We start from the raw sequence: 204,985 nt of genomic DNA on the forward strand, positions 1-204,985 counted from the left end.
ATCTAGAACTTCCCTGACCCCGTCACTCTGTATCCCGTGTACCTCTCTCTGTTTTTCTTCACAGCACTTAAGTGCTTCACTTGATTTCTTCCGTTACAAACATGGGCAAACATAAAGTCAGAGGCACCTAAGTCGGTATCCTGTCTCTGCCTTTGCTCTGATCTTGGATAAATTACATACTTGTATCCCTTTGATTCCATTTACTTATTGGTACAAATGAATTGCTGTATGGGTCAAATGGAATTAAATGTAAAAGCTCTGAACTCAATGCTTTGTTATATTAGAATTCAAGTTTCAGAAGGTCAAGGATTTTGTAGGTGTAAGGTAGTATTTTAACCCCACCAGAACAGGACTGAGAATTGGTTTAATAAACATATTTTGAAGGAAGGAAAAGAGAGAGGGAGGGAAGGAGAGAGGGAGACACAGAGGGAAGGAAGGAAGGAGAAAGGGCAGTTATGTGCTCAATTTAAATTGTGATCATTGTTATTCATTTTTTTCCACCAAAGTGGCTCTGAAATGCTTCTACGGAATAATATATTTATAAGAAATAAATATGCATCTAAATTTTCCTAATGCACAAGAGGTCCTCAGCTTCCTTCTCACCATCTGGTTCCTGAAAGTTATTTAGTCCTTATTTCTAATGACGTCTGAAAACAAGAAAATAAGGTAAAACGTGAGAAGTAACATCTTGAAGCTAAGACAGCAGTGACACCGGTCAGACAGGCAATAGTTGAGACCCTGAGTCCAGAGAGGCCTGCTGAAGTGAGATGGCTAATCTAGCTGATGGTCTGTAACTAGGAAGGTCTCTGGACATTCTGGACTTTGCAGGAAATTTTGCATGTTCTTTCCATGGGAGACCAGCAAGCAAAGGCCAGAATCAAAGGCATCTGTCAACAGGTAACAGGCAAAAGTCCAGGGAAGCATCAAGTCAATGTCATGGATGTGTAACAGTGGTCCTCCAGCTAACTGTGAGCTCCACAAGGGCAGGGGCCTAGCCAATTCCTGAGTAGAGTATTGTACATCCTCAATGATTATTTATTGAGTGAGTAAATTATAAGTCAAGGAAGATCATTTTTCAGTTGAAGGTAACAGCCCCAACACAAGTTCTCTTAAACAAAAAACAATATAACTAAGCAGGCCAGGTTTCAATTTGACCGCAGAAGCAAGGGAATGCCAGGCTCAAATATAAACATTAGGATATGGTCTCTCCAGCTTTTGCTTTGGATGACTTTCATTTGCCAACCACCAGCACGTCCCAGGGCTACACGCTTTCTTAGTCACAACCATCAGGAAAACTCACAGGCAGGAATTGCCTGTGCTTGGGACATACACCATTTTTTGAGCCAATCACTGGAGCACTGCAGTTAAGGGAATACAAAGTGCTGATTGTCTGAAACCTCTTGGAGAATAGCATAGGGTAAGCTTCAGAGTAACTGCCTGTGCTGACAGAAAAGACGGGAGGTGGGTACAATTCATTAAAGGGAAATCTGGTTAAGGTCATTTCTGAGCAGAAGTGTGAGTGAATCCAGACTTTGCAAACAACAAATGTCAACACTGAGGCAGCAGGCCCAGGCATGAGGGAGTCACCCTGAATCAGCACAGTTCTGCAGCAGGGACCCAAGAACGAGGGCTAGAATAGCCTCCAGTCCCTGGGAGCATTGAGGCAATGCCATAGGACTTGGAGTGCAGCTTGGGTTAACCATAGAAGTGTGACTCAGTCATGAGCCAGCGTGACTAGGAACTGTTACTAAAACCAAAGGGAAGAGCAAAACTGTAGGTGAAGTTAAAGTGGGACCAGCCTCAAGACTGATTTGATATCAAGCTCTCAGATGCTTCCTTTGAATGAGAACATGGTTGGCTTTGGTGAAGCCGAGGTGGTAGTAGCATTCAGTGATGAATTAGAGGATGAAGGAATATTTAGGATGTTGGATGTAGAATGATCAGGGTGATAATAAGGTTCAGACTCTCCCCATGTGGACTCATTTATTATCCTCTTATTCCACTAGGTCTTAAAAGTCCGCTCCAGTAATAACTTTATTCAATCCTTAGTTTTTATGACATTTGTTTGATATTGTTTTTATGACAGTAAATAAAGTAAAACATGAGAAGTAACATGCTAAAGCTAGGCTAGCACTTTAACTTTAAGCATGCTTCAGACTCAAACTGAGTATTGGACATGTCTCCAATGATGGGCCGCAGATACCCCTGCTTCCCACTTCATCTCCCATTTCTCCTTGCCCCAACAAATACAGTATTTTCCTCCAAAACTGGTTTTTCTCCTATACTTCTAACCTCAATTAATAGCAACTTTATTTAAGCCAGAAACCTGTTCATCATCTCTGTCTTTCTCTGTCTATGCATGTGTGTATGTTCATATCTATCTACCTCTACCTCCATTTCTTCTCCTGTCAAATCAGTCATCAAATCCTGCCTCTTATATTTCCTTCATATTGCTCGATTCCAACACACCACTAAACTGTTGCCCTGATTCAGATCCTTATCATCTTTTGTGTAGGGTACTTCAGTTGTCCCCAAACTGGATTCCCTAACTTGAGGTGAACATTCCTGAAAACCATAGTCCATATAGTTTCTCTGTGTTCCCATAGCACGCTGTGCCTGCTTTCTACTTAACATTTACAATATCATATTGTGATTATGGTTTTATGTGTCTGTCCCCCTTACAAGATACTAAATTTCTCAAATGTGAGAGTTCATCTTTGAATCCTCAATACCTAAAACAGTGTCTACAGAAGTGGACCAAGTCATTGATTGTTTATATACTTAAAGGCAAGACTAGATCAATAAGTACTTCCAACTCTCTGCTAATCAATCATACAGCCACAAACAAAACATCAATAGTGCCTTGTTTGGGGATAACTGGGTAAAGAGTTTTTCCTTGGCGCTTGTAGTGCAATGGGCCAGACTTTTTCTGAATTAGTAGACAAAATTCTATTTTATTGGAATCTTCTGATTAGACTACCTGATTTACTTTCATCAGCAATTTGCAGATGCAGTGGCTTGAGGTTCTGAAATATGCATTTTACATACATGAAGATGAAAAAAACCCTCCAAACTTGGGCTGTCTCCCTTAATTATAATTATAGACAGCCTACTTTGCATCATCATTCTGAAGAAGATCCAGAATATCTTTCACATCAATTTGAAAACTCTATCATAATAGTCTAGCCTCACGTAAGTAATCAAGAAAACTCCAAGTAAACAGGAACATAGCACTCTTATTATGAGCAGACAATGAACTTTCTTCTGAATTTATGAATTAATATACTTAGTTATGTGTAATAACTTTGGCTCACCTACTTAAATGATGCTTTGATTATGTAAGTTAATGAAATTTTTAATCATGTTTCTAGGTTACCATGTGTGTTTATCTTTGTTTTGATTGTGATATTGGACCTGCTTTAACTATTCAGACAAGAGATATTACATAATATGTTTATAGGTATGTGTTTATAGTAAAATTGCTTAGATGAATCTGTGATAGGCTCTGATCCTTCTAATGAGAATTTTTTAATGTGTCTTCTTACTCTTCTCTGCAAGACAGTTCATTTGAAAGTAAAAAGATGTTATCATTTTAAAAGGGTAAAAGTACTTTTATTGACATTTTGTATACTGTTTTGTATACTGTGACTAAAATCTCTTTTTAAGGAATATTTTTTCTTTCTTTTTAAAAAATAAGTGTGACATTAGAGAATGTTTATCTTATAACTCCAATGTATGACTCAGAAGCAATATTGATGAATTTGCTTAGGACATAGCCTTAGTGCTGTGTGAAGAAAAGACTATAGGTAATGGATGCTTTATAGAAACAAGTGATCTGAAGTTTATCTGAAAGTTCAAGGGCAAAAAAAGGGCACAGGTTAGGGATAATGTTATTTTCAGAAGTATATTGGTATATTTCAGAGCTAACCAAATATGCAAAATGGATTGTCAAGTCATTCCAAGAACTTTTAAGTTTGGTTCTTTAAAAATAATACATTATGCTATTTAATGATTTATACATTTTTCTGTAGGAATGCATTATACTTCAATTTTAAAAGCTTACTTACAAAATGTACACCCTCTAACACATATAATAGGCACCTGAAATGATGACAATTTTAAATTACCAGTCCAAAAAATATTCATTATTTTTTATCTTTTCCTCAACATGCCTCTTTAATTTATGACAAGGACTGGCTGTTCCTACTAATGATACACATTGTGTTGGTATGTGTTAGAAGTTAAATGAAGATAAGAATTGTAAAGGCAAGATTTCTGTCACTTCCAAATGGCCTGCTCTAATAAGCTCTGGAAACTCTAATCATTTAATGTTTACACATGATTTACTAGACAACCAGGACTAGGTTGAAGATATATTAGAGCTTTATCTGTAGAAATATGGACCCTGGCCTTTCAGATTTGCAAGTATGCAGTGACAACATGCATAGTGTTACACAGTGCCTGTGTGTGTGTGTGTGCGCGCGTGTGTGCATGCGCATGTGTGCATATAATAAAACAGAGATTGAAAGAAAGAGAGAGAGGCCAGTTTTTTCCCCCAGTGAGTCAGTGGTGTTAGGTCAGTAAAAGTAATATTCTTATCTCACTTATGAAGTGGAAACAAGTTCACATGCCAATGGGTGGTGTGTCTATTGATACTGGTGAAGACTTCACTCCAAATATACAAATTGTATGAGTTTTCCTAATAAATATTCAACACATATTAAATAGTTATGACTCCTTTTCTTATTTTTACAATAACGTGATTATCTACAGCTAGCGTTCAATGTTTTATGCAGTGGAGAAAGAAGAGAATATGACAATTTAGGGTTAAAATGAAGGACCACAAACTAGTATATCACAAGGCAAATCCACCTAGCAGGATAGATTTCTTTGACAAACACAATGCTTTTAAAAATGACTTACCTCCCAGCATTAAGTGATTTGGAGATTCTGTGAAAAATCTACATGAGGAGTTTGTCTTGACAAACAGAAGCTCTGGAAATACTGGACTCTCGTAACTACACGGACTGAGCGAAACGCTGCTACTTCTTTTACACCGAGCTTGGCTCTTTAGTTCAAGATCGTCTCCATGCCATTCACAGCCTGTTTCATCCATGTTACCTTGCCTGGCTCTTACAGATGTGAGGTTGCTATCCTGGGTTTCCATGGAGAGTCCAATTTAATTGTCTGCTAAATTGGTTAGATCAAAATTTATTTCCCCAGTTTCCTTCCCAACCTATAGTGGAGGATATTGGTATTTTAAAGTTTTCCATTTATTAGATTTCAAAATGAGCCTTTTTAAGTGTCTTACGATGCTTTAAACAGACACAAAACAAAATCCTTTATATTGGTTGTTTTTCAACCAGACTCAAGTCTTTCTATTTAATGGATTATCAGTTTTTAAAAATATATATATTCAAGTTTCCATATAAGTACTTACTCCTTTATTAGAAAAGCAGTCTTTTTTTAACTCATCTTTCCTCATTTATTTACTTATTTTTATTGAAGTATAGTTAATTTACAATATTGTTAGTTTCTCATGTACAGCCAAGTGATTCAGTTATATATAATATTTTTCATATTATTTTCCACTGTAGTTTATTACAAGATATTGAATATAGTTCCCTGTGCTATACAATGGGACCTTGTTGTTTACCTATTTTATATATAGTAGTTTGTATCTGCTAATCCCAAACTCCTAATTTATCCCTCTCCCCTACCCCAGCCACTAGAAAAGCAATCTTAATGACAGTTGACAAATAACATTATCCTCATATACAAAGCATGGCATATTTCCAAGGAGACAGCCCAAGATCAAGGCATCTAGCCATAAGCCTGTGGAAGTATCTATGTGTATACAGATATTTCCTTAAACATGATTTTTAGAAAAGAAAAATCTTTGAGTTTTTTTCTAAAAGCAAGTAGGAGAAGTTCTTGGTATTAAGTGATGATGGCAGAACATAAAGAAAAAAATTTGCCACTGATATTCAATATCATTATCAAGTCCACTGTAAACTTTCTTTTTGTTCAAAGGCTAGATGCAGGGAAAAACCAAGCATATGAATATTCCACCACATTGTCCATCTTATGGTCATTTTAAACTCAGAGACTTTCTGAACTAGCCCTATGACAGATGAATCATTCAAGTTTCACCTTAAGGCATGTTCCTAAGGCTGAGTTAGGAACAAGTTTTGCCGGGAAACACTGAGGCACCTTAGCTGGTGTCAGTGGATGCAGCCTGCTATATTGAAAAGTGAGGCATTTAATTTTTGTCTCCTTTTAAGGATGCAAGGGATTAACCTCTATTTAAAAAAAAATCTTCAAGGTCTAGTTAATGTGCATAGAAAACATGTTTATGTGCTGATACAAATATTTTAATGAACTAATTTTACCAATCGAGACATTTTAGAAGTCATATAACATGAAAATTATAATAGCATTAAGTTAAACATTGCTAACTTTCCTTAAGAAATTATTATGCTCTTTCTTCATAAAGGTAAATCCCCCTGAAAAGAAAAAAAAAAAAACTCTTTGTACCAATAAAAGCTTTGGGAAGGAATTTGAGAAATTTATCATTTATCATCTACTACCTCCTACAAAGATGGTGTTACCACCTAGCTCCAGCAGCCTTCAGGTGTTCGCCCAGGAAGAGGAATTCATAATGATCTACAGACCTTCCCAATGCCCCATTCCACCTGTACTTGATGCCCTGAATTGTGAGTGGGCTGTAGATTGTGGTCAAGGACAGGAATAACTTATCAGGCTCTGTAGGAAACTGAACCTATGACAAAACTCGTAACCAGCTGAGTCAACAGGCTAAGGACAGATAAAGCTGTTTACACAGACAGTGCATAATATAAATTTTCCCTTCAAACCAGATCATCCCAGTTATCCCTACCGTCTCTCCCATCATTTCCCAATGGTCTTAATTAGTTATTTTTTCTCAGCATAAAATAAAACAGGGTCTTCTTTTTATACTCAGTCTGAAGACTCACTCTTTGTCTTCAACTGCATCAGGAGCTGTCCATTGTTACACTTACTTATGTCAATGTGGCCTCTTCACCGTTGGTTAACATGGTTTATCCACTTATACCCACAGACCTGAACTTGGGGACACCCAGAAGCAGGGAAGACAGGTGATAGTAAGTGCCTGTTACAGTTTTTTGTGTAAACTCTGTTCTCCTTATGTTCTATATTACATTCTCTGAACAAAGATTGTTACATTATTTTTTAAGGGTCATAACATACAGATGGTGTTTAAACATGTTTGCTGACTTAATAAAAGAATATTGGAGACCTCATGGCTTAGAGTAGTTCCCAAATTTTAGTATGCATAAGAAGTCACCTGGAGGATTTGTTAAATCACAACCTTGGGCTCTATTCCCAGAGTTTCTGATTCAGTAAGTCTGGGTTTGGTCCCCCAAATTTGCAATATTAGCCAGTTCCCAGATGATGCTGACGTGCAAGTCTAGAGATTACATGTTGAGAACTATTAACTTAGACCATAGGATGTATTACTATAAGACTGTAAGCTGCTCATTCACATAGACAGCGATCACTTTCCTACTGTTAGCCTAGTTCTTGTACTCACCTGTACCAGATAGAAATCTTACCCAAGATTTAACACAAATGTGGCAAGACTATAAAAATTGATTTCATCAAACTATACAAGGAAATTTATTTAACAATATTAACGATGTGTGCTAACCGGTAGGGGCAGAAAATGACAGTTTGAAAAGAGGGGAAACTGGAGGGTGTTTCTGGGAACAGCAAGGGTGGAGCTGCCAGTGGCAAAAATAGGGCAGTTCTGCACAGTAAGCTATGCTGCCTGGCAGCTCCAAAAGAGTAAGCCTGAATTTTCTCCTCACTCAAAAACAGAATGTAGCTCCTCAGCCATGTCCCTGATTCTCTGTCCTCTGAACCAAGGATTGACCTCAGTCTAAGCTCTCTCCATTCTGTGAGGAAAGAAGGAATCAAACACATCTCTGCTATTTCCCCTAAGCTTAAATATAATTTAAGAAAAGTTGATTTTTCAATGCCATTCACCAAGTTCAAAATGTCATAGCAGGGTAACAGCATCAACAAGAAGTGACCCAGTCCAGAAGTCTAAAGAACATTTGCAAAATTATGTTAGGGATTAGTTTGCCTTCATTGCAAAGAAGGCAAGTGCACATTCAGTGAGAACTTAATGTAGCAAGCAGCAAAAAGGGATCAGTGGAACTGAGCAATCAAAATGCCCGTATTTAGACCGAAATAGTTTCTTCTTTTAGTTAGAAAAATGTCTCCAATTCCAGGTAGAGCTCAATGTTTCTCAAATCTGAATTGCTTCCTCATGTTGAAATTGGAGCTGTTCTTTTGTGTAACATTAACACGTTACTATACATAAAATAAACAAGGACCTACTGTATGGCACAGAGAACTATATTCAATTCCTTGTAATGAGCTGTAATGGAAAAGAATCTGAATACATACATACATATGTATTTTTAACTGAATCGCTTTGCTGTACACCTGAAACTAACATTGTAAATCAACTATACTTCAATAAAAAATAAGAATTAAACAAAAATATTCCTTTATGTTGGATAAAATACCTAAATCAGCAGCTCCAGTATCTCATCCTTATGAAGGAATAGGGTTTTCAATAAAAGCTAAGGGAAACAACTTCTGCTTAATATACTTTGAAAACTAAGAGGTCCTTCTGATCAAATTCTAACTACACACAAAAAATTGCCTCTTGGCAATGTGGCTTCTTGCCTTCTGGTGTCATTAGACTTGTTCTTTATTACTTTCCTTTTTCCTGTAAACTGCGAATTGGATCTACAAACTTGATTAAATTTAGTTTAAACCTTTTTGACACAAATACTTCGTAATGACACTATGATCCCATGACCACACCCAGAACCACATAATTCAGCTTACCTGTCAGTGACACTAGGTTTGACAGGTATGTTGGGTGATCAAGTATTTCTATTGTAAAGGTGAGGTTTTTTTTGTCCCTTTGCAATTAATAAGCTATCTGTAGAGTGATACTTGGACACTGGACAAATCTTCTCCTCCCTATCATCTTCTCACCCAAATAATTTTTAGATAATTTTTGCCTGAATGAATTACTCCATTAAGGGTTCCAAATGGTGCTTTGTCTAATTCTATTATTGCTTCCATATTGATGAGCTGACATCCTTTTGTTTAAAAAAAAAAAAAAAAGACCTTTCACAGGTTAACCGGTTTCAACAGTTCCTTCCAAAAAGACGTGATAAATACTGTCTTACCTGTTTCCAGAGTAAAGTGTTGATATAATGTCATCTCCACTGGTAGCAAATAGTTTCTCTCTCTCTCCAGAACTGATGGATTTTCATTTATTTTACATTTTATGGTCATTGAGTTATTTTGGAGGGATGCTCCTTTTGTGCCAAATTTGGTCAATGGAAGATGCTTCAAGATGGCTCCTATATTCGAGGGCTTTCTTGCTTTCTGGCATAAGATCTTGCAAGCGCACCTTTTACTGAACTGCCTCAGACTCAGAATCAGCCACTTCTTGAAGTAAATCTGGTCCTTTAATAATCAAGATCTGGGCACTACAGAGTTGTTATTGTTTCTCGACCCTTTCAGTAAAGAGAGACAGAATATATATATATATTCAAAATATAAGTTCATATCAATATTTCCAATTCAAATTTAACTTTATCAATTTTCCTTAACTTCTTTGATTTCATACTCATGTGTTCTTCATACACAGAATCTTGTCACCTTAAACATTTATTTTTTTCTCCAAAATAAGCAATAATGGTCAAAGAATATAATACCAATTATTGGTACTAATGATAAGAATCACTAAGTGATGTTTAAGTTTTCTTTGTAGTTCTTTTAGTCTTTAGAGTTTATCTCACTAAGGATGCACAGAGTCCTACATTCAACACTTAATCTTAGCCAAAAGGCTGAGAAGTGATTGTTACATTCAAAATTCATTGGAAATAAATTTTTTCTCTAGTGTAGTTGTGTTAGCAATTTGATATACAGTCAAGGTTTCTTTGTTTTTGTTTCCAAGTTGAGTGTTTTTTTCTTTTTAAATTAATCCTGTGTTTTTAATATGTAAAATGTTTACATGATTTAAAAACTAAATTAAATGAAAAGGCATGCTCAGATTTCTAAGTCTCATCTCTCCCTTTCCCCTCCACTCCATTCCAACAACATCCTATAGATAATAGCTATTTTAGTTCCTTATTTATACTACTAGTGTTTCTTTTTGCAAAAATAAACAAAATACATGCACAATGATTTTTTTAACTTAGCCATATATCACGGAAATCTGTCTCATTCTTATAGCTGTATAGTAATTAAAATGGTGACATCACTGTTAGTTTATTAAACCAACGAGTCACCAGAGTCAATTCCTAGAAATAGAATTGCTGGGCCAAAGGGCAAATACAAAAATAATTTTCCTGACTAAGATTCCATATTGTTTTCAAGTTTTCCAGAAAACTCTAATAATCAGCCAGGAATCAATAACCTACATATTAATAGCCACAGTACAGTATTTCAATCAAAGCAACAAGTTTTAACTGAGCCACAACTTTGAACTGGGCATTATCAGAGAACACAAAAAGTAGTTATTCTCTTGCTTTCAGTGAGTTAAAAAAAAAAAAGGAGTTGTCCTGCCCTAATTGTCTTAGGGAAAGAAAATTAACTGGCAAAGGAAGCAATGAGATCATACCTAAGTGTGAGGATCTCTCACTACCAGAATTTTCACAGTAGATATTGGATATACAGTACTTGCTAGCTTTCACATTTTACATCACTCAGTGCTGAAAGTTGTAGTGCATTATGATCTTAAACCAACACTATCCTTACAAAGAAAAAGCTATTCTCTATAGCAGAGGTTTTCAATTTGGACATGACCTATTAGTGGGTTATGAAATCCATTCAGCATGTACTAAACAATATGAAACAGGATAGAATAAAAAGTATCAGAATGCATGACAGGTAGTAAGGATGAGTATTATTTCTGGCAAATATTTTTATACACAGTCACACACATAAGAGCATATGTGATACAAAATTAATTTCTTAAGGTGAATTGTGAATTTTCAAAAATTGAGAAATACTATTTGATAGAAAAGGAACAGCTGTTTTCTTTGTGTTTTTTGTGTACTGGCTACACAAGGTTCATGCTTAATGCTGATTGTCATACACTGCTGCAACCTAGTCTTAAGGTCTAAAAATATGCTCGTTTGGGTCTGGTGTGACATAATAGGATTTGCTCAGTGATTTTCAATTTTGACAAAACAATTTACTCTTTTTAGCTTGTAAAAATGAAATTTATTTAAAGCAGAAATGACAAACTGGGGGCAAAATCTGCTCAGAAAAGCAGATTTAAGGCCGGAATAATGTTATTTGTGTTTGTTTCGCCAGCTGAGGTTTTTAACTAGTTTCTAATACTCAAATATTAGGAAATTTCGCTTAAAATTTTGGATTTCTAGCTTCTCTTGGAAAAAAAAATAGATGATTTGGCAAGTCTGAGCCTCCCAGAAAGGGCTGGAGACAGGTCATCCTCTCCCCAGCTTGCCACAGTCTCCTTGTTACGTCCCAGTTCTAAGGCTGTCACTTGCATTCACTGCCTTAGTCTTGGCCTGCCCCCTCATTTATGTTCCCGCGTGGTCTGTAGGCACTTCAATTTCCTACTCCTGACCTGCCTCCGCTAGAGTGGAAACAGTAGCTGCACTCACCCCATAGACTTGTTGTGAGAAATAAATAATTTAATTCATGAAAGGACTTAGCGCCTCATAAATGCTATGCAGTATTACTGGAGTCAGGTTGCAGGGTATATTAAAATTGATAATTTAGGTCAAAGTTTCTAAGACTAAAACCATGGCATGGTGAAACTCTCAAGTTAGGATAAACCGTTAAGCTTAATGCTTTGTAAATACGTATCTGAGAGGTTCTTTTCTAGATGCAGGCCTGAAAACCATAGATAAAGCCACCTGGAGTTCTCAGGCAGTGCATTAGTAATATCTGCCGCTATGTATGTTCATAGTGCACCATCTGTTACATCATTTTATTCGCCCAGCTCTTCCCTGACAGTCACATTTGCTCAAATCCCCATTTGCTTAAGGATCACATTCCTGCTTTCTCCTCTTCACACCCTTTTTCTGGACCACATGCTCATACAGACCTGAAATCATCTTCACTTGAGCTCTGAGAATCTTGGAAAACAATTTATTCATCTCTACATTGTCCAGTATCCAGGTCTCTATCTATGGGTAGGAGATACTCTGCAAACGTTGTTTAAACTGAAATGAAAGGACACATGGCTTCAGCCAACTGGAAATCTGGTAGCAAATTGCTTTTAGCCTCAGCTTCCACAAACACAGAACTTCTCATAATCTTTGTGCCCCTAAATGAAATTAAATCCCTATGCTATGAGAACTTGGTTTGCCAGATTTAGTAAGTAAAAATACAGAACACCAGTTTAATTAAATTGTCAGATAAATAACAAACTTTTTACTATAAATACTTCCCGTGAAATACTAAGGACCTCCTTAAGCTAAAGAATTTACTTATTTTTACCAAAATTTCAAATTTATAGAGTCTTCTGTGTTTTATCTGGCAACCATAACAGGAGAAGCACTTTATCTTTGCTTACCCTTCATGTTTACTATTTATGGCATTTATGCGTGTTCACTATTGTTTCAAGTATCTATCACAGGAAGTTTCAATAAATGCTTTTCATAGTGATAATCACCAGGCTTTCCTCTTTGACTTATGTACTATGTAAACAAAGCTGAATGTGTCTATAAAATAGAGGCAATAAATACTTCTGTAGTTTTTTTGTAATTTGGAAAATTTATGTGCAAATGTAGTAATTACTTTTATCTCAGCATTTCTAATAAAGCTTATTGGTTGGCTGTGAGGTTTATTGTTCTCAAAACATGTCCTATACATTTTTAACATGAGTTTTCATTCCCTAATGACATGGAGAAATAATTCTACTCTAAGACACAGTGGGGGACTCAGTCAGATACAGGGCATCAAATCTTTAGATGTAGCAGGGCTTTGCCAGTTCAAGGCCTGGCAAGAGACAGTGGGAAACATGTTCCTGGCCTAATCTGGGAACATAGCCCCAGTACTTTCACACAATTTGGCTCCTGGCTACTCTGTAAACTAGCATTATGTAAATGAGCATTGATTTTCAGGCTTTTGGAAAAGAGATCAATTTATAGTTGCATCTGCAGAATCTATTTAGTTAGACATTTTCCAATATTTTCTAAAAAGTGAATAAAAGTTAGTATGTTCTCTATAAAATACAGGATACTACTTCACTCTATCACGACTTGCGTTCCTGGTGTGGTAAATGTGAGGCAGTAAGTGCCATTCAGACCACGTGGACCACAGCAAAGCCCGTCATTCAAAACTCAGTATCCTGATTACAAGTTAGGCTTCCATCAAGCTACACATACAGAGTTTGTTTACATCATAGAGTGGATGTGCTGTAGTTTGGTCAGCCCAGTCTTTCGTGTTTCTTTTAGCACCATCACCCTGACTTGCCCTGGGAAAGTGCAGGTGTCACTCTTCCTGCATTGTCAGTCTGTGTACCCTCCCACCCCAGCTATCAGTTCTAGGGAAGGACAAATGGCCTGGAACTGGCCTAACAGTGCACTGCATTCCCTGTCCACCACAATCTGTTTAGAGGTGAACATATAACCCAGACCAGCCCAGTGATTCAAGTGTCCAGTACATATTCAGTCCAATGGATGAAAATAGATACCCGCCAAGGCACAACACCAAAAAATTTCAGAAAATTAGGAAAAAGAAAAGGTTCTGAAGGAAAATGTCTGGTCAGAAACAAGGGATCAAGAAACAGAATGGCTTTGGACTTCTCCACAGCAAACCTGGATGCTAGAAGATACTGTGGCAAAACCTTAAAAATTCTTAAAAAAAAAAAAAAAAAGATTTTTCAATACACCACGCCAAACGAATTAATAGAGAGGGCAAAATAAAAATACTTTAAATAAGCAAGATCTCCAAACTTTACCTTTTGGGTGCTTTTTCTCTCAGGAAGCTTTCAGAAGATGTAATCCTCCAAAATGAGGGAATAAACCAAGAAATAGAAGCCCTGGGATACTAGGGAAGAGGAACCCTTGGATGACAGCTGTCTCCCTGGCACAGCTAACAACTAGTCCAGATCAGAGCAAGACAGAAGACTCCAGGAGAGATTTCTTCAGGAGCATGAAAATGAAAAGAACACTTCATCCATCAGAAGCTGTCAACAAGCTGAAAATTACAGAGCATTTCATTCATCTAAAAGTACTGAGATACTTGGAGAATGGAGAGAGAGTTGACTTTGGATTAGTAAAAAGAACATTCTAGCATGAACAACATAATGCCAATATTTTATAATTTGGGTCCAACAAAAGTGGCAATTTCCCATCGTTTAATTTAGTAGAAAACAAAGGGATCAAAAAGTCATAAAATGATCTTTAGGGGGAAAGAGTTGTGCAGAAAAAGTAATGTAATAACAGTTTACATACCTCAGTTGTGACTAGCATTTTCATAGTCATGATAATGTAAACACTGAATAGTGACCTAATTAGAAGAAAATTATAATGATATTCCTAGACTAAGTGTTAGAGGAAGTCCTGTGTGTAGTGGGTACAGAGAAGATAAAAAAAAAAAAAAGCTAAATCCTCACCTTTTAAAGTGGTCAGTAAGTAAAGTCTAAATCTGAAAAATCAGGAAGTAGCTATATAAGGTTGTATTAAGACATAAATTTTGACACACAAAGAATTAGCTGAAAGAGTTAAAAATAACTGCCCCCAGGCTGGCAATTTCAAAAATTCAAGCAAGAGATAATGAGTCAGTGTCCTAAGACAAAGGCAGAGGGAGTGGAAAAACGGGAATGAGAGACATTTAGAGGATTCTATATGTAGCTACTGGTGATTAATTAGAACCCCACGTTTCTGTCTTGGGTCACTAAACAGATAGGTGATGTAGTTATTCAGCAAGTCAGGTGAAATAAGAGGAAGAACAAACCTGGGAGTAAGGAGGATACAATATTGGATATATTATATTGAGCTATGTGGAGGACAAACAGATGGGAGTGTGTGGGTCTGGAATTCAAGAGTAAAGCATAATCTGGAGTGACAGATGTGACTCCACTACAGTGACTGGCTTGAGGACAGGGAGAAACCTATCTTGACATGAGTATCTGCAGCATCTAGCACAAATAGTCCCTAACATGTTTATTCATTCATGCATTCACTCAAGAAAAAAAAGTGTTATTTGAAATACTAGGGGTGGGGAAAATGGAGAAGAAGACCAGGAAACTGAGGGAGTTCATGTGAGAGAAACTCTTTGCTCTGTGAACAAGGAGGGCTGGTGGTTTTCCGGAAGGGAAGAGGACAAGGCGCAAAGGAAGATGAAACACAAGAAAAGGGTTGAGTTACATAAAGGATTGTGAATGTTGGAATCATCAGCGAAAGAAATGGAAGAAGCTGCTGGGTGAGGTGTCCAAAATCAGAAAGTCACAAAGCACTGTGGGGGAGGCTGAAATTGGACGCCATATTGTAGTGGCAATGATCCCAAGAATGGCTTTTCTCTAGCACTGCTCTCCTCTTCACCCAGAAGAACTATGCCTCTGTGTTCTGCCTTCTTCGAGCACTGTGCTCCTACTGCTCTGACAGCATTCGTCAGTATTTCATTATATCTGTCTAGTCTACGTACCCTTGCACACCATGAATTCCCCATCTTTGTATTCCCAGCATTTGGCATAGGGCTTGCCGCATAGTAGGCACACAATCAATGTGTGTTCAATTGAACTGAATGCCTAAATCAAATGATTAATTTCCCTGCAGATTGTATTCAGAAAAGCAAGCACATTAAATGCTTGTTTTCATGGGAGTATAAAACTGTGGTTTGGGGGAAACCTTGGAGTTTTGACACACAAATATTTATTAGCCTGATGTCATTCAAAAGTGATAAACTTTAAAAAAAGCAACTACCTTGTATTATGGACTGCTTAGATCATGTTTATGGAAAAACAAGATTAAAGGCAAAGCTTTCTGGACCGAAAGTTGCTATGCTGTTGCTTTTTGTGATATGTAGCTGCAGTTCCTCTTGAGATAATCATCAGATTCTGTCAGACTGTCTGTTTCTTGTTCAATGCCAAGGCTAACTGGGCAAATGCATTTCAAAAATAAAAACAGTTTAAGGTAGAATGACGAACTATAATCACTCAAAATGTTTGTGTCACTTCTCATGTATCATCTAAAAATATTTAAAGTTCTTATATGGATGGTCTGTTCCTCTGTTGAAATTTTCAACTCTCATCAGGAGAGCAAACTAAGACTAAGTATCTTAGGTGTTTATATGTTTATAAACATAACAAGTGATAAGGTATAACAAAAAGGACTGATCCAAATCTGCTAACACTAAAAAAAAGTTTTGTAAGTAAAACTTAAGTGGAGTTTTCAAGGAGATTTTCTGGCAGGAGTAGGGAAAAGAAGACTCAGGGAGAAAATAATGCCTTATGCAAGGGCATCAAACTGTCCAATAGGGAGGAGTTAATTCGATTTAAAGTCACTGAGCAGGCCATCTTTGATAGTGGATGGGATGTCCACATGTTAAACATCAGAGATAGTTGCTCTCTCTGATTCTCTCCCTTTCAGACTATTAGAGCATTAAGACAGTTTGGCCCAGAATGTCAGAGGCCTAAACAGCTAGCTCACCCTCAATTTCACATTTATTTCTGTTCCATGTGACCAGAATTAATGTGGGTTTAGTGTTAGATAGTGCTTTGGCCTAAGGCTATTTAAATCCACCTAGATTATAAAAATGGTAGCTCCCCTAAAACTATAGGTCAATATATCCTATTCCTCTGCATTGAGGTCAAGAGTCAAAGTGCAGGCTCTGTTTTACTTTGCCGTTGTTTCTTTTACCTATTCTGCCCAGGAATTTCTTGGAGCAGTGTTGAAGTAGGATTGTGGGTATTTGAGCCATGGCCAAACCACCTTAAATTTAACAACATTTTAACACATAACAGCTTTTAAATATTAGGATGCATTTTCCTAGGCATTGGTTTTGGCTGTGTAATGTCACTGAAATTATCTTCTTACAGGTTTGTTTCCTCTATGATTGAAGAAACTATTAAGTTTCCTAAAGATAACGACCTTCTTGAGTCTACTTTATATTCCTAGGGTGTAACACAGAGCCAGGCACATAGTAAGCACTCAAATGTTTGTTGAGAGGGACTGTTTGTCCAGTGCCAGTTGTATAATTAGAGTTTCTTTCATTCTTGCAGAGTTAGGAACAAAGCGGCACTGACCTGCTGCTATTTTGAGATGCTGACTATCATGGAAATTTTCCCAACCTGCTTTGCTGGGATAGTTCAGCCACAAGAGCTCTCGTCAACGTAAAAACCAGTACCAAGTATCTTCTGTAAAACCTTGGGGCAGGGAGCACGAAGCTATGCAAGCAATACCAAACTTGGACTAGTCTAATCTTGGCTCTACTGCTTATCTACTGACTATGGGAAAGCCACTTCATCTCTCGGAGGCCTTAATTTCCTTCTCTGTCTGTTAAGGGGTTTGTATTAAATTAACTCCAAATTACCTCCCGGCATTAATGTCCATATTAAGTTTATCTCTGTATTCCTACCACCAGGGTGGACTCATAATACAAGCTTAATTTTTATTAGTTAAATTAGATTGAAGTGGCCCCTGGGTTTCTCATACATTGCTTTACCATGTTTTAGTTCAAATCTAACATTACTTTCAATTGTTAAGTTTTAAATTAAAATCTAAATAATCTCAGAGAGAAAGTTATTTTCCCCACATTTTTTCTTTATCCAGCTTACATAAAAAACACAGTGAAAAAAGTCACAGTCAGTCAACCTGTGTGTTTAAAAATCTAGGTTGACAAATTTTACCTTTAATCATGAGTAAAGGATTCTCTTAGAGAATTAGATTTCGGGGAGGGGGATGTTTTAAATTACTTGTGCAGGGATTTCATGACGTTTCAGTAGCACTCAATAACCTGTTAGCAATCTGTAAGTGAAAAGGCACTGGTTTTGCTAAAAACCTTCCTTTTAGTTTACTCTCTTTACTTTTAAAAAAATCTGTAATTCATACTTTTTATTAATTCAGGATTTTTTCTAACAATCAATAAAATTAGTTTGGTTCTACATATTTATGATTATACACAAAATTATACAGAACTCTACATGAATACAGAATTCATTTTAATGGTTATTGCTAATACTTTGAGGTTAAACACTCACCTTTCAACAGCATTAATGAATACCTGCTGGTTGTAAAGCATCATTATGGTTAGGAGGAAGAAGGATTGAGATATTTTTTGACTGATTACCACATGATAGGCACCTTGCATTATCACACATAAACCTCTCAACAACGCTAAGATTATTATCATCTCCATATTTAAAATGAGGAGAAACCAATGCTTAAAGAAGTTGTTACGTGCACCTCAGAGAAAACAGGGAGATTCCATCGCAAGTTGTCAAATATCAAAGGCCATACATGTTCCTAAATACCATGCTATGTCACCTTTGCCATGTTAACTGCCTTACATAGTCCTTTCAAGAATTCATGAATTTGTCTAAGTTTATCAAAAGGCATTCTCTAAAATTCATCTAATGAGGCAGTCCCTTAAGGGTAAAAGGTCAATATTCTGCTCAAGATCCTTGAGTAATCAAGAAAAGTTCTCATTTTTAATATGAATTTACCACTTCCTCTGATATGTGATAACAAAACTTCAGCTATAAAAAAAATCACCACCCTATCTTTGGTAGGGACGTTACTAATGCTCAACATAGCTGCTAATTCCAACCACAAAAACAACTTCGGTTTGGTATTTCCCCTTGGCAGATGTTGATATCAAGACTTTATGTGATAGTTAACAGTATTGAGTTTATCCAAAACTTTAGACCACAAAGACTCTGAGAAGTTTCCTTACTAAATAACAATTTCAAAATACTTCTCAGTGGAGCTACTTAGAGTATTTCAAAAAATATACTTTTATAATATATCTTCATATGGCTGAATGATTAACCACTCCAAATTGGCAAACCTATAGCTGTGCCCCTATCTGATGATCAGTCGATTAAGTATTTACTGATATGCCTGGAACTCAGACTTCTGTTATGTAATCCCATTTCTAGGAATTTTTCTTTAAGAAAAGTGAGTCAAATATGTTCAACTGTGCATTTTTTATGATTTAAAATGTATAGAATATATTAAAAATCACCAAAAGACTGATGAAATAAAATAAAGCACCTAGGATGACATCCATATACTGTAGACCTATATTCATTGACATGGGAAAATGTCCATCATATATCACTAAATGAAAAAATAGCTACTAAACTCCATGTACAAAGATACCTTTTTTGGTTTGTTTCTTGAAATATAAACCTGTATATGTATTTGTAAGTGTATTCAAAGAAAAAAAATCTGGAAGATATATATACCCAATTGTCAGCAGAGTTCTAAGTATTAGAATTACAAGTGACATTATTTCCCTCTTTGAATTTTAAAATTTTTTTCCTGATAATTTTGCAATGAGAATAAATTAGCTTTATAATCAGAAAACAAAAACCATTCAAAATAAGTCTGATGGGCATTTCAGGGGGGGTTAATTGATAGACCCTGAGAAATCATTTCAAGGCCTAGGTATGCAGCACATTTAAGAAGAATCTATTATGTTCGACATAGCCCCAGTTGCAAACTACAGTACCAGCCAATGAAATCAGTCATGAGCATTTGTCAAGCATTCAGAGTGAGCAACATGATGCTTCACCACACCGGTGAATAGAAAATATTGAGTCTACCTTAAAGGAGCTTAAAGCTAGCCAGAGAACGAAGACATACCCACGTAATCCATTCTCACTCTTAACTAGTAAGATATATAAAAACTTGCTAACTCATGCTCACAGGCAGAAGGAAGTTGATCTTCTAACTACCTGTTGAAACAGTTTTGCGCCAGTGCCTCAGATCAGGCTGATACACACCTCCCAATACTTTTTGTATCATTTAAAATTTCCAATTGTAAGGATATTAGTGCCTTAGGATCTGCTGGACTCTACTGTGCCAAAGATTAAATTAATGAATTTTTGTTCTTTAACAATGGAAAAAAGCTAACAGATTTTATTTAATATAATTAACTTTTTATTAAAATCACCTGAAAATGTGGTATTCCTCATATCTAAATTTCCTTAATGTCCAGAGCTTACATTTTAAGGGTCATACTTGTTAATAGTTTACCAAAATATTCACGAAGTATGTTCCTGCCTTCTTAAATACCTAAGTAAAATTGGATACTTTCTCCATAATTTCTTATAATGAATATCCCCTGTCAGAGATTCGTTCCAGAATACTGAAGAGTATCGGACTGTTTGCCCTTTCGTTGATTCGATCCACACTATTACGTTTTCTCAGTTCTTGCATCTGCTTTTTGTTGTTACAGTTTTTAATCTACACAGCCTTTTGCTCTTCAGGTGCCACCTGTCACTTGCTGCCAAGACTCTGACTTAAGCAGCACCCCTCCGCTAATTTTATTAGTGTATCTTTGTCCGCTGTCATATAACAAATTATTTCAAACTAGCAGCCTAAAACAATAATGAACATTTATTATCTCACAGTGTGTATGAGTCAGGAACTTGGGAGCACCATAGCTGATGTCTCTGGCTCTAGATCTCTCATGAGGCTGCACTGTAGACAATAGGCAGTGAACGCTTCACTTAAGCTGGAGGCCCTCCTTCCAAGATGGCTCCCTCACATGGAAAATTTCCCTTATACATGGGCATCTCAGTAGGGCTGCATGAGTGTCCCTACAACACAGCAGTTAGCTTTTCTCAGAGCGCCTGATCCCTGAGAGGGTAGGACAGAAACATTAAAGCTTTTACTGACTTAAGTTAGGAAATCACACTCTGTGATTTCCTCAGTACCTTATTGGTTACACAAGTTGCACTTTGCATTGTGAGAGTGAACATGTTACACAGGAGTGTGAACACCAGGAGGTGAGGATCACTGGGGGCCATTTGGAGGCTGGCTGTCTACGATACTTAGTTAACCAGTTTGATACTGTTAACTGAAGTTTAAATTTAAACTTCTGAAAAACAAATGATTAGTATATAAGATGGCTTTTGAGAACTTAACTGTTTTCTTTTAAAGTTTTAATAAGGAGAGTCACTAAGCTGTATTGAATGTTATATTAACAATATTTACTATCTTAACAGGAAAATTATCATCTGAGTATGAATATGACTCTACAAATATAGTATATTTTTTCTTGTGTATAACTTCGACAATCTTAGAACTTAACTGGTTTCTTTCTCTTTTTTTTTTTTTTTTTTTTTGTTTTAAAGAGGTATAATTTACCTACAGTAAATCTTGCCCTTTTTCATGTACAGTTCTATGCTTTTTGACAAATGTATATCATTATGTAGCCACCACCATAATCAAGACATAGAACAACTTCATCACTTCTAAATATTAATGCTCTCTTGTCCTCTTTTCTTCCCTTACCCAGGCAAAAGGAAACACTTGTCTTCAGAATTAAGTCAATAACATACCAGAAAACTTTACAGTAGAGAAAACTATGCTATGCTATCTTTCACCTCTAGAAATGAGTTAAACAGGGTTGAACTGTGATAGAGGTGATGGAGATAAAGAAGGTCAGAGAGAGTGCCACAGTAGAAACACAAAAATGGCTATAAATGTACAAGACTGATGCTACAGGGACAGATTTGCAAGCTTTCATCTCATGTCTGAACTAATCTATGCTGTGCCAATATTTCCTATACCCGAGGGATGAGAACACTGCAGTGGCTTTTATGAAAATGAACAGAGGAATGGCCTTATTATCCACTCCAAGGTTTGTTTTTAACCTATGCTAAAAGAAAAGTAAAAATTAGCTACCTTCCCAGATAGGAAATATCTTGGCTGATAGCCTACTTGACTGTAATTAAGAATAAAGACATTCTTGTTCATACTTTCAATATATTTGTATCGTACATATATATCTGGCAGTGATAACCCTCACACCTCTCAGCACATCTTTCATGTCTTCTTTTACAATCGTGTGAATGGAATATATACAAGCTTCTTTATTCTTAGCTACTCAGATAACCACATAATAGGTATTAATAAGGCGTGAAAAAAATCAGTTATAGAATTTAATCTATAAAAATTAAAAATAATATATAAAAGATAAAATTTACAAGGATGAATCTGAAACAGAGTTAAAATGAAGTAAATTAAAATAATTTGAGAAATCACATACAACTTAGATATAACATGTATACTCTGTGTGTGTGTGTGTGTGTGTGTGTGTGTGTGTGTGTGTGTGTGTGTTTGTATCAGGAGTGAGAGGGTTTATGAGTTAGAGGTAAAGATACGTACAAGGAATGTAATAATATTGGAGATTTAAGTAAAAGTTACACAGTTTGGGAAAACTAGAAATATCTAGAGCCTAACAGATACAAGAAGAAAAAATAAGTCACTCTGTTGGTGACTAAATGGGAAGAGAAATTAGGATAATGTGCAGAATACAAAGAAAAATGGAAATCTGATTGAGTTGGAGAAATTGTCAGGCTATAAGAAATCCAACAAGGCAAAGCAGCTTAGAGAAACTTTACAAATTGTGCCTTCTCTCTCTCAAACTCTCTTTCTACATTATCCTGACCTAGCCCCACATTCTTAACAAAACAGACAAATAATAAACCAATGAGCTTAATTTAGCATGCCTCATTTCTCAAGAACCTTTAGTAGTTCCTAGTGATCACCAAGTTCTTCTCAAAGCTTTCATTTATGTTATTATGTTCAATTATCTTTCCTAGAGTTTTACTCAGGAAAGGTGTATTATTTATTGATGCATAGCTACTAGGGATATGTGAAAATACATCTAGTGGCTGTGAGAAACAAGTCTATGCAATTAACATGAGAGAACTTACCTTTTACTAGGCAGTGTGATAGAAGATTTTTAAGCAAAATTGACCTTGTCATTCATTATCCATTCAGAAACTATCCTAGATACCTTCCATTTTTTTGCATCCCACATACAATCAATCGTTAAACTCTACTGAGTTTTGTTCCCTCCTCTCCATCTGTATTACCATTGCCCTGGTTGAGGCTGTCTTCAACCGTCACTCCAGTACTGCCAAGTTCTGGCCTCCTCTGATTTATCCAGGGGTAGATGGTGTCTCGGGCAAGGTAATGAGTATGTTCTCCCTCCACATCCACAGCCCAGTTTTGCTCTAGAATTTAAATATTTACTTATGGTACCCTTTCCTACACCCCGGAATCTAACCTCTATTTTTCTTCCAGAATGATCTTTCTGACCCAAATATCTGATGAAGCTACCTCCTCCACCAGCTAACATCTCTTCAATGGCTCCCCATCATCTGAAGCATAAGTAGCAATTGCCAATGGCCACAGGGGCCAGGCAGGTGGCATAAATGACTCTTGAATAAAGCAGATCAATAGGGACTATTACAGAGTGATGACAGCAGAACCTGTCAAATATGGAAAAATGTGGCCAGAACTCCCAATTCTTCAGGATAGGCAAGAAGTCCAGATCTGTATGTAAAATTTCTCAATGTTTAAATGTTGGCAGCTAAATCTATATTTTTTAAAATACAGGAGGAACCAAACGAACCACTTCGGTAGCCTGTGGGCAATTAACCCACCAACTCTGACCTGATAGGATAAAATCCAAACTCCTTAGCATGGCATGAATGACTCTTCATGATCTATTTCCTGTCTGCTCTTACAACCCTGTCTGTTGCCAGCTCTTCCTGACAAAAAACACGTATACTTAATTGTGAATTATCTTCACTTCCGTAGTTTTACTTGCCTTTGTGTTTCCACCTCTGTTTTTCTGATGGAGTCTCCTCCTTAACTCACATTGCATCACTCTCAAACACCTCATCCAGTTCCTCTTTGATTAATTACTTCAACGAAGTGTCATTTCTTTGCAGAGGCTATCTCTGTCCTACCCCTCTCCTCCTTTGCCACCAAGGACAGATGTCTTTATAGTGGGTTCCCAAAGCATTAAGTAGATCCCGGTCATTGCCTCAAATAATGACTCCCAGAGAAGAAGCAAGTATATGTGGGGAGCAGTTAAATCCCGTTTTGCCTTTGTTAGGTTCAGATATTTCACATCAGTAAGCAGTTGTATAAATAGACCTGGAACTTAGCTGCACTATCTGGCCCTTGAGGTGGGAATATGAGGGGGGAAAAAAACTTTGTACAGGGAAAAGAAAAGAGGGCTACAGATGAAATCCTGTGAAAGAAAATGTAGGCAGAAAAAAAAAAGGAGTATATGAGAGGAGTCGAAAAAGTAGTTAGAGATTCATTGGTGTATACCTCTATCAAAATTCATCAAACTGTACACCCGAAATATGTGTAGTTTATTGAAATACAGGAATCATAAAATAAAAGTGTTTAAAAAAAAGTAGTTAGAGATTAGGACGAAAACTAAAAGTCAGTGGTGTTATGAAAGACGAGGGGAAATTTTCAAGAAGGAGGAATTATCCATCATGGTCAAATACCACAAAATGTCCTTTGAACTTAGCAATAACATCAGTGGTCATCCTGATAAGACCAGTTTTTAAAGAATGGTGATTGTGAAACCAAACTAGAACAAATTAAGGAAAGAAAAGACAACAGTAAGTGGGAATCGGGAATAAAGATTAGTCTATCAGGATTATTATTATTTATTTTTTGTGTGGATTAAAGAAGGAACACTAGAATTGTACACGGGTAAAGGAAGGATTTTTAGGAAAGAGCTGTTTATTCACTTATTTTTAGTATTTCACAACAGGGGAGGTAATGGCATTTTGAGAAATGTAATTCATTATTGTGTGAAGAATTCCTTCACATTGCAAATTATTTAGCATTCCTGCCACCTCCTTTCTCACTAAATCACGGTAATGCTCCCATCATTTTGATAATCAAAAATACCCCTATCACATTTCCAAATGCCCCTGAGGCAACAGTATTGGCCCTATCAGAGAATCACAGCACAGTCCCCCCACAAAAGTTTCTTTTCCTCTTTCAATTTTTCATTAGGAAAAATCTCAAGCAGAAAAGTTGAAAGAATAGTATAATAAACATTTAAATACCCATTAGCTAGGTTTAGATTAACATCTTACTACATTTGCTTTATCTACTTATATGAGAATTTATATTTATTTTTTATTTTGCTGAACCATTTGAAAAGAAGTTGTCAACATTATAACATTTTATATGTTCATATCCTTAAATTAAGGACCAATTTTATAATCATAACATTATTACCATGTCTTAGAACACAAATAAAAAAATTCTTAATATCAATCTGAGGGGAGAGTATAGCTCAAGTGGTAGAGCACATGCTTAGCATGCACAAGTCCTAGTTTCAATTCTCAGTACTGCCTCTAAAAATAAATAAATAAATAAATAAATAAATAAATAAACCTAATTACCTCCACCCTCCAAAAAAATTTAAATCTTCAAAAAAAATTTTGAAAATCTATCTAAAACCCCATCCCTATTCAAAATTTTCCCAAAAATCAATTATAACATTTTTCCAAATCAGAATCTAGTCAAAATTTACATATTTAATTTGGTTGTTACATTTTTCAGTTTCTTTTAACCTTAAAATCTTCACTTTTGTATTTTTCACATTGATTTCTACTTTCCTCAAGAGGCCATGCCAATTGTCCTATAGACTATCTTACATTTGGGTTTTTCTGATTAAATCCTTATGGTATAATTTAGTATGTTATTCTATCCCCTTTAATTCTTATAAAATGATACCTGATCTAAAGGGCTTGGTTAGACTCAAGCTATTCATTTTTGGTAAAAACATGTCACAGATAATGGAAGGACATAAATGGAGGCTATTTTATTATTTATGGTGCTATGTTTGATCATGAAATTGAGTTACTGATTGTTGTTGATTTAAGGGAATATATGTTTACATTGTTATAACTTTAGCACTAATAGTGGGCTTGGCACATGGCAGGTGCTCCTAGATATTTGTTGAATGAACAACTGAATAAACGAATGATATAAACTGATTTTAAGTGATAGCTAACAAAAAAAGAGGAAGTTGGGTTCTGATACACAAATTCTAGAATAGCTGGTTATAGATTTAAGTGAGGAAATAAATTATTGAGTATTTATTCTTTATAGTTTTAGATCTTACGTTTTATAATGAGAATATAATTTTCCAGTCATTATTTTTATGCCAGTGTTTAGAAACTTATGTTTTTTTTAATTGAAGTATAGTTGATTTACAATATTGTGTTAGTTTCTGGTGTACAGCCAAGTGATTCAGATATCTATTTATCTATCTATCTATATATTCTTTTTCAGATTCTTTTCCATTATGAGTGATTCTAGAGTGATCGAGCAACCCAGACTGGAGCCATACTGTATTCTATCAACTCATCTTAAAAGTGACCCATCATCACTTGTGTTGAATGCTACAGGTCACTCAGACAACACAGGGACAATGTGAGAGCACTGTGCAAGATGTGATTACCACTAGGAGAAGGTCACCGGGGACCTTCTTTGAGGCTGGTTACCACAGTTGTCATAACAATTACTCTCAGGTGGTGGTGGCACCAACAGTGACATTCTAGCCACATTTTCATATAGTGTGATCTTGACCATGTTTGTTATTATTGCCTGCCTTACAATTTGTCCCTGCTTGTTTTGCGGGCCTTCTCACTAATTCTGGAACCACTCAACATCTTGTCCATAAATATTCTTTCTGCTTATGGAAGTGTGGTGGGCAGAATTCTAAAATGCCCTCCAAGATTCTCATGCCCAGTGTAAACACCATGTATAATCCCCTTATCTTGAGTGTTGGGAGAAACTGAATACAATGGATTTCTCTCTTGTGGTTGTTACATGACAAAAGTGGAATAATTTTGCAGATGTAATTAATGACCCAAATCAGTTGATTCTGAGCTAATCAAAAGCAGGTTATCCTGCTGGTAAGAATGTGAAATGGTACAGATGCTACAGAGAGCAATATGATAGTTGCTCAAAGAGTTAAAAATAGAATTACTGTATAATCTAGCAATACCATTTCTGAGTATATGCCAAAAGAACTTAGAGCAGGGGCATGAAAAGATATTTGTACACCCCATGCTTATAGTAGTATTATTCACAATAGCCAAAAGGTGGAAACATCCCCTGACTGATGAACAGATAAACAAAATTTGGTATGTAGATATATACAATGGAACATTCTTCAAGCCTTAAAAAGAAGAAAATTAGCTTTATTCATGTTGTAGCATGGGTACACATTATATTAACTGAAATAAACTAGTCACAAAAGGACAGATGTTATATAGTTTCTCTCATATGAGACACTTAGAGTAGTAAAATTCATAAAGACAAAGAAGAAAAAAAATTTCCAGGGATTGGGTAGGGAGAGGGATGGAGTTATTGTTTAATGGGTTTCAGTTTTACAAGATAAACAAAGCTCTGTGGATGAATGGTGATGATGGTTGCACAGCAATGTGAATGTACTTAACGGCATAAACTATATACTTAAAATGGTTAAAATGGTAAATTTTAAGTTACATATATTTTAACACAATTAAAACTTTTTCATTAAAAATTTTGAAATGTAAAAAAAAAAATTATTTTTAAAAAGGGGACTATCCTGAATGGGCTTCAGTTAATAGGGAAAGCTCTTCAAAGAAGGATGGGGCCTTCCTGGAGGGAGGGATTCTCCTGCTGGCCTGGCCCCCAAGTTGTGGGCTGTTTATGGAGGGGGCCACATGAAAAGGACCTCAAGGCAGCCGCTAGTTGCTGAGAGCAGACTCCGACTGACAGCCAGGGGACCTCCATTCTACAACTGTAAGGAACTGAATGCTGTCAACAACTAGTGAGCCTGGAAGAGGACGCTGAGACTCAGTTGAGGGTATGGCTAGTAACATTTTGATTTTAGCCTTGAAAAACCCTGAGCAGAGGACCCAGCTAAAATGTGTCAGAAAATATGACTTAAAAATTTGTGTTTTTTTAAGCCACTATACTTGTTGGAATCTGTTGCACAGCAATAGAAAACTAATACAAATAGGCAACGTCTTGCTTGCAATCCAGAATCCTGACTGGTTCATGTATCTACACTTGGCCAGGGAAACTTGATAGACATTTCCAAGACTCTGTGCTATGAAATAAATAATCCCTCCTCCCTTCCAGGAAAACCTATCCATCACTAATAATAAAAGACAGAGCCTGGCCTGACAGGTGAAATTAAAAAAATTTTTTAAAAGTTGTCCATTATACTGTGTATGTATATGTATGTATGTGTGTGTGTGTGTATATATATATATATACACATTTAACTTAAAAGAAGTTAACTACTTATGTAGTTATTATTTTATATCTCGTTTTCCCCCAATTTTTTAATATTAATTTTTAACCACAAGTCTCCACTGTCTTAGGAGGTGTGTTCCAAGCCCTCACTTATTTATCTTTTATTTATGATGGTGGGGTACAAATAAATTTTCTCTGTAAATTCCAAGGAACTGTGAGGTCATTTAGTCTAGCTAAACTCTTTGACTGAAGCATAACTGGGGACAACCCAGTAGGATATACCTAATGCCCCAATATGCAACCAGAAGGACAAATGAGAAGAGAAAAGGACAAATGAGTAGAGAAAGAAAATAGCAGGACACACAGTACTCATCATCCCATTAGCTTCCCTTCTCCAGCTCCAGCTGCCATTCAAACTAGCCTTTCAAATAGAAAGAAAAAGCATTGCCCATTCTTGCCTAAACATACGAGGTTTTTGGTGGCTTGTCATTGTACTGACAAATTTTCAGTCTTTGAGCATTTCTTTTAAAGGAGATAAGTCATATTTTAAGCCCTATTAGCTAAGATCTTAATTCTCAGTTTATGCCAATGATTGATTAAATCTGCTAGTAGCAAGAATGAGTCACAGGATAAATGCTTGGGGAGGAGAGAAAAGTTTCAAAGAATATTAAGCTTTCTTCACATTTTATCTAGGGGCTATCTAAGCTACTCTGAATAATTCTGTGTGACCCTTTTAAAAATCCTGCAATCATCCCATCATTTTAATGAATAAATATGTCCCTCCTTGTTTGTATATAAGATCTTCCATGAAATAAGATCTTGTCATTAAGAAATAATAATAAAGTTATTATTTCTCTAGCTTTATATCCTGTTACGACTTTCTTGACGTTCTGTGCTCTGATACCATGTAACTGTCCCTCTTTCTACCTTTATACATATAAACTTCCCACTCCCCATGCCCATGCCTCTCCCCTTCACACACACATCATGTTTGTGCTTGGCCAACTTCTACTCTTCCTTGAGGAGGAGTTCATGTATCATAACCTTCTCAAAGATTTCCCTGATAGGCTATGCCTACTGCCCCTTCCCTCACACCTCACCCCCAAACCAAAGTACATTCTTCTGTGTTTCAACAGTATGCAGTTATATCTGTATCCTTTCCTTTTGCTTGTATCCCTTCCTTTTATCTATATCTTTTCCCTTACTCTGTAAAGTAATATATTCATACAGTGCTTATAACAGGAATGGGCACTTCATAAATTCTGTGTAAGTATTAGCTCTATCATTGCTTTAAAGTTAACTATTTTAGTATCAGTTTCCTCTACTAAAGTGTAAGCTCCTTAACCTAAAGGACAGTATCTTATTCATTTTCTTTAAACTTAGTTATTGGAGTATAGTTGGTGATCAAGAAATGTTCCTTGAAATTTAAGATGGTAAGAAACTATTATTTATTGAGCCCTGTGTCAGGCAAGATTTCTATAACATTCCCTCAGAGATGTTCCTGCTTTAATCCCTGAAACCTGTAAATAGGATTTGATGTTTTGATTAGGCTCTTTCTTATGGTCAGTTGATCATAAAACAGGGAAGATTATCTAACTTCAGCCAACTTTTAAAAGCAGATACCTCCTTCAGGTTGGTGGCAGAAGGGGAAGTTAAAGAGAGAGGAAGAAAAGCAAGAGAAGGATCTGACACACTGTGGCTGACTCTGAAGATGGAACGGGCTGCGTGTAAGAAACAGAAAGAGGCCTCTGAGAGCTGAAAGCAACTCCCGGTCCACCACCAGCGAGGAATGGAGACCTCAGTCCTGCGACTGCAACTTGAATGAGCTTCCAAGAGCTTCCAGCCAGGAGCCCAGCCTGGCTGACACCTTGCTTTTGGTCTCTGGAGCATAGAACCCAGCTAAGCCCATGTGGACTTCTGACCTTACAGGACTGTGAGATAATAAATGGGTGTTATCATAAGGTGTTACGTATGTGGTAATTTCTTAGGCATCAGTAGAAAATTAACTACATGTCAATTCTATGCAAGGCTCTTTACAGACATAGTGAGAATGAATCTCACTAAAACCTCTTCATCTTGCCTAATGTTCTATAAATAACTTAATTTCAACTTTGACACCTGGCCAGTAGGGAACTCTAGATCAGTCATTCTTGGTGGTCTTAAACCTCCACCAGGGTGTGTGTCAGGTTTCTGAAATCAGACTACCCTGGTGCTACTGGTCACCAGGCATGTTTTCACACCAGTTAATGCTTGAACATCTATCCTAGCCTGCATGATCTCTTCAGGTGGCTTTCTCATATTCAAGGTCTAGCTTGGGGCAAATTTACCATGAAACTCACAGTATTGTGAAACTTACTTGAATGGATCCTTTCCAAGGCCCTATACTTAATTGAGTATTTGTAATTTTATATCCCTTTGCTTAAAGAGGAATCCCTAAATTGTATAAACATCAGGCACCACAAAACCTAGACATTCCCTCAGCTCAGAAATTTCCTGTGTAACTAATCAAATTAATCCCTTCTTCCCTACGCCACATTCCCCTACCTGCCTGTAACTTCAGACATAGTCTTTTGCTTCCTCTCTTGCCCTAATTTTTTCTTCACTACACTTAGTAATATCTGAATTTATTTATTCATTTAAAATGTGTTCATTTTCTGTCCCTCCCTCTCTACAGAATGTAAGTTTACTGAAGGCAGGCACTTCCTTCGTTTTACTCATTCCTGTATGCCCAGAACCTGGAACAATGATTAAAAATAATAGGTGTTAATAGTATGCATGGACTGATCAACCTCAGGTCTACCCAACTGCCACATTCCAGCTGTCTTAGTTCCCTTGGGCTGCTATAACAGAACACCATAAACTCAGCAGCTTTATAAAAAACAAACATTAATTTCTTACAGTCCTAGAAGCTGGGAAGTCTTAAGATCAAGGCACAAACAGATTCGGTGTCTACTAAGAGCTCGCTTCCTGGTTCACAGATGGTAGACTATTTATTCACTGTGTCTTCACATGGTGGAAGGGGCCAGGAGCTCTCTGTGATCTCTTTTATAAGGGCACTAATGTGACCCAACTACCTCCCCCAAAGACTCTACCTCCTAATATCATCACCTTGGGGATTAGGATTTCAACATATAAATTCTGAGGGGACACAAACATTCAGACCATAGTAGTATGAAAACCAAGTTGGTGGCACACCCATGTTTGGCTAGTGGGAGTTCCAGGTCTAGGTTCCAGCCTCTCTGGTGCAGCATTCGGCCATTTACTCTGAGATCTTGTCACATCCTAAGGACACTGCCAGGGATCAGGGAGCAAATCCTCACTGTTCTAGAGACCCACTGATTTCTTTCTCATCCTTTCAGCCTAGGTATCACTTTTTATTCTCAGTGACATCCTTCTTTCCCATGGCAGTGTCCAAAAATGTCTTGGGAGAATCCCTTCGCTTGGTTCCCCCTTCTCCACCCTAAATATAAATAATATTACATGACATTAGGGAACATTTTTTCAAGTGAGAATAAAAGCCAACTTAGAAAATGTTCCTGTTTGTATCGATCTATAATACCATGCAGATGTAGCCTCAATAAATTCTTAGCCACCTGGTATACTACTTCCAACCAGATTACTAGCTCTAAATTTTTACTAAATAGAAATTTGGGGGTGGTCATTTCAAGCTAGGCAGGAAAGTGTTTTGAAAGCAACTTCTGCTTTCTTCTCTACCACAAACATCCCCTGAGGCAAGGAAGTGGAGTTGCTATCAGCTTAAATGAGGGAAGGAAAAGAGGCAAACACAAGAAAAAAAAATCTCAATTTTTTTTTCCTTTCTAACATAATTATTCATTTAATCTTAAAACAGCCATATGAAGCTGATATTATTCCCACTTGTCAAAACTGAGCCTAGTCTTTACCAGTGATGCTGTGTCTGTCACCACTGCACACGTTTATTGTCAATAAAATCCTACTCTGTCTGTTTTTCCACTCTGGCCCCTGGAGGAATTTAGAAGCTTTCTTCAGGATTTGAGGTGAAGGACATTTGAATGAGGCCCTCAACTAAATGCTAGTGTTCCAAGAGGGAGCTCATGCTCCTAAACTCTCCTTCCAGACACTGGAGCAGCCTTTAGTAGTTTTCGTAATTTCAGTGCCACGGAAGATGACTTTTAGTTGTGAAGTTCCCTTCATGTTTTCTCCCAGAGGTTACAGACGCTTTCATAGAAGCTGGCCTTCCAATTGCCTGCCTTGACAGCCTGAGCTGGGTGTGCCTTCACTAAGTTAATTATAATTATTGTTATACATGGTAATGAAAGTCAGGTAGTGTTTCCCAAAGTATAGGATGTGTAGACTGATGGTACATGAGGTAATTTTATTTAACTTATATTTTTCAAATTGAAGTAGAATTACCTTACACTATTATATTAGTTTCATGTGTATAACATAGTGATTCAATATTTTTATATGTTATGAAATGATTACTCCAACAAGTCTAGTTACCATCAGTCACTGTACAAAGTTATTACAATTGTATTGACTATATTCCCTATGGTTATATCTTCCTAACTTATTTATTTTATAATTGGAAGTTTGCACCTCTTAATCCCCTTCACCTATTTTGCCCCTCCTCCCCTCTGGCAACCACCAATTTGTTCTACATGAGGTAATGTTAGATGGATGGCACATTTAAATACCAGTGACACTTAGCAAAAAAGCTATTCTCTTTTTAATATCCTTGAATTTTCCCCATTATGTTAAGTAGAAAAATATCATGTTGATGCTAATATTCTAACTCTTAACCAATCTTTCTTTTCTAACAGATTGAGAGATGGCCTTGGGCTCAGATCCTGGACAGGCAACCTAATTAGAATAACATTGTCTTGTTTTCATTTTAAGGTCTTTTCCTTATTTTGATTGGAAATATTTTCTACTTACAAAAGTGACAATGTTTCCTTTTAAAATAAATCTACTTGAATAGTTCAAGTTTAAAGAAAATATTAATAATAGTATTTGTGGTTCACTAGATCAGGCAAAAATCATGCCACAGTTTCGGAAGCACTAAATTAAGCAATTCATATGAATGACCATGTGATGTTCTGACACTGACCATGATACAGGTTGTTAAGTCATATGCATCAGAGGCAAGTTATCATCTCTTTAGCACTATGCCTGTACTTTGGATAGTTGCCAGACACTCATCAGATTCCCTATTTGTGGGGACAGAGAAGTTGTGTAGGAATAACAGCCACAAGTAAATTTATGAGGGTTAAATTCATGGGATGAAGCCAGATGTGGCAGAGAATTTACCCTGAAGAGTTAACAGCAAGCTGACTTTCAGAGTAGTGGAAGGAACCATTGGGTATGGGAAGTGAGGCTGACTTTGTAACTCAGAGGCAAGGCAAAGGGTGAGATCTAGAAATCAGGATTGGCCTAAAAGTGGAGACTGAAGCAACTTACAGTGTGGTTCAGTGATGGTTGCAGTCAACAGCCTAGGTGGGACTGAATATCTTACAATGCTAGCAGACTGTAAACTTTTCTTCAGGTTCCTAAAAGCAACATTGGAAAGAAATTATTGGAAAAGAGCCTAGCCCAGGTGTACAATATAGGAGATAAGATCAGAGTGCCTTCTTGACTATTCTATCCTCAAGTGTATAAATGTAAATTAGAATCCTGGGAGAACTTAAATATATGACTTAAAACTACTTATCGATATATTATGTACACTTTTGTATCAAAATATATTTCTAATTGCATAATAAAAGTTAACTGGGTAAAAGGTTTACTGAACAGAGAACTGGTTCATAGACAATTTCAATATGCTACACTGTAAGAGTGATATATAGACCCTCACTATTACTTTATAAAGAATGTAAAGGCTGGCAAAGCAGCAATCTATCAGTTAAGTAAGCAAAGAAATAACTTAGATCCCAAAAGTTCTTAAGTATTTTCCTTATAACAAAGGCTAAGTTTTTTTAAATTGTAAAAATATGTTTTACCAAATGGCAATTGACCAACATTTTATTGAACAAAAGACTAATTTAAAATTTTTTATTTTCTTCGGTTGACTTTAAAATTTTCCTTTTCTTGTCTTGTGTTCACATATTGCAATGTAGTCAAATGTATTTTCAATTTTGGATTCAGAAATCAATCAAGCAATCAATCAATCTCCACACTGCATAGGTTGGTACTAAGGCCATACACACAAGCATATATTCTGTACCTATATAATTACATTATATAGTTATTTTGCTAACAATAAACTTGACTGTAAGCATAGTATCATATTATGCTAGATGATGGTACATCAAAAAAACCCAGGAAAAATAATCTAAGATTTGTATGTGTATGAATATTTAAAATAAATTTATGATTTAATTAAGATGTCTTCAAATTGATCATAATTAATAAGTAAATTAATTATTGGTAAGAGATATCTGTAGTATAATTAAGTTTTGGGAAAAAAAGTGTACAGATCCTCTTCTGACGACTTCCTGCCTGTAATAACTAAAGACCCCAACATGACAAATGATTTGCTGCAGCAAAGAAAAACATTTAGCAAATTAATAGGTATAGTTTCATTTGCACTTCTATTTTAAGGCTTAATTTGCCTTAAAAGAGCTGAAAATTACCCTCACACCTAAATTTACTTAAAGGCCATTATGAAATGAAAATATTTGCATTTTTCCAATTTCTTCTTCTACTTACATAAATATTTAGTTTCACTCAGCTATTAAGGTAATAAGAAGTCATTGACTTTGTGTTGTTTTTTAAACAAAAAGTTTGGCCTGTTCTGCAGTTAGCCATAGGTCTTCAGTATCATGAATTAGGTAACATTCAAAAAAAATTCTCAAGGGAACCCTCCTACACTGCTGGTGGGAATGTAGTTTGGTGCAGTCACTATGGAAAACACTATGGAGATTCCTCAAAAAACTAAAAATAGACTTACCATATGATACAGCAATCCCATTCCTGGGCTGGAGGGAACTCAAATTCGAAAAGATATATGCACACCAATGTTCACAGCAGCACTATTTACAATAGTCAAGGCATGAAAACAACCTAAATGTCCATTGACAGATGTCTGGATAAAGAAGTTGTGATATATATATGGTATGGAATACTACTCAGCCATTAAAAAGAAAACAATAATGCCATTTGCAGCAACATAGATGAACCTGGATATGGTCATTCTAAATGAAGTAAGCTAGAAAGAGAAAGAAAAATACCATAAGATATCACTTATATGTGGAATCTAAAAAAAAAAAAAGACAAATGAACTTATTTACAAAACAGAAACAGATTCATAGACATAAGAAACAAACTTATGGTTATCAGGGGGGAAAAGGGTCGGAAGGGATAAATTGGAAATTCGAGATTTGCAGATACTACTACATATAAAACAGATAAACAAGTTTCTACTGTATAGCACAGGGAACTATATTCAATATCTTGTAGTAACCTATAATGGAAGAGACTATGAAAAGGAATATATGTATGTATATGTATGACTATAACATTATGTTGTACAGCAGAAATTGATACAACCTTGTAAGCTGACTACACTTCAGTTAAAAAAAAAGAAAAAAAAATCTCCCTAAAAAGGCAAAGCAAGTGGCAGTTTAACAAGCACTTCCAATGAGACTAACACAGAACTTCTTGACTCTTAGAGCTGGGGAAGGAAAACGAACCTCGGTGAAATTTGCATATATTCATAGCCCAGGTGGATTTTTGTTTTGTTTTGTTTTCCACTGGTAGCTTTTGGAAACTGATATTTAACTAATTGTTTTACTGATGAATTTTACTCCTGAAGTAAGAGGTTGAGTCAGAAATAACCTACTTCCCACCAAACCCTTGACCAAATCAAAACTTAAGATAACAATCTATATTCCAGGGTACTTTTAAGAGCTACCAAATAGACCATAACATTCTTGGGAAATAGTAAAGATAAGCTGTCAGTTTTCCTAGGTAGATAGAAGAGCTGACAAGGCAATCTTCAAATTCCTTTCTTTTATTCTAAGAGCTCTGAAGTTCTTAAAGTGGATAGGAATTTTGTATTTTAGTGCTACAAGTTCTCCAGCACCTAACACCATCTTATTCAAAGGTCTGATATTATTATTGCTGCATTTTATGCATTTATAGTCACTTTCTATTCCTACAGTAATTTCAGAGGAAGTATTTTTACTCTCACTTGGGTTCTATTACTAATCCAGTAACTGCTGTTCAGAAAATTCAGTCTCACAGTCAGGTGGTTTCCTAATCACACTTCACTCAATTTTTAAAAAATTTCTCAATATGATAGCTGTAATGTAGTTTACTGGAGAATAAGAGAAGCTTAAATGTTTAGTGCTATATTTCCAGCATCCAGAACAACGAATGACCCAGTACAGGTACTTATTTGCTGAAGGAATTCTAATTCTGCTGCTGAGAAAAATTAAGTAAATCAATTAGTTCTTTGGGGACTCAGTCTAAATGATCCCTAAAGTTCCATTCAGTGGTAACTTTTACGATTTCTTATTTTGGCTCTAAATACTCTAGAAAATAGTGGGTGAAAGCAATGTATTGCTTAGAAAAATATCAATTGGTGGAGATTACAAATAGATGGTTCAAAAGACATTAGTATTTGTTATAAATCATGTGTGCGTGGTATCATACAAGACAAAGTTTAAAACCCTCTATGATTGCGACAAATTGGTTTTTTAACACGTGACCTCAAAAGGTGGTTTTAAAATGTCGTTATCATCATTTTATCACCAGTGCCTAGAACAATGACTGGCTCATAGTAAGTATTCAATAAATACCAGTTAAATCAACTGCGTAATATTAACATTCCTTTTGAACTCTAGCAGCAGCTGGGTCTTTACCCATCCTTAGAAAGCGATGGAGCAGGAACCAGAAATCCCTTAAAAGGTCAGGGCCAGTAACAAGGCTGAGCTAAGCACGGGGCAGTACTGGACAGGCTTAAAGCACTGAAGGAAGGGAAAGAGGACCCAAAATACGCCTGAGAGGGAAAACACACACACACACACACACACACACACACACACACAGCAACAAAAAACAAGCATAAGAGGAAATACGTTTCCACAGTGAAGGCTGATAGCCACTGCAAGTACCACAGGTCAACCTGTCACCAGGCGGTCACCCTGGGCTGAGATCTGAGGTAACTACCACCGAAGCCCTCGCCTACCCAGACCCCACTTTTAAAAGGTTCTCAGTAAGTTCATCCGAGTTCGTTAGCGAGAGAAATCACAAGCGCTTAATGCACGACCTATCTCTCCTCAATTCCATTCAAATAACGCAGCCAATAGGAAAATCCTCCGCCCTGAGCAAAGGACTCCGCAGAGCAGAGACAGCCCTGGAGGCAGGTCTGCCCTGAAGAGGCGCCGCACGGCCTGACTGTGGCCTCCGGAACCCGAGGAGCCCTCAGCCGGGCAGGACAACCTTCCTTCCCCGGCTCCGCCCTTCCAGGTTGGTCCCAGCCCCCGCAGCCCGGGCGGCCTGGACCACACCCGCTTCCCTCCGGTGGCCTGGCCGCCCCCGCCGCAGTTCGCGAGAGCGCTCTTCCTGGGGCGGGCGCACGCCCAGGGCGCATGCGCAGTGGCCGAAGGGCGCCTCCCTGCCCGGATCTCGCGAAGTTACGTTAGATTGGCCGCCGGTGACGGGTGGCCGGGCCGGGGGCGGGAGGACTTCTGTGGTAGGAAGGGAGGTCCATTCGGCCGGGCGCGCCGCCCCAGTGCTCTGTGGGATACTGGAAGTCTCGAGCGTCTCCTCCCGGTTCCCAGCCCTCCTCTGGCCCGCACTCATAGAAACAGTCACACACCCCCTGCCTCCCCTCTCCTCCTTCTCCGCCTCCCCCTTCCCCCCCTCGCGATAAGAAGACCCGGCGGCAGGAGAGGGGATGAAGATGGCGGACGCGAAGCAGAAGCGGAACGAGCAGCTGAAGCGCTGGATCGGCTCCGAGACGGACCTCGAGCCTCCCGTGGTGAAGCGGCAGAAGACCAAGGTGAAGTTCGACGATGGCGCCGTCTTCCTGGCTGCTTGCTCCAGCGGCGACACGGACGAGGTCCTCAAGCTGCTGCACCGCGGCGCCGACATCAATTACGCCAATGTGGACGGACTCACTGCCCTGCATCAGGTCTGTGCGCCCCAACGCCGGCTCTCCTGACCCTGCGGGTCCTCGTCGGCCTTCCGCCGAGGCCTCCGCTCCGCTCTCGGCCTCCTGAGGCTGGGGGCGGCGGGAGACTCCTTGCTGTGGGGTGAGGGGGGCGGCTTCCCGCGAAGGAGGGAGGGCGAGAACCGGTGGAGGGAGGGCACTGGGCTTGAGGCCCCCCTCAGACCAGTTGGTGGTGGAGTAAGGGAACTGGGTGATTTCCGGGGCAGGGGTAAAAAGGACTGTGGTCGGCTAAGGCCCCAGGGCCATTTGTGGACGTGTGTCTGGGATTTGGGGTCGAGGTGCGGAGCAGTGGAGTGGGGTTGTGGTTGGGCCCCCAATGTCAGTAACAGACTTGGAGGATGGGGGCTGCTGAAGAAAACGACTAACAAGAGGCATTAGGGACACTTGGGTAAATGGATGTCTTTGGTTTGTTAGGTGGGCATTGGATTTACTGTAGTTTTTAAGACTTGGTTACAAACGATGATGATAATAATAGTAATCAAGAGCCCTAAGCCGAATGCCCGGAGCAGACGATTTCCTGTTTTCTCCTTTATTACTCTTGGTCACTGGGGAGGAGGGAAAACGGGGTGTAATTAGCCGATTTGCACCGGCTGAAAGGGAGGGGATGGAAGTGAATAGGGTAAGGAAGCGTTCTAAAGGACTTGCCCACCGCGGGACCGGAACGTAAAGAAGAATCTCTTACTCCGGGAAGAGTTTGCCGCAGTGTCAGAGATCCTTTGGCCCCAGGTCCTGGGGTGTGTATTGGGGTTAGAAAGAGAAGAATAATGCGAGGCACTCTTTTCAAAGCCGGTTACCAAGCTCAGATTTTTCTTTTGGGGGTGGGAAAAAGGAAAGCTGGCCACAAACTTTTCTCAAAATGGATGCTTTGTGCATGTTAAAGTTTTATAGTAGTCTGATTGGGATCTCTCAATGTTAGCCAAATAAGGAGAAACTATTGGCAATCCAGAGATAATGTTGCTTTGCCTTTAACAGGCCAAAAGCAACACAAGCACGTAGAGTTCTGCATAAAAAGCAGTTTTTCAGCGGTGATAATAGGTGTCAAGACATAAACTCTTTACATTTTCTTAGTGGGCAACTTGAAATTACTAGGAAACGACTTTGTAACAATAGCTTCCCCTTACATTGAGAAGACTTATAAACTAACTCAAAGTTGCTTTGGTTGTATGTGGAAGATAATAGCTTTATTTGGATTAATACTGTAGCAAAAACTTGTTTGGGAGGTTGAAACTTAAGGCTTTATATTTTATGCATATTACTTTGCTGCCTTTTAAAAAGAGGTGTGTGGTGGCATTTTTCCTTTTTACTGCTTCCTGTTTAGTGAATGATGACCGTTTTAAGTTTTATATAATTGAATTCTCATATCAAACTTGGCTTATAGCCTTTGTTTACAAAGTTGACTGGATGAACTATAATGACTGACAAACTGCAGGACAAATCTGGAATTCAGAATGTGGTACCCAGTAAAAATGTAGCATGGTTTTTAGTTCTTTTCTCTGTTCCATTAATTTAGAATGTCTAATGTATAAAAAACTTTTTAGTTGGCTGAGGTTTATTTTAAGGCATAGCATAACTCTAAAAACATGGTGTTAAGAATGAAAGAAACTGGACATTAGAAATGATAATTATGTAAGATGAATCTTTTCAGATTTCTTTCAAATTAATTTACATGGTTTAGTATGGAATTGATTCGGAAAGACATTATTGTATGCTTTAGGTCAGGATACAGTTGGATAATGGTTTATATCAGTATGCTTTATTAAAATTCTCATTTAGAAATTTAAAGTTGTTACTGTTGTTGGGGAACCCAATAGTATTGGCCTGGAGGAAGAGAAAGTTTCTAATACTTTTATTGTTATTGGTTAAGGTAGAGAGAGAAAATACACGTAACAGGCTTCTTAAAGTTTTTTTTTTCCCCTCAATTTGGACATGTTGCGAGAATTATCATACTTAATAATGTCTTCCTGATTAACTGAATTCAGCAGTTACTTTGCCATTATATAGGTGTTCTTTTTATTAGATGTTTTGTTTTAGCTGACAAGCGCTTAAGCAGAAGTTTCTAAGTTTATGCATAATCATTTGCATACCTTTTTGTAATTTATCTGCACACTCCTTAAGTCAGTGAAGCCAAAGTCTTCAAAATATTAAGCATTAAAGTTTTTATTATGTTTTCTCCATCCTCATATCTGATTTATTAATAACTCTTGTACTTTTTTCCCATTGTGACAGAGAACAAGGAGTTCACTTTGAGCAAATTCAGAGCAACAGATAGTGAAAGGTGATAAAGAAAATTTTTTAAAAAGAGTCACAGGAAAATTTCAAGCTCAGAAATCTCTTGAATACTGATTGCTTTAAATACTAAAATTATAAAGACTAAAATTGACCCCCTGATTTAATAGCCCTTGAATATGTATATATATATTGTTGCTTTGCCTTTAACAGGCCAAAAGCAACACAAGCATGTAGAGTTCTGCATAAAAAGCAGTTTTTCAGCGGTGATAATAGGTGTCAAGACATAAACTCTTTACATTTTCTTAGTGGGCAACTTGAAATTACTAGGAAACGACTTTAACAATAGCTTCCCTTACATTGAGAAGACTTATAAACTAACTCAAAGTTGCTTTGGTTGTATGTGGAAGATAGTAGCTTAATATATATATTAATTTAACCTCTTGAAAGCTCATAGAATACTTAGAATGTTTTTACCAGATTAATTATTGGCTAGTCTTTTGGAATATTCATTTACATCTTTGGTATTGATCAAGTGTCTCAAATTTCACTGTCAGAAGAAAAGTTTTAGGAACTTTATAGCCCACGAATACACTTCTTAATCTAGAATTTTACTTCCATTTCTAATATAAACAGCTTATATTTAAAAGGTTCTTTATTTGGTTGAATGTTCTCTGTCAAAAGTTACAAAAGGTAGTCAGTTTGCACATTTTTTTTGGCGGCGGGGGGATAGAAATATGTGATCCATATAGAAGATTCAATTTTTCTAGTCAAATTTCCAGTATGGTCTCTAGAATAGCCTCTTTCCCCCAAATGCCTTCCAACAGATAGAAAACAGTAGAAGTTTAATATAAACTTTTGACTTTCTAGAACTGAGATCTAGAGTAGATTTTCATTTTTATCAATGGGCAATAATCAGCTCTGATTTAAGGGCTACTTGGTAGAGTTTTAATACTATATGATCTATATGTTTCAGTATACTTTATAAAGATTTTAGGAGAATAATAATAGAGTTTTCTATAGAATGTTTTACTGCTGATTATTCCTGAAACTTATGTGCATAAAATACAGGACTGAGATTTCTTCCAACAGTTTTGAGTTTAACCTTTTGATTTTACTTAAAATCTTGTCTACTTCTACTGTGCCAGTGACTTCCAGGTCAATTTCCAGTCCTCACATTTCTGCAGAGCTCCAATCCTTCATTTCCACTTTTCCATGATGACAGAGTGTTGATTTAAAATAAAATATTATCCAATATATTGTGATTTTATATTTAAAAATAATCTTCAAGTAGTGATGTAGTAAATAGAGGTCCACCCCCTTTGCCATAGAATAGCAACTATTTATTTACATCAATATCAGGAATTTGTTCAAATTCAACCTGAAATGAAACTTTTCTTCACCAAGCCTACTCTTCTCATGGATACCTCTCTTTCTGATAATGATGTCATTAATCTCTAGATCAGGCTTTAAACATATTAGTTATTGTTTACTCATTCTCCTGTCTGCATATATCTAATCAGTCTTCACAGTTGCTTTGGCATCAGTTCTTTTTCTTGCCACTCTTATTATCAGCCTACGTCATACCTCTTTTATTTTTATCCCTAGCGTATAGTAATGGCTTAATTGCTTTCTCTGCTTCTTCTTCTCCCTGGTCCAGTTCAGCATTCATGCTGCTATCAGATTAATCTTTTAATAATATCATTTTGATTGTGTCATGCCTTTCCATAAGTTCAGATTTAAAGTATTTCACCATTTCGCTTATACCTGATATATCTCCATTGTGTTATATCCTTTACTTTTTTTATTTCCATGGCTATGGCCATGCTTTTTCCACCACCAGAATATACTTCCTCCTCTTTGCCAACAAAATCCTAGTGGTTCAAACCAGTTGCCATCCAGAAAGAATCTTTCTGTTCTTTGAATTTGTATAATACTGTGGGAGTGGAGGGGTCTCTCTCCTCTGGGGTGCTCATTGTACCTTATATTTTGCCTCTGTGCTGCTATTAAAATACTTCTTACTGAATACTGTGTGTGTGTATAAGTTTACCTTTCCTGGTTGACTGTAAGGACCCAATCTTCTACATTTTTGTATTTCCAGAGCTTAGCACATAGTAGGTGCTCACTAAAGATTTGTTGAATTTTAGCTTTTACCTTGTACATAGATATGAAGTTTTATAGTTATTTGTATGTTGTGAGATAAATCATTAAAACCTTCACACCCAGACACTTAGGGTATGGTTTTTGCAAGTAGTAGAACTTGCGTTTTTATAAAATAAATAAAAACTTCATTGTGGATCTTCTGTGCAGATATTTTTAATATCTTGAAATTTAAAAAAAAGTTTCTAATACTAGCATCCTTCCTATGAAAAAAATCCTAAACCAGTTTAAATATTAAATGATAGAAAAATATTCACTTGAGTCATCAATTAATTTACTACCTTCTTTATAAAGGTCTGAATTAGGTCCTATGGAGGAATACAGAATAGAATTAAATCTATGTTCTATGCTATTATAATTTAAAAATAAAGTTTCTCTTTTACTTTTCAATACAGACAAGACTTGCAGATAAGTTTAATGTTCTATCCTTCTGTTCTTAAAATAGAAATTTAATCAACTTTTAAGGGAGCCTTTTGAAGTTTCTTTGAAAAATATGTGACTCCCCTCTTGTTAGTAAAAAGAATACTCTTGTGCAGTCTTCTCTTAAGTGCTTAATCTTCTCAGTTCACTGAATCATAATCTGAAATGTAACTCTCTTTTAAAAAGTATTCTAATGGGGCTACTTAAAGTGTTTTCTCACCAAAAAGGAAAAGAGACTGGAAGCAGCTGATACTGAGTCTCCTGTTGTAGAATAGTGTGATTGCTTTGTATGAGAAATCTCTTTAAAACTGAATATAGACTTTGTAATTTTTTTTTTTTTTTTTTTTTTTTTTTGGTTGGGGATGTTAAGATCTTAGAAGACTCTGTTGGATCCCTTGTAAATAATATTAAAATCTGTGTTTTTAAAAATGTGCACTATGAGTTATTTTCTCTACATAATTTTATTTACAAAGCTATACTTTATGCTGATGGCTCTTAAAACTTTTTATTGAAATCATCCTAAATCTGTTTAAAAAAAAATAAACAAACAATACTTCTAACCCCAAACTGGCCCCTCACTTCCTGTAAATAAATGGACAACCCTAGCCATATATGGGGGGTGCTGGTAGAGCACCAGTGCCCACACTGCTGCTGTTATAATACCTTCTGTGCAGTTGCTGCCTTTGTGCTTCCTGGCAACAGTTTTGTGGTCTGACTTTGAAGTGTCATAACCAAGACCATCTTTCATATGCTTCAGCTACAGTGTGATTGCAAGCTGTGACTGAGCATTTTCTAGTATAGTCAGGTAGAAACATTAGATGGAATAGAGGAAAAATTATTTTCATCATCCATTTGTTGCCACATTTTACAGTACTGTTCACATAAGTACTTTAAAAACTATCTAGTTAGATGATTTTAAAAATATAACTATTTAGAAACTTTTGGGGGCGAGGTGAGATACAGAACATTGTTTTGTTACTGCTGTAACATGTTACTTCTTGACACTTCCTGAAATTGCTATTTTCATTGCCTTTCTGCCTGCCCAAGATTGCAATTTTCACCCCACTTTTCTTTTGAAAGTTTGTAAGGTTCCACAATCGTTTGGGAAATCGAGTATTAGCATTTTGGTATATCTTTTTGAAAGGTTAGAGACCTTCCCACAGTCAATTTGAGTTTCTTCTAAGTTGTGGTTGGATATGTACTAGTCATGACTTATCAGTGTTATTCAGGAGGGAGATTAGCTGGTGAACATTTGCTGAGGATTTGTTACATGTGAAACATTGTGGTAGGTAGTTTTATAACCAGTGTCTCATGTAATTCTCACAAAATCCCTTTTCTCTTGCTCAAGGTTACCAAGATAATAAATGGCAGAGCCATTTCTGACACAGGTCTATGTGATTCTAGAGACCAAACTTAACACTATGTTACATGTCTTCTTTTAAGACTAAAGAAGAAAATGTTCTTAAGTCTCCTAGTCATTATGGTTGCTGATTAATAGTTGGAGGTTTCCATGTTAATCAGCCAAGAATCAAACAAAACACACGATAGACACCATTTTTTCTTCATCTACTGTTGTTTTAGCTAGTCAAAACTTTTAAGAGCATTTCTGTGGTAATTGAAATGCAGTGATCCTATATCTAAATTAGTCTTAGAATCTGCCCTTAATTTTAGGAACTGCAAAGATTGTTTTTGACTGACTGTTGCATGCATAATGTTTGATCAAGTGCTTTGGGAAGTACAAAGGAAGTGAAAACAGCAACAGTACTCTCCTTTTTTTAGGACAGAGTTTATTTAATCTTTAAACATCTTCATTTTTCTTTATCCTAATAACAATTTATGTTAATGCTCTAGGCATTTTTATTTTTACTTACTTACTGTAAATTCCTTATACACAGACCCTTAACTCTTTAGTGAAAAGATATAAATTTAAGTGAACTCATATCAGCAATAGTGAAGGAAAGGAAGGAAGGAAGAAAAGAGAGAAAGAAAGCTTGTCAGTACCATTTAGCTTAATCTCCTGAAATTTACTTTCTGTACAGTGATTATTGGTATTTATAATTAGGACTTGAGACAGTCTATGAAATGCTAATAAAGTTGCCTGCGTTAACTTCTGAGTTACTAAAACAAACCTTTTAATGTTAATCATATTTGATTTGAATTGGAAGCCTTTTGTTAGTAGGAATATCCAAGTCATTAGACTGTTCCATTCTTTAAATCATTTTGCAAAATTTAGCCAAATTATATTTCAGATCTTACCTTGGAAAAGGTAATAGTTTTCTTCTTCTTAGTGATAAGAGAGAGCACCATTTGAAATGTAGTTTACTTGTTGTCCATCAGATCATTGGTTCTTGAAATTTTACATTTCATGGACCAATAAATTTTTTTTTTAATTTCAGTGACTAAAAGAGGAGGACCTAATATTTATGTTGTCATCTTAGAACGTTAAAAACAAACAACCTGATCACATTCTACCATCATCACTTCATGAAATTAAGAATATTTTAACAACATGTGGTATCTAAACAAAGGACAGTGGGGACTCATATATCAATCTATAAGATTATTATTCTATTGACAACAGATGTTCTTGATGCTCTTTCATGCAAGTGGAGTAGTTGAGGATGAACAGATTTCATAGCTCTATTCCTTATACATAGTCTCCAGGATACAAGAGAGTGCAGGTGGTAGCCAGTCTCATCATCAGGGTGCAAGTGCCTGGTCCCTGATCACCCAATAAAGAGTGAAAAAGAATTTACCTGAAGAGATTCGGGAGATCAGTGAAAGCTGGTTTCATATTTATATTTCCTCTGCACATGTAATCTTCCTCTGATATGTATTTCCCAGCTTATTTATATTAGGGCACAGCTCAAAGCACAAAATGTGGACTTGGTTGACCACTGGGGTGCACAGTGATTCTTTCAGTTACTGTTTAAACCCTAAATTTGGCATTTATACACTACCTGCTATTGTTAGTATAGCTTATCTCCAGACAAAATAGTGAATTCCTTCAAGTGGGGAATCTGATTCATTTTTCTTTAAATCCTCTTTGGTATCTGTATTTTATTTTAGCAGGTGCGCAGTAAATGTTTGTTAATTAAAGAAAAAATGAACATAATGTAGACTAACCTTGTGAAGAGCAGAGTTCACAGAGAACAAAATGATGACAGTGTAGGGGTAAATATAACAAAATGATGACTGTGTGGGTAAATATAATAAGTATTTTTAAATGTTCTCATAAAAAAGCTTATACCAATAACTTACTTTTATAATACTTATAATGTAAAGGTAACCATTATTATGGTCAAAATTGATCAGGATCTTAGTTCTTTTTTTTTAATGAAATGTATTCTGATTACCAATACAAGTAGAATTTTGCTCAGTTTATGTAACATACTTTAAAAATGAATTTCCCTAAACAAATCATTAGGTGTTGGTTTAGAAAAGAAATCTCTAGCATACTATCATTAGAAGCTAATCCATATTTTCTAATGATTTTAATGACTTTTTTCCCTAAATAACACGTTCACTATGGATCCCTGTATGTCAGTATTTTCTGACCTTATTAGTATTTTGGTTGTTTATCTTTTCATTGTCGTGCTGGCTAACCATAAAAAGGCAAAGATGAGCTCTGTGTTCCTGCCCTAAGTGTGCTTGCTCTACTCGAATGCTCTTTCATGGGTGGAGACATTCCACATCGTCATGTGTTACATAGGCATTTCTGAAATGACATTCAGTAGAAACCATGGAAAGAAATGAAGGCATTCCTCAGCTGTCACCTTTTCAGTAATCTATTTAAATACATTATGTGCATTGAGTGAGATACTGCACAGGGAGAGCTTCACTGAATAAAAAGCATTACTTTAACTTGATTATTAACTCATATGAGCTGAAAATACATTTTTTAACATGTTCCCTAACCCCCCACCCCCCAAAAAAATCAGGTTGTAGAAGTTTGTGTCATTTTCTAAAATACTTGCATGGTGCAGAGGAGAAATTTTGTGAATTGATACCCTTTTAGAAGTTAGCCACAGGGCAAAGTGTATTTTCCTGGATTAATAATGTTAAAACACACCCACACGTCAATTACCTTTACTTTGTAGTAAACAAACTGATGTGTATACATTTTATTAGCCTTCAAATTTATTTTAGTTGGCTGTAAACTGAATCCGATATTTCTACGTTTGCTTGGAACATTCCTGGCACTTTTCTTTTGGAGCTTCAGCTCTTTTGAATATCACCAGCATTGAGTTGAGTTTGTGGTTTTTTTTTTCTTTCATTCAGGAGAGTTTTTAAATTTTGAAAATGATAGTCATTGGAGATGTGTCTGGTGAACAAAGTAGATCATGGGTAATCATGGTTGATAAATACTATCACTGATAGACAATATTTTCTATAAAGCTTATTCTTAGTTGAAACATGGTCAAGGAGACCATCTTGGATTTTAGTCTCTTTTTACATCATTTGGACTTGAGTATGCGTCAGAATTTCTTTATGATTAACCTAGGGTACTCTTCATTTGTATTTTAGATTTTGCATGAAACAAGTCAATAGCTTACATAGCTTATGAATTGAACGTGGTCTTTTTTTGTGGATGTTTGTGTTTTCCACGAAAGATTTTGATGCTGCTGTTGCCAAATCATAGCACTGTATTTTGTTAAGAGCTATTGTTTTTCTCAAAGATATGTTAATTTATACAATTTTTCTTAAAAGATTAGAACAGATGACATGTTCAGCAGTTTCTATATCCTTCCCAAGTACATGGAATGATCTGCATAAAAATTTTGCCTCATCTTCAAGTTTTCCCCTTTCAAAATGTGTTGCTATTTAACTCTTTCAGCCATCTTTTTTTAACACTAAAATATCTAAGTTTCTGATTTTCTCAATGTGGCATACATGAAAATGTCTCAAGTGCTTATTAAGCCTTCAGTGCCTTCTATTCTTGCTTTCTGTCTGCTCCATCTCTTTTTATTTTTAAACATGGCTTACTTTCAAGTTTGTTTATTCTATATGTTTTTTTTATTCCAAACAAAAATTGAAGAAGAATAATTATTTAAGTAATTAAAACATCATAGAAAAATATAAAAAAGAAAATAAATTCTGTTCAAATTTTCAGGCATGGAGATAGCTAGCCACATTTAAAATTTTGGTTGACTCTCTTTATCAATCTCTATCCAATATATAATTTTCTAAAAAAGGGATTATATTTGATTTTCTGGTTTATAACCTGCTTTCTAAATTATAGTTTTTTAGAAATATTTCTATATTAATGGATATTGGTTCCACTGTGTGAGCTTGTGTGTACATGTGTGAGTACACGTGTAAATCCCAAAATCTATTTTCCCAGTCGTCTGATGATGAATATTTAGTATATTTTCAGTTTCTCATGGTATGGTGGATAGTATACATATTTGCTCATTTGTGACGTTTTATTGTTAGGATTGTTTCTTAGAGATTTCACCTGCAATTTTATGTTTTGCCCAAAATAACATGTTTCAATGCTTGTTTGTGCAAAAGATATTTTCAGTGAAGTCTTCTAATATAGAAGGCTAACCTTGAAAGTACTCTTGCTGACACAACGTCTGTTGATTCATAATGTGATGATGTTATCGTTCTTCTCTAAGGTATCCAAAAGAAAATCTAATTTATTACTTTATTACTCTGTATGTTAATAAAATTTGTATATAAATTGCTTTAAATATTAAATAGTATTTGTATTTATAGATAAATGATGCTGTTCGTTTAAATTGGTGATATTTGTACAACAAATACATAAATCATTATTTACCATATGCCTGGTATAAAGTCCTTGCCTACATGTAGTGTATAATCTAGTTAGAATAGAGACATTGGGTGAGATGAAAGTTTTTATTAGGAGAACTTAACATAGAATGTCAGGAAAGACATTGCTGAGAAAGCTATGTTTAAGTTATAGGTAACTTAACAGATGTCTTGAGTCTTTCATGACCCTGCTCCCTCATTGTTCTCTGAGTGTCCCTAATCAGTTTCCCTTTCTGATCTTCTTTTTTTTTTCCTTAAAGAATAATGTCCCAGGGTTCTATGTATATCTCTATTTTTTTTCTTTTCCATATCACTCATTCTTACAGTTTCACCTGTCTTCTTTTCATATGATCTGTTCTCCTGGGTATATAATCCACATCTTATTTTTGACATCATCAATCTTCTAATTACTACAGCTTTAGGTCTTCTTGTGTTTTCTCCCTCCACTTCTGACATATAATCAATATCTCCTATCATGGACACCTGAAAAAGAAATACTCTCAAATCCATACTACTTTTTATATGTTCCTTTAAAAGAATTAAAGACCTACTCTGCCATGAACTATTAAGTGCTAGGGGATATATTTATAAACAAAAGAGATATCAACACTATCCTCATGGAGTTTAAAGTAAAGTGAAATTGCTTCGCTATCAGGAATGTGCAAATCAAAACCATAGTTAGATACCACTTCACACCCACCAGAATGGCAATAATAAAAACAACAGATAATAACAAATGTTGACTAGAGTATGGAGAAATTAACATCCCTCATACGTTGCGAGTGGTGATGTAAACTGGTGCAGCCACCTTCAGCCACTTTCAGAACAGTCTGGCAGTTCCTCAAAAGGTTAAACATGGAGTTGCCATATAACCTAGCAGTTCTACTCCTATGTATATACCCAAGAGAATTGAAAACATGTATTCACACAGAAATGTGTACATTAATGTTTATAGCAGAATTATCATAATAGCTAAAAAATGGGAACAACACAATTCTGTCAGCTGATGAATGGATAAATAATATGTGGTATGTTTTGTTACTGAAATCATTGGAATGTTATTTGGCAGTAAAAAGACACAGTACTGATGTACTGATACTTGGACAGCAGATGAATCTTAAATACATTATGCTAAGAAAAAGAAGCTAGTCACAAAAGACCACGTATTGTAGGATTCCATTTATATGAAATGTTCAGAATAGGTCAGTCTATAGAGACAGAAGATAGATTAAGGGTTGCCAAAGGCTGTAGGTGTTGCGGGGAAATGGGGAGTGACTACTAATGGGTATAGCATTTCTTTTTAGAGTAATAAAAGTGGTCTAAAATTAATTGTGGTGATTCACATTGCACAACTTGGAATATACCAAAACCCTTTCATTGTGCACTTGAAATGGATTATTGTATAATAAGTGAATTAATTTTTAATAAGCTGTTATATTTTTAAGGAATGCAGTTATTTATTAGTGTCCATCACTAAAAACTGAGACACTGGCAGAGGCTGTAATTCTCTTCTGCTAATTCCCCAACCCCAGCCTAGGCTTGGTGCTCATCATGATGGCAAAAGAGAGAGCCAGTCATTGTCCCTGTCCTAACACAGCTTGCAGTGTATCTGGATAGCTAGATAAATATAAGGTAATTACACATTTTATGTCCATTGTGTGTAACAATACGTAGTGGCTGTAGCACAGAGCGCTGTATAGAAGTTTCTGAAGGTGCATCTCACTTAGCTGTGGGGAAAGGAAGCCTTCCTGGAGAGAGTTACCTTTAGCGCTGCTGAGTGGGGAGTCAAGGTTGGCCAGAGCTGTGAAGGGAGGCTGGGGTATGGGAAACTGTTTCAGGGAGAGGGAATATCATGTGCAAAGAGCTGGAGGTGTATAGAAGTGTTGAAGGATTTTGATCAGGTTAAATGAGACAAATTTTCTCTTTAAGAAAAGTCACTTTGGCTGCAGTATGGAGGATGCACTGAAAAGAGGACAAGATGGAAGGCAGGCAGACTAGTTCAGGAAGTTGAGTAGTCTAGGAACAATGAACTAGCTTAATGGCAGTGTGATTGGAAAATAGTAGATGGACTCAGGACATCTACTTAAGAATTAAAATTTGTAGGAATTGGAAGTGGTTTGGCATGAGGGAAATAGAAGCAAAGATGTGCGTGAAGCATTGCCAACTAGGTGAATGGAATGCTTTTCAAAGGATATATTTATTCAGTAAATACTTTGTGCTTACTGTGTAGGTCAGCAACAGAGTATATTTGAATGCTACTGGGAGTGACAGGCAGTAAACAAGAAATTACAATCACATGTGAAATGTATGCTGAAGGATATGTATAGGATGTTGAGCGAGCCTGGAGGAGAGATGGCTTACTTACAAATAATATATAAAAATCTCATTTGGAGGGTTTTTTGTCTTGGACGTAGCCTGTTTTCTTAGGTCTTCCTGGTTCTTGGGAAGTGTGAATACCAAATAGAACAGAATTTATGAGGTTACAGAAAAACCACAGGATAAGGATTCATGCTTAGATTTTTTAGATTTTTGGTGAACTATCTAAAAATACATGCAAAATTTTGTGTTTGTTTTTTTGTGTCTTTCATTTCAGAGGAATTAATTAATAACTTCTAAGAAAGGTCAAATTTATTTTTATGATATTGTGGAGGAGGGCATATTATGTGTTTTTAGCGATATGGGGAGGGGTAGAGCACAGAACTGTTGGGAGAGGAATTAAGGAGTGGTAGTAGTAACAATCTTAGAAGTCTTTTATTGCCTGAAATAATGCACTGTGAAAATGAGGTCATAGGTTAAAATGAGAAGTGAGAGTACATTTTCTCAGAGCATGCTGGATTTTGCTAAGAATTGTACAGTTAAAGTAATTATTCAACAAAATCTGTAACTTCTTCAGTTTCTAAATGTACTAAGTTACGTTTTCAGGGAAAATAAAAGTAAAATACTTGTTCTAACATAGAAACTTATACCTTGATACAGTTTTTCGTTTGCCTAATGTATTTTAATATTTTTTCTTATTTGCTCAAAATATTAATAGAGTTGCTTTGAGTGTTTACATACATTAATGTTTTGTTTTTAAGTTTCACAATTAATGAGAAAAGCAGCAGCTCTGCAGAGAGGTTGTGTGGGTTACTTTGACCTTGAGTAATCATCATTGGATTTGTTTTAGCTTAAATGAAGTAGGAAGTGGTATTATATGTTAGACCTTAACTCAGAATTAAGATGGCATCTTTCCCCCCTTTTAATCCACCCTTGACAGTTAAAGCCAATCTTATTGGGGGTGGAGGGTGGAGGGAGAGTATGTCTGTCTTTGTCTTACATATGAAATGGACTGATGGTATATAAATTGTTCCCTTTCAAAATACACTTAAGTTTCAAAAAGTTAGTTGCAAGACAATATACATGGTATGATTCCATTTGAGGAAAAATGTTGTTCGCATACAAAAAAAAAAAAATCTGGAGAAATTACCCCAACTATTAATGATTATATCTGGGAGGGAAATAGGGAATATCTTGGGTTATGTCATCTCTGAATCTTTTACGACAAGCAGAAAAAAGTGATGAAGATGAATCTGAACTGGAGAAAAATGCTGAAATGGCTCCTTCAGTTATGTATTCGGGATTACATATAGAGATACTGACATAACTAATGCTAGTCTTTGGCCAGTCAAGGAAGCTGGTGTTGGTGGTTAAGTAGTTATTTCTGTATTATGCCAGTCTTTTCTCTGAACCTTTTATTTCATAAGGAAAGACTGATTGTCATTGTGATGGATGCCTTGGGAGAGTTTTAAAACAAAAAAGAAAATTAATTAGGGGTCTAGTTGGATGTATTTTGAAGCTTTTGACAAGTGAACTCTAGAAAATTCAGAGAAAAGATAAGTGTAATTTCCAAAAAGGCAGGTAGTTTTTGAGGAGTAAAGAAGTTTTAAAAGATACAATTTGGAGTTCAGAATTTTAATCAGTTCTAGTGGGAGAGGTGTAAAGGAAAGATCTAGAAAAGCAATTTCTATACAGTGAGCTCTTTTGCCTTGTTTTATATGAATATGAAAAGCATTTAATGATGAATATGTTTCAAGAATGAATTGAAAAAATGGACACGTGCCTAAGAATTGACTCAAGAATGCTGAAGCCCAGAGTTACATGAATTTTGTGAAAATATTTTTGAAGACGGTGAAGAAAGGGCTTTTAAGGGTTGTAAAATGGAGCAAGAATAGGAAGAAGGAAATAACTGATGGCACAGCATTTAATTTACATGTACATTTGTTTGAAATAGCCTTGTAGTCTAACTGGCAAAATTCTAATATCCATTATTAAATAGATAGTTTTAGAAGAGATTATACTGATCACTAGATGCCAGTTTGAGTTTTCTGAAAACAAGTTCTATGTTGACCTATCTTTACTTCCTTTTTTGACAGTTGGTAAATTCAAATGAGGGAAATGTTGCAAACCTAGTGTAGCTTGATTTGTAGTAAAGAACTTGGACACGTTCTTGTTAGATCTTTGTGGTTAACATGACAAAAATCTGACGTGAATATTAGCAGGATTAGATGGATTAACCGCTGGATGAACCATCACATACACGTCAGCCTACTGATTAAATCACTCAGTGTCAACCCAGAGGGAAGACTAAAACAGTGGTCTGTGTGTTCTTAACCCTATCTTATTCAACGTTTTAGTAAATAAAACTAGAAATTGAGAGAGAACTTCAAAAGGCATGAGAGAGTAGTATGAATTTATTTAAACAATAAAATGAAAAGATAATAAGTATTCATGTAAAATTCTGTATTAAAATACTGATGACTACATGTTGCTAGAGAGCATTTTTGGCAGACATGAGAAAAGGGTTACTGAAAGTTTAAAAGCAAGCCCAGCATCTGATGACAGTATAATCATTTTAAAATGAACTAATTCAATGTAAAGCTAAACTAATATTCAGCCTAGATTTTTAAAAAATCTATTCCTCTATACTGTGAGATCACATATGTAGAACTGTGTCTTGTTTTACAGTTTCAGATTTGTCTACTGGTTCAGCAGATCTTGCCAATTATAGCCTTCTTTTGATTACCCACCAGTGGAATGGCTTTGTATAACAAAATTATTTCTACAGAGAAAAACCTGTATTCCAGTCCTTTTTCTAGAATTGTTAACAAATTTATACGTAATTGCACACACATTTGTAAATCTTCATGTACCTTAAGACCCTCAAAATTATCAGCTCAACTATTTTCTTGTGAGTCCCTTGAAAATAAAAGGGAGTCAGTTTTCATAGCCACATAATTACCCATTGGTATTAGACCAACGACTAGTAGGAAAATGTTAAAAGGAATTCTTGTACATATTAGTTAGGATTCTTTGTTTTAAGTAAGAAAAGGCCATTGGAACTAGCCTAAATAAAGTACTTCACTGTAAGATTATACAGATATCTTACAGAATCTGGACTTCCGGAATGAGTCAGAGCCAGGAAGTATATGCAACCCAAGAGGTAGTCTAAGTTTCTCATCATTGTTTCTAACAAACCCATTTTATTCTTTTTTTTTTTACATCAAACTAGATTTCTTGTTTTCCCAGTTCAGAAGGCAAAATAAAAGGCCAACAACAATTTCAGAGTTTATATTCTGGTCTAGATATCCAGAGAGATTGATCTCCTTTTGAGTTCTAATTCCAGATTCCCAGGAAAGGGACCACTTGATCCAGCTTAGGTTATATATCATCTTAGGTCATCAGGAATAGCTGACGGAGCTGGGTCCCTTTGAACAAACATACCTAGGCTGACTGTAATTCTAACTAATGTATTCTGAGGAGATGAGGAAGACATAAAGCTTGAATTAATAAGTGAGTTCATAAAGAAGCAAATAATGATTGTATAAATAGACAGTCTATAAAAATCAAAAAACATAAACAAATGTTAAATCTTGAATCAACAATTCTCACTTTTTTGTTTCAGAATCCTCTTTATACTGTTAAAACTTGAGAACAGACTACACCAGCAAGTAGAACTGGGGAAATCTAAATAAGATAGATGGATAATGTCAGTGTCAAGGGTATCATATTACTCTATAGTTTTTGCAAAATTTTATCATTGAGAGAAACTGAGTAAAAGAATATCTCTGTATTTCTTAGAACTACATGTGAATCTACAATTCTCTCAGGAAAATAATAATATTAAAAATTTTGTCTATTATTATTTTTGTCCATTATTATTTTAATGTAAAAAAATGAAGAACCCAAAGATTTTTTGTTTATGTTGGCTGTCTTTCAGTATTTAACAAATTAGAAAATAAAACTCAAAAAGCTTTAAAATATTTATTTATTTAAAAATAACATTATATGCCATTGTAAATAACATTTATGAAAGATAAGTATTTTGCAAGTCAAAAAGTTTAATGAAGAGAGAGGCATTGTTTCACATTTTTAAAATTTTAATGTCTTCCTTTATGGAAGATAAATGGCTCCTCATAACTTTCTGCATCTAGTCTTTTGTTATTTCACATATATAGCTTCTGAAAAACTCTGCCATAAACTTGTGAAAGAATAAGAGTATTAACCTCACCAGACTTCTGTAAAAATTTCAGAGAACCTCTGAGCTAAATAAGTGAAGGCGTATACCATGTTCATGGTTTAGAAGATTGAATATTGTAAAGAAGTTAATTCTCCACAAGCTGTTCAAAGATTTAACACAAGCCCAACCAAAATTCCAGTTGTGTGTTTAGTGTGTATGAGAGAAATAACAAACATATATAAATGAAAAAGGCCATATATAGCCAGGTTAATCTTTAAGAATAAGAAGTTGAGAGACCTTAATTTACTCTGATGGAAAATAGATGGAACTCAGTCAACCTGTTCATATGGAAAAAGAGTTAATCTTGACACCCTGAACTTTACACCATACACAAAAATCAATTCCAAATGGATTGTAGAGCTAAAGGTGAAATAAATAAATAATAGATATTGGGGAAGGTAACATTTGAGACTGTCTTTATAACCTTGAGGTGGGAAAAAGATGTTTAAGCAGGACACAAAAATTGTTAACCATAAAAGAAAAGACTGATTAATTGGACTACATTAAAATGAAGAATTTCTGTTCCTCAAAAGATAACATTAAGAGAAATAAGCTTCAGAATGGGAAGATATTTGTCATATACAGTTAACATAGGACTTATATTCAAGTGTGTGTGTGTTAAACTACAAATCAGTAAGAAAAAAATACAGTCAAGCATGTCACAAAAGATAATGTTTGAACGATGATAAAGGTACAAAAAGTTTTTCAATGTCATTCATCAGAAAAATGCAAATTAAGACCACAATAAGGTGTTAGTATATATCAACCAGAATGGCTAAAATTAAAAGACTGATAATATCAAATGCTAGGAAGGATGTGGAGAAGCTAGAATTCTCATACACTAACTGGTATAAGAAATATGTAAGATTTCAAATGAATTCAAGTACTTTAAAAATTCTCTCTCTTGCTAAGTTAGGCATGTATAATACCAATGGAAACATTTACTCTGGATTAATACACTGTGTAAAGCTAAAATTTCCCAACAGACTACTGAGGCTCCTTGTTAAACTGGTTCATTCAAAACTGTTAGAATTTATATTTATAGAGGGTATAGATTCTCTTATACTTATTAGTTGGTGATTGAACTCAGTATTTCATGAATTTAAGTTGTATTTGTTGAGTGCTGTGTGTGTGCCTGGCTAGGAGCTGAGGAATACAGACAGGACTTTGCTCTCATTAATCAAATAATGTGTGCAAGTTGTGTTGAGTATTTTGAAGGAAAAGCATAAAATATTGTATATGTCGATTATATTATAGTTAAAATGAATAATAAAATATTACAAGGGAATGAAAGGCTTTGAGAGTTTGGCTGGGATCTCTGTGGAAGTGAGGATTGAACTGTGAACTGAAGGATGAACTGGAGCTGGTAGAGGGTGAAGAGGTAGGTTCTTGCTGGTAGGAGGTTGAGGAATAGGTTCTGGCCAAAGGAAACAACATATAAAAGTCCTTCATCGGAAGGATGGAGTGAGCAGGGCTTGCTGGATGAACTAGAAGTGTGACTAAAGCACGTGGATGAGGGACGAATGGTGCCACACGAGGTATAAAGAGTTAGGTAGAGGTCAGATCTAGTAACCTGGGAAGCCCTGTTAAGACAATTTCATGCTGAGAGCTCTAGAAGTGCATTGGAGAATTTTAATTGCCTTAATGTAATCAGATTTGCATTTTTCAGAGACAACTGCTGCCTATAGAAAAGATCGGGCTATGGACGAGTAGGGAAGAGGGAGTTCTACCAGGGGACCAATTCCAGAGAATATTACAATAGTTTAGACAAGAGATCTTTTCTCAGATGTGTCTTTAACAAATAAGATGTTAAAAGGCATGCTAAGGGGAAAAGAGTGTAAGAATTCTGTGGTCACTTTGAGATGATTCATAGAACAGGGATAATCAGATTTTGCTAGAATTTTTCATAGTCTTCAAAATGTCCTGAAGGAGGTGAGTAAGGAAGGAACTGAACCTAAGTGGTCTGAAGGAGGTTTAGTTTTAGGAAATGGTGAATAGTCTGTGTAGAAAGGTTGGGAGGATGGTTGGTGGGAAGCCCAGAAGTATAGACTCAATGTATAAGTTGGTAAAGAATTTGTAACACTGGAGTGAATTAAGTGGACTGTAGGAGAATTAATATGGGTTATGGAAAGTAGCAGCTTGGAAGACATTTTAGTAGTTCAGCTCTGAAATGAAAACATTCCTTCCAGTCTTCCTTTGACTTTATTTGGGACAGTAAGTTTCCTTTTTACTGAAAGAGTTGGTTTTTGGATCAATATTTTATAATTTTTATTTTCTAGAATTATGTGCTGAAGTTACAAAGCGATTTTTATTAGAAGTTATAAGAAGTTAGGAATTGATACTTTTTTTCTGCTTTCCCTTTTCACGTCAGTAATGTTAATTTTCTTAGCCACTAGCTACATTCTGTGCTTTAATAGAATTTCATATACTTAATACTAAGTTGAGAACTTTTTAAATAATTTGAACTGTTTTCATCTTTGTACAGTGGCTAACCCTCGAAATTGGAGGGTTTTTTTAAATTTGTATGTTCTAGTAATTCATTAACTGATTTTTTTAGGAGTGAAATTCATAGTGTAATAAATAAGATCTAAGACATTTTAATTTTGTGTAACTCTTAAAAGATCAGCAAAGTAATTAATGGAGATTATATTTTGAAACATACTTTTAAGATTCATTTGAATTAGCTGTCAGTTATACCATCCAGCTCTGTTTGAGTTGCGTATTTTACATAGGCCCTTCTCTTACCCAATAAACTCCTCTCTTTACTCCCACCCAAGTGATAAATATGATTTGTTGCCAGTTTACAAAATGATTCCTCCTCTTTTTATTGTGAGAATAATACGGTATTAAGTAGAGGCCATGGTTAGGGCATAGAACTTTTGGTTTATAACAGGTTCTTATAATAAGCATGAGAATTAATAAGTCTCCATCTTCAGAGGGACCTATTTCATTGGAATAATAAATAATAAACATATAATAATGTTTAACTTTACAATAGACACAGTTTTAGGCAGTTATATTATCTCACAACAATCATGTGAGATAAATATTTTTATTCTTATTTTTTCATTATACCAGTGAAGAAAATGAGATATGGTTGTGACTACAAGGTCACAACAAAGCTTATAAATTGCACAGCTGGGAGTTAAATCTAGGCAGTTTGACTCAACATTGTTCTCTTAAACACTATGTTACAGTGTTTCTGAACTACTGGAATCACCAGAGTCTACCCCTGTCGGTATCCCGAGGAATCCCTGGGGCTACTTTAGGTCAGCAGATAGGCCAGAGCATATCTGATAGATCAGTTATTTTCTAAAGCTAAACCAGTGGGGTGTTCCAAGAAACTCCCTATATACAGCCAGGGAGCATGAAGCTTTGCTTTTGCCAGCTGACATGCTCTTCTGTCCCAGAGCTTACTGTTTATGATTGTAGGTAAGATTAGACAAGAAATTAGGACCCTGACTGATATGGATATGGTTACTTTTTGAATTGTCAGTCCTCGGTTCTAAATACCTCTTACCTGAAAAATGTTAACTGAACATCTGATGACTAAAGTATAACACACAGCTAGCAGGTCGTTAGTCTTACATTAATATGTTATGCTTCCATTAAGTTCTTTAAAATGTTTGTCAGAAGACATTGTGTAAAAAGCCTTATTAAATGCTTTTGTTTCATTTTCAATTTACATATATGGAACCATATACCTGCTTTTCTGCTAGCTTCTTCTCTTGTAATAAGTCATTTTTTCCATTACTAAAAGCTTGTTTGTTTTTATTGGATAATCTGATTCCAAGTTTAGAACTTCTACGTTTTACAGGACTGTGGATGACAGGGAGATAAAAAACGAAAAGACTACAAGAAAAGCAGTTACTAGTTTCAGCAGAAAATTCAAAGGCATCTGTTTTTTTCTATTATTAACTGCTCTCTTCCTATTTTGGAATAAAAGTAAAACCAGAGCCTAGTTTAGGTATGGTGGTTATCATTGATACTTACAGTGTACTGGAAGCATTATACTCTTTGAAGAGTTGAAATAATTAAACAATGCTTTGGATCATCACCTTGTTTTAAAAAGAAGTGAATTTTTAGGAAAGATTCAACACTTTAAAATCTTACAGTGTCTTGCAGAGTAATTAACATTATTCAAAAAAAGCTTTATATAGTAAAATGAATTTATGAGTTAGTATCCTAACTGAACATTCCCAGTCCCAGAGACGTATTTATATGAAGAAATCTTCTATTCTTTCAGAAATGTACTGTAGCAAACAGTCTGATTTCTCCCTAGGCTAATAATGGTGATCACTCCATTTAGAATACTGTGAAGACTTATTGACTTACATATCATAGAGTATAGCAGTCTTCTAATTTTTTAAAGAAAATAGATTTACTGTAATACACAGTAATAAAATTAGGTTAAGGCCACCATTAATGAAAGTAGGTAATAGTAGAATGAATTTTCATCTTCCTTTGAAGGTGCTTGCTCTATTTACCAATTTCTCCTTTCATCCCCTCCCAAGGAAATATTCTATACTTTAAAATTTTCATTTTATTCTGTTTGACTTTTTTTTGACTTAATCTTTTTATTAGTATAAGCTAAATATCTTTGGACATTCAAAATTTTTTTCCCAATTTTGACAGTCAGGTTTACATTCTTAGTAGTCTTTGAAAGCCAAACTGTGTTTATCATAAATGAAAAATCATGAGCAACGTGTTCCGGTAGAACTAAGACAGGGATTAGGACTTGTCTTAATATTCTCTTAGGTTAATTGGGAAATTTATCAAAAGACATTTTACTTCTCTTTTTTATCTTTTTCACAAGAGCTGTCTTCTAGAAGGTGGCTGCACTCCTCCCATCTGCCTCTCTCTTTTACTAATATACATACCTTAGAGAGCTTGGGTGAGAAGAGCCAGAGAATTATTATAACCTATATTTATGTATTAATGAAGTACATTTTAAACTTTAATTATGCATAAATAAAAATAAACTTAGACAATTCATGAAGTATAATCAATCTTATATACAATAAGCAATGAATAGCAAACTAACTTTTTTTTCTGTTGATATTTGCTAAATGTTCAAGTTTTTAGGTTTTTTTCTTTTTAATTGTTACATACAAGCCCTATAGAAAACTTGGAAAATACTAAAGAATGAAAAAGAAAGAAGTGAACAAGAGAGAAAAGAAAGAAAATTAGTAGTTCCTTTACTCTATGTTAATAAATTTGTATATTTCCTTTCAGTCCCTCTACCTTGCATAGGTATGTTTCTGTGTTTATATTTTTTATATACTGTTGTACTATAGATAGTTTTTTATCCTACTTATCATATAGCTTATTTTTCTTAATTTTACCTTTGAATAATATTCATTTGGATGTTTACAATTCTCTTAACCATTCCAATTCTGTATAGGTTTCCATTATTCATAGTTCTGTTACTCACTCATTTATTCATTCATTCAGACAGCAAATACTATATGCTTACTCTAGCACTCATATTTTGGTAAGTATTTTAATGTGTAGGAATTTCAACGAATGTGTAGGAATTTCAGTGAAAGTAGGATGATTTCTTAAGCATCAATTCTCAGAACTGAGTATTCTGGATCAAAATGAAGTAATATTTTAAACCACTTATTATAAGCATTACCAGATTGCTCCCAAAGGGTTGCACCAATCTAATTGCCCACTTGAAATGAAAGTCTATTTTACTCTAGCCTCAGTTGTGCTATACACATATCATCAGCCCCTTTGAGTTTAGAGATACAGATCATTTTTAGCATCTCAATATATTACAGGTAGATAGTGCAAATTTTAAAAATACATGTAATGAAGTCCTTTTCATAATTATTTCAGTGGTTTCTTCAACAGAAAATGCTTGATTCAAAATCATAATTAAAAACCATGCACAAGAATTAGGAATGAAGCAAAAACTTCATGTACAAACAAAATATGTTTAATTGGAAAGATGGTTATAATACCAGATAACAAATAATGAGTCAAATTTAACACTGCAAGTATAGAGAAGGTAGCTGGGAAGAACACTGGTTCTCTCTTAGGGTTAAATCTTTCCTGTGCCATTTTTTAGCTCTCTGTTCTTATATAACCTCTCTGATCTTGTTTCCCCTTTTGTAAAATGTGGATGATGTAAGCCTATAAAATGATTACCAGAAAAGACAGGGAAGAAGATTTGGAATACACAGGTACTGTATGCCTCCCCTTAAGGAAAAAAGAAAAGGAAAAGAAAAACAGGTTCTAGAATAGGATATTTGAACGACTTTTCTTCACGTAGCTCCAGCACTTAACTATTGTTACCATTAGTGTATATTACTAAGCTCTAGTGGTGCTATCTTTAGATTAGTGGGCTTTTCAATTTTATTTTGTTAGAATATTTACACAGAAATTTGTAGAATGGCCTGTAAAAAATTGTTTGACAGCTTTTAAGTATACCAAGCAGAAATACAATAGCTGGACTAACAGCATGAATAGAATTAGTGAAGAAAGGTTATTTTGGTAACATGGCAGCTGGAAGAAAGATTAGCCAAGCCATCTGTGAACTGAATTACACTATAATGTGTTAAAGTGGATTTTCAAACATGAATTTTGCTATTTTAGGTTTTGAAAATGTTTTTGTATTTGTATTTGAACTTAACTTTTGTGTAGTCTTGATATTCACTTTAAGGCAAGTGAAGATGCTTCAGTGTGTCTGAAAAAATTAAACAGTAGTTCTTTTCTCACCTTGCTTTCTGCTTTACTTCTAGGCCACACTTGTTTGGCCCTTGTAAGCACCTAGAGCTATTTACTTTTCAAAAAAACTGAACATGAAGCAAGTGAAATCTGCAGATATTTTCAAGTTTATTAAACAGAAATTGCTTTATAAAATGTTGTATTGTAGTGTGGTGTAAGTGTTGTAGAACTTCTCCCACTGGAGTCCTGTCCTCTTCAGAGTCTATTAAGTAAGGATAATAATGTTCTGCAGCAGGGTTCTGGGAGGATGAAATTAGGTGGTATATGTGGAAGTACCGAGCACAGCCTTTCCTACCAGCAAGGAAAGGGAGCTAGTATTTGAGTAAACTGCTCTGTTTCAGACCTTTTATTAGGTGTTGGAGCACAAATAGAAAATACTTACCTTTGAGTTTGTATCTATTTGGGGTACAGAATGAATGTATCTGATATCACTTTAGTCATTTAGAACATTTTCTCTGTTTAATTAAGCACTACATATAAATGGTACCATTTTATTATAGTTCAACAGAATTGGAAGGAAAAGGGAAAAACTTTTACATAAAGGTAATTACTTTCCTGTTTGTACGTGATACACACCATCAGGTTTTCAGGGGGGAGAAAGTCTAATGTGGTTAGAGGTGGGGTACAGTTACTGAGTAGAGGTGAAAGTGCGTCAGCTGGACAGTGATAGATGTGTAGTGTGGTTTTACAGGCATTCTTTTGAAGAGCTGTGAATTCATGATTGTAATTATATTTACCTTCATTTTCTTAAAAGAATTTATTGTAATAAGCAAAAAGGATAAAATATAGCTATATGCATAATACTAGAAAGCAAGAAATGGACTTAAATTATCAAGATCCACATTGTAGTATTTAGAATAATACAAAAATTTAAGTTCTGCTTGATTGGCATTTTGGTAGAGCCAGTTAAAAATGACTTTATAAGGTTAACAGCATGGATACAAGAGTTTCCAGAAAAAGAGTAAGTTATTTTGAAAGTTTTTTCTCTCTGAAAACCATCTTTTTCGTATCGGGTAAATAAATACTTGTTGAACTGAATTTTATAATTTTAGAGTGACAATCTCATACTGGTTTTTTTTTTTTTTTCCAATTTGAGAATCAAAGATTTCAGAAACCTAACATTTGCTAAAAAAGTTGGATCAATTGTGAGAAATAGGTGAAATGCTAAATGTATAAAAATGATATATAAAATGCAACAATAAAAAGGCAGAAGAGAAAATGTCAAATTTTCACCTTAAACATTGGTATTGATATTATCAGTAACAGTTGAAGCTCAAAGGAAATGGTGCTTTTTGTTAGAGAACACTTATAGACTTGAAATTCAAATCTGCTTTCAATTTTATATCTCTCTTAAAGGAATTGTCAGGTGTATAAAGTAGTTGATACTCTATCCAAGTTGAACAAAGTTGTTAGGGAATAAGATCCTAAATCCTTAACACGACCTATTAGAATCAGCTGACTTTTGTAGTTTGTCCATATTCTAGCTACACTTCCTTCAGACCCTTAAATCTCAAAGCTCTTTCATACCTCCATCCCCTGTATAATTTTCCTTTGCCTGGGTCAATCTCTCCACCTCTTGGCTAACTCCTATTCGTTAAACTTTGTGACTTCCCTTCGCTGACTCTGTCGTACTCTCCTCAAACCTGTCTTTCCCTGTTAGCAGCTTGTTCCTTCATACCTCTTCTCTTAGGGTGTAATTATACATTTATATGTTTGTTTATTTATCTACTGGTGAAGCCCAAGCATTTTATAGTACCTGGCTCATGGTGAAGTCTCAATAAATAATTGTTGAATGATAAAATTTTAAAATTCACTAGCTTCTCTTTGGATATAAATCCAATTTTTACTTTGCTTCTTCCCTTTTTTACTTTTATTCTTTTTTTGTCAGATTTGGATAGTAAATAACTGTTAATATTACTGCTTGATAATATTTACCTTTAAGAAATCTATGCAAATGTCCTACACGTGTTTTTGGTTTTTTTGGTAACAGCTTCAAAAAGTGAGGAGCAAGTTAAAGCAAGCTTACTTTTTTTCCTCTTTAAGAGAAATGAAAACATATGGTCACACAAAAACCCGTATACAAATTTTATAGTGGTTTTATAATCGTTAAAAACTGGAAACAAATATCCTTCAGCTGTCATGTCTAGAACCCAGATGTCCTTTAGTAACTATGGTAAACCTCCTGAAGATGATCAAGTTGTTCTAGAGAAAGCTGACTCTGGAGCATGATTACTAGTGAGTTTTTTCCTTCCGAGATGACCTGTTTTTCTGGCTCATGTGATTAGATAGCTCAAGCAATTACTTCTGCCAAGAAGCTTTCCTCACTTGTTCTGATCTAGAGCCCTCTTGTGTGTTGTCCTTGAACTCTTGCGTATTTTTATAACAGTTCTATAATTGTTTATTTACTTGACTATTTCTTCCACTAAAATACAAGTTCCTTAATTTTGTGTTTGTAGCCCTGGCACCTAACATAGTACATAGAATACTGATTGCTAGATAGTCAGGAAATGGTATGAAGAATTCTTTTCACATTGATCGATTTCAAAGACTTCATCTTAGGGCTTTGAATAGAAGTGGACATTTGGAAACTGCTCTCCCTATTTTATTTGGTGAATAGATAAAACAGGCTGAGTGGTTAAATTAAGGTTTTTAGTAGGTGGACAATCCTTCTATACTGTGGAACAGTTTCACTGATTGCCAGCTTGATTTGGTACATCTGCACAGGCTGTTCAGGAGCCACCTTCTTTCTGTAAAATTCAGTATGTATGCTTCCTGGAGTTGTATATTTTAAGTTAAAGAAAATTGTCGTTCCAGATTGTGTGAAGATACACTTTGGAAAATGTTTTAAAATCCCAGGCAGAAGCTTAAATCTGTATCTGAAAGGATATGTTCCTGGGTATTATGGCTTAAAGCTGTTGAAACTGTAGCTATAAGAAGCTTTGTTGTTCATTATTTTAAGTTCACTGCCATTAATTGAAAGGCACATTTGTAGAAACACATGTGTATTCAACAAATATTTGTGTGCCTATTATGTGGTAGGCACTATTCTAGACACTATGACACATCAATGAACAAAGTAGACAAAAATTCCCTTACTTGTGGAGTTTTCATGGAGCTTACATTGTATTTCTGTATGTTTCATATACATGTGTCTAGATATGACACTCTTGTAGGAGAAACAGCATAATAAATGGTTTTAAGGTTGTTTCCTATTTTAGCAGAGGACTACAATAAAACTGGAGGATAGCTACCAACCCTTGATTGTCTGTAGCTCCATTTCACAGATGTGCCTTTTGGATTTTTTTCTCCATTGCTTATCCAGAACAGGAAGGACAAATACATTTTAATAAGCCATTCAATTAAACTGATATGTATTGTCTCAGCATGTGCAAAGCACTCTGTTATAAACATTGTAGGGGGAGAAAGGGCTAACACAACTTACAACTTCAAGAAGTGTGCATATAACCAGTACCATGCAGGATAAGATGAAAGGTGCAAACACGATACCAGTTACATTTAGAAAAGGGGGGTGTTACACCAGTCAGTGACTAAATTAAAAAAAAAATCATCAAAAGTTGGTGAGAATGCGGAGATGGAAATTAGTACAGTTACCTTGGGAAAATGTTCATGAGTTTCTTATAAAAGTAAACATACACCTGCCCAGAAATTCTAATGTTTACCAAGGGAAATGAAAAGTTATATTGTAAAAAGACTAATACCAGAATGTTCGTAGCAGCGTTATTCTTAATAGTTGAAAACTGGGAACAGCCCAGGTATTCATCAGTAGAGCAGTGGATAAATTATGATACAGCCGTACAAGGGAATCATCACTTGGCAATAAAAAGGATAAACCACTGATATCTAAGCTACATGAATGAATCTCATAAACATTTTCCTTAACGAAGCCTTTCATATAATAAGGATCTCAACAAGAACGTCTAGATTCTTGCGTTTTCATTGTGAAGATAATCTAAAATTTACGAGCATGGGTAGCTAGAAAGACAGGTAGACAGATGACTGTTTCACAACTGACTACTCCTTCTTAGTTTCAGTTGCATAAGTTTGCAATTGTGGTGGAGTTGATGCCAAATATAACAGATTTAACTGTCAGAGACAAGTGAGGAATGACCAGGATGGATTTAGTGAAAATGTCACGTTTGCAATTGGCTGGGAGTAAATTTCTAGCCAGATGACATCACAGACCCCCTTACAAACTAAAGAAAAAATGGTGAAAAAATTTATAAATATGTTTAGATTTGTATATGTTCTAAGGCATGAATAAAGGCCTAAGTTTATGTTAGTAGCTATTTAAATAACTTAATAAAAGTAGTATCAGTCAATTTTAGGAAAGTTTGTGGAATTTTTTTTTCCTTTTAGACGGATCCCTTTTTATTACTCATATTTGAGAAATATTGTACAGAATAAATGTAGTCTTAGCCTGGTTTATCTGGCCAGCCACAGCCTCCTTCTCTCATCTCTGCTTAATTCTCCCTAATCATCCCTTCTTGCACTTTATGATGCTTCAGCAATACCAAAAGCTCTCTATCTATACTCTGTTCCCCACGTTTTAGAAAAATTGTTTTAGCCTTCAGTTTCATTGTTCTTAAAGACACATACTCCTAGAAGCCCTGATTCTTCCCTAGACTATTCCTGTCTTCTGAGTTCTTACAAAACAGGGACTTGCCATATTAAAGATCATCTTATTTCCTCCTATTTGACTCCCCAATAAGATCATATATTTCATAACAGATCTGTATCAATCATGATTCATCTTTGTATGACCAGCATATTGTACCCAATAAATGATAGATGTTCAATAGTGATTGAAAAGATCTGAATTGTGTGTCGGTGCTGGTAAGGGGTATTAAATTTTAAGTCCAGAAATTGGTTTTGATCTTCTGAAAGATATTTTCTGAAAGAAGAAATGTATTACTGTGACTGAAAAAAAAGAGCTTTTGGGGTTTACTTTCATGTCTTATTTATATAATCTGTTCTCTTTTTAACATGAAATAGCTTTATCAGAAAAGACTCCCATTTGTATCAGGCATGACTGTTCCACTGAGCTTTACACGTTCCTAAGTTTTGTGAAGTGAAGTACTGTCTTTTTTGTTGTTGTTCTTGAATTCTTGAAAATTAAATCACTAAGTAAGTTATCAGGATACCTTATTATTCTAAAGACATGAGTGTGCAAAGTTTGTAAATAAAATATAAATAATATAAAAGTGAATTGTTTTCTCAGGATCTCTGCTCATTTTCTTAGGGTCACCACTATTTTTTCCAGGAGCTCTGAATTGCTCGGTATAGTTGCATCACATGACCTCTTCTTAATCACTCCTGTGCAAAGAAAACATTGCCAATAACATACATTAGTTCCTCTTTTTTTCAGCAGTTGTGAGTTTTGACATTACTTGGTTATAGGTAGCCCTCTACATTTTACAGGGCATAATTTCTCTAATCATTTTTTTCTCATATTGGAAACTTTATGACCTTAAAAATAGCTGGAAAATAAGCATTACTCATAAAACTGGAACAGATGTTGCAGAATCCACACACTTAAGCACAAGTACTTTAATTTACGTAGAAGTACTCACATAGTTTCTGTGTACTCTTTATTTTAGGCTCAAATTTTTTTAATGTTTAGCAATTAAGAGTTACAAATTAAAATGAAGATAGGAAGCTATCAGGTAGTTTTAAAAGGTGACAGATGGAAGCAAGAAAGAAGGCAGAAATCCTATTAAAAGCAAACGATTCCCAAAAAGCATGCCAAGTATCATTTTAGCTGTACACTACTGGCTGCAGGGACATTGTTACATAACATCGAGTTTAATAGTTGATATCATAATGAGTTAAAAGAGAAAAATAAAATTACATCTTTTGATACTTGTTTAAAATGACGAGGAATGTGTAACAGACTTTAGGAAGATTTCCAATGAAAGTTGTTTGTTTTTTAAGGAATTTTCTGTGATGTGTATAAACTTTTTATATATTTTAACTTTGAATTTGATCATGTTTTGCAGGAACACTTGTGATTATCTGCAAGAATATATTTAAGTGAAACTAGAATAAAAAAATAAGAACTCTTTCGTGGTAGTTTAGTACCTGTGTTTTGTGTATTTTGAGGTTAGTAGCTTTGACTGTTGCCTAGGCATTTCTATCCATGGGAATCCCAAAGCCTTATATGGTCAAGACTTAGCTTTTAGACTTTCAGTGAAATGCAAGGCACCACTCCAAAAAAAAAAAAAAGCTGGCTTTCACTTTGTCTTCAGTGCTCTCTTCTTGGCTGCCTTTAGTACCACAGTAGCTAAATTACTAAGAACCTTATGTGCATTGGGCGTCTGTCTTACTAGTTGAAGGAATTCCTTTTGTGGCAGTAGTTTTATGCTAGAATGCTAATGTTATTTTTAACAAAACATTACATGATATTGGTTATATAATTTGACTTTTTTAAAAAAGAAACTTAAAAAGCAGTTTTGGTTTACTTTATTTCACTAAAGGAGAAGGAAAGGGATCACATCTGCATGTAGTACAATTAGAAAATACAAGTTTCATTAATGGCAGGAATTAGGGAAAGTGAAAGTCAAGTTATTAATTGCTTGGAGTCTTTCCTATCTTGAAACTCTTGCTACCTAATTAGGGGACCAGGTGAAAAAGGTGTAAACATTCAAGAGCAGCAGTGATAGCCAAAAAATGGCTGCTAAACCAGTAACTTATCTCTTCCCTGGTATCTTACTCAGCTCTAGTCATCTTTTTGCTTTGAAGAATGTGATTTTTCTGAGTGATCTGTGAGTGTCATTCTTGTATGTTTAACCGCAAGATGGTTTAATACTTTGTAGATACTAGAGTTCTTCATATCAGTTATACATTTTTCATGTAAAAAAAGGGAAGGTATTATTTCCCCTATCATAAGAAGATTGCAGAGTGTTCCGTAAGTTACCCATTGTAGTAAGTCAAATATGACATGGAAAAATTAATTTCTCTGATAACTGTCGTCTACAGGTAACAAAGATTCAGCAACCTATTTCTGAGTCCTACTGGTGAAGCTAAATCATACTTGTAGGTTCTGCCATTCAACATTTGGTTACTGCCTAGAGCAGTCTAGGTACTATACTGTGAACACATAATGGAGTTCTAGCCTTTAAGAACTCATAGTATAGTGGAACCACAGGCACAGGAGAGGAAAATTAATGCAGAGACAGGACATGTGGGTGGATTAATACAACATAATATTTTATGTTTGTTAGGACAGATTTATTCACTGTGTTACAGAAAATGGAAGGAGTAAGTGATTTAACTGTAACTACCTAAACATAAGACTGGGGAAGTTATCAGAAATAAAGGACTAAGATGGTTAAAAGAAGACTAAATTGAGGCGCAATCTATATGGTCCAGTAGTGCCTCAGTCATTACTCATGGGTACCCTCTTTCTTCATGAGAACTCCCTGACTAGTTAATTGATCAGAAGGAATTGAATTTTTATCATCAGAGTACTTTGCTTGGCAACTGGACTCAACCCCCTCCTCCCACCACCCTGCTTTTTTGTGATGTAGCCTAAGAATGTGCTTTTGTAGGGTTTTTAGCACTGGATTTTGTTTTATCTAAAGATCCTTTGTCACATCTGTCTCAGCAGAATTTTATAGCTTCTGTCTGTCTGGCAGAGATGCCTATGTGTGTCAGAGTCTTTTAGGTAGCTGGAGAACCATCCCAAAAGGCGATAATTTCACTTGTAACATAGTGAGTTAGCCTACTTTAGATAAACAATAAAAAAATTTTATAAAAATATTTCAGAAGTTTCTGGATTCCATGTAGTTATTGGTGCACAAAATCTGCTTACAAAGTTTTTCCTTAAGGGTAAAAAAAAATGTAAAATTATGAAATTAGTTCATTATTGATTTTCTATGAGAGAGACTTGGAATACGGTGCAGTTGTATACTCATTTATCATATTACAGATACATTGTATTTACGGGACAGTGGTTTCTAGACTGCCTTCACGTGGACGTAAAAATAGATTTTGGTGATAAAAATAGATGTCAGTAGGAAAAGGGACTTGTTGAAAGTTCTGCTGTAAAGAAATCTGTTTAATCCAGTATTTCCTAAATTTAATTTTATGAAAGACCATTTATTAACCTTTTCGTTTTAGTAGCTTCATGGAAACTGTTTGGGAAATACTAAAGTAAATTTTTGTGATAAATTGCTTTCAGGAGGGCTCCATACTAACAGTTGTTCCCAGAGACACACTGAAAATTTCAACATTTTTATTTCTATCTTATTACTTTCTCTTTTGACTAATGATCTACATTTGAAGGAGTGTCAAGACTAGAATCTGTGAAAATAAAAGTACTAGCATCTTTTTACAACAGGAAAATGATCAAATGAAGGAATTGTGCAACAGAATATTGTACATACCCTTTTCCCTCAGTGCAAAGGAATGTATAAAAGCTGTCTTTTTTCTTCTTGCTATTCATATGCTGTCTCTCAAAAATAAAATATTGAAAGAATAATAATTTTTATTGCTTATATTAGGATAGCTCTAGTTAGTTAGAAAGTTATTCTTTTATACCTTTTTACTCATCAAGCATGAGTACTGACACATTATCAGGGGATTATTGTTTATTCTGAAGTTGTAATTTCAGATTGCTTGGCATGTTTAAGAAATGGAGGGTGGTTCAGTAGATTAGAACTTTGAATTTGTGAAAATAGATAGGTCTAAATTTAGGTGTCAGCTTAAAGGACTAACTGATGACATTTAAGAGGAGTTGAAATACAGGAGAAAAAACAGATTAGAGATTAAGTAGAGAAGGGAACATGATGTTTGGATACACAAATTGAAGCAGTGAAAACTGATGTAAATACCTTCTGCTTGCATCAAGCATTCAGCAGTTTAGCTGTTACCTATCTCTGCATAACAGATTACCCTTACGTTTAAAATACCGAACATTTGTTATCTCAGTTTTTCTATGATTAAGGAATTTGGATGTAGTAGTTTAGCTAGGTACTTCCATTGACTTCAAGCTGTTAGTCTGTACTTCATCTCCTCTGAAGGCTTAACTTGGGATGGGGGAGGGGGAGAGATCCACTTCAAAGCTCAGTCCTGTGAGTATTGGCAGGTCTTGCTTCCTCGCCACTTGGGCCTCTTAACAAGACTGCCTCTTGACACTGTGGTTGAGTCTCTCCCAGGTTGTGAGCATTCCAGCAGAGAGCAAGAGAAAGTTCATGCCAAGATGGAAGCTACAGTCTTTTAATAACCTAATCTCAAGAGTGACATCCCATCACTTCTACCTTATTTAGTTTGTTAGAAGCAAGACACATGGTACATGGTCCATCCCACACTCAAGAGGAGGATTTCACAAGGGTGTGATCTACTATGACACAGGGATCATTGCTATCTTAGAAGCTACTACTAAAAGCAACAAAATAATTTTTATGATGTTTTACATCCCTCAGTTTATATTAATATAAATACTTAACAGTTGGTTTATATTTACATTTGCTCACTAGGAACTGTTTATTTCTCCTTTTCTTACTGTTCAACAAAATACTTAAAAATCAATTATATATTTCCTTTTTTTTTTTCTCCTGCTCTCCACTTGAGTGTTTGGTGCTCCTCTTTGTGACTTGAAAGTATTAACTCCTGCTTCTTCTACAGTCTTCCATGAATGGTCCCAGAAATGCAGAGTAGCTTGGTAGTCTAAAATGGAAAATAGTATTTGGTTAAAATAACCAAATAAGATTTTTTTCCCTCAGGACCCAGACTCATATTCTTAACTTACTCATTTTCACTCTTTTCTCCCCTAATCTCATTTGGTTAGCTGTTTTATTATTTCTACTTTGCAAGAATTCATAGTAGTTACATTATTTTTGGTTTACTTGTTATGACTTTTGACTCCTCTGTCTTTATTTCTTAATTTATTTTAATTGGCTAGATTTATTGTTAAATAGTTTATCATCTGACCTTCTGATCTCATGCTGTATTCAGTACATTGGTAAGTAGAACCAGAGTATGGGGCGTTCCCTTTAGCTTGTCAAGTTGCATTTTCTTCTCCACTGCTTTCTCTACCTGGATTTTTGCATACTTTCAGACTTTTTTTTTCTTCCCCTTTATTTTGTTTCCCCTTTCTTAAATACTCATAGCCCTCCAGGTTTGACATAGGCTTTTCTGATCACGTTTTACATATGCTGTTTGTGCCTTGCTGTATATTTCTCTAGCTTTGGTTACCAAGGATATCAGTGGTTTTCAGTCTAGGGTGTTTTTACAGTTTAGATAGGGAACCTCTTTAAAGTGGAAATTCTTGAGCACCATTCTCAGAGATTCTGATTTCTCCTCTCTTTCTCCCAAATCTGGGTTAAGTGGTCTAGTCCATAGCATTTATCATAGCTCTTGTTATTGTTTGTTTAGTTATCTTTCTTGCTTGCTGGACTCTATAAGTTTTATAAGTATAGAAATCTGGTCTGTGTCCACCAGTGTGTTCCTAGCAGCTCACATGGTGTCTGGCTGTAGTTGGCATTTAATAAATATTCATCGAAGAGTCTGTGCTCTTTACTGGCCACATATTTTGCTGAACACTGAAGAAGTTCATCAGGAAACAATTAGATAGCTAACAACCATATGAATTTTTTGTTTTGTTTTTGAAAACCAGAAGAATTTTATGTCCTTACTATAAATTCTGGAAAATAACTCAATGATTTTGACTTCTGTTAATTAACATTTTGGCATATACAGGTGTACCTTGGAGATATTGTAGGTTTGGTTCTAGACCACCGTAGTAAATAATCAAAATATAGCAAGTCACACAAATTTTTTGGTTTACTAGTGCATATAAAAGTTGTATTTACACTATACTGTAGTCTATTAAGTGTGAAATAGCATTATGCTTACAATAATTATACATAGTTTAAAAAATACTTTACTGCTAAAAAATGCTAACCATCATCTGAGCCTTCAGCAAGTCATAATCTTTTTGCAGTATTAACGTCAAAGATCACTGATCACAGATCATCTTAACAAATATGATAATAATGAAAAATTTTGAAAATTTATGCAAAATACCAAAATGTGGCACAGAATCACAAAGTGAGGAGGATGAAAAATGGCCTTGATAGACTTGCTTGATATAGGGTTGCCACAGACCTTCAGTTTGTAAAAAATGCAGTGTCTGCAGTATAAAAAATGCAATATCTGTGAAGCACAATGAAGTAAAGCACGGTAAAACAAGGTATGCCTGTATTCTTCCAGACTCTTGTTAAGGAATATCAGTGGTGAGAATTGAATCATATCATATGTACGCTTTTGTAACCTGTTGTTATTTTTAGTTTAATTGAATCAGATAGTACGTAGAAGCTTTTATTTCTTCCCCTGAAACTGAATTATTTTCTTAGTGTATATCCATCAATTAATCCCCTCTAGGTCAGTGTGTGACCATGTCTGATAAAAGAATTCAACAAGGAAAACAGCTACCTGTTAACTACCTTTCTATCTCCACAGCTCAGACAGTAATGAAACCTGGCAAGAGATTTATTTTCTATGAAAAGGTTTCTTTGACTCATCTCTGCTCACATAGTGGCTTTTCCTTTATTAATGCTGTGTGGCTTTTAAATTGCATAGTATTTTTCTTCTTTATCTGCTTATTTTCATAATTAGATTATAAGCATCCTGAGGACAGTTCTGTAACATACTCATTAAGAAAAATTTATTGAGTAGCACTGTTACGTATTGTGGGGTATATAAGGCAGATTCTGTTCCTAAGTGACCATAATCCAGTTGTGAGAAAAGGCTGGAACACATGAAACAACAGTAAAGGCAGCATGTCTCACACAGTACTTTGTACAGTTTTATGTACACATATACACACTAGGTCTTGAATCCTGCTCATTAACAAGAAGTTAGCATTTTATTTTGGTTCATTCTACATATATTTATTATGTACTTGCTGTATGCCAGGCACTGTACCTCAAGGAAACAAAAAGAATATACTCTTTAGTTCTGAGCCTTCACCAAAGTGGATGGTTCAATGCTTTATACATGGTAGGCAATCAATAAAAATTACTCATCAGAGAATGATCCTGGAGTTTAATTTCTTCTATCCCTAAGGATTCTAAACTCTAGAAGTAATACTCTTCTCTTACTAAGTTTCCAAAAAATATTTGGCCTCCAGAGATATAGATTTAACTTACTACTTTATATATCTTTGTCAGTAAAGAAGATACCAGCTGTGTAATGAGTAGATATAGCGCATGTTTTAATCTTTGAATAATTGTGGTTTCCAGTTTTTGGCATTCTCATTCAAATACTTAGTATGTATTGGGTTAAGTATGAATATTTAAGCAGTACATAGATTATATTCAGCCCTCTTCCATATTCAAAGATTCAGCCAACCAAGGATTGAAAATATTCCCACTCCCCCCCATTCCAGAAAGTTCCAAAATGTTGAAGTTGTGGCATACTGGCAACTATTTACATAGCATTTACATTGCACTTAAGACTATTAATGTAGCATTTACATTTGTTATAGGTATGATAAGTAATCTAGAGATAATTTAAGTTTACATACATAGGTTTACATACATAAGTTTACATACATGTACATAGGTTATGACACATACTACCCCATTTTATATAAGGGACTTGAGCATCCACAGATTTTGATATTTGTGGGGGGGATCCTGGAACCAGTCCCTCATGGATACCAATTGATGACTGTACTTTTCTCCTAGAAACTTTCTTTTTTGGGGGAGGGGATGGTTCAAAAATGGTTTTTTAGTTTTTTTTAATAGTCTCTTTGCCTTGTCCAGTTCATTTAATCCACAAATATATATTGAATCTTCTCCTTGTCAGACATCGTGTCTCTTATGGTTCTCTCTAGGATGCTATATATACGTAAGTCTATATTTTTCTTAATATGAATGAAGAATTTCCCATGCTCTGTCTGTTGTGTATAATCTATGTTTTGAATATATTTTTCTAATCATTTAATCTTTTCAATGTGTGATTTATTATAATACCAGATTTTAATTTTTATGTCTAGATTTCCTGTCTGCTTATATTATAAGAGAGCAGAAAGGCCAAAAAAAAAGTCTAAACTTACATGCAATGCTGAACTTGTTACTTGTTTTTGTAATTAAATTTAATAGATGATCTAAGATTATACATGCTCATATATTTGCCCGTCTCAGTACAAGACTAAGGTATTTATTATTTAGTATAGAAGTACTGACTGGAGTTCATTGTTTTTCTTGTATAAACATTTATAATTCCTCCTTTGATATGTCCAAATTCAGTTTTTGCATGCTAAATTTTATTATTTAGCATATGGATTATATATTGACATAAATATAATAGCACCCACTATTTGACACGTACAAGTCTAAGTGCTTTATATATTAATTCATTTAATCTTCATAGTAAATTTTTGAGGTAGGTACTATTATTATCCTCATTTTCCAGAGGAAACTGTAGCACAGAGGATGTTACATAATTGACCTAATGACAACCAGCGTACTGGCAGAACTGGATTAATCCCAGACAGTCTGGCTCTAGAGTCTGTACTTTTAACAAAACCACTTTCATGAAAAGGAATATAAAAGTGCTAGAATTTGTTTCAAATGCTACTAATTTTGTAATTTTGGTTTTACTTAATTGAATTACGTAGTTGCTGAACACGTTTGTTTTTATCTCTTCTAGGAATGAAATTTAATGATTTTTCAACCTCCACATGCCCCACCCAAAATCTGTCTTTAAGCCATGGAGTTTATCTTCTTGGAGCCAACTTTGTGCAGCCCCTTTATAATTCAGTTCTTTGTTATTGGACTTTTCAACTTTTCGCTTAGAAGTGTGAGGAACAAAGGTTTTCCTTGAGCTAACTTGCTGAGAAAAATAACTAGACCTCCTTTTCAATAAAAAGAGATGTTTTATATACTTGAACTGGTTTGTTGAATTAGGTTATAGCTCAAATTGACAAAGCTGCCCTTACCTGGAATTAAATGACAGAAGTGTCTTTACACAAGCATTTATTATTGGTAATTACTCAGGATATATAATCAAGAAAAGCTTGAGATAAACCATATCAGATAAGATTCTGAAAGTATATTTGAGTCATTCTGTTTCTTTCCATATATGGCTTAATAAACTGACCATATTTAGTCAAATATTTAAAGTCAGCAAGTGTTGTATCTCTTATGTGCTACATGTGTTAGCTTTTAATTCTCTTAGCAACAATATTTTTATGGGCTTGGCTGTCAGTTTCTTCTGTATGCTTTGTAAATGTCCAATGAATACTTTGAGCAATTTACACCACAAACTTGAGATGCATTTGTAATATATATTTTATGACAATTTTTTAGCATTCAATTTATATTAAAACATTTCAAAACCTTATTATATTTATGAACAAATAAAGGAATGAACAGATTTAATATTAACTGCTTTAGATATTTTGGTTGATGTTTCTTACATTATACTGGCTTAAAACTAAAGATTTAAATCAAAATCAGCAATGTTTCATTTATTGGGAAATAACTATTCCTATATGTTAATTTTTTCAAAGAGCCAGAGCAGTCACCTTCTTAAAATGGAGAAACTTTAAAAAATTAACCAGTTTATTCTGAGACCGTTTTATCTTGAATGTCAAAGAATTACCCGTAAGATCACAAATAAGACTCTGTTCTGCATCTTGCCTACCTTTATCCTCCCCGAATGTGACTGCATCTTCATACACCATGAAGTGCTTGTCACTTGTTTGTACATTAAGCCTGAGTAGGGTGTAGAGTCCCCTCCAGGAAATACTCCCTGACTACCACCATTCTTCCTTAGTTCTCCTTTTCTTAGCTTCCACAATGAGCAGTGTAGAGCACTGTAACTCTATTTATCATATTCCTTTTGATATCATTATCTACTTGTGTATTTATCTTCTGTACTCTATTGTGACCTTCCTCAGAACCCTCTCTTTAGCTGACTGAATAAAATACTATAAATGTCTTTGTCTTCCAAGAAGAATATACTGATCATAATTTAATCTTAACCTTTCTTTTACTGTTTTCATAGAAATCACTTCTCTAGCATTCTCTCTGTGAGTGATTTCAGGTCCCCTTATTTTAATTATTACCTTAATGCAGATAATTCCCAAATTGATATTTTCATCCCACATTTGTTTTCAAAGCTTTAGATCAGCATATCCAGTTGGCCACTGGATGATGTGCATGGTTAGGTTGGTTTCTTCTCCCACCTGCTTTTCGAACCTGTGGTATTTATTTTCATGAACAGCATCTCCCTGTACCTCACCCTTCATACCCAGTCTTTAGTTAAGCCTTAGACACTTTCTCCTAAATTTCTCTTACTATCCATTCTGAGTAACTGCTATTGCTCAGTTCAGGCTCTTTCCTCTTCACTCTGCTTCCAGTAATCTTTCTGAAATACTGATCTGATCATGTCACCTCTCTGCTTTATAAACTCTGAAGAGCTTTTTCAAACATCATCTTCTTGAAATTCTACATTGTTTTCTCCTACTCCCTCCTACTGCTGAATTGAACCACTATTACTGATGGGAGTGTAGCAGGTTTCCTTAATGAGTAGGAGTAGAAAGTAGGTTGAAAACCACCTATAATATCAAATCCAGTCATCTGTGCATTATGTTCAGATCTTTTACCTGCCGTATATTCAGACTTTTTACCACCCAGCCTTATTCTGTTCTATAACTTACAGGTACTGTAATACCACTGGATGACTTACTGTTTGGTTACTCCATACATTTAAAAAATCGTAGTGCATTTGCTCAAACTAGAAGTTCCTTCTAGTTGAATTGCTAATTGAACAACTCCTATGTAATCTTCAAAACCTTGCTCAAATGTATATTCCTTAATGAGACCTAAATGAACTGTCTTAATCACAAGATCTCTTTATGTTCCCAGAAATATTTTAGTACTTTCCACCCACTGCTATTATGCCCTTATATAATCATTGTTGTTTTATGGATTAGCCTCTTATATTAACATGATCTTTCCCCTTTCCTGTGTTCCTAGGGCCTTGGCATATATAAATATGAAGAGTAGCTAAAGGAATTAAGGATTATTTAGCCTATAAAAGAATATGTGAGACTCCTTGGGAGAAAAAAAGAAAAAATCCTCATAATACTGAAAGATTACCAGTTGAAAGAGAGATTCCACTTGGTATGTGGAGCTTCAGGAGGCAGGAGGTAGTAATTACAGGAAGACATTTTAGCATATACAGTTTAGAGAAAGATGAGTAAAGTGTTTTATACTGGAGGTAATATGTACTAGGCTTTCAATACATGGTAGCCTGTTATTTTTCCTTTTTAAATTGAGGTATAATTTACATACAATAAAGTACACAGCATACAATTCAATGAATTTTTACATATACATATGCCTATTTAAAAATCAGAAAGCTAGAGAAGATTTCCAGTCTTTCAGAAAGCTCCCTCATGCTCCTCCCATCATTTCCCTACAAATTTAACCATGATTCTGAGCTTTATAACCAAAGGTTAGTTTTACCTGGAAGTTTACAGTTTGTATCCTTTGTGTCTGCCTTTTTTCACTCACTTATATGTCTGGGAGGATTATCCTGTTGTTTAAGGTAGCAGTAGTTCGGTTTTTTGTTTGTTTGTTTGTGCTTTTTTCATTGATATACAGGATTCTGTTACGTGAATAGATTCTCCCCACATACACATACATTCCACCCCATTTATTTATCAATACTGCATATAACTTTAGTAGATACTGTCAAATGGTTTTCTGAAGAAGTTATATGAATTTTACACTTTTGTTACAAGCGATTTTGTTTCTCCATATTGTAATACAACAGATTTAATATTTTTCATTCAAGTCTTATGTTTTCTTTTTATGTAAACACTGCCTATTCATTGTAAACATTTTAAAAATAAAGGAAATTTTAAAGAATAAAAATTATTCATAGTCTTATAACCAATGACAATAACTATTAACCTTTAGTAGATATCCTTCTGGTCTTTTTGTGTACATCTTTTTTAGTAAAATTGAAATTATATTAGGCAAACTTCTTTGCATCCTTTTTCAAAAACTTACTATGGTATGAGCATTTCCCATATCCCTTTATAATCATTTCTTATTTGACATTTTTCTCCATTTTTAAAAAATAATGATCATATTTGTATTAAAAGATTTATCACTTATATTTTTATATTGATGATAAAGATCAGAATACTGTTTTGGTGCCTATTGGAATTAAAAGAGATTGAGAACGAAGGAGAATAGAATTTAAACAATATCTTTTCTCAAGGAAAATTAATGATTAAACTTCTAAATAGGTCTAATATTATTTCGAGTCACTGTGTGTCATTAGCTATCTCAAATAACATTTTATAAACCACTTCCTAATCAGTAGAATTTTGTTGTTTCTTCTCATGTTATTAGATTGCTATGGTTCTTCAATCTCTTTTACCCTTTCTTTAACCACTGCTTCTTGAAAAACAGTTCTTTTCCCAAGTAGTATATACTTAAAGTTTATATGAATGTTACTTATATGTTCATTTACCATCTGCTGTGTGTAAAGTACTGTTCTGGACACTTTGGAATCTTGCCATCAGATTGCTTATAGCTTGTTCCAAAGGGAAGAATCATGGATATATAAAAATGTTAAACATTTTAGGGAATTTTAGAGGTACATGACCCACCACTTGAAAGATAAAGACACCAAAGCCCAAAAAGGTTAAGTTACTTGTCCACAACTACAGCATTTGTATCAGAGCCAGCATAGAATGTGCAGCCAAAGCAGTGATTCCTTGTGAGTGTTCTTCCACCTTAGATATGAAGTACTTTGTCCTTAGTGCTTTTCTTGACACCAACTTTTGTCATTTTTCCCCCTAGGAAAATGCTACCAAAAGCATTTCCATTTGCTTCTCTGATAGGTAAAGAAAATTTGTTTTATTTATACAACAAACACTTATTAAGTACCTAGAATGTATGCATACCCTATTGCAGAGACTGCAAATAGATGACAAAGAGTTGATGAAATAGGAACATCTGTGGAAATGGTATTAAGTGTGGAAAGAACTTATTTTTGGAATCTGAATATCTGTGATAGAATCTTAGCTCTCATTTCCTGTCTCTGGCTTATTCAAGCTAATTATTAATCTCTGAATCTTAGCTTTCTTGTTCACTTACTCATTTATTGAAATTCTACCACATTTAAAGACCTGTATAGGGTGCTGGGGAGACAGGAAAATTCCCATCCTTATGAGGGAATTTGTGAGGATAACAGTATACAAATCAGTAAAATAGATAAAGCACCAATCATACTACCTGGCACAAAGTAAGCATTCAGAAAGTTCTCTTCTTATGTACTGTAGGCTGCAATTCTCAAATTTGTTCACCTCAGGACCCCTTTATACTCTTAAAACTTAAGAAGGATCTCAAAGAGCTTTTGTTTCTGTGGGTTGTACATGTTAATATTTATAATAGCAGAGGTTAAAACAGAGCACCTTACATATTTATTAATTCATTTTTAAATTAAAGCAACACTTTACCCATGTTAAATAAATAACATTTCTTAATTAAATAATTCATTTACTCTTGAAAGCTTGAGTTTATCATTAGCAGCAGATACTGTTAGCTGTTTTGACAGACTGACTTTTGTTCATTTTCAAGAAAATTTCTTTCAGAATCCAAGTTAGACTAACTATAGTTTGTCATTTAAGTAAAAATGATATTGCATGGGAAAAGTGACTAGGTCAGCCTGCAAATAAATCGCACAGATGCTTTTCTTCAGGGCAGTCATTATACTTGGAAGAAATGCTTTATGTATACTTCTTGTTTTGTTCCACAGAATATTTAAAAGATGTATATTCAAGAGTCAAAATTTAATAAAATTTATAGTTTGTACTGCATTGTCACGGACATTCATAAGTAAAGGTAGCTTTTAAAAAAGTGCAAATGCATAGTGATGAATACAGTGACAGTTGGGGGGAGGTTATTTGTTTGTTTTTGCCACTGCCTTGATTTGTGCTAAGGCACAAGCAGATTTACTACATTACTAATGCTTTTGTACCCTCAAGTGCACATGTCAACACAGTGAAAAGGGGAAGTATCATCTTAGTATTATTTTAAAATAGTTTTGACCTTGTCAGTTCCCTGAAAGGGTTCCTTCTCCCTGGACATAACCGCATTTTGGGAACCACTGCTACAGAGGTTATTATTAGGTCTTAATTATAATGTTTTGATTCTTTTCATGTTAGTACATACTTGTTTTTCTCATGGAGTTGGCATAAAAATTCTGGTCACATACAGTATTATTATATGTGTATCTAAAGCAAGGTCTCTTGCAATTTAATTAGTACCACTGGCCTGTTTGATAGTAGTTCAATCAGAATAGCTGCAGACTACCTTATAGAGAATATTTGTTATAAAAGCTGCAAAATAGGGGTTTTATTCTATTGCTGTATTATTGGGAGTATTGATTCATATTTTTTCTAATTATGCTTTCTGTTTTGTTTTTAGGCTTGCATTGATGACAATGTTGATATGGTGAAGTTTCTGGTAGAAAATGGAGCAAATATTAATCAACCTGATAATGAAGGCTGGATACCACTACATGCAGCTGCTTCCTGTGGATATCTTGATATTGCAGAGTAAGCTAGTTCTATGTTTACTTTTATCCAAATACTATTTTAGAGATGTGATATTTTATAGAGACTGTTATAGATAAATGAATGAATTCTTATATTACCTTAATTCATGAAAATTCTTCTTCCCAGGAACCACTCTTTCTCCATCCCCATCTCCTTTTTCCTTTGAGTACATGTAAAGCATTGTCAAATAATTCAAGATTAATATTTAGCAGTCTAGTCTATCTCTATGTAATCATGAATTGTTGGGAAAAATTAACAATAATTCTGAATTAGATTACTAAAGAGAGAATATGATACCTAATTCTCCAATTATTCAATATATTTATGCTTGCTTAGTTTTTATTAAGATTGTTTTCTAAAAATATATTTTTTAGAAAAATATAGTGAGAAATAGTTACTGTATTCTTAACTGTGTTTAATAGATGGTTATTTTTCGAGAAAATCTGATTCTTCAGACATTTAACAAGGAAGTATAGATATCCTGACAATTCATTAAATTATTTTATTTTTCTTGTTATTATGCATCCAACACCATAAACACTTTTATTGTCTATTTGCTCAAATCAAAGCTTATAAACTAATAAGTATTGAATATGGTAGCCCTACTCTGTGCATCTCTCTTAGTAAGTCTTCATAGTTTTATTTCTTTGTACATGTCACCATCCCCATCCCCATCCCGACCCCCATGTGTATTAAAGATACAACACACCAATTTAAAGCAGAGGTAATGTTTGGTGAGATGAAAAGTGCCCTGGGAATCAACAGGTCTGAGTCACTTGGGTTTTATTACTGACTGTAACACCAACTGCACTACGTCATTTGGTAATTTGTTTCCTCTTTCTGGGCTTTGATTTCTTTATGTGTAAAATAAAGTCTTTTTGCTATTGCAAAACAATAGTAGTTGTTCGTAATTTTTAATCATGGTTCTCAAGTTCTTTAATCCTTTCTGTTCTCTTCATGCTCAACAAAGGACTTGGATCTCTTCTTCATAGAAAAAAGTAGCTAATGTGCATTTATCTTCAGCTGTCCGTAAATGTTTGGCACTTAGGCTCTGGAGTCAACTAATGTAGATTATGAAGGCTCCCTCAACCACTCCCAAGGGGTATGACCTTGGGCAAGTTGCTTAACTTTTACAATCTTCCGTTTTCTCTTCTATAGAATGGGAATAATACTTCCTAGATTTATTGTGAGGGTTAACTGAGGTAACCCACCAAGCATAGTAACTGGCACATAGGAAATACTCAGTATATATTAACTTTTGACCATTACTTTGTTGATCTTTTCTGGGAAAATGAAAACCTAACTTCTTTCTTCAGATTTAGTTTAGTCCTTCCGTTTGCTATTTTTAATTCATGCTTCTGAGTTTGAAAAGACAGTTATAACTGTCCTGAATAATTTCCTCTTATAGACTTGATTCATAACCCATTGTATCAGTTGAGATGATTTTAACTTCTAGTAACAGTATCAAACTTAAAATGACCCAAAGAGTTAGAGCACTTGTGTACAATAATACATAGTTCATAGGAAGGACATTGAGGTTTATTAAGCTGCTCGGTGATGTCATCAAGGGCTTGGGGGTCTTTCAGTTTGTTTTTTCTTTTTCTACCTTTCCCAAAATACTGGACTTTATTCTTAGCCTTGTCCCCTGCCAGTCACAAGAGGGTTGCCACAACTTCCTAATTGTGTTTTTACATATGCACATCCAAGAGTAAAATAAAGTGAGTGGGGAGTGGGAAATATCTTCTCCACATTCTGTGTATGTCACAGCGGGGAACCTTTCCTAGGGAGCCCTCTGACTGGACTGCAGCAGGTGTCCCCTTCAGGGACTTAACTTTGGCCTGGGCTTGGTCATTGGCCCATGTCCATGCTGAGAGTAACAAGTATCTGGCATGCCATATTCAGTTTTTTTTTTTTAATGCCAAGAAATAAGTGTAGGGAGGGGTAGGCAGTCTGCTGCAGGTGTTAACATTTTCAATAAAGTAATTACAACTTTTCTTTACTTTTGGAAGGTTGGATATGGAATATGTGTTTCATAAGACTTGTACAAACAAAAGTGACCTGTTTTGACCAAGGCTGACTAGAGTTTTGCTGATCTCACTACCTTTGTATAGACAGTTAAATTTATGGCTGTGGTGTAACTGAAGTACAGTTGACCCTTGAACAATACAGATTTGAACTGCGTGGTCCACTTACACATGGAGTTTTTCAGTAGTAAACACTGCAGTGTACATGATCTGCAGTTGGTTGCATCCATGGATAGTGGAATCCAGAATACCAAGGAACCATGGATACAGAGGTCCCGTGTATGTGGAGGGCTGGCTCTAAGTTATGTGTGGATTTTCACCTACGGGGAAAGTCAGCACCCCTCACCTTGACTGTTGTTCAAGGGTCAGCTGTATTTAAATTAATAGTTTTTTTAAACAAAATGAAATTTAGAATATGATAACTTTTCCTTTTTTGCTCTTTCTGCCTTCTAAGATTCTTTTTAAAATAATGACATTGTTTTCATAGAAGATATTTCAGCTGTAGTATATACTGGGCTATTTGTTAAGGTGATGATAATCGCAAACTCTTCTAAATCCATGATTATTTTTATCAGCTTATCTCTTTCAGCAATTGATTTCACTAATGAGTGAGAGAAGTTAATGAAATATGAAACCCTTGTTTTCCTGGGTCTAGAAAAATATAGCATGGTGGCCTACAAAGTAGAGTGAAGCTGTCTCCCAGATCAGAAAGTTCATAGGGTAAAAGAAGGCCCTGTTAATAATGATATAGAGACGACAGTTGTAAGTCATCAAAGACCTAGAGAAGTTGGATCACTTTGCTAAATGATGTATTTGGAGTTAAATTTGTTGCAGATCCTGCTGTTCACTAGCTCTGTGTCCTTGGCTAAGCTACTTAGCCTCCATGCTTCATATTATTTATAAAATAGGAATGATCTGGCTTCTTCCTAACTCAAATTTCTCATATTGCTTTCCACATTTTCACTCTGTCAATACTGGACTCCTTTTAGTTCACCAGCATTCCCTGCTGGTTTGTGTCAGTGTGTCTTTGCTTATAGTGCTTCATTTGCCTCATGTCTGTACTTGGCCAGCTCTTACCAGACAGCAGCAGATACAAGCTGCAGTTTGTATTAGGATTACTTCTTCCAGAAGCCTTTCTAATGTTTCTGGATGATTCACCATCATTTGTAACATATCAGTTGTTTACATGTGTCTTTACCAACTGTATTTTGCACAGAATAGTACTAATTCAGACCTATTAAAATGAGAGGTGAAACTAACAGTGAAGCACAGATAGTTTACTCTGAGGATTTCAGGATGATGAGGATACAGTGAGTTCTAAATTTCTGACTTTCATTGGAGACAGTAGAACAAAGAATGTGAGGTTGCCGTTTAGTGTTTATACATTTAACAGTTTCTCCTCTGGTCTGTAGCCTAGTAAAAGCCAACTGAATGAATGGTAGCTCTTCATACTCTGGCTCAATTATCTCAGCTTTTCATTAAAATAATTACTTTTAACATCTCCCTGCTTGAATAAGGTAGAAAACTTAGGGAAAACTAAAATAGAGATTGTTTAATAATGTTCCTTCTCCAGAGTGGATTAGACAAAGAATAAATGAAGTGAGTTTAGGGAGTATAATGTTACTGCACAGCCTATGCATTGTTTTACTAAATACTGATGCTTTAGATACTGAAATGTATTCATTAACATCATTCTGTTCCTTTGGTGTATTGAATTGGCTGTATTAAGCACTGCATTGTGTCCCTACAAAATTCGTAAGTTGAAGGCCTAACCCTTAGAACCTTGGAATGTGACTGTATAGATGGAACCTTTAAAGAGATGATTAAGCTAAAATAAGGCCCTTCTGGTGGGCCCTGATCCAGTCTTAAAAATAGGAAATTTGGACACAAAAAGAAACACCAAAGGGCTTGTACACAAAGAGAAACGACAATGTGAGAACACTGCTAGAGGATGGCCATCTGTAAGCCAAGGACAGAGTCCTCAGAAGAAACCAAACCTGCCAACACCTTGATCTCTGCCTTCCAGCCTCTAGAACTATGAGAAAATAAATTTATATTGTTTAAGCCCACTTTGTCTATGGTGTTTTGTTATGGTAATACTAGCAAACTGATACAGGCAGTATAAAATTCTCACTGTCAAAATCAAAGTGTTCTTCCTTAAAAGTCATAGTTTGATGTCATTGGGCTGTGGATTAGAAGTAAAACTGAATAATATGACTTTTAGACATACTGGAATAATTATGGAGCCCAAGAAATTATATATTCAAATTTATTGTTTCAATCTATAACAGTTGATTAATTATAGCTCTCTAATCATAAACTAAAGCTAAATTACACATTTAAATTATTATGTGCAAAGCGTTGAAAACTAAGTCCTCTGACTGAAGTAATAATTAGATGGAAACATAGGAGTTTTATAATGGCAGCATTTAAATTTCGTCATAATTTCTCATTTCATTCTTTTGTAAAGGAAACATTCTCATATCTACTCTTTGATTACCCCTAGTTTTTCCTACAAGTTTTGTAGGAAAAACAGGATATATTCTTTATTCTTTACTTTTACATACTGATTGTTAAAATAATGAGTTGATTTACTAGTTACCTTCAAAAAGGACTAATTGGGTTTTTTGAGATCTAAGGAACTTTAGGAACACATGCATTTCAACACACATGATGTATTTCAGTCCATTATGGTTATTATCCTTATTAATTAGCAAATTGTACCAGCTTGAGGTCAGCAAGAATCTCTTCATTGTTGGCTTTTTGTGACCTTGGGACATGATCAAATAAAGTGATCTTTAAAAACTTCCTTGCTCTTTAGTATTATAAAATGTTTCAGACTCATCTTCTGTATCTCCTGCCCTAGGTCTGGAATTGCCATTGCTCTGAGGAGCCCTGTTCCTTGTAATAGTTGTTTGAAGTGCTCTTTGCTGCTAAGTTGATCATTCTTTCAAATTCAGATTCAGCACTACATGTTTTCTTTAACCTCTTCTATCTTGTATCAATATTTCCTTTCTCCCTTATTTCATTGCCAGGAACTATAGGATTAAAATAACATGTAATTACTAGTTTGCTTCATCATATATTACACTCCTTATGACACCACCACCAACAGTAATGATTACTGAAAGCAATTTAAAGTTTTGGGGGTTCTTTACTTGTTTTTGTTTTTTGGCAGGGATGAAGGGGGACATTTCTTTTTGTCCTTATGGTATCCCACTTGGAATATACCATCGCATTACTGTCTGTGTTGAAGGCACTTGAAATAGTTCTTCTCTGTATGATTATGCCACTAACTAGATATACCATTAAGTTGATTATTTAATTTTATTTCTTTTTTAGAGTTTGCTTTTTGTTTAATTTTGTTTTATAGTTTACATAAAATACTAGCTTCTATCGGCAGTCCCTGCTCTACCACCCTATTTCCTATAGGCACTATTTTTAAATTTTATATTTTATTCTAGTTTGTGTTTTAATGTAAGTATTATTCCCCTTCTGTAGATAAAAAAAAAATAATATCCTACACATGTTTTTCCAGTTTTCTTCTTTCACTTCAGTCTGTCGTTGAGATCACTATATAGTGGAATATAGAGATACTTCTCGTTGTTCTCTTTAGGTTTGGTATTTCATACTGAACTGTGCGTACATCATCGTACGTCATTTATGCAGCTTGTCCCTCTTGATTGATCAATGAATGTTATTTATTTGAATGACTATAATTTTAGCCTTGGCATTGTCTTTTTTATTCTTGGCAAATCATAGGAATTTTTGTTTATATGGAAAATTTTTGTGTGAATAATGAAACAGCTGATTTATTTTATTAACATTTTGGTTATTGATGTGATTATAATCTTTTTTCGTGTTTTAATTTCAACACTACATTTATTTTTTAAGCTTCTACCATGGATAGTTAAGGAACGCTTTTATCTTGAGCAGTTTTAGTGTTTGCATTAAAATCTTTCATTAATAGAGAAAATTAACCCTGTATTATGTAATTTCATAATACACAGAATGGAATATTGATTAATTAGGACATTTAATATGTTTTTCTTTGGAATATATTTGGAGTAGTTTGAAGATGTTACTGTTGAAGATTTCATATCATTATAAAATACTGACAGTGGCATTTTCATGGTCTTATTTACAGCATGGGAAAAGTTTCATTAGCTTTGTCATTTGATCGTTAAAGAATCAGCTATTTAGGGTTATGATAACTGTTAAATATTTGTGGTGGCTTATTTATGGCATGGCTTTTCTTTTTTGTTATAACCTTTATTCCATAAACATCCAGCAGAATCCTCAAAATTTCTTTTGGCTTACCCTTCAAAATATATCCAGTACCTAACTATTTCATCGCCTCTTTCATTTCTCCCTGATCCTAGACACTGTTGTTTTTCACTGAAATTATTGCAGTTGGAATCATTCTAACCATAACCATCCTCTTCCCCCTATCTATTTTCTGCACAGCAGCCAGAATGATCCTTTTAAAATATTGCAAGTGGGATAACATCACATTTTTATTCATAGCCCTTCAACCCCCAGTGGATTCGTAAACATTTAGAAACCAAAGTTCTGGTGGCCTGCAAGTCTATGGTTTGACCCTCTCTTACCTCTCTGATGTCATTTTCTCCACTCTTCTCCAGGCTCTCTCTTTTTTAGCCACACTGGTCCCATTGCTGAGCCTTTTATATAAACTAGGCATCTTGCTTCATGGTCTGCACCTGCTGATTCCTCTGTTTGGAATTCAATAATGTTGTTATTTTTGGTAAAAGAATCAGAAATCCTTGCCAATTTAAGAGCTATATAAACTACACCACCACTGCCTATGAGAAATGTTATAATATTCCTGAGCTCGAGCTCAGGAATCAGACAATTCTACTTTAATCATAAGTCTGCCAACTAATTGCTATTAACTTTAGACAAATTACCAACTTCTCTGAACCTCTATTTCCTCATCTATAAATGGAAATATTAATACTTGTCCATCCTTCATAAGATTATTGTGAAGATTAGATAATGTTTATAAGACACTTGGCACAATATGTGGCATGTATTTAGAATTCAGTAAAGCTAGTTAAGTCAGTTATTATTATTCATAATACTATTTTTGGTTACTACTTATAGTGAAAAATAGCTAAACTCTTGGTTCTCCTGGATTCTCTAATGAAGGAAACTATCTTGTCATTTGGTCTTAGGGCAGACCTAACCAGATGAGAGGAGCAGGGGAGAGTGAAGTAGTCATTTGCATATATAGTTTGATATGTGGGTATTTGAGCCCCAAGAAGAGTTGGCAAATCCATGCATTTCAGTTTTATTTACATATTTCTTATTAAGAATGATACATGGTTAGTGTAAAACAGACCATGTGTTTTGACTGGAAGTCTCACAAGGTGAAACTAAATCAAGGATCCTATGAAAGTAATACAAATTTTATTTGAGAGATACTTAATATCTTGCTATAATAATAATGAGATGTATTTGCCCCAAACAAATATTCTCATGTACATTTTTAGTCATTTTTTTTTAACAACTCTGTGGGAGTGTTAAGTGTTATTTCTGATTCACAGCCAGAACTAGACCCTTGTTCTCTGGTCTCAAATTCTGATGGTCTTTCTATTATATTACAGCTGTGCCCTATAGTAGTAGTAGGCATTGTGAGATACAAAAATGGCCGCAACAGCTCCTAATCTTCAAGCTTATAGATACATGTGAAGTCAGTTAACTAATACTAGATAGAATAAATGGACCAAGAGATGTACAAGGAACATCTGAGGAAGAAGTGATTCTGTTTAGCCAGTCAGAGAAAGATTCTAGAGGAGGTGACATTAACTATTATGTTAAACAGTGAACAAGCTTTTTGCCCCTGGGAGCTGTCTGAGAAAAGTCATGTTATTCATGAATGAGAAATAATACATTGTGAAGCTCTTTTAACTGGACTCTACTCTGTTAACTAACATTTGCCATTTCTTTGTTAAAACTTACTGACTGGTTCCCATAAAGTTGTTAAAACTGAACATTGCAGCAAATAGGCTACTTCTAAGCTAACTCACTTCTGTTTCCACCAGTTGAATTGCACACCTACAAAAGTTAGTTGTGCGTGTTTTAGGCTGTTAATGCGTGTTCCACTTGTCGATAATTATTTAATGATAGCCCAAAACTGATGGAAATGTGTACAAGAAAGAAAAATGTTGCTATAACTTAGTTAAATATTTTGGAAAAACTCAATAAAGACAAGGCCCTAAAAATATAACTGCTGTTTAATTAGATTTGGGTGCAACAACTGAAAGACTGAAAGAAAAAAAATCTAGAAGAATTATATACTCAGATTGCTTTTCTGTTGACTTCGAGTGTTTGCTGCACTTTAAGACACGTTAGAATCCTAGACAATGCATTATGAGTATCATTTATGCAAGAAGGGTAGCATGGATATAAGTCTTTGAAGAGATTCTCCAGTGTCTTTTATGTTGAAATAAATGTCTTATTTATTAGCATTTATTTACTTTCATATACATATTATGTTTTATAATTCCCTATTTTAATCAGCTTTTCTGGTTAACCAAGTAAGTACTGGTACTGATTGCATTGGATAAAAGGGCTTCTTTGGAGCCATATTTTTTTGAGGAGAGTCTCATTAGTGGTATATGGAGAAAGTAGCTGATAAAACTGGGAGAGGGAACTGGGGCTACAGCCTAGAGGAATTGTATGCTTTGCTAACTTTGACATTTAGTGGTGATGCATTTTTAGGGACATGGTGATCCTTACTCTGTACTTTTAAGAAGACAAGTCTTGACAGATTAGGGAGTTTGGAGAAGAGAGGTAGGGCAGTGGCAGTGAGATTGAAAGTAGGCAGGTCTGAAAGAAATTTGGAAAATGAAATTGATAAGACTTGTGATTCACTGAATCTAGGTAGTATGGTAGGGGGAAATACCAGAATTGGTGATAATGCTGATAATAGCTAACATTTATTGAGTGCTTACTGTGTGCTAGTCACCAGTCTAAGTTCTTTAACTATACATAATTTCAGTCATCCTACCAGTTACATGAAAATATGTTGCTGTTACCTACCACCCCACATGCCCGTTTGCACAACTCCAAACCCTCAAAACTCTGAAAAATGACAAAATAAAATGTAGGTTTGGTGTAGGCTCATATGACAGCAAACCATGACTTGAATTGATATGAGCTATTGATAGTCTTTTGTAAATTTATTTTTTCCAAAGATATTAATGTGTTTGGTTATGGAGTACTGCCTCAGACCCCATAGTCTACAACATTATCTTCTAAAATAAGAAAATTTTTGAAATTTGAGTTTGGATGAATGATAGTTGTTCTGTATTACAATTTTTATTTTATAGATAAGGAAACTGAGTCAGAGAGAGAAATCACACACAGTAAGTGGCAGAGCTAGGATTTGAACCTAGACAGTCTTGACTCTTCAAATCTGCACTTAGGACACCACACCATTCTGCCTCCATTTCTAGCCTTTGTAATTGGGGAAATGATGCCATTAAACTTACTAAGGGATCTAAAGAGCCAGACTGAGGGAAGCAGAGGAGAGAGTAGTGGAATGTGGATGTAAATAGGCCTAGTTTGAGATGGATGCCCATTGAAAAGGTGCAGTAGGAAGCCAGGGGTATTTTGTGTATGTTTATAATGTATATACTAGATTTCATCAAATCTGAAAAGCCATTGTTGTAACACAGTATCATTATTTTATGTACCAATTTAAAAAGTTAGAAAAAATCAAATTATGATACAGTGTGTGGTTTTTTGTTTTTAATCACCTTGGGGTTCTACCGCCCCACACACACAATGTCACTCTCTATGCAGCTGTAGTGTCTTGAATGCAACATGACTTAAGAATGTTCTATTATTGCCTTTGGGATTTTCTTCTAAGCTGCTATTATAGAATTCTGCAAGTTTTGATGTTGCTTTCTTTATCATTCATTAACTTCTGAAAACACATATATGTTTATTAAAATCAATTGCATGCGCTACTGTCTTACTACAACTCCCAGTTCCCAGAGGCAAAAATCCTACTCGTGTAATAATTCTAAGATGTACATTTTCCCCACATTTTAATATTGCCGAAATCTTCTAGTCAGTTAATCTTACAATCATTGATGTCTTAATGGATTTTGGCCAGGACGTGATTGTCATTATCTGTCCTCATGTAACCCCGGTAAGATCAAGAATGAAAAAGACAATCAATGGAGGCCGACATTGAGGTAACAAATATTAATATTAATATTATCTGACAAAGATTTTAGAGCAGTTACAAAAATGCTGCAGTAAGCAGTTACAGTAGTGGTAACTGAAACAAATGAAAAAAAGTCTCAACTAAAAAAAAAAAGTCTGCAAAGAAATAGGAGATATAAAGAAGAACCAAATAGAAATTTTAGAACTGAAAAATCCAGTAACCAAAATAAATAACAGATAGGCTCAACAGCAGAATGGAGGGGATAGAAGAAAGAATTAGTGAACTGAAAAATAGAGCAATATAGATTACCAAATCTGAGCAAGAGAGAGAAAATAGACTAAAATAAAATGAACAGAGCCTCAGGAGCCTGTGGGACTATACCATAAAGCTAATATTTATGCCATTGGAGTCCCAGAAGAAGAGGAGAGGGCATGGCTTGAAAAGTATTTAACAAAATAATAAATGGTAGCTTAAGATTTACTTAAAGTTGGCAAAAGATAAAGACCTACAGGTTCAAGAAGTTTAGCAAATTCCAAACAGGATAAACCAAAGCAGTTCCGAAAACTTAAGACAAAATTACAAATCTTGAAGCAATGAGAAAGAAACTGTAACATTGAGGTGGGGGGTGGGAGAGATTGAATTAAAGCAGATTTCTCATTAGAAACCATGGAGGCCAGAAGGAAGAGGCACAGCATTTGTCAAGTGCTTAAGGAAAGAACTTATTTTTATGAAAACTTTCCAAGGTCCCAGGTCAGAACTGTTGTTTGGATTCTTACTGTTCCAGCTATTTTCAACAATTTTTTTTTTATTGTACCATAGAACTTCAAAAATGAAATAGCAAAGTGCATTCCCACTGAAAATGCATTAGACTATTTACACTTATTTTATGATTTTTGTTCAGAGGCTTCCAAAAGAAAATAGCATTTATTTTTGAAGTGAATAGTATGATATTCTACTTACTCATCTTTGAAAAGTTCAGGTAGCTTAGTTTTTATAATTTGTCTCATTGGATGGCTTTGAATAATTCATCTGGATTTTCAGGAAACAACCATTTCAGTAGTATTCTGACTTAGTGATTTTTTATTTTTATTGTATTTAATATTAAACAGAATATTAAGTTTACCATCTTAACCACTTTTAAGTGTACAGTTTAATAGGGTTAAGAATATTCATATTGTTTTGCAGCAGATGTCTAGAATTTTTCATCTTGCACTAGAACAATACCTAGTAAACGTTAGTTTCCCTTTCCCGTTTTCCCCAGCCCTCGGTAACCACATTTCTATTTTCTATTTTTATGATTTCGACAACTTTAGATGCTTTACATGAGAGGAATTATACAGCATTTGGCCTTTTGTGACTGACTTATTTTGCTTACCGTAATGGCTTTGAGGTTAATCGATGTGACACAACTTTTTTTAAGGCTTCACTAACTTTTCAATTTTTAAAAATTCATTTATTGGTTAAAATGACTTCTTGATACTAGTTTTCTACAGTAAATAAGAAAATGTTATACATGAAATTTGGACACTAAATATATTAACCCTTGATGATGAAATTTACCCTTGTCCTCTTTGATCACTATGTTCTCATCAGCTTCTAACTTAAAGTTTTGGTTTAAAAAGTCAGAATTTTAAAGTGAACTATTTCCCTTTCTCAAACAATCTCTTCTATGGTTTGGTTTTTGACAAAACTTAGAATCCAAGATAATTACTAGAGACTGTCAAAATTTGTCTTCCAAATTCAGTTAACATTGAATCATTCTAACCCAGATGGAATCCTGCCCGCTCATCTAATATACCACATCCAGGTTGCAACCAGTAACTAGGTTAACAACTTTATACCTTTCATTATATTTTTAAATTAGCAAATAGGCAAATAATTTTGTAAAAATCCATTTGGATCATGTCTTGATTTTGAGGTTTATTAATTATTCATAATGATTTATTGACTCAGAGCTGTTAGATTTACTTCAGTAAACCTAGAAGTTTACTATTTTCACTTCTATAATTTATAATGAATTCCATCATTCACTAGGTGGCATCTCCTTTGTATTGCTTGAGGAAATCATTAACCATTGTTAAGCAATTAAGAAATCCCCCCCCCCAAAAAAAAGTTGCCCATCTGAGAAACAGCCTAATATGCTTTCAGTTTGGGACTCCAGTATGAAATCTTTGTTCTTCTTTCCAAGAAATCTTAAAATAAATACAGTATATTTTTCCTAATTAGCAGTCCCATGAGCTGCTTATAATAATACCCCAGCTTTTTTTTTTGAGTTCTGAAGGAAATCTAGCCATCTGTTTTCAGTATCTCAAGTGAATTTCAGGTATTCCAGATAGCCTGTATTTTTTTTCACATTATCTTAAACATTACTTTCTAAATGTAATTATCTTGCATGATCTGGTAACAGACAGAATTTTAATTTTATTTTTAGACAACACATTTAAACCTCCTACAGCTCTCTAAGTTATCTAGAAGTTTGGTTTCGATTATTTTAAGTTAATAAATAGCACATAGCTGCCAAAAAGCATAGGTGGGAATCAAAGTCAAAGTCTGCAGAATTCAAATGTTTATGCTTGTTTTCACCCAAGCAGTCTTTGAATGGCTTTTAGAGATTATTCGTGGTAAGTAAGGGTTAATGCCCTGGGATTATATTTATTTATTTATTAGTATATCCGTTTAAAAATTTTATGTTTATAGATAATAATTCTGGAGTGTTGAAGAGGTTTGTGAATTGTATATGTACATATTTATACCTAAACTTTTGGCCCAGGGATTGCTCCAGTCCCTGCTTCCTGCCAGCAGTTTTCAGAACCTTACTCTTCTTGTTAGTTTCTCTTAACATCCTTCCTGTTTATATAAGTTTTGGATTGTCTGTATTTGACTTTGACCTGTATTTCCTTGGGACTCTGCTTCCCTCTGCTGTAAGCATTGCAGCCACTTTGAGGTCTTCCTTTTATTCTGTCTTTATGTCCATCCCATAAGTCCCTTGGTTTCTAATACCTAACCAAAATAGAAGTGGATTTATGTAAATATTTCTAATTGTTTGATACGGATTTTGCCTAGCAGAATAACTACATATTCTTCTGGAGCATAGAACAGTTTCTTAATCCACTACCTTTTTTTTTTTTTTTTGGCTCCAAATTTATTTACTTGTAGTATATAAATGTTCTTGATTAATTTTATATTAGTTAAAAAAAACTGAAACAAAAAATGTTGCTTCAAGTATGTCATCTGTTTGTAGAAATCCCTGGGAGATCATAAAAATGAAACATTACTTTGTATGAGGAGAAATGTTTGCAACATAAAGTGTAAAAATACCAGGCTACAAAAGGGTATGGTAACCATTTTTGTAGTCTATTAAACATATACAAAATACACTTGCTGCAGAAAACTAAGATGATAAAAAATTTCTCCGCCCCACCAAAAAAAAAAAAACCCAACTAATATAAATCTCTTCTAATGGGACATCTTAGAGATCAGCACTGTTAACTTTATAGTGTATATTCTTTCCTTCTTCTCTTTTTCTTTCTTTGTATGTGTTTTGTAAAAGTTACACCTCCATGTAGATATAGATAGCTAGTTGGTAAAGTCCTTCTTAAAGCAAAAGATTGACACATCTGACTTCATACAACCTTTAAACTTCAGTAAAATACAAAATACTGTAAGAATAGTTTTTTTTAATGCAGTGACAATATGGAAAAAATATTTGACACACATCTATTAGTCAGATGTAGGGAATAACTTAGTTTTCTGAATATCATTAATTAGTACCACCATCCATCTGTCACAGCATACAAGAGAAGAACTTCAATTTATCATAGATACCTACCTGTCTTTCACTTCTCGTATCCAGCTGATCTCTAGTATCTCCTAGATATCTCTAGAATTCATCCATTTCCTCCAACAAAATCGAGCTTTGCAACATAATTTTTCTCTACTGAGCACTACCTCATGAACTGGTGTGCCTATTTTAATTCTTTCTCCTTTCTAATTTATTTTCCATGCTATATGCAGAGTGATCTTTTTGAACACATACCTGATTATTATAAGCATCTTATAAAATAAACACTCACTGACTTTGGGGTTTGGGTGTGTGTATGACAGAAATTATGTAGAGATTGATTAGTTCTTTCAGTTACTTTCAGGAAGATTAACTAGGCCACTATCTAGCCATACACACGTCCCTGTCACAGCATTTTGATGCCTTTTGTTCTCTCTTTCCTGGAACACTGTCCTTTGATTATCTTGTTAATTAGTACCTATATATTCTCAGAGAATCTCGCCTGACCTTACTAAGTCAAATTATCCTGTTAATTCACTTTTAGACATAAATCTCTGTCATAGACATCAAAGTTTTACACTTATTTTAGATAATTAATCTAGCTCTCTTTCTAGACTATAAGCTCTTTGAGGGGAAGATCTACCTTTATTTTTGCCTGCAGTTGTATTCCTGGCATGTAACATAGTGCTAGATACATAGTAGACACCTGTCTTAGTCAACTGTGGCTGCTAAGAAAATGCCATAGACTGGGTGGCTTAAACAACAGGCTTTTGTTTCTCACAGTCTGGAGACTAGAGTCCAAGATCAAGGTGCCAGCCAATTCTGTGTCTGATGAGAGCCCTTTTTCTGACCTGCAGATAGCTGCCATCTTGATGTGTCCTCTGTGCAGACAGTGACATCTAGTCTCTTCCTCTTTAAAAACATTAACCCCATCATGGGATCTCATCTAAACTTAATTATCTCCCAAAGTCCTACCTCCTAATACAATCACATTGGTGGTTGGGGTTTCAACATGAATTTTGGGGGAACACAGAATTATTTAGTCTGCAACAACACCCCATAAGTATTTGTTGAATTAATGAGCACATGAGAAATAAAAGCAAAAGGTGTAAAAAAAAAAAAATTCACAAAAGGAGAAAATACAAATGCCAGTAAACATACCCAGATATTTTCAACCTCATATGTAATCAGAAAATAACAAATTGGAACAATGATAATGTGCATTTCCATCATGTTGAAAAAAATTTTAAAGATTGATCATGTCAAGTATCCATTTAAGAACACATCCATTAGGAGGATGAGATTAAATAAAAGTATGATCCAGCCATATTGTGGAATATTTTTCAGCTATTAGAAGGAAGTGTTGCATTCCAGTGTATTTAAAATAATCCCATTAATTTTTGTTTTATGAAAAGAACTTCGAAAGTGACTATTTGTTTATATACACCCTGAGAAAGATATTTGCCATGCTGCTGATAGTGTTCATCTCTGGGGAGGGAACATGAACGTAGAAGGAGAGGTATAGGGTGGGAAAGTCTTTTCTTTTTCCTTCTTTTTTTTTTTTTTAAACTGTAGATTTTTCCCCCTACTATTTTTATAATGAGATTATTTTAATGTAGCCTGTAAAAAAAACTACAAAAAAGAGTTAAGTTGGTTAGGGACATTAAAAAAAAAAAAAAGAGGCCCATTCTTTACATATAAAAAAGTAAAATCAGTGATGCCAAAACAACATGATTTAATCTGAAACTACAAACAGTTCCAAATTGTGGAAGTCTAAAGTATGATACAGGAAGAAAAAGGAATGAGGCTGAAAAAAAAGACAAAACCAGATTATTAAGGGCCATATATGTTTTTTCCTGGCATGGTACAACCATTCAAAGATTTAAGTTGGAAATTGACTTTAGTCACATTAAAGAAATGATTCTGGGAGATGTGCAGTTGACACAGTGAAAGAGATTCATAACCATTTTGTGTCTGAATCCCTTTGGAAGGTTTGGTGAAACCTGTGGCTACTTTTTTAGTATTATGTTTTGGATACGTGAAATAAAATACTGAGTACGAAGTATATATGTGCTTCTTCAGTAACGCATTGAATAAAAAGACCTAGTATTTGGTCTGTAATTACTTTAATTTCAAACCAGTGATGAGCATAAACAGTATTTTAAGATATTTGCATCAGCTGAATGACCTTCTAAATTTTGTCCATGGACCCCAGGTTAGGAACTGTTGTTTATGGTATGAGACTGGGAGCATGGAGATCAGTTAGGAAACCAGTCAATGTGGAGATAATGAAAAATCTTAATGGAGACAGTCTGAAATGATCCTATGAAAGACTTTCTAATTACTATTTTAAAATCATTTTTTGTGTTAATGTGTGTACATTGTAGAAAATTAGGAAATACAAATTTTAGAAAATTATAGTAGTTTCTTAAAACTTAAATAATACCTATGCTATTTTTGTTTTTATTGCTGTCATCCTCATTAGCTATGCATTTAGTCTTATTTCAGTGAGACTGTTATTACTTAACTGTCTTCCCTTTGATTTTACAGGTTTTTGATTGGTCAGGGAGCCCATGTAGGAGCTGTCAACAGTGAAGGAGACACGCCTTTAGATATTGCTGAGGAGGAGGCAATGGAAGAGCTACTTCAGAATGAAGTTAATCGGCAAGGTAAATGTACATCAGCCTAAATGGAAAACATGTTTAAAACTGTTTAGGAAAGAATATGATACTTGACTTTCAGTAAATATTTTTTAAATTGAAGGAAGTGTCATAAGTGGTAGGATCAGGTATAAAATTATTTGGTATTAAAAGCTTTGGAGAGAAATGAAACAGGCAAAGAGGACAGGAAATAATACAAGGATGAATGAGACACATTGCAAATTTAAATAGAGCGGTCAAGAAAGACCTCACAGATAAGTTGGTATTTAAGTTAAGATCTGAGTTAGGTGATGGAATGAGTCACGTCAATCTGTGGAAAGAACATAAAGAGGGAGCAGAGTGACTAGTGTGACTGAAGCAGGCAGAACAAGGAAGAGGCTGGAAGGAGTTGAGGTCACAGAAATAGCAGTGCACCGTATCACACAAGTCCTCTTGGGCCATTGGAAGGATTTTAGCTTTTAATCTGAGTGAATTAGGAGCCCATGGAAGGATTGCAGTAAAGGAGTGACATGATCTGACTTACTTTAGAAAGGATCTCTGTCACTTTTGTGCTGGGAATAGATAGTAGGAAGGGAAGGGCAGAGAAGTAGGGTGGTAGTAGACAAAGTATTGAGAAAAGGTTGGATTTTAGATACATTTTGAAAGTTTGGCCAGGGAGATTATTTCTTGATTAAATGTAGGTTATATAAGAAAGAGGAAGGCAGGGAAGATTCTGAGATTTTTGGTCTGAGCAGCTGGATGGGTGAAGTTTCTAAGGGAGATGTGGCTATTATGGGGAAAGTACATTTTGTAAGGAAAGTTCAAGGGTTCATTTTTTAGACGTTATAAGCTTGTTTTGCCTGGTAGATATCCAAGCAATTGAATATGTGAGTAGAGAGAGGTACAAGCTGGAGTGTTATTCTATTGATATATAATTTATGCATTATTTACAGTATACAATTCAGTGGTTTTTAGTAAATTTGGAGAGTTGTTCAACCATTACATTACAGTCAGTTTTAGAACACTCATCACTCCTAAAAGAAATTCTACCCATAAGTAATCACTCCTCTTCTATAAATTGACATCTCCCAAATTTATGTCTTGATAAATATATAGATAAAGCTGTATAATCCAGCAATTCCTCTTCTGGGCATATACCCAAAGAATTAAAAGGAAGGTTTCAAAGAGATTTTTGTACACCCATGTTTATAACAGCATTATTCATAATAATCAAAAGATAGAAGAAAACTAAATGTCCATCAGTGTATGAATGAATAAACAAAAAGTGATACATACTTACAGTGTTCAGCATTAAGAAGAAAATTCTGACACATGCTACAGCTTGAATGAACCTTAAGGACATCATGCTGTGTGAGAATAAGCCAGTCACAAAAGACAAAGTACTATATGATTCCACTTATATGAGGTACCTCAAGTGGTCAAAACCATAGAGAAAGTGGAGTGGTGGTTGTTAGGAGCTGGGAGGAGGTGGGAATGGGGATTTGTTGTTTAATTAGTATAACATTTCAGTCGTGCAAGATGAAAATAGTTCTGGAGATTGTACAACAATGTAAGTTTACTTAACACTACTGAACTGTATACTTCAAAATGGTTATTAAGATTATAAATTTTATGTTACATGTATTTTACTTTAATTTTAAAAATTTAAAAATACATACAAATGAATTACTGTGTGTGATTTCTGCTGTGTTATGTCTAGGCAATGATTAAATGAGTATTATCAGAGGAGAACTTTGTTTTACTAAGGTTAAAAGATAAAGGGAAGGTATGGAATACTGGTTTAAATGGTTGATTTTTGCTGAAGTGTGGCTCAGGAAATAAAAGCAAAGAAGTAGGAGCTAAGTCAGACCCTTGAAAAGAGATTTTTATTCCTTGAGATTAGGAAAATTCATGACTACCCAGTTTAAAAAAAAAAAATCTTAGGCACTAAAATTGAGAAAATATTTAATGCCTAAATAGAATTGAGGCATTGTAACAAGAGGCTGAAGATACCTGGAGCCTGGGAGAAACAGGGCACATATCAGAAAAGTAGTCATAAACTGGAGGTTGGATAAATACACAGAAGAGCTTTTAAAAGCTATGTTCCACACAGGTGGTTTTGGAGTAATGGCATCTTCAAGATTAGAAGAGTGGATATAAAGTATCACAACCTAGAAAAGACTACACTGTCGGCCCATCTTTCTCTGATGAGTGCCCAGATAGATAGCTAACAATTTCATTTTGAACAGTGGTTAAAAATAGATCTTTTTATATTGTTTAATATTAGTTAGCAATTATTATGAGTTAGAAGAGGCATGGAGATGTACTGAAAACTTCTTGCCTTTGGTTTCCTTATTTATAAAGGAAACTGTTAGCAAGGCTGATTTTAGTTTTAGTGATTCATTCAGTATTGATTAATGTGCTAGCATGTGTTCTGAGTGCTGGGTATTAAAAATTTTTTTAAAGAGTAAGACAATCTTTGTTCTTAAAGATGTCACAGTGTAGTAGAAGTGGCAGATATATAAAGAGAGCTTCACAATGCAGGATGCTATGTGCTAAAATATAGATAAGAACAGAATGAAGTGGGAGAACAGAAAAGGCTATGACTAACTGCTTGCAATAGTCAGGAAGGGTTTGAGAGTGATGACATTTGAGAGGGAGTTTGCTTGGCAGAGAGGGGAGGTGGTGGACAGAAAAAGTATGTCAGGCAGGGGTATCAACACGTGCAAGGAAAAGGAATTGGAGACACAGACAATCGAGAATTCATCAGAAAGTCAGAATGGAATTGGTCAGAAAGGTTGAGGCCTGAAAAGATTAGGCTGGAACCAGATGGTAGACGTCTATTTTGTAGGCATAGCCAGATGCAACAAAAATCCCCAAGCAGGAAATTTACCTGATTGGATTTGGTTTTTAGTAATAAAGTTGATGGTTATCTGGAAAATGAATTAGAATGGGACATAACAACACGTTATCTTCCTTGAAGAAGGCTCTTCCATTACTCCAGGTGAAAGATGATAAGGGCCAAAATGATTACGTTTGAGGTGGAAAGAGCCAGGGTTGTTTTGAGAAAATATTAAGGTAAAATTAAAACAGTTTGATGAAGAATTGAACATGGAGATGAAGGAAGAATTAAGGCTGGCTAACTTGCCTCCTAAAGTTTCGAGTTTAAGAGATGATGATTGGGAAAATGGGGGTCAAAGCAGGAAAGCAGATTTAGAGAGTGCATGAATTTGTTTGGGGATATATTGAGTTTGTGGCGGTAAAGCACACCTAGATGATAGTGTTAGTGCGCTGTTGGAACTTAAGAGATGTCAGGATGAAAAATGTAGATGTATTATTCTCAGGGAGAATAATAGATGAGAGAGAATTCTGGGAAATAGTATATAAGATGGCCCTGAAACTGAAAAGTGGAGAGCTAATACTAAAAATAGTAGCTGACTCTTATTAAATGCTGATTTCATGCCAGACATTGAGCAAAAGGCTTTACATGCATTATCTCATTTCATCCTCACAGCAATTCTAAGAGGTTAATGCTACTATTACCACATTTTACAGATGAGAAATTGAGGCTCAGTCATTTGCCCAAGGTCATGCAGGTAGAACATGGTGCTGTAGTTCATTCCCAAACAGCTTAACAGATACCTTGAGCCCACACTCTTCATTACTGTACCATATTGTATTTTATTAAGAATGTCTTCTAGAAAGTATTTCACAATGTTCACTTTATTCATATAATGGAAATACATGAATTTATATAGCATAACTTTATTCCAGAGAAACAAAAGATAAGGACATCTCTAACAGATGTTAATAATCATAAAAGGAGCACCCTAAATGTATCTCTAGTGGTGATAAGATTTCTCAAATTCTTTATCCTGGTATGAAAGTTTTTATTTACTATTTTAAAAAAATTTAATCATTCTTTTGGCTCTTATTTCTTTTTTTGATATATTTGGTTAACAACTAGTTATGCTTAAGTAAATTGCCCCTGAGAGTAGTAATGATTGAATAGTAGCTGAAAGTATTTTTAATTTATGTTTTAATGTAATTTTCTTTTTTTAGCTTGGGACACAAGTAAATTTTTATGTCTTTTAGGTAACCAAATTTCAATTTGATTTTACTTTTTCTTACCTAAGAGAATTGGCTGCATTTCAAGCTAACTTTTGCTGTTTTTCAATAGCAGTGACAGTTTAAATAGTCTAATCACTTTATTATATCATACCCGATATAGTTTCAATATCTGTTAATTTCATTGTTTAAAAACCTTGCAGTTATAGTAGGTGGATTAAGGATGAGTTAAAAATCTTGTTGCATTATGAAATCTTCTTCTATCAGAATATAAAGCAAGAAAAGAGAAGCAGAATCATGAAGACTTTTAGAACTGCTTAGTGATAACACTTTGGTGCTTTACTCCTGACCTAAGCACTTCATGTATATTAATTAAATTAATCCTCACAACAGAATTGCCGGTAAGGACTTTCATTACCCCTATCTTACAAATAAAGAAACACTATTAGCATAAATTAAGTGTCTTGCCCAAGATAATAGAACTAGCAAGTGGCAAATCAGGGATTGAAACACAACAGTCTAGGTTCAGGCCTATATTCTTAACCTGTTATATTGATGTTTAAATAAGTTATGCCTTTCTCATGGTTACAAGCCTAGTTAAAGCACTGGAATTAGGAAACAAGTATTGTAACATACAGTACAATGAGGTTAAAAAATTTTTTAATGAACTAATAAGCAGGGTCTGATCAGTGGTATTTTTTTTTAAATATTAAGAACAAGAGAAGAATGTTGTTTTTTTTCCCTAACTGGATTTTCTTAAACATTAGAAGTTTCCCTTCCTATAATACTTCAATTTTAAACCTGAGTTGTTTTGTTTTTATATATAATTCATATAAAAGCACAACTTGGTGGCAAAAGAGGGTAATTGCTTTGTAATTAGATAAAGATAACATGAAATTAGACGAAGTAAGAAGTAGGTATCTTTTTTATTTCAAGTCCAGAGGAAATTCAAAATAATAAAAGACAATAAAAGTCAGAATGTTTAAGATAGTAAAGACAAAGGGATTGATAATAAAGAGGTTCATGTTTTAAAAGACAGTAAAAAAAAAGCATAAGAAAATAAAATAAATTCATCTGAGAAGTCATTTAGTAGAATATTCTTAATGTATTACTGTGACAGCTTTATAATTTCTTTTATGAATAACAATAGAAAGCATCTTAAGATTGCTGATTATCCTTTGATGGGAAATTTATATATATGTAAAATGCTTTATTATAGAAATGGTGATACTTCGTAAACAAGGATTATGATATGTTTTGTTAATTACATATATAGGGTATATAATTGATTGTTTTTATAGTCTATTTGGAAAATCTTATGTGAGTTTCTTTCAAATGTGGTAATAAGATCTCTAGTTTGAAGATGACTTTACCTGTACTTATGTAATCCTGGGATTTTAAAAATACCTTTCAGTTATGGCCTACGTTTTTGAGGTTGAGCTTAAATTGAACCAGTTTAGTTATGTCTTGAAAAAATGGTAGTTTGCTAAGCAGGCAAGATAAGGCTGTAATCCAGGTAGAGGATAATAGCTTGCACACCAGCACAGACACATGTTGTACTTGACCTATGTGAAGATCTAGATGGTTAGAACACTGGGTGATGATAGAGGAGGAAGATTAGAGATTAAAAATGCATTGAGACCAAATCATAAAAGGCTTTGTCTACTACACTAAAGAGCTTGAGCTTTGTCTGATAGGAGGTGAGTGATCATTGACAAACTTACGTAGAAAAGAGAGATGATTGTATTTTGACACAGAAAAACCAGTCCGGCAGTGATGCGGGGAGTGACTCAGAAGGGACTGAGGAGAATGAGTTAGGGCCAGTCAGAATGTGAGACATAAGACATGAACTAAGATGGTGATAAGGCACCATCAAGAAGACAGTCTAGGAGATGGCAACTCAAAATCTTGATAACTAATTGGATGGGGACCGGGGATCACTTCCAGGTTGCTAAGTGAGTAGTGGTACCTAATATAGGAAATAAAAGATGGGTAGCAAGCAGATTGGCTAGGGAAAATTGAGTTACTATTTTAGCATTGAGTTTGAGGTGACCATGGTGTATTATTTTATTATTATATTATATTACTTCCCTAGTTTTGATCTCTTCTCTGTTCTCCAGGCTCAGATATCCAACTGACTACTTGATATCTCCAATTAGATGTCTGTTAGTGCATCTCAAACTTTACATTTCTGAAACTGAAATTTTAATTATTCCAATTGCTCAGGCTAAAAACCTTTGAGTCATCCTTGACTTCTGACGTCCAAACCAACAGCAGATTCTGTTGGTGTGCCTTGAAGAATCCAGAATTGAGCCTCTCTACTACCTTTACTCCTACTAACCTGGTTCAAGTTACTGTCATCTCTTGCCTGAGTTACTGTAATGGCCTCCCAGTTGATACCTCAGTTTCTACTCTTAATTTGTCAGTTTAAGTGATCCTCTTAAATTGTCAGGTGGTGTCACTCTGCTCATTGTCCTCACTGCTCTGTAGTCATCCCAGTCTTCTAAACAGAGCATTCCAAGCAGGCTTCTACCTCTTACCACAGACAGTCCCTGATTTACAGTGGTTCAACTTATGATTTTTCAACTTTATGATGACATGAAAGCAGTATGAAGTCAGTAGAAACCGTACTTCAGATTGTGAATTTTAGTCTTTTTCTGGGCTAATGATATGCAACACAATACTCTCTAGTGATGCTGGTCGGCAACATCGAGCAGCAGCTCCTAGTCACATGATTGAGGGGTTAACAACTGAACTGATACACTTAAACATCTATTCTGTACTCATACAACCATTCTGCTTTTCACTTTCAGTACAGTATTTAATAAATTACATGAGATATTCAGCATGTTATTATAAAATAGGCTTTGTATTAGGTGATTTTGCCCAACTTTAGGCTAATATAAGTATTCTGAGCATCTTTAAATTAGGCTAGGCTACATTATGATGTTGCATAGATTCAGTGTATTATATGCAGTTCTGATCTAGGATATTTTTAACTTGCAGTGGATTTGTTGGAATGAAACTCCATTGTAAGTCTAGAAAGATCTTTGGTACTTCCCTCTGGAGTATTCTCCAAGATTATGTGTGGTATGCTTGTCCATTTATTTTTTGCTGTAATGTCACCTTATCAGAGACTATTCTTTACCAGCCTATGTAAATTCTTTCTCATTACCCTCTGTACCTTTACCCTGCTTTTTTTCCTTCACAGATGTACCATCTTCTGCCATATAATAAGTTCACTTCTATATGCATAGCACCTAATAAAGTACCTGACATGGAGTAGACACTCAGTACATATTGAATGAATGAATGAGTGAATGAGTGAATGAATGAAAAATTCTGACCAGACAGTTGGATATGTGGATATGAATTGCAAGAGAGATCTTAGCTCAGGAGTTGTACTATGTGTACAATTATTTTTTACTCATTTATGCATTCATCATTTATTTAGTAAACATTTAGTGATCTGTTTTACTTTGTATCAGGTACTCATCCAGGTGATGGGGATACAAGATAAAAAAAAAGTCTTGATCTTTTTAGTAAACTCATTGTCTTCTGGAGTAAGACAGATTGTAAATGCATTGTGCTGTGTGCTATTATTAAATAGCCAGCAATTGAAGCTGTAAGATAACAGGAGATCACTCAGGAATTTCAGGATTATTTTTTCTGTTTTAATTTTTTTCTCAGGATGTTGAGCTCCTTGAACGCCCTGTTTCTTTTTGAATTCTCCCCACTCTTACCACCTCAACCTAGCACAGTGCTTAATGCTTTTAAATGAATAAACATCTACATAACAATCATAAAACTGATACTGATGGTATGAACAGTGTACTGTGTTGGAAAAGGAAAGAAGCTTTGGTAGAAAAATGATCTGTTTTAAGTAAGGTCTGTAACATTTTAGATGAAGACAGAACCTCCAAGTTGAAGTGTTCAATAAATATTTGTACCTTCTAGGTTAAAGTTCAGAGAACTGGTGAATGCAATGGATAGAAATTTGAGACTTAACTACATGATTGTTTTTTTAAAAAAAGAAGCAAACTTTTTTTTTTTAGACTAAAGGATAATATACCTTGGGAAATATTCAAATTTTTAAAAACAGAATAAGAAAAAAGGTAAAAAGAAAGCCAAAATAATATTTATTGTGGGACAAAAATTAAATAGTCAGAGAATGCTAGTAAAATACCTACAGTATTCCCACAGTTCTTTATTTAAGCAGCTTGTTCCAAGCAGCCGATTTTTCAAAAATAAAATTTTGCTTTTAACTTTCATTTAAACTTGAAATGTTTGGGGTAGTTTTGTTTCCAAACAAAAACACTTTCTATAGAGAAAAAAATTAAAACAATTATTTTTATTTTATCAGGGGTCGATATAGAAGCAGCTCGAAAGGAAGAAGAACGGATAATGCTTAGAGATGCAAGACAGTGGCTAAACAGTGGTCATATAAATGATGTCCGGCATGCGAAATCTGGAGGTACAGCACTCCACGTTGCAGCTGCTAAAGGCTATACAGAAGTTTTAAAGTAAGTATGGTTTCTCACAGTAACTTTTCTGCTTTGATTTCTTCATTTCATTGCTCCTTTCCTTAAGATACCTGCAAACATTTTGAAATAGCTTATGAAAGTTAATTCATGTCTGTTTACCAGGAGAAAGAGAACTATCTTGAATATTATTGCTTTGTTTCTGAAGTTCTTTCTTTCACTCTCAAGTTTTGATTATTCTACTGTTACTGTCTTCCATTGCAATTTTCCAATACATTAAATTTAAGTGTCAGACAACTATTTTATGTTACCTTCTGGCCTAGTAAATTATTAGTCATTTTGAGGTTCCCACATGGGTTAGCTCTGGTTACTGAGACTGAGAACAATGTTGTATTTAAACATATCATCAAATTCTGAGAACTTGATTCCTACTGACTATTTATTTAATGTAGTTTATCTAAAATTTTTTTAGGTTTTCAGTACATGAACACTGGAATTCATAGCGCTGTTGGCATAATATTAAATATCAAAGCATAAGCACCTTAGACTACTATATAGGGCTATATACTGATCGGCAAATGTCCTTAGAACAAGGCTCCCTTGTGTCACATTAAATTTCTGTTTTGGTTTTTACTTATGAAATGCAATGCAAAGGTGTTGGCAACTATATGAAAACATGATTCAGTGCATAACTTTTGTTACGTGTGTATGAATTCAGGTAAGACTGGCCCTCAGCAAAATCTCCTGCACCCTTTATGTAGCTTTTGTTCCACTTGGCCTTCTAATGTCAGTCTGTTCTTATTCTCTCTCCTCAGCAAAAAACAGTGAATAAGTTTAAGTGTGTCAGTTATTCCAAGTTTCCTCTTCTTTCAAACCCTACTCACTTTAATAACTTAAGCCTTCTCCTAAAATAGTACAGTTAGCTTTTAATTAGTTTCCTTGTCCCCCATCTGTTTCTCTCTAATTAAAAACTTTTCAAACTTTGAATCCATTAGCGGGTCATGAATGAACTGAGTTGCCAACAGCATTTTTTAAAAAAAAGAATTGAAAATATCAAGGAATATTGCATATGGTAAAGGTAAATATTGTTTCTTAAAACTCTTGTTTTTATAAACATTTATTAAGAGTATTGGATTGCACTATAAAATAAATTTCTAGGCTGCTTCAAAATAGTCTTTGTAATTCAGTTGTCCAGGCTCTTAAAATCCTTTATTAAGATTCTCAGTGGGAATTGGGATTAAATTTTAAACTCCTCATTTTAGCACTTAAGACCATTAGTCATCTGGCCACTGGTTCTTCTTTCAAGCTAAGCTGCTACCATTACTTTTCAGGTATGAATGATCCCAGCTTTGTATAACTACTTGAATTTCTGTCAGATGCCTTTGTGCCTCCTCCTGTTTCTGTCTAGATACTTTCATTCACCATCTCTTCAACTTGGAGACTTCTTTCGATCCTTTGACTTGGTTCAAGGCTCTTAAGCCTATGGGGAAAAAAATGCTCAATCTCATTCATAACAAGTGCACATAAAGCTAAAATGAATTACCACTTTTCATTTATCATATTGGCAAAGATCAAAATGTTTGCACACTATTGACAACAAGGTTAGGAAAGGCACTCTCTTACTTTACTGGTGGAAGTGTAATTGACTGTTAAGCAAATTTTATCAAAGAAACAGTTTTTGGCTTAGCAGCACTACCTCTAGGAATTTTTTTTTTTTACAGATAGTCTTAGTCACGTAGGAAATAAGGTATGTGCTAGCAGCATTGTTTATAATAGGAGTAGGAAATCGTTGAATAAATTATGATACATCCTTTCACTGGAATACTCTAGCAATTAAAACACTACATATAGATATGGAAAGAGCACTAGATGTATTATTAAGTATCAAACAAATGAAGGACAGAAGTATGCCTCATTTGTGCTAATTTTTTAAAAATTTAAATTGTATTTGCTTATATATACATAAAATCTCTCTGTAAGGATCTAACCAGAAGTAACTATGGGGAGGAGAAAGTGGTTGGCTTAAGTCAGCAGTGGGAGTGACTTCCTTATATAACCACTTATTCTTTTTTATTTTTGAAACTTGAGAATATATTACTTAGGAAAGAAAACATGAAATCACAATAAATAGAAGAGATCTGTTTCAAATATAACCTTCTCCCCACTTACACCCTCCCCACCAGATACACACGACCCCTTTCAGTTGATTTTTATGCTTTTCAGCAGTAGTCCCATTGCATCGTCATCACAGAACCTCTCTGAGGGTTGGTTGTTTCACTTGATTTCTGTCCTCTGTTAGAAGTTTTCTTGAATATAATAAGTACTGTCTTATTTTTTTGGGTATCCTTGCATGGCCTGGCATATAGAGAGCCTTAGATTTGTGGGGAGGGTGGAATTACGTCTACCTTTCTCTCCATACAGACCCCCAAGTACTTAACAATTTTTTATCACTTAAGATATTTAACATTATTATAGTTCATATTTCCTAATGAGGGTATGTTTTTATTACCTTATGATCCAGTATTATTTCTGTCTCCATTAATAAAGTACCTTGTAATGTATATGTTATTGGCCTTTTTTTTTTTAACTTAAATCTCTGGACTTCAGCCTGTTCTTTTGATTGGTGGCTCTTGAATATTGGTCTCCAGGCAGGTGATAGGCAGTGATATGAGATCACATGGGGGATTTATTAAAAATACAAATTGATAGGACGCATTTCCCAGTATGCTGATTAATTCAGTGGGACTGAGGTGGAGATGAGGATTTTTTTTTTTTAGCAAGTTCTTCAGATGGTTCCACTTGGAGCTTGAATTAGAAGCATCTCCTTTGGATATTGTTAGGAAATAGGGGATCAATTCTTGAAACATAAATAAATGGTTATATATTAGGTACCACTACACCTCCTATAGGTAAAAAGAAGCCCTTCTCAAGGTCGACATCTTGGAAAGTAAAGTAAAGGTCAACCAGATTTGAGTTACAAAGTATTTAGTGTTCACCTTTGTGTGTGGGGCTGTACTATATACAATTTATAGACCCTTTCTTTGCTCTCTGTGAGCTTAATTTGTAAATAAAATAAAGGTCAATGTCAGTATACAGTTAGAAGGGAATACTAATATTTATGCAGTTCTTTGCATTGTATTAAAATATATTCCTGTTTTCTGGCTTTATTGATGATTAGAATATTTGCTTTCTATTGCTGCAAAAAAAGTAGATCTGACCCTTTGGAATATTTGTTTTGCTTTGTTATGTTCCTAACAGTCAGATTGTCATTTTCCTATGAACATTTCCCATGGTATATCATAAAGGTTCATGAAGGCATTCAGAAACAGTTCCTTAACTACAAGGCAACAAAAATACTACAAATAAGTTTGTTTGATCCCAGTGTATTTTTAGAACACATTCAGCCTGAGATGATGTATCATATGGACTCCTGAAGACATTCCCTACAATTAAAAAAAAAATCAGCTTAGCATACAAATTGATCCAATAATTTTGAAAAATTACAGTCTTGTGAAAGTTTCAATCAGAAGCATATTAACAAGATTTAAGCAATGTCATGCCAAACTGTAAGGCTCAGTCATTAGGAATTACTTAAAACTGAATGCATTATTATGGAAGTAACTCAAGATCCTCTGTGCTAGTGTTTTCTGAGATTTTTTTTTTTTTTTTTTGCCCTAGTTAATCCATTAAGGGGAGGAGGGATTTTGAACTATGAAAATAAATATATTGTTAATTTTTGTTAACTCGCATGGTGTAAAGCTGTTAATTATATTCACTCACCTCTAGATTTTAATAATTATCTAATTCACTATAATTTCTTTAGACTTTTAATACAGGCAGGATATGATGTTAATATTAAAGATTATGATGGCTGGACACCTCTTCATGCTGCAGCTCATTGGGGTAAAGAAGAAGCATGTCGAATTTTAGTGGACAATCTGTGTGATATGGAGATGGTCAACAAAGTGGTAGGCCTTTTAAATGTATTTTTATTTTAGAAATGTAGTTTTAATCTAAAAAAAGTTATAAGAATATAAATTACATGATTGTATTCAGTTTTGTTAACTGTACAAAACAACGTTTTGTCAATCATTTATTCATTTTTATAAGTATGACTTTTTCAGCTACTTATGAGGTGATTTGACCCTGTTCTGCAAAGAAAAGAAGCATTACCCCTTCAGTAATCATATTACCATACATGTAGAGTAGATTTGGGTGTTTCCATTGATACTGTATTCTTAGAAAGTCATAAATTAAGAAAATTTTGCATTTCTATGTGAATGTTTTCTCTCATCATATTTATTATGAGTTGGCACACATATAGAAGTCTGTTTCTCTTTCTCTTTAGCTGATAGTCTTATTAGCTTGCTTATAGTAGTTTTTTAAGTGACCTGGATAGTGGGGGGTCTTACAACAGGTGAGAATAGTAAAAACCATCAAGTTTTATGCCAGATAGGATCATTGAGATTCAGCATCTAGACTCATAGTTTTGCAGATGAGAAAACAGTTTAGAGAGGTAACTTACTTAATATCACCCAGTAGTTGGGTAGAGGGAAGGAGGGAGCGAATATCATTTAAGTGTTTTTTGCAAAATCATGAACAGATTCAGGTTATCACATTTTTTATTAGATTTTTCTTCTCTGCTCCCTTTCGTGTACCATTGGTTAGTTACCATTGTCACCAATATTCCTTAGTTCCCTCTCACTCCATGTTGGTAGATGATCAGAATCACCTACCAACAGTGTCAGAGCTCAAAACATGTCTCCTCTAGTGAGCTTAATTACCCTTAACTCCTACAAATAGCCCTTATATATTGCATTTCATAGTATAATATAGTAGATTACTTAGCAAAGGTTCCTAAAATGTTCTCATCTTTATTCAGATGAGGCCATCTAATTCCCTTATACTCATTAATGTGGGTACTGGTGCTGGTTACTCTGGTGACTGCAGTTTCTAATTGGGAATCTCCAAAGGGAAGAGAGCAATTATGATTTACCATATGCCCAAGGTTTGCTCAAGGGTAAGTGGCTGGAGTTTGAGGGTAGTGGTATAAATTCATATCCTAGTTGCTGACATAAAGAGATAAAGAAGCCCTCTGAATTACTTTCCTCTTTCTGGGTATTTTATGTATGTATTTATAAATGTATTTTATATAAGAAATGTACAGGCAAGAAAAATCATAGGAAGTCAAGATGAAATATTTGAGAATGGTCCATCTGTAAGTATAGGTTTTCTCTTATTTTAACAGTATTCTGTTTTTAATCAGCATTAAAAGACAAATAAGTATACTATTTAAGTTTATGTAAAAACCCAGCTAATTTTAGCTTAATTCATCATCCCTCTCTTTCCACGTAGAAATTCTCTTAGCAGTTGGGATTTTTCTGAAGAAATTAGTGGATACCTGTTACTTTCTGGTCTCTGTTCTACATTCCTGTCTCTCTCCCAAATAGTGCCCCTTAAAGGCCACTTGTCCATTGACGTGGGCAGAGTTGATTGGTTCATTCAGTGATAGTGGTCTCCAGATAAGGAGAAGAGAGAAGCTTATTAATTGAAATGGTTTTCCATAGAGATTATGTTACTTCCTAATGTAAGCATGTTACATTATGCTAGTGAAATGTACAAAATATATAGTATGTATGAGTAATTTATTTTCCATCTGTTCTATTATTATCTGATTCTTATGCCATACAATTTATCATAGTTTTGCTTTAAGAGAAAGACTGCTTATAAATTCCTTTTGCTTTATCTCCTTTAGTTCTTATATTATTATAGTAGTAGTTCCTTGTATTGCCCTAAATTTTGATATCTTATCCCCTCATTTCAGTATTTCAGTGAGTGTTTCTAATTGTGCCTCATGTTACAGTTTTCAACTTTTAACAACCATATGCAGTTGTTAGCTGAGTTTTGCAGATTTGAGAATATGATTAGAAAAATAAAGTTGTTTTCCTAAAGCCCTAATAATTATTCTTTTTATTCTGTAAATTCCACTGAAACCTTTTGTTTTTTAATTTCTTATGTGTTTTATTTTTTCAGATATTAACTCACAAGTTGTAAAAATATTATTTTTAAATTTTTATCAAAATACTGTTTTTCTTTTAAAAATATCAAGATATTAAGGATATCTTTTAATACTGAGGAGCTACATATGTGTATAGCATTCTTAAAGGCCGTTGTGTCATAAATAAACCCAAATACAAGGAAGGTTTTTTGTTTGTTGGTTTGGTTTGAGGTTTTTTGGTTTTTTTTTTTTTTTTGCTTTTGTTTTTTCTTGAGAACTGTATTCTATAGTAATGGAAGCTATTTTTATAAGACTTTTTCCTTAATTTAAAAAATTTTAAATTTATGATTTTGCCTACGTGAGCTAGGCAATCTCAGTTTTCATTGGCAACATTTTAAAATTATATGGCATGCTTCATGTTCAATCAAAGCAAATTAATCTTACTTGTTTAAGCCTGCCTGTATGAATTTATCTTGTCATTTGATACCTTCTTCAGAACTTACACATTGAAAATTTTTCTAAATTTTTTTAAATACAAAGAAATATACTTAAGTCACCTCAGAACGTTTACATGAATTCTTTACTAATAGAAAATGTAAGTTGGGGAAATGTATAATATACAAAATAAAACCAATCATACTAGGGAAAACTTGAAAGTCTACATGAGTGGGGAAAATGTTTTGAAAGTAAATATTCAGAGAATTTGGTTTCATTTCTTTAACTTAATCGCAGACTAAAAATACATTTGCTATGATTTAATTCATTCTTATAAATTATGTGATACAAATTTTACATATTAGAATATTTGTTTTGCTTCCCTAATTTATTAAAAGAATTGTTTTACTGGAATGTACCCAAATATTGTCTCTTTTAAAATATGAATTAAAGTATTTCTCTAGTTGGAATTTCTCTTAACACAGCTATCAAGCAAACTTTTTAGCTTGATAGCTGTCATTATAAAGATTTAAATTAATAACAGAACTGCTTCTGCTATTGATGGACACAAAGGTTTTCCCCCTGATTCTGAGCTTATTCTTATTTTCTATAAGGACACTGGAACATTGGAGACCTAAATTCTACTCCCACTTTCCCTTCATTACCTGCATGACCTTAGGCAAAGACCATATACCCAAAGCCTGGGTTTCCTCGTATGTATTGTGTGAATCATAGTAATGTTTGTCCTGACTACCTGACTGGCTGTTGTGAAGGTGACGAGAGATCATACCTGCAAAAGCAATTCAGTTAGAATAAGTGAGGAAAAAAGAATGAAGAGACTATGAGGTTAGATGTAAACAGGGGCTCTAGTGTGGCTCTGGTAATTTATAGATACATTGAACTGATTTTTTTTAAGCAGCAATTTTTTAAAAGATAGTTTTCTTGTTGATAGAGTTCTTAATTTTGCATACCTCCTTGAGCATTGTGTCCTCCTCAGTTGTTTCCTGGTTGCTTTATGTGACTCTGCTTATGTGCTGTACTGTGTTTGTACCCCATTTAGTGAAGCATAGTTGCCCTATAGTAGTTAAGGATCAGGTAATGTTTATGACTTTACAATTGGTTGACTTCATAACTGTTGTGTAGATTATTTAAAGAATATGGTTAAGTTGCTGAGTTCACTTGATAGATATGCTTCTTTGAATTAGAAACTTTTCTCTGTTTATAACCTACATTTTACTCTAGTTTTTATTCTCTGTCAGCTGCTATTTACAAAGTAGACTCATTTATCAGGGGAGAAAGTGAAAAGAAAGGTTAGTAAGGTGGTCCAATTTCTTATCCTTATAAAGGAAAATTTCTTGGTTACTAAAAATAACCACTGCATTTAACTGCTGCTAAAATTTAATTACAAGTCAACAAAATTTTCAAGGTACAAAATTTCATTGATGAGAAGGATTGGCTAATGCTTAAAATAATGCTTAGAAAGAAGCCAGTGAGTTACTTCCACGTGATTTTGAACACAGTTTTCTTAACAAGTGTAGCATGTGTAGCATTATAGAGTAAATTATACAAAAAGGCTATGATATAGCAAGGATTAACATATATTGCTAATCTAAAGGGCACCTTCACATTTTGAGCCAGTTATTTTGTTTCAGAGCTATTTATTCCTCAGGAATGTAGTTCTTAGCATTTAATACTCAAGATTGAAATGGGAAAAAAGGTTTCTTAAAGCTAAAACTTTTTCTCTTAGACTGAGTAGAAAAGGCTAAGATTGCCTTTTAAATTCCTACTGGGAAGACTTTCTAACAAGAAAAAGCAGGTATAAAAGTGGTTTTGGATCTTACAAATTTTAAATACACACATTCTCCTATCTTGATAAAGTGACTTTTTATGTACTTTTGAGATATGTTTCACAGATCATAGCTTTTACTTCATAAACAGACAATGGAAAAACTAGCTCAGATTTGAGTAGCTTATATTTCATTTTATAGTGTTGGGAAGTGTAACTGCTTTCCAAGTAAATGTCAACATCCTGATGTTGGTATAGAATGGAGGTTTCTAGTTTTGTTTGGTTTTAAATGGAAGGATTTGTGTGATTTTGGAAGTCATTATCTACCCATCTGACTTTGTTGTGGATATTGGACTTCAGTTATGAAAGAAATTTGAGTTTCCTCTCAGAATATGTTTTCTAGTTGAAAAAAAGCTTAAATTTTTCTGAAAAGGGTCACATACTGGCAGACATATAAGGTAGAATATATTTTAAATAATGAACCTTTTGGCATTCTGGAAACTTGTACCAGTAAGGTTATTATAAGGACTAAGCAGGCAGCAGAAAAAAATACTATGTTTGGTCAGCAGCTCTCTGAAATTTTGTTTTCCACAATGAATAAAAATAGATTGACATGTTCATCTGGACTAATTTTTGAAACTAAGTCATACCTGTGGGTGACTGAACATGAAACAGTTTAGAAATACATATTTTTATTACTCTACTAAGAATTTAATTAATTTTATGGGGATAAAAAAGAAATAAGGCCTTTAAAGGTTAAACTTGGAGTTGCCACATGACCTAGTAATTCAACTCATAGCTATATACCCAAGAAAATTAAAATAGATGTTCACACAAAAACTTGTACACAAGTGTTCATAGCAGTATTATTGATTATATACTAAAAAAGCAGAAAACAAGATCAAATGTCCATCAGCTGATGAATAGATAAGCAAAATGTGGTATATCGTGTAACGGAATATTATTCAGTAATGAAAAAGAACAAAGTTGTGATACATGCTACATGAATGAACCTTGAAAAAAAATACACAGTGAAAGAAGCCAGTCACAAAGGACCATGTATTGTATGATTCCATTTATATGAAATGTCGAGAGTAGGAAAATGTGTAGTATCAGGAAGTAGGTTAGTGATCGCTTCAGACGGGGAGTGGGAGGGATAGCGCAAGTGGAGAGGGGACTGATAATAATGAGTGTCATTTCTTTTGGGGGTGATGAAAATGTTCTAAAATTGATTGTTTTAATGACTGTAAATCTCTGAAACATACTAAAAATCGTTGGATTGTATACTTTAAATGGGTGACTTCTGTGTGAATTATATCTCAGTAAAGGTGTTACCAAAAAAAGAGTAAGGGGAAATGTATCAGCTGCTCCTCTCTCATATGAATTTCTCATATATCTCCTTCAAATCATATGTACCATGTTTTATACCTACTATAAAAATGGTATCTAACTTCTTTTTGCCAGAATCATCAAAGGAATTTTATGATTTACTGATTTTTTTTTCTTTTATCATCACCAACTCCTTTGTTTCCTATTTAGGGCCAGACAGCCTTTGATGTAGCAGATGAAGATATTTTAGGATATTTAGAAGAGTTGCAAAAGAAACAAAATCTGGTATGTTTGCCATGACTGTCCAAAAATTGTCTATATTAGTGAATTCTCTTAATAGCTTTGAATCTCAGTTGAAAAAGTATTTTTGTCCTGTTTTGTAGTGGTAGTGTTTATTTAGCCTTTTGTGTTGTTTATCCCCATCTCTGTAGCCTCCCCTTCCCAAAATAAGTGCTTCTATAATGTGTATGTTCTCATTAATAACATTTTATAATTTTATAGGAAGGTTTGCTTAGAAGGTAGAGACTGTGAAGTCTCAGATTTCTAAAATAGCAGGCCCTAGATAAGTAAGGTGTTATGTAACTGGGAAATAGATTTTTAAGTAAAATATCATCAGGCATTCTAAGTGGTTAATGGACCCTGACTTACTCAGGGAACTGAAGTTGGAGGGATTTTAAAAAATCCAACTTAGTCCTTTATGGAACTTTTAAACTGTAGTCCTTTTTATTCTTTATCCAAACCTTTTTCTTTTCAGGTAAAACTTAAAATATTTTATTTGTTTTGTTTTCATTTAGTGTTTGAAAAATATTTTGTTACTATTTTAAATTCTGTATTTTACTCATTGTATTCTTATTTTCCTTTGCATAACTTTTATAAAGCTCCATAGTGAAAAACGGGAGAAGAAATCTCCACTAATTGAATCAACAGCCAATATGGACAATAATCAGTCACAGAAGACCTTTAAAAAGTAAGTAAAATATTAAAGTAGGTTTTGTTATTGTTATGAGTGAGTTGGCATGATAGCCATAGACATGATTATTAGATTTGAGGGATCTGGGAAAATTAATGTTTTTTGACTTTTTGTATTTATAATCATTTGAAGGCTTTGTTCCTTTCACAGCAAAGAAACATTGATTATCGAGCCTGAGAAAAATGCGTCCCGTATTGAATCTCTGGAACAAGAAAAGGTTGATGATGAAGAAGAAGGAAAGAAAGATGAATCTAGTTGCTCTAGTGAAGAAGATGAGGAAGATGACTCGGAATCAGAAGCTGAAACAGGTAAAATTTGAAGGATAAAAAGATTTGCATTGAATTTTGATGCAGTGAGATGAGGTCAGGTTTTAATTTTGAAACATTTCAGATTGATTTGCTACTTGTTAGGATACCTGTCAAGCCAGGAAACTGCCTTTCAGAGTGTTAGAAATGTAGGTATAGTTTGATTTTACTGTTCTTTAATTACCTGGAGGTTCTTGATCACCTCTGCATTTTGTTGACCTATATTTTTAGGTTTGAGGAAGGTGAAGAGGCTTCTAATATTCCTTTGGATGGTGCAGATAGGGTGTAAGTGAGTTCCCAGCAATTCAGGAATGCTCCTGCTACTTTCTGAGACCCCAGAATCCAGGAAGCTGGTTCCAGCAGCACCCCAAGTATTTCCAAAGTATGCTAAGGTTTTAGAAAGTTGGGGCTGAGTCAGGATTTTTTCCTGTAGCAACGTGGGGAAATTTACTTCATTTTGAGAAATTTTAGATACAGAAAAGTATAGTATAATGAACATTCATATTCCAACTACCAGGACTTAACAGCAATATTTGCTTTACATTTTTCTTTTAATAAAGCTGAAACATTACAGTGGTCTTCTTTAACCATCAGCCCTAGTCTACTTCTCTTTCCTTTCTTTCCAAAATCACTGTCGTGAGTCTTTTTCTGAATCTTCTAGTCCATTTTTATACTCTTATCTTACATTCAGAAATAATAAACAATAATTATAAGGTTTTGTGTTTTTATTTTATATGTTAGGAGTTGTTATGCAACTTGCTTGCTTTCACTTAAGTTATATTTTTTAGATTTATTCATATCTATCTATATCTTTATGTATGTGACTTCTCCCTTTAGCTGCTGTATAGTATTCATTAAATACATTAATTTCCCTTTTGATAAAAATTTACCTTATTCCCAGTGTTTTGTTGCTGTAAGTAATGCTACAGTGATCATTTTATAATTGCTTCCCTGTGTATATGTGCAAGATTCTCTGATAAACTTAAAAATTGAATTATTGAGTCACATTTTCAATTTTCATAGATGCTGCCAAATTTCTTTTTAAAGTCCCTATCACAATTTACATTCTTTTCCTTGTTTTTAATCTGGGATATGGCTTCTTCATTTTTTCCTCTGGCTCACATGTTTTTATAGATTTTGTTTACCAGATTCCTTTTATTCTGTATCAGCTAATCACTCAAAACAAGAGATTCCATTGTGCTCTACACAAGAAATTGACACATTGTAACCGACACATTGTAACTTCAATAAAATAAATAAAATAAAATAAAATAGGTTATCTGCAAATCTCGAATTTGCAATACTAACTAATATATAAAAAATAGATAACAGGTTTATACTGTATAGCATAGGGAATTATATTCAATATCTTGTAGTAACTTATGGTGAAAAAGAATATGAAAACGAATGTATATATATGTTCATGTATGCCTGAAGCATTATGCTGTACACCAGAAAGTGACACATTGTAAACTGACTGTATTTCAGTAAAGATAGATATATGCAAACAAAAAAAATTAAAGTAAAAAAACAAAAAAACAAAAAAACCCTACGAGATTCCCGTGTTGCCATCTTTGAATTGTATAACCTGACACTTTAACATACAAATTTATCAGAAAAAGTATTTCATTTCTATTAAGATTTTTATCAATAAAAAACTGTCATCATTATCAGGACCATGGTGGTCATTGATAAACAGAAATGGAGCCCTAATATTTCTTGAACTCTCCATATTTCCTCTAGACACAACAACAGTTTTGAATCAGTTTATTTTTACTCACTCTGCAAAATATTTTCTCTAAGATGTGAGAAGCTAAAGATTACTAAATAAACATGTCAAGGAACGTACTGATAATTCTGTTTCCCATTGAAAACAAGATTTTGCTAAACAGGTAGAGGCTAGTTTTGTTGCCAGGTGATGTGTTATGGATTTCTTTATTTTCCTAAAACTTACTTATCCTACGAGTAAATTATTTTTCAATAATACATGAAGAGTTTTTGAGGTCTGTAAATGGCTGGATTCTAATCACTTAGTGATTTAATTTTTTATTTATTATTGCTGTCACATTGCTGGTCAGGTGAGTCAGCATATCTTTTGCCTTGATGAGACAGTAATATGGGTAAAATTGGAAGCTAGAGCAACAGGTGTTCATTGAATATTATAATTTATTTTTGTATCATGCTTATTAAAATATTTTTAATTAGAAAAGCAAATTGTATGAGAATCGGCATGTTTAGTGTTTTAAGAATTGATTCATGTAATTGTAAATATGGGTAAATTTTAATCTTAGATTTCTCTGTGAAATCAAGATAATAACACGTACTTTACATAGATACTATATAAGAATCAATTGCTTGGTAATATATGTTAGCTTTCATATAATAATTATATAAAGTTAAAGTCTTCTAATTTAAATATGATTAATATACAGGCTGACCTAATAGCAGTTCAGTTAAATTTACTCAGTTCATTTGCAAGATGAAGTGATATCATTAAAATTTAAATTAACTCAGATACTTTTGCAAGTATTTATTTTTATGTAGTTATTCTCCTCTTGTGAGACATGCCTTGACTCTCAGTCTCTAGTAAAATATATCATTACAAATCAAACTATATGCACATGTGCACACAAAAGCCAGAACTAGCACCCAGATCTCCTAACTCATGTAGTAAAATTCAAGAACTTGAAGTCCAGATATCTCATAGAGATTTCTGAGATCTTATTCTCTGATTTTTTTCTTAATTTCTTAATTTAAAACGAAAAAGGACTTCAGATTTACGCCAGTCTTGTCACTAACTAGCAAGTCTCCTGACCCCTTTTGGTGAAAATTTCTTGCTTGTAAATTGTACTGGATGATCTGGAAAGTTCTTTAAACTCTTCTGTTCTATAAATATGAATATAGCTAATTACCATCAAATTATATTTCATTAGTTCCCAGTTTGGAGTTTAAGTGTACCAATCACTCTCTGCTCAGAGTCTCAGTGATCTAACTTTAAATGTTCCTCTGAAGCATTGTACTAAGTGAATTTTGTTCTTCCTGTTGCTAGTAGCCAGTTGTGCCAGGAAAATTTGACTGTCTCAAGAATTAATCCGTGTAGAGACTATGTGGTTCCTTCTCTCTCACTCTTTCAATATCAAGACTTTATCATACTTTATTTGGCAAGCTTGAGAAAGTAGCCATTTCTCTGTAGAGCTACGGCTTGATTTGACTATTTCTCAACTGTTTCTTTTAGTAAGGTTATTTCCTTGGGAAACTATTTGTTGTTAAATAACCATTTGCTGAATTTCCTTTCATAAATTGTTTACTAGACCGTATTTAATCACTGTTCTTTTTTGTAAATCAGATGAAAATGAAAACTTAACCAAAAGTTTAATTTCCTTCCTGATGATTTATAAATTTGAGAGGTAGTTGAGGGAATGAGGAAAGGGAAACGTAGTTTTGCTTTTAGGTATTTTTTTTTCCTCTAGAGGATGAAGTTTTTATTCTTCATTGAAATCAAATGGTTAGAAGGACTTAATAGCTTGATAACGCTTACCTAAGTCGGATGATGGACACCTGGGGTTTGTTTCATTATTCTTAAACAAATCATAAATGTTTGCATACATACATACATATTCTTTGGTGTATAGATTTCACTAATATAAAACAAATTTTTAAGCCAAGAGAAAATTGGGGTAAAAGGAGAAAATAAAATGAAAAAAAATCTTTTGAACTTTATTATTTATTTTCCTCCTGCTAGGCTGTAAAATTACTCAGTTAAGATATTTTGTGTTTTCATTGACTGATATATCCTCAGTACCTAGGACAGTATTTAAGATATGGAGACACTTAATAAATATTCATTGAACTACTCGCTTCAATTAAATGGATTGTTTTCCTAGGAAGAGGGTCTAATTAGGGTGTGCAGGGTTTGTACTTAACTGTGCTGAATAGACTTAGCTTCTGTTGGATGTGAAGAGGCATTTAACAATGAGAATAAAGTTTGTTACACCGAGTTTAGCTCATTCAGTTTATTTGAAAAAAACAAGGTTATAGTGATTTTTAAACGTGTCAGTTTTGCCTTGTCCTTTGGTACAGTTTGAGGTTATGCTTTTCGCCCTATTAACATCTTACAGATGTTTTCTTAGTCACAAATAGAACTAAATGAATCATTGCAACTTCAGAGTTGTTGGTGGGAAGTTTGCACTTGCCCTAAAGATAAGGATATGTTAGTTTTGCCTACTTACCAAGTATAACAGTATACAATAATGATAAGGTGGAAGATTCCTTTGGAAAACTGACCTTAAAAAGGGAGAAAGGTAGTATAAGGAAAATGAATATCTCATAGAGCTTTAAAAGCAGTATATTTCTTCCCAAAAGTATAGAAAGATACCTGTTCTACCCCATTTTGAAACCAAAGGAATACTTTAAAACTAGATAAAATGACTTGACCATTTGAAAAGTGAATTCTTCTAGCCTATTTATAAATGACAGTTAATTTAAATATTTACATCTACATGACTGTTTTGCTAAAAAGCCAATTTGATTTACATTTTCAAATATAGTCTGAGTTTTTTCTGATACTTCAAAAAGTTTTTTCTAAGTAATCGATTACTAGTTAGAAATTGTCTTGATACATTGTGAAAAGAGATTTAATCTAACTTAGCTGATATTTTGTCTTTTTAAGGGTAAGAAAAATGCTCTTTGTGATATTTTAAGTGTGCTGTTTGACAGGAATATAAGTGATTATTAACAAAAAGCACTTTTAGACTTTCTGTAATAAAGAGGAGCTGTCAGTTTTTTAAGGTAACCAATGTAAGTTGTTTATCCATTATAAAACTGCATAGCTCTTACGTTTTTAAAGATACATTCATGCATTCATTTTAAATATTAATTTTAAAATACTTAAAAATTTATGCAGTGGTAAAAGTATACAAGTCAGATTTTATTTGTGCTTTTTATTCTTAAAAGCCTGGTTGTATGTCATATTTTTATTTATGTCTCATACATACTGAGACATTTCTGGAAACTGAAAAATTCACTTGTTAAAAGGGATAATAGTGGGGAAAGGCTTTGAATTAACAAAACCTTAAACAAAAATACAATATAAAATACTATTTTTTAATACCATTGAAAGTGAATTCATATAGAATCTTGACTCTTAATGTTTTTTTTCTTTTTCTTTTTCTTTTTTCTAAAGATAAGACAAAACTGATGGCTTCTGTAACTAGTGCCAATACTTCTAGTACACAAACAGCTCCTGTAGCTGTTACAACACCTACTGTGTCATCTGGTCAGGCAACACCTACGTCACCTATTAAAAAGGTAAGCCAAAATTATGTTCGCTAAAAATAAATGCATTCTGCTTATTCCATTTGAGATAAAGCATTAAGACAGTTCTAAATTTTTATAGTTTATTACAGACATATGTAAGGTTTAGAGTAACATATTGTTCTTTCTTTTATTTTACTGCAGTTTCCTCTGAGCCTATTACAGTCTTTTTTTAAAAATACTTTTTGCAATTGGTATAGTTGATTGTTAACAAATGGAAAGATAACAGATAAAGTTTTTCATATGAGAAATTAATGATCATGGTAGTTTTTATTTCCATTGAACTTTTGAGGAACACGGGTTTTATACCCTTGGTTTCTGTTAAGTAAAGGTGCATTTTGATCATTTCACACGTGTATAAGTTAAGCACAAAAGTACTACCGCAAGTCATTGAGAGTACTGAAATCTAGATTTTCTAATTTGATTACAAAGCACCAGGCATGTCAGAACAGAGATCAGCTCCTGACCCCGCCTTTTGTTAGTTGTTATGACCTTTAGCAGGTTACTTTATGACCTTTAGTAAGTTACCGTCTTCCTTATCTGTTCTCCCCAAAAAAAGGGGACAAAACAAAAACAATAAATAAGGAGAGAAAATACGTTAGCATCGTAAGCATTCATTGAGAGAGAGAGCTGGGCTAGTGACTTAAGTGCTCCCAGAATGTTAACTTCCTTTCTTCCTCTTCTGTCTTACTCTGTTCTCCACTTGTTCTTCATCCTTCTTACTTTCTTTTCTCGACTAAACTGCTTTCCAACTAGTGTGTTGATCTTTTCAAAGACTTGCTTTTCCTGCTGTCTCAGAACCTATACTTCTTTTAACCCAAATTAAAGATTGAGTTTTGTTGTCTGGGGTTTTTTGGTTTTGGTTTTTTTTTTTAACCTGTTGGTCTCTTTTTAAAGGCTTCTCCCCACCAGCCCTGACTTTGCTTTCACGAACAAACTATTTCTCTCTCTGTGTGTCACACACATACATACACACACGCATGCACGCACACTTTTTTTCAGGAACCGCTTAAGAATTGACTGCTTTCTCTGTAACACTTTTCCCCTAAATATGTGAGTATGTATTTCCTGGGTACAAAGGCATTATCCTCCATTCTCACTCTAAAATCATCATACTTAGGAAATTTAACTTTGATATAATACTATTATTTATGTTCACTAATATACAGACCCTACTCAGAATTTTTCCAGTTGTCCTAGTAACAGTCTTTCTAGCTGTTTGATTTTTCGTAGTAAGGGCCCACTCACAGACTGCACATTGTGTTTAGTTGTCGTGTCTCTGCCTTTGGACTTATTTTGTTGCTTGTCTGACATTATTTGGTTTGCATGAATTTGAGGACTGATTTTAAATCCCCACAATGTTTCTATTATATTGTCAGTCTTGCTAATCTTTGGATTTGGTTCCAGGTGGTTTAAATTTGAACTTTTTAAAATCATAAACTAGATAAGTTCTTTAAAATCCATACTTTTAGTAATAATCCTCCTCTAAAATTCTTCTAAAGTATGAATTCTTAATGGTAGGTATGTATGAATTTCATTGGTATAGTTTGAATATCAGGAAACTCTATAAAATGAGTTATCTTACCTTCTGCATTCTAGAACCAGGAGCTTCTTGAATTCAGTTAGAACCCATATATTCAAGTAGTCGTAATTTTATGTACTTTAAAATAAAATTCTCCCAAAGCAATCTGTCCACAAAATTTTCGGGACAGTTACCCTGCTGTAACTAGTATCACCATGAGCTGCTTTAACTAAAGCTTTATTTCATTCTAGAACTCTTTTGTATTTCTTCAGTGAATACTGAACTTTAGCTTTTTTGATTTATTATCTGTTAGAACTGCAGGATTATCAAAAGTTCCCAAAAGCTCCTTCCCTCTTGAATATCTGGCCAGGATACCGACTGTCACTCTTCTGAGTATTTAGCTAAGCAGTCTCTTTCATACTGTAGTCAGATAATTAAAATAGAATTCTTATGATCAGTGATATACTTCTCAGGTGTACCCATAGATTTATGACAATTTGCTTTTCATTTTATACCAACTGCCCTTAAAGCAAATGCTTAAAACCCTGTTAGGTTAGTGGGTCAATAATGTCTTTGCTATGAAAATTCTTATTCAGAATTACTTGTGATTCTATAATTAAATTGATATAATGACAACTATCTTCTTCTCTACTTTGCATATTTAGAAATTCCGTTTTGTTCTTAATTTCAAGCATCATAACTTACTTTAAAGATTATATTATTTCAGTTTTTGTTCTTAAAGTTTTGTAGCTAATTTTTTTTTGTAATGGAGGTACCAAGGGTTGAACCCAGGACCTTGTGCATGCTAAGCATGCATTCTAACACTGAGCCATACCCACTCCCCTGTAGCCAAATTTTATTCAAAGCAATAAAGTTATGGTGCACACACAGAAAAAATGAAGTATTTTTTTTAATGGATTGTAGCAGTTTTCTTATCAATATTGTATGACTTTTAAAGCCTATTATCCTGTTCAGTGATACTTCTATTTAATTTTGCATTTTAGCTTTTAAAATTTGTTTCAAGATTTTTGCTATAACTTAGAGACCTAATACAAATTTCCTTAGATGAATTGTTAATTTGTATATGCATCATAAAATGTAAATGCATACAGTTACAAAATTGTAATTAAAAGTCCTATTTTGGGGTTGTCACTCACCACTCTTCTAATATTTAGACGAAGTTATTTTAAGTTCTCTAACTTTCTTCACCAGTGCACAAACTATATATAAATACACACACACACACACACACACACACACACATACGCACACTCACTGGCAAAGAATAGATCACGAAACAGGAAGCTCTGAAACAGTATTGTTCTGTATTCTGTAATATATTCTAAACTTATATGCTGTAATAACTCATGATAACTACAGTTGTATTCACTTTAAATGATCTCTTAAGTTCTTAACTCTTCAGCTCAAATTAAAGAACTATTTCTGTAGAAACGAGATCAGGCCTATGATTTGTGGGTATATTATCTATAAAACTATTAGTTTAATCTTATGATTTATTTTAACTAAGTGATAAGTTTATAGCATTATTTAACTTACAGTAAGTTAAATAATATAAATTTTGTATTAAAATTTTAACTAACAATAAGCTTATTGTTAGTTAAAGTTTTAACTAACAATAAGTTTAACTAACAATGTTTATATAACTCTCTAGTCAAAATAATATTGTTGGAATCTCTGAAAAAGATTACCTACTCTGCTGTATGCACATACGTTTCTTTAAGTGTAAACTGTATTTTCTTTACCAGATGATAGAAATTCAGAATTTTCTTGAAATTAATGTTCTGGCTAATTGAACCTAATTATTAAGCATAATAAAATTTAATAAAAGACTGCTATGTGCTATGGGTGTATGAAGTGTGTAATTGTAGAATGATGGTTTTAAAATGGAAGAAAGCATTTTTGATTTGAGGTAATAGAATCAGAACATTTGAGATAGATCTTGAAGAATGAGCAGGTGGTATTTGACCTAACAGAGGAGAGTTTGTATAGTTTGTTGAAAGAGAGAGAAGAGAGACAATGTGAGCAAAGTAGGGGGATAATGTGGAGTATTTTGCAGGAAAAATGAGTTGTCTAGTTTGGTTACCTTATAGGGCACATAAACAAAGTAAAACAGGAAAGGGGGAGCCAAACTTTGTAATGTTTTCATTCTATGGTAACATTTTTGTAATTTGATAGGTAGAACAGATTCATAGAAGTTGTTTGAAGCAGGCCATGAGAGAATTAGTCTTTATAGAATATTTTTCAGGCAGCAATGTACAGGGTGTATTTGAAGGTGAGAGGCTGATTGAGAGAAGGTTTATTAGAAGGTCATTGAAGTTGCCCAGCATGAGAAGAATATAAACCAGATAAGTGGCAGTGGTCTTACAAAGGGAAGGAGGAGAATTAGGGACTGGGACTTAATTTGTAGGTGGAGGAAGATAACAGAGAAAAAGTCTAACATGACTGTGAAGTTTAAAATTTAGAGGACTGAAGAGATTACTAGTGCCAGTAACAGAAATAGGGAACTGAGGAAGATCTGGTTTGGAAATAAAGATACTTGATTTTACACATGTTGAGTTTCAGGTTCCAATTATAGTTCTAGATAGTTCATTCTACAGGTAAATAGAAATTCAGGGCTAAAAATTTAGGAGTCAGATTGAGCTGGAGAATAACAAATTTGAGAATAAGCTGAATATAATTAATATTTTCCCTGAGGATATAAAGAAGACCCTACTCCCAACACTCAGGAGAAGAAAGTGTAAAGAGAAGATAGGAGATCTGAGAAGAGACTTTTTTTAATTGACATATAGTCAGTTTACAATGTTGTGTCAATTTCTGGTGTACAGCATAATAATCCAGTCATACATATACATACGTATATATTTGTTTCATATTCTTTTTCATTGTAGGTTACTATATTATATATAGTTCCCTGTGCTATGCAGTATAAATTTGTTGTTTATCCGTGAGAACAGACTTGTGGAGAGCTTATGTTGCAGGGCTGTGACAAAGTTGCAACCGCAAACAAGCAAAAGGCCAAGAAAGAGTGTGATCAGAAGAATAAGAAAGTCAAAATAGTGTTGTTTATAAAAAGCAAAAGAAGAGTTTCAGTGATTAGGTATACTTGAGTTTTTCAGAGAGATTCATTTATACACCAGAAATTGAAAGCATAAACCAGTACTTAAGTCCAGTTTCACGTTAGGCAGAGAGGAAGTATATTAGTCATTACAGTGCAACAAATAGCCATTTCAAAATTGATAATACTTCCTCACTTTTGTCAACTCTAAAATAATAGTATATCATTGGGTGGTTGTAGGATTAAATGAGGTATAACCTGTATGAAGCACTTAGCTTATGGCTTGACATGAGTAAACTTTTGCTGCAAGTTAGCTTCTGTTGTCATATTCAGTAAGTGTTACCTGCTGTCTGACTATTTTGTTACAGAAGGATAACATTCGTTTCTAATTTGGGGGAGGTCCTGGGCCAGGGAGGTACTGGCAAACTGTGGTCTCTGGACAAAGCTGGCTCACTAGCTGTTTTGTACAGCCTGCGAGTTAGAGTGGTTTAATATTTTTAAATGGTTGGCGGAGGCAGGGAGGGATCAAAAGAAGACGGGTATTTTGTAACACAGATTCACATTTCATTGCCCCTAAATAAAGTTTTATTGTAACACAGCCATGTTCATTCACCTGTGTATTTCCCATGGCTAGTTTTGTGCTACAACAGCGTAGATGAGTAGTTACAACAGAGAATCTATGGTCTGCAAAGCCTAAAATGTACATTCTGGCCCTTTACAGAAAGATTGGCCAGCCTCTGTTCTTGAGTGCTGTGACTTTAAACTCTGCAATCAGTAACCAGTCATCCCAGTGCCTATCATAGTGCATAAAATATCACAGAGGTTCCTGACCTTCTCAGTTAGTGGAGACCCTAGCGTTTTATTAATTTTTCTTCACAGTGCCATTTGGCCAAAAGAAATGCCTATTTGTTTGATTTATTAAGTAGTTAGGTATAAGCATGTTAATAATGACATTTTGTGTGGTGTCCAACAGATGTCACTGTGCTTCTCTCAAAACTTGAAAATATCCCACAGCGCCCCTGTGACTTTGTTCTTGTGCCCTGAAATGTCTCAGTACACATTTTTGGGGACTGTGAAATGCTGTTTATCTTGAGTCTTTTTTCGACCCTATTGATAGGAATTAATTATTTGAAAGTACTGGAGGTATCTTGTAATAGTTTTGTCTATGAAGTAACCTCCAACATCCTGGGTACTTTTAACAAACTCTATTAAACTACTTAGTATGGCAAATTTTGGCAATAATTGTGAAAGAAAGGTTGTTTTCTTTTTTTCTTTTTTAATTATCCATATCCTATGCTGAAGCAACTAGTTAGTTGCTCTATTCACCATCGATATTTAACTGTGGTTGAATATTTAAACTCTGTAAGTGAAGGTGATGAAGTGAACTAGTTAAAGATAACAGATGTTTCATTTTCAGGGCTGTTGGAAAACCCTGAAAATGAAATAAATATTTGTACAAAAACAGTTTTTGGTTGAAATGTTCAATATTTGGTGGAAAAATCAAACAGTAAATTTAAGACTGTGATATTTAAAATATTACTGAATTAAATATTATCATTAGAAGTGTATTATTATTTTTCTGTTGATGATGCTGGACATAAAAACTTTTAACCTAAATATATATATGAATAAAACCAAAATTCCAAGTGCAGTAGTTTATTCACTCCCATACTATAATATTATCTTTTCTGTGTGCCTTTAACTGGTCTCGAAGTTTCTCTGTTAGATTGTTTTAGATTCTCTCATACAGAAATGGAACTTGTCCCCAGGGACTTTTGAAAATCAGATCATTACCCAGTTATTGGGTTTTAATTTATTATAAAGTTCTTTTAAAAAGGAAAAAAATGTGTTTTGTTCATAACTTCCTTTTCTGTTTTCATACTTTCAATCTTTATCTCTTTACCTGTCTTATTTTAATTGGCTTTAGTATGATTTCATTGCTCCTATCATGCCTGTGGTGGAATCAGTAGATCCTGCATCATGGAGGCAGGGCTTGCGCAAAACTGGCATTGTTCTTGTGCCCAGTAAGGGTGAAAAATCTATGGTGAGGCATTTCTATGTGCAAGGATTTATATTAGGTTACAATGTAACAAGTTTAATATGAACATTGGTTCCAAAGATGCATGGTTTTAAGTCATTATGGTGTGCTCATTTCTGTTCTCTGTATTTGCATCATAATTTTTCTGTGTGATACAAAGTGTGGAGTGTGTTTTCTTAACTCTAACATCTGGGAAGGTAGTATTTCCTTTTTCAGTTTTAGATCTTTACATTTTTGACTAAGACATTAACCTACTTAGTTAAAATTGTTTCTCCTGAAACTATTAACTATTTTAGACATATTATCTGTGAACTTGTCATTTCCAGCTTAAGGACTGATCAGTCTCGATAATTTTCTTTTCCTTTTTCTTAAAAATAAAATAAAAAGTTTCCAACTTCAGCTACAAAAATTTCTCCCAAAGAAGAAGAGCGGAAAGATGAATCTCCTGCATCTTGGAGGTTAGGGCTTAGAAAGACTGGCAGTTATGGTGCACTCGCAGAAATTACAGCATCTAAAGAGGCTCAGAAAGAAAAAGACACTGCAGGTGTTATGCGTTCAGCTTCAAGTCCCAGACTTTCCTCCTCTTTGGATAATAAAGAAAAGGTAATCTATTTCACAATTTGTTTTCTATAAAAACTCATAATTTGCTCTCCATGAACATCAAATCTGTTGGATTTTCTACTATGCATCATTAGATCTATATATCAACTTAATTCACCTTACTTAATGAATTACATGATAATATAAATGTATCTGTCTATATGGAATTAAAAGTGTTGGGAAGATCAGATGTATCTGCCAAAAACATAAATTACCAGATTATACTCAATAGAGCAATTCTTTATTCTGTTTGAGAATTTATAATAAAATGCAGCAAGAAGTAAGCTTATTTGTTAAGAAAGGTTTCTGTAGTTTAGGAGCACATTTGTTCTAGAATGTGATTACACTCAGGCTACATTTATCCGGTATGTGCGATTTCTTTACCTGCTTTTTTATCTGATACATCACAGCTTTCTTCTTCTTAGTAGTTTTAAGGCAGTACTAAAATTGTATTAAATAGAATGCACCGCAGTTCATTCAGTGCTATTTTATATGACAGGATTATTTTCTACTGCATTTTTAGTGCTTGGACATTTTTTTCCATATGGTTTTCTTGCTCCAAACAGGAATCATGTATCAGAAATTCAGAAATGTAATTTCTCATTAAGTAATTTTAATTATTTAATTTTGTATAAATTTATTGCCCAGTTGTTTCCCAAATATTTGATACCAGTGTAATGAGAATGTAACAGGTGCCATTGTCACTACTCTCTCAACCAGATTTGGATAAATATAATTTAAATAATTTGTTTTGAATATTTTAATGTTATTTTAAAGCATAGAATATCAAGGTAGTAAATAACTCGTATAATATAAATAATTGGAACCTGTCGGTGAATCATATTTGAGACCTTATTTCTCTGAAAGAAATAAGGATATTTTATCTTACAGTACTGCATTACTGTGAATATTCTGTTATAAACATTTTAGAAAAAGTCATTAAAATGTGGAGGAGTGTTTCTTATGTTAAAATTATCTAATTCTGGATTAGAGAAAGAAAAGAAAATTAGTTTGAACAGGCTGTCATTTAGTGCTCTTAGTACTTGAATATTGATAGACATCAGTTTTAGAGTTTAACTAGGAATTAGGGAAATATAATCAAGTAAACTGTAATGGCTGTGCAATAATACATTGTTGAATGTGCTTTCCATATACTCTCCTTTTAGTAGCACCTGTAATCATCACACAGGTTTATTTTCACTCATTTTCCCTTTTGTGTAGGAGAAAGATAGTAAAGGAGCTAGGCTTGCATACGTGGCACCTACAATACCAAGACGACTAGCCAGTACGTCTGACGTTGAAGAGAAAGAAAACAGGTGGATTCATTATGATTTGCTTTGTTTTTACTATAAAGTCTTTACTATCTAGCTTGAGAGTTAAAACATGAGCATTGTTGTAATTATGTGGGCTGTGGATTTCAGGAAGAGATGGAGGGTATTCCTAGTGGGGTGAACACCAAGTCCATGGTCCTTAGGAGGTGCAGGCTTGGTATGTTCATGAAATAGCAAAAAAAAAAAAAGGCATTGTGGTTGAAACCGAGTGAGGGGACAGTGGTGAAAGATTAGGTCACAAACTAGTACATGCTTTCTAAGTATTTGTAAAATAATAGAAAAGGAGAAAAAGCCCTTAATCACTGTCAGCATTTTAGTTTGTTTCTTCCTATTTTTCATCACACAAGAGTGTGAAAACTTTTTTAATATAGTTGTAATCATGTTATGTTCAATTTTTGGTCTTGATTTTTTCTTTCACCTAAGATCTCATGAGCAATCTTTTATAATTAGTATGTATTTTCAGCAAGCACTGCTATTCATCAGTACATAATCTTCCATAGAGTAAATCTGCTGAGGTTAAAGTAACCATTTCCCCTCCCCAACTGTGGACATTTAAATTGTCTAGTATTTTGTGATCATAAATAAAACATCTGTAGACATCTTATTTCCCCCCCCTGTAATTAGGATTATACCTTAGGGATAGAATCTTAGAACTGGAGTTACTTGGACTTCTTAATAAATATTCCAAAGTGTTTTTCCAAGGGATTTTACTGGTTTCTGCTTCTACTGATGTTTATTGATATTCAGCTCTTTTTACCTCTATTTTAAAGTTATTTTAAAATTATCTACCAGAATCTGAAGGATATTCTTTTCACAGAGATTCTTCAAGTTTGCGAACAAGTAGTTCATACACAAGAAGAAAATGGGAAGATGATCTCAAAAAGAATAGTTCAATTAATGAAGGATCAACTTATCATAAAAGGTAATATAATTCTCAAGCAACTTTTATGTGTTCTTTTATAAAAAATACAAGGCAGTTTGTTTGGAGCCCTCAATTTAATGTAATATAAAGATACGTGCTTTTATTAAATATATCTTTTGTTGTTTAAATAAAACTTCATTTAAAGACAATGTATATATTTAAAGACGAGTGAAAATTTGCTCCTACTCATGCCTTCCTATTATACATTTTTAATTAAGTTTGATATACTGTGAAGAATCTTTTAGATTATAGTATATTAAAAAGAAACTTCTATATACTTAAGTATATATATATGTCAATTATATAATTGACTAGAGCAATTGAAATATATTAGTGACTTCATTGATTTCATTTCGTGACCTGGAGAATTTCCACTTGTCTTAGAACTCAGAGCCAATGGAAATGCCTTAAGTTGGAATGTTAGTAATGTCTTGCAGGGGGACTATGCATTATTTTCTCTGCTAAAAACAACCAAAAAGAAGGATAAAAGATGAACTAGTATAGGCATGGTTCGGTCCTAGGGATGTGACCCATTGCTGAAACAATTTTCTTTAAAAATGTTAAAATCTTAACTTCCCTGAACCAAAATGATTTTTTCTCAAACCCAGCCTGGTGTTACCATATGGTCTGGAACAGTTCCAGAAAAATAAACTATCAGATCATCTTTGAATCTTGTTGGGGAGAAGGGTGGGATATGCAGTAAAATGATACACTGCCAAATAGTGAAATTATCTAGACTCTAGCAAGTTGTAGGTGCAACTCTTGGTGCTGGAGCCGGTGGTGTATTTAGGAACACAGTCTTTTAGATTTTCCCTAGCTTTGTGGATTTGTACAGTGTATAGACATTAAGTATAGAATAAACATACAAACATATCCTATATAGATATGACTCTTTCCTTTAGTTGCTCCTTTGGTAGAAGACAAGATGATTTGATTAGTTCTAGTGTTCCAAGCACCACATCAACACCAACAGTTACCTCTGCAGCTGGGCTTCAGAAAAGCCTGCTTTCCAGCACAAGCACTACTACAAAGATTACAACGGGTTCTTCTTCAACAGGCACACAAAGCAGGTGAGTCACAGATACATTTGTGTTTAGGCCTCCTGTGTGCTTATGTACGTGCATGCATTTTTGTTTAGAAGATTGTGGGGCTCTGGATTTTTTCATTGACCTTATTAAAATTATTTACAAACAAAAATTGATTCCAAAAAAAGGCAATTGTGCATGTTTGGGGAAAAATTAAGTTCCTGAATTAATGAGCTTTTCCTTGAATTAGGCTGCTTAAAATGTAAATTTCTCTTTGACAGCTCTGGGTGAACTTTTTTGGTTCATAGTTGAAAGATGTCTCACCTTGTTTTTTAAAAAAATCCATCCCTATAGTCACATGTTTTCAGCTGCTAGAAAGTGCTTTCATTGTTTAGCTGTTCTCCTTTTCTCTTTTTGTGTTGCCGCTTATGTGCTATAGTACCTCAAATCGTTTGTGGGCTGAGGATAGTACTGAAAAAGAAAAGGACAGTGTTCCTACGGCAGTGACCATTCCTGTTGCTCCAACTGTTGTAAATGCTGCAGCCTCTACCACAACCCTGACTACAACTACTGCCGGCACTGTCTCCTCCACTTCAGAGGTCAGGGAGAGACGCAGGTGTGTACAGGTCCTGACGGGACTGCTCATGTATCTTCCCCAGTGATGAAAGTTGTTTGTTTTGTTTTCTGATCTTGTAAAGATGGTGGTCCTCTCTTCAGTAGGTTAATGCATAAGACAACCTATATCAGCTCAGAACTATGTAAATTGATGTAATTAGCAACATTAGCATTTAGGCTTAGGCCTCTGACACAATCGGTGTTCTTGTTTAAAGGCAGTGAGCCAGACGGTTGTCTTCTTACTTAGCCATCTTAGTGTTTCTAATGGTGGTTTTAATTCAAAACGTTTTTGTAGTGAAGATCTAAATACATACAGTCACACTCATGGAAAATTAGATGTGACATGACAAAAACAGGTTTTTTTGTTCTTCCCATTATTCCTCCTCACCACCATCCTATTTATTAAGAAATTTAATGGATGTTTAACTGTTTTTGTTATTGTTACTTTGGGGAATTTTGTTTTAAGATTCTCTTGTTATAGAATGGCTTCTTATACATCTGTGTTAACCAAATAATTCTAATTATGTTGAATTCCTTCACTTAGTTTTAATTCTGGTACATAGAAAGCCCTCATTAATGAAGATTTTTAGGGGGCTGTGAATTTATTTTGTGTGCTTAAATGTATTTATGAGCATTGCTCTTCCTGCTGCAGCCAGTTGCCGTGGAATCATAGATGTGGAAAGGAATTTACCTATTACCTCTTGTGATATCCTTGCTTTACAGAAGGAAACTGAAACCTAGAGATATTAAGTGACTTTTCCACTTGTATATGGTTAAATGTGAGAGCTAAGGCTAGGCCCAAGATTATAGGAGAATCAGTCCAAAATTCTATCTGCTATAATCCCTAGCTTTAAATTTGGTTTTCCCTCTTGAGAAAGGAGAACATCTTAGGAAAGTAAATGTAGCCTTTTTTAATATTTTATTCTTGGCAAAATTAGCTACGTAACTGATATTTTCCTTAATTAAAATACTAACCAGAGTAACTTTGTTTTATTTCTGGTACATAGTGTTCATACACAGACAGTTTTATACAGCCTTTGTCTCTGGTCCCTAGCAGAGCACATGGCTTGTACTAAGTAGCAGCATTCCTTACAGCAGTATTTGTGGTGAATATATGGAAAGTAACAAAACATTAAATTAAAAAAATTTAATTTAAAAAAAGTCTTCTTTCCTGTCAGTGCATCTTTAGTTTCTGTCACTGTATTTATGGTGCATTTCTGTTTTTACAGTGAAATTTAATGATACGTCTGTAACATAAGCAGTTAACATCTTGTGATTTGAATACCAGTATAGGTCATATATTTTCATTATTCTTGCTTTACTTTTCTCTTAAGTTCAGTCAGTTTTAGATTTGAGGGTATTTTCAGTGAGACTACACAGCCAGCAGGAATGAGAGAATCAGAGGCATCCATTATTTTTTTCTCATGAAAATGAATTTGAGGACTTTGTGTTTTTTGGAAGGTGGAGAATCAAAGGGGAAAAGGGCCAGGAGTTCTTGGTTTTTACTCCTTGCTTTGCCTTAATCCTAAAGTTAGAGTTCTCTGCGGGTCAGAATTTCTTCTTCTATAAAATAAGGTGTTTGATTTATATAACTTGTAATTTCTAGGATCCTTTCTATCTCTAGCATTCCATACCTGTTAAAAATTTTCCAATGACAATTAAAGCCTAATGACCATCGCCCCAGAATCATCAGTTATTTCAGAACAAATTATGATTCTTAACCTCAGATTTCTTTATTTGTTAGTACTGTTGAAAAGAGTTGAGTTTCAATTTTATAGAATTAATCCTGGGAGGCATTAAAGATTGAGAATTAAATATTTGGCGATATTGTTAGGACAGAGCAGATTCTAATAGCATAATGTCTATTAACATTTTTCCTGGTCTACATTACAGAAATTTTGTCTTATTTCAATGATGTTTGCAATAATGTTTGTGTTTTGTTTCATGTCAAATAATTGTTTGCAATTTTGGCCTCTTCTGTTTGTCTTTTAATTAAATTTCATTAATGGTTTCAAAGTGTATATAGTTGAAAATTTGACCCTAAAATGTATTTATGATGATTTAAGAATATATTGTGACTGGATAAGGTATTTATGTATTTATGCCATTTATAGGTACCCTTGCATATGGATATTTAAATATTATGTAAAGTTACCATACACAGTATTAAGTTCCACAGTATTCTTTTAATTTTCCATTTTTTATTGATCAGAATGAGCCGAGGATTTTCTGTTTTGGTCAGTTAAGATTTCCAGCGGATTAATTGGAGGTAGGGGGCACTGGGGAAGTAGGGAAGAGAAGCTAGCTTTACATAGATGGCATATGATGGCAAATTCTTTCATTGATTAAGTATTTCTAGTTCTCTGTAGTTTTTTCAAACTGCAAAACAGTACCTTACTAATAACTTCAAATTTGTAATACGAATTCACATGAAACTCTTGGTTTAGAGTAACTACTCTCTTCTACCATTTTCCTTTGGCTCAGACAGCTTCCATTTGCCTATTTATTTTCCCTCTGGAAGGAAAAAGGCTGAGCGAGAAACAGGGGTTTGGTATTCAGTTTTTTAGAGACGTAATTTGGTGACTTACCAGAATCTAAATATTATGAATATTTCAGCCAATAGATGTCAGTGATGTAAAAAATATATAGAGTAATTCCTTCTACTGGGGAAGACCCCTTAACTTTAAAATAACCTTTGGGTTGTTCAGAAAATAGTGAGCAATCTAAGACTAATAAGTAAAATTATATGCCCTTTGTCTTTGTAAGAAAGAGATCCAGTATGACAATTTGATACAGTAGTGATTAAGGCAGCAATGGAATTTAGTATATCCTACCGTCTTTTTGATGAAGAGTTCTTTAGAATTAAAAACATTACGAATTTGAATTATTTTTCTCCTCTACATTCTATTCTTAGCAGTCTGTTCTGTGTAGACACCCCAAGGGAAGAGAAAGGAACTGAGTATCAGATGGGGACTATCAAATATAAGAAATATATTGTGCATTACAAATATATTGTGCATTACGAATTGATAGGCCAGGTTTTTATGCTAGTTTGGGGCAAATACTTGTTTGGAAATTCTAACTGAACAGATTTTACAAGTCTTTCAGCTAGTAAGTTTTATGCCCTCACTTGCATATGTTAAACCAGTTATGATAAATAGATGTATTAACTTTTGTGACAACTTGAAACTATTGAAAAAGAATCTAGGCTTCTTGGAAGAGAGTGTGATGGTTGATTAGTGCCATTTGCCATGGAAGTAAAAGAGTATAGTGGCAATGCGAATTTCCCTGTTTTAAACTAAATATGAAAACTTAGACCATACATAATGGGAATCAGAATTCAATAGTTTATGTCCCTGGTTACTTTCAGAGCAGCTCATGAAATGCTGAAGTGATACATGCAGCCATCTGGGCTGCTATAAACTTTTGTTTAACCAGATTTGCTATCACATTTAGGTCTTATTTCTTCTTATTATTTTTTTTCCCTCATCATCTGGTGGAAGTCCAAAGGCAGTGAATTGCATAGGACCAGTAAGTGCATAAATAAATGTTAAATGAATGGATGGAAAAAAATAGCCATTGGACCATATTTTCCAAGCTGATATTTCACAGAGGACTTTTCCACATTTAATAGGTATACCACAAAAGAAAAGAAAAAATATTTCTAATTTAAATGATCTAGGAAAATGCTGAGTTAAACACCGTTAAACACATTTCTTCCTCAGTCCTTCAGACCCTTTAATATGTTGTTATGTTCCTAGAGAAGGTCACAATATATAGCGTTTTCCAAATTCATATAATGAACTTCTACAATAAACAGTACAAATTGTATTTGAGAATTAATGTTTCCTATTCTCTGATAGCAGTTTATTGGTTATCCTCTTTCTTGTCCTAGAAAATCACTAGAGTTGTTATAAAATTGAAGAAGTATCTTCTAGCTAAATAAAAACCTTAAGACTCAAGAGAGTTGATATATGGACAGAATAGGAATTATAAAACCATAGGAGAGAGGGAAGTATCAAGCTTTAGTATAACTTGAGCATCGTAGAAGGAAAGAGGGCAGATGTCCTACCATTTGTACTCTTCTCTTTGGATCTATGCATCGGTATTAATGAAGCCTTATTTAGCAGAATTTCAGCAAGAAAAAGTCCAACTAAGGAAATGGTGATGACCAAAATGTTTTATTTAGTGAATTTTTTCGTTTTCCACTTTTAGGGGGACAAATTAAAGTCACAAAACCATCAGAAATTTAATTTCTAATTAAAAATGTATTTTATAAACTTAAATCAGTACTAATATTTTAATAGAAACCAAGTTTGGAAAAACAGAGCTCTTCAATGAAATGCTTTAATTTAATTTGATGAGCTGTTCCTTACTGATGAGATAAATGTTGTAATTACTGTGACAGCAAAAAGACAATCATTCAGGATAGTCTAGAAAGCTAAAGGTAAAAAATGATAGAAAACATAAGGATAAAGAGAAAAAGAAAAGAAGTATTATTATGATATAGTGCCATAAGTTATTCAAGTGAATAAAGAACACAGTGATATTTTCTCAAACCAGATGATAATAAAAACAACTTAAGTCAAAATTTAGAAGTGATGGGATTTTCATCTTTTAAGTTTGTTGGATGTCTCATTCAAGAAAAAACACCCTCTTGAGAATTTCTTCACCTTCTTTGCTCACAGGTTATCTGTAAGTAGAGTAGACATGAGTAGGACCAGTCCTCTAGAACTAACTAGCCAATAAGTAAGAGTTAAATGAGGAAATTCAAGCAACTATGATCGTGGGTGAGAAATGACTTTGTCATCTTAGGGTTAATTATTCAAGAAAGTGATTCCTAGGAATAATGAATCATGTATTCTAGTTCTAGACAAATTCCAAAAAATTAAAGATTCTAAAGGGAAAGATGCATTCTTATTTATTAAAAACAATGAGGGTTCTCTAAAAAGAATTTTGAAGAAACTAAGTAATTTTAAGGTGTTTGAAGATGTGTTGTACTCTCTGAACTTCAGAGCTTTAAAGGACACATAGAAAAAATAGAAGATAAGCCATAAAACCAAGAATAAATTCCAAAGTTTGGTATGAATGCATGAGTAGTGTTAGTGAGGTTAAAGAGCAGAGTGAATTGCAAATTGAGAAGAATTATAAAGTTAAAAAGAGAGTGTTTTAAAAAATAGTATTTGGAGATATGGGTAGGGGATTTAACTTGATTAAAAAAAAACAGAAAATAGAGATACTCAACTTAGAGCGTTCTCTGAGAAATGTGAGCCAGATGGTAATATAACTAGATAAAGTGTTAACAGTTGAACTTCCCAAGTAATAATGATCTTTGGAGGGAAGTGTTTTTAGGTTGCAAGGCTCTGGTCTTTGTTCAACCCTTTAATTCGCTATTTAACTCTTGATGGAGATTGCATACCTTTGAAACTGTGCATTCCCTGTGAGAAGATGGAACATAGGCTTAGATTTATAAAATAAAATACAGTAAAGATAAATGCCAAGTTTTCTTCTTTATGTCAGAAAATCAGTTACCCAAGAATAAGATGCTGATTTGAAAGCAGTTCATGTATAAAAACACTTGAATTTTTAGAGAACTTATAAAGTATAAAGTTTGCCAAAAACACTGTTAATAAATGCACAATGACAAGAGTGCAGGAGTTCTGCTTCCTCACTACTCATCCCATATCCTGAATGTTGCATTCAGTCTTAATAACCATTATACCATGAAAAGACATTGACAGTCTAGGGTTGAATGATAACGTCACGTACCAGCTAGGATGGTATTTCAGAAAATCAGGAAAGGAGCTAAGAGGAATGATGTTACATAGTTTAAAAAAAAAGAAAGAAACTCTGGGTAGGAAGAACTTGAAAAATATGTTAGTGTGATTAATTCCAATCTAAAAAACTATCAGATTGCATTGAATTTCAGAGTGGGTGTAACCATTTTCTAAAGACTCTTTCTTAAAATCCATTAAAATGCTAAACTTATATGTTTCATTTACACATGTTCATATGTAATTACATTCACAGGTATCATACTCCAGCTAACAATTTTTATTTATTGCTGTAGATCATACCTCACTCCTGTTAGAGATGAAGAATCTGAATCTCAAAGAAAAGCAAGATCTAGACAAGCAAGACAGTCTAGAAGATCAACACAGGTATATTTAATGTGTATATAATATTATGTAAAATTCCAAAATAAATTACCTTTCCCTTTTTCACTTTTCTGTGAAAATATTGATGTCAGTATATAATATGAGTAAATCTTAAAAGATAAAGTTTGCTTTAGTAATCCTACCATAGCCTTTTGTGTATGGTTATACTGTTAATATTGCATTTCATCCATAGCCTTTTGTGTATGGTTATACTGTTAATATTGCATTTCATCCATAGCCTTTTGTGTATGGTTATACTGTTAATATTGCATTTCATCTAATTAGCATATACCTTTGTATCTCTTTGAGTATTTTTTTATTCCTAATGTGATGACTGGCTCAGAGTATTTGATAAGGGTTAAAATGAGTCATATGTGATGTCTAAATATTATTAAAGAATTCTATGACTATTGGGAAGGGGCGAGGAATAGATCTATTATATTAGGTATATCAAAAAGCTAATGTGCAAGTATGAGAAAAATGTCACTCAGGCTAGTTATCTTCTTGCCTCCTCCTTGCTATTGTAATTGTATCTCTTATATCCCTTTGTATCTTCTGTTTCCTACAGTCGAGGAGCTCCAAAGTCCAGATTTAACTGTTTTATCCTTACCATTACTTGTATTTCACATTAAACTATGTATGTGCTAGGAGCTTAACATATTATTTTGCCTTTGTGCCTTTGCTTCTTGAAGTCCAACTGGTCCTTTTCAAGACTTAACCTTCCAAAATCACTTCTTTACTGAAATTGTCTCTGTGTGCATATAAATACATAAAAACATAAATACATACAAATTTAACATTGTAAATAATGCATATATTGACTTTTCCTTCTTTCTCAGAATTTCTTGGGAATGTTTATATGGTATTTTTGTCAGCTCCTATGCTATTTTGTTAATTTCTTGAATATAGTGGCAGTTTTTAATACATATTTTATTTCTTTCTCAGTGTCTCTTATTATGCTTGCTCATGATGATTCTTCATAGAATGAATGTGACTTAACAAAGTAAAAATTGTTTTCACTATGCAAACCAATTCCAAACATGCATATTTGACTTAATACATTTAATTTATCTACTTACAAAATATTCCTTTGAAATGAGCCTTGATGTGTCTCTCATAATTAAATTTATCTTTCTGTATGTGTAGGGGGTAACATTGACTGATCTTCAGGAGGCTGAAAAAACAATAGGAAGAAGTCGTTCCACCAGAACCAGAGAACAAGAAAATGAAGACAAAGAAAAAGAGGAGAAAGAAAAACAGGATAGAGAGAAGCAAGAAGAAAAGAAGGAGTCAGAAACATCTAGAGAAGATGAATATAAGCAAAAATACTCCAGAACATATGATGAGGTAATAGTATACCAATGGTATGGCTAGGTCGAATGGTATGGATAGTTCTTGTGATTCTCAAAATGCAAGAGATTTATATACTAGCAAACCATATGCAAAATAATCAAAAGGATTTTAACTGGAAATTTGAATTATTTTGACGTGATTAGAAACATTACTTTTCCTTTGAAATGAATTTAAGTGTTATGTATATCTGTATATAAAATTTCAAATGGGTATTAATTTTAATGTTTCACAGACTTATCAACGCTACAGACCAGCATCAACTTCAAGTTCAACCACTCCATCCTCTTCACTTTCTACCATGAGTAGTTCACTCTATGCTTCAAGTCAACTAAACAGGCCAAACAGTCTTGTAGGTATTACTTCTGCTTACTCCAGAGGATTAACAAAAGAAAATGAAAGAGGTAAGAAGACCAAATTTTAAAAACACTTACTTTGTTTCCTTCAAATAATTTTTGAGTTGATTTTCCCTAATTAATAGTTTAACAAAAAAGAAACAACATCCTAAACTGGAACTCATTCTACCTTAACAGAAAGAATATGATGAATTGGCAGTTTAAGATTTGCAGATACTAATAACTACTATATATATAAAATAGACAAACAACACGTTTCTTCTGTATAGCACAGGGAACTGTATTCAGTATCTTATAGTAACATAATGAAAGAGACTATGAAAACGAATACATATATGTATATGTATGCCTGAAACATTATGCTGTACACCAGAAATTGATGGAACATTGTAAACCGACTAAACAACAATTTAAAAAAAAAAAGTATGATGGCTGAGAATAAGAAAAGTAGAAAATAAGAACAAAATATATGGTCTGGCACTGCTCTTTATAAACTAAGACTTAACAAAAATCTTTACATCCGTCAATGCAGAAAAGTCAGTTTAGAACTGATGGAGCGACTATTTCTAGGAGCAGTTTATTGGAACTTTAAGTCATTTCTTGCCTATTATGTAGGTCATATATTTTAAATGTATTTTTGTGAAATTGTTTTAAACTAAAATCACTTAACATATGTAGTGTCCTTGCTAAAACAAAATTGTTTTTATGTTTATTTCTTGAGAAATAGATTCCTTTTTTAGCTATATATTGGTGTATTGATGCTATTAACATTTCTATTATTTTATATAAACTTTCTAAAAAATCACTTTTAACATTACTTTGTTCCATATATGTCTACTTTTTTAAAGCATGTTCAGAGGCTCTAAACTCTGAATAACTCCTACTTTAAATAAGAGATGGGTACTAAATAAAATTATTCCTAATTGTAGACATTTTATGTTTTAAAAGCAAAATCTCATAGTATTATTTATGATAACATCAGTAACTATGTATGAATAAACTTCAGAAAATTAAACTTTTTTTTTTTTTCAGTTTGGAGCTAGCTTTTCTTTTGTTGGTCATTGAGATATTTCAGTTCTTTAAACCCTAAAGTGTGAGGCCCATGTAATGTTTGAAAATTTTGAGCCAACATTTAAAATTAAGGGTATTTGTATAAAATTTCAGGTTTCTTTCTTCTACTGATATATTAGAAGCTGTAGCAACACTGGGTCTGAATTCTCACATGTCAACAATTGGCTGGAGCCAAGTAGTTAGCAGTCCCCCATCCCCCTGGAATAGGGCCCTCCTGGCCCATTTTACCCGTTCATGTAGCCTGGATGGCCACTACAGGCATAGTGGAGTTAAGAGATCTCTGCTCTGAACTAATTCTAAAAACAACTTTAAAAACCCTCTTACTACTATAATTTTGAAGTTTCTTTTGCTGTGACTTTGCTAATGACCCAGAGAGCCTTTTAAAAATCATTTTTAACATCACTTTGTTTCATGTATGTTCAGAGGCCCTAGTATTTTTCTAATATGTAAGTGGGAAGCTATTTTAACTATCCAGGGAAGGAAATAGATTTGAAGACTGATATTTGTTTACAATGATTTGTTTTTAATGAAAGATAAATTTTTTTTCCCAAAAAAAATGTTTGCTCTTAGATACTAATAGAAATGAAAGGATACTGTTTATTTAGTCTACTACTGAATGAGGCCTGGGAAAGGTAGTAGCAGAAACTGATAAATTTGTGTGATGCCTACTAGCCATTCCATCGTTACTGTTTGTTTTTATTTCTTGAAGTGTTTAACGTTGGGTGTAGTAACTATCTCCCTATCAGACATTAATATCTGGGGCCTCATTCTCTTCATAGGATTCAGTTATTTTCTATTCAATAAATACTATTAAGTGTGTCTTTTGAGCAAAATTTTTGTCTCAGACACTAGACAAATGAAGTAATTAAAATTAGGTATTATCTTTATGCTCAAGAACATATCTAATTAGGGATACAGATACATGGTTAAACTAAGTGTTACAGGAGCATTGATGGGGCAAAAATTATTTCTGATTAGAGAATTTCAGAAGGCTTCACACAAGAGGTTGGCTTAGAATTGTTTTTACATTTACCTTGCAAAATGCTATCAAGATACATTGCTACCATGTGATTTACTGTAATCCTTAACAGAAGGAGAAAAGAAAGAAGAGGAGAAAGAAGGAGAAGATAAATCACAACCTAAATCAATCAGAGAACGACGGCGACCAAGAGAGAAAAGAAGATCTACAGGAGTTTCATTTTGGACACAAGATGTGAGAACCTATTAAAATACTACTACTTGATAGTATGCTTCAACTTTCCAAGAGTACACACTAATGATTTCTTCTATGCCTCAGACAGTATATCCTTTAGATCATCACTGTGTGTCTTCAGCCATCTTATTGAAGTCCGGAAACTTCTTTTTTTTAATATTTGATTTATTATTGTATTATTTTTATTTTGGCAGAGGGGAGGTAATTAGATTTATTTATCTTTAGAGGAGGTACTGGGGATTGAACCCAGGACCTTGTGCACGCTAAGCATGCGCTCTACCACTTGAGCTGTACCCTCTCCCCCTCGGAAACTTCTTTATAAGAATGAACAACTGCTTAGATTTCTGGTATTAACTTGAAAGCAAGAGTTCTGTTCCAGTTTTGGAATAAAAATAATAATGGCTGCAGCTCAGCATATGTATGTTGGTTGTTGTATAATGGCTACACTGCTTCCTTAGAGTTTCTTGAAAGAGGTGATTTATATGTAATCCCATTTTCATGAATATGATTATCATATATTTAACAGTTCCATCTCAAATAATGCTGGATAGAAGAAGTGTTTTGCTTATCAAATTATAGCAATCCTATAAAATTTGATTTTTTTTCTTGATTTTTGATTGTATGCCTGATGTTGCTATTCATACGCAGGAGAAAGAAGAGCTATAGCATAACAGGGTTAGTGTGAAATTTGTATTGTTTCAGTACAATGGATAGCTACAGAAGGGCAAAAATTTGATTTTTTTTAAACCTGTTGATTATTTTTTCCTTTTTTAAAAAAATTTTAATACAGAAAAGTTTAAATATAAAAAAGTATATGACCCCAACCCCAGGTGTCCATTGTTTAAGCTAAATCCTCACCACTTCCCCCAGCTACCATATTATTTTGAAGAAACTCTTACGCATGTCATTTTATCTGTAAAATTTTCAGTATGTCCTTTTAAGAGATAAAAACTCCCTTTTAAAAATTATTAAAGTTTTATTTTTAAAAAAAAAGTAAAAATAACCACAGTACATTATTAAACAAAAAATGATCACAGTACCATGACCATGCTTATTTTTAAATAAATTAACAATAAATCCTTAATATTGAACTCCAGTTTTAATGTCTTATTCACTTACATTGCCATAAATGGTTTGTTGTTATAATTTTATACTTTGCTATTTTGATTAGGATCCAAATAAGGATCATACATTATGATTAGTTATTTCTTTAAAGTATCTTTTAATCAGTAAGTTACTCCCTCCATCTGTTTTTCTTACCATTATTTTTGAATGAACTGAGTTATCATAGATCCCTGAAATGTAATTTAACACATTCATGTATTTTTTAATGTTTCCTATAAATTGATGATTTCAGGTAGAGAAATGATGACATTCTGGTTCGATATTTTTTGGCAGGGTATTTTGTTCCTCCATCAGGAAGTCCGTGATGTCTGGTTGATTTTAATTGATTGCCCAGTAACATTTAATAATAGTAAAATAAAAGCTCACAGTCTTAGCACCTTAACATAGTGACTCTTACTACTTAAAATGATCTCATCTTTTAAGTAACATATGTATATAATGTATTAAGAGTTTCATAGGCAAAACTGTACTTATTATATAATACTTAATTTTTACCAATTTTATTTAGACCAGCTCTCCCTGCAAAAGTCCACTTTCTGGAGTCATAACACTTAACCAGCATTATAAGGATTCTTCCTGAGATCCATACTGGCAGTACTCATCTTTTTAAGTTGAACTTGCATTCAGTTGTATTCTAATCAGCCATCAGCAAAGTCTCCTTTCCCTTCACGGCCACATGTTTAATCCTGTATCAGACAAGAAACAAAAGAACCAAGGGCTCTGTCAAAGAAAGGTAGTGTGTAGTTAGGCAAGTTTTTGCTCTGTTAACTTATTAAGTTCCCCCTTTTTTTATTTTTTGTTTTTTTAGTTAATTCTTTTCAGGACCTCTGAGCCTCCCCACTTTGTGAATTTCCAGTTCCTGTGTTCTCCCATGAAACTGCAGTGTATAAACACAGTCAGTTCATAATGTGATGTTCATACATTTATATTAATAAATAATACTAGCAGTAGCAGAACTAATTTCTCCTTAGTAACTTCACGTATTATTTTCGCTAGGTATACGTGACAGCTTGTACAAAGATTCCCTGTAATCCTTGGGACAATTCTGTTGAGTTTTTATTTCTTCTTTATGGATGAGGAAACTATGGCTCAATAACTTTTTAAATAAATTTACCCTAAGTCACATCGCTAAAAATAGCTATACCAGTCTGAAATAGGATGATCTAGTTTTAAAGCCTGTGATGTGTTTATACTGAGCCTGAGTCAGACACGTTTGAGTGCAAGTTTCCCCTTTCATTGAATCCTTTGAGGTTTGTTGAGCCTTCTAGTAGAATGTTCCCGTTGTCTGGGGTCTAGGCTTTTAGCCTGCTGACACCTTCATTTTCTATTTGGTGTGCTGTAAACTCCCAAGAAATTCCTAGACGGATGAACTACCTAAACATAATAGGACTGTTGCATAAATCTTGCCAAGCTTATAGAATATAGCTCTTCTTACTTAAGATAGTGAGTTTCCTATTTTTGCTGCCTCCTTATAGTTGAGCAGCTAAACAGTACCTAAATTGACTATTAAAGAGTATGTGGTACCATTACAATATAAAATTGAGTATCTTCTTTCTCATTCTAAGCCTCCAGCTTCCTCATTCCCAATATGAATGTGTTTCCTAAATCATATTGTTAGGTAGATGGTCTTTCTTCACCATATATACTAACGTACTTAGATTGTACCATACGGACAAAAGAGGCTTCCAAATAGGGTAGAAAATGTCCCACTTAAAAACCAGCTTTCCTTTTGATCCATTTCCTGTTAGGTTTTTCTCAAGGGTCATTTTAAATTAGAAAACCCTAATGTATTTAAATATTAACCATTTGAAATTTATCCTTACTTTTCTAAAATAAGTTGATAATCTGTTTTAGAGTGATGAAAATGAACAAGAACAACAATCAGATACAGAAGAGGGATCCAATAAGAAAGAAACTCAGGTAAATAACATTAATTTTTGTATTTAGAAGTATTCGTATTTTTTAAAGTTTACTTTTTACTTGTGTTTATATTTATTGATGCAAGACAGTTACTGCACACTGTACCTGTATGCTGGGGATAGACCATCAGTGATTTTCTGGGATCAGGACTGAAGGGACTGGGAAGGGGCACGAAGGGTATTTTAGAGACATTGGAAATGTTCTGAGTCTTCATTGTAGAGGTTGTATTTTGGATATACACAGCTGTCAAAACTCATCAAATTGTATACTCTAAGTGGATGTGGTTTATTATATGTATATTAAACTTTGAAGTTGAAAAGAAATAGCAAAAGAGAGAATACAGGTTTCCACTGCTATCCAAAAGTAGAATGTTCCCATAGATCTATTGTAAGCCAGGTAAAGTGAAGAAGGAATTACCTTAAGATACATTTTGCTAATGGATGCAAGAGATAAATTAAGATAAATCACAATGCTCAAGGACAAGTTCAAAACTACGGCAGCTTGATGCTGAGATGCTGAGTGTAGTTCCCAGGGAGGAGCTTGGCAGTGTGCTTCCCTTGCTGCCCAGGGTGTGCCGCCTCTGTGATGGCTCGCTGCGAAACAGATGCTAAATGCTATTATTACTTTTCAACTTTTTCGTAAAAGCAAAGTGGTACAAAGCGAACTTTTGAAAAGCAGGGTCTACCTATAATACCATTGACCAAAGAAAAGTACGTAAAGGATATCCAGAAGTAATGCATACATTACTAGACCCAGATTTTAGTTTTGTAAATGGCAAAGTTTTGTTCTGGGGAAGATAATAGGTCTTTTTCACTTTCTTTACTTTTGTTTAAAAATTTACTGTCTCTAAAGGATTTATACATTAATTATTTCCCAGTAATTTTCAGGAAAAAGCTTTTTTTCCCTTAGTACTGATGAAGAAACTAAGGCAAGTTTGAATGACTTAAGATTGCATGGCTAGCAGTGGTGAAAGTTTCTTCCCACTAGTTTTCCCTGCCCCTCTATGCTCTGCTCTTTGGCTGTGCAGAAAGCTGACATACTTTGAAGAGCTCCATTCACACAGGGGTAGACCTGTGCCACTTTAGTTAGTCCTTCATGTTATAAACTCAGCACAATCTAACCTGAAATGGCATTCTGGTCATATCTTCATTTTGACTTGGTGTTTTAAATAAAGCTGTTAAAATTACTTTTAGTCACAAGGACCTACAATAATGAAGTGACCAGAAGTTGGTTCCTTGTGCTAGGTGACTGTGGACATTACTCTTAAGGGCAGGTTTGCCTATTTTGACCCAACAGGTACTTTTATTTTATCTTTACATGGCCAGACAGATTGAGGAATTAATTACTTCCAAGGCTAAATTATTTGCAGGGCTTAAGTTTTGTCACTTTTAAACCCTTTGCCTGTCCGTACTCCCCCAATTCACCTATGTCTCTTATTTATTATATTCTGTAAACTTGTCCATCATCTTCTTTGTCCAGTGGTACCTATGAACTCCCATCTTGCAAGGAAAAACAATGGACAGGTAAACAAGAACAAGAGAATTAGTAAACCATCTCCAGCTGACACTTCTCACTGCCGTATCACACAGATCCCACATCCCACCAAGCTGGGATAGGAGGGAAGAGATTTTTCTGGCTTCCAAAGTTGATTTTGGAACATATTAATATATGTTGTGTTTAGGTTTTACTGTTAAAATTATACATGAGATATATTAAGGTTGAGTAGAATATTTCCAGGAAGAAAAATTTTCTTAGTTCCAAACAATTGAAACAGTTTGTTCATTTTAAATAGAGGATTGTTTAGATCTTGCTTTGTGCTAACATCTTTCAGTTACAAGTAACAGAGGAGGGTTTCAGGGTGCGTAAGTGTCTTAACCTCCATTCTTTCTTTCAAGTAACAGAAAATCCAGCTTAAACTGGATTAAACAAAGAGAATTTATTGTATTCCAGTTATATTACACAATCCACTAGGTCAGCTTCATCCTCAGGATGGTTTACCTCATAGGATTGGGACTATAATAACTAGTTTAGGCCAGACGAGGCCTCCCACTGAGACGTTGCAGCTGTTTTGCTATTAATGTGGGCTGCGTGACCGTCTCACCTAAACCTAATGACTGGTATACCATGAGGAAAAGAAAGAATGGAGGTTAAGACACTTACGCACCCTGAAACCCTCCACAATAGGCAAATAAAGTACTTCCACCCAGTAAGTGTGTTGCACTCTTATGAAACTTTGTAGCATTAGCCTTTATCTTTCTATGAAAAATATGAGCAGCACAATTCTGTGCTTTTTCTGAAATTGTATTATCATCACCTCAAAAGTGTGTTTGATAATAAAACTTATATTTGGTTTATAGAATCCAAGTTCACCACATTGAAAAATGGCTTTGTGGCATATACTTTTTTGCTTCAAAGAAAAGTAAATTATAATTTGCCAAAAAGTTGTTGAAATTTCTGAATTGCCTACGAAGCTGCCTACAGGATATAAACTTAGAGAAAATTAAGGTAAAATTTGATCACAGAAAATTTGAATTACTTTATCATAATACCATTCATTATTCCTTAAGTAGGATTCCGTTGCTTCGGTTATTATGATTTGCTTTCTTTAAATTATTGGATGGTAACTTTTACCATGCAAAGCACATTGGTAATAAATCAGGAATTTAAGTAAGACACCAAGGCAAGAAACCATAAAGAAAAGATTAACAGATTTGATTATTTAAACATGTAAAGTTAAACAGTGGCAAAAAAGAGACACTCATTAAAATTGAGACACATATTTGTTCAGTCAAAAGTAAATAATCTTAGCACTCTTTCATATTATTTTAAAGATTAATATTTGTACTGTTTGAAAAACGTAGTAAAAAATAAATGGAGGCAGAATCCATGAAATTTATAAATGTTACAAAAGAAGTCTAAGTGGATGGCCAGTACGCTTGAAATGCAGTATTTAATCTCATTAATAAACCAAAGACATAACAAGTAATACAAAAGTGAAATTGCAAAGGTTAATAATACCCAGGTTTGGCATGATTTAATATTGAAATAGGCATTTTCATACAAGACTTTGGGGCTATAATAAATTCATTTTCTTTGGAGATAAGTTTAGCAATACAAATCTGAAGACTTGCAAAAAAGTTCATGCCTTTTAGTTTAGCCTTTTCACTTCGAGAAATTTGTTCCCAGTGAAATGACTTCAGGGTGCAAAGACAAATATACTGAGTGTTAATAGCAGCATGGCTCTTAAAATATTGAAAACACCCTAAGTGTCTGTTAGATGAGAAGAGATTAAATAAAATATATTTGCATGGATAGATATTTTATGTGTTCACGTAGATATGTATATAGAAAAGGTTAACAGTGGTTATCTAGGGGGGTTGAGAGATGGGGAATTATAGAGGAACTTTTTATACTTGTGGTACTTACATGAGCTTATGGTACTGAATCAGAAAAATTTTAAAGGGTATTTTTACTTTGGAAAAAGAACTTTAAAACACAGGGAGCAAGGACAGTATGCTAAGTGAAAAACTGGTCACAAAAAACAGTATATGATCTGTATGATTCCACTTATATGGGGTACCTGAAGTATTGAAATTCATGGAAACAGAAAATAGAATTGTGGTTTCCAGAAGCTGAGGGTCGGAGGATATGGAGAGTTCAGTTTTGCAAGATAAGAAAAGATGCTAGAGAGAGCTGTTGCACAACAATGTGAATCAAGTCAGCACTACTCGACTATACTCTTAAAAGTGGCTTACATAGTGTATTTTTTTGTTGTGTGTTTTTACTATAATTTCTAAAATATAAAATAGTAACCAGTGATAGCACCATGATTTTTAAAGACAAAGAAATAGAATTTGAATGATTTCTGTGACTGCCTGGAGTTCTTATTTATTCTTAAAATTTAAATCAGTGAACCAGAGTGCAGACTGTGAGGTGAGATAACAATATTTTCATTTGATATGTATACATTTTTTTTCATGCATGGATATTTTCCTGAATTTGAATAAATAGTATCTTTTGTTTGTTTCATTGAGATATAGTAGACATATAAGATGTTAGTTTCATATGTATAGTTATTCAATGTTTGTATATTGTGAAATGATCAGTATAGTAAGACTAGTTAACATCCATCACCACACATAATTACAAATTTTTTTGTGATAAGAACTTTAAAAATTTACTCTTAGCAGCATATGAATTTAAATATCTTAAAAATTGAAATTTAACATCAAATTATTAGTTTATTATAAAACTAAAGAATAAATCAATAAAGTAAAGCATTAATCAAAAAAATAGGAAGCAAGTACAGAATTGGTTTTGCAAAGGAAATTTAAATAGATTTTATTAATACATTTTTAGTCCAAATTAGACTTCAGACAGTCCCAAAGGATTTGAATAATTTCACAATGCATTCAAAGTTACATATAATGGAGGGGAAAAAACTAAATTCAAGAGTATAACAAACTGTTTCTGAATAGTTACTTTATAGAAAATTATAGATTCAGAGAGTGTTTCAATAGAAAGAGAAAGAGCTAAAGAGGACCACCAAAAATAAATTAATCAACTCCAGTAAGACTATTTTATCCTATTAATCATTTCAGCATTTAGATAAGAAGTATTATTGGAATTTCAATACAGCATACCACTTGCTTAAAAAAATTAATCATAATTTACTATCACCTAATTACTAAACTTTGAAAGAATATACAGCTGGATTTCCAGAAAGTAAATTTTAAACAAAATATGTATATACTGTTGTATGTAAAATACTGTAAGTATTCATTTGTTTGTCTCTCATGTTACTGCCTCAAAAATAGAAAAATGGGAAAAATAGTTGCAGTAAAAGATATCACATAGTTAACTTGCGTATCTTAATGTAAATACGTTACTTTCTCCTGCTAAGTAGGTGTAAGTTGTGGATATATGTCTTAGTTTCTCTTTTTTTTTTCCTTCTAATTAAAAAAAATAATGTATGGTGGCATTTGTAGGAATTCACAAAAAGTGGCTATAAATTGCAAAATGTAATTTTATAGTATTAGTCATGTAGAAATATACAGTGACTATTCTAGAACTTCTTTCCAAGAACAGCCACATTAAAGTTAAAACATATAATAAATAAGTGTTAGTTTAATAGTGTGAAAACAGTTTTGATGTTACATTTACTTGATTAATCAATGTTACTTTAATGAAAGCATAAAAATTTAGTTATGCCTTTGTTTTTCTCTCTTTATAGACGGATTCCATTTCTAGGTATGTTTTTTTTTTTTTTTACTGACCTTTTTCTCATTTGTATTCTTTCTGAAAATATGTTGCTAGATACATATGAATTTTTAAGTTGATAGAATTATTTTAGTAATAAAAATCTATAGATGTTTAGATGACTTACTGTTACTAGCTTTGTCAGTTACTTTACTTCTAGTTCAATAGTCACAGTAAGTCACTAAGAAGGAAGATTTTTCTCAAATCTGCAACAGTGATAAGTTTTCCTAAGCTTCCTAAGTTACTTCAGCATTGACCATCTCATTATTCACATCAGGAGCTGATGAAACCCACCAGAAATTTATTTCATTAGGCATTCAGGATCTTCTCTCTTATCCTTACTGTAGATCAAAGAAAACCAGTGAAGACACTTGTAAAAAGTGTCACGTAGCTCAAATTGTTCATCTTTTCAGGGAACCTCCACAATACCCTTGAATCTAGTTTCCATTCCTCTTCTCCTGCCCATCATTGTTAACAAAGCCTTGTAAAACCAAGAACAAATTTTTATATACTGATGTTGTATTAAATTGAAATGTGGGGGCAGTAGCATTTATCAGAAAAGGTAATCCAAATTTAGAACCCGGTAATAAGAGGATCCTCATCTTCAAATGCGTTATGTTCTTGTTTAGGACAAACCTACTACTGTTGTCCCTTGGTGTCCCCGAGGGATTGGTTCCAGGAATTCTCCTCCCCCACAGATACCAAAATTCACAAATGCTGAAGTCCTTACTAAAATTGACATAGTACTGTCAGTTTGGATAGACTGTAGTTCATCATCTAAAATGTTACTTGATTTTAAAATACAATTATGTTGTATGCCACTTTAAAAAAGGAAAAATGGTATCAGTTAAACTAAAATACACCATCAACTGTAAGCCTTGTTCTGATTTCAGAAGTGTGAAAAAAATACACAGTTTAAAATAGTTGAAATAATTTATCATGATGTAAAACCAGTTTTTACTTTCAGATACAGAAATTTTGAATCCCTTTCTCAAATAATTGAAATTAGTATTAAAAATAACTTCCCAATTATTTATTATATATCATGAAAGTTGATTAGATAGCAGATGAAGGAGAATGTTGCCTACTGTTTTGGAGTATCAGTAATAGATGCTAAGACGTATGTTAACATAAGTGGTGAAAGCCTGTAATAAGGATTTTGACTCTAAACTCAATCTTTTGAAGATACGAAACCAGTTCCACATCAGCTAGTGATCGGTATGATTCCTCACTGGGTCGGTCTGTATCTTACAGTTACTTAGAAGAAAGAAAACCTTACGGTACCAGGCTAGAGAAGGATGACTCAACTGACTTTAAAAAGGTATTTGGGTTATTTAGTTATGTTTAATTTAAAATAATCTTTTTGTTGAGATATTTATGATTGGATATTACTCTTGGAAACGCATAATTAAATCAGTTTCTTGAAATAACTTACTTTAATTTTCAGTTTTGGTCAATTAATGGTAAATAGAATATAAATAGCTGTTTGTTTGTTTTTTAAAGGAATGGGGCCAGGACTTTACTTCACATTTAAGTGTCTTAGGCCAGTACTGTGATACTGTGATTGTGCTGAAAGAGGGAACAATGAGTAGATTTAGGGTGGGGGGATAGTGTGTGTGTGTGTGTGTGTATGTGTCTTTTCTTGATCTATTTGTTAACAAGAAACAGCCAAATATGGCTTTTCCCAGGAGCTTGTCCCAGGAGAATAGTTTTTATTAGGTAACTGACTTGTGATAGTTCAGGTGCTATTAAGGATGAAGCATTGAACTAATTAAGAAATAAGTCCTAGAAACTCAACAATCTAGGATTCTGATGATTTTAATTCTTCATAGCATAAGCTTCAAATAAACCTAACGAAGTTTGTTGGATGACAAAGCCTGTGGTATTTGTACATGTCCGCAGGTGTTTGGCATCTGTTTGAATTGTCCAGTTTCTTACAAGCCAAATCTACAAGAGAAGGAAGGTAGAGCATCAGTTTACATTAGGAATAAGATTCACTCATTCATTCAGTTAGGAGCTGAACACTGAACTGTGCTAAGTAGTGAACTCATGGGCAATAGAGATGGAGGTACTGTCCCTGCTCTTATGAGCATCTTCCAGGTAGTAGGCAAGCAGACATTATCATATAGTCATAATAATAAATGTTTAATTTAAAAATTGAAACAATTATCCTGAAGTAAACCATTTTATAAAAGTGTGTAACAAAAGAAAGTGACAGGGCATGAGGATAGATTTCCTGAGGAAGTAAAACTTCAGCCAAGAACAGAAGGATGATTAGCAGTTAACTGGCAAAAATGGGAGAAAAAAGTGTTCCAGGTGGAGGGAACCGCAAGCAAGCACACAGACCAGCCTGGTGGTGGGAGTGTACGTGATGCATTGAAGTAATTAAATTTTCAGTGTGGCTGCTAGAGCCCAGGGGGTGGTGGCCAGATGTGTAGGCTAGGACAGTGCCTTACGGGCTGTTTTAAGCATATCCTTATATGGAGAACACTGGGGCGCCATTCAGAGGTTTTTAGTGTATGGGGGTTAAAGGAATGGTTGGCATATGAAAATTATGTAATTGTCCTTTTAAAAAGCTAACTCTTGCTGTTGTGTATAAAACAGTTTAGAAGGGAGGTCAGGAGAATAATTCTAGTAATAGAAATGTCTAGATAAGAGATGATTATAGCCATCTATGGTGGTAGTAATAGAGATGAGGGGCAAAGAAGTAGTAGATTCAAGTGTTACGAAATGTTCAAGAAATATTTCACTTTCCTTTAAAAATAATACAAGTATAATGATAAATGCAACTGTTAACTCCATCTCAGTCTCAGGAATTAAGGAGGAAATGGTAGGCTGAAAAGCTCACAGACTCAAATAAAGATCACCCTGGCTCCTTAACTCCAGCTATAGTCGCTGTGCAGATATGTGGTCCCTCTTTATCAGATAACTGAATTTTTTTTAATGGAAACTGTAAAGCCAGGATTTTTTCAGTGAAGTCATACATTTTAAATACTGAAAGTAGTATTTAAAGAGTTTTTGTGGGACAAACACATCAGCATAACTAAAAAATTTTGCTTTGAGGCCATAAAGCATTAAAATATTTTTAATGCATTCCTTAATAACTCATGTTATATTAATTTGTCTGTTTTAATATTGCAAAGTAATCAATGAGAAATTTTCTTAAAATAATAAGAAAGCAGGAAAGTAATTTGTTCTTCTTTCCTAATTTGTATAGCTTTATGAACAAATTCTAGCTGAAAATGAAAAGCTGAAAGCACAGCTACATGATACAAATATGGAACTGACGGATCTCAAATTACAGTTGGAAAAGGCCACCCAGGTTTGTACCTTCTTCTCTTTGTTGCTCTAAAGATAATGGTTGTGATTTATCCTGTCTAAAAGTTCCAGTGAAATGTTCTCTGGTGTTAGTTGTAGGCATAAGTTTGGTTACTGATAATAATTTAGTTGTTAGTAAGAAGGAATCAAGATAATACTGTTTATTGATAATTTACTTTTTTTAAGTAAATTAAAAATATAGACGTATAGCCTTATGGTGGAAAGTCAAAGTATTTTTAAGCCTTTTAATACTTATGTTGTAGTACATGAAGAATTTCGAATGCTTATTTCCAGCATACCAAATGTAGCAGGGCAATAAAAGCATCTGTATAGAATCTTTTTAAAGCCATAAAATTTCTTTGTGATTTTTATTTGTTATGAATGTTTCCTGTTTGGTCAAAAAAATTAATTTGATGTAATAATGCTAGAATAAGCCAGTTTTAGTCATAACCTCTTTTACCTTCCTTCTGTGCAACAACCTAGCAGAGATATTCTTAGACAAGAAAATTAGGATAGCCAAGCAGAACTCCCAGCCTTCCACATATGGTCTAGGATGTGCATGAGGCAAGTTTCCCAAGCTCTTTTTTCATAAAACAGTAGTTCTGGGAGATAGTAATTAGACACATTCCCTCCTCCTTCTCCTCCTTCCCTCATTCAAAACAAACAAACAAAAAGAGCTTCATGATCCAAGAAACTTGGGAAATACTATATACTTTATCTTAGAGATATTAGAGTTTACTTATATGTTAAAGGCTCTGAGGAGTCCTGTAATTTTTAAGGAAACAAACTTTTTTTCCTTTCTTTGGGGGGGGGGCATGGTTTATTATTTTTTTTTGTACACTTCAGAAAAGTCCAAACACATTTATATTGTCCCCCTACTACTATTAGGGAGTTAAAGAAACAAACTTCATTTTAACATGAGACTTTCTAACACAGACACATTTCTGCAGTAAACTTAGACTCTAGTTTGGAAACACTGGTCTAAAATGGCATCTCCAGTTCTATAAATGAGACTGCATACTTTCTTTGGGCATTCTTCATTCTTTTACACTCCTCTTTTTCATAAATTTTAAAGTTAATTCTCTATGTTGAACTTACACTTGTTTGTTACCAGGTTCGTTTCTGTTGTTGTTGTTAACTACTATTACATTGTGAAGCAGTTCTCTGTGCACTGGAGCTATGCTAAAATTCCAGGTATCAAACTAACCTTATAAGGTTATGAAGACTCTAGATTTCATCAGTTAATGAGGGCTTACTGTCAAGATACACACAGAAGCATTGAAGAACAAGAACACATTTCATAGTGAGTTGTCATAAAAACTAGGAATGTCACACAAGTTTAAACTTGCTGATTTAACCCTTAGGCTTCCTGGTAAACTGGAATGTCATCATTCAGGTTGCATTAGTAGCTTAGTGAGCCTCCACACATAAAAATATTATAACTAGTTCTCTGAAAATAGTTTCAGCTCTAGAGATTTGGTCATAAATTTTCTATATAAAACTGTCCTCTGCTCCCTACTGTAGTGTTCTATCATTACAGCGGCTCATCTGAATCTGTATTTCCACTGCGTACTGCCTCCTCTGTTCCTCTGCTCTTCTGCCTACCCTGTTGTCATCTAATTCTTCCTATATGTTTCTCATTCAGACCTACAAGAGAGGGAAACTGATAGAATTAGCCAGTTATCGTCAGTGTGGAGCAGTCCTGTTAGTGCTGCGTGTTAGTCCTATTAGTGACCATTTCATACATAGGGTACAGGGCAACTATATATAGCAAGCTGCTTTGGGGTCAGGTACCAATTTCTGATCCCATTGACTGTGGCCAGAGAAATAAATCACTAGATTAAAGAGTATGACAACTTCTGCCTTAGCATGCCCAATATACTTAAGAATGGGAAGGGTACTTCAGAGTATGAGATACTGAGTAAGTATTCAAAGTTAATATCTTAGTTGGAAATGCTATAAATATGTCATTTCAGAAATTTAGATTTAAATTTAATTTGTAAAACTGATAAACATTAAACTTTTGTTCACCTTTATTTATCCTGAGCATTTAAGTCTACTGTGAATCCTTCAGCCTGATGTTTTTAAATATTACTTTCATAACTATTCATGAGTTTTGAAATTGCATGGAATTGTTCCAAGGGATCTATCTTCCATTAGGAATTAATCTTGAAGTTTAGGTCTATTTGATAGTATTTAGCCAAGGACCATAGAATCCTTGAGTCCTGCCTTAGTTCAACCACTCTCCTCCCTGTAGAGAATCCAAGGGAGGGAAATAGACTAACTTACTAGAAACCAGTTGATGAATAATTAATCATTTTGTCAAATGTCAGCTCACCAGACTTACTAATTGTTATTTTAAAAGCTTTAACTAGAATATTTACCAAAAATACTAACTAAAGTTATTTTACCTAAGAAATTGGCGGGTGAATTATAAAATTGCTAAAAATCCCCAATAAAATGCTGATTTCCCATCTAAAATTTATTAATTTATATGTGTTGACATTGTTCCAGACATTTTTTATTTCGTTCAGGTGCTTTTGACTATCTTTTTAACATTTTCCAGTCTTTTAAGCATTTTACTATTGATTTGCACTTGCTCAAATGGCATATTAGCCTTTGCTTTATTTTTCTAGCAATTAAAATATAAATTTAAATTTAGAAACATCAAAAGTATATCAGAATTAGCTGAAAGTATCATATTTGAAATTCTGAATTTGATTTCTAACAATAAGCAGTTGGAATACATAACTTATTTTTCCATAAAGAGTTAGCACAAAAAAAATGAAATCATTTAAAACAGCAGATTAGATGGCCATGATTAGATCTCTAAATTGTATATACTACAACCATAAAAAAAAGAAGTTTGCTGGTTTTATTGCGTGAACACAGAGTCACACAGCCTGGTCCAAACTACATTGCAGTCAGGGTCCTGGAATCTGAGCATTCAGTTTAGCCACTCTTCCTGGTGGTATAGGAAAGGAGAGAGTTTGAGCATCAGAGGGGAAACTAGGGTGTTTTGGGCTTTGTTCCACATTCTTACCCCCAGCTAAACTGTAAAGACCTGAGGAAAAGTATTACATAGACCGTAAGAGCTGTGGAGAACCATTCTATATTCCTCTTCATTATTTCAATACAAATCCTGTTTTTTCTTTACTCCCACCTATGTGTTACTCCACCAGAATAGTGTGATTTCTTTGAATACCACAGAGGAGAGTTACTGTGGTCCTCCCCCTTTCCCCATCTCTGTTGCACTTACATCCCTTTTATATTTCTTACTACCTTGCAGAGACAAGAAAGATTTGCTGATAGGTCATTATTGGAAATGGAAAAAAGGGTAAGTGTCCATCTACTTGAATAAGTAATCATTTTCCCCCATTATTGTTTTGTATAAGCAATGGTAGGTGTTTTGTTTTTGTTTTCTTTTTCTTCAGGATGCAAGTTTTAATTAGTTTAAGTTAATACTAATTTGATCATGAATGTTTTCTAGCTTATCTTCATAGAGTTCTATTGGAACTCTCTATATGTGAAATTTCCTTGTTAAAATTTAATTTTCCATGTTATTCTTTTAATGGATAAAAAAAATCTTGCCTTGATTCTAAAATGTACACATTGTGATAGTGAATCTGATATTTTCTCTCCCTTTAATTTTCTGTGGCAGTATACTTAAAAAATCACATATACATTTAGTTTAATTCTTTACAAAATTAAAATACTTCCATCTTGAAATAAAGTTTTTAAAGAACTGGGGACCACAGTTTTTAATTCTTTTTAAAGTTAATTTAATAATACTTAATTTTGAGTTTAAATATTTAACTTAAGTTGGCTGTTTTAACCCAAAAAAAGATTACAAGAAAATCCTTTTACCGTTTTATGTCCTTCTACAATTTTTTATGCAGCTATGATAGATTCACTCGTATTTTTCTCCATTGATTGTTATTACTGCTCAAGGATCTGGCAGTGGCCGTAGTTACAACTCCACAACTTTAGTCTGAGCAGTTGAAGATGTATAAATGATCCAAAGTTAAAGGAAAAGTGCTCTGAGTATCTGCAGTGCGAATGAGCAGCGGCTAGATTTGCAAGGTTTCAGCCAGAGAAGAAATTACATCCTGAGGAGCTATGATCTGTAGATCAAAGAATAAATAATCAAGAACAATTGGTATAAGAATTAATTTCTTCCATTCCATTTTAAAAATAGGCAATTTACCTTTTTGACCAAAAAAAGGAGAGAAATGATAAAAATGCAGAATATATAAATAAACATAGTTAATGTCTGTGTCATTTTTTAAATTATAAACTTATAATATCTACTAGTTCCATTATGATTTCATCAGATTTTAAAAATCATTGTTTTGGGCCATTTAAAAAACTATTGATCTTACTTGTAACTGCTAAAATATTAGAATCACTTATTTTATTAAATTTAATGATTATTATTCCTTTTGCAATATAATTTACTGAATTTTATATACAAGACACACGAAAATAGTAATGTTTTCACTTCTCTATTATCCATACTAATGGTTGAGATGAAAGACATAGATAACCATATACTTGATCAAAATACTACTTACTTTGAGACACATTTTTAAGAATATTTAATTTTTCTTATGAAAGTAATGTGTTTATCACAGAAATTTAGCAAAAGATAAAAATGAAATCTTCATAATCCTATCATGCAGAGATAAGTGATATTTTTATTTCTATCCTTTTTTTTTTCCCACCTAGGCTTTTGTACACACAATACTCACATGTTCTTATTCTGACATTCTCACCTGACCTCCATTTCCTACCTGTCAAATGCAGATAAATTACAAAGTACCTAATCTACTTTCAGTTGAACAGACATTGGTTATCATAGTATTAATAATTGCTAACTTTTATTCATCACTCTCTTACATACCAAGCAGGCACTGGGCTAAGTACTTGATAATGCATTTTTTTTCTCTTAACCACATTTTTTAATGCTAATAAGTTTATTTGTCAAATATAAGAAATTGCCTACAACTTAACAGTTGTCAGTTTGGGAACAAGGTGATTCATTATACTGTTCTTGTCTTGCTTTACCACTAAATAGTTAAAATCTCGAAAGCATGGAATAAAATTGGGGATGATGGGAGTTAACCTGTCAGTTGGAGGAAATATGCTGTTCCTGATATTTCACAATGTTATGAGGATCAGATATGGTACTATATGTCCTAGTATTTTGAGAAAAGCAATAGTTTTTATGAATTTGTCATGGCTGTACTATTAACTGGAAGAAAGGTCTGATTATCGAAAATGACATTTTTGTCTGTGTAATAATGTTTAAATGCTAATAATAAAATAACACAGTATTTATAAGACCATGAGTAGGATTCCATCTATTTTGTAAAATCACATACCCAGAAAAAGTTAACATTTACAGTAAATTTATTGCTTTACTAAATATTAACATTAAGTATTAATCTGGGAAAGAATGTCTTGGAAATAGTTTCAATGTGATTAAACTAAATTTAAATGGTTTGTATCTGAAAGGTGACCGGCAAGAGTCAGTATCTTCTGGGCGGTATGACCTAACCAAAGTTTTACAGCACATTAATTACTGCTGCTTGCTTTTTGCATAACACCCTAGAATGCTTATTATTTAAGGGAAAATAAAACTGTACACTGCAATAATGTATGTTGCCTTTGCCTGTCACTCTTTGAAACAAGGTAGTTTAAAATAAGTGCTACAGTTGCTTCTTCATTAGACTCACTGCATTAATGCTAACTACAGAGCTGCAGAGTCAATTGAATAAATAATGACCAGTAAATACTGTGTGTGGACAAGATGGACTTCTCTTAGATCCTTTTGAAATTTTAAGGTACACATATTGTAGGCACGTATGCTCTTGCTTTTCTGCTTCTTATCACTATAGAATAATTGCATCTTTGTGGGTTTTTTTGTTTGTTTTCCCTTTTCTGTACAATCCTCAGTCTTGAGTATTGGTTTACTCTATCCCTAAGTTTTAATATGAACTGAAAAATAGTTTGAACATGTTATGTAGCATCTTACCAGAAAGTCAGAGCTGTAAACAAAGAGCTTATAGGAAGTAATAAAAATAATGATCTTCATATTTACTTCTCTCAAATTTTGGAAAGCTTTTTACACATCACTGGCATCACATCTTTTTCTACACTGCTCCTGATTTGATTTTTTATTCTAGAATGTCACTATTTCACATTTTAGAAAAAAATTTTAGGATATAATTATTATATAATTAATACTAGTACCTTCAATTGATCTAGGAACGAAGAGCTCTAGAAAGAAGAATATCTGAAATGGAAGAAGAGCTCAAAGTAAGTAAACCATGCCGCTTTTGAACTCCAATTGTGTAGTGCTATTGTAGAGGCTGTGTTTGTACTATTCTCAAAGCTGCTTATGCAATTTATGAATTATCTATATCCTGTGCTTCTCTTTATTCCCATATCCAGGTTTAGGTGAGCTAGAAGATTATTTAAAACTCAAATCTTTTGTTAATCAATTTTTATGGCACTTTTAATGTTCAGGTATAGAATAAGTTAGACAATAATTACTATAAGATTTGGGATTTCTTATTTATTCTTTACATTTCACATACGCTATTTCTTGGAAAGTAAATGGTGGAGGGGGGAATCACTATAAAAATGTTCTCCTTTGAAAATAAAGGACGTTTATCGAACTCTGCATTACCTGTGAAGGTAACTTTGTTTTGAATATTGGAAGGAATATTCTTTGCAGGGGAAAAAAAAACATAGTTAATTGATTATCTCTTATTATGTTGTCTTGCATAGAATATCTATCACGTTATGAATTAACGAACTAAATGCATGGGACATTGTGCTCATAGAATTCCAAGGTTTAAGTGTTTTACCATTGAATTATTTGGTTTCTTGTTAGAACATTATTATTAAATGGCTTTGGAGAAAATTTTTTTGGATTTTGTTTATAAGGAATTTTAGGGCTACATTGTTTACATTTATAAATTTCATGGAATATTCTTCTAAGATTCTTAATTTTTTTCTTCTTATATTTGTTACCTGTGACTCTTTATATTTTTATTGTACTTTTTTCCACTTTCTTATTTTTTATTTTCTATTTCTTTATGTTCTGATTCCTGCAGAATCTGCACCAAATAAAGCAAATTCAGACTCTGAGGGAGTTAAATGAGCGACTGCTGACTGAGAATAGGGCCTTGACAAGAGTGGTAGCCAAGCGCTCAGGGTTCTGTAGGCAACTGCAGTCTGTGAACCTATAATTTATAGTTTCATCATTTCTTCTTGGTAGAGCCAGGCAGGTGTTTTTGTGTTAGTAAGCGTGTCTTGAGCTCACTTTTACAAATTAATGCCATTGTGTCTGGAGCTTATCATATAACTGTTTAATTATGCATGGCTTCTCAGAATGTTAGAAAGTGCCACTAATTGTATTTTGCAACTGAGAAACTATGATAAACTGAGGGAATGATTTAACCATTTAAATAAAAGACTTGTCTGCACTGTTGCAAAACTTATGCACATTTTTGGCTTTACAGATATTTTAGGGCTCAAAAAGAGAGCTATTTGAAATTCTTAACTAGAGAGAAAGTGGAACATAAACAGTATAATATACTTAAAATGTAATCAACATATGTTGAAACTGAAGATTAAACTTGGAATATGTGTTTTTCAAAATAATGTCATCTTCCATCAGGACCATCTTAGTTAATATTTTTTATTACAGAGGTAGCCTAATACATAAACTTAAGGTTACTGTATTTATATCCATACATCCTGAGCACAGGTCAGAATTGACTGGTATTGACTAGTTATATGTAGAATTAAACTATTAAGTTTAATTAAGTTTAAGATTTTGCTTAAGGTAGTTTTACTTTTATCTAATTCAGTAGTTTAGTACATTTTGAAAGCTAAGCAAAGAAAACTAAATATCTTGGAAAGTATGTTTTCATATCCAAAATATAAGCTATTCCATTTCCTAGCAAATCTGGCAGAGCACATATAATTTAAATCATTCTTGGTAGAAAATCCAGTTAACTTATATTTCCACCCCCTCCTTCAATTTGTCTGTAAAACAGAAAAATTGATTTGTTTTGTTTTGAGAATGTGAGGGTATGTTTTTCTGGTTACTACAAATACTGGTTATTTTTTCTATGCTTGGATATTTTCATAAGTACAGACTTACTATTTTGACTTATAAATTACTTTATCCTATTCTAATAATAGTAATAATTGCTTTGTTACTGTTTAATTGAGCACCTATCTTGAGTCAGAGTTTGTACTAGGTACTTAAACTTAGTGCAAGGTAAATCAGGAATTTTAATAATTTAGAACAAGTCTAACTCCTTCAAAACTTCCCTAAATAGTCTGGTTTTCTTGTGGAATAATAGTATGGTTTGAGGTCTGACATAAAGCAAAAGGCTTTAATTTAGGTGTGACAGAAACTCCCTTTAAAAGCCTATCCTAACAAAAACAGGCTTCATTTTTTTGGCTGCTCTAATATGGTGTGCTTGTGAGTCGTACTGTCAAGAGATTTAGTACATTTCAATTGATAACTTTGGGAGAATAAACCTTTCATTTCATCATTTATTAAACTAATTAGCTTCACAGATTGGGTTTTGTTTTTGTTCTGTTTTTTTTCTTTCTTTCTTTCTTCCTGATACATGTTTAGGCACTAGAAATACATATAACTGACAAAGCTTGTTCATGTGTCTTGTGGTAAAAGTATAACAATTTTTAAGAGTAGTATTTTTTCTTTTTATTGAATTAAAACCTTTTCTCCTATTTTTCCTCTCATAGATGTTACCAGACCTAAAAGCAGACAACCAGAGGCTAAAGGATGAAAATGGGGCCTTGATCAGAGTTATAAGCAAACTTTCCAAATGAAAAAGCAGCAAGTAATGGAATTGCACGTGTTAGTGACCCAGTGGACCATAACTGACAGTCACTGGAAGCCTAGGAAGAATCCTTGGAGACTGTCACTTTGGATATCCTGCCAAATGCCCTCTTATCTAGGAGTTTTGTTTAATTTTCTGGGTTTTTTTTTTTTCTTTCTTTCTTTTTTTTTTTTTTTTTCTTTTTTCCTTGTATCAAGACCATTGTTTCATGTTAATGCAGCTGCTGAGAAGATTTTTTTTTTAATGACTGAGAAAACTTGTTTACAGCTCCAGCATCTAAGGAAAGTGTTCAAGGCCAGATATGCCTCAGATATTTAACCAGTAAGCCTTAGTTGTACATAGATACTTTTGTGTCAACAAAAACTTTCAGCTCTCACAGAAGACAGTTATTCAGCATTTTTTGATGTGCCACAGTTTCCAGTTTTTCGATATTTAATTTTTTTTTTTTTTGCTTTACATCTAAGTTTGGGTTTGTATTTTTTCCTTCTAACTCTTCATGTGGCAGACTCTTGTATGTTCTCACACCGTTCTCATTTACAGAAAAGAACACTTGCTCTTCTGAGATCATTGTCATGTATTGGGCTAATGCTGTGTTGTCCCCACCTGGAACTGAATTGCTTGGTGGAACATTTGCTTTCACTGTTTGTGCAATATGCATTTACTCCTTATATGAATGCTTTAACGTCGATTGAGATTAGATTCTTAAGTCCTATTTTCTGCCTTCATTGGTCACTTTTTTGTTTTTGTTTGTTTTTTATTATTGTAGTATAAGATGTTAGATTCTGTAATCTTCACATTCATTTTAGCAGGTACTGAGTGATACTGTGTATATAAATAAGTGTATTGTTTTGATTTTTAGACCACCACATGGCATGCTTGACTATTTTCTTATTTCAACTGTCTGTTAACGCAAAGTAGGCTACTCCATGATAGTGTTAAAAACAAAGTTTGCTAACAATGTGATATAAAGACTTTTGAAGTAACACATTATGTGGAGCCCTATCTTTACAAAAGTTTTCTACTGTAAAATGCTTTTACTTTTATTTGCAGTTTTCATTTGATAGTATTCAACCATAATTAAAGTTGCATAAGATAATTGCTTCACATTTCACGTACCTATATTTATCTGAGTGCTGTCTAAAACTGTTGTGCTAGCCAAAGTAATGCTATGAAATCATTTGCAGACTTAACCATGAGTTAACGTTAAATGCACTGTTATTGCCATGTGAAGAGGCATTGACTTTGATACCACCATCATGTTCAGACCATTTTATACATTTCAGTGGCCTTTTTTAAAAAAAAAAAAAAAAAAGCAAAACCAAGTACATGGTGAGGATGGCTTTTATTTGGACAAATAGCTTTTATATTTTCATTAAACCATGCAAAAAATCCTCTCTATCTTACTGGCACATAACTGTCTCCTTAACCACTGAACAGTTCAGCCATTTGAATAAATTGTACATTGTAAAGCTTATAGTAGCTAATTGTATTATTGATTGTATTGTATACTATATTAAATGTGAATTTGTACCCCTTCATTTTAAAAGGTCATTGTGTTCTACTGCCTATTTTAGATTACTTTGGGGTTGGGAAAGGGTGTTTTGGTAAGCAGGATTTTAAGTCCTCTCTCTCTTGATTGGTTTTATGAAGATATAAGGTTATGCTCTTACTACCAAGCTCAGGATTCTTGATTTTTAAAGGTACAAGGATAGTTGTGGGAATTTTATTTTTGGTTATATTTGAACTGTATGAATGGTGGGTCTGACTATAGAGAATTTCCATGGTCTTATGTGGACGTAAAATATACAGATAATTGACCAGTTTGAGTGACTGCAACATGTTCTGGTGCCCAGCAGTTAGGCATGCTAAGGATTATATTTGTGAAGTTTGGATGCCTGTGAAGAATGATTAAATACATTGTTTCTAATATTTAGTGTTTTGTATTTAGGTTATTTATTCTTTGTATCTAAAACTGAACAGCTACTGTGCTATATTGATTTTATTGGTAGTATTGAGCAGACCTTGTTTCTGCATGAAACTAGTTGCAAAACCCACTATTTTGGAAATAAAAATGTATTTTGACATATACAAATAAAATGAATAAAACTATTTTAAATGTGTGAACTTTTACTGAAGACATTTAAAATTTTGTTCTGAGATACTTAAATTCTGCATGGGTGTTTTTTCACTAATTGCTTTACTTGGATTCTAATAGGAATAATTTTTGAAATTGTAATATTGTGGTAATTTGCACAACATTGTACATGCACATCTGTAAATGCAACCCTAATTGCCATATTTATGCAATCTGTATTATACCAATTTGGACAAATGTTTCTATATTTTACATAAAGTGGTCTGTATGCAGAATCTGAGAACTAGTTTTTTTATGATAATAAGTGGGTAAGAAATAATGGTAAGAGTGAGTTTCAAGATAGTAGTAGCTTTGTAGCATGAGATTTCAGTTACCTAAACATCCTCTGGTTTCTATTCATTTACTTTTTTATTTTTAGAGGAATTACTGGAGATTGAACCTAGGACCTCGTGCATGCTAAGCATGTGCTCTATCACTTGAGCTATCCCCTCCCCCCCGTGGTTTCTAAATTAAACCTGTGCTTTTTCTTAGTTGCAGACATTGTCTTGAAAATACACATAAAGATAATATTCCACTGAAATGTAAACTGTTAGATCATTCTCCAGTCTACATTTGTCCAAGGTTCAACCCTCATCTCCTACACATCTGTAACTAGGTAAGAGGCACTTTCAGTGTGGGGACTTCGGTAGAAGACTCGTAGTAAGCCTGTGTTTAACTAAATTAATACTAGAATTGAATTCTCTTGTTTCTACTTACAGTACTTTTCCTTTGCATGCTCACAGACTGAGAGATATTACTGTTGTTTGTCCTCCGTACAAAAAAAAGAATTTCACATCCAAATTCTTAAAACCAAATTCAGAGCAGCTAGAATTATCTAAGAGAATATTCATATTAAAAAGTAAAGTAGATATTCACTAATCCAGTAGACTACTTTATTCTTTTGCTTAAAGGTTTATTACCACTCAGTCTTTCCTGACTCGTCTGAAACAATCATGACTCCCAGTGTCAATACTCACTGAGTGTTGTAAGAACATATCCAGAGGCCAAATTCTCTCCAAACTAGGGCCATGTATTTCCCATAGGAAATAATAGCCTTATAGGTTGTCCTTCACTTAGTCGTTATAAGCAGAATACACACAGAGCAAACTCTTAATTATTAACTATCCATTAGCCATATCTTGCTAGAGAAAACCTTTGGTTGCAAAGATGAAAGCTGGCTGATAAGCAATCTTTTCTGTGATGTTCCATGTTTTACACTGTGGGTAGTCTCTGTGTGTCTGAGTGTGCATGTCCAGCAGAGGTAATGTACATATGAGAGCTGTTGTCCAAAAAGGATTGGATGTGGAATGAAGTATTTATTTTGCTATTTTATTGTATATCTCTAAGTAGCTAAATACATTTCTTGACTTCGATTTTGGAAAGGTCCTCTGAGGTTATGTGCTTTGAAACAACAGTGTGCTTTCTCTCTTAGGTAAGTGGCATAGTGTCAAATTGCTGTTCCATGCCTACAAAAGATAACCAGATGACAAAGTAATAAATTTTAAAACATAGGAGTCAGGAGTTTAAAATTCTATAATAAGATGACATAAATACTTCTGTCTTACTACTCTAAGTTGAAATTTTATTACAAGTTTTCTAAAGTTTATTAGAAGTAAGCTTTTTTGAATTAGGCTGTCCAACTTGTCAGTGCTTTAATACCAATATCATATAAGTCACAAAAATTAACTAGATTTTCATTTTAAAAGGCTGAAGAAAAAGAAGGGGCGGAAATGTGAAGAAATGAGCAGTCTTAGTAGATTCTGTCCTGAATAATATACAGCTAGTCGGGCCTGTACTTTTTTTGTAGGTCTGGGAGAATGGAAATGGGAAAGAGAAGAATTTACCTTCTCTCCTCTTCCCCACACTCAATTATTCTTACACGTTTGTATTGATACATGTCTGTTTCAATAGGATATCTCACTTGATCCTTACAACAGGCTGGGTAAATTAAGTCTGTCTCCCTTTTATAGGTGAGATGAGAAAGCTGAGATTTACGGATCATAAACTGGGTCAACATTCCAAGCTTCGTGCAAAGCAGAGCTCTTACCCAGACTTAGTGGTGATTGTCATTCTTCCCAGCTCCTAATCAAGGACTTTTTCCACTGTATCAGTTAGTCAGTTTGATAGTTTATACTTTGAGGATGGAGTTTCTTGATTTTTTTTTCTTTCACATTCTTTCTCTAATCCCACATTCTCACACCCACACCCACTAAACTTTTCTCTCCTTAGGACTTATTATTACTAAACTATTTTGCCCTATAATGGGATTTTTTAAAAGACAATGCTTTTAATTCTCAAGCAGCAAGCTGGTTCCCTGGTGCAAATTCTAGCTATACCCAGTAGACCATCATACATTTGTAAAAGATTTTCACATACCTACATACAAAAGAACTTTACATCCTTCAAAAACAGATTTTTCAGCTGATGATCAGAGGTTAATTCCCAACAGTATCTTTGATTCCCAAGTAAGATAGGCAACATTGATAGTGCTATGGTTTTAGCAACAAATTTTTCTCCCCCAGTGAAAACGTATGGAGTATCAGTGTATAAAACAAAATTTGCATTTACATTAACTCATACATATGACTCCACCCCCAAAAAAGTCACAATTGGCTCTCTGCATTCACAGATACAAAGGGCCAACCGCACTATGCCACTTAATATAAGGGACTTGAATATCTGCAGATACCAAGGGACACCTGTACCCAAAACAAGCCTCTGTAAGACATGCATGACAGCAGCATGGCTGCCTCGCTTGTTACTGTTTAATTCTTAGGACCAGAGCATTACTGAGCATGCACCTTAACGTGCGATTGCTTTTACAATATATGTGCCAAACGTGCTCTAGCAGTGTACTAGTATATGTGAGTGACTATGTTCTGGCCTAAATCAAAACCAAGTGCAGACAGGAGAAGCTCCAAACAAAAATGAGATCACTTGGCAGTTGTGGTAGTGCTCTGATGTTTTACAGTTTTACGTGTGCCCAAGTGTATTGTTTTTTAAGTTTCAGGAAAGCGTTTTAGCAAACAATTTGAATCAAAATTTTATGAGATCCATAGAATACCTTTGTAAAACCTAGGGGGTACTGATTTTTAAAGACTTGACATGGTCGAAAAAACTTTTTGGATTCAGTCAGCTCTAGATATAAATCTCAGTCACACTACTTTATAATTGTGTGACATTGGTCGAATTTTTTAACCATTTGGGCTGTTTTTTTCAAGTAAATAACATATCTGTGTAAAGTGCCTTGGACGATTTTTGGAGCTTAGTGGCTTGAGGCTTAACAAATGCAATTACTAAATTATTACTCTGAAGAAATTATATTAGAAATTTGTGACTTTCAAAAGCACTAATTTACTTTGGAATGTAATTTACTTTTGCTTGGATCATTTGATAAGTGTTGATAACTAGTATTTCCAAAGAATCTTCTAGTGTGAAAAAATTTTAATAGGATTGTGTCTTAGAATATATTAGAGCAAAATTTTGGAATAATTTACCCAGTTACCATAAACACCTTTTTTTTTTTAAACACTGGGATCAGTAAGGGAGGAAGAGGTTAAGAGACGGATTTCAGAAGACCTCCTTCAACCATTGGAAAGAAGGAAAAAGTACACCTCTGTAACCATGCCCCATCTGCCCTAACAGATTCCAGGAACTCTGACTCTTCGTGTGAATCCAATCCATTGTGGACCCCAGTTGCTGTTATCAAAAAGGGACAGATAGGGGAGAGTGTCAAGGAGCTGATAAATGTGACATACAAAATGCATTTGCCATAGAAGAGATGGATGGTAAGTATGGGCTAATAAGTGTTTTAATTACTACTTATTGTTAATTGCTACTCTTTATTGTTTTCGTTAAAATTCATACTTGTTGGAATGTCAGGATTATCACTACTTTGGGATGCTTTTAAAGTTTACTTAATGCTTCTCATAAGACATCCGAGGTCATCTGGGCCATTTATCAGCCTTCAGATAAGACTAACCTTGTCAGATAATGATTTTCTGCATAAGAGTTATAAAATCTCATCTGTTCTTTTTGTCTGAAATTTAGAGTCCTGCCCATCTCATTTGTGCTCCGTGCTACACTGCACCTCTGATGTGTAGTACTTCCTTCACAGTAACCAGCAGTAGGAAAACCAGAGGAAGGGAGCTACATTTTAGTATTTTCTTTGTTCCAGTCCCTACATATCTTGGTTTTCTGGTGTTAAGTTCTTTGTAATCTGTTCCTTTTATTTTGCTCTTGACAAGGTCGTTTTCATCTTTGTTCTCAGCAGCTGGTATAGTGCCTGGCAAACAGTAGGTGTTAATTTGATGTTATTAAAAGGAAAGAGTAAATCTGAATAATTAAACTGTGATATATACATTTTGCAGAGGAAAAAAATCTTGACTGGCCTCTAGGTTTTTAAGAAAGCTTTTTAAGACATTAAATGTAAGGGTTCTGATTCCTACAGACTTTGTCTCGGTCATTCAGCAAGTTCTTGTTAGCGCTTCCAGGCCAGACTGCCCTGAGTGGTGGCGGTACACCCAGGGGCAAACAGGCAGAAATAAAACCCCTGCCTTGTGGAGGTTACATTCAACGAGTGGAAAGATTGAAAATAAGCAGTTACACTATTTTAGAAGAGAATAGGTACTATGGAGCAAATAGAGCAAGATAAGAGACTTCAGGAATGAGGGAGAGATTGTCAGAGAAGGCCTCCCTGAGCACGTACCATCTGAGTCAAAACTGGAAGAAGAGGAGGACAAAAACTGCATATACTCTGGGAGAAGAGCATGTCCAGGCAGAGGAAGCAACAACAGCAAAGGCCTTGAGATGCTGATGTTTTCAAGTATTTCAACAAACAGTAAGGCTTATAGCCTAGTGAGCAAGAAGTAGAGAGATAGGAGACAAGATCGGAGAGGCAACTGAGAGCTGGATTAGGGACTTGTTTAGACGCGTGTTAACCACATTCTCTTCTCTAGACCTGCTCCTTCAAGAACTTGGCTATTCTTGTGTGTACTCTTTTCCCAAGAATATTTTGTAGCTCTTTATAATAAAAGCCACATACTGTAAAATTATTTTTTACAGGAGAGAAGAATTGGATTATAAATTGGGGAGAATAATTATACTAGAAAACCTAGGCTAAGTTTCCTAAGCCAAAACTTTTTTTAAAAACTGAATTTTTTTAAACTTCATTTATTTTTAAAATTTATTTTATATTATTATTTGGGGGGGGGTTGTGGGGGGAGTAATTACGTTTGTTTGTTGTTTGTTTGTTTATTAATGGAAGTTGGGGATTAAACCCAGGACCTCATACATACTAAGTACTCACTCTACCACTAAACTATATCCTTCCCCTAAGGGGAAACTTACTGAGTTAAATGTAAAATATTTGCTAAGACTCCATGACAGTAAAGTTAGAAATGGAAAAAAAGGATTATTACAAACATGATTACTATGTAGCGGAAGCACAGCAGTTCACGGGGCAGAATGAACACTTCAGACCAGTGCTCAGGAAGGAATCTCCTCGTTGGTTTTACAGTTGGTCTGTACACCTAATGTACATTGTCCTCATTTGTGTCTACATTTTGGGGTAGTATTTTTCTTCAGATGGTCATTTCTTATTTCTGCTTTCAAAACCAAAATCTAGAATAAAAGATGGACTTCCATAAATGTTATGACATAGTTCCAAAAGGGAACAGAGTACTATAACCCAAATGTGTGGTATCCACTGTCTTTCCTGTCCTAGGAATGTCCCAGGACTGGTTAGCTTAATCATTCCCCGGCACCAGTGGTTCTCAAACTTGAATCACCTGGACAGCTTGTTCAGCCACAGTTTGGGCCCCACTCCTGTTTTTTAATTCCACACATAGGGTCTGTGATGAGGCCAGTGAATCTGTATTTCTGTCAAGTTCACAGATGATGCTGACACTGCTGGTCCAGGGACCACATTTTGAGATCTACTGTATTACAATATCAACTGTTCATCTTCTAAATGAAAATGGAGAATTCAAAAGTAAAATCCTCTGTGAGAACCTTAAAGGTACGTGTCCTACATTAATAGTTAAAAGGAGATCAAGTAGACCAAACTTTGCATAACACCAATGACAGTTTAAAAATAGAAGACCATGGCCACTCTCCCTTCTGAGCGAGACAGACCACACTCTGTCTACAGAGTGTGCATCTACCAAGCACCCAACCCCCACACCTCTTGCCTTCTCAAACAGCCTGCACTCTGTCTATGGAGTATGTATCTCTCTGAATAAACCTACCTTTACTCCAGAAAGTAAATAAATAAAATTAAGTAAAATTAAATTAAAAAGTAGAAGACCACGTATACCTGGCTAGGGAGAAGGATACATGCAAACAGATCAAATCCATTTTACCAGGAAATCAAGTATAAACAGAAAAGGATTTTTCTTATATGAGATAAGCAACTTGACAATAGGCCCATACATTTGATCAGAAAAGGGGTAGCCAGTCCCCCAACATTTCTCTACTTGCTAGAGAGATAAAAAGCCTAAAACTCTAGGTGTAGGGAGGCAAATGTCCTAAAATCTAGGTCTCTTGCCAGCTTAAATTAAGTCAGAAAAGCCTAACACAACTGCCTTCTCACCTTGGAGACCCAAGCTGCCTGCGTTTCACACGGTGCGTCACAAACATCGCACAGCATGCTGTTGGGGCTGGACTACATGTAACATGGGCATCCACTTTGCTGCATGTCTTAAGTGGCTAGATATACCAGGGCTGCTAGTTACTATAACTATAAACTGCATGAGGTCCTGGGTTCAGTCCTTGGTACCTCCTTTAGAAATAAATAAGTAGACCTAATTACCTCCCCCAAAAAATAAATAAATGAGTAAGCTCCTTTGGATTAATAAAGATGTACTTAACCAGTTCATATATATGTTCATATATATTTAATCTATATCAGTAATTCTAAAGTTGTCATCATGGGACCAACAGTATCAGTATCACCTGGGAATTTGTTAGAAATGCAAATTCTTAGGCCACACCCCAGACCTACTGAATCAGAAACCAAAGACAGGGCCCAGCAGTCTTTTCAACAAGCCCCCCCAAAGGATTATGATGGAAGATAACACTTGAGAACTACTAGCGTGTAGGTTTCAAATCTAGATCACTTGGACTGAAACGGAAGTAACTTTTTAAAAAATTCTCAAAGACAATATTGGTGGAGAATGAAAAGAATTATCAGTGGGGAGTGAGAAATCTCTAGCTACATTGGGAGCATACTGCTGGTTCCACTCAATCTGAAAAATACTAATGATAATCTTACTTTTACTCTTGAAACTGTAATGGGGAGGTTCATAATCAAATGAATTAATCTGACGTAGAGCAGATTCATCTCACAGGGAGAGCATCACCTTTAATGGTTCCCTACAAAAGGAATCCAACGGATTTCTACTTAAGGGGAGATAAGGTTATACTATAAAATGAGTTTATTATTAAGTGCTTATGAAGTACAACTGGAGTCCCAGTCCACTGGAAGGTATCCTACCTCTGGGTGAGACAGAAGATCACTGAGAAAACTCCACTCCTGAGACCAGAGATACAGGGTCTGGCTAAGTCTGAAGCTGAAACAGGACTACGGAAAACTCTTCCAGCTTCTCACCGCCCACCCTACACCCCCAGCAAGCATTAAATAAGTACCAGGGAACAAACAATGGAAGTATATGGTTGGGGAAGGAGCAAGTGCAGGGAGAGTGCCCCTGTGAGGCACAAACTAATAGAAGAGATTAAGGTAGAAGCAGACCATTGAGAAAAAGTCTCTAGTAGATGAATTCTCACCCTAACCACAAAGTGAGTCCATTGGAATTTAAAACCAGTCTTAAAGATTACGTAAACACTGCAACAACAAGAGACAATCCTAAGTATAATGACTCAGTCCTCTAGCCTAGCAGAAGAAGTGTCATTTCCAGTAATGAATACTATTTATCTCAGTCTCTGCTATTCACATTATGTGCAGCAAGCAATCAATAAGTACAGGATAGAGAAAAAGCTTTTCCAAATCAATTGTCAAGAGACAAAGCAATCAACGGAACCAGATGTAGAGGTTGCATGAATATTGGAACTCTCTGATAGGAAATATAGAATCATGAGAACAAAGTAAAAATGAAAAATAAAAATAAATAAATCATTATGAGTAACATGGTAACCTACCATGGAAAAAGTGGGGAACATGAATGGACAGACAAGGAAATTCAGCAGAAATAGAAACTACAAAAAAGGGTCAAATGAAAATGGCAGAATAAAAAACCATGATAACAAAATTTAAGAATGTCTCCTGCATACACATCAGATTTGACACAGCCAAGAGACGAGTGAAGTTGACGAATGATAAACAGAAATTATCCAAATGAGGCTCAAAAAGGGAAAAAAAAAAAATGAAAAACCCAGAAACAACACAACACACAAGAGATGTGGCCTAATGTATGTGTGATTTGAGTCTCAGAAGGAGTGAGAGAATGAAACAGAAGAAATGTTTGAAGAGATAGTGTTCGAGAATTTTCCAAAAATTATGAAACACATCAAATCACAGTTGCAAAAAGCTCAGAGAATGCCAAGAAGGATTTCAAAAACAAAAAACTAGATACACTATATTCAAACTGCTGAAAGGCCAAAGTTACAGAGAAATCTTGTAGATAACCAAAGGGATAAAAGCAAAAACAGTGGAGTGATGTCTTTAAAGTACTAAAAGTAAAAAGAACTGATGGCTCTGAATTCTAGTCCCGGCAAAACTGTCTTTTAAAAATGAAGGAAAAATGCTTTTTCAGACAAAGACTGGGGAAATCCAGTAGCAGATTGACACTACAAAAAAAAATGTTAAAGGAAGTCCTAGAGGCAGAAGCAATAGGATATCAAGACTAATTTGGATCTCCACAAAGAAACGAAGATTCCAGGAAGTAGTTAGAATGTAGGTTTTTATATAAAGGCCATTTTTCTTATACTTAATACCTCTTAAAATAATCGACTAAATCAAAAATAAAGACAATATATTGATGGTTTATAACATATGTAAAGGTAAAACATATGACAGTGGTACAAATGATGATGTCCCTCCTCACTCTTGAGCCCTAGCAGCAGTAGAAACATTTCAGAATTGCCTTTTGCAATACGACTTTTCCAAAGATTCAGTTTCCTTTAAGGTCCAAGTATCTTGCCACTTGAAATCAAAAACTTTTCTACAAGGTCTCACAGGGATTTATTCAGCTGGTTCATATGATTGAAAAAAAAGTCTGCTAAGCAGGCCCATTCCTGCAACCCTTCGTTTCAAAGCACTGGACAAACGCTAGACTGTAATTACATTATCTCTCTTGTCTCTTTTTGGATTCCAACTGCATGCGAGTTAGGCTGCTTGACGTTATCCAACAACCTACTAAGTCTTTGTCGATTATTCTTCATCTTTTTCCTCTTTGATCTTCAGATTGGGTATTTTCTGTTGATCTTTCTTCCAATTCACTGACCCTTTTGCCATCTCCAATCTGGCTTTAGGCCCATCTAGAGAATTTTTCATTTTAGATATTATACTTTTCAGTTCTAGAATTTCATTTTAGTTCTTTTTTAAAAATAGCTTTAATCTTTCTCCTGAAATTCCTCTATCTGTTCACTCACTATGACTATCTTTTCCTGTAAGCTTTTGAAAACATTTATAGTAACTGTTTAAAGTCCTTGTCTGCTACTTCTAACATAGGGGTCATGTCAGGGTCTGTTTCTATTGACTACTTTTTCTCTTGATGATGGGTCATATTTTCCTGTGTCTTTACATGTTTAATATTTTTTATTCTAGACATTGTAGATGATACATGAGTTCATCTTCCTCTGAAGAGTTCTGATTTGCAGGCAGCTGAGTTCTGGCTGATGACTTTGAATTTGTATGTAAGTTTACTTTTTATATTTTTACGATACATCTATTTCAATTTTAAACTTAATCTTAGAGCAAATCTTTATTCCTAGGAAATAGTCTTTACTTCAGAGGTGTGGACCCTCTTGAGTTTCAGTTGAAAGGTTGAAGTGTTTACCACGCACCTCAGGCTTGGTAGGTGCTATGAATGTTTGTGCCCACCTTGCCCCCAAATTCACGTGTTGAAATCCCAAACTCAATGTTATGGTGTTAGGTCAAGAAGTGGGGCCTTTGGGAGGTGATTAGTATGAGGACTGAGCTCTCATGAATGGGATTAGTGCTTTAAGAAAAAGGATCCCACACAGCTCCCTGGCCTCTTCTGCCATGTGAGGGTACAGTGAGAAGCCTGTGACCTGGAAAAGGGCCCTCACTCAACCATGCTGAGAAATTTCCACTGTTGATAAGCCACCTAGCCTGTGATACTGTGTTATGGTAGCCCAAGCAGACTAAGAGTAGGATTGAAACTCTAAACTCTGTCTCTTCTATACTGGGCAACAACAGAAATCTCTACTCAGCATCTTCTAGCTGTTGCTTTCCTGGGCTTTGACGAGATCATGTGTGTGCAAATCAAAGGTCATCCAAAAATTTGAAGGAAGTTTGTACACAGATTTCAGAACTCCCATCTCTATGGTTCTCATTTCCAAAATTTCCCCCCTTAATTTCCAGATGTTCTGGCAACCCCAAACTCTGTCTTCTGATACCTCATGCCAATAAGACTTCAGCTTAATTTCTAGCTTCCCTTTACTGCACTCACTGGGGAATACCCTCAGGTGTAAATTTGTTTAAACATGGATCTCAACAAGTGTGATTATTCTTTTTCTCAGGATTGAGTCCTCCCCAGTTTGTGCCTGCTTTTGGTCACTCCAGTTATTTTATGTATTTGTTCCAAAGTCCATAACTGTTATCTGTAGGAAGGCTTAGTCCAATTTAATGTACTCTGCCATTACTAGAAACAAAACCTTTGTATTAATTTTATAATTTGAAAACTAGCTTTAAAAAAGGCTTGAACAAATGGGCCCAAATACAGCATTTTGTGTTAGGGGGTAGCTTGATAGATAATAGTTTTTCCTCTGTTTTCCAAATTTTCTGTATTATCTTTTTAAATTAAACTTCTTTTTATAGAATTTTCATGGAGTGAGAGGCATCCAAGATAGTAGGTAATATATAAACTAAAGTAAAAGGTGTGTTTACATGAAGAACATGAGTCATCCTTGGATCAGCTGTTGGGTAGGGACGGATTGGTTTTGCAAGGGTGGAGCAGTGTTGGAGAAGCATAAAGAAACAAGGAACTCTACCATAGTCAAAGGCAGTTAGCCTCAACTCATTGCCAAATGCCTGAGTTATTATAAACCTGTTGGATTACCTTATGTAGTAGAAGAATAACTGAACCGAAACTGCCATAGAGAACTTTGAAAATTTTACTTAAAATGTCCAACTCAATATTTCTTAAAATAATAAAGTATACATATCCAACTAATGTGTATGTATTTGGATGCAAATCAGCAAGGGATATGGAAAACAAGGAACTTGTAGAGCGATGACATTTGGGGATGATTTCTAAGACAGTAAAACTCCATTTTTCCCCCAGGGACACACTTAATGAGTGACTTTCACATTCCCAGAGAATTCTTAGGTGGTGGCCTCTGGTACAGATAAGACACACTGGAGATTATGGGAAATTTCCCTTTGGCCTGCAGTAAGATACTGCCCTGCCTTTTTCTCTCCCACTGCGGGCAGTATATTAGAATTCAAGTAAATGAGAATATTATGATCGGGAAAACTCTGATTCTGCTCTAACTAATTAATTATAAAACATTCATTCATTTAATAGATATTTGCTGAATGCCTGCCATATACAACATACCAATTCTTTTTGAATTGTATTTGTATTATTGAAAATTATTGATTATACAATTTATGACTGGTTTAGATAAGATACCCATGGAAGGCAACAGAGAGATTGAGAGAATCCCTGTTTTAAATAATTTAGATTGTTACAAAGGTACATGTAAAGTAAAGGTTTTTAATAACCTGAGATATGTCAGGCTTCAGTCAATACTCAGTTTCTTAAAAGTCTTAACTTCTCAATAGTGAGGATAAACGACCTGGAAGCCAGAAAAGTAAAGCAAAGCAAAGATCCAGAACTGTTGTCTTGCCTTTGTTTACCGTATTTCATGTCTGCGCAAGTCCTTTCCCCCTACTTTAAATAGTATCACACGTGCATCACTTTCTCTCAGCTCTCAGTACTAACCTTCCCACGTGGTTTACCCTCTATACTTTTATCACCTAATGTTTTGTCTTATAATGTAACCTCCACGAGGGCAGGAACTTTGTTTTATTCACTGCTGTATTGGCACACCTTGTATCTGGCACATAGTCGGTGCTCAATAAATATTTGTTATTGAATTACTTGTTTCTGGACATTTTACTCTCTCCCCATCATTCTCAAGATAAAGTCCAAATTCCTCATGCCTGTCTTTGAGGGCCTCAAACCTGATCTCTGCCTCCTCTCCCACTTTGACAGTCCAGGCAGTCCTATCTTATCCTAGTCCCTCAAACACCAGTTCTCCTGATTAGAAGGTCCATTCCCTCTCTGTCTATCCAGGCACATCCCAACCACCTTTCCACATTCTGCTTGCATCTCACCTGCTCCTTGAAGATTTGTATTACCTTCAGCCTAGACTCTCCCCTCATTTCTCTCCTCTTCTCTAAGATTCTTCTGTAGGAGCTTTTTCACTCAGTTCTGTAACCACTGGTCTTCTTCCTGTAAGGACCTCACATTCTTATTTAAGTGCTTCAAATGTCCATATCTTTTCTCCCCACTGGAATGTCAGTCCCTGGAGGAGAGAGAAGTTAAGGTGCCGGCCATATCAGACTGCCTTGATTTTTGGCACATTCTGTTTGCTCACTCTTAGATACTTTGTTGTTCCCCTTTTACTTGGCTAACTCGCCCCTCAGGTCTCAGCATGAACATCCTTCCCTCTAATAAGAGTAGACAGGAGTATCTGCTCTTGTCCTGTATACAGAAGGCTCCTCATGCTTCCCTATACCTCTCCTTACTTGCCTCTAAACTCTGTGAGAATAAACCTGTCTTGTTCATTGCTCTATTCCCAGCACCTAGTCTGGCATCTGGCAATAAGAAGTGCCCTTTGTTGACTTAAAGAATCACCCACTGATTTGGGGTTTTTTCTCCCTCGTGCATATAATAACATATTAACTACATGCTACATATTGAATGTATTCCTATTTAATGAAGGAGGAGATGATAAGAGTTTAAGGAGGGTCCACATGTAAGCCCAGAGACGAAAGAAGTATGACTAGTGAGACAGTGTCCTGCAGAATAACTGGACACGGTATTCAACGCCCTCCACCAATTGCCCCCTTGCTCTCTCCTTTCCTTCCCCAAGTAATGTATTGGAACCTACTACGTATGAGGCACAGGAGACACAATGGTGCCCATCCTCAGTGCATTAACTTACAGCTTAGTGGGGGGGATAGAATATTAACAAATAAACAAAGGATGTAATATTGAGCATCAATAAGTGCTATTCAAAAAAGTGAAAATCGAGTGGATAGTAACTGGGTATGGGGTGACTGTTCCAGAAGAGAAGGCATCTCTGAGGAGGAGAGACCTGAGGGAAGGGACAGATGGGACTGTGTGCACATCTGAAAGGACAGTGGTGTTAGCAGAGGGAACTGCCATTTCTGAACCAGAAACAGATGTAGCGTGGTGAGGAAGAGAAGGGAGCCAGTGAGCTGGAGCAGGATAGCCAAGGTGACAGGTGGTAAGAAATGAGGTGAGACGGTTAAGGGGGCAAGAAACAAAGGGCCGCATGAACCAGAGCAAGGCCCCAGGATGGTATTCCGAATGTGATGGGAAGACTTCAAGCACAGGAATGATACATACGTCTTCTTTTCTTTCACCACTGACTGAACAGACGTTATCTTCATTTCTTTCACCATATGTCAAGCACTGTGCCAGGCCTACTTCTTCGATCCCACTGTGATTTGTCCCCTTACCCCATCCACGCGAGCATAGTTGCACTCAGAACAGGTCTGAGATTTTCCAAGCCTTTGCCCACCACCCACTTTGTTTCCAAGGCAGCTGTCAAGATTCAGCTGAAGTAGCACCTTTCTCAAGAAGCCTGGTTTTCTCTGGGTTCTCACGGCACTCCTTTCTGCCTCTGCCACAGTAGTTATAATCGGCCCTGAGTCCATCAGTTCCTCCCAGCAGACCATAAACTGGCAGCTCGTCTTATTTTTTCAAGGCCCCGAAATGAGTCATTTCTTCCTTTTACACTAGTACAAACTGAATCCATTTTAGAGGCTATTTTAAGCATGAAAGAACAATGTGTCTGATATGCTAGGACGTAAAACTAGTTCAGTAACAAAGAAAAAAAGATATTCATTGAATCTAATAAAAATATTATAGTAATATCTACGTTTAATGAAGCATTTTGTCAATGATGAAATTTACTAAAGAGTAAGATTTCGTGAACCCCCGTGGAACTGCAGAGTTGGGATTGATCTGATAGCCTGGTTCTTCTTGCTGGGCCAGAGAATCATTGGCCAGATAGGCTAGGATGTCACTGAGGCATGAGAGGAAGGAAGAGTCAGAGCAGAGAGCCAGGGCTGGTAACTTCTGATCCCAGATGTGAAAGGCCCTCTCAATTCCCACACCTTCAGAGCCTCCTCTTCCAGCCAGTGGTGGTAGCTGTGCAGGTCACCCCATCTTTCCTTTCCATCTGGACCTAGGGACCAGAGCACCATTTGGAAGCCCCCATCCTCACTCGCATACATACCTCTTCCCCTGAGACAGGAAGAGAGAGATGAGGCTAAGAGGTGAGCTGCAACTACACTAAAGACAAATTCAAAAACCCTCAGAATGAAGAAATGCACGTGTAGGTGTTTCTCCTGCAGCCCTGGCTAGCTACGTGCAGAAGGAACCCCGGCAAATCCAAACCTTCCCGTATTGTCAGACACACCCGAGACTGAGTGAACGAAGGAATGACTGAATAACTAACTAAGTAAAATAGTATTTGATGTAAATAAAGAGAGAATAATACGAATTTGAAAAAGCAAAGAATTACATTGAGGGGCTTTAATTTTTTAAATAATCTAGTGGGAAAAAATAAGGAGACAAAATACATTTCATGGCTTAATAACAGAAATGTTAAGCAAGATTCCAAATGGCAAAGCTATATAAATAGGCATACTTACTAAAGCGCTGCTTCTTACGTAAGATTAGTACTCAGAGTTTCAAAAATTTAAGTTTTCCATTATAATTTTACTTTATTGCCAGATTTTTTTAAAAGGGCTAAACTTGCCCTTTACAAATGTGTGAATCTTTTTTTTTCTTTTGTTAAGTTCATCAGTAAACTACTGAGTTAAAAATGGATATGTCTATAGGCACAACTTATTAATGTGAGAGTGCGTGAGTTTTAAACTGTTGTTGAAGATCCTTTACGTAGACACTGCATCTCAACAGTGACATTTTACCAGTTAAAGCATGTTTATGTTCTGGATTTTAGACAGGAATAACAGAACAGGTAGTGAGCCCTGAATAGAATTCTTAAAAGTTGTAGTCTCTATTCATTTATACATCTTTGCAAATGTTAATAGGAGCCAAGAGTATTTTCTCAAATCTTGGTACAAAAATCTCATTAGATGCCACCAGCTTTTCACATTTGGGCTGATACTGATCCTCAAAATAGAAATGCTCTTTTTGTACCCTCCATATTTACTATTCCCTTATTCTTTAAAAAGTTCCATGTTTAGTTTCTAAACTAAAAAATTTGCAACCTCAAGTTAGAATGGAACAAGTGAGTTTCGCTATCTTGTAATTATTAGAAGAGTTTAAAATATGTATCCCTAGGCATAAAATCTACTTGTTATAATTATGTGTAATAATAGATTCTTAGGGCATTAAGAGTTTTATGTGAGACTTATTAAAACAGCTCGTGACTGCTTTGCCAGTGCAAGCCTGTGCTGCCAGTGAAACCAAAAGACTATGGGAAGGAACTTTGAATGCGTTGCTGATGGCTTTACCAAATACTGCCTGGTATGTTCAGTCTTCAAGGAAAGAGAAATTAACACTTCTTAATCACCCACTGTGTGCCAAGCATTGAGAAGCACCTTACGCATATATATACACATATAATATCACATGTATAGCACATACATATAATCACATGCGTATCAGATGCGTATATCTACATATATATGATTTAGTCCTCTCAACAAACATAAGAGGCAATATGATTCCCACTTTACAGAAGAAGAAACTGAAGTCACGAGCTCAGGGCATAAGCCATGAAGCCAGGATCTGAACAATACCCAACCCAACGTCCGTTCTATTTCATGTGACTTCAGGAAGTCAGCACAAAAGGCTTCAGGTACTTTTCCTCAAAATCTGCTTTGTTCCCACCTGTCTTCAACATTGAGTCTGAACTGTTATAGCTGGAAAGATCCAGTAGAGTTCAGATTTTTTTTTTTAAAGGAGGAGATAGCTTCAGTTAGTCAGTGGGTAACTAACACGAAGAACTTAAAATTGCCTGACGTGACTAATGAGGGCTACACATAAACTTCACCTCTGATCCAGGCCCTTGGAGATGGGCTACATTTGCATCATGTTTTCATAATAAATCTTTTCTGAATTGGCATTGTGAAAATATGCCTTCACTCAATAGGTGAAAATATTCAATAAAAATAAATCTGGAACAGCAGAAAGCAAAATTTTGCACCGGTTGATATGTTTAAATGGACACTTAAATTTGTTTTCCAGATTTCTCCTGTTAGTTAAACTTTTTCAGCACTGTCTCAGATTTCTTTTGCTTTTGCCATGGTGGTACCTCACCTGTGTTTCTAAAACCTTTTTCTCTTCTCTTTCTGTCACTGGTTCCATTTCTCGCAATGGCTGCTTTTGTATCCTGCTATTCTTGGATTTATTCAGTTCCCGCCACAGACTTACTAACAACTTCCCTTTTCCTTGTCAACCAAATATCTTCTGTGTAGTCGAGTACTTAGTCATCATTGTCATAATTGTTCCGAAAATAGCTTTGGTAAGTGGGCCAACCCAGAAGACAAGCAATTTTTAGTGTTAATAACACCTTTAGCAAACAAATTATTTTATGATTCACTCCTTTCATGACCCCTCATAAAAGAAAGAAAATTGTTATATGGTGAGAATATAGAAGTAATTAAGTGTTTTAAGTGTTCAGTAGTTGTTGGGATGGGTTTGGTCTGCTCAGATAATTGCTTTGATGTTAGGAGAAAGGTTATATCTGTTAAAGTTTTCATTGAAAAATATACGTTCATTGGAAAACTTCAGTTAAAACCCTTCTAATGATTAAATTGTGCACTTAATTCTAATTGCAGCCCTTATGACACTGGTCTTTAACACGGTCACAAGCTTTTTTTTACACAGAACAATACTTGATTTAGGAGAAGGGTTAAATTCCAGATTTTGTAAAAAAGAATATGTTAGTACTTTTAAGCCCCTACTGTAACTTGACTGTTAGCTTTACAGGAATCCTAAAGATCTGTACTAAGTAAGGATTCACCACTCCGATTGAAAAACTGGTTGCAGTTAACAAGTAATTGGGGCCTGAAAAGAATTCATCTAAGTAATTTGCTCTGTCAATGAGAAAAATTTTAATTAGCAGAGATAAAATTTATAGCTAAACCAAAAATGAGCCTCTTCTTTTTTATTTAGAAAAGCATTTTCACCTAAAAGAGATAGTGACTCAAGTAGTTGGCAATGACTTTTAGTATATTAATTAAAATAGCATTAACAAATACAGGGGTTTAAAATGTCTTAAGTCCTACTATTAGCATCTGTCACTTGGACCACTAGGTGGCACCAACAAGCTTTTTCCAAATATGTACACTAAACAATGTGTAAGACACTCCTTGAATTCCATTCACCTATAAACGATATCCAGTATCACCATTATCAACATGTCGACAAATTCAACCCATATGTTGAGGAAGACTGTATAAAGTTATGGTCCTAGACAACAATAAATGCTATTACTTTGGCAAATTTACTACCTGCTTAAGCTATTTGCATTGGTGACAAAAATGCTGGGAAAGCAATCAAAATGCAAGGCACCATGACTCAGTGAAAGAGCGAAAAACACTGGACTGAGGGTCAATAGCCCTGGTTCTGCTCCCAGCCTCACCACCAATTATCTTAGTGTCTTGAGTAAGTCTCTAAAGCTCTCTGGTTACCACTCTCCTAGTCAGTAAAGTCAAAGATTGGGATTGGAAGAATTGATTTCAAAAATGCCTTGAGTAAGGAACATTTTTCTCATATAAACCCCTCAGAATTCTAATATGGAAAGCAAATGAAAGCAAGGCTGAGTGGGGAGGGGAGCGGAGGTGGAATGGCAGAAAGAGAAGGAGGTGTGCTTCCCATCACTCTGCCCTGTGTCCAACCATGGTCTCTGTGGTCCAGAAAAAACTAATTTGGAGGACAATGACATAGGAGATTACTAAGGTCCCTTCTGTTCCAGAAGTCTGATTCCAAGTGTATAGCTATGTGAAAATTCTTAAAATTTCCCCTTGCTTTGCCCATTCCTAGGATATAGTGCATATATTATTTCCTCCATTTTACAGATGAATAAACTGAGGCTGAGCAATGTCTTACTAAAAATCACCTAGGCATAGGATCAGAGTCCAAGACTCCTGGTCTTTGTTTTTTTTTTTTGTTTTTTTTTTTCAAATAAACTTTTTTTACTTTCAGAAAATTACAGATTCATATGCAGTTATAAAAAAAGAAAAGAACATAGAAATACCGTGTACCTTTTACCCAGTTTCCCCCAATGGTAATATTTTACAAAATTATAGTATCATTTCAAGACCAAGATACTGATATTAATACAGTCAAGATGCGGAACACTTACAGCACCACAAAGAATCCCTTTATTGTGCTTTCATAGCTACACACACTTCCCTACTACCCCTACCCCCTCTTTATCCCCTGGGAACTACTAATCTGTTCTCCACTCCTATAATTTTGTCATTTCAAGAGTGATTTATAAAGGGAATCATGTAGTACATAACCTTGTATGATTTATGTCTTCACTCATGATAATTCTTTGGAGATTGTTCATGTATCAAGAGTTCATTCCTGTTTACTGCTGAAGAGTATTCCATGATATGGATGTACCACAGACTTATAGCCATCCACCCACTGAAGGACATCTGGGTGGTCTTCAGTCTGGGGCTCTTATGAATAAACTGCTATAAGCACTTATGTTCAGGTTTTTGTGTGAATGTAAGTGTTTAGTTCTCTGGGATAGATGCCCAGGAGCACAAGCATTATGTAGTTGCATGTTTATTTTTTAAAGAAAATGCTAAAGTATTTTCCGGAGCGTGTGCCATTTTACATTCCCACCAGCAATGTAGGAATGATCGAGTTTCCCACCATCCTCACCGGAATTTTCACTACTTCTTATTTTAGCCATTCCAAGACCCGTAATGATGTCATTTGTGGTCTGAATTTACATGTCCCTAATGGCTAGTGTTATTAAACATCTTTTCACGTGACTATTTGCTGTCTATGTATTCTTTTTAGTGAAATGTCTCTTTGTGTCTTTTGCTGATTTTCTAACTGGATTTTTTTTTAACTGTTAAGTTTTGAGAGTTTTTTACGTATTCTAAACACTAGTGTTTGTATTTTCATCCTCTTAACAGGATCTTTTGCATAGCCAAAGATTTTAATTTTGATGAAGTCCAATTTATCAGTTTTTCCTTTTGTGGATCATGTTTTTGGTCTCAGGTCTAAGAACATTTTATCTGTTTCTAGATCTCAAATATTTTCTCTTATGTTTTTGTCTAAAAGTTTTATTCATTTAGTGTTTTATGTTTATTTCCATGATCAATTTTAAGTTAGTTTTTTGGATAAGATCTGAGGTTTAGGTTATGATTCTTTTTTAAAAATGAATGTCCTATTGCTCCAGCAACACTTTTTTTTTAAAGGCTATCTTTCTTCCATTGAATTGCATTGTACCTTTGTCAAAAATCAGTTGTGCATATTTATGTAGGCTTTTTTTTGGGGATCGCTAATCTATCCCATTGATCTATGTGTCTGTCTCTCCCTCAATACCACACTGTCTTGATTCATGAAGCTATACAATAAATCTTGAAATTGAATAGACTGGTCCCTCCCACATCATTTTTCTTTTTCAAAATTCTTACCTATTGTACTTCCTTTGTCTTTCCATATAAATTTTAGAATAATCTTGTTTACATCTACAAAAATCTTACTGGAATTTTTATAGCAATTGCATTGACCTTGTATGTCATATCAGAGAAATCATCACCTTTACTATGCTGATTCTTCCAATTCATGAACACAGTATGTCTCTCCATTTATTTCAATCTTTTTTCATTTCTTTCAAGAGTGATTTTTAGATTTCAGCATAGAAGACCTAGACATGTTTTGTGATATTTACACCTAAGAATTTCAGTTTTTGCTATTAGAGATAATATCATATTTTAATGTTGGTATCCACATATTAATTACTATCATACAGAAATAAAATTGATTTTAATATGCTTATTTTATATCCTGTAAACTTGATGAACTCACTTATTGGTTGTAAGAGTTTTTGGTAGATTCCTTGGGACTTTCTATACAGACAATTATATCATTTGTAAATAGGGATAGTTTTATTTCTTCCTTTCTGATCAGTATGATTTTATGTCCTTTTCTTGCTTTTATTGCACTGACTAGAACTTCTAGAACCATTTTGAAGAAGAATGGTAAGAACAAAAATCCTTTCCTTAGTCCTGATCTTAGAAGGAAAGCATTTTCACTCACCATTAAGTATAAAGCTATGTTCGGGTTTTTTTGTAGGGGTTCTTGATTAAATTGAGGAAGTGCCCCTCTATTCCTCTTTTTATGAGCTTTTTTATTATAAATGAGTGTTGAATTTTGTTAAATGCTTTTCTGCATCAATTAATATGATCACATGATTTTTAAAATTTCAGTCTATTTATATGGCAAATAAATCTAAATAAATTTCATTTTTAGCTTATTAATATAGCCAAACAAATATAGCAATTGATTTTCAAATATTAAACCAACCATGTATTCCTGGAATAAACCCCACTTGGTATTGTGTATAATTCTTTATGTGTACATGTATGTATATATGTAAATATAGGGATGTCTGGATTTTATTTGCTAATATTTTGTTAAGGATCTTTGCATTTGTATTCATGAAGAATACTGGTCTGTATTTTTCTTTTTTTTGTACTGCCTTTGTCTGGTTTTGGTTTCTTGGTAATAGTAGCTTCACAAAATGAATTAGGAAATATTCCTTCCACTTTCTGGAAGAGACAAGAGCTTCTATGTAACTGGGGTTATTCTTCTTTAAACAACAGGTAGAATTTGCCAGTGAAATCATCTAGGCCTGGATATTTCTTGGGAGGAGTTTTAAATTACAAATTTAATTTCCTTAACAGTTATAAGGATTCAAATTATCTGTTTCCCATTGGGTGAATTGTGATAGTTTGTGTTTCTCAAGGAATTCTTCCATTTCATCAAATTGTCAAATTTATGTGTGTAGACTTGTTCCTATTACTCTCGTATCTTTTTGTTGGCTGCAAAGTGTATAGTGATATCACTGTTTCATTCACAGATTCTGATCATCTGTGCCTCCTACTTTTTTTTCCCCTTTTTCATTCTCCCGAGGCATTTGATGAACTATTTTTTTAAAGAACCAACTCCTTAACTGATTCTCTGTATTGTTTTCCTGTTTTCAATTTCATTGATTTCTGCTTTGTCATTATTATTTCCTTCCTTCTCCTTGCTTTGGTTTTGTTTTACTCCTCTTTTCTAGGACCTTTAAGTAAGAGATTAGATCACTGATTTTAGACTTTTTCTCTTTCATGTATATGAATTTAGTGCTTAAATTTCCTCCCAGAACTGCTTTAGCTATGGCCTACAAAGTTTGGTATGTTATGTCTTTATTTGCATTCAGTTTAATGTATTTTTTTGTTTCCCTTGAGATTTCCTCATTGACCTATAGATTATTTTGAAGCATGTTGTTTAGTTTCTGCATGTTTGGAGATTTTCCTGTTACCTTTCAATTTTTAAGTTTTAGTTTGAGTCCCTTATGGTTAGAGAACATACTCCATATGATTTCATTTCTTTTAAATTTGTCCAGGTTTGTTTTATGGCCAAGGATATCATCTATCTTGGTGTAGATTCAATGGGCACTTGAAAAGAATGTGTATTTTGTTGTTGTCAGGTGGAGTGTTCTATAAATGTTGATCAGATTTTGTTGGTTGATGGTGTTATGTTGGTTGATGGTGTTGTTTTCTTCTATGTCTTTGCTGGTATTCTAGTTGTTCTGTCCATTACTGAGAAAAGGGTGTTGAATTATTGACATTATTGAATTACTGAATTATTGTATTTGCCTGTATCTCCTTTCAGTTCTATCAGGTTTCCCTTCGCATATTTTGCAGCTCTATTGTTTGGTGTGTAAACGTTTAGCATTGCTGAGTGTTCTTGGTAAATTGGCTTTTTTTTTTTTTCATTTATAACATTCCTCTGTGTCCCTGGCAACAGTCTTTGCTCTGAAATTTACTTTATCTCATATTAATGTAGGCACCCCTACTTTCTTTTCATTCATGTTTATTTGATGTGTCTTTTTCCATTTTTTACTCTAAGTCTGCCTGTATCATTATATTAGAAGTAAGTTTCCTATACACAGCATATATTTAGGTCATGTATTTTAACCCAATCTGCCAATCTGCCTTTTTTTTTTTTTTAAATGGAAGCACTGGGGATTGAACCCAGGACCTTGTACATGCTAAGCATGCACTCTACCACTGAGTTATACCTTCCCTACTCCGTCTGTCTTTTAATTGGTATGTTTAGACCATTTACATTTAATGTAATTATTGTTATTTTAGGGCTTGAGTATGCCATTTTATACTTTTTTCTGTTTATTCTCTGTTTTGTCTTTACTGTCTTTCTGCAGGTCATTTAAACATTTTTTCGAATTCTTTATTTATTTATACTGTTTTTGAGTATAACTATTTACATAGTTTTTTAATGGTAGTTCTAGGTGTTCCATTACATATATAACTTATCACTGTCTACTGCCAGGCTCTGTACATGGTTTATACCATCTGTGTGGAGGAGTATAGGGGTAGGGAACTCATTACTACCTAATGAGGGTAAAAGTTCCAGCTCCTTACTTAGCCTTCTCTGACATCACACCATTCGAGCAGTTGGAGCGCTTCATTTCAGCCTGGAGAGGGTAGAATCTAGACCCTCCATTTGGCCTTTCCTGGTATGGGTAAGGGTGACGCCAGTTTTTTCTCTGATGTTTGGTGGGAATAGAGTGGTTATTGTCTCAAAGTTTTCTGCCCAGCTAGACCACCCCTTTCCTGGTCTTTTGGTTTGAGAGAGTAGGCTTTTTTGTTGGTGGTGGTGGTGGTCTCTATCAGTTGGTGTTTCTGGTTTTTGTGGGCTTCTCCAGTACCCATTCCAGGATACATAAAGCAAAAAGAACAGCCAGGGAGTTTACCATCATGTCATTCCTCGGGTCCCAAGGTTCCTAGCTGGTCTGACTTCTCTCTACCTTTCAGAGTCTATTTGTATTTGTTTTATAGAAGATGTACAGAGTTTTTAAGTTATGCATAACATTAGAAGTAGGGAAAGTATATCTCCTCCCTCTTTGCAGAAGTAGAAGTCTCATTTCTGGTCTTTCTTATCTCCTACTTTGAGACAATCCTGCCATGGAAGATAATAAAGTTAACTTAAAGTGTGCAATTAGTATCAAATACAGAAGAGATTCTTATAGCTTAAGGAAACCTCATGAATCAAGAAGGACTTGAGTCGCATCCTAATAAGTAAATGCTATCATATAAGTCCTATAATTTTCCAAACATTATCCTAATAAAGATCTCAAAAATAATTATTTTGCCCTTAGCTTTTACCACATGCCAACACAATGTTGCTTGTCTTATATGTAATTAATACTCTCAACAACCAAATGCAGTAAGCATCATCACAATTACCTATTTTACTGTTAAGGAAAGTAAGACTTAAAGTAAGGAAGCCAAATCTTGCATTTGAACTGGGCCTGTCTGAAACCAAATACTGAACTTTAACCACTCTGCCATGCTGACTCACTCCTTTCAAAGTCAAAACAAATGCATGTAGAGGGGACCTTCAGGCACCATCTGTCTAGTTCAGACCAAAACCAAACTGTTGCAGACTGATTGATGTAGAAAAATATCTGAATACACAGTCACATTTAGAAGCAACAACTTCAAAATGAGATATGGAGATACCAAACAAGAAATGAACAAAAACATTTGATATAGAAGTGAGGATTTTCCTCCTGACAATGTCACTTGCCTTCCTTCACGTTCCTCAGTTTCTCTGTGGGAAGATGATACAGAGAAACAGGCACTGTTCTTTAACTGAGTGTGATGTAAGATATGCCAGCATCATGAATCACAAAACAATGAAATATTTTATGTGGCTTTAAAGCTCTTGAGCCTCAGGGGAAAATACATTCCTGGTTAATGAAGTTTTATGAAGTTGTGTATCAGTTCCACTTTTTCAAGTTATTAAAAGCACTTTTTCTATAACCATTAATGTTGTCCTTTACATTAATCAAATACATCACAGTGATATCATCTTTGAATTCATCCTTTTTCTCTTTGAACCTATGGATCCCTTGAAGCATCTTTCTGAACAAATGCCTCTCAAAATAATCTGAAGACTCAATCTGAGCTGATCTTTTCTTGTTCATATTCTGTCTGCTTTTCTCCCAATTTCTGGAGTCAGTTTTAGCAAAGATGTTTGCTCTTTCTTGCTTGCCTTTTAAATTATGTCACTTACAAGAACATTCTGGTTGGAAGATCATCTCCTTAGAGTCGAAGCCTGTGAATCTCAGTACCACTGAGTCAGAGCTATGTGAAGATTCAATGGGAAATGGAGCAGATACACGGCAGGCCTGTCAGTTCTTTTGTCGCCTGTCCTTCATTGTAATAATCAACAAAATATGCCTTTGTTTACCAAAAGACCAAACAATTTTTGTTTCTTTCTATTTTTTTATGTATTTGTCAGTAGAACTTTACAACTAGAAACTGTAGATGTAATAAATAATATTTTAAGATGCATTAAATAATATTTTAAGATACAGTAAATACTATTTTTAATGCTTCTATATGGTACTCATTTTGAAATTACAACACTGTACATGAGAATTATGTGCAACTGAAGATCTTCAAATTTTATGTTTTTAAAAATTCTAATTCACTTAAAAAATTAACTAGGCAATGATTATACAGAGTATTTAAGGATAAGTTTGTAAAATAAACATTTTAACTTCTTTTTTGAATTTGTTAATGTTAGAAACCAATTTTAATAAGATACATGTGTAACGTTCAGGCCAATGTAGTTAATTAATATTAATAGCAATAGCTATGACTTATTAAACACTTTGTGACTTGTCTGTTGAGGATTTTACATAAATAATTTCATTTACTTTTCATCTTTTCATTTACTTTTCAACCATATGGATTAGGTACATCTTTTGCTCATTTTTCAGATGATGCTTAGAAAAGGTAAATAAATTGCCCCAAAGACAAACCCAGATCTATTTGACCCTAAAGCCTGATCTCCTCTAGTAAATACATAAAAATACTCAGGAACTCCAAATTCTTATTTGCCTTCATGTAAATGACTGCTAAAATCATGGTTGCCTTCTGATTAAAAAAGGCTGATAGAAATAACATCGTTCATTTAGTAAAAGCTTGGTTCCTACTAAGGCATGTTCCTAAGCACAATACAGTATTATTCCATTTAATCTACTCAAAAGCCCAATGAGAAAAGTATTATTTTTCCCTTTTATAGGTGAAGAAACTGAGGCAGAAGGCCAAGATCACACAGTAAGTGGTATAAACAGAATTCAGTTAAAGTCTAACTTTGAAATTCGCATATTAATCAATACACTGTATAGCCTCTGGCTGATTCTGATACTGAAGGGCCATCTTCATTTTTGTTGAGTCCTTCAAAGCATTAACATGGCAAGAACCTGTCTTGTACTTTCAGAAATACTTTCCCTCCATTTTCCCTTCCTTTTTTGCTAGTAGGTTGAACCATATGAAATTGGTGATATTCAATCATTTACAAAATGGCTACCTTTCTCAGTATAATTTTTTTCTTTCCCCTCCCTTGACTTCTTGAACAGGCTATCCTCTATCTTATTGTTTAAAACTTTTGCAACTGTGTAGACCATATAACTAGAAAAATACCATAGAAGAATAAGAAATTTGGGCCTCACTTCCCTGTGATGCAGGCCTATTTACTTCTAACCTACTACCTTTGAACCCTGCACTGTACATTTATTGTGATATTTATATTATAATAACATAAGGCAACGGAAATACCAGTTGTGATTTTAGTGGTTTAGGTACTATTGAGTATGTTTTCCCTCTGGTATTTATCCCAGTCTGGAAGAAACAAGCCCTAGGCAAAAAATAAAGTTGGAAAAAATTTTCAAAGTGTCTCCTTTCAACGTTTTTCAATCAACATGTATTAAGTATTCACAAAGTACTGGCACTCTATGAGGCAATAGGGTGTTGAAAGATGTAAACCATGAGGGGAAAAAATCATCTTGGCCCTAGAAGAATGTAAAGGCCAGCTTATATACTATTAAGCTATTAAGCTTTCTTTGGGGTTTTCTGGTTTCTGCCACCTGTCCATAAGGGAGAGTTACGCACACAGAAAGCCTGCCTGGGGCTGTTGCCCTCTCCCCTTATTGTTGATGTACTTTGCAAATCACCAATTACGATTTTTTTGGAATGGTGGTTGATAGAATGATTTCTAATTATAAGCCATATGAATCAATTGACTGTAAATCTAAATTCCTTTTCTTGACTGTGGAGGAGGCAGTCAGAAAGGCACCCCAAGTTCTGTGGTCACCCAGAGTGCTTGGCCTCACAAACATGGGTTCAGGGCGAAAAGGGTCCCAGGATCAGGGTCCATAGGGCTCTGGGCCTATGCGAAACCCGTGGACTTTACCCTGGGGGCTGAGGAGGACAAGAGGGACCACGTCTTCCGTTTGGCCTGGCTCCCTCATCGAAGCTTGAGTGATGGATATTTCATAACTTTTACATCTTGTTTATTAAGGAGAGCTCTTTTTCGGTCATGAATCATTTCCTCATTCATTTAGCAAACATTTGCTAAGGACCTGCTTGTGTGCCAGGACTCATGCTACGTGCTGAGGACATAAACATGGACTGAACGTGGTTGTTGACCTTGAGGGGCTTACAATCCAGAAGCACAAACAATTGTGAAATATGATAAAGGCTAAAGTAGGGGGTCTGTGGGTCGACTGCTACAGAGGAACAAGCACTGAGCTCCTTTGAGAGTGGGCACAGTGGGCATCCAAGTCTGCCGAGGCGACATCTGAGCTGATTTATGAAGAGTAAGTAGGTGTTTTCAAGGCAGAAATGGGAGCAGAGGAAGCTACTACAGAAAGACAACACAATTTTTATACGCTGGTTTGTTTCCATGTACTTGATCCTGATTGAAAAGGAATCAGAGACAAGATTCCAAAGTATGCTTTGGTTACGCTAAGACTGGACTTTATCCTAAAGCAAACTTAATTTTTTAATATAAGTAGTTTTTTTTCCTTTCTCTGTGATACAATAAATAATAGTGTATCAGCCACATGATGACAAATTAGATTTAGTATAATATGGGAAGTAAGATCAGGGACACAGGAAGAAGATGAGATTTGGGCAGGAGGGTGAGAGGGAGAAGGTCATCACCTATGAGAGATGAGCCGGCTGATGCTTTTAACCAGGTACATCACTTGATTACCTGAACAAAAAGTCTTCTCTGTTCTGTTGCACATCGTTCTCTCCGCATGGACTGTCCTTCCTCTAGACCTTCCCAGACTTTTCTCCTCTCCCTCAGGTCTTTGCTAAATGTCACTGACCCAGTCAGGCGTTTTCCAAACACCCGACAGAAACATCTGGTGCCCCTCCCCATCACCATCATTCCCCCTCAGCTTCATTTCTCTTCACTGCACTTACCACAACTTGAAAGTATAGATTTAATTGTTCACCCAATACAATGTAAAATACAGAAAGATTTTATCTTTTCCTGGAATTGGGCCTGGCACATAGTAAACAGTGAAATAAGTAAACATTCATTACACGAATGCTACAGTCTTCAGTATCTGAGCTACATGTCTCTGTACTAATAAGAATCTGTGCTGCTCTCAACGTCTACCGTGGCCACAGCTCTTTCTCACTGCAGCCAGAGATCCTGCACAAAGCTCTGTGCTTTATGCCAGAAGATTTGAATACCCTCACCTTAAGCAGAATGAACCAGAGATCGGGCCCCAAGAACCAAAGAGAAATACCTCCGGGCTTACTTCCCCAAGGTGGGCTCCACCAACAGCAGCAGAGCAGCCCCCGCAAGTTTGTTAGAAATGCAGGATCTCAGATCCACCCAATTAGAATCTGCACTTTTAACAAGATCCCTAGGTGATTTGCATGAGCGTTAAAATCTGAGAAGCACTGATCTATAGCATTGTTTTTCAAACTGCAGAGTTATGAAGTCAATTTGGCAAGTTCTAACTAGCAATTTTTTTAATGAATAGAGAAGAATGGGATAGGCTAGATTAAGAACAGAAGATATGAGAGTGTAAGACAGTAGATTGCCTAAATATTACCTTAAGAAACTCTATGCATCTATGCACAAATTCACAATGTAAAATATATTTATTACTGTGGATTGTGGTCAAAATGTTTAGAAGCTGCTGATGCACAGGTTAGCCAGGAACCTGAGGTGAGGATTAATCCAAGCGGGAAAGTGATACTGTATTGTGACAACTGAATCAATCAGATCTTCCAAATAGAGTTTAGAAACTGAAACCAAAGGGGTTGTTTTGACAAGCCTTTTCCAGGCTATTAAAGTTGTCCTGGTTTTGTCTTATCACATGTAGAGTTGTACTTAAATTATTCAACTCTTTACTCCCACCGTTGCAAACTTCAAATAAACCAGACACTAAAACCTTAAAGTCAGCAGTTTGGGGCTTTAGAAATGTCCTTACCTCAACATGCATGCTGTTAATGAATAACAAAGAGGGTTACAGTGCCTTTTGGGTGTTTTGAAAGGAAAATGAAAAATAAAACAGAAGATAGAGTAAAATGTAACCATAACTCAGTACAAACCCAATTGTTAATAATCCATAAATGTAGTTTTCTAGTAATGTAACATTTTGAAACTATCTACAATCATCATCTTTTTAAAAGCTGATGCATATTCAGACTAACTAAAGCCTTTCCTTTGTTCAGGAGACATTGCAACACATCGCTAATATAAAACCACACAAGGTGCACTAATTACCTAACACACTTTCAACGGATCCTTTTAAACATCTGTTACATTTAAGGCATTGTGGAAAACAAAGGTGAATGCCTTTGCACAATCTAAAAGCAATTTTTCTAGGCAGGAAAGCTTGAGTATTGATAGATTAGACAAGCAGGTGCCAAATTTTTGCATGTTTTAGAAAAAAAAGAAATAGCCTCTAAATTAAGGTCAAGTTTTAGCTAATTAGAGGCTGATGAGTTATTGTACTACTAGATTATTTGGATCTCATACTCCCTTTGTATTCTTTTTATTTGGTACTTTACTTCTCCTCTTGTACATCCCTTAAAGAATGAGCAATTTCAGAGCAAGACACTGAAACTCCTATCAACTGAGTTTCCTTTGGGGGCATTTTGCCTCTGTGTCAAGCCTGTAAACTTTAAGGAGATTAATTTCAGACAATCTTGTATGTGTAAAATTGTTAGAATAGTGTTGGGATAACAAAACAAAACAAAACAAAAGAAGAGTGAAACAACGAGCAATTAGTGACGAGACCATTACTGTTTCTTATCTTCTTCATTTCTCTAAATAGTCTTATGATAAACGCTCATCACTAGAAAGAAACTTTGTATAAGTCTCTTCTCTTTCAAAAAGTTTGATCTCTATTAAGTACCTCAGGTTTTTATGATTAAAGCTACTGAATGGAGATTGCTGCTTCTAGCTATGACAAAGAGTAGTATTCCTATTAATATCAGGAGTAAGTTAAGGATCTTCTTTATCACCACTATTATTTAACCAACATAATTAGGTAACAGAAATGAATAAAAATTAAAAATTGGAAAAAGTGAAGCAAAATCATCATTATTTGATGATGGTATGAGTGTTTACCAAGAAAACTCAAGGGAATCAAATGAAAAACTACTAGAAACAATAAGAGAATTCAGAGTTAGTATATGGAAACTTAAGACTTATATAACAGTTAGAAGACAAAAATCAAAAGAAAAGGTAAAATGTATAGAACATGGGAAGGATTTATCTGTAGAAAAAGAAAACTACCAAGGGACACGAGAAAAGATATATCAAATGACATCCCATGCTCTTGTTCAGGAAATTTCAGCATGACAAAAGATGTCAATTTCCAAAAATTAATCCATAAATTTTGGGGTAATCCCAATAAAAAGATGCTTTATTTTGGAACTAGAAAACTGATTCTAAGGTTCAAATGGAAAACAAGCAAATAAAAAGAGCCCTAAAAAGTCTAAAAAAAAAGAAAGAAAAAGATAAATGAGATGCATTTTTCTATCAGACAGTAAAACATATTTTATAAGCTAAAACATTTTAAAATAGGCACTGATGCATGTATAGATTAGTGCCTGACACATATAATGTACATTTGTTGAACAAATGAACAGTCAAATTTATGAAGTTGATTGGAAAATCCAAGCTGGACCCAAATGCTTATTGGAATTTGGCATGTGAAAAAGTGGGATTTTTTTAAATCATGGAGAAAAGAGGAATTATTCTATAAATAGTGTTGGGGCAACTGGGTCATGAGTCAGGAAAGAAACATAATTGGAGCCATGCCTTACACTTTATACAGAATGAATTCCAAATATTTAAATGTTAAGAAACAAACTGTAAAAATACTAGAAGAAAACACGGGAAGTTAAAAAGAATAATAGTTTTTGAAGCCATTAAAAAGATGGTTTAATTGGACTGCATAATAATAAAAATGTTCTGTATCACAAAAGCCATTTATTATCAACACAGTCAAAAGAGAAATGACAAATTGGGTTAAATATTTGCTACTCACATCCCAAACAGGATATAAATTCTTTACTGAAAAGAGTTTCCACAAGTTAGAAATGAAAGAAAACAAAACAACCAGCCCCCTCCCCCACCTCACATACATAATAGAAAATCTGGCAAAGGATATAAATAGACAGTTTACAAGATATAAAAATGGCCTTTAAACAGTGGGAAGACACTCAACTTCAGTCATAAAAAGTGAATGCAAATTAGACTTACAAGATTTCATGGTTTACTTATCAGATAGGCAAGCATCATGAATCTTGACCACACACAGTGTTGTTGAAGACAGGGCCCTCTCTTTCATTGCTGAAAGGTCAGTAAACTGGTACTCTTCGGAGAGGAATTTGGCAATATCTCTTAAAATTAAAACTGCACAGACTCTTTGAAATGGCAAGTCCTCTTTTAGGAATTTAAGCTGCACATATACTCTTGGATGTGTCAAATGGCATGTGGGCAAAAATTGCATCCTTCTAACAGCAAAATATTAGAAACAAGGTAAATTTCTATCAGTAGGGGACTGATTAAACAAATTATGGTATATTCATCTGATAGAGTGCTTCTGGACCAAGAAGAAACAGGATCTCTCTGTCTCCATCTCTTCTGTAACCACTGCGGCCACTCTCCCACCTCTGCCCTCCCAGGATGCCGCTTTATTTTTCCCCATAGTACGTATCACCATCTGGCATACTGTATATATTTCATTGTTTATTTGGGTTTTGTCTGCTTTCCTGTACCACTTCTACTAGAATATAAGTTCCATGAAGACAGAGATTTTACCTATTCTGCCCATTGCTACAATCCTCACCACCTAAGTATGCCTGACATACAGTAGGCACGCCATAAATACTTGTCAAGTGAAAGAATAAAAGAATAAATAAAAATGGAAAGATCTCCAAAATCTATTTTAAAGTGAAGAAAGCAAGATGCAGTAGTATTCTGTTCTTTGTATAGAAAAATTATCTATAAATGCCTGTGTGTATACACACATGTGTGTACTTGACAATGCAGAGACTTTCTGGAAGGATATGCAGGAAGCTGGTACCAGATGTTGTCCCGGGGAGCAGGGGAGCAGAACGGTGTGGCTCAGGGGAGGGTACAGCTCCAGTGGTAGAGCGCATGTTTAGCATGTGTGAGGTTCTGGGTTCAATCCTCAGGACCCTCTAAGAATAAATAAATAAATAAACCTATTTATTTCCAGCCACCAAAAAAAGAAAAAAGAAAAAACTCAATTTTTATAATGCTGATTTAACAATAGCGAAGACATGGAAACAACCTAAATGTCCATCAACAGATGACTGAATAAAGAAGTTGTGGTATATTTATACAATGGAATACTATTCGGCCATAAAAATAATAAAATAATGTCATTTGCAGTAACATGGATGGACCTGGAGAATGTCATTCTAAGTGAAGTAAGCCAGAAAGAGAAAGAAAAATGCCATATGGTATCATTTGTATGTGGAATCTAAAAAAAAAAGACAAACAAATTTATTTACAAAACAGAAACAGACTCACAGACATAGAAAACAAACTTATGGTTGCCAGTGGGGAAGGGGATGGGAAGGGATAAATTGGGAGTTCGAGATTTACAGATACTAACTACTATATATAAAATAAATAAACAAGTTTATACTGTAAAGCACAGGGAACTATATTCAATATTTTGTAGTAACATGGTTAAAAAGAACATGAAAATGAATATATGTATGTTCCTATATGACTGAAGTATTGTGCTGTACACCACAAATTGACACAACATTGTAAACTGACTATACTTCAATAAAAATATTTTTTTAAAAAATCTACTGATCTAAAGAATGACCTGAGGAAAGCAGAAGCTTCTGAAGGTGACAGAGAATTAATAGCCAGAGGCACAAGTGACAAACATGGAGAGGTGAGTATTCCAGGGGCAACAGGGAAGGTGGGAAGGTCTCCTGTGCCTTTGACCCTGAACTCAAGGAGCCTCATCCCTGTGCCTGCGTCCCCTCCAGCCCACATTTGCCTCCACTCCTAGCCTTCCATCCAGGGCCACCACCTCCCCCGTTCCCAGGCAGCACTTTGTTTCTGTACCTTTGCATAAGTGGTTCCATCTATTGGAATGCCCTCTGTTGTCTACTTTAAAAAAAATCTTCCATTCCTTCTGGTGAAGCCATCTCTCTGTAGTCTGTGCTCGCACAGTGACTGGTTCTCATTTCTATTTAAAATAAAGTACCATCATTTTGTTTATAAGTCTTATAATATAAATACTCTTTTGGTGTCTTTCACCTTTGTACCCTATTGCTTAAAGAGTAATTTGCATGGAACAAGCCTGACACCCAATAGACACACCCCTAAAATGTTCATTGAGTAAATGACTCTAATCCTTTTCTTCACGGAGCTTATATACTGACTTTAAAATTAGGAGGAGCAATCTCTGTTGGAAGATGAAGGGACTACCCCGCTATGGAATGGCCTTAGAAAATGCTGGTCTTTATACACTGAAGTTAGAGTAGAATGCCCACCAATAAAACTGCCTTTGGGGAATTAAACTTTTAAAAAAATTGGCTAAATGGATCTTGCAGCGATATGCAAATTCACCTGAAAGAGGTCTGACCAATCATTCAGGACCGTAACCAGAGGAATGTCATTAGCATATACAAAGGAAGAATGTGTCCATCAGCAGCAGAGTCAGCAGCCCCTTAGCAAACAAGAATCGGAATGCAAAGGTCCTGGGGAGAGCCATTCTGTTCTGTGCGGCTTGGCAGGACTCTCCTTATTTTTAAGATAAATGTCTCAGGCTCTCTTAGCAGAAGCCAGTACACACTGGATTCCTCAAATCAACCCCTCTTGCTCATTTTCCATATTTACCAAGGAAGCTTCCAGTTATGCTTCCACTCCCATGTAGGTCTGCCTTCTTGGAGGATACACACTGTTCATGATGACTTTAACATTCCTGTGTTTCTGACCTTCATACTTTTCATTATAAATTGAGTTCTTTGGTCCTGAGACAAATGTAGCCAGGGCAAGTGGGCTACAGTAATGTGACTGTGTCCCTGAGACATTAATAAGCTCTTTAACTGCTGATAAAATCAGAGTTCTGAATCTGCAAAGCTGAGGATCAAAGGCTGGCTGTGGTACAGACGCCAGGGAATATTCCCCACCCCAAACTGTCCCCACCTCCCAAGTAAAGCCCTGGGAGACAGTCAGCATACTTCCAGGGCAACCTTAGGACAGCCATCCCGCCTGTGTGCTGTTTGACAGATATTTGTATACAGAGCACCTGCTGTGTGTCACATACAGTGATGCAAAGACAGAGAGGGAAGGGGCTTCTCAGGGAGCCCATGTCATGTGGCTTATCTAGTCCAGTTGTTTTTCGCCCTAAGAAGCACTGATTATGAAGCCGTAATATTCTGAGAAGATCAAAACAAATCTTTCACAGAAAAATGCACAGAAACTGAGTGTTCGAATTGCTTATTTTATTGCATTGAAAATTAATTCCTTTGACATATAAGGATGAGCTCTGGAATCAGACAGATATGTGCTGAAATATTTGGCTTTATCACATACTAACTGTGTGGCACTGGACAAGTCACACAGTCTCTCTCAATTTTCTGATCTGCTAAAGGGAAGTAATATTAGTGCTCCCCTCACGGGACTGCTTAAATGGTTCAGTTAGACACTGTATCTGAAGTGACAGCACAGTGCCTAGCTTGTCATAAACAGTAAATAACTGCTATAAATGTTAGTATGCAAAATGTTCTTTTCATTAATTTGAATTAAATCCAAGTGTCTATAAAATGAAAGGCAACCTCAACTTTATTCAATAGTAAATTCCAGTGAAAGGTTGCTTTTGATTTGAATAAGAGGTTGGGTTATGTCATCTATGTCCCCCATTTAATTTCTTTTTTTTTTTTTTTTAATATGGCAAAAAGTTCTCAAAATATGGGCTTAAAATAGGTCAAAAGACATATATCAAGACTGAGTTGAATTCATTCCTCCTCATCGTTGTAAATCAATGGAACCATCTTGGGTGAGATGTATATCACTGAAGCTTTCTGTGGACCAAAAAGGATGATTAATTCATGTTTCAATTATAAAGTCATGTAAGCAGAAGTAACATTCAAAAGAATGTTATGGTGTTTGCAGGTATGGAAGATTTCTGCTTGCAGAGAAACTAATAAGACTCTCTCTGTGGGCTTCACACCGCAGAAAGTCCTTCCTCCTCATTGGAAAGTTTACATTGTTGTTTGCATTCTCTCGTCCCTTCCCAACAAGGCGGCTGAGCTGTAAGAGTTGGTGGGGTTTCTTTTAGCAGCATCCATAATGCTCTGTGTAGGACCTTGCATCAAAAGATTTACCTTATTCTCATGGTCAAAGACACCTATGATGTAACAAAACCAGGAATGAGCACCTCCCAGTTAAACTGTTCTGAGAAGGCTTTCTCCCTCTCACTTCCTTTCTCTCCGTCTCTCTGTCCCGCTCTACTGAGCACAGCATATGACTTATGCATGAAGTTCAATCACATACTTGAAGATGTGTTCTTTGGGAAGTCAGCTTCCTACTCCGACCGATTTTCTAGTCAAAATTTCTTGAAAAGATTGAAATCAGGACCAGGCTGTATAAAAGTCATCGACATTCACAGCCATAGACAAGACTCCTTTCAGAACTGCTGGCACAGCCCCAGTCTTGTTGATGCTGAGAGCAATGGGTCATGACAACGCATGGAGTGTCTTCAGCAAAGCAGCCCAACCAAATGTGTTAGCGAGCTCAGGTTCTCCACCTGTGCCCAGAGAACCAAAACGTTCCGTCCACACAAAGTTTTCCTGGACAAAGACATGTTTTCACTATTTGGAAAATGATAAGGGCTTGTCAAGTCTTCAAAAGGGGATCAGAAAAATTGGAATAGTTCTTCAGTGTGCAGATGAAGAGTGATAATCAAAGAGCTGATTACAGCGAGAGGCAGTAGTTTCATCCAGTTCTTGCCTGTTTTGAAGGAAAGTGGCTTAGGAGCCAGTGTAAGGATCTGTTTCCAGATACTAAAAGAAAAATCAGTGATGCTCAAGGAAATTGTGCCTTTTGAAATTAGCATGGCTCCCGTTTTCTTCTTTGCCCCACGCCATAAACCATTTCAGATATGTCCAAGGTACGTGGCTTCATTAAGTTTTCTATAACTTTGTGTCCTCTTTTGCTTGGCCAAAAAAGGGGGGATATTTTAAGGTTGTGCCCCAAGACATGTTGGGCAATTCAATTGTGTTAAATTTTCAGACTTTAAAAATCAAGCCTTTTCTTATGAAACTATTTATACAAGCCCAGGCATTTTCATTTAAAATTTGCTTTAAATTGTAGTGTATTTCAAACATACAAAAGTACAGAAAATAATATAACAAATAGCCTAGGTAGCCCCCTACTGAGATTTAACAAATGTTAATGTCTTGCAACATTTGTCTTAGATCTCTTTTTGAAGAAATGAAACATAAATAACAACATTACAGCTCCTGTACCTTTTCCCTCCATCTATTCTCAGAAGTAACTAATGTGCTGAATTTGAGGTATTTGTGCTTATATTACAAAAATAAGTATCTGTAAATATATATATATATATATATATATATAATTGTACCTTTTAGAAATTTATATGAGTAGTATCATACTTTACATATCCATTTGAAACTGGTTTTAGATGATGTTTCTGAGGGCTATAAATGTTCTATTGTACTAATAAACTATAATTTATATATCCACTCTCCTGCTAACTGCAAGTAGTTTTTCCATTTTCTTCGCTGTTACACTTAGTGTTGCAATGAACATTTCTGTCCACGTGTCCCTGTGTACACGTCAGAGTTTCTCTCGGAATGTAATTGCTGGGCTGTCAGGAAATCACATCTTCATCTTAACCAGGTGAAAGGGCAAACACTCTGTTCCTTTACTCTCAACATATCCGACAACAAATATGTGTGCTGTTGTCCCACACTAACCAATTCTCCTACTCTCTGGACACCAACTGAAAGTCTTACAATTCACTGATGACACTAACTAGCCAGAGTTAGCACAGACCCCACAGATTAGTGGCTCAGTCCCAAAAGGCTGCAACAGTGAGTAAAGATAACTCTTCCAGGAATTTGGACTGTGAATGAGAACAGAGAAACAGGACACTGACCAGATTAGACTCTAGAGTCAAGGAAAGTTTTTTTCTTTAGGAGGGTGTAGTAGTCCGAATAATGGCCCCAAAGAGTTCCAGGCCCTAATCTCTGAAACCTGTCAATATTAGTTACCTGGCAAAAGAGAATTAATATTGAAGATAGAATTAAGGTTGCTAAGCAGCTGACTTGTAAACAGAGTATCCAGGATTATCCAGGTGGTCCCAATATAATCACAGTCTCCTTAAAAGTGGAAAAGAGGCAACAGAGAGAATCATAGGGGTATGTGACTATGGAAGAAAGGCACAGAGAGACCCAGGCCCTGCTGGCTTCGAAGATGGGGGAAAAGCACCAAGAGCCAAGGAATGTGTGTGGCCTCTTGAAGCTGGAAAGGGCAAGGAAATGGATTCTTCCAGAGAGCCTCCAGAAAGGAATGCAGCCCTGCCGGTTCCTTCATTTTAACCCAGTAAGACCCATCCATGTAGAACATCTATCTACAGACCTGTAAGATGACAAAGTTATGTTGTTTAAGATGCTAGGAGTGTGGAAATTTGTTACCGTGGTAA

At 34.6% G+C, this 204,985-nt stretch overlaps 1 protein-coding gene and 1 long non-coding RNA gene across 7 annotated transcripts; one reads left to right on the forward strand and one right to left on the reverse strand.

Moving 5' to 3' along the window:
* Window positions 1-11,811: 11,811 nt before the first annotated feature.
* Window positions 11,812-35,319, reverse strand: LOC116667761. The gene is made up of 3 exons (XR_004324797.1): window positions 35,263-35,319; window positions 33,774-33,862; window positions 11,812-12,290 (listed from the first exon to the last, which is right to left on the reverse strand). It is a non-coding gene; the product is annotated as an uncharacterized LOC116667761 (long non-coding RNA).
* Window positions 35,320-38,071: 2,752 nt separating this feature from the next.
* PPP1R12A (protein phosphatase 1 regulatory subunit 12A) lies at window positions 38,072-167,205 on the forward strand. Of its 6 annotated transcripts, none has more exons than XM_032493709.1 (26): window positions 38,215-38,451; window positions 81,847-81,977; window positions 98,533-98,651; window positions 107,053-107,212; window positions 110,994-111,138; window positions 116,929-117,003; window positions 117,597-117,685; window positions 117,839-117,996; window positions 123,176-123,300; window positions 130,330-130,545; window positions 131,764-131,858; window positions 132,691-132,795; window positions 133,698-133,865; window positions 134,260-134,436; window positions 140,506-140,596; window positions 141,740-141,940; window positions 142,179-142,347; window positions 144,462-144,583; window positions 147,563-147,628; window positions 152,862-152,878; window positions 154,073-154,208; window positions 156,105-156,209; window positions 159,495-159,542; window positions 161,723-161,753; window positions 162,476-162,526; window positions 164,999-167,205. In XM_032493709.1, the coding sequence occupies exons 1-25, from the start codon at window positions 38,215-38,217 to the stop codon at window positions 162,505-162,507; spliced, it is 3,018 nt and encodes a 1,005-aa protein (XP_032349600.1). In that variant the 3' UTR covers window positions 162,508-162,526; window positions 164,999-167,205. The 6 variants fall into 6 exon arrangements, with proteins under 6 accessions (XP_014410034.1, XP_032349600.1, XP_032349601.1 ...); XM_032493710.1 differs by having other exon boundaries at window positions 161,723-161,735; XM_014554548.2 differs by lacking the exon at window positions 161,723-161,753 and having other exon boundaries at window positions 38,072-38,451.
* Window positions 167,206-204,985: the final 37,780 nt, after the last annotated feature.

Source organism: Camelus ferus, chromosome 12, assembly GCF_009834535.1.
Source record: "Camelus ferus isolate YT-003-E chromosome 12, BCGSAC_Cfer_1.0, whole genome shotgun sequence".
In the NCBI taxonomy this organism is placed as follows: Eukaryota; Metazoa; Chordata; class Mammalia; order Artiodactyla; family Camelidae; genus Camelus; species Camelus ferus.

Bases quoted from the DNA above. Each gene is read 5' to 3' on its own strand.
- PPP1R12A (XM_014554548.2), top strand. From the start codon at position 38,215: ATGAAGATGGCGGACGCGAAGCAGAAGCGGAACGAGCAGCTGAAGCGC. The intron at 130,546-131,763 runs GTAATCTATTTC...CCTTTTGTGTAG, and splicing joins CTTTGGATAATAAAGAAAAG to GAGAAAGATAGTAAAGGAGC. The intron at 159,543-162,475 runs GTAAGTGTCCAT...CAATTGATCTAG, and splicing joins TATTGGAAATGGAAAAAAGG to GAACGAAGAGCTCTAGAAAG.